Source organism: Medicago sativa, chromosome 7, assembly GCF_051527215.1.
Source record: "Medicago sativa cultivar Bolivia chromosome 7, Bolivia_mono, whole genome shotgun sequence".
NCBI classification, from domain to species: domain Eukaryota; kingdom Viridiplantae; phylum Streptophyta; class Magnoliopsida; order Fabales; family Fabaceae; genus Medicago; species Medicago sativa.
The window spans coordinates 76,015,433-76,301,727 of record NC_140755.1 but is presented as its reverse complement, the minus strand read 5'-3'; the positions used below and the strand labels follow the sequence as shown (position 1 = coordinate 76,301,727).

The window sequence follows — 286,295 nt, the reverse complement described above, 5'->3', positions numbered from 1 at the left end:
GTTGATTGGCTCAAGTGTCTAGGGCTCTGATACATATTAGGATGGGGATCGTCGCGAATGTCTTCTTCATTTTTTTTATGTATCACATATTTTGGAAAAGACTTTTTATTGGAGCTTACTGTTGTTGAAAATAAAGTTGAATTATGTTGAGGCCTTTGTGCCAAGATTTTCATTGAGGTTGAATTTGGTTGAAACTATATTTTTAAAGAATTATTCCGCTGCAGTTTATTAAGATATTCTAAACGTTGATTTTAAATAAATAGATATTTCCTATTTATGAATTTTTGATTAGTAGTGTGACACTCCGTTGTGTGGTTACTCTGATTAAATTAACTAATATTACGTTGTTGGGAGAACGGGGTGTTACAAAACAAGTCAAAGTTTTGGACGGTGTTCAGTAACTCAGGAAACACATTTTCCAAAGGTTTTTACCAGCTTTAATGGCTGGTAAAACCCTTTGAACAAATTTTTTGACTAGCCATTATGTGTAGTTACACTTTATGCAGCACAAATTTAACCTATAAATACCCTTCAAACCTTCACCATTTCTTACACCCTCTCCTCCTCTTCCTTCTACAACAATGTGTTTCCATCGTTGGTCTTTCATAAAAAGAGGCTACTTTGGAAATTCATGGATTGTATGAACGGTCAATGGGGATGGTACCGCGCTGCAAAGAAGCATGGTTTGTCTGGGTGCAATGTTGACTATCAAGGTCTCTTTCGCCTTAAAAAGGAAACAAACCTTACCCCATCCTCTACCGCCTTCCCAATACGTATTTATTAAAAAAAAGAGAAAACCCTCAAAATAGACTGGTATGGGCTCCACACATTTTGTCGGAAATTAAAATGGATCTTCACTCTTTCTAACCTTCCCATACACATTAGTTTAGACAAACATTTACAAGTTAATAAACACTCACATTTGTGTCACATTGTATTGGTGCAGTTAAAAAATATTATTATTTTAAGGGAAAAACGCGTTGGAAAATCTTATAATGATATTTAAACAATTATGAATTTCTTAAAGAATAAAGTATTTTCTGTTTTAGAATTTTATTAACTTTTCCTTAAAAAGAAGCTTTCGTCAAAAGAAAAAAAAAAATTCTTTGACTAGTATTCTAAGAACAGTCATGCTATATCTCCCGACAAAATCAATCGCGAGAGTGTCCCGAGTGACATGTACATGACGTGTAGAAGAAATTTTGCGCAACAATCCGTTCTTTCCCAAATCAAAACACCATCGTGGAAGTCTGAGGGAAAATTACTGAAACACCCACCACACCCACGTTCTCCATCCATCCATGGTGTTTTGTCTCGCCGTTTCTCTAATATGACACCATCGTCGTTCCTTTGCCGCCGTATTTTCCTGTCGCCGTACCTTTTCAATGTTTTGTTGCCGCCGTTCCTTCGCCGTGTTTCGTTGTCGATACACTGCCGTATTTTGGTGTCGCCATTCATCTGCTTCCTTCATTGATTTTATATAGAAATTGGGTAATTTTATCCTTCAAATTGAGGTAATTTCCTATGTAAATTGAATTGATTTTTGGTTGTTTCTGTCAATTCTAAAAAAATCATCTTGTTGGTCATAAGTTACATCATATTCAACTTAAGGAGAGGTATAAGTGAGATTAATCACTAAAGACTGTGCTTTTAAGTTCCAGAAATTACCATAGAAGTCTTAAAGCAATGTTTCTGGGTGTGTTTTGTTGATTTTTTCTTTCAATTTGTGAGTTGTGTTTTAAAGTTCCTGTATCAGGAATTTGTTGATTTTGTTGATCTGTATTGCCATGTTTCATCTTTAGATATGGCTTGAAGTTATGTTTGCTTGAATTGTTCTATAAGATAGTTTGGTACTTTGGTCAGGCAAGTAAATAAACAATAATAATAATTGATCAAATGCGAAGTAGCTTGCAATTTCAGATGCTGAATATGATTTAGAAAAACAGCAAAACTATTAAAAATGATTTGGATCTAAATGGTTGCTCTTAAGTCCCAAGTCTTGGTTTTGATAGATATAATGGCATCATTTAATCTGTGTAGGAGTGGCCTTATTCAGAGAAATGACTCTTGAAGTCTTGTTGCAGTAGGGTAAAAAATACGTATATGTGACTATATGAAGTGTCCATTTTTTTAGCTTATTTTACGAGTGGAGTTGGCACCTAGAGATTGCCTCTTGAGGTAAGGCAGTGGCAGCCCTTTGGTGTTTCGCGAGTCTGTCAGTTTGGGGGGTCTGCTGGCTCGGTTATGACTGCTGTCAGGACAGAACAGCTGCTGTTAGTGCTGTTTCTGCCTGCTGTGCAGTGTTTTCTGGGACTGTTTTGGCAGGGGCAGCTGATGTTTTATTGATATTTTTGTTTGTGTTTGGCTGTGGGAGGTGGGGGCTAAGCTATGGGTGTGAATTTTGGTACTGTAATGGTTTTTCTTTACTAGTATTTAACTGCTCTTCTAAAGTTTAAATTCTAACATGTAAAATGTTTTGTTTTCCGATTTATTTCCTAAGCTCATCAGTCTGTTCAAATTAATTGTTGGAGTTATTATGTAATGCAAGCAATCGGGTGTTATATGATGCATCTTTAAATTGTACTGTTTATCATTGTTTTGCCTTAAGTTATATTACTTGGATAAGATTCTGGTGTCATACTTGACAAATCTAGTGATGCACTTCAGTCCTTTGGTTACTTTGAATCAAATTCCATAGGGATACTTTGAACAATCTCATGATTTATTGTTTATGCTTCTAATATTCCTCTTCATGTTTTCTGTCGTATTCTCCATACATGTGAAGATGGGAATGGTTTTTCACAATCACATCTGCATGTGAAGACTCCTCTGTTGGCAGTTTGGGACAATAATATGACTCACACACAATTCAATTGGTGCTGGCATCATGTTCCTACATTTGCCCCATATAAGATTGAAGGCACGTTTTATCTTCTGATTCTTGCACAAGGCTGTGCCAGCCAAAGTGTCTGGTTACCTTATTTTTTAAAGAATGAAATAAGGACTCAGATTACACTACATGGCTTACTGCTGGACACTACAAACATGATGGCAGTGCATGCATTCACAAGGAAACAAAGTGATGACATGAGACTGATAAGGTACAAGTGAATTGAAAGACGACAACAAAATGAAGAAGAAACTATTTATTGATTGGAGCGTGTTCAATTGTATTTCTTCGTTCATCTCACTCAATTAAGGCGGTTTTGCTCATGGGGTTTGCGGACCTGTACAGTAGTAACTTGGCACTAGAGTAGTGATTTTTTTAATTTTTTTTATATGTTGAGTCAATGTAGGATTTGATTTGTGGTGTAAACTTTGTAGAAACAACTGTGTAATTAGTTTAGCAAATAAGTAGGGGGTTAGTTACATAACCCAATAGCATTGTTAGAGCTGGGCTACTATAAATATGCTCCCTTGTAATCACTTTTACACTAATTGAATAAGATGAGATTTATCTGACTTTGCTCTTCTCTCTCTGTGTTCAGTTCTTTTCACTTTACTCATAAACTTATTGGCAGGTTATTACATCTTGTGTAGGAGGTTTAATTTAGTCAACTTTCACTTTGATGTTAGTAACAAAATTTATTTGGGTGTGATATTTCATATAACATTTGTGTTGCCTTTTTCATTTTATGCAGGGTTCCTTTGTTCCTTTTATACTCAAACTTTATGTAACTAAAACAGTTTCAGGCTTCCCTTTTGAAATCTTATTTTCATGTTTTAATCCATTTAAATGAAAACCCTGATGAACAAGTTTTAGCTGACAACAATTTGCCGGCCCAAAAGGAACATGAAATACTAGTTTCTGGACCACAAGATGATAAAACCAGAAACATAGAATTGTACAGAAAAAAAAATGTGCAGCCTTATGCCAAGCTTCAACATGTAGCATGAGCCCTTACAATGCAGCCTTACATAGCAGATTTAAAAATGAATAGAAACCCTGTGAAGATAAATTTCATCGAAACATGAATATATAACCTCATTATACCACTCCAATTCTTAAACGTTAGACATATTCGAAAACGTACAAAGACGTACAAGACGTAACAGTTGTGGCAGTAGGAAACCAACACATGAAAACCAAAACCAAGGTATCGTATATATGCGGCTACAATGGAAAAAACCAAACAGAATACACCCTAACACTACTAACATCAGCAGCACCCCCTAATGTAAAAGTCTATGCTGTCAAGGAGGCCAACTAGCCCAGACCAAGCACATGACGGCCAAACCAAAACTTGTCAAGCACTTGACAGATGCAGCAGTTCCCCCAGACTTAAAACCTTTGCTGCCAAGGAGGCCAACAAGCCCATGACAGCAGCAGCAGTGCCCTAGCAAAGGAAAAACACGAAATAAAACACTCCACCAAACGCAGCAGCAGTGCCCGAGCAAAAGAACAATCTTCACTACTTGTATTTATGATTCACGTGTTATTGATGACGACGACGGATCATTCACATGGTGTTGTGCCTACAAAGAGAACAACCGACATAATTAATGAATTTGTATCGAAATATTTAATTTTAAAAATAACAGTGACTATAATAAAATCTAGTACCTGTAACAATTCAAAATAGGAAACACCATGATTCATGACTTGAGAATAAAATGGAACCTAAATAACATGGAAAATACTTGTTAGATCCACAATATTAATGTTACAGGAAACTAAAGAGCACTAGATTTTATGCTTGCACCTGATTTACTTCACTCATAAGTATTGAATTTGGATTGAAGGGAGCTAAATTATTTACACCACCATGTCCATTCCTCCCAAAACTAATTTGTTCCCCCTAAAAACATATACGTATTAAACATAGACAATCAGTATGCAGTGTCTCATTGAGCATTTAGAACTAAAGTTAAGAAATAAAAAGAAATTAAGTTAACTTACTTGAACACTCTCTTGTGTGCCAACTACATCAACTACTTGAACACTCTCTTGTACTTTAGATGCACACAGGCCCTGCCATTAAATATTGAATATTAGACATATTCAAAATTATTACTTTAGATGTAGACAAATCTTAAAATTACCTCTTGTTGATTTACACTCTGTTGACTTCTTTTTTGGGTCTTCTTTTTTGAAATTTTCTTCATAATTTGATCAACTTTAGAAGACTTCCTTTTTGAAGGAGGACGCCCTTTACTTCGAGTCGGTATAGGGTCAAGAATTTTAATCACTTGATTTTGAACTGAACCATCTTCCACAATACCAGGGGATGCTTCTTTAGAGGTAAACTCATTTTTTACTTCCTTGATCCAATTCCTCATTTTAAACAAATCATCATCGGTATTAATCACCTCAGAAGCAACTTCATAAAAGTCAGCACATGCTTTATCAACTCTTTGCAATTTAGCATTTCCAACTAAATGATCAAAACCACATTTAACAAGGGTATGTCTTCGTCTTATATCCTTCCTCCACTGAGAGAAAATATAAGAGGATGGCAATGACTCTGTTTTTCCTGTTAACTTAAGAACACAAAGGATGTGCCTACATAAAATACCTTTGAATTGAAACAAACAACACATACAACGTAACTCAAAGTCTTTCTCATTGAAGGATACCTCAAACACTATATCTTTAATTATGTCAAAGTTTTTCTTGCTCTCTATAACAGAATATATAGAATTTGATCCTTCCAATCTCTCAAAGCAAGTATGACAGTAAATCATAGAAGCAACCTCCACTTGAAATTCTTTGAATTTTGCATTGGTGAATGCTTTCTGGAATTGCAACTCAAAGCCAAAATGACTTATACAAGCTATCATTGTATTAAATGAACCAAAATCAGCCTTGTTTTCCTTTTCAACTTTATCTCTCAATGCATTGTCATATTGTTCAACAAATTGCTTCAATGCTGTCTTTGAATTTACATATCCATCAAAAAACGAGTTCATACTTTCACTTCTTTGAGTCGTTGACATTCCCGCCCAAAACGTGTCTCTCACATATGCAGGAACCCAACGATTTCTTTCATCAAATAACCCCTTCAACCATTCATTATCATGAAGTTCAAAATCTTCAATCATTCTTTCCCACTTTTCCATGAAATCACTCTTACTCAAAGAATCATATACAGCATCATGCAAAAGTGTTTTCATAGACTCGTAATCGGAGTATCTACTTAGCTTTTCTGGAACCTTTTTCATTATATGCCACAAACACCATCGATGACGAGCTTTTGGGAAAACAGCCGCAATTGCATTTTTCATGGATCTGTCTTGATCGGTAATTATGGCATTTGGAGCACGTCCATGCATGCAGTCTAACCATGTTTGGAATAACCAAGTAAAGGACTTAGTATCCTCCTTCGACAATAAAGCACAGCCCAACAACACAGATTGGCCATGATGGTTTACTCCAACAAATGGGGCAAAAGGCATGTCATACTTATTTGTTAAGTAAGTAGTGTCAAATGTTACGACTTCACCAAAATATTCATATGCAGCCCTACATCTCGCATCTGCCCAAAAAACATTTCGTAAGCGACTTTTATCATCAATGTCTATTACATAATAGAACTGACTATTTTGCTTTTGCATTTTAACGAAATAATTTTGAATAGCCTCAGCATCTCCAGCCCCAAGTCGTAGTCTCCTCACTTTATCTATGTAGTTTCTGCAATCCTTTTCACCAAATGTCATATTCTCATAACCATTTGCTTCAACAACCATTGATCGAAAATTTCTGCTTACATTTATTCCAGCTTGATCATTGAGTTCTAACCTCCTTTTCAAACGAGGATCCAAAAACTTACTACTTCTAAAATAGCGTGCTTTGTCAGGGATTAGATCATGATTATGCTCAAGAAAAAGTTTTGTAATAGTAACTGTTCCATCTAAAGAAATACATGCATTCAATCTAGCCTTACACTGGGTTTTTGTTAAAGGATTTGGGTTCAAAAGCTTCTTCGCCTTACTCACATACTTTGATCCACGACTACATGCTAGAGTAAAGTATTTTTTCCCATCATCTGTATTTTTGTTACTAAGTTTAGTAACTCCAAAACCCATAGATTGGGCATAACTCTTGTAATACTCAAAAAGTTCATCTTTAGAGCTAAATATAGTTCCAACCTGAGGTTTTTCATCTTCATGAACAATATCTTCTTCTAAACTATCATCAAAATTATTATTTCCCTCTCTGATTTCCTCTTCATCAGAAGATACAAATGCTTCTTCCACTAATGCAATAAATTAAAAAAAAAACTTATGTTAATTGACTAAAAAATATAAGTGATAACAACATCACAATAAGCATTAAATACAAATCTAGGCTAATCCAAATCAGTTTCAATATCAAAAAGCAAAATCAAAATTGATTTATCATATAAAGGTAGTTTGATCAGTTGATGAGGGATGGGTGATAACCCAATTTAAGGTAGTTAACTTACTTGATTTTTGCACTGTTTCCATTACAACTTGACTTCTGGAATCTTGTTGTTTCAATCAAAGCTTTGCGGTTGAAAAAAGTACCTCTAATTAGATTTTTGCAGGTTGCTAACCGTCGGTGATAACCCAATCAGATCGCTGTTTCCATTAGATTTTTGCAGGTTGCTAATTTCTAGTTAATTAGCGGTGGATGGGGACAACCTATTTTGTTTTGTTTTTATTTTATTAATTAATTGTTTTAATATTTAAAAAAAATAGCCACGTCACTCTCGGGACACTCTCGGGTTGAAAATTTTCGGGAGAAACAGCATTTTTCTTCTAAGAATACTATTAAAATATTTCGTAAAAGAAAAAGTATACTATTAAATCAAAGAAATGGATAAATATTGTAAAAAAAAAAATGTAAATAGTTTTTTAAATTCAATTACAGTATCCAATGCATTAGTTATTCGACGAATCTAAAAAAAATTTTATTTTGCTTATAAATTAAATATGACCGTAGAGAGTATTAGCTAAGCAACGTAAGTGAAACTGAAACCTCGAAAACCAATTTTCAGTTGCTTCCTTAAATTCAGTGTTGTTCTTTTTGGCATGGTTGCCACATCACAAAATCTAGAAAGACAGTCTCTGTTTCAAACTAATTCATTCACAAAACAACAAAACCCTTCACAAGGAAACGCACCCTTCACAATTCTACAATGTTTGCGTGCTTTTCTTCACTCCAAAATGCCTGCCACGTGGCATCAGAACATACGTTACTCACGAGCACTTTTGTGTTCTTACCATGTTTGGATCATTTCAGCATTATAAAATTTGTTTTCCTTCATTTCTTGAGGCTTTGTATTCTGCTGTTTGTAAAAGTTTTTTTCTTTGATTTCTTGAGGCTTTGTATTCCACTGTTTGAGAATGCAACATGGCAGAAGAAGGTTTTAATCCCCATGATTATCTTACTCTGCCGCCAAATTGGAGGGATGATCCTGAAACCAAAGTAATATTTTTCATCACTTAATTTCTTCAAATCAGTTGAAGGGCCTACTTTCATTTTACCTATCTTTGAATTAAGTTGTAGTTTGTAATTTTCTTTTTTTCTTTAATTCCTTTTTCTGATGTTCCTTAGATCCTTTTTGTTCTTGCTTTTGCTGAATTATTTTTGAGAAAATAGATTTGGATATTGAATTTATCTTTTGAGAACAAAAATTGGCTCATGACATAAGGCACACAAGAACACAAAGATGGATCATGGAGTTACGTCTTCGACAACTGTGTGCCTGCATAGTTTTTTTTTTTTTTTTTTGCTATACTTTACGGTTGCATTGTAAAAGCTATGACAGAATATTACAATCAAGATTGCGCTTGTAGCTTCCCTTTCTTGCGCTCAAGTGTGTGTCCGCTTATGGGTGAACATGAGTCGTACTCAGCAAATCAATTAATTTTTGTTATATATATGGAATAGAAATTTCATTCTGTTTGAATTCAAAGCTCAGATCCAACTCTTTTTTTTACTGAATCAATGCTCAGATCTATCCATCAATTATGTTGATTTTTTGATAGGTTTGAAACGTAATTAAGAACGGTGGATATGTTTCTTAAAGAAAGAAAGCACTATATTTTGTAGTTTGCTAACAAGTGATCATGATTATGTGTTTGATGGTATATCTGGTTCGGCTGTTAAAAAATTGTAAGAATGTTATATAAATTTTTTAATGTTGAATTTGAATTTATGATTGCAGTGTTTCATAAATTTGGACACAGGAAAAATATTCCGTTATAGTGGGGATTTTGTTGACTTTGTTGACGCCTATCCGAATCAATATGTGAGTTTCTAGCTTCTTTTTTTTTTTTTTATGGTCGAATAATTTACTTGTGCACAACCAGTATTAACACTTGACCTAAGTGCTGTATGTACCTCTAATTTACTCTCTTGATCAGTAATTATTATCTAATAATCCCTCAAAAAAAATTATTATCTAATAACTTTCCTGCCTTGAAATACTTGTGCAATATTAAACGTGTTCTATCAATTTTCGAGATTTCTTGCTCTTTTTTTTTTGTTTTTGCAGTGTTACTCCTTTTGAAACTAAGGTCCCGTTTAATTTCTGAAAAAAAATTCACTTTTCATTTCTTAAAATATATGTTCGTTTTATATTACCAACAAAGGGATGGAAGACTTATGTAGTGAATAGTTGTGATAGGGAGAAGATGGAAGGGAAACTATATATTATCAAAAGTTGTAAAAGAAAATGATGAGGAAAGTATTGGACCTGCATTCTCTTATGTTTATTATTTGAAGTAAAAATGAAAACAGGAAACATGAGATTCTTAGTTAAATGAGTACATTGTTAACTCATTAATTACTTCTCAAAGCATCTTTAATTACATATCTAGCATGAATCATATGTAATGCTTGTTTTTTTATTTTTTATTTTATTTTATCTCATTAGAAATTAATCATCAGAAGTAACATGTCATGTGATAGAGGAAGTGGCAACTTTGACAAATCAGTATTAATATTTCAAAACTTATTTTGCAATTTTTCAATATCTTTGTACAATGAGAATTGTGTCTCAAATGATGGCTTAAAACTTGTGATATGCATGTTGTCCTCAGTCTCACAAGAAACCATCACAATAATTGGGACTTTGGTACATTAAGTGCACCATAACCAGTTTTCTATTACTACTGCTCTTTTTTGTGCGTGTATCAAATTGGAAAACAATGAAATGTAACTTTATTAGTCCAAAACATAATTCAAATGAAGAATATTGGTGACCATATGCGGAGAAATAGAGAGAATAATACATTCTAAGAACACTTGTATTTGGTCTATGGGGATAGCTCTAAGCTGGTACATGCTGTATGATATTACATTTCTGAAAAATTGTAACTAAATATGTAATCTGTGGTTGTAGGCTGAAACTAAAATAAAATTTGAGGAGAAACCATCCACAACTAAGGACTCTTCTGAGGAAGCAACTGTAGCAATGGAAATAAAAGTGAGTTTTAAATTATTATTAATATTTTTCTGTTCATTTTTTTTTTGTTTATTACCACTAGGTCGGAGTCTGAGCTATTGTCTGTTGTAGGCCTTTTTTCTTTGTCTAGTCTGATCTATTTAAAAACCTCGTCTGACATGAAAGCCTATTCAATGTTTATTTCATTTTAAGGTTATTAAATAGTCCATTTTCCCGTTTTCTAAATATGCTAAATAGACCTTTAAGCATATTAAAAAGACTATTTCACTTTAAGGCATGTCTATCATTGTAAGGCCTTAAAGACCTATTTCACTATAAGGACTTAAAGAATATTTAAATAGTTCATTGTTTGAGTTTTTTCTTTGAAGGGAGTCCATTGTTTGGGTTGTTTTGTGATTTTTATGTTTAATATAAATTAAAAATAGTTTTAATAGATATGCATAACTAGGATGACCTATCAAACTTCATAGGCTTTTTTCGTAGGCCTTAAAATGCCTAAGCGTATAGCCTTTATAACAAATAGGTCAGGTCAGGCCGTACGCCCTTGTACGTCGACCTGACCTATTCCCACCCTACCACTGACATAAGAATTACCATATTGGCTTTAACTGCATGCAACATATAAAACCTTGTAACCTATTTCTCTTGGTAATTGCATTTCAAGGTGTATGGCTTTAAATGCATGCAACATATCAAATCTCATATATAGTCATTTTCTACCATTTATTTCTCCCTCTTTTTGAATATTGAAGCACTTAAATAGATGATTAATAATAACTGTGTGTGTATATATATATATATATATATATATATATATATATATATATATATATATATAAGATTTCCATTCAAATGAGAAGTTTGATAGGAAATATGTTTCCGTTTGTAGTTTTTTTTATTCAGTTGTATCAAAACTGTCAATCTATACTTGATAGAGAAATGTTACCAACACACTATCTAATCTATCCGTTTTTTTTAATACAAACACTCATATTTGTTTTTTTTTTTTTGACAACAAACACTCATATTGGTTGATTCATGTGGGTCCTTTCAAATTTAAGTAGGGTATACATGATTTAGAGGCATATGTTTCCAAAATAGTATATTCCACTTGAATTTTCAACAAATAATAGTGTATATGTTCAAGAGTGTTAGAGAGGGTGTTTTTGATTGAGGAAGTACTCCAAAACTTAATAGATCGACTTTGATGATCCATTCTAAGAAGTCTAGGATTTGATCTCTGACAATAACTGGAACATGTGGTAAGTTATTCATTTATGAGAAATTGAAACTATTTAATTCGTGGTTTGTAGGATAAAATTAAACTGGAATTGGCATCATGTGCAATTGTAGAGGATTCATCTATTTCTCTTGAGGTAACAACTCTAACAATGGAAACTGTTCCTGAAAAAGTGAGCTTAATTTTATGTATTTCTTTATGTTTATTCAAAGAATGGTGTGTTTCCTTGTAAACAAAGTCACTGCTTCTCAAGTGGCGTGGCTAACAAGTAACATACCAACCTTATATTGTTTCTTTCTTCTCAAGTAGTTAAGCGCTCAAGCACAAAGGTTAATAAGCATAAAGTTAGTCTGTATATTATAAATGATGCAGCCGCTGTACATTAAAACTCCTCCTTCTTCCAATATAGGAGATTAGAATTTAATGGTACGTATGAAAATTTAATAAAACGACTAAGGGACATGTTTAAGGGTGAAGCTCTCATCAAGATTATATTACATTTGACTTTGTTGGTGGAATGGACTTTCACATGCATAATATAACATCTTATTCTCAACCTGTAGGATGGACGATTTACGTCAAGGAAAAACCGTTGTGGAGCTTGTGGTGTACGAGGACATAATCGGCAAACCTGCTCTAAAGCAACGTGAAACCGTTTATGAAAACAATCTTTATGTTTGTTTGTTAAACCTTTCTAGAGTTTTGGATAGTTTTATGTTTGATTTTCGACTTTTTAAGGTATTTTTGCCTTATCCTTTGCTACATCCGAAGTTTGGTGTATGGTAATTTGTTATGATATGCATATATATATACACACACACATGCAACATACTTGGGGCATCGTTTATATAATTTACAATTATCTTAATAGTTCGTCTCTCTCTCTCTCTCTCTCTCTCTCTCTCTCTCTCTCACACACACACACACAAACATAAACATTTTCATTTCCTCCATACTTCTTAAACAAGCCCTTACACCGAGGTTTGTTACTAAAAATCTTTTAATTGGTATATGTTTTATTTTATAATATTTTTTATTCACATAAAAAAGTTGCTAAAATTGTGGTTTCACGTTCTGGATTACATAAGTCTCCAACCAGTTCGGAGTCAGACTTACCCATCTTAAGGTTCAAGAGGAAGTTTTTTTTTAAAAAAAAAGAACCAAAGAAAGCGATTTTGTGGATAAGTTGGTTTCGAAAACACAACACTAATATTATGATATATTTTTGCATGTTCTAATTTATTCTAATATCTATTAGTCCAAAGCAGTTCTTCATCTCATTTTTTTAAAGAATGAACCAATCTTCATCTTCTTGTTTTTTCACTTATCCTGATTGTGGGTGGCAACAAGCTGGAATCCGTTGAGATATATCTTGCAATTTCATTCGGAGTTTGGCTTCCGCCCCAAGCGCCTATATGCAAGGACTATTGCGCTATAGGCGCAATTGTGAGTTGTTTTTCAGGAGCCTCAAAATCTATATGTTGCACCACGACGTAGGTAAGCTGGGTGAGGAGCAAGATATTGTGCAGGAGGCATATGATCCATGACGGAAATATTGAGGCACTGCATTTTTCAATTTAAAAAGGCCACAGAAATATGAATCTTGGGGAATGAAAAGAGGGAACAGTTTAAAAGGGGTTGGGGGTTTTTGGGAGAGAGATTCATGAGACAGGAAACACCTAAGACAGTGAGAGATTTGTTTAATAAAAAAAGAAACTTCCTATCTCAACCGACAAAAATTCAGAAATTGATAGGTCGGATATCATAATCGGGGTACGAATCCTGACTCATCCAGTTGCGTGTGAGTTTTCAATAACTATCGTTATTTCTTGTATATACCAAAAAATAAAAATGAAATGAAACAAAAATTTCTTTCTCTGATACAACATATATATATATATATATATATATATATATATATATATATATATATATATATATTAATAGCAAATGTTAGTGTGTTAGTTCTTATATCATTATTTTCTCTCCAGAATTCGAACCATGGACCTTTAGTCTTTACCTCCTAAATGTTTCTTAGTCACCCTAAAAAAATTGGGAGATAGTTCCTGGAGGGCATTTTTTTTAATTATAACTCCTTCGGTAGATAACACCCAAAGGGTATTTTTCAGCCAATGGAGATATTGAAGGGACCTATAAAGAAATCTTCTAAATAATTGGGTGAGAGTCAGTAGGCCTGCATATATAATAATTTTGTTTTGGCTCCAATATTTTATAGGCACAACTCAGTATAGCTGTTTGCAACCCTCAAGGATGCTCATGTCGTTGTCACGTCAAATATATCCAGAGCAACCAAATTCTACACTATGTAATATCAGTGTTACAAAAATACCCTTTATTAATTCTCATATTTTGTTAGATGGGGATCTGATTTTGTTCAATGTTGAATTCAAAATGGTTTACGAATCAATAGAGTGTGATTACTCGGAAGTCGCTATGCTAAAAATGGAATTTTCGATAATTTGATTTAACTTGATTATGGAATGTGTGACATCAGCAACAATCACAGTTTTATTTAATGGAAGTCCCAATGATGATTTTAAGTTGGGTAGGGGGTTGTATCAAGGTGACCCTCTCTCACCTTTCCCTTTCCTTATTACAGCAACATGTTTGAATGTAATGAAATGCATTTGTTCATGTGGGAATTTTTACTGGTATGGCCTTTCGGCACATTCAAACTTTCGGGTCTCCCATTTACAATTTGATAATGTGACATTAATTCTGGTCGAGAAAAGTTGAGGTAAAATTCGATCTTTGAAGGAAAATTTAATTCTTTTTGAAATCAATTCTGGTTTAAAAGTGAATTTTCACAAGAGTCTGTTGGTAGGTATTAACGTGGAGGAGTATTGGTTATTAGAATCTTCCACTGTTTTTAATTGTAAGGTGGGTCAGTTACCGTTTATTTACTCGGGCCTTCCTATCGATGGTAATTCGTGTCGATTATCATTTTAGGAGCCTCTGCTTGATAACTTTAAGAAAAAATATCGGTTTAGAAGAGTAAAAACTTGTCTATGGGCGGTCGTCTTGTCATGATCAAACATGTCTTGTCGTTTCATTGAGTTTATTTATTCCCTTCTTCAACGCTCCCACATGTATCATGTCTTAAATAGAATCACTATTTAAACCATTTTTGTGTGGTGGTGGTGGTGGGGTGGAGGAAGAGGGGGGATTAGTGTAGCTTCTCACAAAGTAATTTGGATCCATTGGGGTAAGATATGTTCTAACAAGTAGTTTGGAGGTTTAGGGGAGCAAAAGATTAGATAATTTAATATGGAAATATTACGAAAGTGGTGTTGGAGGTTACATATTGGTGGGCTATGGTTAGAAATTTTGGCAGCGAAATATGGTGCGGAGGGTGGGTGTATTAGGTGGGCCAGTGCAAAGGCATCTAGTTGATGCAAAGATTCATGTGGGGTTAGAGAGGGTTTAGGTGTTCATGAGGTTGGTTGGCTTAATGAGCTTGAGGCAAGTATGGGGCACCGTTTTGGTGGGTAATGGTGAAAGTTCATCCTTTTGGAACAATTCATGGTTGTAAGGAGGAATATTTCGAAATAGATTTTTTCGGCATTATGATATTCATGTCAATAATAATATCTTAGTTGAGGATATGACGTGATTAGGGTGGGGGTTGAAGAAGATTGGTGGAGATGGAGGAGGAGTATTTTTTCTGGAGGAGGATTTGTTTGTGCAGTAATTTATTTTCTAGATAATATCGTTTTACATTACTCTGTTACGGATACTTGGTTTTGGAAACTTGATCTAGTATATGGTTATTTGGTTACAGGAGTTTACAAACTATTGCCTTCTGATGATCAGCATGCTCAACCACCAATTATAGACATGCATGCTTCTTAGTTTGGTGGTGTTCGTCTTTTCAGGAAGGACATTCATATATGTTTTCAGAACAAAAAGTCGTCAATCTCTAAAAATGGTTTGTACTTTGATAGTGTGAAAGGAGTGAACCTTCGAATTTTTCAGAACAAAGAGTCGTTAATATCTCAGAATGGTTGCCAATGTGAAACTTCATTCTTGGTGGTGGTTTAAAGGTTTTAGACCCAATTTTATTTTTTGATTTCCATTAGGGGTGGGAACAGGCCAGGCCGCCCGACAGGGGCCTACGGCCTAGCCTATTTAAAGCCTAGCTCGGCCCAGCTCGTTTAATAAAAAGGCCAGGCTCAAGCTTTATATAAAGCCTATTTACTTGAATAGGCCAGGCTAAGGCTTAGAAAAAAGCCTATTAAGCCCGTCAGGCCGGCCTATTAAGCTTTTTATATATAATATGTGTTTCATTATTGATATTGTTGAAGATTTTTTTATCAACTCAACCCTTCTTATGATTTGGTTATTTAGTACCACGTATAGTTGTGTGATTATACATTCGTAAGATTTCGTTATTTAGTAGCAGACATATTCGTGTGTTTTTGGCCTTCATATGTTTTGGCCTATTTAGTAGTAGGCTTATAATGTTGCTAGACTTTAGTGGAAAATAGGCTTTTAAATAGGCTTTCAGGCTTCATCAGGCCTTTAAAAAGGCCAGGCCAGGCCTTTAAAAAGGACAGGTCAGGCCTTAAAAATAAGCCTATGACGGGTAATAGGCCAGGCTCAGGCCTATAATTTTTGAAGCAGGCCAGGCTTAGGCCTTACAAAGCCCGGCCCGGCCTAGCCCATTTCCATCCCTAATTTCCATGCTTGGTGGAGCAATTTGCCTGTTTGCATTGGTTACTCCACCATGTAGCGTCGTTTGTTGGCTTTAAGTACTCGTTGCTTGTTCTTTTTGACATTTTCTAAAACTTGTTCTGATACCTTGTTTTGCACACCTTGTGGTTACCTTGGTATCTTTTTTCTATTGGGTTTTTCTCTTTAATCTAATTCATTTGGCTTATTAAAAAAAAATGTACAGTTTAAATGTAATTTTGATATGATGAATATAACATTATAAGTTATTTCATTGAAAGGACTTTTCCATGAACAAAATGCTATATATCTTCCCTTTAATCTTGTCTGCCGCTCCAATTTTCTTTGTCTATATTACTCTCTTGTTCTTCTTCCATCCATTGATAATGGGTGGTTTAGAATCTTATTCAAATAAACGCACACGATTAAAGAAAAATATTATGACCCAAATTCAAACCCAGAATTTCACATAAAATATACTCTTATAAGCCAAAGCATACTAGGTTGTAACAACGAGAATATTTTTCTTTTGACATACACTTTTTTTTTAAAAGGCCTTTTGACATACACTATATTTAATTCTTCAATCGTGATTTTTTAATCGTAGTTTGATGTTGTTTTATTCGCTATTCTTGTTTTAAAATATCGTTTTTATAATAAAAGAAAGTATGAGATATTTTAATAATTATAAATTATTTGTTATACTCTCTAAAAAAACTTATTTGGTATATAAAATCCTAATCATTAAACTAGTTTTTGATTATAACCTTTTTCCATTATTGCCAAACTTTATCTTTTAAAAAATTATGTCATTTTGTTTCAAAAAAAAATTATGTCATTTTTGTAGTTAAACACAGTATGAGATATAAGATATTTAAATAATTTTATTTTATTTGGTTATGAAATTAATATCATTTAAATAATTTGATAACATAAAGTCATATTTCTTAATATAAATTATTCCCATTTTATAGTCAAATTCTATTTTTAAAATATTGTGTAATTTTTTATAGTAAAAAAATGTATCAAATGGAAGTAATAAACAAATTTTATCCATTTTAATAATTATAATTTATTAATATAGATTTTTTCCATTTTGATAGTCAAATTTTATCTTAAGATAATTATTTAAGTTTTTTATATTAAAAAAAATTATAAGATATTTTAATGATTATAACTTATTTGTTAAATCAATCCAAATAATTAAATTAATTAATATATAAAATCAAATTTCTTAATATAACTTTTTTTCATTTTATTGATAAATTTGAAATTTAAAAAATAATTAAATTTTTATAGTAAAAAATAATATAGAATATTTTAATAATTATAAATTATTTGTTATATAAAATCCAAATAATTAAACTAATTCCTTAATATTACCTTTTCCATTTTTGTAGTCAACTTCTATCTTTAAAAAAATTAAGTAATTGTTTATTGTAATAAAATAGTATAAGATATTTTAATGCTTATAATTCAACTTTTTTCTATTTTTTTGTCAATTTTATCTTAAAAAAAACTATTTACTATTTTATAGTAAAAAAAAGGCATAAGATATATAAAATTAAATTTCATAATATAACTTTTTACAATTTTATGGTCAACGTCTATATCTTTAAAAAATTATGTAATTGGTTATAGTAAATAAAAGTATAATATATTTTAATAATTATAACTTATTTGTTATATAAAATCCAAATCATTAAACTAATTTCTTAATATCTGATCAAATTTCTAAATTTAAGTTTTTCCCATTTTTACAGTCAAACTTTACCTTAAAAAAAACTTATTAATTTTTTATATTAAACAATTTTGAAGGATTTTGGGCATTTTTTAAAACTGGTCATTTTTTTACCTGTTTCGTCCCTTTACCCGAGTCGTACCATCAACCCGATTTCCTGTATAAAATTGAAACCCGTTCTCCTCATTCTCACTAAGCCTCACCAAAACAATCCCTACCCAATCGGGGACCCTAAATTGACCCTTTCCAATGGCTTCAACTAGGCAATACACTGTTTTGCCTGATGTAAAATCAAGAAGGGTGAAGTGTAAATTCTGCGAGTTAATAATTACAGGACCTGCTTACGCTTACAGAATGAAGCATCATTTGGGTGGAACTCACAGAGATGTTCAGCCTTGTCATATGGTACCTCCGGATGTCAAGAAAGCTACGCAGTTTTTAATTTGGCTGGATGAAATAGAGAGGGGACTAGTAGAGATGAAGAGGGAACTAGTAGAGATGAGAAATTTATTTTGAACTTAGTGGTTTTTTTTTTAGTACTTATGAACTTGATGTTTTGATTATTTATGAACTTAGTCTTATGGATTTGAGTACTTCTGAACTAGATATTTTGAGTACTTATGAACTCAGTCTTTTGGATTTTGAGTTACTTTATCAACTCATTACTTTGTTGCTATGAATTTGAAGAATGATGATTATGATTTATTAATTTAGTTTAATGTACATTTATAAATTATTTTGCTCTTGTATAATTTTTAATTTTTATGTTTGTGTGTGAAGTTACAATTGTGTGTATATATGCTTGTGTGTGTGTGAATTATTTGATTAGAGCAATTGTGTAAAATCCTTCAAGTTTGATTGCAATTTTTCAATTTTGCTATCCCCTTTTAATCCTACAAAAGCAATTGAGTGAAATCCTTCGAGGAAAGCACTCTGTCAAAAAACTGAGATGAGAATAGATCATATTCAACTAAGGATTCATCTAATTCTTCTTAGGAAACAACTCTATAGCAATGGATAATTTAATGTACCTAGCTAGTTGCGGATAATATATATATTATTACCATTTTTCTGTAAAAAAAGGAAATGAGGATAAATAATCTGCAACTAAGGATTCATCTGATTCTTTTCGGGGAAACAACTCTTGCAACAACTCTATAGCAATGGAAACTGCTCCTGAAATGTGAGTTTTTATTTCTTTCTTTCTTTCTTTCTGTTTATTCATTTTGTTTTAACAGACAAAAGAATTATAAAAATAGTTTCTTTCTAATTGAATGTTTTGAAAGGAGTTATGTTTTATATGTAGAGTAAATGCATGAAAAATCAAATTCATTTATGATCATGGAAATAGATTTTATTGCTTTCTTGGTGAAAATATTAGTCTCTTCGAAGTAGTTCTGACTTCTGACAAAGGATGCATGTTTTTCATCCATAATTATCGCAACAGATATTCAACTTATAAGGATTCTTGGTGAAAATATGCTTTTGAATTTTATTTTCCCCTCATTTTATAATGATAATTATGTGAGTCTAGCTATAATGATATTTTGTCCCCTCATTTTATTTTCCCTTATCTTTTGAATTTTTGTTCTTTCTGCGATGCCTTGTTCCTGTGTACTCCAAATGGGTACTTTACATTAAAACATGGAATGTTTTTTCTTCCCTTTCTTTTTAATAGTTGGTTACTCTATAATATTACTTATTTGTTAAATTTAATCTTTTTTATTTCATGTGTTTCAATAATCGATTATTTTCATTCTTAATCGTTATTTTTTAGTATATTATACATGCTATATTTCACACCAACCTATGATTTTACTGTGTATTTATAATATTATTTTAATAAAAAAATTAATTTCAAATATCTAAAAATTGATTCAAACTAAACCACATAAAATTAGATTAGATTGGATATTTTTTTTCCAAACCGCATAAAAAATTGATTTCAAATATTTAAATTTTTGTATCAGTTGACTTTTGGCCTCATAACTTATCCAAACCACATCGTGAATACCCTTAAGTCGAAGCTTATTAACCATTGTGATTTTTGGACAACGTTGTTGTACTACCACTAGTATTACTTCTTCCGATCACATTTATAAGCAAAAAAAAAATAATTGTTTAGGTTCATTAAATAAATAATGTATTTGATCACGTTTATAGACTAGATACATAGTTATTCGATGAATCTAAAAAAATGTATTTTTATTTATAAATGTGACCGTTGAGAGTATTAGCTAAGCAATGTAAATGAAACTGAAACCTCGAAAACCAGTTTTCAGTTGCTTCCTTAAATTCAGTGTTGTTCTTTTTGGCATGGTTGCCACATCACAAAATCCAGAAAGACAGCCTCAGTTTCAAACTCATTCATTAACAAAACAACAAAACCCTTCACAAGGAAATACATCCTTCACAATTGATAAGGAAAACCCTTATCAATTTTCAAGAGTATCATTAATCCTAATCTCCTATGTCCATTATTACTTGGTTTTCAAGCATCCTTTATTATAAAAGCTAGACTTGTTTAGCAAACATGTTGCCCTAATTTGCCCTAATCCCTAGCATTTTTCCCTCCTAAACATGCTAATCTAATCTCATCCGTTGATTCGATCTCTATTCTCAAACTCCTCATTTTCTCTCATATAACTTAGTTAATGCTAATTGAAAACGAATAACACATTTTTAATGCAATTGAAAACGAATAACACACTTTTAATGACAATTGAAAACGTAGTTAATGCCAATTTGATTAACAACCCACTTTCTCTCTCACGCGTAACAACACAAACCCTTCTCTTCTCCTTCTTCAAAAACACACACCAACCCTTCATCTTCTACCTTCATTTTGATCATTTTTCGTCCTTCTCCCATCCTTTATGTAAGACCCATAATTTAGCTGCGACTAAATTTAGGGCATTGTTTTCAGTTAGTGAAGTATACCAAGACGTGATATCAGCACGTTAAGCGATCAATGATTGGAGATGTTGGCAACATTGATAATTAAACAATGATGAGAATGGAAATGTTTTAAGATATATTTTGTATATAGGATTTCATGAGGACACTAAAGTTGAAATGTATTAAGATTCAGATGGATTATTGAGAAGAGACTATGAGTTTACGGGAGGAAAGACTTGTTTGGGACATCACATGGTTATTGAAGGAAAGTATAAAGAGTTCCTGTGAGGATGAATGTTGATCCGAGGAAGGAAACATTTTTGGTTAAGGTATGTTGCTACAAGTTAGGTGTTGATCTGGAGATTTAAGATGCGAAGGCATGGTGTGAGTATTGAAAATCTTGTGCGGGAATTCAATGCAAATATTGTTATGCATTGAGTAAGAGGTTGGTTGTAACATTTTGATCCATTAAAGACGGTTGCTTAAACTTGTCAACAAGCTGTGAATTTTAATGGGATTCTGATGTGAAGAGATCCAAATCAGTACAGTAGTGTGACTGGGGTAAGTCAAAAAGGTATGAATATTAATAAAGGATGAAGATTCTCTACAGAGGCGTCAACTTCGTAGTTCTTGTATCAACTTCATGCTCGGAGTAGCAATGAATGTTTGTGTATTTTGTCTTGGAAGTGGCGAATGATCTACACTTGATAGCCATTCGATAGGTTTATGTAGTTTTGAGGCCTCAACTGAGAGGAAAACTAATGAATGATGAGGCCTGAAGAAAATTCAAGAGAGAATTTTCGTTAAGAGATGTGATTAAAATGATAGATATGGAAGGCTAAAGGAGTATAGCGCTGGAATTGAGGATCTTAACCTGGTATGAGGCTTGATAAAGCAATTTTGAGAACGTTGGGAGGTTCTTAGTCGAATGTTAGAGGTTGTTCTCTATCGGAAAAAAAACAAGATGACTATAGAAACTAATGGAAATTGATGTCTATGTTAGAATGATTATATTCCTTGTGCCTCGGGATAGCCCTGAGTGCGGATTGCAAGAAACATTATTACAATTTGGTTAAAATCGTCTACGCCACCATCATGAATGCTAGCGATCTATTGACAAATTGGGGAACTGATCATCCTTAATGTGTTGTTGATAGAAAGTGAACTTCATGTTGAATGGGACAAGTCAATTTTACCCAGGGTTGTAGTGTGAAATTTTTGGAGGGTAGATGTGGAGACATCGAAAATTTTGATTGTGGACCTAGGCTCTTGAGGGACCTAGTGTTGTATTTATGTGTTCTTTGAGGTGATCCTGAGTGGAGTACTCGAGTTGTGATGTCTAGATGTGTGTCTAGAGTTTGAAGTCTATACGACTGTAAAGGGTCATAGTAGGTGTATTGTCATGTCATTGTAAGTAGTAGTAATGACTCGATAAGTTGTTACTATTATCTTAGTTTCGAGGACGAAACTTCTTTTTGGAGGGTAGTAATGTAAGACCCATAATTTAGCTGCGACTAAATTTAGGGCATTGTATTTTGTTCTGATGTTTTCTTTGTTAATAAAGGACATTTTTGTCGAAAAATTATATTGATTCCAAAACTATTATTTTGAATGGAAACTTGAAGAACAAGTTAGTTATGTGAGGTCTAGGATTGACTCACATATATTGTTTTTCTATTCTAGGTGATTGGGTATGATGTTCATAATGTTTGTTAAACATGAATATGTTTTCGCCTGCAAATGAAATATTATTGAACCTTCGGGGTCATTAATATTCGTTCAGGAAATTTACTTGTCATTGAGATGACGTTTTGGGAATTTTAGAAATATTATATCCGCGAGTTGAGAAAAGTTCATATAAGAAAATATTAGAGAATGAATAGTGATTTTTGAGTAAGGAGGTAATTCTAAGATGTTTGGGACCGGTTAGAAGTTCATCAGAGTTATATAGAACTTTATCAGTTACGTGTGCCTTAAACCGCGAGAACCGGGTTCGGTTTATTTCCAAAATCAAAACATTATATATAGGAGGTCTTACCACCTTTTTCTCATAAACCAAAATCACTTCTCTCTCCTCACTTCTCTCTCATTTCCGCAACTTTCCTCTGCTCCACCGTTCCGGGGCCGTAACTTCTTCGTTCCTTGTCTGAATCGCGCAAACGAGATATCAAAACGAAGCCCTTGACGATTCCTATCTTCCTACGCGTGATTCACTGTCAATAGATGAGGTATTCCTCCCCTTTTTCCTCTTTTAAATCTCGGTTTTGAGCATTTGTTGGTGTCGGGTGTCGGGTTTCGATTTTCTTGCGTGATGCTATGTATTAATGTTGTTGGGTAAGTCCGTATGAGTATAGATCTAAAAGAAAATTTATGATCCGTTCATTTTAAAATTTTAGTGTTTTTGGAAAAGTGTTGAAATGTAAATTTTATTTGATATTTATGCTATAGACAAGTAAATGAGTTGATTCAACCGATTAGTTTTTGAAAAATGTTGTCTGGACGAAAAGACTGAACTGTTCAGGGGTATTTTCGTCATTTTAATACTGCTGAAATGTGAAAAGATGTTGACCAATGGATTCGCCTCGTCGAGACGGTCGAAATGGACCTATGGTTCGCGATGTTTCGACGACGAATGAATTTATTATGATTTTCTGAAAATAATGTGTCTGAGCTGACGCTGGAAGTGACTGCTGACACTATCAGAGTTCGAATTTTTTTTTATGTTTGAACTGTTGAGTGGTGAAAATATTTTGTCTGTGAATTTGTGTTAGGTTGACTGAGCCAGAGGCTCTGGTATGCGATGTAAACACAAAGGAGACTCTGTCGAAAATTCGTCAGAATCATTTTGACTTGGGTTTTGGGTGGTTTTTGAAAAGAGGTTTCAAAACGGATAATATTTTGGGATTCCCCTGAACATGAAAAGTATTTGTCAAATTGTTTGGAAATCTTTAAGGTCTCTCAGAAGACTTAGAGTATTTGAGAAAATATTTTCTTGGGTGATTTCAAGGAAGAATACTATTTAAATTAGTCTCGTCGAAGTGTTTGGAAGTGTTTTAGAAACACTGTTATTTTGAGATTTTGTCTTGACAACAAAATGATTTGTATAATTGAGTATTTGAAATAAAAGTTTCTGATGGGAAAGAGTTTCTTAGACTCACTTTTGGAAAGTTTATGGTCATGAAAAGACTTAAAGTATTTTCAAGGATTTTGAGACGAAGGCTCTTTTGGAAAACATTTTATTTAAGTTTTTGGAATTATTGAAGTTGATCATATTTCCGAGTGAGTTGAATTTCGCCTAGAACGGGTAGAATACTTTAGAGCCGATATTTACCTAAGTTACTGTATCTGCTAGGATACTTAGCTCGAGGGTTTAGAGACGTTCCTGTTGTAGATGCTTACGAGTGTAGAGCAGTACGTTGTAAGGAATGCTTTGCTCAGGTAAGGGCACTTTCTTGAAACTCCATAGTTACTTAAATGCCTGGATGGTTTACGTGCTATTGTGTGTATTGTGAATATAATATTTTAAATGAATGTGTTTGCCCAATGTGGGATTTGTTTGCAATCAATGTGATTATGATATGTTGATGTGCTTTGCTTTCATATGATTTGTGAATAAATATATGAAATGTCTGTTGATATGTTAAAAGTTGTAATCCTCATGGTTTAGCCTGTGTGGCATTTTCTAGCCTTTGTGGTATACATGCCTTCGTGGTGTAGCCTTTGTGGCATTATTCAGCCTGTATGTCTTGATCTATTCTGGAGTCACTTGAATGAAACACCTCTATGGTGGCCTTTGTGGTGATAACACCTTAGTGGTGGCCTTTGTGGTGATATTCAAAGTCCAATGTCATTTGAATGAAACACCTCTATGGTGGCCTTTGTGGTGATAACACCTTAGTGGTGGCCTTTGTGGTGATATTCAATCCTAGAGTCATTTGAATGAAACACCTCTACGGTGGCCTTTGTGGTGATAACACCTTAGTGGTGGCCTTTTTGGTGATATTCAAAGTCCAGAGTCATTTGAATGAAACACCTCTACGGTGGCCTTTGTGGTGATAACACCTTAGTGGTGGCCTTTGTGGTGATATTTAAAGTCCAGAGTCATTTGAATGTAACACCCCTGTCGTGGCCTATGTGGCGATATTCAATTCCATAATCAGTTTCATGTGACGACACGTGATAGGTGTCACACTCATATTGAGTCTGCATTTGCTAGGCTAATTGTGCATCTTTATATTTTAATTGAGGAATGTTTATGTTGATGCTATTTACCATGCTAGTATGTTATGCCTTCAGTATTTTTGTAATTATGTTGTTTTTAGATCGTGACCCTTTACATTAATTCGTGGATCGGGTTTTGCCCCATATCCAAATAGGGAGTTTTCTTTGCGGGAATAGCAAAGGCTCTGGAGGTGTAGCAGTCAGGCTTGATGCCATTGGAAGGATCTTGTACCCTGTCATCCCAGTTCAGAGTTAAGGATCAGCTTAGATGTTTTACTTGTGGTGTCTTATGTTTATGTATTTTTACTTCTTTTGTTTTGGCACCGCTGTAAATGATACTACCATGAGAAATGACTACTCGAATACTATTTTATGCTTTCGTAGTGCATGATTTGATATTAAAAGCTCATTGCCTAATATTGTTTTGTAAAATGTGACATTTGATTCAAATTGTCTTGTTGGTAATGCTTTCCAAATATTTTACTTACTTTGTTTTTAAATTAAAGATGATCCTGAATCCTCTAGTACATGGCATTGAGTTGTTTTAAAAAGAAAAAAAAAAATGCACTCGTGTTTTGAAAATCGGGCTGTTACACTTTATTATTATAAAAGCTAGACTTGTTTAGCAAACATGTTGCCCTAATTTGCCCTAATCCCTAGCATTTTTCCCTCCTAAACATGCTAATCTAATCTCATCCGTTGATTCGATCTCTATTCTCAAACTCCTCATTTTCTCTCATATAACTTAGTTAATGCTAATTGAAAACGAATAACACATTTTTAATGCAATTGAAAACGAATAACACACTTTTAATGACAATTGAAAACGTAGTTAATGCCAATTTGATTAACAACCCACTTTCTCTCTCACGCGTAACAACACAAACCCTTCTCTTCTCCTTCTTCAAAAACACACACCAACCCTTCATCTACTACCTTCATTTTGATCATTTTTCGTCCTTCTCCCACTAAAGTAAAAGCATCAATGTCTTCATCTCTTCATCATCTACAAAACCCACTGGATTTCCACCACGCCGGAGTTGAACCACCGCCGTTGTACACCACGTTGGAATTCGTTCTTCATTGCGTCGAGGTCGCTCTCGGAAGCTTCTTTTACTTTGCAAGGTTAATTGTTAATTTCAGCTTTTTTATTCCTCATTTCTAATATTGAATAATTCATTGTTATTCATTTTGTTCTTTGTTTGGTTTTTTGCATTCAATGAATTTGTCGTAAACGTGATCAAGGGGTTATTGGCATGTATGATGCAGATGTGATTCATCAACGACTCATTTTTAATTGCTTTCTTTTCTGCGTTTTTCTATTTAGTTTGAGTATTTATCTTCTGTGTTGATGGTTTTGTAATCCAAACAACATCTATGGATAAAATTTATAATTTTGCACTTCTGTTTCAAGTTCTATTTCATAATTTTTTTCGAGAAATATGTGTGATCTGTTATGAAGTCAACGATGGCTAATCACATGTGTATTTACAATTAGGCTAAAACTCTGAAAAACAATATTATTCAAAACTTATTTCAGTGGTTATTTTGACTCGACAATCAGGGCTTTGTATATACTTTCACTTCTCAAATGTGCCTGAAGTCTAACATTTTTAATTTAAATATACTGTCAACGTATTAGCATGTCAAAAAGTTTATGTCAACATAAAACAGTTTGAAATAGCATATAACAATTAAGTATGGTTAGGAAAGGATAATTAGTTTATTTCCATACATATGTTGTTCATCAAGTCTAACATTTTTCAAATATCATCTGCAAGTACTAAACCTTCTTCAATCATGTCATTCATATAGAACTTAAGGGAACTTAATGATATTAGTTATAGCTTATAAGCGACACCAGTCGAATTTGAAAACACATTTAAAGACCTACAATTCGAATTTCAAATATTTATGGAACTTAATGATATGCAATTGTGAATAAAAGATAAATTAATACTTATTATTGCAGAGGTCAAATTATTTCAATCAATAGATAGTTCATTAATGCTATCCAATGGCCACGCCAAATGTCAACTATTGGTATTTATGATTGACACTAACAGCTTTTGGAATGGGAAACGTCATAATGCATTACAAAGCATTTGACAGTAATTGCTTTTATGGATGCAATGAATAGGAATTATTACTGCAAGAAGTGAATGGTCCTTCACATGTAATACTTTCTATATATTGGTGTCGTCTCCTTATAATTTAGTTGCATATTTTTAAATATCATTTGCAAGTACTAAACCTTCTTCAATCACGTAATTCATATGGAACTTAATGGAACTTAATGATATGCAATTGTGAATAAAAGATAAATTAATACTTATTATTGTAGAGGTCAAATTATCTCAATCAATAGAATTTGTAGGTGCCAAAAAACATAAAAATCATATTTAATTCATCTTTTGTTAAAAAATATTTAAAAAATTCAAGAGAGATTTCTATAATTTACTAAACATTACTACAAAAAAAATTGTGAAGAAAATGAATAAGTTGACTTAAAAGTAGAGACCGAAAATGTTGACTTAAAACATAGGTAGGATCATTCTTAGAAGAAAAGTTTTAGAAAGGCTAAAAATAAAATTTGATATATTTATATGGACCAAAATCTTATTTAATCTTATATTATTGTTGTCTGGTGAATTTATTTATTTGATGGGAACAAAATCACTTAAAAAAAAGTGGAAGACCAAATACATGATCACAATATTTGAGAGATCAAAAGTGCAATCAAGTCAACATATTTGTTAGGAAATGCATATGGTTATACAACATACTTGAGGCATAATTTATTTTATTTTATTTTGGTATCAATGGCATAATTTATTTTATTTAAAAAATGGTTTTAGATATCTCACTAAAATTATAACTCATAATAGAATAAATAATATTTAAAGAGTAGTGACATACATGCAGATCACGTGACAATTCTACAAGGATTTGCTAACAGCGGCAGTTGCCACTGTGTTCTGATAACAGAAGCACATCAACATTCTTAAAGAATTCTTTTTTTTTTCACCAACACTTTCATTCAATCATTCTTAAATACATTCTAAAATCAATGCTTCCTCAACCATTCTTTAGTAAAATAAAATTGAATTCCTTGACCAAAAAAATAAAAAATAAATAAATAAAAAAATTGAATTGATTCATTTATATGATAATGTCATTAATTTACATACGATAATTTCATAAAAAAAAATGAATTGATTCATTAAGGATTGAATATGATGTCCTCCACCGCCATACAATCAAGGATGCCTCGATTGGGAGTTGCTGGAATGTGGCCCTTCTTAGGAAGAAAACGCAGAGCACGTGCAAGTTTGGGGTATACCGTGGATTAGGGTCCCATGGAAATAAAAATTTGAAGTTCTTTAGAGCCCATGCCTAAAAATGTATACAAGCACATTTATATTAACATATTATAACATGATATACAACAAATATAAAAACAAAATAAATTACTAACTCAACTAGGGTCATGTATCTGTCGAGGGAGCCTCTCGAAGCGTCGGTAGCCTTAGACACAAAATTGTAGAGATTAGTGAGTTTCATCCCACCCCATGACCACTCATGTATCCTGGTCAAATCCCACATCGCATCAAGCAATATGATGTTAATGTGTTTGTTTCTATTGTTGAAGAGTATGGTGCATCCAACCAGAAATAACAAGAAAGCCATTGCGCACCATGGACGCCTATTTTCTCTCTCCTCCTCCTCCTCCCCAGTTGCATCGCCCAACTGAGTTGCCTGACTCAGGTGCTTCTCACATAATCGCTTCAAAAAGGGAATACATATAAAGACACCCCAATGTTTCTCTGTCTCATCAACACCCAGCAACGTCGTCATCAACTTCACACTATATGCATGAGAGGTATGCTCCTCGTGCCTCATCATCCTCCCTACGATGGGGATGTCTAGAAGACACACCACATCATCATCCAGTGTGACGGTCTCCCCAACAAACAGATGGAAGCTACATGTCTCCTCATGTCATCTGACAATGTGGGATACATGACACTCACTTGTAATGGGATTAAGAAAAAAAATCCAAGAAAACCCCAAACACTAACATTTTATCAATTGAAACAAAAAAATCTAACATATAAAACAAAACTAAAAACTCATTGCAACGGGATCAAGAACACTCATTTGTAATGTAATTGATGAGTTGCTTGAAGTTGAAGAAGTCGAAGAACTTGCAAGTCAATGGTCTAACTTTTGAGTTTGGAAGAAGTGGTTAACAATAGTTATTGTTCTGGTACAAGCTAGAATCCAACGACAGTTAAGCTGCCAGTCTCTTGTCATCTCACAATGCGGTAAGCATGACACTGTAATGGGATTAAGAAAAATTCAAGAAAACCGCAAACACTAGCATTTAATCAATTTAAACAAAAAAAATCTAACATATAAAACAAAACAAAAAACTAATTGCAATGGGATTAAGAACACTCACTTGTAATGTAACTAATGAGTTGCTTGAAGTTGAAGAAATTAAAGAAGTCGAAGAACTTGCAAGATAATGGTCTAACTTTTGAGTTTGAAAGAAGTGGTTAATTGCAGTTGTTGTTCTAATATAAGATTATTTTAGCAAGTAGAAGTCAACTATCGTTAGAAGCGACTGTCAATGGGAACATTTTGGTATTTTTAGGGTGTTAAAAGCACATTTAAAAATGAAATGAGCTTTTTTTTTCAACAAACAAAAAAACTTTAGAAGGATTGGGCCCAAAAATAAAGCCCTAGAGTCCAATCAAGCAAAGCCTGTGCATATTTTAAAGGAGCCCAATATTGATTTTTTTTATTATAAATAGATCCACCTATTAATCATTTAGCAATAAGCATTCTAGGTTTTAGGTCTTGTCAGAAAACCTCTGCCGCTGAGGTTTTCCATTTTGTAGTCGGCTGCGTATAAGATCTGATTACGTAGCCAACATATTCACTTTCACTTGTATATATTGTACTCTCATACTCATGAATGAATTAAGCACATTACAAATTTATCAAATCATCTCTTCATTTTTTTTCCTCACCAAATCTCATGGATATGAGATAAGACGGTTTAGATTAGATAATAACAAAATCAATTTTAAATGATCACAACAGTTAATTTGAGATCTCCACATTTTTTCCATTGTAATCATATTACACTAGACGAAAGTGGAGATCATGCTATCTGGTAATGATACTGGTGGATCTTTCAGATTCACCGGATTTGATTCGTGATGTGATGGAGTTGACGGAAATGGTGTGAATTAACTTAATTCGCCAGATCTGAATCCTTGAAGATGTCAATGACATATCACGCTTGAGGTAACATTTTATTGATTTATAATCGATTTTATGGTTCTATTTATATTTATTGGGCTAATCATACGTGACCAACTTCTTAACAAAATAACTGATTCCATATTTTGTTATTTTCCACAGGATATTTTGGAACTACGTTGGTGATATGTTTATTGATGTACATGCAGCCAGTTGCACCTGCGTCAGGGTTTCAATGAAGTGGCACATGTGTTGTGAATTGTTTGTGTTGATGTATTTCCTTTGTTTTTCTCGTGGTGATATGTTTATTGATGTACATGCAGCCAGTTGCACCTGCGTCAGGGTTTCAATGAAGTGGCACATGTGTTGTGAATTGTTTGTGTTGATGTATTTCCTTTGTTTTTCTCGTGGTTTTGAATAACTCATTTTGTCATATGGAAAATCATGAAATTTGTATTTGATAAGTCATCTACTCAATTTCCTTAAAATTAGTTATCAATATCTTCAAATATATAATGATTTTAAAATGATAGTTCAACCATTACCACTTAAGAATCTATTTGAATATTTGAAGATTATGGTAGCTAAATTTAAGGAATTGAGTAAAAGATTCTTCAACTTCAAATTTTGTTATTTTCCATAAAACAAAATGCATTATTTGAAATCACGAGAAAAACAAAGCAAATGCATCAACACATAAACAATTAGCAATGCATGTGGCACTTCTCTGAAACCCTGAGGCAGGCGCAATGGATGTATATTGAAAGCTTTGTTTTGTCTCGTCGAGCGTAAGTTTCTCTTCCACTAATTTACATTTTTGAATTCATCCTGTTTAACTTGTTTGAATTCATGCTGTTAATTGTTTTGAAACTGCTTTAGAATTTGTCTATTTTGAACTCCTGACATTCATTTTGTCTATTTTATTGGCTGCAGGATTTTGTGGTGGAATAAATTATCTATAGATGGAGCTCAAGTCAAGATCAAAGTTTTATCATTATTGTTTTTGATGTGTAATCAACATTGTATTTTCACCAAATGGTTAATATGATGTTTTTCTTTGGAAAAATTAACCATTGTATTAGTGATATCTTATCAATTTGCATTTTACTTTTGATATCAATTTGCTGCCTTCTTTTAGCTACACATAGTTCGTAACTATTTACTAAAAATTGGCAATTTAGCATTGTCTTCGATAAAGTAAAAGACAATATGTAAGGGTTAGCAAAATTGACACTGAATTTAGGGTTTTTTGAATAATACTGATTTTATTATGAACTCAAAGGATCATTTAACAGTCCACGTTTGGAAATACTCCCTCCGTCCATATATCTAAGCACATTTTGCATTTTTCACATTTCTTAAGAAAAGTTGTTAGTGCAATTAATATGTCTATTTTGTGGCTTAATATTACCAAATTGTTCTTTGTTTGTGTGTGATGCATAATTAGCAAGTGTACTAATTTATATCGAAGTAATAATTTAATTCGTATCCACAGGGACTGTTCTAATCTCTACTTGGCAATTCCATTAATATTCAAGATGTATGTAAATAGGGTGGGGGTTGCCTTAGGCAAATTGGTTTTGGTTGCAATGATAAATAAATAACTGAAAAAAAAAAATAAACTTGGTTTTTGAAATACGTTAAGGGAAAGGATTAGATCTTTCGAATCATCTGTCCATTACTAATTAGTAATCTGCACCTAAATCATACAAATGCTATTCAGTTTACGACAATTAACAAAATAGCTCAGGTCAATCCCTTGACTCAGAGCCCTCTTCTCTGATTATAATTCCCTAATTCCTTAGGTGAACCTATAATCATCAAAGGTTTTAAATCCGTTAATTTTAGAATCACAACCTAACAATTTTCTATCCCTAGATCATCCGTTAAGTTGAACAATATAAATATGTCTGAGTTATATAAGCTGGTGTCAGCAGTCCTATAATCTCTAAGATCAATTATATTGGGTCAGAATCATAAAAGCATTACGCACAATTTATACTGAATAAACTAAAATAACATTCATGATAATTCAGAGTTGCAGATTACATAGTCATTAGCTAGAACAAAATCATCTATGACCTAATCAATGGAAATTAGTCACTCATGATAAAAGAATTAAACAACATGAATAAAAAATAAAGAAATTACAACAGAGACGTTACGGTACTCATGAAGTTTTCTTTAATCATAGATGCTTGCATGATGTAGCTTCCGTTCCCAATCAGTCCTCATCCCAAAACGTGATTCTGCTCCTTTTAGGTTCCTGTACCAAAGCGTGAATGTCCTTGTCGTGTGTGGCTTCCACTTATATATAGTTCATGTAACCTCGTTTCTCTTTTAATCCAAGTGACCTAAGTGTAACAAGTTTTCATCCTCGGCCAACCCTAACAAAATTTAGCCAAAAGCCCAATTGCTTTTTAATTCATGCGCCCCATGCTTCACTTGCTGTCTTTTTTTCTTGTTTCAACTTCTTTGGCCAATCACATTTACTCATAATACCATGTTTTTGTTTTATTCACTTTCCTAACTATACTAATTGACCAATAATAACAATAACATACAATTTGACTCAATAAATCAAAAACTACAATTTATTTAAATTGACTCTAAATTAAATACTAAACTAATAAAAATAGACCAAAAACTTAACTAAAAAGACTCTAAAAATAGTGAATGACTGACTGTCATCAGTGTGTGTATTAAATTTGACTTTTCATATTTCAAGAAAAGTTAGTAGTATTAATTAGGGGTATGTTTAGGAAAAAAATAATAAATACATCTAGTAATTTGAAAAGGGGTTTACATTTAGGGACATAAATAAAGTCAAATGGATGCTTAGATACAGTACAATTGGAAGATGGCATAAGCCAATTTTTCAATGGAAAATTAAAAGCCCACTTGTGTTATTGATAGCTAGAAAGAAATATCTCTCAAAGAGAGAAGGAAATGCTCTCATCAATAATCTGCACCCCTTTCCTTGCATGTTACAACCAGCTTCGGTAATGTGGCATCCTTTCTGGTGTCATAACACGATATATAAAAGGGCAGGAATTTCAAGACCAAGTACATAAAAGTGCAGGAATATCAAAACCAAATATAAAAATGCATCCTTTCTGGTGTCATAACAACATAGAGTTGTAAAAAGAATCCCTAAACAGTTGCTTACCCTGATGAATAATGTTGTCAAAGTCATTGTTATTATTATTATTATCACCATTGAAAGCAACGACTATGACCTTCGAATCAATAGAAAATTCATGCTATCAAACCTCAAAACAGCCACCCACTACAATGCTTCACCAACATCTACCCAACAAAATGGGGAAAGCCATGCGGTTTTCGCTAGCACAAAACAGCCATCAACATCACGAATACACATATCAATGCTAACCTTATTTTCATATGAAGAGAATGATGCATCAACATTACATTTGGGACAGGTCACTATCATTGAATGTTGTGAGTGTTGCTCGACCCTGGTGCAGTTTTAGTAATAGGTGTAGCATTAGTCCTTTTTAATTCTTGCGCAATCTTCCAATCGTCAAGCATATGCATAGCTCTCTCAATAACCTGGGAGTTTGTTTCATCATTTTGTTGCCATAATTTTAAATTGTGACAACAACGATCCTGCCATACCTGAGATCCGTGGGTGATGTCATTGAATGACCTTTGAGTAGGATACTTATGTCAGCAATAACCATCTTCTTCGAGCGAGTGGGGGTGGCGTACCTGCACATAGTTAATTTGATGATCAAGTCAGTGAGTGTCGTGGTGATACAATATTTTTGGTAACAATATGTGAACTTGAGCCAATGCCCTTGAGTTAGTATTTATTGTATAAGTTTAGGGTTTTGGCCCTTGAGCCTTTATACGTGAACAACTATCTTCAAGGGACACTGTAGTCCTTGAGGGACAACTATGAGCGGATTAGGACGAGATGACATCAGATCTGGATCGGATGGTATAAATCGCCTATAGGGTTCATTATTCCAGTAGGGTCATGCTTGAGGACCAAAGAGATATCTAAAACCTATTAAGAGTTGAGTGTTGGCCCATATCGAAACAGTCGACCCTCAAGTTATTGGTTGAGGGATTCTAATGATAGTTGAGGGACTTGACTTTCTAACCTATATATGCAACATTGCAAATGTTAATACTTGCAACATACCATGAAAGCATATGGACGTTGGATATGCATGTTTAATGATTGGTAAAAGGTTGGGGAGATGGGTAGCTCACTTAGTTGAACTACACGATTGAAGGAGTTAAATATTATCCAAATAATTGAGTAGTTTTTTTTTTATGAAATAAAGTTAAATAGTTAAATGTGTAGTGTTAGAATTCTAACAAGAGAGAAAATAATAGCATAATAATTAGTATATTAATTTTTGGCTTATTTGTACCTTTAGTCCTTGCAAATAGGGCTATTTAAAGTTTGGTCCCTAAACTTACTATTTATTTCAAACAACCACTATAAATTTTAATCATTTTAATCATATCAACTTTTTCATATATGCATATAAAAATTTGTTTATGCAGATATAAGTACATAAAGGCCCCGTTTGTTATACACCCTCCGGTCACAAATATAAGCAAAAATTCACTTTTTAGGTTCATTCAATAAATCTATACTCCAAATTGTTATGTTTTAGTTTTTTTTTGAACAAGTGTGATTTGATTTTTTTCCTTACAATTTGGGATAGAGGGAGTAATACTTATTAATGATTCAATAGAAGATTCATTTTGTAATACTCAACATGGGAGGTAAGAAAAATGATTGTGTGTGGAGGTGTGTTAATGCTTCCTATGTTTAAGTTGGATTTATCTAGATCACATATCTAATTCAAAGGTATTTTTTATGACTTCAGTGGTGAAGCATTTGACCGCTAGCTCACCCTAAAATTCACCTTTATAAAAAAAAAACAATATTTTAGATTAATTGAATAAATAATGTATTTGGTTTATATACATTAGTTATTTAATGAACATATAAAATTGTTTTTTTACATATAAATGTGATCGGAGAGAGTAAGTATTAAGAGTGCTACAAGCATTCTCTTTCGACAACTATCTCTAACACTCATTCCTTTATTGAGTGACATCTATGTGGATATCACACATTATAAATGGATATCATATAAAATGGTGAGACCAAGTGGATTTCATCAATAAACAGTAAAGGTTGGAGAGTGTTAAAAAGAGAAGGAGAGGCTCCTAGGATCTCCTCATGCCTATTATCATACCATTTTTTTTTATAGGAATAGTTTACAAAAATCGCGTGTTTTAAGAAAAGTGTTTGAACTAATAAATTTTTCATAAATATATATTATTGTTACCAAATTATCCTTTATTTATAGAGATGTTTAAAGTTAACTTTTAATATTTTAAGGTATATTGATAACATTAATAAGAGGATTAATTGAAAAAGAAACAAAAAATACATCTAAAAATTTGTATGTTCGTATTTAAAGACAAATTTGTTCAGTTAAGAATGATTTTTTATTTGATAAAAGTTGGCATAGCTGGAAGCAAAATTTTGGTGACTACACGTAGTAACTCAATTGCTTCGATGATGGGTGATGTTCCTCCGTATCTTTTGAAAGGTCTTTCTCCAAAGGATTGTTTATCTCTGTTTGTCAAATGGGCATTTAAGGAAGGTGAAGAAACAAAATATCCAAATCTAGTGGAGATCGGAAAAGAAATTGAGAAAAAATGTCGAGGAGTTCCACTAGCTGTCAAAACATTAGGAAGTTCCTTGTTTTCAAAGCTTGATTTAAATAAGTGGGTATTTGTAAGGGACTTATGGAATCTAGAGCAGAAGAAAGATGATATTTTACCTGCCCTGAAGTTAAGTTATGATCAAATGCCATCCTATTTGAGGCAGTGTTTTGCTTACTTTTCCCTCTATCCCAAAGACTATAGCTTTGATAGTTTTGAAATTCAAACTCTTTGGATAGCACTTGGATTAGTTCACTCTCACTCTCGGAACGGAAGTGAAAAGCTAGAGGATGTTGCAAGAGAGTATATGGATGAATTACACTCACGGTCATTTCTGCATGAGTTTGAAGACTTGGGCTATGTTTGTCAGTTCAAAGTACATGATTTGATACATGATCTTGCACTTTATGTTGGAAAAGAGGAATTTGTGGCATTAGATTTGCATACACAAAACATATCTAAGCAAGTAAGACATATTTCAGTTGTTGAAAATAATCCACAAGGCCATGTTCTGTTCCCTAAGTCACGAAGCATAAGAACTTTATTATTTCCCATCAAAGGACTGGGTCTTGCTAGTGAAACTCTGCTAGATATATGGATATCAAGATACAAATACTTAAGATATTTAGATTTAAGTAATTCTTCATTTGATATCCTACCAAATTCTATTGCTAAATTGGAGCACCTGCGTGCTCTCGATCTTTCTGATAACCGCAAAATAAAAAATATTCCCTCTTCTATTTGCAAACTCCAAAATTTGGAATTTTTGTCATTTAGCGGATGCACGGAACTTGAAACACTGCCTGAAGGATTAGGGAATTTGATCAGCCTGCGACAACTGATTATATCCACAAAACAATCTGTCTTGTCAGATAATGAATTTGCAAGAATGAACCATCTTAGAACTTTGGGTTTTGATTGTTGTCACAATTTGAAGTTTTTATTTAGCAAGGATCAACTCCCATCCCTTGAAACATTGTTTGTTGTATCATGTGGGAGCCTGGAGTCCTTACCTCTTAATATTTTCCCAAAATTACATACTCTTCATATTAGTGGCTGTAGATATTTAAACTTGTTGTTGAACAATGAAAGCTCAATCCTAACACTAAAGCTGAAATATATACACCTTGAGGGTTTTTATGATCTACTTGCATTGCCTAGATGGATGGAAGGTTTTGCAGACACTTTAGAGACCTTGATAATTGAAAAATTTCTTGATCTTAAGATACTTCCTGAGTTTCTAGCAACTATGTCTCATCTTAAGAGGCTTTACTTTCTTCAATGTCCTCTTCTTGAGAATATTCTATCAAATCTTCCACTCACCTCTCTTGAAGATTCGCATAGATGGTTGTCCTGAATTGTGCAGAAAATGTAAACCTCAATCTGGTGAGTACTGGCCCATAATTGCTCACATCAAAAGTGTTTCCGTTGGAGAACCAATAGCAGATGAAGAATATGAAGTCATTGACCTTCTTCAAGGTTAACATGTTTGTAATATCCTAAAAAATTTAAAAGATAAATTTGAGATGAGCAAAAATATATGTGAGTGTTTCCTTAGCATATATTTTTGTTAGTCGTAATCCTTGAGCATACTGATTTACTGTGAGCTAATATTGATTTAAAAATGGTGAAATATTTGAGTTTTATGCTTCCGTTTGCTAAATTGTTAGTATTTTTGAAAAGAAAAGAAAAGAAAAGAACTTAAAAAAAAAAAACGTAATTGATTGACTTTAACTTCCTAGACTAAATTGTCATTTCGTAAATTTAAGAGACTACGCTTGTCCGGCTATTACAATTTGAAGGACCAAAATATTGTTTTACTCAAAATTTTAACTCTTCCTTTAAGTAACATTTTAACCATAGAATGATTTCAAGTTCCAACTGTAAAAGTGCATAAATTGTCCTGGAAAAGTAAGTATATGTATGGTAATATAGAAGATTCTTTATTTGAAAGTAATATTTCCTTTCTTTATTGGGGAATGTAGATGATGAGGCTGAACTGGAGTGGAAAAGGGATGTGCAACTTGGAAAGACACAGGCATAAAAGACAGCTAAGGCAATACAAGAGTTTGTGGGTTCAGCAGGAATAGCAATGGAATGGAAAATAGTTGGTTTTTAACAGAACTAGACCCCGACCCGTGCGATGCACTGGTTTGTTTCGAGTTTCATATATAAGCATCAGATTTACTATATTATTAGTTGTCAACATAGTTAAATGTATTATGCATAACATTTCAATAGAGACTACAATGATACGATTGAATAAATGAAATTAAAATCATTTTCAATATAAAAAATCAAGCAACAACATTTGCGCGTGTTCAGGTTGAAGAAAAACTACCTGATATTCTTGAAGCAAATTTGGACGAGTGGAGGTGGTGTATCTGCACACACTCTGATGGTCAAGTTAGTGAGTGTCGTGGGTGATACGGTATTTTTTTGGTAAGAATATGCATACTTGAGACAATGTCCTTGAGTTAATATTTATGGTTTAGGTTTAGGGTTTTGGCCCTTGAGCCTTTACCTGAACAGTTGTCAGCAAGGGACATTGTAGTCCTTAAGGGACAATTGTGAGCGGATTAGGAGGAGATGACATCGTGTCTGGACGGAATGGTCCAAATCGCATTTAGAGGTCATTATTACAGTGTGGTTCTGTGTGAGGACCATTATGGTCCTTATGGGCCATGCAGAAGGGATATCCAAAACCTATCAAGAGTTGGCCGTTCGCCCAAACCGGAATAGTTGCCTCACAAGCTATTATTTGAGGGACTCGAGTGAATATTTGAGGGACTCGACTTTCTTTCTTTTTTTTGGTCAAGAGGGACTCAACTTTCTAACCTATGTAACATTGCACATACCATGCATGAAAGCATATGAACGCTATGTTCAGGGATTGATAGAAGGTTGGGGAGATGGGTAGCTCACTTGGTTGAACTAAAATATTAAAGAAGTTAAAGAGTTAAAAGTTCAGTTTTAGAATCCTAGCAATAGAGAAAATAATAACATAATAATTAACATATTAATATTTGTCATTTATGACGTGAATTTCAAGCTATGGCACAAGCAATAATATGCAAACTGTCATGGATTAAACTTGTATCAGGTAACTTTGAAGGTAAAGTATGAAGGTTTTATGAAATTGATTTGGGGCAACACTATTTTAAGATAGAAAATTTCCTTCTTATTTTTTCTTGTTTGTATATATCACCATGGTAGTGTGTAATTATTAGGACACCTTTTGTAATTATTTGGACACCTTTTGTTCAATAGCCTCTATTGGAGCCTGTAATATGTAACTTATATATTTAGATTATTCAGACTTCAACTAGAAGAATCTTTCACAATGGAGATTGGTTTCTAAACTATACCTGAAATGAAATAGAAGCTTACAATTTTATTTTATTTTTTCTAAGCAAGAAGTTGCTCCCTTTATAGAGTAAAATCAACACATAAATACTTGAAACTAGAAATTGCATTGCATCCATGACGATTGATGCCTACTATATTGTTTTCATACAAAAACGTTAAGTCAACTACAATAGATTCATTTAAAGTTGCATATTCTCCTATAGAATAGGTAAATAGAAAAACCACAAAACCTTAGCAAACATTTTTAAATGTCTGCACTATTAATAAATATATACACTTCTATTCTGGTACACCAAAAAGTTTCACATTACTTGAGAATCGAGGCTCACGGTAGTTTATGAACACCCACTCTCATCAATCCACCTAAGCGCCTCAGATAATACCTCAAAAAAATCGTTCAGCGGACTTGAAGTCTGAACAGCGTCTTATGATTTTTATGGAAGAGCTAACTACTACTATACTAATAGAGAGAGTTGTAGGTGCAGCAGGTAGCAACAATGGATGAGATGCAGATGAGGAGTGCAGGGAGTAAGGTTGTATTGAGTAGTTTACTTTCACTGAAATACCCTGAAATTGTTATTGTACCATCTGCAATTACTCGAGCTAGAGTTCCGGCTTCCGTTGACAGTAATCCTCCGTTATAGGTTCCACGAGAAAGCCTTGATGACATCATTTTTGATAGAAGTGAAAGGTTAACTCCTGGATTGATCAAGCAAAAACACAAACATGAAGTAAAGAAAATGAGAAACAATTTAAAGATAGACAAAACTTAGGTATTGTTCTATTGGAAGCAGTTCAGTTTTCATTTGTCATCATTCCTTCTATCCATTCATGTTTTATTTATTACAACAATTCTAGGGTATGATGAGAATAAATTACCTTCGAGAACTTCAGCGGACACAAATGTGATAAGGGCAGATCCAACATATTGAATTACTGAATAAGGGATTAATATATGGAAGCTTAGAAGTAGTCCAATGCAAACCATGATTTCTGATGTCAGTAGAACTTGCCTGCAAGTACAAGCCAACCATCAAGTACAAACTCCATTTTAATTTGTGCATAAACCCATGAGCAACTTGCTAGGTTTCTTATTTCAAATCGAAGCCTTGAGATTTTTGAAGATGAAAAACAAAAGAACTGTTCAAAATTTTAATCACAGTGAATTTAAAGCCAGAGGTAGATTTTTTGTGATGTTAGAAACTAAGTTGGTCCAATATAATTGAAGCAATTCCTTAATATTTTAAAATTACTACATATTGTTGAATAAAATATGGTTCATTCTTAATACACTTTCTAGCTGCTAATCAGAAACAATGAGCATTAAAATTTAATTTAAATTTTTGGCTAAGATAACACTTGAAGGACTACCTTTCTTCAAAGATGTTGCTGATGTAGCTTCCAATAACAATATTCACAGGAAGGACAGTAAGACCAAGGCATGCAAGGAAAATGGCTACTTTGGTGGTTGACCAAATAAAATAGTATTCTGTTATAAGGCTTGATTCAGCAAGCACTATCTCCATTGCATATTTGAGCATAAAGTACACAAATAGTTGAACCTAATAAAAACATTCATCGTTAGTGCATAAAAAGATTGAAGTATACTTCATATTATAATTGAGACGACAAATTCATATTGTTCATATTGAAAAAGGTTCATAAGGCGTTCCTTACCTTTACTGATGGTGTAAGCAACTTATATGCCTGCACAATTGAAGTAACAGGTTTATGAGTTTCAATTTTATCATAAACTTCTTCGTCGTCATCCCTTTCTTCTCCATCTTCATCTTGATCCTTTGCTTCTGAATTCATTAGCAATGGTTGCGTATGCATGTTCTCTACTGCAATATGTACTTGTCGTCCTAATCATTTAGAAATATTGAAACTGAATTTATCAGCATGAATCTAAGAGATAAACTATGGAGCATAGGATGGGGGGAACCACTTTCTTTCAATACTAAAACTTTGATCCGGCTTCATAGGACAAAGTTATTTGACTCTAAACCATGAAGTTAACCTGATATATATACACCTGATTGGATTTGCTTATTTAAGCTTATTGAATGGCATACACGCTTGTAATTAGGACTGTTCATGGTTCGGTTTAGGAAGAAAAACCAAACAGACTTCTTCAAAAAAGGAAAACCGAACTGAAACTGAACTGTTAGTGGTTCTTCCCAAACCGAACTAGTATAAATGTTTGGCGCGCTGTAGTTCTGAACCAGAACTACCTTCAAAAAAAACAAATGAATTGTGCTTTTTCAAACCAAAACCAAATTAAATCGATTATTAAGACTATTTAAAAAGAATTAAAAACCAAACTGAACTGCATGGAAAAACGTTGAACTATGATGGATAGTTCACGAACTGAACTAAACCCACCAAAATGACATCATATAACAAAATGAATACATGGAACCTTGCTGACATACCTGTTTCTGCTTCATAAGCCAAAAGATTTCCAGGTTCCTTGAAACAAAGGCACAACCACAGTAGATAAACAAGCCATGCAATAGCCATTACCCATCCAGGTAGTGTATCTTGGTTCATTGTCAACTTAGAAATCCTAAAATCGGTCTGTAACAAACAGGCAATAGCTGGACCACAAGCCATTCCAAGAGCACTTGCACTAACAAAACCGGCCGATGCTTGCATCCGAAGTTTCAACGGTACACAGTCGCTGATATAACGCCTATTCACAGCCCTTGCAGAGCCTAGCCTGAAATATTATTGATTCATATACTACGTCAATGACTTCAAGTTAGCAAAAATTGGCAATTCCCTTCCCAAAGATTGACGGCACAGTATATGTATCGATAAATTTAATTTTTTAAAATTTCATGACAGTCTAAACAAAATTTCTGTTAAGGAATGCTCAAGATTCATATCTAGTATACTCAAATCTTCTGCAGGGATTGAAGACATAATTAAACCTATAATATACCAGAATCTGAAGTAACTATGTTTTCCTAATAAGATAAGAACAAAAACATTGTAATCATGTCGTGAAAATTTTATGGAAAGTATGAAACTTAAGAGAGTAATAAGTGTAGATTTACTTTTCCCTTACAAAAAACAAAAAAGTGTAACTTTACTTACCCGCAGAATAGGCGTCCCATAAGAAGAACTGCTACTGAGTTGAGATCATAGGCCAAGGCATACATGATTGTGGGCAAAGAGACTCCTCTACTATTTAAGTGAGCACGTGTTGGAAAACAACCACGACACACACGCCAAATAAATTTTTTAATTTTAGGAGGCACTTTTAGCTTCCAAATAAGGTTCCATCGGCCATTAACATGCATGAGATTATGTGATTATGTTGTTCAACTAGCATAATTCGGTTCAGTTATGAATGTGTCATGATTATGAGTCATTTATGACTTGGCGTAATTCTGTTCAGTTACTGCATTGCATTAAATGCAGTAACTGTTGTCTGCTATAAATGTGAGTTAACTCACGCAGACCTCTAATAAACGTGAGTTAACTCACGTTGAATTTTTTTAAATTTACACTAGCGTGAGTTAACTCACGCAGCGTATGTTATCTCACGCAAAATTAACACTAGCGTGAGTTAACATGCATAGAGGTATTTTCGTCTTTTCAGGAGAGCGAGCAATTTATGTTGGGTAAAGAGCAGAATTCATGTCTTTATGCCTTCAAATATCTATAGGCCCAGAAACTGTTTGACAAAATGAGTGATAGGAGGAGTAAGGTTTCTTATATGATAGTAATTGTTACTTTTTGTTTAGGTATGTGGGTTCATTCATGCTATGTTTTCAAAAAGTGTGACAACAAATTTTTTTTTTTTTTTTAATGTTTGATTGATATATATTGCAAACGTGGGTCATGTTCTACTTCTTATGTTGTTGGCGTTTACAGTATCACTATATGCTTATTATTCATTAGTAAAAAATTATTTATTCAAGTTGAAAACTGCATTTGGTCATCAAAACAACTCTATCATAATCAATACGGTATTCACATATTGAAAAAATTTTAGCTCTGTCAAAATAAGAGTTGGAAATAATTGAACTATATTCCATACCGACGCATTTGAGTAAGAAAATGTTATTAGGTTGACTACCTTTGTCATCCTAGAATCTAATCCAATGTTGAAAAAATATTAGAAATCTAAGGAATCTAGTTACAGTGCATTACACTAAAAAATTTTAAGTCCTTTTTAGAATCTAAAAAATTTTATTTCTTTTAAAGTCTTTTTTTTTTCAATTTAAATTTTAGTCCTTTTAGGTCAAACTTTTATTTTAAGTCCTTTTTAGGTCAATTGCAATTAAATCCTTCAGTCTTTAAAATTTTGCAGTCCAGTCCTTTTTTCAAATTGCTGATTAGTCGTTCAGATTCCTAAAATTGCAAAAAGGTCCCTAAAAGTTCCAAACTCAGCAAGGCCGAAGCCAACCAAGTCCAAATCCACATGTCAGCTCACTATTGGTCCAAAATCACACATGGCAGCTTATAAATACAGCCACATCACCAATTACACAGGGATACCATTCATTCATTGACACATCATCACAGAAGGTTCTAACAAACTTTCTCTCTCTTCTCCAAACCCTAACCACCGTAACAAACCTTCCACCACCACTCCCTCCACCGTAACAGAATCAGAAACCACCACAAACTCTCAAATTCATACCAATTCTCCATCAAATTCATCATCAAACATACGAAATCAATACAAATTTTCAGAAGATCAAAACAAAAAGGTGTTCAATTCAGCAAAATTAGTTCGAATTTGCAGAAGATTCTCAGTGATTTTCTGTGAAAATCATCATCATCGAATCTTCACCTTCGCAATTCAAGCAAGTATTCGTCAATTGCAAAGACGAATTCCTTGCGATCACGAAGGATTTGGTAAAAGAGAAGAAGAAGAGAGATTGAATTCGAAGTGAACCAGAGAAGAAGAAGACGAACAACAACGAAACGCTTACCAGAAGAATCAAAGGCTCTCTTGAGGATCTTTGTTCGAATCTCCGTTCAAATCCAGGTATAACTCAAAGAACCTTCTCGTTTTTCGTTTCCAATCTTCATCGAAGGTTCACAATCGAAAGTAAACGGTGAAACAAAGTGGATCAACAAGTCCTAAGACTTGTTCGTTCGAAAAGTTTGAAAAAGATTGAAAAAGCTTGAAAACCGAAACCCTAAAATGTAAATCCATGAAGATTCACCGTTTATTTACGAAAACAGAGTTCAAATCCAGAATTAGTGTAGAAAATAGGTTGATTAGGGTTCAGTTTCAAGAAGATTCGAAAAAGATTTGAAACCCTAGAAACCGTAAGTTTAAACTCCGATCTCCTTCGTTTCAATCACAATTTCACAAAAATAATCTTAGATCCGTAAAGAGGGGAGGAAGACGAACATTTCTGGGTAATTAGTTTAAAAAATAGCATCAGGTCATCGGAGAAGATGAAGATTCCGATGAATCTTCATCTTCCTCCGTCGTCCTCCCCAGTTTCCGGCAAGATTAGTGTTTCAGAGAGAAGATGAGAGAAGAACGAGTGAAAAGAGAGAATGAGAAGAGAGAAATGAATTAGACCGGTCCACCAACCCTTATATAGATAGCTGGACCGGTTCGGTTCAGCTTTGGTTCGTCTGTCTTTGCATCCTGGTCGTTGGACTTAGGGTTTGATCCATCTGGATCAATCCTACGGCCTCTATGGCTTCCTGAGATCCAAATCCATTTCAGTCTTTGGGCCTGGGTTTGGTTTTGCTGTGGATTTCGTTTCACCCCTTTTTCTTGCTATTTCAATACTGTGTTTTAATTTTTACACCCCAGCCTTGCCAAAAATTCTTGAAAAATTCCATAAAATTTTCCATATGTTCTTGATATTTTTCTTGACATTTTTGTGGTATTTTTATGTGTTAAAACCTGAGGAAAATATATGTGGTATTTCTTGCTAATTTGTTTACTATTTTTGTTAAAATTTGTGAAGTTTTGTATATTTTTGAGTCTAAAAAATCCTTTAAAATTCTAAAAAGATTCATGAATGTTTCTTGTTAGTTTTGTGATATTTTTGTGATAATTTTTCATATTAAAAAATTGATAAAAAATAATATGATGCTTTTCTTGCTATTTTGTGATGTTTTTGTATTAAAAAATTTGTGGAAAGCACATATTCTTGATCCCTAATCATGATACATGATGTTGATTTGTGAAGTGTGAATTTATAATGGTTTTCTTGCTGTTTTGGAGTGTTTGTTACTGCATGTGAATATATTGTATGAGTTTACTTGTCTTACAAGTCATGTGAGTGTTTGTTTGTGAAAATAAAATGCCAAGTATGTCTAAACATATCATGGTTCTTGACTTGAGTGTATCCTTATAATCCTCATATTATTGAATGTGATAAAACCTTTAGGAGAGTTGGCATGATGTGAAGATTATAGGTCATACATTTGTTTTGATATTATGATAAGTTTTAGGTATATCTTGCCACTTTTAGGTTAAGGGTTCATTACTTTTTTGCCAAGTTTTTAGCATTTCTTTTTTGCTTGCAATTTCCATTCTATAATGCCCTATGCCACTAACCACTTTACTTCATGTTTCATGCATTCCATAAAGCATTTCATCCTCCATCTTCTATTCTTGGTCTTTATTTTCAAATTCATGCAAAATTAGAATGTAATACTTAAGAATCCTTGTATTTTACTTTATGCTTTTAGATTCTTGCAAGACCATAGCATGTAATTAGGGCATGATGTAAAGGACTATGGACTCTAATGATGTACACCGACACAAGCACCGACACATGCACACACATCACATAGATACTTTAGATGTATGATTAGGATATGCATGCCTTAGATGTATTGTTTAGGGTTTGAATGCTTTAGATGTATGTTTAGGATTTGAAACTTAGCAAAAAAATCATTTTCAAAATAAATATGAACAATATCACTCAAATCATTTTCTAAATAAACTTTGGGATCAAAATCCCATTGATTTTCCTTTTATTTTCTTAAACAAAATTTTAATGAATTTTTAATCATACTTAGACCTTTTTGCAAAATGACTAATGCAACCTCACATTTTCACAATCTTATGCCCTTGGGACCTCTCTCTCTCATTCTTCAAAATTCCATTTTTCAAACTTAAAATCAACCAACAAAAACAAAAACATTTTTTGGAAGAGAACTACGGTGGATTTGATCCCATAAAAGGGTACGTAGGCAAGGAACCAATATTCCTTCAATTCAAATAAAATAAAATCAAACATTCTTCTCCCTCCAATTCTTGACTTAGTAAACTCTTAGGTGTAAATATCATTTTTCAAATAGCATTTAAAAATAAAGCGCGCGCGTAGAAAATAAAGACGGTTCCTATAGGATACTATAGTCGTTATGGGTGCCTAACACCTTCCCGTAGCGAAAACAACTCCCGGACCTCGATTCTCAAGGGTTTTGCTTATTTTTCCCTTCCCAAGAAAAAATGAGATATCAAAGGTTAAAAAGGTTCAAACGTAATCAATGTTTGACACCCGAAAACCAAGATAAAACACATCTACCCAACAAAATGGGGAAAGCCATGCGGTTTTCGCTAGCACAAAACAGCCATCAACATCACGAATACACATATCAATGCTAACCTTATTTTCATATGAAGAGAATGATGCATCAACATTACATTTGGGACAGGTCACTATCATTGAATGTTGTGAGTGTTGCTCGGCCCTGGTGCAGTTTTAGTAGTAGGTGTAGCATTAGTCCTTTTTAATTCTTGCGCAATCTTCCAATTGTCAAGCATATGCCACTACACCATTTATCCTTTATAACAACAATCGAAAAATGTTGCCAGAACTATGAAAAGCGTCCCCTAAAGGTATAGGGGACGTTTTTCAGGGGTCTCCTATACGAGCGTCGCCTATAGTCTATGGGGACGTTTTTTCATGATCTTTGGGCACACTTTTACAAAACGTCGCCTAAGCCCTAGGAATAGGGGACGATTTTTTGGGGATTCTGAGGGGACGTTTTTAAATGTTACCATAGGCTGCTACAATTAATAAACGTTGCCTTAAATGTGAATCTTTAAGAAAACCAAAAAACGTCCCCATAGCTTACAGACAACATTTTTAGAGTGTCCCCGTAAAATTTTAGAATTTTCCAATTATTTTAGAAATGTAACTATAGCTTAAAGACAATATTAAAATTGTCAATTATAACTCAATTAAGATCGAATTTAGCAATACAACCACAAAAGATGTAATATAATAAAATAGTTCAAACATTAATTCAAGACATAATAGTAATCAAAATGTCAAACATTACTTGATAAGTTTAATGCTTAGAAGTATAAGCCTAGCAAAATAGCAAAACTATAGTTCGGACAAGTTTAGTGGTTGAACTACAATCCAAAATGTGGTTTAACTACCATCCAAAATAAAGCACCATCCAACTCGATCATTCAAGTTTATCTTGTAATTCATCACCCATATCGTCCACTTCAAATTCATCACCGATGTCATCCTCTTGAAATTCATCATGTAGGTCATCCTCTTGAAATTCATCATCTAGGTCATCCTCCTGAAATTCATCACTTAAGTTGTCCTCAAGAAATTCGTCCTTTTGAACTTGCTTTTGCTGAGTTCCTTTTTTTTGGTGTTTCTAAATTTTGTGAAAATTCATAAAAAAAATATTAGGAACAAATATATATGAAGGAAATCCAAAACATAGATGTTACATATGTAATTTTATAAAATCATAATCATTTGACAAGAAAAAATTACCGTCTACAACTTCTACAATCCCTTGAGGCATTTCTCTATTGTTTCCCTGCAGCCTCTCATGCAACTTTTCAATTTTTTCTTGCTTAATTTGATGTTGAAACATCTTTTTCAACTCAACGCTTGATCTAGCTTGAAAAGGTAAATCAAATCCTTCAGCAGGACTTTGACTAGTAGGCCTATGCGAACCACCAGCTTTCACACTTCTTACATTGTCCATTATGTCAACCAATGATGAACTACAATCATTAAAAAAAAATTGATGAACTACAAAGGGGAAAAAATTACATAATTATACAATACAATCGATGTTAAAAAAGGAATCTTTTTTTTGAGTTGTCAAATCTATTAGGCAAAACAACCCGCACAAGACGTAACAGTTGCGCTGCTTGAAACAAAACAAAATTACAATGGGTTGGGCTACATATAAGTAGAAGCCACTAGGAAACAAATACAACACAAAAGGAACAAAATTACAATGGGTTGGGCTACATATAAGCAGAAGCCACTAGGAAACAAATACAACACAAAAGGAACAATGATGTTAGGCTAACTAAACCAAACAACACCAAGACCACAACAACCCAGTTTAAATGTCCAAAAAAAAGCTTCCAAAAATCAGTCCAGCTACCACTAACCCCGCCACTTAAAAGACACTGTAAACACTACCTAATCAGTACTAGAATCATCAGAATCATCAATGCATCCATATGTTCAAAGATGTTAATAAACTTCAGCTATATTACTTGTGAAAAAGGGTGCTTCTAGTCAATAGTATTTTACTTAAAATCATGAATGGACAAAACGATTATGTTGACCCATTTCAATTAAATCTTTTTTTTTAAACCACAAACTGAACTCAACATAAACTAAACACATAATCCATGAAGATAATGAAATTAAACAGAACCGATTGAAAAAAATATCAAATTTATGAATCAATGTCTATAAAGATTAATTTTTCATAGTAAAAAATACAATAAAAAATTGAATAGAATGAAGTTAAAAGGTACCCATTGAAAAATTATCAAGATTTACAAATCAATCTTTGTAAAGACTAAATTTTTCATAATAAAAAGTACAATAAAAAACTGTTTTTTCATCAAGGAAACTAAAATAGAGGATGAAGAAGAGAGGAAAAATTACATGGATCTATTGTTGTTTGAGATGAGCGATTTGGGGGTTGAAGATTTGGGTGATTCTGCAAATCACTACAGAAGTTAAACGTACAGCTTGGTTGTTCGATTGAGGTCACAAGGGTTTTGGATTTGAAGGGATTTAGGCTATTGATTTGTGGTCACCATGGCTCTGTTGATGAATTGAAGAACCATTGAAGGAATTTGAGATTAGAGGTCACGATTTGAAGGGGGTGTTTGGACTGATTTCATGGGATTTGGAGTTGTTACGATAACAAGGGTTGAATGAATTTGGGAAAGACAATGAAAGTATAAACTAATGATAATTATAATAATATATTATTATATTATATTATGTGTGCTAGCTAACCTTCTTTCTTTTAATTTTTTTAATAATGTTTGGTAGGTGCGTGTATTTGTTTTGTGGTAGTGGAGGGAAAATTGCCGCCCGCAAAATTTTGTGGCAAAACACTCTTTTTTTTTTTTTTTAACTTTCACAAACATATTAGTTTTTTTTTAAATAAGTACTATGAGTTTTTTAAAGTGTCAAATAAGTCCTTTAAGTTTTTTTAAGTTTTAAATATGTCATTTAAGTTGCTAATTTAATGCACGTATTTTAAAATTTTAAAATAATTAAGTTTGAAAATGAGTCATTAAAAGGGTAATAAGGACCTATTTCAAATTTAAAAGGATTAACATATTGTTTTTGTAAAACTTAAAGGACCAAACAAGATATTTGGCCAAAATTTGATGTTGTTTGCCTTAAAACTAAAGTGACAATCTAAAATTGTTCCCTGAAGTATTTAAGGGGACAATTATCAATTATTGCCAATGAAATAGTAAAGTAACACTCCAAAAACGTCCCCAGAAGTACATTAGGGGACAGTTTTTAGGGGTTGCAAATTTTCGTTTAGCATCAATCATAAATCGTCCCCAAAACTACTTTTAGGGGACAATTTTTACACGTCCCCTAAAAAAGTGTTGCCAGAGACAATAAATGGTGTAGTCACTACACCATTTATCCTTTATAACAACAATCGAAAAATGTTGCCAGAACTATGAAAAGCGTCCCCTAAAGGTATAGGGGACGTTTTTCAGGGGTCTCCTATACGAGCGTCGCCTATAGTCTATGGGACGTTTTTTCATGATCTTTGGGCACACTTTTACAAAACGTCGCCTAAGCCCTAGGAATAGGGGACGATTTTTTGGGGATTCTGAGGGGACGTTTTTAAATGTTACCATAGGTTGCTACAATTAATAAACGTTGCCTTAAATGTGAATCTTTAAGAAAACCAAAAAACGTCCCCATAGCTTACAGACAACATTTTTAGAGTGTCCCCGTAAAATTTTAGAATTTTCCAATTATTTTAGAAATGTAACTATAGCTTAAAGACAATATTAAAATTGTCAATTATAACTCAATTAAGATCGAATTTAGCAATACAACCACAAAAGATGTAATATAATAAAATAGTTCAAACATTAATTCAAGACATAATAGTAATCAAAATGTCAAACATTACTTGATAAGTTTAATGCTTAGAAGTATAAGCCTAGCAAAATAGCAAAACTATAGTTCGGACAAGTTTAGTGGTTGAACTACAATCCAAAATGTGGTTTAACTACCATCCAAAATAAAGCACCATCCAACTCGATCATTCAAGTTTATCTTGTAATTCATCACCCATATCGTCCACTTCAAATTCATCACCGATGTCATCCTCTTGAAATTCATCATGTAGGTCATCCTCTTGAAATTCATCATCTAGGTCATCCTCCTGAAATTCATCACTTAAGTTGTCCTCAAGAAATTCGTCCTTTTGAACTTGCTTTTGCTGAGTTCCTTTTTTTTGGTGTTTCTAAATTTTGTGAAAATTCATAAAAAAAATATTAGGAACAAATATATATGAAGGAAATCCAAAACATAGATGTTACATATGTAATTTTATAAAATCATAATCATGAGACAAGAAAAAATTACCGTCTACAACTTCTACAATCCCTTGAGGCATTTCTCTATTGTTTCCCTGCAGCCTCTCATGCAACTTTTCAATTTTTTCTTGCTTAATTTGATGTTGAAACATCTTTTTCAACTCAACGCTTGATCTAGCTTGAAAAGGTAAATCAAATCCTTCAGCAGGACTTTGACTAGTAGGCCTATGCGAACCACCAGCTTTCACACTTCTTACATTGTCCATTATGTCAACCAATGATGAACTACAATCATTAAAAAAAAATTGATGAACTACAAAGGGGAAAAAATTACATAATTATACAATACAATCGATGTTAAAAAAGGAATCTTTTTTTTGAGTTGTCAAATCTATTAGGCAAAACAACCCGCACAAGACGTAACAGTTGCGCTGCTTGAAACAAAACAAAATTACAATGGGTTGGGCTACATATAAGTAGAAGCCACTAGGAAACAAATACAACACAAAAGGAACAAAATTACAATGGGTTGGGCTACATATAAGCAGAAGCCACTAGGAAACAAATACAACACAAAAGGAACAATGATGTTAGGCTAACTAAACCAAACAACACCAAGACCACAACAACCCAGTTTAAATGTCCAAAAAAAAGCTTCCAAAAATCAGTCCAGCTACCACTAACCCCGCCACTTAAAAGACACTGTAAACACTACCTAATCAGTACTAGAATCATCAGAATCATCAATGCATCCATATGTTCAAAGATGTTAATAAACTTCAGCTATATTACTTGTGAAAAAGGGTGCTTCTAGTCAATAGTATTTTACTTAAAATCATGAATGGACAAAACGATTATGTTGACCCATTTCAATTAAATCTTTTTTTTTAAACCACAAACTGAACTCAACATAAACTAAACACATAATCCATGAAGATAATGAAATTAAACAGAACCGATTGAAAAAAATATCAAATTTATGAATCAATGTCTATAAAGATTAATTTTTCATAGTAAAAAATACAATAAAAAATTGAATAGAATGAAGTTAAAAGGTACCCATTGAAAAATTATCAAGATTTACAAATCAATCTTTGTAAAGACTAAATTTTTCATAATAAAAAGTACAATAAAAAACTGTTTTTTCATCAAGGAAACTAAAATAGAGGATGAAGAAGAGAGGAAAAATTACATGGATCTATTGTTGTTTGAGATGAGCGATTTGGGGGTTGAAGATTTGGGTGATTCTGCAAATCACTACAGAAGTTAAACGTACAGCTTGGTTGTTCGATTGAGGTCACAAGGGTTTTGGATTTGAAGGGATTTAGGCTATTGATTTGTGGTCACCATGGCTCTGTTGATGAATTGAAGAACCATTGAAGGAATTTGAGATTAGAGGTCACGATTTGAAGGGGGTGTTTGGACTGATTTCATGGGATTTGGAGTTGTTACGATAACAAGGGTTGAATGAATTTGGGAAAGACAATGAAAGTATAAACTAATGATAATTATAATAATATATTATTATATTATATTATGTGTGCTAGCTAACCTTCTTTCTTTTAATTTTTTTAATAATGTTTGGTAGGTGCGTGTATTTGTTTTGTGGTAGTGGAGGGAAAATTGCCGCCCGCAAAATTTTGTGGCAAAACACTCTTTTTTTTTTTTTTTTTAACTTTCACAAACATATTAGTTTTTTTTTAAATAAGTACTATGAGTTTTTTAAAGTGTCAAATAAGTCCTTTAAGTTTTTTTAAGTTTTAAATATGTCATTTAAGTTGCTAATTTAATGCACGTATTTTAAAATTTTAAAATAATTAAGTTTGAAAATGAGTCATTAAAAGGGTAATAAGGACCTATTTCAAATTTAAAAGGATTAACATATTGTTTTTGTAAAACTTAAAGGACCAAACAAGATATTTGGCCAAAATTTGATGTTGTTTGCCTTAAAACTAAAGTGACAATCTAAAATTGTTCCCTGAAGTATTTAAGGGGACAATTATCAATTATTGCCAATGAAATAGTAAAGTAACACTCCAAAAACGTCCCCAGAAGTACATTAGGGGACAGTTTTTAGGGGTTGCAAATTTTCGTTTAGCATCAATCATAAATCGTCCCCAAAACTACTTTTAGGGGACAATTTTTACACGTCCCCTAAAAAAGTGTTGCCAGAGACAATAAATGGTGTAGTCACTACACCATTTATCCTTTATAACAACAATCGAAAAATGTTGCCAGAACTATGAAAAGCGTCCCCTAAAGGTATAGGGGACGTTTTTCAGGGGTCTCCTATACGAGCGTCGCCTATAGTCTATGGGACGTTTTTTCATGATCTTTGGGCACACTTTTACAAAACGTCGCCTAAGCCCTAGGAATAGGGGACGATTTTTTGGGGATTCTGAGGGGACGTTTTTAAATGTTACCATAGGTTGCTACAATTAATAAACGTTGCCTTAAATGTGAATCTTTAAGAAAACCAAAAAACGTCCCCATAGCTTACAGACAACATTTTTAGAGTGTCCCCGTAAAATTTTAGAATTTTCCAATTATTTTAGAAATGTAACTATAGCTTAAAGACAATATTAAAATTGTCAATTATAACTCAATTAAGATCGAATTTAGCAATACAACCACAAAAGATGTAATATAATAAAATAGTTCAAACATTAATTCAAGACATAATAATAATCAAAATGTCAAACATTACTTGATAAGTTTAATGCTTAGAAGTATAAGCCTAGCAAAATAGCAAAACTATAGTTCGGACAAGTTTAGTGGTTGAACTACAATCCAAAATGTGGTTTAACTACCATCCAAAATAAAGCACCATCCAACTCGATCATTCAAGTTTATCTTGTAATTCATCACCCATATCGTCCACTTCAAATTCATCACCGATGTCATCCTCTTGAAATTCATCATGTAGGTCATCCTCTTGAAATTCATCATCTAGGTCATCCTCCTGAAATTCATCACTTAAGTTGTCCTCAAGAAATTCGTCCTTTTGAACTTGCTTTTGCTGAGTTCCTTTTTTTTGGTGTTTCTAAATTTTGTGAAAATTCATAAAAAAAATATTAGGAACAAATATATATGAAGGAAATCCAAAACATAGATGTTACATATGTAATTTTATAAAATCATAATCATGAGACAAGAAAAAATTACCGTCTACAACTTCTACAATCCCTTGAGGCATTTCTCTATTGTTTCCCTGCAGCCTCTCATGCAACTTTTCAATTTTTTCTTGCTTAATTTGATGTTGAAACATCTTTTTCAACTCAACGCTTGATCTAGCTTGAAAAGGTAAATCAAATCCTTCAGCAGGACTTTGACTAGTAGGCCTATGCGAACCACCAGCTTTCACACTTCTTACATTGTCCATTATGTCAACCAATGATGAACTACAATCATTAAAAAAAAATTGATGAACTACAAAGGGGAAAAAATTACATAATTATACAATACAATCGATGTTAAAAAAAGGAATCTTTTTTTTGAGTTGTCAAATCTATTAGGCAAAACAACCCGCACAAGACGTAACAGTTGCGCTGCTTGAAACAAAACAAAATTACAATGGGTTGGGCTACATATAAGTAGAAGCCACTAGGAAACAAATACAACACAAAAGGAACAAAATTACAATGGGTTGGGCTACATATAAGCAGAAGCCACTAGGAAACAAATACAACACAAAAGGAACAATGATGTTAGGCTAACTAAACCAAACAACACCAAGACCACAACAACCCAGTTTAAATGTCCAAAAAAAAGCTTCCAAAAATCAGTCCAGCTACCACTAACCCCGCCACTTAAAAGACACTGTAAACACTACCTAATCAGTACTAGAATCATCAGAATCATCAATGCATCCATATGTTCAAAGATGTTAATAAACTTCAGCTATATTACTTGTGAAAAAGGGTGCTGCTAGTCAATAGTATTTTACTTAAAATCATGAATGGACAAAACGATTATGTTGACCCATTTCAATTAAATCTTTTTTTTTAAACCACAAACTGAACTCAACATAAACTAAACACATAATCCCTGAAGATAATGAAATTAAACAGAACCGATTGAAAAAAATATCAAATTTATGAATCAATGTCTATAAAGATTAATTTTTCATAGTAAAAAATACAATAAAAAATTGAATAGAATGAAGTTAAAAGGTACCCATTGAAAAATTATCAAGATTTACAAATCAATCTTTGTAAAGACTAAATTTTTCATAATAAAAAGTACAATAAAAAACTGTTTTTTCATCAAGGAAACTAAAATAGAGGATGAAGAAGAGAGGAAAAATTACATGGATCTATTGTTGTTTGAGATGAGCGATTTGGGGGTTGAAGATTTGGGTGATTCTGCAAATCACTACAGAAGTTAAACGTACAGCTTGGTTGTTCGATTGAGGTCACAAGGGTTTTGGATTTGAAGGGATTTAGGCTATTGATTTGTGGTCACCATGGCTCTGTTGATGAATTGAAGAACCATTGAAGGAATTTGAGATTAGAGGTCACGATTTGAAGGGGGTGTTTGGACTGATTTCATGGGATTTGGAGTTGTTACGATAACAAGGGTTGAATGAATTTGGGAAAGACAATGAAAGTATAAACTAATGATAATTATAATAATATATTATTATATTATATTATGTGTGCTAGCTAACCTTCTTTCTTTTAATTTTTTTAATAATGTTTGGTAGGTGCGTGTATTTGTTTTGTGGTAGTGGAGGGAAAATTGCCGCCCGCAAAATTTTGTGGCAAAACACTCTTTTTTTTTTTTTTTTAACTTTCACAAACATATTAGTTTTTTTTTAAATAAGTACTATGAGTTTTTTAAAGTGTCAAATAAGTCCTTTAAGTTTTTTTAAGTTTTAAATATGTCATTTAAGTTGCTAATTTAATGCACGTATTTTAAAATTTTAAAATAATTAAGTTTGAAAATGAGTCATTAAAAGGGTAATAAGGATCTATTTCAAATTTAAAAGGATTAACATATTGTTTTTGTAAAACTTAAAGGACCAAACAAGATATTTGGCCAAAATTTGATGTTGTTTGCCTTAAAACTAAAGTGACAATCTAAAATTGTTCCCTGAAGTATTTAAGGGGACAATTATCAATTATTGCCAATGAAATAGTAAAGTAACACTCCAAAAACGTCCCCAGAAGTACATTAGGGGACAGTTTTTAGGGGTTGCAAATTTTCGTTTAGCATCAATCATAAATCGTCCCCAAAACTACTTTTAGGGGACAATTTTTACACGTCCCCTAAAAAAGTGTTGCCAGAGACAATAAATGGTGTAGTGAGTGTGCATAGCTCTCTCAATAACCAGGGAGTTTGTTTCATCATTTTGTTGCCATAATTTTAAATTGTGACAACAACGATCCTGCCATACCTGAGATCCGTGGGTGATGTCATTGAATGACCTTTGAGTAGGATACTTATGTCAGCAATAACCATCTTCTTCGAGCGAGTGGGGGTGGCGTACCTGCACATACTTAATTTGATGATCAAGTCAGTGAGTGTCGTGGTGATACAATATTTTTGGTAACAATATGTGAACTTGAGCCAATGCCCTTGAGTTAGTATTTATTGTATAAGTTTAGGGTTTTGGCCCTTGAGCCTTTATACGTGAACAACAATCTTCAAGGGACACTGTAGTCCTTGAGGGACAACTATGAGCGGATTAGGACGAGATGACATCAGATCTGGATCGGATGGTATAAATCGCCTATAGGGTTCATTATTCTAGTAGGGTCATGCTTGAGGACCAAAGAGATATCTAAAACCTATCAAGAGTTGAGTGTTGGCCCATATCGAAACAGTCGACCCTCAAGTTATTGGTTGAGGGATTCTAATGATAGTTGAGGGACTTGACTTTCTAACCTATATATGCAACATTGCAAATGTTAATACTTGCAACATACCATGAAAGCATATGGACGTTGGATATGCATGTTTAATGATTGGTAAAAGGTTGGGGAGATGGGTAGCTCACTTAGTTGAACTACACGATTGAAGGAGTTAAATATTATCCAAATAATTGAGTAGTTTTTTTTTTTATGAAATAAAGTTAAATAGTTAAATGTGTAGTGTTAAAATTCTAACAAGAAAGAAAATAATAGCATAATAATTAGTATATTAATTTTTGGCTTATTTGTACCTTTAGTCCTTGCAAATAGGGCTATTTAAAGTTTGGTCCCTAAACTTACTATTTATTTCAAATCATTTAAAATTTGGTCCCTTAACCCAATTAATTACTGCCATGTCACTGATTAGCTGACATGGCAGTACTGAGTGGCTAAATGAGTAGCTGACTCATCAAAAGATGCTTGAAAGGACAATAATACCCCCAAGGCCAAACAAGAAAAGGCCAAAATACCCTCTCATGAGTCATTCTTCTTCTTCCATTGAAAGAAGCACAATTTGTAAAGTTTTCTCCAAAATATAGGTAACATTGAATAGTGTTTTGCATATAAAATAGAAACACTACATTAATTTTGATTTTGAAAATAGTCATGAGTTTATAAAATTTTATCATATCAACTTTTTCATATATGCATATAAAAATTTGTTTATGCAGATATAAGTACATAAAGGCCCCGTTTGTTATACACTCTCCGGTCACAAATATAAGCAAAAATTCACTTTTTAGGTTCATTCAATAAATCTATACTCCAAATTGTTATGTTTTAGTTTTTTTTAACAAGTGTGATTTGATTTTTTTTCCTTACAATTTGGGATAGAGGGAGTAATACTTATTAATGATTCAATAGAAGATTCATTTCGTAATACTCAACATGGGAGGTAAGAAAAATGATTGTGTGTGGAGGTGTGTTAATGTTTCCTATGTTTAAGTTGGATTTATCTAGATCACATATCTAATTCAAAGGTATTTTTTACGACTTCAGTGGTGAAGCATTTGACCGCTAGCTCACCCTAAAATTCACCTTTATAAAAAAAAAAACAATATTTTAGATTAATTGAATAAATAATGTATTTGGTTTATATACATTAGTTATTTAATGAACATATAAAATTGTTTTTTTACATATAAATGTGATCGGAGAGAGTAAGTATTAAGAGTGCTACAAGCATTCTCTTTCGACAACTATCTCTAACACTCATTCCTTTATTGAGTGACATCTATGTGGATATCACACATTATAAATGGATATCATATAAAATGGTGAGACCAAGTGGATTTCATCAATAAACAGTAAAGGTTGGAAAGTGTTAAAAAGAGAAGGAGAGGCTCCTAGGATCACCTCATGCCTATTATCATACCATTTTTTTTATAGGAATAGTTTACAAAAATCGCGTGTATTAAGAAAAGTGTTTGAACTAATAAATTTTTCATAAATATATATTATTGTTACCAAATTATTCTTTATTTATAGAGATGTTTAAAGTTAACTTTTAATATTTTAAGGTATATTGATAACATTAATAAGAGGATTAATTGAAAAAGAAACAAAAAATACATCTAAAAATTTGTATATTCGTATTTAAAGACAAATTTGTTCAGTTAAGAATGATTTTTTATTTGATAAAAGTTGGCGTAGCTGGAAGCAAAATTTTGGTGACTACACGTAGTAACTCAATTGCTTCGATGATGGGTGATGTTCCTCCGTATCTTTTGAAAGGTCTTTCTCCAAAGGATTGTTTATCTCTGTTTGTCAAATGGGCATTTAAGGAAGGTGAAGAAACAAAATATCCAAATCTAGTGGAGATCAGAAAAGAAATTGAGAAAAAATGTCACTAGCTGTCAAAACATTAGGAAGTTCCTTGTTTTCAAAGCTTGATTTAAATAAGTGGGTATTTGTAAGGGACTTATGGAATCTAGAGCAGAAGAAAGATGATATTTTACCTGCCCTGAAGTTAAGTTATGATCAAATGCCATCCTATTTGAGGCAGTGTTTTGCTTACTTTTCCCTCTATCCCAAAGACTATAGCTTTGATAGTTTTGAAATTCAAACTCTTTGGATAGCACTTGGATTAGTTCATTCTCACTCTCGGAACGGAAGTGAAAAGCTAGAGGATGTTGCAAGAGAGTATATGGATGAATTACACTCACGGTCATTTCTGCATGAGTTTGAAGACTTGGGCTATGTTTGCCAGTTCAAAGTACATGATTTGATACATGATCTTGCACTTTATGTTGGAAAAGAGGAATTTGTGGCATTAGATTTGCATACACAAAACATATCTAAGCAAGTAAGACATATTTCAGTTGTTGAAAATAATCCACAAGGCCATGTTCTGTTCCCTAAGTCACGAAGCATAAGAACTTTATTATTTCCCATCAAAGGACTGGGTCTTGCTAGTGAAACTCTGCTAGATATATGGATATCAAGATACAAATACTTAAGATATTTAGATTTAAGTAATTCTTCATTTGATATCCTACCAAATTCTATTGCTAAATTGGAGCACCTGCGAGCTCTCGATCTTTCTGATAACCGCAAAATAAAAAATATTCCCTCTTCTATTTGCAAACTCCAAAATTTGGAATTTTTGTCATTTAGCGGATGCACGGAACTTGAAACACTGCCTGAAGGATTAGGGAATTTGATCAGCCTGCGACAACTGATTATATCCACAAAACAATCTGTCTTGTCAGATAATGAATTTGCAAGAATGAACCATCTTAGAACTTTGGGTTTTGATTGTTGTCACAATTTGAAGTTTTTATTTAGCAAGGATCAACTCCCATCCCTTGAAACATTGTTTGTTGTATCATGTGGGAGCCTGGAGTCCTTACCTCTTAATATTTTCCCAAAATTACATACTCTTCATATTAGTGGCTGTAGATATTTAAACTTGTTGTTGAACAATGAAAGCTCAATCCTAACACTAAAGCTGAAATATATACACCTTGAGGGTTTTTATGATCTACTTGCATTGCCTAGATGGATGGAAGGTTTTGCAGACACTTTAGAGACCTTGATAATTGAAAAATTTCTTGATCTTAAGATACTTCCTGAGTTTCTAGCAACTATGTCTCATCTTAAGAGGCTTTACTTTCTTCAATGTCCTCTTCTTGAGAATATTCTATCAAATCTTCCACTCACCTCTCTTGAAGATTCGCATAGATGGTTGTCCTGAATTGTGCAGAAAATGTAAACCTCAATCTGGTGAGTACTGGCCCATAATTGCTCACATCAAAAGTGTTTCCGTTGGAGAACCAATAGCAGATGAAGAATATGAAGTCATTGACCTTCTTCAAGGTTAACATGTTTGTAATATCCTAAAAAATTTAAAAGATAAATTTGAGATGAGCAAAAATATATGTGAGTGTTTCCTTAGCATATATTTTTGTTAGTCGTAATCCTTGAGCATACTGATTTACTGTGAGCTAATATTGATTTAAAAATGGTGAAATATTTGAGTTTTATGCTTCCGTTTGCTAAATTGTTAGTATTTTTGAAAAGAAAAGAAAAGAAAAGAACTTAAAAAAAAAAAACGTAATTGATTGACTTTAACTTCCTAGACTAAATTGTCATTTCGTAAATTTAAGAGACTACGCTTGTCCGGCTATTACAATTTGAAGGACCAAAATATTGTTTTACTCAAAATTTTAACTCTTCCTTTAAGTAACATTGATGAGATCAAGAGTTCACTAAGCATGTGGAAGGAAACCTATAAAAAATTCACATGACAAGAAGCATTAAAAGTCCAATTTTCTCCATTTTAATAAGCAATTTTCGTTTTTTATTTTGGGTGAATTTTTAGATGGTCTTTTGTATTCTCCTAGCCTCTCCAAATGCTTCAAAGTGGTGCTCTAAGTTATTATAATGGCTAGTGGGAATTTTAATCATGTTAGTGCCCATTTTCTAGGTAATAAACATGCACTTATCAATGTATTTTGGTAAATGCATGGTAGTGGGAATTTATCTTTAGTATTCCAAGCATAGGCTATAAATAAGAAGCTCATGTAATTCTCAAAAGACAATTTGGATTTTAATATATTTGAGTTTTCTCCATTGTGAGAGCTTTTCCTTTGTTCTTGGGTCAAGAACTTTCACTACAAGAAATGTTGCATATTGCCAAGGAATAATGCCAGGAGCAAGAACTCCTGGCAAATTTGCCAGGAGCTAAGCCAGGGAATCCCCCTGGCAAATTGAAAGGGAACGCTTTTAGCAAAAATAGGGGTGTGCCCCTCGCAAATTGCAAGCAGCCCCTGGCTTATTATTTCCCCTTTATTTTCTTTTTTTTAACAAAACACCACACATTCTTTTATCTCTTCTTTTACACCAATTGTTATCACACATTCTCTCTCCAAAACAACAGCACCGTACGCTTCTCTTCTTCTTCTCCATGATAACCACCACCACCAACTTCCAGCCACAGTTACTTCTCCGTCCGACCTCCTTTGACAACCCCACCACAACCATTAAATTCTTTTCTTCTTCCTCTTCAATAACCACTAATTTATTTTTAGATTGGTGAGAGTTTGAAATACCCAAATCACCACCTTCTCTCTTACTTTCCGGCCACCATTGACCTCATTTTGGATAAACAAAGCTGATAACCTTATTCTCTATTATGTCCACAACCAAAACCCCCAATTTATTTCGGGATTGGAGAACTTTGACCGGGGACCACCGAGTCGGAAACCTTAGCAGCCGTACTGGAGTTCCTGCCGCCGCTCCGGAAAACCCATTTGTAGCATTTTATCCTTTTTCTTCATTTGGGTGAGTTCTATCTTTTTGCTCTTCTTTTTTAAAAACAATTTATTATTTGTAAAATGAATATTGCATAGAAGAAATATTAGTATGGAAGAATAACTAGAAGTGGGGAACGTGTTTATGAATGTTTGCAGGGCTGTCAATTTATAGAATAGAAAAGATGGTGGATCCATCTGTATGATGGAATGAATTAATTTTTTTATATGCTATGATTCCTTTAAATTGTAGAATGGAAACCAAGCTAACTAATGTCTTTTTCAGTCTAAAGTTAGATTTTATGGAGTGGTCTCTAAATTCTGCTATCACTATTAGTTATTGCATTGCTATTAATGTTGACAATATGACCGAGTTCTCTCTGCAGACACAATATCTAGTGGAAAATAGCAAGTGTAGTGGGTGGGATATAGCTAGCTATATCACAAATTAAGAAGACACAAGTAGTATGTCCAGTATTTTTATTTTTAAGGACTTTTATATATTTTCTGGTTTTTTAAGAAGCCATCAAATTAAGCATGTTGTGTTTGTTTGATTGATGATTTTAAATATGCCAAATTCAGATGATATTAGTAATTTATGAATTAGAAAGCTTGTGTTTAATTTTTAAAGAATATTATGTTAAGTTGTTTTTGATCAAAGTGATGTTTAATTTGCAAATTTATCCGTGTATTAAATGTGTGTGTATTATGTTTAATCTAGCTCTACTGTGCTAAATCCATCTTCAATGAGGGGAACTTAGTTCCACCATTCTTCACTCTGTTGAAATTCATTAGTAGTACATGAAAATTACTATACTAATTTAGTATCACATTCAAATATTTGTCTAATTACTTGTAAATGTAGGGAGTCACAGTGCAGTGTGATTGTGACATTTCAGCATAAGTCTTAACTATTGTTATATATTTGTGGCAGCCTTTATGTCAATTCTCCACATGTATGAGAGTTTTGGTTGGTGGAGACGAGCGGATTATCTGAAAAAAGTGCATTTTGCCGAGAGCTGTAATGAAATGCATCATTTGCTCATTATGGAAGTAAGATCTTTTGCAACTTTTTTCCTTTAATGTGCTGGTATCTTGTTGTTTAGTACTCAAAAGATATCATCCTGCAAAATCTTAGTAGCAATCTATCCATAAGATTTGTTTTTGAAGAGTCGATAGTTGAAAATACTGTGAATATCAGCACATGAATTATTGAATCTTAGTACCTATACAAACTGACAGTTCGCTTTTGCTAAATAATCAAAAGTACCATGTTTTATTGAATTACACATTCTAGCATTCCAACCTGTCTGCTTGGTTCTTCAATTTTTGATATGTGTTTATGATTTTGCAAGTGCAGATCACTTTTCAGAATGCGTAGAGAGTCATGCATTTGAAACTTATGACAAATTTATCAAGGAACAATGAGGTATTTGGGATGTTCTCTCTTTTCTTTTATGTATTAGTAAGAAAGAAATTGTACATGTTAACCGTTTACATGGCAATCTGAAGTAGTGGAATCAAACATAGTTGAGGTAGAGATTGTAGTTGCGACATTGCCAATTTCATTTAATTTGGAATCCTAATACTTGCATATTGCATTTAATTTGGTTGATATAGGTTAGGTTGACAGTGGCTGCATTTATGTTAAATGGATTAAAATATCTTTGCTTCAAACACTTGGAACATTTAGATGCCAGTATAGTCATTTGTGAACTTTGTTAAGGATCCGTGAACCATCAGAGTTGAGAGGAACTTTGGTGTAGTTAGTAACAGAGTCACGAAAATTCTAGTATCATCATATTGTTAGAAGAACTGCAAAGTTGTAATTCTTAAATTTTCAAACTCTTATCTGATATGTTATCTTCAGATGGGAAACTACATAAGGAAAAATGAATTGAAAAAGCGCAGAGAAAAGGATTTGATAGAAGACTTGCTACTATACAAGTAAGACTCGACGACATACATAATTATTTTCCTTGGTTTCTTTCTTTCTTTAGTTTGGAGTAGCTTCTGTTATTGCCTTAATCGCTTCAGGCCGCTGCTATTTCTTTGTAGCTGATGTTGTAGGTTGTTCAATTGTTTTTTTTTTTTTTTGTAGCATTTAGTTCCCTCTGGTCTCAAATGGGAGGGTAGTGGCTGTTCTCTAGTGTTGAGGTTTAGAGTTCCTTTGCTCTTGAACCTTTTAGAAACAATGTTTTAAGTTATAATTCAATTTTTAGGACATAATGTTTTTAAATGGAGTGGAGAATGCAACACCCCAATATTTATAACTTTTATTTGTTATTCATGTAAATTGATTCATTTGTTTGTCTCTGATTTAACTAGAATAGTTGTAAAAGATGTAGTTATTTTTTCACTAGTAACATTTTTGAATTATTTAGCATATTGAGGTTTAATGTCAGAAGGCATAGGGGTAATATTCAAGAGTAAGAACTTAATTGTTTTTCATATCTTTAACTAGTTACAAACCCGTGCTTCGCACGGGGTTCAATAACGTTTTTGACAAAATATTATATTGAAAGGATAGATTGCGAAATGACAGATAATTATAAATCATAATACAATATTTAGAGTACTCTTGCATTACGGATTATAAAATTAAATCTTCAAAATGGCTTGATCACGAGTAACAAATGAAAACATATTTAGTTAGCGGTAGAAACAATTTTCTAGTAATAATTGATATCTATCTATAAACCAATGAAAACCCTATTACCAAAGCTACCTGATTTATGTCATTTTGACTTTCAGCTTCAACGTATATAAATCCTTTCATATGATCTACAGTAAAGGCAGATATTAACTGCAATTTAGTATCCAGTTCTTTCAGGTGAACAAACTTCTGCATCAGACAGATAGCTGAAAGTCTCTCTACCTGATTTATATCATTTTGTGTTTTAGCTTCAACGTATATAAATCTTTTCACATGATCTACAGGAAAGGCTAGGGATGTCAATGAATACCCATGGGTACGGATAATATGATACCTGTCCCCGCCCTGTTGGATAAATATGATACCCGTGCCCGCCCCGTATCCTCGTCGGTGCCCACTATACGGATACCCGTGGGTATTGAGGTATCCATGGATACCCATGAAGTTTTGAATTTATTTATTTTTTGGTACAAATAATAACTTTTTTTAATTACCAAAGAACTTTAACTTTTAAACATCCATACATAATCCATTCAAAATTTCATAATCCATAGAAAATTCATGATTCTTATATAATCTATATGTTTTATGATGTGAATGAAGTGGAAACGGCGAACTTAATAAGATGAATTAAAAAATTTAAAATTAAAATAGGTTATTATTGAGGATTTTTAGGTGGGCGGTAAAATTTTCTTCAATAAGGTAACAACTTTAAGTAATAAAATACGATATATAAAGATATTTTAGTAATTTGAGGAAATGTTGGTTGTAAGCAGGCATGATCAGGGAATTAAGGGAAGGAATTTCATTCATAATTGGAATATAAAATTACAATAGCATTTCTCACTAAAGTGTTTTTCCATACCAAAATGGCAACAAAATATAAACCCATTACAAAATTGTACATGTACAACAGAAATTCAAGATAAAACCCAACAAATGTTTGATTCTAAAAAATATAGTCAATTTCTCTTTTAGTATTCATAAAAAAGTAAAATATAGTTTTAGTCCATACTGAATTTTTTTTTTAATTGTGAATAAACTTTTAAGTCTTTTAATATTTTTTACACACTTGTTTAAAATATTATAAAAATTTCCTCCGCAATAAATTACTTCAAAATTTCGTTTGCAGGTCCATTATTTTATGGAATTAGGCCTTCTTTAAATTGAGATTATTTCGAGCTTATGAAAAATAGCTCATGTAAATAAATAATTTTTTTTAATTTATAAGCTCTCGCTTATTACGAATAAAAGGAAGATCAAATAAAATGTTCATAATGATGGTTTAGTAGACATTGAAATTTTTATACAAGTGAGTACTCCTTTTTTAAGGGATTCACTAATAAAAACTTTCAAGAATAAACTTATTATCCACAAAATATATACTACATAATGCAAAATAATAAAATAGAATTAACTTGAACCAATTAGCATTAAACCCTTATTTTCCGCATATAAAATTGAGTCGTGACATTTTCTAATAAATAGGGCCAAAATAATCTTCAAAGATTTTCTTATAATAAGGATAGAGATAATACAACACAAGAATACTAAGATCAAGAAAATGTGAATGTATTGCATGGAGACTCCCTTGCAAAGCAAAAGCTTATTATGCACAATTAGATATTAATCAAAAAAATGAAAAGCCATTTAACATGAAACTTTAAAACGTCAGAATATACACAAGCTTGAACTTGGAATGATGCGCGGAAGTGATAATGAAAGCTTGTGAAAAGTAAATATGAAGCTGCACTTTAATTTAAAACCATTATAAGCTTGAGGGAGTACTCTCTCTGTAGCAAATATGCTAAACTCCATGCGTAAGAAACAACTAAGGTCTACTTAACTAAGTGGAAAACTATTTGGTGAGAATCCTTGTTCGTTACATGAGTTCTGCCATCGATTCCAGAACGTCGACACTGCATAACGGCATAAAACAAATCCAACCCATCTAGCATGTTCAACATAAAATTTCCTGGCAGCTTCAGAATCAAATTCCATGCCCACATATGGCTGTTAAAACAAATCAAACTCCATCAAATATACATGTACTCTCTTCTAGACACCTATGATCTGCTTCATTGCCCTAGTCTGAATCCACTACCACAGAATCTATAAACTTCTGCACAAATTGTATCATCAGGATATATATTATTACATTTTTGAATAGTCATGGACTTTGATTTGTAAATATTCAGTTTCAGAATTCAGAGATGCATACTTACTCAATCCACCAAAAACTACTAATAGCCTATATGTATAAGATTGTACAGTCCTCAAAAACTATAATAGTGCCAAAGCAAGATTAAGAGGCAACTAAAGATTACACAAACTGCCACAAATTCAAGAATGTAAGATTTGAATGAATATATAAAAGAAATGATATACGACATGAACACACACTTCAAATTCAGGAAACAACACAAACTTAAGTGTTGCTTGCCCGAATCGCCGCAACTTACAGAATATAGAAAAGGGAATTAAAATGCACAAATAGTGGAATAACAGTATATTATTTCTGTAATTGAAAGATAACAGCAAAAGGATGAATATCCTAACGCCCACAGAGCAAAGCTCCTTCAAAGAAAGAGAACACTCTTTCTTTGCCTAATGGTCCTCGCAATAATCTTGTATTCCCATTACAACTTACCCACCTCACTTAAGCATTGTCAATGAACTGAATTGATGAGTTTTCTAATCCTTTTCATTTAATACATCATCATAAACTAACAGAGTCTATATAGAGTTAATAAAATAAAACATCATGATTAATGCATAAAATAAAACTTACACCTAATGAGTACCATGCTCTCTATAGCAAGTGTTATTGCAACTTGACCATATCCTACGAAAAATTATTGTGTTGCTGCAAAGAGAGAACATAGAAACAATGGCATAAAATGAATCATATCCTATTGCAAGTGTTAAGACATGCATATTAACAAAAAATTAACCATTCAATAATCAATAAATCTGAGATTTAAGAAGAGGACTGACCCATCGAACATGTCCAAAGGCATCAAATCGCGCTATCATCTTTGATACATAAGAAGTAAAAAAATCAGAAATTATTTTGTTAATGCAGAAACTTTAAAAACTAAAAGTCAGAGGAAAAATAATAACATAGGAATGAAACTAACCTCACCAATTGTTAGTAGATCAATTACATATAAGAGAAACTAACCTCCCTTCATTCCCATTCCTTTGAGCAATTTTACACATTGACATAACAAACAAAAGCAATGTACTTCAGGATTTGCTGCAAAACATTCTATCAGCTTATTCAGATCAGACTCGGAGTAGCAACAATGCAAAACATTGACAAATAAGAGTATCATACATTTCTTCATAAAAAGAATAAGAGTATCATACCTGCAAAAATTTTCTCTTTTGTGACCAATGCCTAGGTACAGGTACAATGTTACGATAAGATTTCAAAAACACCAGCAACTTAGGATCTGCTGCAGTAGCATCCCAAACCTGAAAATGAAATTATAGCAAAGAGAAGAGAAGCTACAAAGAATGCAAGTTTGGTAAAATCTCATCTTTAGCAAATGGGCTAGCTTCAAATCACAAATTACTAACATATATGAAAATTCAAATCAAAATAACATAAAAAAGGGTAACTTGGATTGAAATTTGTGAAAATTAAGAGTGATTACCATTATAAGACGTCAACAGTTCAGTCACTGATGGAGGTCTGAGCTTTTCCAGAAGCATCTAGCAATTCTGACACAAATCAACAGTGATGCATGATGCCAAATTTAGTTTTCAGTTCCTAACTAAATCACTGTGAAAGTGAGAGTGGTGATGGAGGTCTTAGTGAATTATATGTAGAAAAACTATAATGAAGAAAAACTAAAACACTAAAACAACACATGAAAAAGTAGAAATTAACCCTTTTTTTCCTCTGTTGACTGCTTGCCATCATATCAGAAGCTGCTTGTCCATCCTCAAATCCATTGTCCATCTAAATTTTCAATAAAAGGGTGTGTGTAAATAACAAATAAGTAATGGATTCAAAACATTAGATTTCAAAATTAATCAATGTACAAAATACATATTTTTCAGTTATCATTCTAAACCAAAAAAATCAAAAGATACTTCTAAACCCATTATTTCTATCTCAGACTAAACCCATTATTTCTTCTCTCTCAAATTTTTTCACTTCTTTGTGGTTGCAATTTTCACTTATGATATACAAACTACAATCACTAAACAACAACCCAAAATCAAAAGACCAGACCCTCAATTAAAATCAAAGATACAATTTTCTGAAGATATTTACATTAAATTAAATTAAATTTTTCTGACCATATTTCCTCCAAGAATAATCATCTGGTGGAATATCAGCCATCTTCAAGCTAATTGCAGGAACCCTAACAACCCTCTTCAATCTCATTTTACTACTGCAATAACCCAATTCAGAATATCAGAAAAATTAGACATGCAATCGAACATACAATAAATAAATTAAAAGGCACAAATTGACAAAAAATATAAAATTGGGGTTTAGGGTTCGGTTGGGGAGGAAAAGGAAGAAAAGAAGTGAACACAAAATCAACAAAGCCAACAACTTCAACAAAACAAAACTTTAAACATGCATGATATCAGATTGATCAAAAGAAAACAAAGAAATTAAACCCTAACCAAAAAAAATTCTGTAAAAATAAAGAAATCACCTTGAATTAAAAATCTCAATCCTTTTTCTTTCTCTTCTTCTCAAACAAACCAATCCTCTTCTCTCTTCATTGTTCTTCCTTCTCTTCTCCCTGGTCCTTCTTTCTTCTTTCTTCTGTCTTCTCTCTTCTTTCTTCTTTCTTCTTTCTTCTTTCCCCTTCTCCCGTTCCCCCTTCTCTCGTTTCCTCTTCTTTTCTTTTCCATCCTCACCGGCGCCGCCCGATTTTCACGACGGAGGAGAATGGTTCTCCTCCCTTTCTTCTCCCGTTCCCGTTTCTCTCTCCCTTTTCTTTTTTTTTTTTTTCTTTTCACATATATAGGCAGGGGAGTCCAATTAATTAATTTACCAAAATGCCCCCAATAAGGGCAAAATGGTAATTTGAACGGACATGTATTTTCATATTTAGTTTAGTAGACTCTTTAATATATGGCATTGATGCAATTGACGGAAAATATTCTAAGTGAGTTTGTAGTAGAATTCTTAGAATACTTTGATATTCATTATGTCTTTAATGGAATGATTTAGGTATATTCTCATTTTTAACTTCTCAAGCTTGGACTGATACGGACATCTAATACTCAAGAGTTGAAGCACTTGATTTGGTACACATCCAAAGGCAATGATTTTGAGTTAATATTTTCTTCCTTTTTCTGTAGCTATTTCAATTAATAAATCAACTTTGTTATTTACCAATGGAGTTTTATAGTCCCCATACATCTGTGTTGTTGCAATCATATATATAAAAAAATTGACTATGTTTGATGTCTTCGTTATCCTTAATTTGTTTTATTCATAAATGAATGATGTTATACTATTGTTTATATCTTGTAATTTTGTAATATGTATTTAGGTTTGTGTTTTTGTTTTGTTGAAGTTAATTTGTATAATTTTTTGAAGTTAATTTTAAAATGTTTTTTTTAAATTATTCTAATTATTAAATTTTAATATTTTGATTTTTTAAACATTTAAAAAACGTTTTTTTAAACATTTAAAAAACGTTTTTTTAAAAAATATTCGTACACATTTTGCCAGGGGTTAATCCCTGGCAATTTCCCTGGCATGTTTTGATAATGGCTGATGTGATCATCTGCAAAAGCCTGCAATGCGTCAGAAAAGTCTGCAATCATGCAGACACAATTTGCCAGGGGTTGAGCCAGGGCTTGTGCCAGGAGCGCATTTGCCAGGAGCTAAACCCCTGGCAGGGTCATTTGCGATGAGCAGATTTGCTGGCGATTCTGCTCCTGGCAAAGCTCCTGGCAAACGTCCATTTGCCAAGGATTTCTGCATTTTGCCAGGGTTTTTGCCCCTGACAAATTACCAGATTTCTTTAGTGTTTTATAGTGTTGGTTCTGCCGGCAGGTCGCGGTTAGGGTCTCACTCTTATTTGATAACTTTGGTTCTACCGGCAGGTCGCGGTTAGGGTCAAGTTCCTTGCCTGTTTTCAAGACGGTCCAATCGGTCACTTATCAGTTGGTATCAGAGCTCCGGCTCTTGAAATCAGGTGCTATCTATCTTCTATTATTTTTTTCCTTAAAAAAAAAAGTACAAAAAGAGGTTCCGCCATTGTTATTTGTTTCAGTTTGTGTCATCTTTTTATTTTATTCCTTTGGAAAAAAAAAAAGAAGGGGCAAATCTATTTCTTTGTTTGGTCTTATCTCTCCTTGAAGAGTCTTGTTTCTTTCATTGCTGAAATCTTTGAAGCCGTGTTACTATTTTATTTAATTCACCGTTCCATTTCCTTGTTGTTCCTTGTTGTTCATCAAAGTTCATTTCATTGTTCAAACACATGAATTCCACTGATTCATCTCCTTGATTTGGATCCAGTTTTTGAAATCATATATTTGCATCTCGTTTTATTAATTATTACCTACTGTTCATTGCTGTTTCTTTCTCCAAAGTTATCATACAACTTGTTGTGACTTGTTATTCCAAGGGAAAAAAAAGAGAGAAAAAAAATCAAAAGTTTCAATTTTTATTTTTTTGTGCTATTTCATGGAAGCCAATCAAAAGAAAAATATTTTCTTTACAAGATGTCTTGTGAATGATAAAGTTTGTGGCTTGTATATTGATAGAAAATATTGGATCAATATTGCAAGTACAACCATGGTGGAGAAGTGGGAACTTCCAATACTTGAGCATCCAAAACCATACATGCTTTACAGTCTCGAGGATCCAGAGTTTAAAGATATGACTAATGTTCTTGTGACGAAACAAGTACGAGTGTCATTCATACTTGGAGAATATGAAGATGAGGTTCTATGTGATGTGGTGCCTTCCAAAACGAGGGATTTGTTACTTGGGCTTCCGTGGCATCACAAACATCGAGCAAAGTATGATCAACACACCAAAGCATACACATTTTCATTTAAAACTCAGCAAATCACTTTGACAAATGATCAAGTGGATCAATATCAAATCATGAAAGGAGAGACCGGAAAAGAAATCAATGAGAGTTTAGTCAATGAGGAAAAGCAAGAGATAGTGAACGAGAAAAAAGAGAGCGGTAACAAAAAAGATAGAGAAGAAATTCATGAGGAGAAAAAAGTAAAGGTGAAAGAAGATTGTAAGGAAAATGAAGAAGAACTTCCTCAAAGCGTAGGAAACAATTATGGAATTTGGAAATATGCATATGTTCAAGAATCAAAAGGAGAACAATTTTCACATAACTCACTTCCATTTACTGCTGGTTTGGATTTGAGGACAAATCCTCTTGAAGAGGGGGAGAATGATGAGATCAAGAGTTCACTAAGCATGTGGAAGGAAACCTATAAAAAATTCACATGACAAGAAGCATTAAAAGTCCAATTTTCTCCATTTTAATAAGCAATTTTCGTTTTTTATTTTGGGTGAATTTTTAGATGGTCTTTTGTATTCTCCTAGCCTCTCCAAATGCTTCAAAGTGGTGCTCTAAGTTATTATAATGGCTAGTGGGAATTTTAATCATGTTAGTGCCCATTTTCTAGGTAATAAACATGCACTTATCAATGTATTTTGGTAAATGCATGGTAGTGGGAATTTATCTTTAGTATTCCAAGCATAGGCTATAAATAAGAAGCTCATGTAATTCTCAAAAGACAATTTGGATTTTAATATATTTGAGTTTTCTCCATTGTGAGAGCTTTTCCTTTGTTCTTGGGTCAAGAACTTTTATAGTGTTGGTTCTGCCGGCAGGTCGCGGTTAGGGTCTCACTCTTATTTGATAACTTTGGTTCTACCGGCAGGTCGCGGTTAGGGTCAAGTTCCTTGCCTGTTTTCAAGACGGTCCAATCGGTCACTTATCAAACATTTTAACCGTAGAATGATTCCAAGTTCCAACTGTAAAAGTGCATAAATTGTCCTGGAAAAGTAAGTATATGTATGGTAATATAGAAGATTCTTTATTTGAAAGTAATATTTGCTTTCTTTATTGGGGAATGTAGATGATGAGGCTGAACTGGAGTGGAAAAGGGATGTGCAACTTGGAAAGACACGGGCATAAAAGACAGCTAAGGCAATACAAGAGTTTGTGGGTTCAGCAGGAATAGCGATGGAATGGAAAATAGTTGGTTTTTAACAGAACTAGACCCCGACCCGTGCGATGCACTGGTTTGTTTCGAGTTTCATATATAAGCATCAGATTAACTATATTATTAGTTGTCAACATATTTAAATGTATTATGCATAACATTTCAATAGTGACTACAATGATACGATTGAATAAATGAAATTAAAATCATTTTCAATATAAAAAATCAAGCAACAACATTTGCGCGTGTTCAGGTTGAAGAAAAACTACCTGATATTCTTGAAGCAAATTTGGACGAGTGGAGGTGGTGTATCTGCACACACTCTGATGGTCAAGTTAGTGAGTGTCGTGGGTGCTACGGAATTTTTTGGTAAGAATATGCATACTTGAGACAATGTCCTTGAGTTAATATTTATGGTTTAGGTTTAGGGTTTTGGCCGTTGAGCCTTTACCTGAACAGTTGTCATCAAGGGACATTTTAGTCCTTAAGGGACAATTGTGAGCGGATTAGGAGGAGACGACATCGTATCTGGACAGAATGGTCCAAATCGCATTTAGGGGTCATTATTCCAGTGTGGTTCTGTGTGAGGACCATGTTATGGTCCTTATGGGTTATGCGGAAGGGATATCCAAAACCTATCAAGAGTTGGTCGTTGGCCTAGACCGGAATAGTTGCCCCACAAGCTATTAGTTGAAGGACTCAAGTGATAGTTGAAGGACTCGACTTTCTTTCTTTTTGTTGTCAAGAGGGACTCGATTTTCTAACCTATGTAACATACCATGCATGAAAGCATATGAACGCTGGATAAGCACGTTCAGAGATTAGTAGAAGGTTGGGGAGATGGGTAGCTTACTTGATTGAACTAAAATATTAAAGAAGTTAAAAAGTTAAAAGTTCAGTTTTAGAATCCTAGCAAGAGAGAAATTAATAACATAATAATTAACATATAATATGCAAACTGTCATGGATGAAACTTGTATCAGGCTACTTTGAAGGTAAAGTATAAAGCTTCTATGAAATTGATTTGGGGCAACACTATTTTAAGATAGAAAATTTCCTTCTTATTTTTTCTTGTTTGTATATATCACCATGGTAGTGTGTAATTATTATTAGGACACCTTTTGTTCAATAGCCTCTATTGGAGCCTGTAATATGTAACTTATCAATGAAACATATTTAGATTGTTCAGACTTCAGTAGAAGAATCTTTCACAATGGAGATTGGTTTCAAAACTATCCATGAAATTAAATAGAAGCTTACCCTCTTTTTTTCTAAGCAAGAAATTGCTGCGTTTATAGAGTAAAATCAACACATAAATACTTGAAACTAGGAATTGCATTGCATCCATGACGCCTACTATATTGTTTTCATGCAAAAACGTTAAGTCAACTACAATAGATCCACTTAAAGTAGCATATTCTCCTCTAGAATAGGTAAAAAGAAAAACCACAAAACCTTAGCAAACATTTCTAAATGTCTGCACTATTAATAAATATATACACTTCTATTCTGGTACACCAAAAAGTTTCATATTACTTGAGAATCGAGGCTCACGGTAGTTTATGAACACCCACTCTCATCAATCCACCTAAGCGCCTCAGATAATACCTCAAAAATCCGTGAGGAGGACTTGAAGTCTGAACAGCGTCTTATGATTTTTATGGAAGAGCTAACTACTACTATACTAATAGAGAGAGTTGTAGGTGCAACAGGTAGCAACAATGGATGAGATGCAGATGAGGAGTGCAGGGAGTAAGGTTGTATTGAGTAGTTTACTTTCACTGAAATACCCTGAAATTGTTATTGTACCATCTGCAATTACTCGAGCTAGAGTTCCGGCTTCCGTTGACAGTAATCCTCCGTTATAGGTTCCGCGAGAAAGCCTTGATGACATCATTTTTGATAGAAGTGAAAGGTTAACTCCTGGATTGATCAAGCAAAAACACAAACATGAAGTAAAGAAAATGAGAAACAATTTAAAGATAGACAAAAATTAGGTATTGTTCTATCGGAAGCAGTTCAGTTTTCATTTGTCATCATTCCTTCTATCCATTCATGTTTTATTTATTACAATAATTCTAGGGTATGATGAGAATAAATTACCTTCGAGAACTTCAGCGGACACAAATGTGATAAGGGCAGATCCAACATATTGAATTACTGAATAAGGGATTAATATATGGAAGCTTAGAAGTAGTCCAATGCAAACCATGATTTCTGATGTCAGTAGAACTTGCCTGCAAGTACAAGCCAACCATCAAGTACAAACTCCATTTTAATTTGTGCATAAACTCATGAGCAACTTGCTAGGTTTCTTATTTCAAATCAAAGCCTTGAGATTTTTGAAGATGAAAAACAAAAGAACTGTTCAAAATTTTAATCACAGTGAATTTAAAGCCAGAGGTAGATTTTTTGTGATGTTAGAAACTAAGTTGGTCCAATATAATTAAAGCAATTCCTTAAGATTTTAAAATTACTACATATTGTTGAATAAAATATGGTTCATTCTTAATACACTTTCTAGCTGCTAATCAGAAACAATGAGCATTAAAGATTAATTTAAATTTTTGGCTAAGATAATACTAGAAGGACTACCTTTCTTCAAAGATGTTGCTGATGTAGCTTCCAATAACAATATTCACAGGAAGGACAGTAAGACCAAGGCATGCAAGGAAAAGGGCTACTTTGGTGGTTGACCAAATAAAATAGTATTCTGTTATAAGGCTTGATTCAGCAAGCACTATCTCCATTGCATATTTGAGCATAAAGTACACAAATAGTTGAACCTAATAAAAACATTCATCGTTAGTGCATAAAAAGATTGAAGTATACTTCATATTATAATTGAGACGACAAATTCATATTGTTCATATTGAAAAAGGTTCATAAGGCGTTCCTTACCTTTACTGATGGTGTAAGCAACTTATATGCCAGCACAATTGAAGTAACAGGTTTATGAGCTTCAATTTTATCATAAACTTCTTCGTCATCATCCCTTTCTTCTCCATCTTCATCTTGATCCTTTGCTTCTGAATTCATTAGCAATGGTTGCGTATGCATGTTCTCTACTGCAATATGTACTTGTCGTCCTAATCATTTAGAAATATTGAAACTGAATTTATAAGCATGAATCTAAGAGATAAACTATGGAGCATAGGATGGGGGGAACCACTTTCTTTCAATACTAAAACTTTGATCTGGCTTCATAGGACAAAGTTATTTGACTCTAAACCATGAAGTTAACCTGATATATATACACCTGATTGGATTTGCTTATTTAAGCTTATTGAATGGCATACACACTTGTAATTAGGACTGTTCATGGTTCGGTTTAGGAAGAAAAACCAAACAGACTTCTTCAAAAAAGGAAAACCGAACTGAAACTGAACTGTTGGTGGTTCTTCCCAAACCGAACTAGTATAAATGTTTGGCACGCTGTAGTTCTGAACCAGAACTACCTTCAAAAAAAGCAAATGAATTGTGCTTTTTCAAACCAAAACCAAATTAAATCGATTATTAAGACTATTTAAAAAGAATTAAAAACCAAACTGAACTGCCTGGAAAAACGTTGAACTATGATGGATAGTTCACGAACTGAACTAAACCCACCAAAATGACATCATATAACAAAATGAATACATGGAACCTTGCTGACATACCTGTTTCTGCTTCATAAGCCAAAAGATTTCCAGGTTCCTTGAAACAAAGGCACAACCACAGTAGATAAACAAGCCATGCAATAGCCATTACCCATCCAGGTAGTGTATCTTGGTTCATTGTCAACTTATAAATCCTAAAATCGGTCTGTAACAAACAAGCAATAGCTGGACCACAAGCCATTCCAAGAGCACTTGCACTAACAAAACCGGCCGATGCTTGCATCCGAAGTTTCAACGGTACACAGTCGCTGATATAACGCCTATTCACAGCCCTTGCAGAGCCTAGCCTGAAATATTATTGATTCATTTACTATGTCAATGACTTCAAGTTAGCAAAAATTGGCAATTCCCTTCCCAAAGATTGACGGCACAGTATATGTATCGATAAATTTAATTTTTTAAAATTTCATGACAGTCTAAACAAAATTTCTGTTAAGGAATGCTCAAGATTCATATCTAGTATACTCAAATCTTCTGCAGGGATTGAAGACATAATTAAACCTATAATATACCAGAATCTGAAGTAACTATGCTTTCCTAATAAGATAAGAACAAAAACATTATAATCATGTCATGAAAATTTTATGGAAAGTATGAAACTTATGAGAGTAATAAGTGTAGCTTTACTTCCCTTACAAAAAACAAAAAAGTGTAACTTTACTTACCCGCAGAAAAGGCGTCCCATAAGAAGAACTGCTACTGAGTTGAGATCATAGGCCAAGGCATACATGATGTTTCCAATCATAAGAACAATGGTACTGAATATGAGAGGTCTTAGATAAGATCGGTTTGACCACGCACTGAAATAAACAGAAGCAAAAGCCTGTGCAACAGCCATTGATCCGATGACGACACCGCAAACACTTGCAGCAGCTCCAAGGTTCAGTGAGTAGTTGTCAGCCGTAGGTACAATGATGTAAGTATTGACCATATACAAAAATGTGCTTGCCAAGTTCAAAAGAAGTGACATGAAATGATATCTTTCATCAACAATGTTTTCTTCAGATGGAGATGGTGATATCTCCTCTTGTTGCATGATAAAAGCGTGTCTTCCCAAAAACTGAAGGAAATTTGTTGAGTTGGATAATCTGTCTGCAGCTACTTTGATAGATTCAAGAATTGGATCCTTCAAGAAAAAAGACAGAAGGATATCCTCATCAAAAGTTGGAAGAATACCTTAGATTTTGCGTATGAGTAAACCAAAAGTACAATGGATCAAGAGTCAAGACTAACTTGATGAGCATAAGAAGGTTGGTCATATATAGAAATGTAGCTTCCTTGACACTTCTGTAAATCATGAAGGTCTGCAAGATTATGAGACAAGACTCCCACAACAGCACCAATTCCCTGCAAAGAAACTACTACATGACGATACTGTTTCAAATATACAAAGATCACATAAAAGGAATCTAATACAAAAATACTACCTTATATTTTGTAACATTAGTATTGTAACATTAAGCATGATATAGTCAGGGTTAGAAACATTACCACGTGCCTTAGAACCTGTCTTAGCTGAGAATAAGGATGATTTGCGCGTGTCTTGACATAATAGTCGGTGAATTTATAGCCGAACCGCTTATCAAACTTCTTCAAGATCTTTCTCAAACCAGTAGCATTCATTTCCACAAAATGAAGAAGCCTTAACAGGTCTCTTCCAACTTCTCTATTAGCTTCTTGGAGTTCAGATATCTTTGAACTATCTGGTTGCTGTAGAAGATTTTGGTGATCTTGTCCAATATGTGACAGCCTTCGTGCAAGTACACCTTGTTGTTCAAGTAGAAATAAAACTATTTTTTCTATCTGAAAATCAAGAGCAAGCAAAAAAGTCTTAAAATTTCATTACATAAATGTACCGCCAATCTAAACATTTCGTTAAGCGTATTGACCTGATTGTCTAGCAGCAGTGAAAAATCTCGGAGTACATTATGGTGATTTTGAGCTCCAACCTCAATTTGTTCTGCATATCTCTTGACTTTCTTTTTCATAAACTTATAGTTAATGTAGTATCTGTAAAAAATTAAAAAGTGTTACCTGAATTAAACAAAACATTTCTGACTTTGGTACAAGAATCAAAAGAAAAAAGCATGAATATTGTTACCCTTTCCATTCTTGAATCTGTGATTCTCTCAACTTCTTGCCAAAGGCAACCATATTGTGCACTGAAAAAACACAAGAAACCTTAAACAATATTTTCAAGCTACTCAAGATGCTACAAAAGAATGTTTAAATAGAAGCAGAAATTAAACCTTGTAAGAATTGGCAGTATCCCTCTTTCTTCTTTGAAATCAAATCAAAACTTCAATTACAACAATATCATGGACTTTTGTATCTGAAACCAAATTAGTGTAGCTCAATTATGAATAAATCATAATTAATAGAAAACATATAGCGTTGAAATGTGACAAATATAAAAAGCACATTCAGTTATAAATTATAATGTCTGATTTTGTTTCACGTTAATTTCTATTTTCAATAATTGCTATGTCATTTAGTCAACCACATCCTCCCATGATCACTAAGATTCACTATGAAAGTAAATAATGAAAATAGAAACACCATAAATGACAAAAATAACATGTTTGACAAAATTTAATTGCCGCACAAATGAAGAATATGCTTACTCCAAAATAGAAAATGCTGATTTTATGCAGACAAAACAATCATTCTGTTGATAGTTGAAAATCAAGAAACATAAAAGAGAGTGTGATGAAACTAATAACAACAGTTAGAAAGTTCAAATATTGGAAATACCTTTGTGCACAAATTGATGTTCATGTCATTGTTCTTTAATGCGAGAAATGTCACTCTTTATAAACTCGACAACAACATGGTGCATGAACTAACTCAAAAAGTTTCATAAAAAGTGGTTAAATGGTAAATTTGCATGGTGGATAATGAAAAAGGTACTTAGTATATGCAAAAGTGAGTGTTTGTTTTGTTAGCACACAAAAGACATTAGTGGAAGTGAATCATGTAACAAAAGTATTAAGGAGAGAACGAGTATGTAGGCACATGTGATCCTCTGTCCTTACGAGGGTTGGTGTTAACCTTAACATAACAATAACCTGCTGAGTAGGAGTAGGAATTGTCTTACAAGCTGACACCTAGCTATTGTATTGTCTTTATTTACAATTATTATTATTATTATTCCTTAAAAAAAATTATTATTATTATATTTGATATTCTCATCCCAATTTATCATAGAGAAAAAAAGTATCAACAAAACAAAACTAAACTAATTTCATTTTATTCCAGAATGAAAGATTTTCCAAGATTGTTTTTGTTGATGTAATTTGCTTATTAAAACTTTTTTACTTACTTTTGATATTTCAACGTATTTGTTGATATAAATTATTTGTTACAATTTAAAAATCACAAATATCTTCCTTTAAAAAAATCACAAATATTTATCTTTATCATTTTAATCCAAATCAAAATATTTATCTTTTATTTTTAATCAAAAAATCAAAATTTCATAAAAAAAATAGTATTGTTCATGATTTATACAGTTTGTCAATAAAAATGGACTGACTGAAACATGAGTGTATATCTAAACGCCGGTTCATATAACATAAATACATCCACAAAATAAAAACAAACCTTAAATATATGCTACATCCACCGCTCATTTTATAATTGATGTATTTAGTCACTATTATAAACCAAAAATGTTTTTGTACTTGTATTAATGATTAAAGGGTTCCCTAAAAAAAATGATTAAAGGGTGTATATATTATTTGTCAGATAGGGTAGGTGCAATAGGACATCACTTGGTGACATTGTGGTGTCAATGTCACATGTGACAAGTGTCATCCTTTACTTTAAAAGATATTATTTCCCTCCAAAATGTATGTCGTTTTACAATATCAATGAAGAATTAATATTATTTTTCCTATTAAATTTTTAACTATTTATTATTATCTCTTCTTTCAATTTTTTAATTTATCTTTTCAATATCATTTACCAAGTACAATTTTGTAAAATAATTCATAATATATTTTTTTCAAACAAAATTAATTGCAAGAAAAAGAGTATTACTTTTCCCACCCTATGTCTTTCCCCGCGCGCCCTATTTTTTCCAATTTTGCCCCTGATCCGGATTACGTTTTCCGGATTACATTGTTAGAATTTTGCAGATGTTTCCGGATTTTAAAATCTGGAATAATGTTTTACCAGAAGTTTTGCAATTTTAAGTTTTACAGTTCGTAAAATAAAATGAGAATAAAAATAATAAACAGAAATAAAAAAACATAAGTATAAAAAGAAATCATTTTATTAATATATGAACAATACATTACAATAATTTTAAAGCTTTTTAAGCTTATTACATCCTAAAACTATTTCTAATCCTATCCTATTACATAAGTTATACCAGTGGCTCCAGCCACTGGTGGAGAGGAAAGAGGGTGGGAGGAAAGAAGATGGCGGGGAAGAAGAAACCAATGCTTCCTGATGGGACATACCAGGAGCTTTGGTGTTGGTGGGAAGACAGAGGGGGCACAGGGGCCTCTAGGGAACAAGAGACCATGATGGTCAACATGACACCCAGGCAAACCAACCTCACACCTAGACTGACCCCTTCCCTATTGACCGATCATATGACCCCTGATGATTTTCAAAGAGGCATCTTTCTATGAAAGACCAACGATGGAAACACATCGTTGTAGAAGATGAGAAGAGGAGAAAGAAGAAAGGGTGAAATTTTTCCAGGAAATGTAGGCTATATATAGGGGAGGGGGATGAAAAGAAGGTGGGAAGGTGGTAAAATCCGGTCAAAAAACGTGTAGAAACACGTTTTTCAACTTGATCACCGCCCAAAACGTTTGAAAAACGTTTTCTTTGTGATGCAGACCACCGGCCAAAAGCTTCTGGTGCAATCCGGAATATATAATCCAGAATGCACATATATTTCGGATTATATATTCCGGAAAGATACGATCATGGGGTGAACCAGAGAACTTGGGACTTTGTGTATGGTGATGCTTGGTTCGGATTTTAAAATCCGGATTGCTTCCGCATTGGATTCTTTTATGTGTCCCACATTGCACTGACAATTTTCGTGGTCCACAAGGGGTCCCTGTTTTCATTACAAGTAAACTACAACGCCCAGATACCTCTGGCTTTGATCCGAACACCAAGCTAGCGGCAGTCTACTACAACGGTGGAACACCACCCCATCTGTTTAGGATTCGCGACGATGTCACCCTCTTCGGGCTGAAGGATGAGCTGGATCAAATAAACCGTCAACTCAACCATAGAGACACGAGAAGGGTGGTCGATGTTGAATATCGATGTCCATTGTCCGACTCAGTCGGATCACTTCGCTTCAGCCGGATGAAACTCACAAACGACGGCGACGTGAGAACCATCTTCTCTGCCTTTGGTCAGCACAGCGTTAGAGGACTGATCGAGTTGGACGCTTCGTTGGTTAGATCTGCTGAACAAATTCTTAAAAGTTTGCACCGGCCCAGGAACTACGAAGAGATCAGGGCTCTGCTGGAGGGACCAGAGGAGGAAGAAGTTAGTTTAGATGATCCGTGATAATGTGTTATGTTTTAATTAATCGCGTGTTTTATGTTGTTTTAATTGCGTGTTAGTTATGTGTTGTTGAATTAAGTTGTTGCATTATGTTTTAATTGCGTGTTTTATTGCGTGTTAGTTATGTGTTGTTGAATTTAATTGCGTGTTTTATTATGTTTTAATTTACGGCAAAGATGTTCATTTAATCGATAAAATAACCAAAGATATGCTTTTCGGATTACGAAATCCGGAATAACATAGGGCGTAAGTGTATTCCGGAAAATGAAATCCGGAATGTCTCAGCATAGGATTCTTTTGTATGGACCACATTGCACCAAGAGTTTATGTGGTCCACAACATCCAAGGACCTCTATAAATACATCATCTCCGGTTTTCAGCTTCAATACCATAAAAACACACAAACACACCAAAGAAAACCATGCAAATTTTTGTCATTAAGCTGAGGATCTTTCTCATGATGTCGCAAATGGATGATGAAGATCTTCATCATGTTGTCAAAAATATATAAATACTCCTTCATGCCTCCTTGATACATGCTTAAGTCAAAAATATCAAGAGGTTGCTATGAGTTAGATCTTGCTGTCTGCCAGATGAATATGTCATTTGGCAAGGCAGCAGGATCTAACTCAAAGAAACCCTCTTGAAACACCTTGCCCTTCTTCATTATGTTGCAGATCTAACTCCAAAAGAACAGGTTCTTATGAACTCGATAATGTCGGCCTGCCGATCGTAACATGTCAGTTGGCATGCCGGCAGGATCGAGTTCAAAAGCTCCTCTTCGAACCACCTTCCCAAAAGATTCATCATTTATGTTATTATGGTTTTCTTTAACTGTTTATTTGTCTTATGTTGCTTCAATTTATGTTATGTATCTTTGACCAATTTTTTTCCAAGGCATTCGCAACGAAAACGATCCAAATAAAGTGTCTAGTGCAGTTCGGACTTTATAATCCGGAAATACTTCATGCATTCCGGATTATACTGTAACGCCTTTTATTTAATTATTTTTATTAAGTTAGAATTTATTTATGTGATTTAATTATTTATAAGAGGTGTTAGTATTTTATTACGTGGCATATTTCTATTATTTATTAGAATATGAGAATTATTAGTGTAAGTAGAGTTGGGGGTTAGAATAAAAAGGAGATTAAGTTGTTGGGCCCAAATAGATTTAGAAAGAATAGGAAGGTTATAAATAGAGGAAGCTAGGTTGAGAGAATAGTTTACAACGTACGTTCAAGTTTTGGAGAAAAGAGGAGAAAAGCCAAGAGAAGAAGAGAAGAAGAGAGAGCTGCGATTTCTGCAAAATTAAGGTAAGGGTGAGACTATCTTGCTTTAATATTAAGTTATAAATCATTAGATTACATCTAACAAAGTTGGGGAGAGTTTGTGAGATTAAGAGGATTAGGGTTTTGATTGAAGAATTGAGGATTAATGGATGAAAATTGTTAGATTGATGTAGAAACTGTGAACAGTCCTTAGATAATCCGTAGAATGATTATTGGAATAGTTTTGAGGTTTAAAACATATGATTAGATGAGAAGTCGGTGAGTTTAATAATTAGGGTTTATGAGCGATTTTGATGATTAGATGATGAAGAACCGTAGAATTAATGAGAGAATCATGAACAAACCTTAGATATCCTATAGGAATGTTATTAGAAGTAGTTTGATGGTTAGAAACATGAGAATGGATGAAATGTTGAGATTCTGAGAAAAAGTGATTTTTAAGTGTTTTTGAGAAATAAGTGATTCTAGGATAAGTTGTTTTGGAGATTTAAAAATATGATTTTTCAGTAAAATATGATAGGATTTGTCGAATAGAACGCGTAGGCGAAAACGGAATCGGATTCAGAGTAACGGTTAGGTTTTTACGGACGAAACGGTGAAACCGAAAAAAAATGGGACTGCACAGAGCTGCGTCGCAGGTGGGCTACTGCCTTCCCACGCCTGGACGCAGTTTTCCACGCCTGGGCGCAGCAAGGCAGCCCCTCATGGGTGACTGCTTGTTGTGCTTTCGTTGCGTGCTGTCAGAACTTCGATTGTTGCATTCTTGTGTCTTTTTCACCCCTTTCCGTGTTGAATTAGCTTTCGGTGTAAACATAAAAGTTGTAGATATTTGAGTTAACTTTCAATGGTTTTGGTTTGACATGAAAATGATTCATAGTTTTTGAGTTATGATGAAAATAGTCCAAGTGGATCTTCAGAAAACTTTAAGAAAACTTAGCATAACTAATCCCAAGTTAGTCCAAAAACTTATGGTTGGTTTCCCAACTTCAACTTAAGTATTAGAGATTTAGTTGAGGTGTTTTATGAGTAGTTGGCTTATGTCTCATTGATCAAACTTGATTTGCTTTTGAAGAATGTTTTGGACTTTGATATGTATGTAATTGATTAATGTATATGTGGTTATTGTTGTTGATATGTTGGAATACATTATGTGAGTATTGTATGATACATAATATTATGATGTTCTATGATGTTAAGTTGATATGATTCATTTCTTATTGATGATATGATATTCTAGCACTGTTATATGCTGCAATTGTTGTTGTTTGTTGCTGCTGAATCGTAGTGAAGATGTATAAGTCGGTCTAAGTTGTCATGATTTAAGAAGTTGTCCATTTTAATGGAATTGTATAAGATATTAACGTTGTTGTCCCAGTTGTGGAAAATTGTGTCGTTGCATAGTCAGTGATGGGGGCTTAATGCCCGACAGGTTCTTTATGACCTTAGTGATGGGGGCTTAATGCCCGACAGGTCCAAATATGACCTTAGCGAAGGGGGCTTAATGCCCTGGTGGTACCACATGCATGTTGAAGTTGTCTAAGTTGTTGTTGAAGTTGTCTAAGTTGTTGTTGAAGATGTTGTTGCATTGTAGAGTCGTCATAACTTATATTTGATGATGATTTAATGATGATGTTTGTTTAAGAAGTTGATTACGAACTTAATCATGAAGTTGTTTTCGATAAATGATATGCTTTGATAATGATACTTATGTGAAATACATGATGATGCTTATGATTCTATTTGGTGTTAGATGTTGATGCTTATGATCATTATATGTGTTGATGTTTGTGATTAATATATGTGTTGATGTTTGTAATTAATATTTGATGATGTATGCTGATGTTTATGAATTAGTAAATGATGTTATATAATGATGTTTACGTCTATAATTAAGATGATATAAGATGAGGTGTATAACTAATGTAGGAGATTAATGATGCTAGTTAATGGAGTATAAGATATGTTAATGATGTTTAAGTTGTTAAATGTACTTTATATGATTTATATGTTTAATATTATTGTTTGAGAAATCTCACCCCCTCCTGCTTGAAAATGTTGCCCTTCGTATGGGTAACTTGCAGGTAATAGAGACTAGAAGTGTTCGTGAGTGGACTCCTCACTTGTGTCTAGGTGCTCTGATACGTAACGGGATGGGACTTACTTTCATATTTATTCCTTACGTGTCTTTTATGAACTTTTTAAGAATAAGTATTGAACCAAATTATGAGATTTTCTGATAAGGCCTGCGTGCCAAGACTTTATTCATGTCGAACTATTTCCGCTGCGTATTTCCAGACTTTTATGATGTTGAACCTGGAAGGATATTTATTAATATCTATTTTATGACTTTAAAGTAGTATGTGACATTCCGTTTATGATTTAAATACTCTGATTTAATACGGAATTTTTATGTTGGGAAAACGGGGTGTTACATATACAATCCGAAACCACTCAGTAACAATTTGGCCGGTGACGTTTCACTAAAGGTTTGGCCGGTTAGTGGAGTTTTAAAGCGGTTTTTGGACGGTTTTGAATGAAAAACACGTTTTCTTTGACTTCCAAATCACCTAGGACTTGTTTTAGGCTATAAAAATGCTTGGATCTTCAACATTTTTCTTCATTCTTCTTCACCTCCTTTCTTACATTTTCTTCAAAAAATTTAAGTTTTTTAGGTAGCTTTTAGGAGTGTTTGTGGTGTCATGGTCATTGTTGACCGCTTATACAACCCCTGCAATTGCATTTGCATTGCAGCTTATGCGTCCGGATTTTATTTTCTGGAAACACTAACAATCTGGTCCGGAAAACGAAATCCGAACCAGGGGTATTTTTGGAATTTTTGCAGGGCGCGCGAGAAGGCAGCAGGGTGGGAAAAGTAATTCTCCAAAGAAAAAAATCCTTATGAAAGAGACTATAATTGGGCCTTATCGGAAACCCGGCCCAAACAGATTTTGATATTTCAGGGTTTATGGGATTTTATGTTGATTTTTCTACGATTGTGTGTTTTGCGAAGGTGATTGATTCAGAAGAAACCCTAAAAATGCAGAACGAAGAAGGCCAAATCACCGAGCTCTACATTCCCAGAAAATGGTATAAACTTTGATTATAATCTCGTTATTTTCATTGTTATGGAAATTGAACTGTGTTTTTTTGGATTTGTTTCAGTTCTGCTACAAACAGATTGATTACTGCCAAGGATCACGCTTCGGTTCAGCTTAACATCGGTCATTTGGATGAAAGCGGTGTCTACAATGGTCAATTTTCCACTTTTGCCCTCTGTGGCTTCACTCGCGCACAGGTCTCTAATTAATTTGGATTTAATTGTTAATTTGCTGTGTTTTATATTCAATACTAGTATTTGTTATGTATGAACATAATTTTAATTAGCTTTAGTCTCTGTTTGAGTAAACAACATAAATGATCATGAAATCAAGTTAAAATGGTTTTCATATATTAGCTATATGCTCTTTTCATAAGCTTTTCCAAATAGTCTCGCAACCTATGAAGCACGGACACTCCTCGGATTAGGTCGGACACGCGTTGGTATTTGACACCGACACATATGATTACACTAAATTATGTCATTTTAACAAATTATTATCAACGTGGACTTGTCGATGTCTATGTCATGTCCGGGTTTGTTTCCGTGCTTCATAGCCCACAACTTTGCAAGTGGTTGTGTTTGTGGATAAATTCTAATAACTCATTCCAAAATAGTTCCTTAATTAAGATGGTTGATTCTGTTTCTCATATTGGTATTTTACCCTTTTAAAAAGCTATTTTTTGGGGAAAATTTGGTTTTATTTTTTGTTTTAATTGTCCTGTATTTCATTCTGTGGGGCTTCTATTAGTTTAGATTGTATTTTTTTAGTCGATAGATTACAACATATTAATGTGATTCCAAGTGAACAAAGAAGGACAATGGCTGATAGAATTGTCAAGAATTTCATTGCATGAATTCTGAGTAAATTTGAACTGATAGTATACAACTAATACTTATAATCTGCGGCCGCAAGAAGAGTATGAGAAAGTGAAAAAGTAAAAGTGAATGGAACTAACATTGTCAACTTTTGTAAGAAAAAAACGTAACTGAAAATTGATATGTTGCAATGGTTTTTGTTCTTTAGAAACATATTGAAATATTGCTTTTAGGTTGTGTGACTGAATCATGATATGTTTATTAATGCTGTGTTGAAAGTTAATGAAGTTGGGAACTATGGTTGAAAAAAATATTTAACCTTTATAAACACGTTGGAATTACTCTCTGTACCATATTGTATTCTGATTTATATCAGCCATTGAACATACTATGTTGTTCTCTTGATACACCTTGATGATTCAGGTTTTATGAATTGCATTTCTAAGGTGCTGATTTCATGTTATGTCATTTTTATTTCCAGGGAGATGCTGACAGTGGAATTGATCGCTTGTGGCAGAAAAAGAAAGCTGAAATTAAGCAATAGATGTCGTGACCGCTTTCTTTATTATGTGTTGAGTTAAATTTTTGCTAGAGATATTGGATCTTTGTGATCTATGTATTGCAATATCTTTTTTTAATTTCTTTTTGGTACCTTCAACTAAAGTTGCTCTTATTAATTTACTTCAAAATATATTCAAGTGTTTTCTCTCACTTGTTAACATTTCCCTAACTTTTATTATCACTGCCCTGCCCCGCTGGTCATATCCATTACTCCATTACATCCATCATTTCCATTGCTGGGGAATTCGGCTTAATTTAATTACTGTTCTATGAATATTATCTCACACTACAGTAGAAACTCTTTAATTTAATACTCGGTAAATTAATAAACTCTCTAAAATAATAAATTTGTCCGGTTCCGACTTGGGCCAATGTAAAAAATTGAAAAACTCGATAAAATAATAAGATAATAATTTTTCAGGAGATCCCTTTATAATTTTCGGTCCCAAGAAAATCATAAATTAATAATTCATATAAACTGAAAAAAAAATATATTAAGAATTCATTGAACACATTTGTTCCTCTTGTTTACATTTACTGTACTTCAAAAGTCATTATTGGTTTCCAATGCATATGAACACAGTAGTTACTAATTTACGTTGAGTCACAAGGTTCGCTGCAACGTAATTCTAAGAGGCATAGACTAATTTGTCTTTTTATTTGGTATGTACACTATAATTACTTAAAAACTCTTTAAATTAATAATTATTAATTTATCGATAAATTAATAACTCTCTAAATTAATAAATTTCTCCGGTCCTGACATTATTAATTTATAGAGTTTTAACTGTATATGGAAAAACGTATATAAGAAGAATTGGAATAATATGAAACCTTAGAGACGTTTTATTTCAATTTTGTAGACGATGATTATTAATTTTCTTTGTAATTTCATATAAATTTGCAACTTAAATTTCTTTGGAATCGGTTAATTTAAGGGGGATGTATTGGATTAGGATTTTAAAAGACTATTTTGATAAAAAAAATCTTGAAGATTTCAAAAGATTGTGTAGGAATGTATTAACTTTTAAGATTTTTGTAAAAGACTTTTAAGATTTGAAAGTACTTTGTGAGAATTCGTAAGATTTGAAATCACTCTACCAAATTTTAACAAAAATAAAAAATTACAAGAGTGGATGGCAAAAGATATTAAAAAAATTAAAGGTATGCATGATAAAAAAAAATAGAAGATACAATTTACAATGACAATTTTCATGAGATTGACTACTAATATAATAATAAAATCAATTTTTTTATAACAGTAAAATCAAAACTTATTCCTTGAAAAAAACGTATTGATACAAATAGAATAAATATTAGTAACGTGATCTTGAGTTAAAAAATAAAATATAATGCCTTTTGTTTATATAAAATATTAGTAATATGGTTGCTCATAGTTTAGCTAGGGCGGCCTGTTCTTGGGCTAGTCACCGTATTTTTGATTCTTATTCTTCTTGTATTGAACATTGATTGATTAATGATATTAGTTAACTTTGTTTCGGTCAAAATAAAATTTAAATATTTCATAAACTAATTGAAAATATTGTTGGAAAATTCGAAGTTCTATTAACGAATCGTATTGCACGGTATTAAGTTGAAAATATTACATAAACTAAAAATATTGTTTGAAATACGAAATTATATTAATTAATCGTATTACAAAGTATAAATTTCAAAATATATAAAATAAAATAAAAACACATTTTTATATAGAAAACAACCTACATTATACAGCCATAATAACAGGTCTAAAAAACGTCTTATCAAAAACAAAATACTATACATGTATGTGTTCAACAACGACAACTCCTTCATCATGAAATAAAAACGGAGTGAACCACAAAAGATTAAAATCTGGAAAAAAGAAAAAAACATGACATAATGACACTAGAAGGGAAAAAAAAGTGAAAGAGGATGTTAACAGTGGTGAAGTGGGAGTAAAAAGAGTCTCAAGAAATCTCATATGTTTGTATGAGATTGTTAGTTTTGAAATTTTCAACTAAAAAGTCTCACAAAATCCATTATAACAAGGAATCCATTGAAATCTATATATTTTTGAATACCAAGAGATAGTTTTTAAGTTGAGAAAAATTTTGATTGAATACCACCAAATTTTGTTGGACTATTTAAAAAATCTTGAAAATCCTCATTGAATACCACCGGAATTATTTCTAATCTTTTAAAATCTTGATTGAATACCTCGAGATTTTTTTATAACTAAAAAGTCTTTTAAAATCCTTCAAAATTCCAATTGAATACACCCCCTAAATGTTAATTTATGTTGAGAAGTTTTGTTAAGATTTCAGATTTAACTCTCATGTCTAATTCTATGTAGTAGCAGGAATGTTTGCCAATTGTCGTATGCAAGGTATGGGGTTCGAATCTCGGACACCACAAAAAAAATATTTGAAAAAACTTTGAGATGGACAATATTAATCAAGTTTATTGGTTAATATTGATGCTTTTTATGTTTGATGGTGCCAGAGTGATATACGAAAGGTCTATGTAGTAGAAAGATTGTTTCTAGAGTTCTAGCAATCTAATGTGAGAAATAATATTTGGACAACTATTTTGTGACAATTTTAGACAACTTTTTTTTCGTACTTACATGATATACTTATCTTTTCTTTTTTTTTTTCTCTCTTTTGTTTTTAATCAATAAAAAAAAACAATGTTATCACAAAAGTTGTCATTAAATAATTGTTCAAATATCATTAGTATACTCAAGAATCTTTTCACATGCAAGCCACTAACTTGTAACTTGTGTGCCCCAAGATCACTTTGTGGAAGGATGACCTCCAAGCAAAACTATAGACTAAGAGGTATTTGGACACGTCCTCCTCTTAAACTATCTAAGCCAATCAATTGTTTTTTAAAATATTTGCGGATGTCAATTTTTGTGAAGTAGTTATAGTTAATAACCATACAACACATATACATACAAAACTATTATTTTCAGAAGTATATATAACAAAAGCCTTTAACATTAAAAAAAAAAAAAAAAAAAGAGTATATGTATATTATGAGACAAACAACCACAAGTGGCTTATCCTTTGCTAATTGCTGGTATTATGTAAGGGTAAATTTTAAATTATCATATCATATATGTAAGCAAGATAAAATTATGTAAAAAGAATGATAAATTTTCCTGATGTGAGAGACATTAACTAAAGTTTTACTTGAAGATGACAATTTTGCTTTATTAATTATTATAATTGCTAATCTAGCAAGGACAAAATGTTCGACTCAGCGTTCAGGAATACATCGTACAACAACAATTATTATTATAGAAACCAATCAAATATTATTAATCTTACATGAATGTATGTAAACAGCTTTTTCTTACTGTTTGTTGATACATAGAAACCAAATAATCCAAAATGGTGAGAGTGACATGAATTTCAAAGTAGTGCCAAGAAGTGTCACTTGAACAATGATATTTATTATCACATCCTTAAAACTGTTGGTATGACATTCAAGACAACCAGCAGAAAACATCTCAGGTAACATGATTAGACTTCAGTTTCTTGTAAGGATGCATGTTATAGTTGCTTAAAGGATCATATAATACCAATAAAAAGTGTATTTCTAAATGTTTCAACAAAGAAAATGAAAAAAAAAAGAAGGGAAAACAGCAAATTATCATATATACATATGTATATGCAAACGAAGGATATGCTATTTGGACTTACCAGTACAGATGGGCTACAGATGAAGATGATATTCCATCAGAGTAACTGATTTTCTTCAATGCTTTATGCACCTAAAATTTTGAAGGACCAGAGCACAGTGGAGAAAACTTTAGTTTGGAAAAAAGTGACAAATAAGGAAAGTTTAAGGACAAATGAATACAAACATGTTTGAAAGTTTTGGGTTTTGGGTATATAACAAAGTGGGTGACTTGACACTTGACAGCCAAAAATAGTGGAATCTCTTGGCTCATGATGATTTTTTTGTGAATAGTAACTATTACAGTATTACCTTACTTTTTTTTTATCAATAGTGGGTAAGTATGTTTTGTCCTGAGTTCAAAGTGGCTTTATTCAGCTTGGTTCTTTTAATTATTTTTGTTCACATTGTCCATAATTATTGATAATTAACTGTGTTATATGTTCCTTTCACTCTTATGACTATTTTATATTAACCCAACTTATGAACACTCTAATAGCATACCTTATAAATATAAGCACTGATATATGTCCCCCAAGTTTAGAGTAAGAGACATTGCAACTTCAAATAACATAATAAAAATCTTTTTGAGAATTGTGTGACTTTAATCGATAAAAATTTCCTTTCTCCCAATCTAAAAGGGTTAAACGATGTCGATGTAAATTAGTTTTACCATGACATCCAATAAAAACTCACTATTTCTTGCAATTAATTTCAAAATACACTTATAAAAATGAAATGATGCAGAAGAAAATAGAGACTCGTTGAATATAAGTGTAAATTTAATGTGATTGCATGCTGTCCTTGTACGTCAATTTAGTGGCAGATGTTGGTGTTCCTGTCTACTGCATCCTTTTCACATGCCAATTAAATCTTTTTTCTTCTTTTTTATCCACAAATTGTATGGTCTTCAAGGAATATTCTATGCTTTTATCACAATGATGAATAATATTTTCTTTTTTATGATGAATAATATATATACATGGTTTCCCTTGTTCCCACAATTTATGCGTTTAATAGTTTCTTTACACTATAAATGTGGGCCACTCAGACATAGATAAGAGTGTGCAAGCTGATGTGTTATTTAGATGTGATTTGTAAATGATGAATTTGCCAAACTCAAAATGTGGTAGTAAAGAAAGTATTAATATAAACCATGTAAATGGAAGTTCATGTTCATGTATGATATTGATTCTGATCGTCTGTTGTTATAACATAAATAATATCATGAGTTTTATGACTAAATTTACACGGAGAGTTGAACTCAAAATATTAGTCTATTAGATGGAAGAATTTTATGACTTAAATATTATAGGGTTAAATATGTTTTTGGTCCTTATAAAATTAATTGGGAACTTTTAAGTTTAGTCCTTACTTAATTTTAATAGTTTTTTTGTCCCAAAGTGGAAACTTAAATATGTTTTTTTGGTCCCAATATTATATTACGTTTCTTTATCTATTCAATACGAGACTAACATTTTTTTTTTTGAAGAATCAATTTGAGACTAACATTGTAACCTCTTTTAAGGAGTGACGTTCACGGCAAATTTCTCTCGATCAGCATTGGTTGCATGGTAGCCCTTACTCTTTAGCGAGTCAAGATCCTCTCCATTTTTTTCCTTCTCCATTTCTACCATTTGGAGGGATATAGACACACAAAGTTTTGAGAAAAAAAAACAAAAAATAATTAATGATGGTGGGACCCACTTAATTGTAGGACCCACTTAATTGCTCCTCTTTAGAGGCTTTACTTATCTATCCCTTTAGAATATGAGTTATATTATCTTTGCCCAATGATTTTGATTGAGTGTTTGGTATTTTTGGTGGTGTCCGGGATACGAACCCCAAACCTTGCATATATTATGCATTATCTTTACCAACTGAGTTAAACTCACGGTAACGAGTGTTTGGTATTTTAACTTAAGATAATATATTTTCATATAAATTCTGAAAACATATATCAATTTTATTTTCTTATTTCTTTCCTTTTGATTAGTGAGAAAATGAAAGAATGCTTTTGTTTTGCTATTTGTGACTTTGCAAAGATTAAGGCACATGTGGGAGCCTAGGTAACTGCCTAACAAGGACTATAATATGCAACATAAAGACAAATAACTTTGGTTTGTATTGTTAGGCAATTAATTTGATTTTAGTGGAAGACTTAGAAACTCCAACTGGGAAAATGGTTAAAGAAAATATCACACACACAAACACGCAGTTCTATAGGCCATTTTTAAACTTGTTTCATTTTGTCCTTTATATATACTAATTACTAAGTTTCAATTTTATAACTTTATATAATGGTGAACATGCAGTATCTGGAGTTTTTGTTAGATATGTATCAACAAACAATCATTTAATATCATACCATATTTTATATTTAATTATTTTGAATTGAATTTAAATTTGTTTTATTTTCAGGATACAGGTAACCAGCAAAATTTCAGAGTAGTTAAGACTTCTCATTATATAATTGAATCCAAAGAACCAATTCATACTTTTTTTTTCCTTATAACAAGACGATAATGTGTTATGCAAGAGAAAGATATAAGTCAATGAAGGTAACTCAACATTCCACATACAAGGGCCATCAATCTTATACTGTATATTTTATAACAAGATATTATTATATGCATGCTCTTTTGATTTTAAAAAATAAATTAGCCGCCATAAAAGTTTAAAAAAAAAGAAAAAGATATTTCATGGCAATTTGGTAAGTTTTAGCAAGTTGTAATACAATTTGTTTTTACATAATGCATGCATGAGTATGTGCAAATGTAAAATAATATCTCTGCAAATAGTTTCACTAGATCATGTTAGTGGAAGGTATTATTTCATGTTAGAGGTAGGTAAGGTTCAGATTCGTATCCTTAACTTTGTTGGGCATGAAAACCAAATCTTTTGGTATCTAGTTTTTATACACTTTAGCTAAAACTACAACATGCTAATGGATAAAAAATTAACTGACCAATTTGGTTTTAGTATGAAATTTATTAGCAATTTTTTGGTAACATAAAGTTTAGGTGGGTTCGGCTCCGGTCACCGCCAGGGTCAAGGCACGCCTCCGGGCCCAAATTGGTAACATAAAGTTTAGGTGGGTTCGGCTCCGGTCACCGCCAGGGTCAAGGCACGCCTCCGGGCCCAAAGGGCACTTATAGAGGTACTTATAGATCACCCACCAACTAGGGTCAAGGCACGCCTCCGGGCCCAAAGGGCACTTATAGAGGTACTTACAGATCACCCACCAACACTGCCCTCACATCGGCAGAGGGAATCGAACACACGACCTTCTGCATGGAAGTGGCCCGTTCCTTACCAACTGAGCCAACATGTGTTGGTAAATTTATTAACAATTTGGGATAACTTTAAAATTATTTTCTACCTGACTACCTTTAACAATTATAAAATGACTGACCAATTTGGCTTCAAGTCTTTGATCTTGTTTTTCAATTGATTTTTGCTAACTCTAGTTCAAGTACGTGGCACCACAAAGGACCAAAGCTAAATAGTTAATTACAGTCATGCATAGGTTTTGAGTATATGCCTTGGATTATGCTAATGTTAATGGGTCGGTGGAATTGAACTCAAGATATTAAGTAAAATAATGTTATAATTAATATGCTCTGTTTATTTGACACAAGAAGTTATCACTATTCAGAATTAAGTTTTGTTACTAAGAAAGCTGTGTGGAATAGAGAGGAAATGCTCTGTTTATTTGCATCAACTACTTTGTGATAAATAGTTTAAGTATCTGTTTGATTGATATGGAATAGAGAGGAAATGAGGGAAATTATGTAAACTTCAGTTGCCTAGACTAATTTTTTGAAAATTAGTTTGCACTAAATGATTCCCCAAATATGTTGCATGGCTATATGCATACTATATAGAACAACAAATCACCATAAACCAGGCTTCATTCTGAATGTCATTTCCATAAAATTAAAAAGTTCAAGGAAACATCAATTAAACATAAACCAGCCAAAAGTCTAGAAAGGTTCAAACAATAGAACATATAAATTGTTCTCACAAGATAATCAAAACATTAATGTCTCGAAATGCTTTCTTTGAATGAAAGGAACTTGAAGCACGAGCGTCAGTCGTGCCCTTGTTCACCACAGACTCTGCAACGCACCGTCGCCCTCTTCCTTGCTATACGAACGAAGATCAGCCTGCAAATAAAGAATAAGATGTTATAGGATTATGTATGTCGCATACTTTTTTTTTTTTAAGAAGTGTATGTCGCATACTTATTTAGCGGTGGCAAATTAACCCTCTACTTCACTAATGAAGAAAAAAGAAGCAAATGCTAAACCATGACCATTAAAAGATTTGATATGTTGCAAGCATTTAAAGTCACTCAACTTAAAAAGAAAATACCAAGTGTTGAGTATGGCTATAGATACAGAAGAGGTGCAAGGGGCGGGGGAGCATTTAAAGGTTTGGATTTAGGGGTACTGTTGTAATTTGGACCAACAAGTAATATATGGTTTGTAACACCATAAACTCTAATTCACTCAGGTAATATACGAAACTATAGCTGCTCTATAGTCGCAAAGGAAGGCACATTTAGCCAAATTGTGTAAACAAACGATCGTGTTCCATTGTTTGCGATTTGGGTTTTCATTAATTTTCTGTTACCAGTTGCTTTTCTAACATTAAGAGTGGTAGGTTACAAGGAAAAATACTGTAATGGTAATTCTTATGTTGGTTACGGTATAACAAAATGAATAAACAGAAAGAAATAATTAATAACTCACCATTTTGGGACGAGTTTTTATTGCTAGAGTTGATTTCCCAGCTGCCGATGATTGATTCTTCAGATCCATTTTAGTTTGATCCTACAACCACAAATTATGTTAGTGATGGTAAAACATAAAGAATAAACAGAGAAATAATTAAAAACTAACTTTTTTGGGACCAGTACGCAATGCTGGAGTTGAGAAAACCTCGGTTGCAACTGATCTATATCCTTCACCTGCAAATGATCTATATGCATTTGCCATTTTAGTTTGATCCTGTAACCAAAAATTACACAGCCTAAACTTACTACATGTCTCAGTTATCCTCGTAGATTAAATCCAAGTGTTTTTAGAATGGATCGTCAGAGTCTATTTTACATCAAAAAGTTGAGGAAATTGATAAATAAATCATACAAACAAATCTTCAACAAACAAATAAAACCATTCAAAGGTACAAATTTAATTAGCTTGTTCGTTCCCAGTTTCTCTTATAATGCATAATTTTTTACACAATAGGTTTTGCCATCGTACTATAAGCCACAGGGGACCTCATAAAGCATGCCACTGCTGTCCTTCCTTTATCTTAAGTTTTGGTCAGAGCACCTCCTCTATCATAAAGGTTATATCTCATAGCTTTCTCATGAGATTTACACAAAACATAGTAGTATAGTAGTAGTGATGATAATAGGACCATGTGATTTATTAGGCATGTGATGCCATTGATGATTCAGATAATTATATTGCAATAAGAACGACAGAAAAATTAAACGAACAATGGAAAATTAAACGAACAATGGTGAGCTTGATAGGAAACAACCTCCTATTAATAAAGGTCTATATCAAAATAAATAGAAGAGTCGTAGAGGATAATAATCTCTAAGTGACTCTCTGATTGTGACAAAGTAGGAGGTATATTGCAAAATTGTATCATTATTGGAGTGGGAGAGTCAGGTCACTGGTTTTAGCGCAATTCAACTACCAAAAATGCTTCTTATTGTGGCAGTTTTTTGAGATTGAGGAAAACAGTGCATGTCACAAGCTTTATTCCAGCATTTGACACACATTGCTTTATTCCAAAGGAGTACTACTGCAAAAAAGAGGGGAAACCTAGAATAATGATAGATCGCATTTAATATTCATAGGTATATATTGGAGAGTAATTGCTGATAAAGAGAGTAAATTATGAAATTGCTATGCTGGTTGTTCACAAAAATTATTCAAGGATAATAAAGTGAAAGAACTAAAGACACATCATTTAAAGGAGTCTGATTAGGAGATTATCGACAAAGCAAAGCAGCATACTTTACTTTGCCGAGCATAATGTTTGCCACGAGATGTTCCAAGGGGTAGGAGAGGGATGAGAGACATTCCCCCTTCTTTGAGTAACCCCGGGTAACACACAAAAGCAGGAGACAAAATTGAGAAAAGAGAAGTTACAAACTGAGAGAAGCGCTCAAAAGATCCCAGACCAAGTAACAAACTTAAGTGCCAACAAAAACACTAACATTCTTTGGGAGAAGAAAGGAAAGTTGTTGTTCACTTCTTCAGCTAGGGTTTAGGGGTTAGCAACAGGATCGGTTTAGGAGCTGGGCATCCTCATCGAGACCCAACCCCACAACTAATCTTAAAAGAAAATATCAGTAACAGTATTAACAAGAGACAATTTTAAAAGTAAACCACAAAGACCATCAAACACAAAATCATTATTACTAGTTAGTATATTGCAAAATGCTATATGTAATTGAGTAACATATCCATCCACTCGAACAAAAATCAAATTCCATTCTTCAGCAAGAAGAACTCACATTGATAAAGATACAGACAAAAGCCTAAATTATGTTACAAAGAAATGGTAAGAACCCAAGCCCACGAAACACCAGCTAATGCAATGAAGAGCTTAGCAAACATATCAACGAATCAACGTAAATGATGGATGGATTCGAGCATTGAATTCACATAATTAAAATTCTATTCCATATATATAACAAAAAGGAACTGATTTATTCACACAAAATTAAATATCCAAAAACTTTTTTTTTTCCTTCAAAAAGTTCAGCAGATAGAAGAGGGAAAAAGATCTAGGAGACATTAGAAAAAGGAATCAAAGAACTAAACCCCCACCCCAACAAGCCACAAAAAAATTCCAATAGCATAAATCTCAAGCAGACACATTAATTGATCTGAAGAAATTCAGTGATGATAAACGATTCAAGCAACAAAAAGCTTACATTCATTCGAGGACCTTCCTTCGAGTTACTTGGCAAAGAAAACACAGAATTAAAGTTTGCTTCCAATGTTGCTGTCTCAAACACCAGAATATGAAAGACAATAACTTAACCCTAGTGGTTTATTTAAAAACACAAAATGGAGTAGCTAGTAACACTTGCTCACGACCATGTGTCAGGCTAAACACGTGCACAAGAAACTACGGAGTTTTATTTGCATCTGGAAGTCAGGATCACCGTGGGGACTGCCCCATTCAGGGTCCCAAGGGCAGGGACTTTTTTCACACGAGGTCCCCAATCCCTGAGAAGATTAACGGGGTACCCTCACATAAATGTATGCAAGTAGTGTCTTTTTGTCTGTTTTTTTAAAAAAATTAAAATTAAAAAACAACTGGCTGCGCCACGAGAATCGAGAAACTAGTAATTGCTGGGAGAACTGAAAAAACAACAGATCACATTGTGTTCCCATGACAACGTCCAAGCAGATTTGAACCCTAATAGACCCACTGTGCTGATGCTCCATCCCTGTTCCATATGTCTGTGCCTTGTCGCGTCTATGCTTGCTTTAGGTGTCCTGCTCTATTACGCCTCTGCTTACATTTGTGTCCTCCACAGCCCCGCCACGTTCACATCCTCTTTATCTTCACAGCTGAGCAGTTATTTGAACCCTAATAGACCCACTGTGCTGATATAGCTAGTTTCCCTTGGCAATAACTACTGTAAACCTTGAATTGCATTTTTTCCATTGCGCTGAAATCGCATTTATGGTTCGTAGTAAGACATTTAAAAATATGTCTACTGTTTTTGTATATTATTGATGCAAAGTTCTTTTAATTTCAAAATCCCCTGAATCACAGCTTTGTGTCATACTGGTTAAGTTTGTTTATTTTGAGATACAATAATCATAGTGCTGATTTCCCATTTATGGTCCTTAGTAAGACATTTGAAAGTATTATATAGTTTAGAAGATATGTGGTGCGGTCACAAATTGACAGTGTTTTGTTGAGTTGTACATATAGAATTTGAATAATTTGCTATTTTTTATGGTAAAGGGATCTTTGCAGGGATCTGCAGGGGCTGCGGTAGGGAGAAAAACTCCTTGTGGAGGGTATCAGGGAATGTGAAGCCATATGGGAACGGATAGTGGGGAATAACACCCGCCCTGTTGATGTCCCTAGAAATGATGCAAAGTAAAGGGGTTTTCCTTGTGCGGTTGGTGCGTTGGTTTGTGGTGTAGCTGATGGGTGAGTGAATTTGAAAACTGAAACTGGTGGGAAGTAAAAGACTCAAATGAATAGTGCTGATTTCTCTTCTGGGTTTCTGAGGTAGTAATCATGCCTACCAACAACACCAAGATTAAGGTAACACCCATTAATGGTTTGAAATGAATACCTTCAAAATGAATATCATTTGAATCAAAAGGAGTAAATTGAAATACTTAGGTTCACATAAAATAATTGTCTTTTCTTGTAGACATGCATAAAATATATCAACCAGTAAATTCTTGGTTCATCGTTCAGTAACAATAATCCTAGATTAAAGCGAATTCTTTTTGCAACTTTTCCATGAATTAAACATCACCAAATAAACTATTACTAATGTCAAACAATTTTATTTGAAGTGTGCATATGTATGCTTCTACACTTATTTGAACTATATTACAATCCAAGTTCAATCAAGGGTTACACGTAAAAATAACTTTTAAATTTATTTTCATGAATAGAAAATTAAATGAGGAATCCCACCCGCATAAAACGAAAGAAAGCAAATTTTGATCATATTGAAGCACTAATTTGAAAAAGAAACAAGATATTGAAAATAGGGACACAACAAATGACTTAGTTTTAAATGGTACAGCGTACCTGATTTAAGCAATAAAGAAAAGATGTGAAGACCCACCATTGAATCTTCTAAACCTGACTTTTCGGAATGGAATAACAAGTGAGCAAATTATTCCAAATAATAAAATCAAACTTTTAGAGGGAGAAATACCGCCTGCAGAATGCTGTTGTACAAGAGCCCGGATATTAGTCCAGCAGAGTGAAATCTTCTGTTCAACACACTCATACCCCATCTTTGTATAATTCTGTTGGTTTAATTTTCCAAAAGGATTTTAATCAGATAAAATACTTCAAAATATATTCTTCGAAGAACCATTGCTACTCAAATCAACAAGCTAGCTCTGACTGATTGAGTCCAATTTTTCTCATATAATAACTCATCCGATTACACATAGTATACCTGAGGCAAGAAGAAGGATAATGATAATTTAAAGACTCAAAACGTCAGCCAACAGCGAAAAACATAAGGTCAAAATGAAATTTAAGCTATATTAATCAATCAAATCGAAAGTTCTTCAAGAACAAGCAGGCTAATAGAAACTCAGAGAGATGTTAGATGCATGATAGAAACAGAGAAAAAATGAGGGAAAATTAGATTCAATGCTTTCCTGTATTTCATTAATGAATTGTTAGTAACAACATTTGAGAGATTGATGTTTATATACTGATTCGAGATCACGTCGAGACTGTGCTGAGACTGTGCTGACTCAGCACAGTCAGTTACAACAATAAGGCCTTGTTTGGATTTTGACTCTTAATCTATTATCTACTTTATTACAGGCCATTGACTACTCTGACTTCTTTGATGCAAGACACAAGCATCTGCTAATCATTCAAAGTTTCAAAAAAACCTCAACATGGAAAAATAAAAAAAAATCTAACCTTGTCATGTCACTTTCCTATAAACCTCCCAGCAACCTTTCCTTGAAAAAGTTTCTTCGCCCCCGACAAATTCCCATCATTTCACCAGAATCGCACGAACAATGGTATCAAAAGTTATATAGTTAGGAAGGTAATTATTGTCTACCATTTTATAAAGTAAGGCCTCCGCTTCGTCTAAAAAACCCTCTTTACAAAGCCCATGGATCATAATGTTATATGTCCGGATATTTGGTTGACAACCTTTGGCAGACAGAAGTTTAAAAATCTCTTTTGCATACTTTAGTCTTCCACTTTTGCAAAGACCGTCAAGAAGTATATTATATGTGCGTATGTTTGGTGAAATCCCTATCTCAATAATGTGCTGAAACAATGCAAGTGCCTTATCAAATTTCTCATGTTTGAAATAATCATCTAACAATACATTGTAAGTGATTAAATCAGCTGGTTGTCCACTGGCACGCATGGCCTCAACCAGGTCCCACTCGTACAACGTTCTTCCCGATTTCGACAAACCATCAAGAAGACAATTATATGTTACAGTATCCGGAACTAAATTCTTCTTATGCATTTCCGTTAATAACACCATAGCTTCATCCACCATCCTAACCTTACAATATCCATTAATCAAAGTACAATAACTAATAACATTAGGCAAAGCCCCTCTCTTAACCATCTTATCAAACACATGTTTAGCCTCACGCATACTTCCACACAAACAATAACCATTCATTAAAGCATTATAACTAACAACATCCGGCTTCCGACCTCTTTTAATCATCACCGCAACCACATTATACGCTTCACTAACCCTCCCTAGTTTACACAACCCATCAATCAATATATTAAAAGTATACACATCCGGATAAACATTCCCCCTTACAACCATTTCATCGAGCAACTTAACCGCAGCTTGAAACCTACCAACCGAACAAAAACCATGAATCATAGAGTTATAACTATAAACATCAAGTTCAATACCATTCTCAACCATCTCAGTACACAAACCACAAGCCTCATCAACAAGTCCTTGTTTACAAAGACCATCAATAACAGTATTATACATAATCAAATTAGGATAAACCCTAATCTTCTTCATCTTAGGAAACATCTGAATAGCATCCCTAGTTTTACCAATTTTACACAACCCATTAATAATAGTCCCATAACAAACCTCATCAAACCTAAACCCTCTATCAACATACTCATCAAGCAATTCAACAGCTTCCAAAACCCTACCTTTCAAGCACAAACCTTTCATTAAAGTAGTAAGTATTTTATCATCAATTTGAAAACCCATTTTGAGAATGTTTCCAAGAAGTGAAAAAGCAAAACCCATTTGACCCAATTGAGCAAAAGCGTTGATTAATATACTGAAAGTGATGAGTGAGGGTTTAATGGTTGGTTTGGATTGTAAGATGGTGTAGAGTGAAACGACGGTGTTGTAGCGTTTGAGTTTGATTAGGGTTGATAGGAGTTTGTTGAAGTGTTGGATTGGAGGTGGTGGGTGGAGGTGGAGGATGTGGTGGAAAGATGAAACGGTGTCGTTGAAAGTTGGGAGTTTGTGGAGTTTTTTGTGGTTGGTGCGTGCGAAGAAGGTTGTGAAAGGGTAGAGGAGGAGGAAGGTTGTGGTGGCGGAGGAGGAAGAGGAAATGCGGAGGGGTGTGAAGAGTATGGTGGTGAAATAGGTTGGATTCAGCATCGTGTGAAAAATTGTTATGGAGATTGAAATTTGAAAATTGGTTAAATATGAGTTGGAACCGAAGATTGTAGTGTGTTGTGGAACAACAAAGTGAAAAATTTGTTGTAATAAATGTGTCACTGTCATGAATAATATAGCTTGTTGACTTATGAACTTGGATAAGAAGTTACTCGTGTCAACCGTCCGATTTGAATCAATGGCCGTGATCATTATTTGAATCAATGGCCGAGATCATTTACTAGTGTTAAAAGGGTAGATCCGTATTTCGTTGGCATATTGTTGGTTTTTAAGAGAGTTATTGAATCCTTTTCAAATATAGTTAATCACACGTTTGAGTCTAAGTTTGGGACCTCCCAAACGATCGAAACTTAAACTCTCCAATTTAGAGAGGATATGTTTCAAAGTAAATATATTGGTTGGTGTGCCAAACACACACTAATGGTATGTTTGAAACAGCATCCAAGAGGGGGAAAAACGCACTTCTACATCGCGGCTTAGAAAAGTAGTTTCACAAAATTCACATTAAAAGCTCATTGGGACGCGGGAAACACACTCAAACGTGAATCCAAACACTTGCTAAGTATGGTGGTTAGAGATCAAAAGATGGCGCAAAAGAATAAAAGATTATGCTAACTTATGACACTTTTTAAGGATTCAAAAGTATGGTATGTAAGAACAAAATTTTTGTTTCAACGGTGTTGATATTCTAAGGGTATTGCTAGCATTTTCCTTCCTTTAATAAGTCATTAATTATGAAGCATCTTAGAAATAAATCAGAACTTATCATTTTTTTTATTAGACCAGGGATCATCTGCGCGCAACTGCAGAGACTAATTCCTCAAGCCTTGTGAGACCTAAATGGACAGCAAACTCTCTATAAAAGTTTTATTGCTACTGCATGTTTAAGATTGAATTCAAACTCAGAATTTTAGTTGAATTAGAAGAGACTCGCGCTATCTAATCTAATCACTCGTGAACTTATCAATGATAAAACGGTAGGCTTTGCCCTCTATTATACAAAAAACAATGATGAAACTGTTAAAACTTTTTTTTTTTTTTTTGCTGTGGAAATCATGGGGGAGTGGTTGTAAAGAGCGGTGGAGATTTCTTCCTTACAATTCGTAACAAGCATTATTCGTCGACAAGAAGAAAGGTCGTAATGAAGGTTGATACATCTTTCTCCTCTACGCTTGGTGTGTTGGCATTTGTATGTGCATAACGGATGACTAAGGTGTAAGGTTGTTATGCATTTGCTACCCCGTTTAATCAAAACAACATCATATATAATGTGTCATTTAAATGTGTTAAACATCATTCCCAACCCAATACAGAAATGCATATCTTTTGAACATGTTTGGAAAACCTCCGAAGAAGTATTTTATTCTTGAGTCAAGCAAGAACCATGATTGATATTATCTATAAGTTAGTTTAACTGATTCAACCTTTAATTTTTTTTATTAAAAGTGTATGTATCCTGATTTAATTTTTTTTTTACCCAGCAAACAACTTTTGGGTCCATATCTTTCCTTGTTACAAATGCTCGTCTAATTTGAAGAAACACAACAAATAGGGTGAAAAAAAATGAAAGCAACATCAACCATGGCAACAACTGTTCTCATCTACTACTTGTTGCAGCTCTTCATCTTCATTGAGCTGTTGGGACTTCCATTACGTACAAATGGTCTGAAAGAATATCTTCCCAAGCATCTTTCAATATGTGTGCATGAAAACTCCCTCATGTCAGTAGGCCGGGAACACATGAAGGAAAATGCTTTTTGGGATTACAAGAATAAATTTAGCTGAAAATTTGAATTAGTCCTAGCCATGTTATGAAGACATAGGCAAAATTTGGTTTGGCCGAGTTTCTCTATACATCATGAATGTTTGTGCCAAGCAATTTCTCCTCCTCTCTTGGAATTTCTGCGAGTTGAACACCGGACCGAGTAATCTTGTTCCATTCATTTTCAACTCTAAAAAATACCCATTGGAAGCGCCGGAACATCTCCAACAGAGTGATGCCGAACACTGTCAGGTAGTTATGACGTAAATGAGCAGATAACTTGTATGTCCATGAACCACGCAGAATAAGGTTGCTTCCAATCACCCAAAAGTATACCTGTAACTCATAAATTAGATTTGTCATTGTCAAATCAAATGAAAATATGTTGCAATAGGATGTATTAATCAGGTTATTACCCATTGTCGTCCATAAAACACATTGGAAACTAGACTTGGTTTGTTGAACTTGAATATGCGTGAAAAGCCGCTGTTAGACAAGGAGGTGAAATACAAATTTCATTACAAAGCAAAATCAGGGTGAACAAATTCCATTTGGACACCTATGTGAATGTCAACTTCTTTCTTAATTTGTTGCTAATGAAATTTAAACTTTGATATTTTGCATAAGTAGTACATGTATCTGTACAAAATTATAAGGTCTGTGTGTAACTGTAAACCTGAAAAGGAAAGATGGTAGGTTTGGTACCTTAAATCCCAATCTCTGGTTATATCCCAGTAAAATGAATAGAGTGAATTAATGACACTTGAGAGAAGCCACAGCGGACGATAAAGATTTGTCCATTTCTCAGGGAAGACGTGATATTTAAGGGCTGAAAGAAAAATTACTGGGATTGCTGTCGAATATTTTAAAGCTGGAAAACAAGTGCAAATGAAGTTAGAATACTAGGAATTTAAGCAATTGTACTAGTAATCACAAATTCATTAAAATTATCTAAAATAAGCCAAAAAAATATAAAGTGTGTGTGCGCGCGCTGTAAGTGTTAAAGAATGTTTACAACAATAGATTACACATCACTGCACAAGTCATGCTGGGCACCATAAAGGGATCCTTACACTTATGGTTGAGGACTTATCTAGCACATTAGTTTCAGAGTGATGATTTGGTCCTTAACTTATGTGCTTAAAATAAATAAATTTGCAGTTAATACGCATAAGTTGAATAAATAAATAAATGTGTTATAGTTCCACAGACAAAAATATTCTCTCAAGTCATATGACAGCTAAAGTATAACACTCAACTGTATACAGAACTTATCAAGAACTTTGTGGATATATGCAAAGTCATAAATATTTGTTAGCAGACAGCAGTGCTGTCATTTGGCCACCGATATTAATGTCCCCTTTAGATGTCTAATCCTGAGCACGAGGGGACATGTTGAGAACTAAGATCCTGTATCGTCTAGACTAAATTAGTTCTTGTAAGATATAGGCATTCCTCGCCTCTTTGAGCTAGCTTTTGGGATCGCGTTAGGCCTAAATCTTAACTTTTATTGGGCTACCCTGTCCATGTTCTAGATGTTCAGTCTTAGACGTGGGGGTGGGTGATAACATCTCGATGATCAGGTGACTCACATTTGTTCAAACTTTATATGTTCAATACCGAGCGTGAGTGTTTGTTGAGATCCCACATAGACTATAGATATGGACAAATTTGTCCTTGTAAGATTTTGTTAGTTCTTGCCTCTTCTCTTCACCTAGATTTGGGGTTGAGTTAGGCCTAAAGTCCAAAATCTAATAATATTCAAATAGAAACTAAGTTTTGTCAAAATGAACAATAAACTATTATCCATGACATGTTACATTATTAGGAAAGCAAGAGGAAAAATTGCCGAGAGAAATTACCATTGAAGAGACAATTTTTTTCTTTGGTATCTTTGTATTGGCGAAGACATTGCAATAGACGCCATAAATAAGGGAGAACAAGAACTATTGGTATCGCAATTGAGTGACTACCACAAACTGAATCAGCTTCAAGCCAAGCAATTGTGGCAACCTGCATATATTATAAAAAATGAAAATACTATTTTCAAGTCCCTATTATGGAAAAAAAAATGGAAGATAATACATCAATTCGAACAGACAACCAATGACAAAGAATGGAAAAGAGTTTTGATTTATCTGTAGTGTTTTACCAAGTTTAGCATTGACCACATCAAAATATAAATACAAATGATAATTATAAACATAGAGGAATGTAAGAATTATGAATCCAATGCTGTCTCAGTAATAAATATTAAGGAAAATCAAAAATTAAAAATAAAGAAAGCAAAAATTAACCTTTCTATTTGACGAGTCTCATTATACTAACTTGAAAAGAAACTAATTAAGTTAGACATTTAGTTTTACGTAACACTATTTGTCACCTTATCTCAAACACATTAAAAAAATAAAACCAGAAATGAAATCAAAGTTAAACAAAAATAAATAAACCAATACATAAATAATATAGTTTCTTCAAAAAGATTGAAAAAAAATGATTACAATATAAGGAAAAAGAAGTTCGCACATTCAAAATCTAGACTGATTTGGTCTCTTACCATTTAAGTGCAATACATGAACATATTAAAATAGCCATAAAATATGCATTCAACACACACACAGAGGAGGGGGGGTGGGGTGGGGGTGAAGGGGGATGAAAATGTTACTAGAAAACATAGATTGACAAGTTTGATCTAAACCATACCTGTCTGTTTACCATTCTACAAACTGAACGCTCCAAATCTGAAAACACCTGAATGAAATGACCAGTTAGGAGCCACAACCAGATGGAGGAATCAATTGTTAACACAAAAATATCAGAAAATATCACAGTAGTAAGTCTTTTCGTTAGCATAGCAGTAAGATGACTATCTAAATATACAAATTTCTTAGCACTTAAAAATTGACATTTACGAAATTAATAGAAAATACAATGAATGTAAATTAGGCTATGTACTGTACCTTTGCCATGGAGGTTAAAATATCAGCCAAGAAAAAGTCGGGAAACGAAATTGGCTGTATGAAGAAAAGAACCGTTATTTGTGAGCCAAATGATAAGCTTTATGTAATCCATAAGAACATCAATTAAACAAACTTACAGAATCTAATGAAATAAAATACATCTAAAATATCAACACCATCGAACCAAACTAGTGGCTCTCAGATTACTAACTTCATGTCATCACATCAATAAGCCTAAAGGAACCTATTGGAGATGTTGCATGTGCTTTACAAAAGTAACCAAATGCAGATAAACACTCAAAATTCAATATCTGGCATGATAGTCAAGAATCTTGCCTGCAGAGGGAAAGCTATCCGCAATAGTGTCCTCAAAAAGAAGTACCGAGAGGACAAATAGAAAATATCGAAAGGAAAGATCAAGACCATTGCAACAAAAATGTAGAGAAGCACCTGCAATATGTATTACATGATTAGAATATATGGTAGACGCAAAAGATTATCATAGAAAGGAAGCAATCCATTTTCCGGCATGTGAGAAAATTTTACATCCATCCTTCTTAAACAGTTAATCTAAGACACCAGCTTCTACATGAAAGCATAAATAAGAAAGTATATAAACATCTACATCTACATATTATATTTATATATCAAAAGGAAGAAAGATAAAAATGTATATTAAAAAAGTCAATGAAAGAAAGAACAGAGCAGATACTGAACTGGTTGAGATGCAGCCAACGATACTTCCCCATGAGAATAGAGATAGAGATAAGAAGTCATGCTAGTGGGGACAATGATTGTCATCCAAGTGCTACACTGAAAATAATACAAGAGTTGAAGTTAGTATATAAACATGCATATGGGTTTATGCTCTAAATCTACAGTATTGGCATCACCAAACCATGCCGTTGACACGGCATTCGAAGTTCTTATTATTTTCTATTTTCCTTTTATCTGAATCCCCACCACTTCAACAATTACTTTGATTACCAGTATATTTTGCGGAACCAGATACAGACAATTCCATGGTTGAAATATTGATTAACAAGATCGAGAATCAAGAAAAACAACGTTGAACATTTTGCAATATTGAATAATGTTTTCTCATAAACAAAGGTAAAGAACTTGACTACCTTCCATATCTCTCTGTGGGTAAGATGATTTTGATCAAGATCAAAAATCCTGGGATAGCTTACATTGGATTGTAGAAATACCCACAAATTCACTCCCCAAAGCCAGACCATAATAGTCTGTAAAAGTAACAGCAAAAATCATCAAGCAAAGTTTTCACAAAAATTGTGTTCAACATAAAAAATAAACAGCATAATTAACCCCAACTCACCACAAGCAGGAGAGGGTTGTAATACAAAAATGCCTCATATAAAAACAGATCTCGCAAATTCGCATCCATTCTCATGACAGAATCCCAACTAATCTGATGCAAGAGCAAAAAAAATATTAATATTTGACGTGAAATAGGTAAGTGAATGGTGAGGAAATTTTTCAAGAGATGTTCACTGGTACGTCGACAATTGTAAATATCATGAAGAGACAAAATTTAACCTTACAGCAAGTAAGTGCCCATATCAGAAAGAGTGTCACCTGTAGAAAAAAAAAGAGCACGCAAGAGGTTGATAAACGCTAGGAGTCAAAAAAAAAAAAAAAAATAACAGATAAATTAGAGACAGACATACAACTAAGATAGTAATACAATTAAATAGACACCAATCTTATACTTCAATATATTTAAAATTTCAGTCTGAATCTGAACAAACAAATTATTTTCCAGCATTTTTTAAAAAAAAAAATGTGTTTGTATAACATCGTTATAACACAAATGTTGCAACAAAAGACTAGCTTGCAATTAAAACATAGAGCACAACAATATTCTATGCAGATTATACATGATATCTCAACAGACCTTGAACCTCCATAGAAAAGTAGGAGATGGCACAGCACTTTGAATGGGTGAAATCATATTCTTCATTGTATCAGACAGCACTGCTTTATCGTAGGCCATTTAGGTCTGTGACTGCAAAAACAAAAAATAATTGGTCAAAAAGTATGTTGAGACTAAAAGGAAAAGATGACAATGATTTGGGGGCAAAGTGTGAGGGACTTGATAATGAAAAATCACTGTTAAAGTTCTCCACAGAAAGAATTTACAATTCCATTTTATTTTCATCTAGACTAAATTTATTTTGCTTCAAAAATTTCATCATTTCTTGCTTATAGCTCATTAGCACCTATGTCATTGTCAAAATGTAATCCATCCCATTGTCAATCCTGACACAAGTTAACCCAAGGCATCCAAGATTGGCTGTATTTAACCTTCTACAGCTAAATTATGTTCAGGAACATCGCATTGCCCTTTGTCAATTGCTAATGATGTACACTAGGGTCACACCTTAATTGCTAATTATAGCATTCCTATTACCATCCAACCAGAAACTTTTAATTCATTAAAGTAATCAATTTTGAGCACATATAAATTGGGCTGTTTAAACTCCTGGAAATGAGAAACCAAGTGATTGAGATCAAGTGGTTGATGAGCTCTAGTTAAGGAGGAATCATTAAGGAGAACCTGAGTTTGAGTCCTAGCTGAGTTTGAGTCCTAGCTGAGTTTGAGTCCTAACTGGAACAATCATTAACCAGACTTAACTTACCTGCAAGTCAAACTCCGGTTATCAAGGTCGCCCTTCCCCTTGGGCCTTGGGATCCCGAGGGTTAAGACCCATGGAATCATCCAAATGAGAATTCTGAGCTACCGAGATAAAGCCCCCCTTCCCCACACACATACACACACATTATAAATAAAAATCCAAGCATCCCACATGAAAAAGCTCAAAATTTTAGCATCAACTACAATTGGAACAAATCCAATTCTTCAAATGAATTGTAAGCTACACCACATCAAAATATTCAAAGTGCAAACATTTGACAAGCACTGTAACAATAATACTAATAAGAACAAACCCATTTCCAATTCCAAAACCATCATGCACAATACATCAATCTCATCACAGAGTACAAGGGTCAAATCATGGCTAAAAAGCCACATAAAAAAAAGTCATCAAAATCAAAAATTGACAATGACCCATGATTCAGAAACACCTTATACCTCTGAAATATCAATCATCAAATTCTGGGATTGAATCGGATGAATTACCTGTTGTGGTAGTCAGAGTGAGTCCGATCTGTGAACAACAGAATTATGGGAAACTGTTGATGACAGCAACATGACAAAAGGGAACAACGATGATGTTGATGATGATGTTGCGTAAATCTCAAAGAATGTTGTTTGCTTACAATGTTGGCATTGAGATTTGGACAAAAAGCGTGGAAGTGGCAGTGTTGTTTTTTTAACCGCCACTCTGTTCTGTGTCTGTGTTAACAAAACATTCTCACTTCTAAATTCTGATGTCACGAGAGAGATGGGTTCGCAATTCTTAGGACAAACAATAGTTTAACTCTTAACTCAAGTAAAAAATATCGAAATTGTTAAGTCGATGTGACCGTGGTTTGAACTCGGCCCTTAGTTTGTGTTTGTGTATTTCAATTGTTATTCATTGAATCTAAAAATAATCCTCTCTCCATCCAAAAATATTGATGATGTCATTATAGATAAAGATTTCAAAAATGGTGGTTCAAATGTTGTTGCACCGAAAAGTCTATGAGGTGAGGGTCTATATCAAATCTTAGAGCATCTTTAATAGGGAGTCTGTCACTTAAGAAAAACCTTAACATATTAAGACTTTTATTGGAGGAAGAAAAAAAAATGATTACATATTTTTATTTTTATTTTTGGTACAAAATGGTTACATATTTTTTCTTCAGCTACTAATAGATTCCACAATTAAAATAGAAAAGTAGATAAAAGTTAGTCTCACCATTTCAAATTATATGATTCTTTCTCTTTTCATTTTTTTTAATTTTTTTAAATGTACATAATAAAGTACTCCATTTCAAAATGAGTGTCGTTTTAGCCAAAAAATTTGTTTCAAAATGAATGTCACTTTCAGTTTCCAATGCACTATTAATTACTTTTTCCCAATAGTACCCCTTAATTATTACTATGCACACTACTTCTAAAGTACCACATTTTACTTTAGGGGGATGTATTGGATTAGGATTATATGGGATTTTAAAAGACTTTTTAATTATGAAAAAGTCTTGTGGTATTCAATCAAGACTTTTTGCATCTTAAAAAAAGTCTTGTGGTATTCAATCAAGACTCTTTCTCATTTTAAAAAAGTCTTGAGGTATTCAATCAAGACTTTTCATCACTTAAAAAAAGTCTCATGGTATTCAAAATCATTCAAATTTCGAAGGATAGTTTAATAAATTGGATTTTGATGGATTTTGTGGGATTTCGTAGTGTAATTTTAACAAGAAAACGTCTTTCATGAAAAGATGAGATTTCTTGGGATTGTTTTTCATTTAAAAGTTACTATCTCTTTCTTCTCCCTCCCCCCTCTCTCCCCTCCCCCCTCTCTCCTTTCTCTCTTCGTCTCTCTATCTCTCCTTTTATCTCTCTCTCTCTCTCTCTCTCTCTCTCTCTCTCTCCCTCTCCCTCTCCCTCCTCTCTTCTCTCTCTCTCGCCTCTCTTAGAAAAACTCAAACGACTTCTCTAATTTCAAACACAAAATGAGGGCTGACACAATTTTTTTTTTTGAAAGATTTGTAAGGGGTTGTCATAATTTTAAATATGTACAATTGAATATTGTGGGAATAACATTTTTAACAAATAAAAAATGTGTATGGAGAATAATGTGTTAAGAGTGTTTTTTAGTCCCTTAAAATCTTATAAAATCCATAAAATCCTTAAAATTTTAAAATCAATAGTAAAAGAATTTTTTATTGGTTTTATTTTTCTTTATTCAAACGCTAGAATTTATTTGTTCATTATTTTTATCATTCAGGCTTGTAAGTTTGTTCTTTTTTCCCCTAAAATTCATTGAATCCTTTAAAATTTTAAAATCCCATAAATTCCTTTGAAATCCTTAAAAGTCAGTGTGATAAATCCATTAAAATCTTGAGTGTATAAAGTCTTTTACATAAAAAGTCTTTTAAAATCTTACAGAATCAATACAATCTCACACACTATTTTAAAATCTTAAAGACTTTTTTTATTAAAATAGTCTTTTAAAATCCTAATCCAATACACTAATTTATAATGATGGGAAATGCACCAATAGTTAACAAGGCTATTTTAGTAAAAGTGTCATGTCTATAGACAACATTATTGCATTTCTTAATATGTATGTAACAACCTAAAACGACACTCATTTTGAAACAGATGGAGTACATATTAGTAGACATGTTAAACTAGAATTTGTAATAAAATATGAGGTAGAAATACTCGGGTCGAATCTAATTGTCACTAAAGTTGTTAAAATTTTGTTTAGATCAAAGTCGTTAACGTGTATCACAGGTGAACTGGTTCAAGTGCAACGGCATGCTATAAATTTGGCAAAGAATCAATCAGTGAAACAAATAAAGGATCAACAAGGTCATTGATTTCTTGATATGTGCATTGTTGATTTTTGGAGTGATGCAGTGACAAAGAGTATTTGTATTCAAGAATATAGGAATGAAGTCCTTGTGTAATATGCGGATATTTTTTTTTTATTTCTCGTCTTTTTTATTCGGGTTAATTGATGAAATTAACCATGTAATATATGCGAAATCTTAAAAAATGACTCTGTAAAATAAAAAACACAAATTTTAACCTTGTAATATCAAATTACAAGATTATCATACGTGTTTTTTTATTTTACAAGGTCATTTTTCAGACATCGCGTATATTATAAGATTGAATTGAACAATTGTTCCTTTTTATTCTAATGGGTTTAGATTTATGTCCCTTGAGTCTATTGTTTTTCTTTTTTCATAAATGAATTTCTAGATCATATAAATATATATTTGATTTTGCATTAAAAAAACAATAGTTTTTAATGAAAATGTAAATATATTTCCCTCAAAAAACAAAGAAAATGTAAATATATAATTAATCATTTACAATAAATATTGAGTAATAATTATACTTTTGAAATATTTAATAATTATACTTTTGGGAATAATAATCAAGAATTTATGTTTTGACTTTTTAGAAAAATTAATTTTATTCTTATTTATTAAGAAAACATTAAAAATAATTGAATGAAAGCATGTATTATTATATATATATATATATATATATATATATATATAGATATATATAATAGTCAAAGTATTAAATGAATGAAAAAAGTATTTTTTGAATATGAATATTTTAATATATTTTTTGAAAAAAGTATTAATATTGCTTTACCCCCTGTAATATAGTCTTTTTCCGATTTTCCCCCTGAAATTTTTATTTTTAGATTTCGTCCTTGTAATTTGAAGATTTTTGGTTTTGGACGTTCATGAATTTTGACTGTACAAAATCGATGATATAGAAGGGGGGTAAACCAAAATTTGCTCAAATTAACATATTTAAACCAAAATTTGCTTAAATTACAGGGGGAAAACCGAAATTTGCTCAAATTATAGGGGGTGAAATTTATCATGAAAGTCCAAAACCAAAAATTATTCAAATTACAAGGACGGAATCTAAAAATAAAAGTTAGAGGGGGAAAATCGTAAATGAACTATATTAAAGGGGGTAAAACATTATTAATCCATGTTTCTTTAATTTAATCTTTTAAGCATTAATTCAAATTTTATTTCATTAATTTATTTTTTCTTTAATTTATATATATTTTTTGACCAATTTAATTTATATTTTATAGAAAACGTTAAAAAGTAGTCAAAAGAAACGCGGTAAAACATTATTAATCCATGTTTCTTTAATTTAATCTTTTAAGCATTAATTCAAATTTTATTTCATTAATTTATTTTTTCTTTAATTTATATATATTTTTTGACCAATTTAATTTATATTTTATAGAAAACGTTAAAAAGTAGTCAAAAGAAACGCATCCAATTAAATAAATTTGTCAATATTATTGAAATTTAGTCTATAAATTTCAAAGACCTGCAATGTTCAGTCATTGCATTTTCGTTTTAGTGATAACACCATAAATCGAATGGAAATTCTTTTGTCTCTTATTCCTTTCTTCATTGCAATGTTCTTCTTCCATTCTTCATTGGCTTCTCTTGTCTCTTTACCAATGAAAAATTCTGAAAACCAAAACAAATCACCTGAAGAAAATAAAACTGATTCACCTGATAACCTTCCAGAGAATATCGTTCAAAAAATTTTCACTTTCCTACCAATAAAAAATGCAATTGTAATTGCATCAACCGTGTCTCCTAGGTACAAAAGTTCATGGCGTCATAATCGTCGATTCTTGTTTGATAGTGACTTCCATTCGCGATACAGTCAACAAGATCTGGCAGCAATGGTTGATCATTTATTCAGTTCTCATGAAGGTGACGAAATCAAAACATTTAAGTTACACATCGATCCCGTTGGGATCGAAGCTTTGCTTAAAAGATGGTTACATATATGTACTCAAAAGGATCTAGAAGATCTTGAGTTGCATCTTTACCAACCCGGTTTCATAATTGAATTTAGTGTTTTTAACGCACTTCACAAGTTAAAAACACTAAAATTGGTTAATTGTGCGATCCAATTAACTGAGGTTCCGAGTGGTTTGCAATTTCTGCAAACACTAAGTCTATGTAACCTTCATATCACTGAAGATATGTTTGATGTGTTGATTGAGCATTGTAAAATGCTTGAAATTATTGATTTGATTAATTGCTCTACAATTAATAATCTCAACTTAAATGCTAGAGAAAATAAACATCTCAAAAAATTGAGACTTGTTGAATGTCCAAACTTGAAAAAGATTGAAATTGATTCACCAACTCTTCGTTCCATGTTTTATCATGGAAATTTTTGTGCAATTCGAATTGCTCAAGGGATGAAATTGTACGAGGCTTTCTTTTACTTTATACCATCCACACACTACATTCAATCTACTCCGCTCGAAGCTCTAGTCGAAGATCTCTCTAATGTTTCCATTCTCACAACTACACCTCTACCTATTGAGGTATATATACATGTTTAATATACTTATTTACATTTAATTCTTTACTATTTAATTTAATTTCGTAAAGATTATAGCATGTTATACATTTATTATTATCACCATTTGATGCCTTTATTAATATGTATAAATTATTAAACCTAATAATTTTAGGGTGTGGCTGCAAGGATTCGTAATGGGGTATTACAAGGAGCTCAATATTGTTTTGAGAATCTGTTGGAGCTTCAATTGTTTATGGATGAGGCAGTGTTTTGCAATCCATATGACATATTCATGTTTCTCAAAAATTGTCCATCCTTGGTGAAACTTTTCATTGATGTGAGTAATATTGGAGCATACTTTTGATCTCTCGAGTAATTTTTTTTTTTTTTTTTTTGTCTTGAGTCTAACTTTAAATTATATATGCAGCTAAATGATTACATATTTGACCTTGGAATGTATTGGAAATTGAACCAGCAACCTCTACTTGACAAGTGTAATCACAAATTTACTCAGCTCAAAGTTCTGATGATAAGAAATTTTAAGTTTCTTCCTTCTGAACTTGAGTTGGTAAAGATAGTTTTGCAAAGAGCAACAATTTTGGAGAGGTTGACTTTAATTCCACCAGAGAGTGATGGTAGTAGCAAGTTTGAAGGAGAATATGCAGCAAAATATGTAAAACTTTTTGGTTCTTGGGCAGCATCGACAAGGGTCATAATAAAGTTACATGAAAAGTACGTTGATAAGAGTTTTGACAATCCAACCCATCCAAAACGTTGGCTTCATACAAATGCAAATTGAGTTTGAAATTGGGTGGTAATTTTAAAGATTTGTGTGTTTATTAGTAGTATATGTTCCTTTCGTAGTAATGTAATGTTATGGTGTTATAATGGCAGTGTGCCAATTTAGCATTCATTATATGTGCTTGCTTATTTTATGGCGTTTTTAGTATTACAAACAATTATATATTTCAATGTTAAACTTGTTATGTATTCTTCTTTATTTTACTTTGATGACTAGCTTCTTTTTTATTTATCCATACTTTTCCCCCTTTTGGGCTATAATGATGAAACACAAGTTAGAAAAATGCTTATTTGGAGACGCTATATTTACAAATTAGTTAATGATTTGAGCTTAAATGCTTAATCAAATTAAGGTTGAATTGTTCAAGAGAATCTGAATTTCGATACTGACTTAATAATTTATTCATCATATTTTACTTAGTTTCCAACCTTGCCTCAAGAGAATCTGAGTTTTAAGAATATCTTGGACAATGTCTTGATCAAAATAGTAATTAATCAAATGATAATTCCATTATTGTGATCAATGAGAGAATGAACTCTTGCTTACTGTATTACCTCGCTTGATTGTCCTACATCAGAGATACAACCTCCATTTTTTAACTAAGGCATTTAGAAAATTGGGATATTTATACCATTCTCGATTTTCCATCTGACACCTTCACGGACAACCCTTTTTGCATTAAAAATGTTTCACCACACGAAAAAGGTACACACTTGCTAACTTGAACCTTCATGATTTTTTGTTGGTTTAAATTAGCAAACCATATATATATATATATATATATATATATATATATATATATATATATATATATACACACACACACACACACAATGTATATAAAAAAATAATATGTTTAAGCTCTTTTAGGCTGACTTTATTGGTATTTCAATTATACCCTTCTCCTATAATAATGTTATGTTGTTGGTGTTATTAAAAAAAAAGAATTTTTATTATATTTGTTATATTATTATTGTCAATATAAAAAGATAAATATGGTTTGTTGAATTTGTTACATTTAAAAGTCACAAATATCTATACTTATAATATTAATCTATATCAAAAAAATTATATAAAATATTGTTTGTAATATGCATACAAATTTGATAAAATATCGTTGATAATATACACGCGTTAACGAAATATAAAAAACGGAAAGACGGGCATATGAGTGCTCATCTTTTTGCGCTAGTATAATAACGAGCATATGAGTGTTCATCTTTTCGCGCTAGTATATTATAACGTAAGCTATAGAAAGAAAGAAAAAAAAAAGTAACACTTTGGTGTGATTTTATTTGATTATGTGTAAAAAGAGTTTTACATCATCACGGTGCATAGAAATTAATTCTCAACAAAATATCAAAATACTTCATATTTAATTAAAAAATCATATACAAAAAAACCTTAAACCATCACCATTTTTTTTCTTGTCAAAGTAGGCGCAAATCAAGAGGTAGCAATGGCGAACCCAGATGCAAAGCTCGAAACTTTCTTGCAGTGGCTACAGGTTTGTTAACTCTGGTTTGTAATTTAAGGCATAATGGTAAAACGTGTTTAGCTTTTATACCATTCTTTGGTGAATTTTCAAAATGGTTTTTTTTGCATAGTTTTGAATTTTGATTTGGTTTTGAATTCAGGCAAATGGGGTGGAGCTACGAGGCTGCAATATCAAGTACTGTGATTCCAGAAAAGGGTTTGGCATATTTTGTGATAAAGATGTTTCTGATGGTAATGATGTACTAATATCAGTATGAATGGATTTCATTGTAGATGGAATTGTTATTTGTTAGCATATAATATTGTTATTGTTGTTGTTTTGAATTATGCAAGACTTATTTTGAGCCTATGCAAAACAACTTATGCAAATAAATGTGCTTTTTTGTGTTATTTATAAGATTGTAAATGTAGTTTATGATATTTTTTTTATGAAGATACCATTTTTGTTAGTGACAACTTATAAATTAACATCAAATCATATTTATTTGCATAAGCTATTTTTCATAAGCTCAAAAATAAGGCAATCCAAACGGCCCTGAAAACAGCAACTGATGGACATGTCATAAGTTGTTTTCAAAAGCTCTCCCAAACAGTGTCACAGGTGCTTATGTCAATAAATAAGTCTATTCAAATAGCTTCATACACATCTTGCCAATGAAGCAAAAAAAAAAGTCATTCTTCAGAAAACAGAAAAAGTTTGAGACGTTAATTGCTATGTGCCTTACTTTTTGTAAACAATTTTAACCCTGAATAGTGTTTATTGCTATGTGCCTTACTTTTTGAAAACAAATAAAGTAATTTTGTTTTTCTTTGAAAAAAGGGATTCTGTTGGTTGTTCCACTAGAATTATCAATTACTCCAATGAGGGTATTGCAAGATCCTTTTCTAGGACCAGAATGTAGAGCATTGTTTGAAGAAGGAGATGTAGATGACAGGCTCTTAATGATGTTGTTATTGACAGTGGAGCGTTTGCGCAAGGATTCTCTATGGAAACCGTATGTATGGTTTATTTTATTTTACTTTATGGTTCAGAACTTCAGATTGTGTTGGGAGTTTCACTCACTTGTGGAGATGCTGAAATTTAATCAGGTACCTTGATATGCTTCCAACCACTTTTGGAAATACACTTTGGTTTAGTGACGAGGAACTTCAAGAGCTAAGAGGAACAACATTATATCGTGCAACTGAGTTACAGGTAATATACATGATGAAGTTCATCTTTTGATACCATTAACCAATTTGAGTAAACCTGTGTTTTACTAGCTAATTTAAAGACACTGCATTATTAATAAAACATGCTGGTTGTCCAGTGGTCATCCATGTGTTGGTTTCTGTGCTTTACGTGTTTCCCAAAATTTTAAAAAACATTCTGTGTGAAGTTATGATTGCTCTCTTCTGAGCTCAGGAGCTCTATTCTAATTCCTTGAGTAAACATAGTTAATTTGAAGCGGTCGTCTGCAGTATACTTTTTTAGCAATCACCGAATGATACAGTGTTGTCAAATAGCAGCTATAGCTGCGCTATAGCAGAGAGATATTTAAACAAACTGCTATTGTTCCACGATACATTATTTACTACAAAGTGTTGTTATATAGAGTCAATTGCGGCGCTATATCGCTGTGGCATAGAAGAATTAAAGAAACCAATATTTTCTGCGATTGACCACACTAGAATGTTATACGAGGAGTATGCACCAGAATGTTATATAGAGTCAACATTACATAAAATCCAAACCTAGCTTTTCTAATATAATCTCCATGGTGTAATGGGTATGTAGCTTTTATTTATGACTTTTTTGAACCTTTCAGGCGAACAAATTTAGGCTGTTTTATGGGAATTGTGATAGATCGAATGTCATTTCTGGCATTAACTTGTTTCCATTGTATTTAGCAGTATTTGATGACTGTCTTGTCTTGCAGAAGAAAAGCCTGTTGAATTTGTATGAAACTAAAGTGAAGGATAGAGTGAAGAAACTTTTGACTCTTGACGGAGATTCTGAGATGTATGTGTTGGGTAAAATTGTTTTTGTTTTTGTTTTCTAGTTTATGTTTTTAAGTGGTTTATTCGTATTTGACATAGTTTGACACCTATTGAAATTTTGACATCTTAAAGTTTGATTTAAATATTGTTAGGTTTATGTCAATCATGTTAATTTGGTTTTGAAATTGAGAACTACGGTTTTGAAAGTATAATTTATCAGTACTAGTTCACTGCTTCACTTTATATGAAAACCATTATTGCACTAAATATACTAAATAACAAATTATTACTCATTTTTTAAGTTTATACGTTCAAGGCTATATACCTTCTCAACTACCTTCAGGATTATAAATTGAAACGTGCTTTGTAGATATTGCTTTCTAACCGCAATTTTTAAGTTTCAAACATACATTTACGATGGTTCTCTTGTGTATGACCTGTTTTTCCAGAGAGGTGTGCTTTGAAGATTTTCTTTGGTATGTACTTCTAGTGAACTTGTATACGAGTATGACTTCAACTAACTCCTTGGAGGTTGATATCTGACTTGCATTCATGCTAGGGCAAATTCAGTATTTTGGAGCCGTGCTTTGAACACTCCATTGCCTCGTTCTTATGTATTTCCTGAGATGCAAGATGTTCATCAGAGTTGCACTCCAAAAGCTGATGAAAACGGTTAGTCCATCTCTCTCTCTCTCTCTCTCTCTCTCTCTCTCTCTCTCTCTTTTTTGTGTTTAACTGATTTCCTGTAAAGATTGTCTCCTGTGACGTGTCCAATGGATGGGTCTCCATTTAGTATTTCTCTGATTTTTTTGGTTAAAATCGATATTAAAGTAAGGAAGTTATATTTCAGGAAGCCAAGTCACGAAATCTGACAATCTAACCAAGGAAACTACACATAGCACAGTGCAAGGAGACACTGTTTGGGTTGAGGGTCTTGTCCCTGGCATTGACTTTTGCAACCATGGTAAATTGTTGCTTGAAGCTCTGATATTTCACTTTACTGTGTGCTTTTAAAATGCTTTCCTTGTTTTTTCATTGATTGGGATCTGATTTTTTGCCCCTTTATATACTTTTTATATGATACGTATTCTTAGACCTTCACTAAACACCTTACAAATATTGGTCATTAATTTCTTGCACAGCATCAAAGTCCCTATGATCAAACAGCTGATATTTCTTTACATACATATACATGCATGTCTGGATTTGTGGCTGGCTAAATTACTTTTCTTGCCATATACGGTAGTATGGTAGATATATCAAATGCCTCATGAGAATATGTGATTTACCTTGATTACATGGCCAATCAGATCTGAAGCCAATAGCAACATGGGAAGTTGATGGGACTGGCTTAACAACAGGAGTTCCTGTCTCCATGTATCTTCTTTCCGGTAACATTCTTTGTGTGCGTTTTTAGTCTTGCACGTGTATTTGATGTTCTACTAGTTAATATTAAATTTTTAACTTAATTTCATTTTGATTTCTCTCTTTCCATTTAGGTAGTTTCATAAAATCACATTTCATGAAATTATTCCCCTTTAATTCATTGTTTTTCTTGGCTGTATAGCTGCTCAAAGTCCCTTGCAGATTGATCGAGAAATTTCCATTAGTTATGGCAACAAGGGAAATGAGGTACTTTATATGGTCCCATGATTGATTGATTTTTTTCTTCTTCTATTTTTCTATGGTTTACTTTTCTCTTCTTTTGATTAAGCATTGTTGAATGAGTGAGAATAGAGGCATAATATTGTGAATCGTCTCAACTATACAGCGAAGTTGATTTTATATAGGCTTACAACAATAAATACAAAATAAATATACGAGATATTATTCCTATTCACATGATATGATGCAATATGCATGTACAATAAATATATCGATTTTTATACATTTTCATCAAGCACCAATATGTTATGATCTATCAAAGAGGTATGCAAGGGAAACATACGGCTTACCATATGAGCTTTCCACGTGCTCAGTTCTGGTTCAATGCTTTGTTGGCTGTTTATTCAAATTGACTGAACAAAAGGTTTAATAGAACTGGATCCATAATTTACGGGCCAATAAAATTCCATCAAGACATTGCATCCTACACTAGGCCTTTTAGCTTACTGGACTCGCTATGTGAAATTTTGAATACATATTTGCATATAATATTTTACTAAATGCATGAGCCCAAGTGGAACTTCTGTTGTTGAAGGCAGATGTGTAAGCTGCTTTGAAGCTTATTTCAAGTGTTAACATGGTTTCCATATTTTTCCACTTGATGCAGGAACTTCTATATCTGTATGGTTTCGTCATTGATGGTAACACAGATGACTACCTCATGGTAATGGCTTACACTTGTATCCTGTGCACCAAGACTAAAATTTATACCTAACATATTACTTCCATTCCTTAGTTGTTTCTGTTGGTATGATTCAGTTTCTGTTGTCCCTCAGGTCCATTATCCTTCAGAAGCAATCAATACTATTTCTTTTTCAGAGTCTAAAAGCCAGCTTCTTGAAGTGCAGGTATGCCAATAATTTATCTTCAACTTTATGCAATTCTTTTAAGTAGAATATGATTTATTTTACCTATTTGACATTATCTATTGTTTTATAGCTTCCCCCTTTCGTAAATTCACTCTCTGTTATTCTGGTTTTGTTTACAGAAGGCTGAAATGAGATGTCTTTTACCCAAAACTCTGCTGGATAATGGATTTTTTCCATCAGGCACCAAAAACAGTGGAGAAAATAACAAAAGCAACAAAGTTTGCAACTATAGTTGGAGTGGTCAGCGCAAGACTCCATCTTATGTAGATAAGCTTGTTTTTCCTGAGAAATTTATGGCTACCTTGAGGACCATAGCCATGCAAGAGGATGAGCTTTTCAAGGTTTCGTCAATGCTTGAAGAGGTGCAGTTTCTATGCAATATTTTTTTTAATGGTTCCCTTACTTAGCTCCATCCTTAGTCACTGAAACTGCATTTTTATCTCAAGATATACCACATATAGCTGTCCTTTTCATCACTTGACTACTGCAAGTGATATGATTTTTTCTGCTATTTGGCCCGTTTGGATAAGCAACTTAATTAAACACTTTCAACATAAGTGCTTATCATATAATTGATTATGCCAGTAACACTGCTTTTTGCCATCAGGACAGCATCTGAAAATTGTATGATGCATTTATCTTTCAAAGACAAAATAGACCTAGCAATTATGTTTTCATTTGGATTATTTAGTTTCAATTTCATCAGAATTTAACATTAATACAATTTTTATTCTGTCACATAAAGCTTGTTGGACCTGAAGGGGAGAGACAATTATCAGATATAGATGTCCAGTCAGCAATATGGGAGGTTTGCGGTGATTCTGGAGCTTTACAAGTGCTAGTTGATCTTCTTCATGTCAAGTGAGTGCCAGGAATTACATAACAACCATAACAGTTGATTGTATATATATTAATCTTTAACTATAACCTAAAATATATTTATTGACTAAATCCTACACTGCATGCTTCTGATTGCAACTTGATTATGCAAATGAAGTTGAATGTTCTTTTTTATATCCAAATGCGCCATTTCACTTATTGAAGAAGGACAAACTAGAGTGTCAACATTGATGTATCTTGTGTGTGATACCTAATTGTTTTCATATTTTCACTGCATTTAAGGTTAATGGACCTTGAAGAGCATTCTGGAACAGAGGAAAGTGACTTTGAATTGCTCAAGAAGGCCCTTATCATTGATAGCCAGGAAGATAGCAAACAGTATGCAATTATAAATTTTCATAAGCTCTGCATTTGCACGATTTCTATAACTATCATTTTTCACCCTAAGTAAAACTTGCATTTCACACCAATTTTCCTACAATATATTGATGTTTTTGTAATACCTTTTTCTTAATTTCCTTTGAGCAGAATGGCAAATGACTCAGAGGAAACAACGTTGATGACTAGAAACAAATGGTCTGCTATTGTATATAGACGAGGTCAAAAGCAGTTAACTCGATTATTCTTGAAAGAAGCAGAACACGCACTGCAATTATCGATGAGCGAAGAGATGAGTGTTCATTGATAACCATGTCACATTGTAAAGTTCCTCTTGTTACCTGATCTTTAGTCCAAAGTTAGATTTTTACTTATTGTCAATTCAGTTCTTGGCAGCTTACATGATTATCTGAAGGGTTATTTAGCTCCAATTTTTTAGTGTGGAAAGTTGATTCTGAAAAATGTCTGTCACATTTATAATTCTTATACTCTATTCGACACGCCCTTAAAAATTGGGGCGACGATGAAGTTTTTATGATAAATAAGTAATACAAAGAACTTATTCTTGCTCTACCAAACTAATGTTGCCTAAATAGTTTGAATTTTCTTGAGCAATTCTTTTAAACATTTATTGTTCAATACATCGATGATCGTTAGATTGAGATCATACGGCACATAAAGCTAATGAATTGATTCTTTTAAACTCATACCGAGTTTGAGATTTGGACCCTTTGATCTTGATCCAGTAGTCACTGATGTGTTCACAGTGTGAATTTGTGACTGCAACAAAGTTAAATCTTTTAGAAACCAATTGTTATTTTGACATCGAAATCCATACACCGTATATAACATTGTATGCATTTATCTCTGTCTTGCTTTTTTTAGCTTTTTCAACTTACACACTTTTGAAATACACAAATAAATCAAAAGGAAATTGTATTTGACATCACAATTTCGATGTCAAAAGATAATTTCTCTATAAAAGGTAAATTTTAACAAAATATTAGGAGGTCTCTTTTGGTATTATAAAAAGAAAAAATATTAATAAAACCATGCAATTCAAAAACATAATCAAATTTTGAAATGCTAATGGCAAGGTGAGACAAACTAAAAGTGTGAGAGGAAGAGTGAAGGAATGGAGAGAGGTCTAGGAAGTAGGGTAGAGCAACGGTCGGGTTCGGGCGGGTTCGGGCCTGAACTCGGCAATATGTATGAAATCGAGCATCCAATTTAGAGACCCAATTCCGCCCACAAATTAATACGCTTTGTGCGGGTTTCGGTTTGGATTGATCTCGGTTTGATCAGGTGGGTTGATTCGGTTAGTTCTCCAATATTTTTGTATTCATCTCAAATTTATCTAGCTATTTTTTTAACAAGACTTTCATGAATAAATTAACAAGAAAAAGGTCATAGATCAAAGTATCATAGCAATCATTAAAATATCACGTTATAAAAAAATTTAACAAGAAAAATGCCAGGGATCGGTTATCATTGTTTTTCTTGTTCCCAATATCACGTGTTCATAATTAAAATATTGCACCTTGGACTTGGAAATATACGGATCTATGAGTAAATCATGGCTATATATAAAGAAAAGTTTGCATGTTTAAGTAGATCTACATAGTAAATCAACAAAAGATGTTTGCATGTGGAGTAAATTTTGTTATAGGTTGGTCGGGATCGGTTTACACGGTTTTGTAAAATCCGGACCCGACCGTCTAAACCCACACAGACCCTATTTTTTTGTCTTTCTTCACCTGAGACCCGTTTTAACCCGCCCGATGGACCCGCGGGTGACTCAGATTTATCGGTTGGTGGGCGGGTTCATATTTTGTGCTCACCCCTACTAGGAAGGGTTGGGTAAGGGTAAGTGTCGAGGAGGAGAATGAGCTAGTCGTTGTTTGTCTAGCTCATTGTCAAATTTGACACAAGTGTCGGGTGAGGTAGTTAAATATCGCAGTGTCACATGATAATAGTTAAATATCGTATAGTGTCAGTGTGACATGATAATAGCTAGTCAACATTTGGTCTATAATTAATGGATATGGAAAAGATATGTTAGGCAACTTAGTTTTGTTACATTTTTTAAATGATAAAGGAAAAAAAAACTGAACATATTATTTTAATATTTGAATTTATTCTTATCTATTCATTATATGTGCTATTTGTATTGAAAATTGAGGGTAACTTTGGAAAGAGAAAAATTCAGCCCAAAAGAGTCAAAACATGCTATTTTCTTTATATATAGTAATATTATTGTTCATATTGTAGTGGATATTTCCTATTTTTAATGAGATTTAATTTTTTTAATTAAAACTTAAAATAATATTATGGAATTTTTTTTTCTTCTAAAAGTGATCTATTAGGGGGTAAAACACTATTAACCCTAAATATATATAGAGGATGTAAACTTAATAAAATACAAAGCATTTCTATTTAGATTGGATTTTTTTTCATTAATATAACTATTTGAATATTTCAATTCAAATCGATTAAGAATTAATAGGAATTCGATATATTTTTCATATGTATGAGAGTATATTTATGTTTTTGCTTTATGAATATGATATTTTTTGGGCATTTCTAATAATATCGATCGTTATTGCTATTTTGCATTCTTGAAATTTTAGCTCCAATTATAAAAGGGGCAGCGAAACTTGATAGTTATAAAATCCGGGATAGAATCGAGTGCTTGAATATGATTTCAAAGTCGTTATTATATGTTTGTTGTGGTCTTTCTTTATGCATGGACAATGAGTTTTGATGTATATAAAGCTTTCACGAATAGATAGTTCCTTTATACATGGACAATGAGTTTTGATGTATATAAAGCTTTCACGAATAGATCGTTGAAAAATTTCATGCCTGGCGATGGTAACAAAGACAAACAAACTTGTTGAAGCAGTTATTAAAATGTTTTTTAAAGCTCAGAGTTAATTGCCAAAATGGAAACTCGGCCGTCTCTCCATCAATGCCCCAAAGATAATACGAAAGGATTTTATAAATATTTTCAAATGTAAATTTACAACTAAATGAGAGAAAGGTATTACCATTTCTTTCTCCCATAATAGTGATAACTCATTGATAAAATCTCCTAAAATGTGTTAATACAATACTTTCTTGTTCAATATACACCTCTGTCAATCCTTGTCCACTAGGAAACTGCAAAGATGTGTTGCAAGATGAGCTTTTGTTCGACATACACCTGAGCTTTCTTGTCCAACATCAAATCCTTGACCAATAGGAAACTGTGAAGATGTGTTGCAAGCACGGTGATTTACATGAACGTTGTATCTTTCTCGTCACACATTAAGGCTAAAGTTGCAGGAAACAGTGGCATCTTATCTTTATGGACATTGGTTGAAGGCGGGACGGGTAACTCAAATGTTAACCCGAACTTGGTCCCTATTCTTATCCTATATTTTTGTTATTTTTTGACCGGGTCAAACCTGACTCTTTGCGTACGAGTTGCTACGGTTTGTAGGACCGGTCCGGTTTTGTGCACCCATGATCTTATCTACCAACTCATAAGAGTTCTTAAATCCGGTAGCCCCTTCCACTTCGCTAACTGTTCTATCTCCCTTGTTCATTCTTATGGTATCTTGACTTTTTCTAGTATAGTATAGTCATTCGCAAATGTTGAAACCCTACCAAATATGATAAAGATTGAACGGAGTTTGCTATCTTCATCCAGTTTGAGCTTGCATGCAACTCTGCCATAAAGCGCTGCAAAAGGGTGGGTTTGGTAGTTAGTATTATACCAGCAATGCCCGACTGAGCCACTTAATTGACTGCTTATGCTTCCTTTCTATTAAACATCTGAGATATGTTTCTCAGCACCCACTCACTATTTCTATCTACCCATCTTGGTGGATGGCACCTATATATTTCAAATTACTAGTTTGTTTAAATATTCTACCAAAATTAGTTTAAAAACACCTTGTCCCTATCTGACACTAAAAACAATCGTTTTGACCTTTATGAAGAAAGAAAAAAAAAACATTGTGTTTTGGTGTAATAATTTTTCCATTCTTATAATTTTACCCTTCACTTAAATGATTATTTTTTTACCATTTTATTGTTCCTTGTCTATAAAAGCAAAAAGACGAACACGGCTGTATTGACGCTCGTAAACATAAAATTGATATCTTGAAAAATATTGGAGAGTTTATTACTGTTTTATGATAGTAAAAAAATAGTTTTAGTAGTATCAAATGCACACCTCATATTGTGCTTGAAGAAATAAGCTAGACACACATTCACATAGCTCACACATCGTCCCCCCCCCCCCCCCCCCCTCTCTTATTTTCTTGTTCATTTAGCTCCGTAACAAAAAAATGAAGTGAGATGGTTTTCTTTTGCTTATATATGAGATCAGATAAAGTTTTTAATATATAATATTCCCTAAGATCCGAAGAATAACAAACAATCAAAACTAATGAAGTTATTAATATTTGTATTTTTTTTTCAAATATGCCCTCACTGAAAATTGTGAGTCACTAAATGCACTCATTAATATTAAAAAGGTTAAACAATAAACACAACTTAAAAATTGTGATTTTTTTTAATAAATATGACCAAAAATAGTCTCCTATAATAGGGTCAGGAGATAGTAAATACTTAATAAATGAAGAATTTGTAATCACTTTATTTTTCTACAATATATAACATTTTTTTTAAGACATAACATTCATGACTTAAGAATTATAGCTGATACATGAAATGAAGGAGAATAAATGGTTTTACATGATATATCAATGATTTTATGAATCTAGTTGAAGGTGTTCTTAGTGATTGATATGCATGATTGTAAAAGTCATATTTAATACATGAAAACGGATGAAAATTAATTGTGTATGATTTATGTAATATTCAAAATTGATTTTTATTTAATTAAACTTAAAGATATATATCAAGCTTTTGTCTTTTTTTAATTGAAACTCGAAAACACTTGAAATTCTAAATTAAAAGTAAAATTCTCAATTTTAAATTATGTTTAAAATTAACTATCAGAAATATTTAAATTTGATTTTTGATTTCAATAATTTATAGATTTTACTTACCTCCTAACTAAATTTCAAAGTTACCAAAATGACTCCCCATAACAATTGGAGGGATATGGCCAAACCATAAATATTTATCAAATTTTCAAAATTTAAAATACCAGTACTACAATATCTAAAATAATTAAAAAAAGGGTCATGTTAACCGGTGCCCCCGTGACACTGGTTAAGGAACCTAAAAAAAGAAATTTTAAAATGAAAATAACACTTTTTATGTTTTTGAAGAGTTGACAACACAAGTTTCAATGCAATACTTACTACATTTGCTTTGTTAACCAGTGACATTACCCTTAAAAAAATTATATATTATAACATTCTCTATTCAACAAGTAACAACATAACATTTCTACAAAAAAAAAAAAAGTAACAACATAACATTTTTTATCATTAATCGAGCGAGTATCTACGGTTACAATTGTTGATATTTTCAATAAAGAAGTTTATAAGATGACCTTCTTGACTTAGACTATGCCAATATATTCCAGAATTGGAAATGTCACAATTGACTTCGAACACCTGAACAAAGTTGGGAAGGGTTAGTGATCACTTCTCATAATATGTAGTTTTCAGAGTCATTTAAGCCAATTGTTTGGTTTATTTTTTTCAATTTGATGTTGGTTTTTGATTTATTTTTAACAAATTGTTCTTGAATTCAGTAAGCTATTTATTCTCTCATTATCTTCATTAACCAAGCATTTTGCATAATTTTGTTTTCTTTATTTGGTTTAGTGCAGTGATGAAATTTCATGAAAGCGCAACATGAGTAGTATTTTGACCATATCTCAAGTTGTAGATGTTCAAATAAAGTCAAACCAAAACCAAATGAATTGACATTGATATCTACAACTTTCACGAAGACACTGAAATTAAGTTCAAAATATAAAGGGGTGAAAATATACATTTTAAGGCGCCATAAATACCATCTTGAGGCGCCAGATCCCTATAAGTGGGCACTAGATGCCATGAACACCATCTAGAAGCGCCAGGTCCCTGGAAGTGAGCTCTAGGCATCATAGCAGCTTCCCAATGTCTCGTGTCAGGCATGTTACACTATAAATACGTTTTTTTTTTTAAAATCATATTGGAGGTTTTAATCATATTTCAGATTAGAAACTTGTGCTCCATAACAGAGAAACAAAGAGAGGCTGTTCCTAACATCATTGAAGGAGTTTTCTCAAGAATCATTCTTGGAATGTTCTTGTAATTCTTCTTTAATCTTTATCTTTTGTTTATTTGTCATGAGTAGCTAAACCCTCCGTTATTGGAATGAGTAGAATGAGATGAATACTTTTGTTATGTGTTTTGATCTTTGATTATTGATGAAACTTATTGAATTATTTTTATTATCTCCATGCTTAATGCTTTTATTGATTTATCACCTTTAAACTGATTCATGGTTCATATTGTGAAACAGAATGTGAATTTATGAACGCTTTGAGATAAGGAATTCTTGTCAACGTAGTCTAAGAATATGTAAACCCTTGAAACCAATTGATAATTCTTATTCATTCATGTTTAATTATAATCTTAGATTCACTAAGGCTTTGTTTGAGAGTTTGGAGGGGAGGGGAAGAGAGGGATTTTGAGGGATGAAATTAGAGGGAAAAAATAGAGAAATCTTTTGAGAGTGTGTTTTTCTAGTGAATGATAAAAGAATACTTACGGTTGATGTACTTTTAATTTGGTGAGTATTATAACAATATATATTGAATTTTTAGTAAAAATAAAGACAATATATATTAAATTTGCCCCCCCCCCCCCCCCAAACAAAATAAAAAAACCCTTCAAAGTCCTCGTCCAATACAATTTTGTAGTTCCATATAATTAGGGGGATTTTGTATTACGAAGAAAACTAACCCCTCAGAACCCTCCCATCCCAAAGCTCTCCGTTCTATCTACTTCTTTCTTCCTTTTTTTTTCAAGGTCTCCCTTCCCCTCTCCTCAAAACACCCAAATAAAGCCTAAAGAATTAGGGGTTACTTTAAAATTAATGGTCCTATCACTTGGGGAATAAGGGCAAGGCTATTTTAAAGAATTTAGTAGTAATTCAATAAAGGGATTCAATAGTCACAGTGAAATCAATAACTCAAGTTAGAAATCTAGTGAAACTCATCCCTAACAATTTTTACTATCATCAAGTTCAAATCAATTTTTATTTGCTTAATTTTCATTATTGCTATGAAACAAACAAGACCTTTTTGTTCAGTTAAGTTGTAAAAATATAATTTGATAGTATAACGGGATCTTCAAGTTTGCCACCTGATCTTACCGTTTTAATTTTACTACTTACATATTTTTACACTAGTAAAAATTGTCATTAGCTATTTCAATCAAATGTTGTTTTACCACACCGAAAACTTTTTTGTGCTTGCTCATTCTGTTTTTTTTTGAGGGCTGCTCATTCTGTTGAAATTTATCTCCCTCTTTATGCAATATGTGAGTGGGTTAACAACAAAGCTAAAATTCTTGACGAACCTTTATAAAGTTGATCCATGAAAACTTACCTGATGTCTTAACTTTGAAATAGGCCAACAACTGTTGATAGAATTGACTTTGCTTGGATCAACTCGTATGCCGTCAGCAATGATGATGTAACTAAGGAAAGTAACTCTTGTGCTTAAGAAGAAAGAAGGAACACTTCTTTAGACTGTCATACTCATAAATGGTTCGTAACACAATTCGATCAGAATTAAACATTCAATACAATTTATATCCTTTCACATAAAGCTTGTTAAGATTGACTTAAACGGATTAAATTGGATTTCATTTAAATTTGAAGAGCTAGAAGTTGAGTACGATGTTAGGTAAAAGATACCTTGACTGAAGATGGAACACTCCCCATTGCTGAAACAAGCTACACAACTTTATACTCCTTCTGCATTTTCTTTATTTCAAAATGAGTTTGATTGGAGTTCTGCTGCATATACTGTTTCTTGCAATGAAATTGATCAAATGATCGAATACTTAGTTGCTATTTTTTATAAAGTTGGAGAGTATGAAGTCATTGGCATAAAGGGAAATAAATTTCAGCAACTAACTGTTTTGAATTTTAGAAGGGTTTGCAATACTAGCTCAAGTGATGGTTCACTAAGAAATATTTTGGAAAATGTAAAAGGTTTGGGAAAAAAAAAAAAGATGAAGGAAAGGTAGAAAAAGGCTCAAGAGTTGGGTAGGAAAATTTACCCAAAAGTAAGACTTCAAAATCAAACCAACATTCTGAGGTAAAGGTAAATGATTCAAATATTTTTAATGATTTTGGGTTTTTCACCTTTGTATAGTGATTGTGTTGTTTTTTGGATTTCCAAACTGTTGTATTTGGATTTCCAAATTTTATTATCTACCGAAGTTGTTACTAGGTTGAGTCATAACCAAGTCGCTCTCTTCAAGACGTTTCGTGGCACTGTCCAAAATTGTGCAAGGCAGACTATCAACCACGCCACCTCCAGGATAAAACAAGCCCCAACTACAGCAGTGTGGTTAACTACTGCACTGTAGAAAACCGTTCGAGATTTACACCCTCAAATATGGTACTAAGATCAGTCTTTAATGCTGAAACCACTTTAATATGATATTGTTACCACTCTGTTATGGTGCTGAGACCACTAAAATATGGTGTTACCACCATTCTAACTTTAATTTCTCAAAAATATCAATATGGCACTACGACCACTCAAATATGGTGATACCACCATTTCCACTTTTTAATTTCTCCTCAATTAGTAAAATATTGAAAGAATATTTATATACCTTTAAGATCATTCTAAATTCCAACATGACATTATTATTCCAAAAAGGGACTATGATCTTAATAGTACTCTTTATTCCGAAGGGACTTATATTATTGAGTGGACTATGTTTTTAAGACCGTTCTTAATTTCGAAGAGACATTAAACCAAAAAAGGGACTATGGTCTTAAGAACACTGTTAATTCCGAAGGGACAGAAAAAGGAGATGAAGAGAAGAAAGACTCGTCAATACAAGTCAAGAAAAGGAGAAGAGATAAAGAGTTCCCGACAACTCAATGAAACTCTTTGGTGTGATTTTTGAACTGAGTGGAGTCCTCTATTTATATAGAGATTCTGAAATTGTTTTAACAAAAATTGCGCAACAGTTACTCTAATGGATAAGATTAAAATGGAGTTTATCCATTAATCAGTTCAACAACACTTGTGGATAGGATCAAAAGAAACAAATCCAAAAAAGTGGAGGAAACAAACTATTGGATTTGAATAAAGGAAATATATGAAATTCAATTAAATTTTTACTAGACTTTTGACCCGTGCGTCGCACGGGTTTTCTCGACTATAATAGAGACCAATAAATAATCTTTAACCCGTAAGATCATTGATATGGTAGAAAATATTTTCTTCAAAAAAAAAGGCAAGCGGATAGGAATGAAATTGATGTGCAATGCATTTTTTTAGATGGAATTTGTTAGGTTAAATAATTGCAAACCTAATAAAGCAAATGAGCAGGAAAAAATTAGGTTAAGTTGCTGCAGACGTAACAAAATTAATAAATAAGGATGTAAAAAAAAAAAGGCATGAAATTAAAAAAAATCCAAAAAAAAGTGTAAAATTCTTGACCAAAAAAAAAGTATAAAATAGAAGGATCATTGATATGGTAGAAAATATTTTCTTCAAAAAAAAAGGCAAGCGGATAGGAATGAAATTGATGTGCAATGCATTTTTTTAGATGGAATTTGTTAGGTTAAATAATTGCAAACCTAATAAAGCAAATGAGCGGGAAAAAATTAGGTTAAGTTGCTGCAAACGTAACAAAATTAATAAATTAATAAAGATGTAAAAAAAAGGCATGAAATTAAAAAAATCCAAAAAAAAAGTGTAAAATTCTTGACAAAAAAAAAGTATAAAATAGAAGGATCATTCGTGATCATTGATATGGTAGAAAATATTTTCTTCAGATAAAAAAAGGCAAGCGGATAGTAATGAAATTGGTGTGCAATGCATTTTTTTAGATGGAATTTGTTAGGTTAAATAATTGCAAACCCAATAAAGCTAATGAGCGGGAAAAAATTAGGTTAAGTTGCTGCAAAAGTAACAAAATTAATAAATAAGGATTTGTTAGGTTAGATAATTGAAAACCTAAAAGTGTAGAAAATATTTACTTCAAAAAAAAAAAGGCAAGAGGATAGGAATGAAATTGGTGCGATGCATTTTTTTAGTTGGAATTTGTTAGGTTAAATAATTGCAAACCTAATTTGCAAATGAGCAGTAAAAAATTAGATTAAGTTGCTGCAGACTTAACAAAATTAATGGAATTTGTTAGGTTAAATAATTGCAAACCTAAAAGTGTAGAAAATATTTGCTTCAAAAAAAAAAGGCAAGAGGATAGGAATGAAATTGGTGCGATGCATTTTTTTAGATGGAATTTGTTAGGTTAAATAATTGCAAACCTAATAAAGCAAATGAGCGGGAAAAAATTAGGTTAAGTTGCTGCAAACGTAACAAAATTAATAAATAAAGATGTAAAAAAAAGGCATGAAATTAAAAAAAAAATCCAAAAAAAAAAGTGTAAAATTCTTGACAAAAAAAAAAGTATAAAATAGAAGGATCATTCGTGATCATTGATATGGTAGAAAATATTTTCTTCAGATAAAAAAAGGCAAGCGGATAGGAATGAAATTGGTGTGCAATGCATTTTTTTAGATGGAATTTGTTAGGTTAAATAATTGCAAACCCAATAAAGCTAATGAGCGGGAAAAAATTAGGTTAAGTTGCTGCAAAAGTAACAAAATTAATAAATAAGGATTTGTTAGGTTAAATAATTGAAAACCTAAAAGTGTAGAAAATATTTACTTCAAAAAAAAAAGGCAAGAGGATAGGAATGAAATTGGTGCGATGCATTTTTTTAGTTGGAATTTGTTAGGTTAAATAATTGCAAACCTAATTTGCAAATGACCGGTAAAAAATTAGATTAAGTTGCTGCAGACTTAACAAAATTAATGGAATTTGTTAGGTTAAATAATTGCAAACCTAAAAGTGTAGAAAATATTTGCTTCAAAAAAAAAAGGCAAGAGGATAGGAATGAAATTGATGCGATGCATTTTTTTAGATGGAATTTGTTAGGTTAAATAATTGCAAACCTAATAAAGCAAATGAGCGGGAAAAAATTAGGTTAAGTTGCTGCAAACGTAACAAAATTAATAAATAAAGATGTAAAAAAAAGGCATGAAATTAAAAAAAAAATCCAAAAAAAAAAGTGTAAAATTCTTGACAAAAAAAAAAGTATAAAATAGAAGGATCATTCGTGATCATTGATATGGTAGAAAATATTTTCTTCAGATAAAAAAAGGCAAGCGGATAGGAATGAAATTGGTGTGCAATGCATTTTTTTAGATGGAATTTGTTAGGTTAAATAATTGCAAACCCAATAAAGCTAATGAGCGGGAAAAAATTAGGTTAAGTTGCTGCAAAAGTAACAAAATTAATAAATAAGGATTTGTTAGGTTAAATAATTGAAAACCTAAAAGTGTAGAAAATATTTACTTCAAAAAAAAAAGGCAAGAGGATAGGAATGAAATTGGTGCGATGCATTTTTTTAGTTGGAATTTGTTAGGTTAAATAATTGCAAACCTAATTTGCAAATGACCGGTAAAAAATTAGATTAAGTTGCTGCAGACTTAACAAAATTAATGGAATTTGTTAGGTTAAATAATTGCAAACCTAAAAGTGTAGAAAATATTTGCTTCAAAAAAAAAAGGCAAGAGGATAGGAATGAAATTGATGCGATGCATTTTTTTAGATGGAATTTGTTAGGTTAAATAATTGCAAACCTAATAAAGCAAATGAGCGGGAAAAAATTAGGTTAAGTTGCTGCAAACGTAACAAAATTAATAAATAAAGATGTAAAAAAAAGGCATGAAATTAAAAAAAATCCAAAAAAAAAGTGTAAAATTCTTGACAAAAAAAAAGTATAAAATAGAAGGATCATTCGTGATCATTGATATGGTAGAAAATATTTTCTTCAGATAAAAAAAGGCAAGCGGATAGGAATGAAATTGGTGTGCAATGCATTTTTTTAGATGGAATTTGTTAGGTTAAATAATTGCAAACCCAATAAAGCTAATGAGCGGAAAAAATTAGGTTAAGTTGCTGCAAAAGTAACAAAATTAATAAATAAGGATTTGTTAGGTTAAATAATTGAAAACCTAAAAGTGTAGAAAATATTTACTTCAAAAAAAAAAGGCAAGAGGATAGGAATGAAATTGGTGCGATGCATTTTTTTAGTTGGAATTTGTTAGGTTAAATAATTGCAAACCTAATTTGCAAATGAGCGGTAAAAAATTAGATTAAGTTGCTGCAGACTTAACAAAATTAATGGAATTTGTTAGGTTAAATAATTGCAAACCTAAAAGTGTAGAAAATATTTGCTTCAAAAAAAAAAGGCAAGAGGATAGGAATGAAATTGGTGCGATGCATTTTTTTAGATGGAATTTGTTAGGTTAAATAATTGCAAACCTAATTTGCAAATGAGCGGGAAAAAATTAGGTTAAGTTGCTGCACACTTAACAAAATAAATAAATAAGGATTCTTATCACAACCACCATAAGCAAAATTTATGATAAGTGATATTTTCGAATAAAAAAAATAATTGCTATTATTTTTATCATTATCAAGTATTTAAAATTAAATACCACAGTTTAAACACTACTAATACGTGAGTTCTATTTTATGTGGACTCTATTTTTTTCAATTCATATAACATTAGATCAAAGTATAATTACTTAGTATTTAATCTTCCAATTTATTTTTCAACATCATACTAATGTTCCAAGAGATTGTCTTTTAAATGTCTTGCCTTTTCACTATGCAGGAAAATGCTTCGCAAATCCTAGATTCTAGTATCATCCACAAGTCATGATTTTGCACCTCAGGATTCATGCTAATGAAGTGAAGTTACATCACATAGTACTGGGATTAATAACAAGCTACATTTGGCAGCTTTCTCATTTAACTTTGCTTTGGAGATAATTTATTATCATTTTTAGCAGAAATAATTGGTTTTTTGTTGAGGAATTGAGTAATAATTGAGTTTGGTAAATTTTGCACAGATCCTTTGATTCTTTATTAGTGTAGGCGTTGCCAGAAACCTGATCAGGGGTTCAAACTTTTGAATCTTACTTAATAATTATAATAATATATAAAAATAATATATATTCAAAAATTCATATTGTACTAATAAAAATTACTTATATACAACGCTATATTTGTCCTTTGCGGGGTTTCATATTTTTAATCTATAGAATAAAACTCATAATCAATTTTATCAAACAAATGTGTCAATATAAGTCAAGAGACAATCTTTTATCTATTCATTTATCCCCAATTTGATTGTGCAATCTAGTAGTCACAATCTTCATAGCAAGAAAAATTATTTAATCCTCAAATGTGTTTTTTTTTGTTCAATTTTGCCATAAAATTATTAACAAAATAGACATTAGAGATGTGTTTGCAATTTCAATAACTTTAAAGACTAAAGTGACAATATCTTACACATCAAAACCAAAATAGTTGTTTCCCTATTTAAATTTTAAAGACAAAAAAAATGATAATTGTGAAAATTATCATGATATATACTCGCTCCGTTCCTTTTTAAGTGTCTTTTTATGGTGAATTTTTCGTTCCTATTTAACTGTCGTTTTGGTATTTTAAAGGTATGATTTGTCAATTGTTAGTTGCTACTCTCTTTCTCCAACAAATTCCTATTTTTTTGCGCAATTTATCTTTCTCTCATAACAAACAATTTTCAATTTTCTAAATAATGTGCATATCTCTTTAATTATCAAAATTATTTCAACTTCACATTAATCAAAAGCTAAGAAAAATTAACTTTCCTTAAACTCCTTTAATCAAAATTAAGACTTCAATCATTTCTCCCTGTTCACCTCCCATCAGCAGTTCCAATGAGTCTTCCACTCTTTCTTCCTTTTGAACATTCACGAAGTCTTTTATTTTTTTCTCTCAGATATGTTCTTTTACTTTGCACTTGAAATTTTTAAGAAGTTTTACTCATCTTATTTATAGAATTTTAACTCTTCATGGAACCATTATCATAGGTAACAAAATTTTGTTTAAATTTCAAGATAACAAGAAACAAATTTTGTTTTAACACAAAACAAACAAACTTTATTTAAAAAAGCAAACTTTAGTTTTCCAAATATATAGCATTAATTAGTTTTATTGAAAAATATAAGAGTAATTGACAAAGGGTATAATTGACAAATCATACCCTTAAAATACCAAAACAACAGTTAAATAGGAACGGAAAATTCACCATAAAAAGACACTTAAAAAGGAACGGAGGGAGTACTTGTTAAAATTTCAAGAGATATGCACAATATTTAGAAAATTGAAAATTGTTTGTTATGAGAGAAAGATAAAGCGCGAAAAAAATAGGAATTTGTTGGAGAAAGAGAGTAGTAACTAAAAATTGTTTGTTACATATTAAATTTATTGGAAAGATAAAGTGTGTGCAAAAAAATAGGAAACTATTAGTGAATTAAAATTAGGGTATAATAGGAAAAAAAAAAGTGTGCAAAAATACACTTTGTTATTTTTGTGTTAAAATTCTAAAAAGACACTTAAAAAGGGAATGGAGGCAGTATGAGATAGGATCCGTTAACATCAAACATCGAGTTTTTTTATACTTAAATATTATCCGTTGATTTTGTTTGACCGGAAGTCTGGTATTTATTTTTCTTAAATTTGTTCCTCCTTCCTTTTTATTTTCTGTATTTTTTTTTTTTGAAGAATATTTTCTGTATTTTCATAACTCAATTTTTATATATTTTGTTACTCCTCATGTTGTTGAATCTGACACATTCAGACTTGAACTAAGTGGTATATAGGGTGCAGCTAGCATTGAAAAAGTTAATCCTAACTACTCCCTCCGTCCCGCGATAGATGACCTATTTGAAAATGTGCAATTTTGACCTAACTTATTTTGGCCATATTTTCCTACTAATATACAAAGATAAATAATCTCATATAAGATGTCGTTAGATTCGTCTCGATGAGTATTTTCAAAATATCAAATTTTCATAATTTTTTCTAACATATTATTCAAGTTATTTAAGCTCAAAATTATGCATTGGTATGCGTAATAGGGTCAACCGTGTCATGTATTAAAGGACGGAGGGAGTAATATACTCCCTCCGGTCCTATTTACAAGAGAAAGTTGACTTTTTAGATACATTGAATAATGTATGTATATAATCAAGAATCTAAACCAAATACATAAATTATTTAAGAATAATGTATGAGGTCAGAGAGGCGAACTCTAGGTGAATAGTGCAGATTATATATTTGAGGGGATTCAAAACAGACAAAGCTAAAGATTATAGCAGTAAATTGAAAAGTTAATGGTTCAGCTGCATCCCCTGGATGTAAGCTGGCTCCGCCCCTACTTATCATATAAATGTATCTTGCGGTTTGATTACTCCAATTACATATTAATAAAGGGACAACATTTACATTAGATGCGAGGGGAAGATTGAACAAGTCAAAACATTTTAATTACAAAATTGACATAAATTGTTAATACAAAACAACATAATTGGCAATTTTACAAAATTAATAACTTACTAATATTGAATATTCCGAACTGTTTAAACTGCTTAGATGAAGTCCCGTTCCTTTTAAGTGACGGAGTGTTCGCTTCTTGTAAACATATATGTATCACTCATTGTCCACTATCAAGTTATGAATACATGTTACAAACGGTCGTTGTCCCAGTAGACATCAATGATCATCAGCTCTACTAATAATGTTGGTGTAACTTTGTGTATGTTATAGTTGTTTGTTTTAGCGTTGTTCTGAAAACAAACCGTGTGGTTGAATTAACACAATTTTTTAGATTATATAAGTGGACAAGTTCATAGTTTCTCATGTATCGCATATCGCATGAATCTACACACTAGCTACAATAGTGTTATTGCATTAAAACATTCAAGCAACATCGCCTTCAGACCAGACGTTGTGATCGGGATTCAAACCCCTACTTGTGTATGTGAGTTTTCAATTGTTATTGTCATTTCATCTGTTTATAAAAAAATATACCAATTTTTTAATGTTAGCAAGGTAGCAATGTGTTCAAACGATTGTCTTTTATTTTTACATTTAAATGTGTTGGTAAAATAAAAATAAAAAAGAAAGTATCAAAGAATAGATGAAGAAAAGTGAAAGACTAAAGAAAGAATTAATGTTGATAGAATTAATCATCTAAGTTCAATGTAGAAAATAATGTAATTTATAGTTTTTTTTAACAATTAATATATATATATATATATATATATATATATATATATATATATATAGAGTTAGGATCCGTTGACACCAGGTGTCAACGAATTCGTTGACACCAAATCTCAACCGTCTATCTCATTTAATCAAAAGGCTCATATTATTTCACATCTCTATTTGATGAGTATCTTTTACATCAATCACATGCTATTATTTTTTTTTTCCAATTATTTATGTTACAATCATACAGTTCCAGAGACAATTTATTGCGAATTAATGTTCCAATTAATTTGGTGTAATTTCCTCCAATTCCACCAAAGTAATTTGCTGTAATTTCTTCCGCTGCCACACATCCTCTTGGTTTATTACTCATACAGTTTCAGGGATATTTATTCCAAATTGATGAAAACAATTGTAAATGGAAAGGAAGGTATTGAATCCAAGATTGACAATTGAGTTTTTGAAATTTTATTCCAATTTCATAACTATCCCTAAGTAATAGAATTCCCAAATTCATTACCTAAAATATATTGAGAAGGAGAAGAAGATATAATTTTTATTTGGAACATTGATCGATGGTAGAGAGGGGAAATCTGACCGACAACAATAAGAAAGAGGAGAGAGATAACAAAGAACACTTAAGCTAAAAATGGGGTGATGCAAAAATTTGGTAAGAAAAGATCCAAAGAAGTAATGATCATGTAAGATTTTAAGTAAATAAATATGAGCCTTTTGATTAAATGAAATAGACAGTTGAGATTTGGTGTCAACGAATCCATTGACACCTGGTGTCAACAGATCCTAACTCATATATATATATATATATATATATATATATATATATATATATATATATATATATATATGAGTCAGGATCCGTTAACACCAGATGTCAACGGATTCGTTGACACCAAATCTCAACCGTCGGTTATTTTTAATCAACGTATCGGTTATTTTTCGTCGGCTATTTTGTTGCTTGTAATTAAACAATTGTAGAAGCATTATGTTGAGTCGACAAAATACATACTTATTAGACAATTTGAGTGAACATGCGGTGTCAATATCACCTGTGTGGTTGCTCTTAGTCTAATACAGTGATCCAACCTAATTTAGGCTCCATCTATCATTCTAACATTAAAATGAATTACTTTGCTGGTGTTTGAATGTCATTTATTGATTATTTTATCTAAAAAATTAGTATTTAGATGTCATTCGCTTTCATGCTATTTTTATTCAACCTCTATCATTTCAAACTCATTCACGCCTGGTTTTTTGAATGATTTGAAAATAGAAGAATCTTTATAACGATTGTGATTTGACAAAATACATGTTTACTAAACTCATTTTAAAATGCTAGTTTTTTACCCAAAAACCTTCAACTCCTTCAAGAAACCACTTCCAGCCCACGTTTTTGAACATGTTGTGTCTCTGTTTGACATTAATTGATTGTGTCTCTGTTTACTAAACTCACCGGAAGTATGTATTAGTTACTTCCGTTTATCTTGAATATATATAAGCAACAAAATAGTCATATATAAGGTCTTAATTACAAGTAAAACTCCCCAAACTCTATCATGTTTAGTGCTATAGTTTATACAATACAATTTACTTAACTAAAGTTTAATTCCTTAAATATATATGAACAAGTTTCAAAGAAGGGTATTTTAGACAATACAATTATCTTCTTTTATTGTTGTGAAAAAGTTAATGATGTATAATTTTTTTTTCTTAAAGGGTGTAAGATGATTTTCGTTTGCTCATATACTAGACCGTAGTATTTGATATATAATACTCTGGAGTTTGAAAAACAAAAAATCAATGAAACTATTAACTGTTGTAATTTTTTTTGAATATATTGTAAATATACTCTGATTGAAAATTTTGAGACATTAAATGCAGTCAATAATATTAAAAGTACAAATATTTGTAATGAAGTAAAAAGTTTTTTAATCGACAAATATTATCTTAAAAGTTATGATTTTTCTTATCAACATGACCAAAAAATCGCAAAATCATCTTATAACGAGGATTTCACATAATTTGGATGCGAAGTGTTGTTTTTCTCTTTTGGACAGGCACTTAATATATAAATGTATTAGAGGTAGAGTTCATAATTGCTTTGTATTTCTAATATAAACTAGTATGGACACCCGTGCCAAGCACGGGCTAGAATATCGTCATACTTAATGCAATGTATTTGTCTAACTTTAATTATTTTAAATTCTTTCATTTTGGTCTTCGGTGGGTCACAGTATAAACAATTGTAGAAGCATTATGTTGAGTCGACAAAATACATACTTATTAGACAATTTGAGTGAACATGCGGTGTCAATATCACCTGTGTGGTTGCTCTTAGTCTAATACAGTGATCCAACCTAATTTAGGCTCCATCTATCATTCTAACATTAAAATGAATTACTTTGCTGGTGTTTGAATGTCATTTATTGATTATTTTATCTAAAAAATTAGTATTTAGATGTCATTCGCTTTCATGCTATTTTTATTCAACCTCTATCATTTCAAACTCATTCACGCCTGGTTTTTTGAATGATTTGAAAATAGAAGAATCTTTATAACGATTGTGATTTGACAAAATACATGTTTACTAAACTCATTTTAAAATGCTAGTTTTTTACCCAAAAACCTTCAACTCCTTCAAGAAACCACTTCCAGCCCACGTTTTTGAACATGTTGTGTCTCTGTTTGACATTAATTGATTATGTCACATAATTACATGCACGGATGGTCGCACACTTGATTAAGATATGTTAATATGTCAAGTGTGATTGTACATTCTACATTGGATGAAAGAGTAAATTTTCAACAACATATAAGTGAGATGCTCCATGTACCTAATGCCTTATGGTTTTGTGTTAAAATGCGGTATCAATCTCACTTGTATGGTTGATATTGGCCTAATATAAATATTCATATCAGTGTAGGTAGGCTTACCAGGAATCTCAATATTATCCCAACATTATGATAAACATTTTTGTTAGTTTTTGGATGTCATTTGCTTGATTTTTTTTTATCTCAAATTTTATTTATTGGAAGTCATTCGCTTTCAGGTTATATTTTTTATTCCACTTCTACTATTTTAAAATCCTTCACTTTTGGTCTTTGGTGAGATTACAAAGAAAAACTGGGAGTTAACAAAATACACGCTTGTTAGAGTTTTTAAAATAATGTAATTTTTTATTTTAATTTTTTGTTAAAAAATTTGTCCAAAAATATACAACTCATTCAACAAACACGTCCAACAACTACTTTATTCTCTATATTCACTGACAACGCATAAACCCCTTTTTTCTTATTATTTCTTTCATTTCAAATTCCTTTTATGTCTTCTCAATTTTTCTAGTTTATTTTTTCTCTTCTTTCCTCCATTTTCAGGAAAGGAACAAAAATCTTCCTTCATTAAATTACCACCAACCCACTTTTTTTTTACTATGTTACACCTTCTCTAGTCTTATTTAGCTGTGCTACCAGATCATATGCAGAGAGTCTCAAACTTAAGGGATAATTATTATTTTTTAAATAAGCTAAATAAGCCCAGCCAATTTAGCATTGGGTCCCAAGTCAATACCACCAGACTTACCCAAGTTGGTTAAATGATAGATATTAATATGTCATATCTAAGTTAAAGTTGCACATTAGATTGAAGAGCATAAGGTGATGAACATATAAGTAAGATGACCCCATATACTTAATACCTTGAGAATTTGGATGTGGTGTCAATCTTACTTTTGTGGTTGCTCTTAGCATAATGTGATTATCCTATCCTGTTTAGGCCCATACATAAGTTCCAACATTATAATGATCTTTTTTTTGTCATTTTCTTGATTCTTTTATTTTAAAATTTAGTTTTTTTTTTATATCATTTGCTTTAATTCTATATTTTTAATCCAACCTTCATTATTTCCATTTCCTTCACTTATGGTCTTTGATGAGATCTGACAATAGCAAAACATAGATGTGTTATGTGAAGTTAACAAAATACATGCTTATTATACATTCTAAGTAAAGATGTGTTATCAACCTTAATTGTGTGGTTGCTCTTATACTAATTTAATGATTAAATCCAGTATAGACTCCTCCTTGGAGTATCAACATTATGATTAACTATTTTGAAAGTATTTGGATGTCATTTTAAAAAAAAAAAATATCTTAAAATTTAGTTTTTTGATTTTATTCGCTTTCATAATATTTTTTAGGCTTAATTGCAGTTTAACCCCCTAACTTTTATAAAATTGCAATTTTGGCCCCCTAATAAAAAAACTACAAAACAGCCCCCTAAGTTCTGCATCTGTAGCAGTTTTTGCCCCCTAAGACAAAAAAAAAATAAAAAAAATAACACGGGGCACCTCACTTAGGGTGCCACGTCAGCGTAGACCGAGTCAAAGTTGGCATTGGGGGCTAAAACTGCCACAGATGCAAAACTTAGGGGGCCGTTTTGTAGTTTTTTTCTTTTTAGGGGGCCAAAATCGTAACTTTGTGAAAGTTAGGGAGTTAAAACTGCAATTAAGCCGATTTTTTATTCAACCTTTGTCATTTCAAAATCCTACATATTTGGTCTTTGGTTGAAATGCAGATGTGTTATTCTAACTTGACAAAATACATTCTTATAATGATAGTAATGTTTGAAAATATATATATTGTCAGTTTTACAATATTTAATTAATTGTGAGATTAATTTTTTTTATATAATTATAATGATATTTTTGTTATCATGTCTATATCATATCATGTCTCTATCGAATTTCATATTCTATCATATCTCTATCCTATACCGACCATCAAAGAGGGTTTAGTCTAGCAGTGTAAAGACATACTTTAAATTTAAAGGTTACAGGTTTTGAGCCCTTCTAGTATCTTTGGAGGTATGCAAATGTAAATACTAAATAACTTAGTGAGTGCTCTTTTATCTCTGAGATTTTTTCTACCTTATACAAAATTAACATTCATCCACCATAAAAAAAATTTACCAACAAAAAATTCACTATGACTTTTATTTTTTTTAATAATGGCATTAAATGTCATACCCAAGAATCATTATGGTCCATTGATCAATGAAGTTTTTTGTGTTAAAAGATATTTATGATCATTATTATTATACTATTAAAAGACGTTCTTATGTCAAGCACGTGAGAATTTTCTTCTTTTTAATTATTATTTATTTGTTTATTTTTTATTAGTGAATGAAATGTTTTTTTTGGAAGTTATGAGATTAAATGATATACACTATCAATGTTTGCTTTACACTAACATCCAGTCACACAATCAATTATCAGACACAATAAAAATAAATTTAATATAATTTTCGTTATAGACTTAAAATTATTAGCCTTTAAGTTTTTTATTTTTCAAAATATTTATTATATTAATTAGTTTGATTTTATTGGGGTATATTTTAGGCTTTCATGAAATATATATGTTGTTTTTATTGTAATTGGATTTTTTTTAAAAAAACCTGTTTTAAAATACTTAAAATTTTCCTTAAAAAATACTTAAAATTTACTGAAAATGAATTTAATAATGTTAAAAGTAATGCGGTAATTTATGGAATTGTGATTCAATTTGATTGTCTCTAAGAATAAAAAGACTCATCTTTTGATCAGATTAATTATCCATTCTATGATCAATTTGGCTTCACCAAAATAAAGGGAGGTGGTTAATAATGTTAAAATAATCTTATGGGCATGGTTTGATTTGATGAAGGATAAAAAAACGGTTATATAATTTTTTATTTAAAAAATGGATGAATTGGTATAATAAGGGTTGGAGTACTTATTGTAGTCTCTAATTATATATCATATTTCTTATTAAAATTCAAACATTTAAATATCTAATTGTCATTCATTTTTATTTTGATAAAACATCTTCTTTAATTTTGATTTAATGCACATGATGATTATAAAAATCGATTAATTTTTTTAGATGATTTCCTTAATAAAATAATTCATGATAAAAATACCAAAAATAGAATCTCATACAAATAAAAATATATAATAATCATTTCTTAAAAAGATAATACACCAAAAATGGAAATTCTAGTAAATAAAAGTATGTAATAATCATTAATAATTATAATAGAAATTCCCACAACGATTCTTTAGAAAAAAGAAATTTTCACGACGATCAGCTTGTCATTAATTTCCACTTATAATTGGAGGTTCACCATAAATTTTATTTATTTTTTGTTCAATTTTAAATTAGTAACCACATAACATAAAAAAGTGAAAATTACCTTTAATTCCCAAATTTTCTATAAAGATGAAGTTCATACTTTGATTGATTCTATTCTAAAATTTTTGGTTGGGATACTTTGTTGCAAGTTTTGCTAAAAAGAACAACAATGAAATTAGGTCATGTTTCGGCATCTTATTGGATAAAGTCAACCCAAAATTGCAACTTTAAAAAAATCATGAAAGAAACATGAGTAGAAGAGCAAAGATTGATATATCAAACATAATAGAAAGTCAATCCCATGATTTTTATAGGATTAATTCCCTATGAAGTTAAAAACCGTTAATTTAGCGTCGGTATTTCCAAAAGTTTAATGCATTTCTTTTTGACCAAGGGTGTGTACGCTTGTGCGAAGTTTTACGTTAAGCTAACAATTTTTTTTCTAGAGATATCATCTCTCAGTTGTGTGCTTGACGATACTTAATTTGAAAAACATCCACAAATATATTTTTTAAAACCTTTGTTGCACTAAATATCCATAACTTTATTTTGACACAGATGCAGAAAGTCATTGAAGAATCATGGAACAATGTTACAAATAATGAGAGAACTAACAGAACACAAATCATTGGGTTATTCAACATCATAAAATATACTCCATTCATTTACTATTATAAGAGGAAGACGAAAACCAAAGGATCATATCATATAAGAAAAGAAAAAGAAAAAAAAATAGTGGCTCGTCATTCTAGGGTTTGTCGCGCGGTTTCGATCAATTTGAGGTAAAAAAAATCGAATAATCAAATCAAAGTATGATCTAATGCGAAAGGTTTTCACAAAGGACATTCAAACATATGCAACGATATTAGATTTTGTGATTTTCAGTTTTTGTACCAATTTATGATTTTCTTTTGAATCGGTTTATATTCGAACACTCATAACTCGTCATTAGTGTGATTAGTTAGACACTTGCAACAATATCAATATTACTGCTAGCATTTTTACAATCACAATGCAAATAAAACTACTTAAAATTCATTTAACATCAGACACTTTAATCAAATTTGTAATATATACAACTCTTAAAATATAAAGCTTGATTAAAATATTCTACTCTCTCCAAATTCTTTCTTTTGTTGAGAGGAACTCTACAAATCCATGTAGTCAAACTTCAATTATTGCATCCTTGCGCTTCATCTTTAATTGTATCCACATAACTGGAAAAATAGAACAAATCAATAAAATCCCGTTAAAACCAAAGAACAATTGGTCGAAGAGCTAAAGAAGAAAAGTTGAACAAAAAATTAGGTAAAAAAACTATAAAAATATAGAGAGATAGAAAGAGGATTAAAATATAAAATAATAGATTTAAATAAATTGCAAACCCAAAGTAGTCAAGAACCAAAAACAAATATGTAATATTTAGAGAATAAGGATGAAACACTATTTATGGGCACTATGAAGAAAAATAATACAATTTTTTTTAATAAAAAATGGATACAAACTATAAATGAACAAACATGATTTTGAAATAATTTTAAATTCTATAACTGAATGTTAAAATGAAGTGAGGAATGGTGATGGTTGAAGTAATATTTATAAGGAAAAATTCAAAGCATGGTGAGATCCGAGAAGTAATGTTGAAATTATAAACAAATATCTATTAAATAGTGGTTAAAAGTATGTTTGAACTTTTTGTACACAAATACTAATGGAAGAACGATTAGCACACATCTATGAACATTAGACAAATACAGGCATCAAACCAGCACTAACATGTCGACATCGTCAATAATCTAAGAAAATAAAATATTTGAATCCACTTACCTTGTTACACTTGAGACTATGATTTTCATCTAATTGATTTTTACTATATCATATCTTCGTGATTGAAAATATGATCGTGATTTAAAATATGCTACCTAACAACCGGAAGAGGAAAAAAATGGTGTTAAAGCTTGGAAGAAACGTATGGAAAAGAAGAAGGATAAAAAAATATGTTCATTTTTTCAGCTTTGACAATGAAACAAATTAAAAAAATGTAATGGAAGTTAATAGCATTTACACGCCATTAAATCATCCATTTTTTAGTCAACATTTACGTTTTAATCACATAAAAATAAGAAGGAATATTCTTTGATGAGAGAGATGAAAAATGCTAGATGAATAACATTAAATGCTAGATGAAAAATATGATGCCAAGTGTACTATGGCTCATAGATGTATCCTTTTGTATTATATAGAGATAATATCATAATTGTTTTGTGTATTTCTAATATAAATAATATTATTATCCCCATTCTATAGGATCCCTTGAGCAACTCATTAGAATCAAGAAAGTTAGTTGTGATATTGAATTTATTGAACTTTTGCATTGTTTTTACAAGTTTACCTTTTAGCTAGGCGAGAAACTATTATTCGATTTTTTAGTGGTTATTGACCAAATATTATTTTTTGTCATGTGATTTCAAGGATAATCTTTCAATCATTGGAAAAATTGATGAGCAACTGATAATGAAATTTAGGATGCAATGATGTTCGTGCATTTTCCTTATAAATCATTTATCAAGTTAATTTAATTAAGTAAAAGATTAAATTAATTTTAATGTATTCTATTTTAAAAACAATGCAGGTCATTTTCGAATTTTAAAAAATAATCAACATTTCTCTCTCTTTTGTTTCTCTTCTCTTTCTGTTAAACGAAACAATACCTCAAATCTACTCTATTTCTCACATCTTTCTCTCTTCTCACACTCTCACCTCTTTCTCTCATATCACTTTCTCTTTATAACCAAACAAAGTATTGCAATAAATTGATAGAGTTAAGATCATCAATTACTTTATTTGAGGTAATATTTTTCATATAAAGAACTAATGATAATGAAGAACTTATTTTTGTTATATATACCAAGCTAATGTTGCTTAAAGAGTTTGGATTTTCTAGATTATTTTTTCAGTTCTTGTGGCTCCTTTGACAATTTAGTATTAAAACTAAGAAAATGCCAAATTTGTGACCCTCACTGCTTGAGAAACACAAATACTAATTAGTTTTAAAAATTGTAACTGAATTTAGAACACTATGCGTTCTCAATGTAACACGACACACTGCTGTGATGGACAACCCTTGCATTTGATGGGTATGCTAGTTTGTTAGGATATAGAATTTCTGGATTCCTAACACAAATTAACTTGCATGAAGATTTCATGTTCATTGCTTTGTGGAGGTTTTGCTCAAAAAATTAATAAATAATGTCTGATCTGTTTGTGTTTATATATGTGACGAACTCATAATTATGTCTTAAAAAAACAAAAGTTAATTAGTAAATAAACAATATAGTTGGAAAAGAGATATTTCTATAAATTTAAAAGAGCGATGCTATATTTCGCAAGAGTTTCTCGTGAATTTTTACGATTGTCATTTTACCATATATTTAGTCTTTTAAGAGGTTTGGATAAGTAAAACGCTTCCCAGATGCTACCAACGATTGATCTAGACTGTTTATCTCCTACATCCAACTTCATTGAAATGGGTTGTAGACGACCCACAATAGACCAAACTGTTCTTTCATTTCCGGAAATGCGGCGCAACAATTTTACACAGGTTTAATTTGTGATGACATGATTTAGAAAAGCTGCATATCAATTTTGAATTTGATTATTTCTTGGACAAGAAATCAGACTTGAAACTTTAAGGCATTTTGATTCATGTTTTAGTTAAAAAAAAGTTCAAACCAATTTTAAATTTTAATCAATCATGAATATGAAATTGATTTACAAAGCCAATAGAGATTGTTGGGAGGTTCAAAGTCTATACTTCTAGTTGATTTGATTCTCCAATTCTTGGGCACGCTTACACTTTTGAAGAAGAAACACTTCATTTTGTGATATATGAATCCCAACTTGGATTGATGGAGAGTTACCCAGATGAGAAAAACTAGAGCTTTGTGGTAAATTACTTTACTTGATGGATGTTTAGTTGGAAGAAGAGGAAAGGGTGAGGTTGTAGAAAGATGAAAATTGGAAAAAGAAAAAGATGGAACAGAGAAGTCTTTGTTTTGAAAATTTGAAAAAAAATGCAATAAAAAGGTATCCGATCCTTGATATGATTCTCACCTCTTTGGTTTTCATTTTTCTGAAGCACTAGAAATTTTGATAACCGAACTAAAATTGAAAGACAAGTGATTGATTCATTCATAATGCGCACACATTAAATCGAACGAGTGAGCCTGTTTACAAAAACACGAAAAGCATGGGAAAGTGACAAGTACAGAGGAAAAGACTCTCTAGGTTAATACCAGCAATTCATACAACCAAAGAATATACGAAAACATGACGGGCCTTTAAAGACTATGGACTAATTGATGATTGGCGATGTTAGATGTCAGTGTGTACCTGCAAGCGTCTTTGTAGCTTTTCCGGATACCTAGGGCTAGCACCAGAACTGAACAAAGCTCCTTGAGGTGTTGTTGTATAATGTCTGATAAAAGAGACCTTAGAAATAATATAGTAAGCAACTAAGTTTAAAAAGTTACCTTAATTTCATATATATAACCAATATTACCTGTAGAAACCAAATAGCGTAAACTAGTATTTCATGAAAACAGGTGCAATGTTTTTACGATATGTACATGGTAGTATCACAATTTGTACCCAACTCGAAACAAAAGAATTAAAATATATCCAACTACATCCAAAGGCTACTTGCAACAATTTTTTTATACAGAAGCAACATGAACATCAATAAGGAGTAGCTCTCGTGATGACAAACCAGACACAATATATCATTCCCTTTCCAGATTTACACGGCAACTTTTGTAGAGTTTCAAGAGCCTTTTCAGCATTCTTCTCTTATCCAAACTCCAACAACGGCCTTGAAGAATAAATTCCAAATGACCATGTGTGGCTCCACACAAGCTTTAAATCCAGTCTTCCATATTCAAATTCTTGAAAGTATGCAAAAAGAAATGACACAAGGACTGACTGGAACTGAAAGTATATCACCCACAGTAACTTTGGTGCATTTCATCAAACAACATAAGCAGCATTTTTCAAACAGCCTCACGTAGTAACAATGTTAGGAACCCCCCCCCCCCCAACACCAAAACTGCAACAAGCAGTGTCGTCTCCTCCTTGCCACACTGCGAAGCAACCTGTTAGACTATTCATTATTATTAAATAAATAAATATTATATTTTATAATAGCAGTTATGGCGGTTATTGTGTAAGTTATTATGTAACAAGTAGTTATTAAGATAGTTATGTATTGTGTGTGAATAAAAGGGTAACCACAGGCTGTTGTGGATTATTCTGAAAAGTAGAAAAGGGTTATTTGGAAGGGAGAGACCAAGCTCTCTAATTCTTGGAGGGGAGAGAACCAAGACTCTCGAATTTCTTGGGATTCTATTGTAATCTTACTATTAATTTATATATTTTGATATCAGTTTCTATCAACTGGTATCAGAGCAGTTCTGATCCAGGGCAAGAAATTCATTGTAGGGGAAGTTAATGGCGGTTTCCCGAGGAACAATGGAATCACGCATTGTTGCACTGGAACGTGGGTTTGAAAGTCTGTTAGAAATGAGACAAACCATGGAAGAAGAACGGATTGAAGGCATTGAAATGCGCAGACAAATGAATGATTTAATGGAAACTATGCGTGCAATAGTGGAACGATCTGCACAACATGATTCACACATGAATGATGATTCAACGTTGGATGGGGATAGTCCGCAACAGTACTATGGTGTTCGAACTAGAGAAGAACACTCGAGAAACACGGAAGTTACAGTTTTTAATGGTGAAGACGTATTCGGGTGGACCAACCAAGTTGAGCGCCATTTTCAATCGAAAGAAATGAATGATACAGAGAAGTTACAGGCAGTTATGGTAGCCATGGAAGGGAAGGCTTTGACATGGTATAAATGGTGGAAGTTTTGTGCACAAAATCCAACATGGGATGACTTCAAATCTGCAGTCATACAAAGGTTTCAACCGTCGATGCTGCATAGTCCCTTTGAATTACTGCTCAATCTCAAACAGACAGGAACGGTGGAAGAATACAGAGAGCAGTTTGAATTATATGCAAGCCCTCTGAAATATACTGAACCGGCCTATTTGAAGGTAATTTTTTTGAATGGGCTTAAAGAAGGCATAAGGGCTGAATTAAAACTTCATCCACTGGAAGGATTATCTGAAATGATGGATTATGCACAAAGGATTGATGGAAAGAACATTGCAGTGAACAAGGGAAGTGTTGGACTAAGTTCTATTGGAAAACCCATTAGAACTTGTAATAATTCCAGTACTGTCACTTGGGAATCTGGAAATAAAAGTCGTGTATCATCCACCAATAGGGCTGCATGTATTATGGATGAGACCAGTAGCACAAAAATTTCTGGATCTTTTAGAGAAAAGGGATTTAGAAGATTATCTTATGCAGAAAATGCACTTACCATTATCACAATGGTGAAGATGAAGCATGGACGTACAATCTATTGCTCTAATAATGATGAAATTGTCCCGCTTCCACAACAAATTGATGTTTCAATTAGGCTGCAATGGGACCCTGGGGGGCACTTCATGTTCACCTTGAGGACAAGGTGAAACTTTAGGGGGGGAGTATTGTTAGACTATTCATTATTATTAAATAAATAAATATTATATTTTATAATAGCAGTTATGGCGGTTATTGTGTAAGTTATTATGTAACAAGTAGTTATTAAGATAGTTATGTATTGTGTGTGAATAAAAGGGTAACCACAGGCTGTTGTGGATTATTCTGAAAAGTAGAAAAGGGTTATTTGGAAGGGAGAGACCAAGCTCTCTAATTCTTGGAGGGGAGAGAACCAAGACTCTCGAATTTCTTGGGATTCTATTGTAATCTTACTATTAATTTATATATTTTGATATCAGTTTCTATCACAACCCCAACCTTAAGCCACCATGTTCTTGCTCAAGACACCACCGATAAGGATTATGGTTTATCAATGTCCAACCAGCGGTCCGTTCATATCATTATCATGACCATCAAAAGAGCCACACACACACATCCAATACAAGATAAAAATAAAATAATTGTACTTTTTATGCTGGACTTTGTAGAGGAAAAAAGAGAAACAAATGCTTAACAACCAAGGTACTTACATGAGATTAGGCAAGTTAGTAAAATAAAGCCAACAAAGTTAGTTATAACAAATGGTGAGTCAGCATGAGAAGTGAGTATGAAAGTTATATAAGAGAAGAAAGACATAGAAGGGAGGCACGGAATATGTGTGATGAAATTCTTCTCCTCTCTCTTATTCTCTTAGTCCCTCCCTTATCCTATTCTTCCTTTAATTCTTCCCTGCATTTCAATTCTTAGTCAACAATGTTCTATTCACCAATTTGTAATGCTTTCTTTCAATGAATCAATAAAACCTCATTTACATATTTCCTTTTAATTTGAGTAGAGTCATTACAGACTTATCAACCCTTTTCCTCTCAAGCAAGCTCTAATTTCTAATCTATCTTCTCTATATTTTTACATGTTCTTTCCCTCTTAGAGATATTTAGATTTTAAATAACTAACACAGTTTCATGTAAGCAGGTGCTAACTCTGCAACATTCACAATCACAAACAATTGTCCATTCACCATATGGCCAGCTACACTCACTGGATGTGGAAGTTCACAATCAACTTCAACAGGTTTTAAGCTACCCTCCAAAATTCCTCAACTCTCAATATCCAATATCCATGATCAAGCAGATTCCCGGGGGCAAGAACTCAATGTTCAACAAGCACAACTGGCAAATTCATTTGTGCTACTGGTGATTGTGGATCTGGTCAAATACCATGCAATTGTGCTGGTGATACTGGTATCCCTCCAGTTTCATTATTGGAGTTCACTTGCATCAAACAATGGACAAGATTTCTATGAGTTAGCCTTATTGATGGTTTCAATCTACCGGTTTCGGTGGTTCAGGGGACTGCAAAACAAGTAGCTGCCCTAATGATGCGAACAGAGTTTGTCCTCCAAATTTTGCTGTTGATGGCTCAGATGGAAATGTCATTGCTTGCAACAGTGCTTGTTTGGCATTGAACCAGCCAGAGTATTGCTGTACTGGATCTTTTGCTTCACCTGATAAGTGTCCACCAAATGTTTATTCAATTTTAAGAATCAATGTCCTCTAGCTTATAGCTATGCTTATGATGATAAAACTAGTACTTTTACTTGCTTTGGTGGGGCAAAGTATTCCATCACATTTTGCCTTTCAAACAATGTGAGATAGAAAAGAACCATCTAGATAACATAGCCAGATAGGAAATTTCGCCATACGGCATATATTGTAAAGTTGGAACTAGATCAAGTCTACAAAACTTTATATAATGAAAGAAATTACTTGATGCTTCTTAATATTAATGTATTTTGATGTATGATATGATATTTAAAATATAAATAAATATCTATTATCAAATTACATGTTTGTAAATGATGCATTAAATTAGATCAATAGTGGATAAATCCTTACTTGGTCAGTTAGAGGTGTTTTTTCAAATAACTGATCCTGCATATTTTCTGATCTGGACAGCAATAGGCCATGTGTCAGAACCCAGAAGGGTGAACAATAGTTGCAATGTTCTGTTTCTGACAACAGACGCCAATAAATCAGCAGATACTGATGCAGTAGCAGCCATAAACCACGGTTGTTGTTCCGATGGAATCTGTCTTTCCGTCATTTGAGAGATACACTTCTCTGAAACCAGTTGTATCAACAAATCAAAATAGAGATGATAACAACAACATTAAGATAATATCTCAATCATGCGTAATAAATATAACATCCCAACCAATTATGAATTATTATATTTATTGCACACCTCAACAACAGAAATAATAATAATTTAAACCTGTTTGAATGCACAACGCCTGTAGTCCTGTGAAATTTGATAAGTGACGATTGATGCAATGGAGAAAACATGAGAGAATCTCAACGGAGATCTACTCCTCTGCCAAGACGATTTCTTGAGAGAAATACGTTTTGATTACTAAGAACCAATGAAGTTTTAAGCTCAAAATCATATAATGTGACTTGATAATGTCTCCAATTCTCTAAAATCACAGGAATTGTATTTTCCTATTGTACACATAGTAAAACAGTCTAATCAAATTTGAGTTAGACGTACTCAAATAGGATCATTGTCACCACTTAATCCCAATAATCTGATTCAAATAATCACCATAAGTCTTTACAAGAACAAGTTCCATTTTTGAAGTGATGAAACCTCAGGGAGTCTCTGACAACAATTATAACACCGACAACCTTAGACATATACTTAATAGCATTGTGACAATCACCGCATATTCTCAAATTCTTAAAAACCCGTATTGTCGACTGTCCATTCAAATTAAGTATCCCAAAGGCAACAGCAAGCTTCTCACTATGGTTACAAAGACTCTCAGCTTTTTCCTCTTGATCAATATCTTGTAGAACATAATCAGTGTCAGGCTTATATCCAGCCATTTTCATTTTCTCAACCAACTCATCCAAAAAGTTATAGATTTTATCACTTTCCATATTACTTTTGTCTCCAACAACAAAAGTGTGAACTTTATTTCCCACTTGAAGCCAACTACATCCTGGTGTTTTTGTAATTCCTCGCTCTTTCATCAATATTCTGACTTGTGAAGCCTCAGTCCACAATTTGGCAGTAACAAGAATGTTGAATAAAGAAACATAATTTCCAGGGTTGTTAGGCTCAATCTCAAATAGTTTCTTAGCTGAAATTTTCGCCAACTCCACATTCTTGTAAACCCTACAAGCAGCAAGGAGTGCTCCCCAAGCACTAGCAGTTGGTTCCATAGGCATTATCTGTATAAACTTGTATGCCTCGTTGAGGCGACCAGCACGGCTATAGATATCAACCACACATGAATAGTGGTTAGCATCAGGTTCTACAGGATGATCCCTACCCATTGAATTGAATATCTGAACTCCTTCCTCTACTAGCCTTGAATGGCTACAACCAGATAGAACACCGGTAAAAGTAACAGAATTGGGTTGGACCCTTGATTGTAGCATCTTATCAAAGAGAAAAAGCGCTTCTTTTCCATTCCCGTGCATCGCATTCGCAATGATCATTGTGTTCCAGGCAACAACATCTTTTCTACGCATCATATCAAAGACATTCCTTGAAAGATTCAAGTCGCCGCATTTAGCATACATGTATAATAGAGCCGTTGTGCTTGTCAAGTCCCCGACCTTCCAATGCCTGAAGACGTAGCAGTGTATCTCCTTGCCCATTCTCAAATTCTCTGAAAAAGAGCAAGCTGGTAAGATACTACTAATTGTTATTTCATTAGGTTGAAATCCCATTTTTTGCATCTTCTTGAGCATCTCTACTGCCTCCTCTGTTCGTCCGTTCTCCATGCATCCACCAATAACAGCATTCCATGTAGCTTCATCTGCTCTGACTCCTTCTCTGCTCATCTTCAAAAACAGGGAGAAACCCTTCTCATATTCCTTGTTTTTGAAATATGCTGTTAAAACTCCATTCCAAGACACAACATCTCGATGAGGCATTAAATCAAATATGGCTCGAGCTTCTCTTACACTTAAACATTTTGCATACAAGCTCACAAGTGCACTGCAAACAAACAAATTTTCCAACATCCCATGTCTGACTGCAAACCCATGAATTTCTTTACCCGATTTCAAATTTTTCAATTCTGCACACGCAGGCAAAATGCTAGAAACAGTCATCGGATTCGGCTTCACCCCATTCCACCCCATTTCACGAAAAACACTCAAACCCTTCCGGAAAAATCCACACTTAACATAACATGACGACAACGAGGTCCAAGTAACCACATCTCTAACAACCAAATCATCAAAAACACGTCTCGCACCCTCAGCACATTTACATTTTCCATAAGCATGAATCAACGCATTCCCCACAAAAACATCATTCATCACCCCACACTGAGTCGCATCATCATGAACTCCCTTGACTCTCAAGGCATCACCAGAAACAGCACAAGCCTTAGCAGCAGCCAAGAAAACAGGCCTGTCGGGTTTAATCCCACGTGCCCGCAACAAAGTATAGATCGTTATGGCTTCATTTGGAAGTCCATGAGTGGTTAAAGCTGAAATAAGAGTTGAACAAGTAGTGGGGTCTGGTTGAGGAGTATTATCAAACAGTTGGCGGGCACGGTTGAAATCGCCTACATTTAAGGCAGCCCTGATGAGCCTGAGACCAAGGTGAGAAGGGATGTTGGTGGGGAGAGAGGGAGGTACCATTGCTTCAGTAGAAAGTAGAAACTCTGCACCATCACTCAGCTCGAATCTTTTGAGCACTGGAAGTGGAGGAATATATATGTCAAAATACTTGGGTTTTCTTCGGTCAAAGAATTTTTTTAAAGAAATTTAAAAGAAAAATTTGAATATTTATAATAAAAAAAAAAAAAAAAAAAACCACATTAGACTCTAAACGTTACTTTGACAAGTATTTGACATAGAGCAATGATATTTATACATCTTTTTTTTTTTTTCTTTTGAGGGAATTATATTTATACATCTATTTTATGATAATTTATCATAATATTAAAATAGCTCTTAATCTCATATTAACTCTATAAATACCATGTTAATTTTTTTTTTTTAAAATATTACTATGTTAACTTAGTTTACATATCAAACTTATTTCTAATACTAATAACAATGTTAAGAAAAGTTGCCAACCCTAAACCTAATCTTTTTGGCTCCAATTCATTCTGACCATTAGATGAATCTATGCTAATCTTTCAATTTTAAATCACAATTGTATTGGTAACGTACGCACTTTCCAATTTCCAATAAACACAGTCTTCTCAATAAACACAGTCTTCTCTTCCACTTTCCAATAAACTCTCTCTCTCTCTCTCTCCAATATTCTTCCACTACCGTGCCTGGAACTCTCTCCCCATTGTCTCCCTCCGTCGTATCATCCTCCACGCCGTCAGTTGCGGCGATCATGTTACAATCGCTGCTGCCGTTAGCACCTTCAACAAGACTTCTCTTCGTCAGCTTCATCCTTTGATAAATGGCAACCGAATCAAGCCTCGAAACTGAATGTGAAATCGGAGAAGCTTTCCGATGGCGGAGGTGGAGACAGAAGCGGAGGGCCGGAGGCGAAGAAGAAGGAAGAAGCCTTGGAGGAACTCAAAGCGTTCTCTTCCCCGCAACCTTCCCTGGTAATGTCGCAACCCTTCTTTCTCTCCCAAATACTATTTTTTCATTGCTCTTATATCAAAGTTTCGATTTTTATTCTCAGCACATAGGTTAGTTTATTTAATTTCAATTGGGTTTCTCTCAATCTTCTGTTTTGTTTGTTTATTTATTGTATCATGATAGTCAAAATTCAAATCTTAATACCTGTTTCAATCTGAGAGTGAGAAGAAAATTCCAATTCAAATCTGCCACTCGAAACATTGGATTTTTCTCTCCAGGTAAATCATTATATTCACCTTTTTTTTGTTAATCATTCTATTAGGTTGATTTGCTATCTTCATCATAATTGAGATCATGTCATATAAATAAATTATAATTTTTAATTTATTTGTGATAATGATAGTAGGGTCAGTAACATTCAAAATGATGATTAGAAGTATGGTAATCAATATTGAGCCAATGAGAAGCTAAATATATTTTTTAAATTCAGTTTTGTAGATTAGTTCATATTTGTCAAACTGATGTCTTTTTTTTTTTTGATTGAGTAGTGTGGTATGATTCATGCAACTATCAGGAAAAACCTCCTGCCAATCTTCAAGGATCAAATAGAAGAGGGTTCGACTTATGTTTGGAGAAATTTATGGTTGCTCAGAATGACCCTACATTCAAAACAACTGCTCATAAGTATAAGTTGAACTTCATGGGAGGAACAAATGTTTTTAAGGTCAATGCTACTGAAATCCCAGAACGACTTTTCAAGTTTTTTCCTTTCTTGGATATCTTGCTACTCACAAGGAGGATCATTTGCTGGGTAAATTTTTTGTATAGCATTCAATGGTTTTAACTTTGATGCACTTTTAGAAAACTCATATTTGTGTTATAAATATTTTGAAACTTCAGATGTTATTGATCATGTGGTTGAAAAAGACACTATCAAAGAAACTGTGAAGGATGGCAAGAGTAACAAGGTCTTGGATGCGAATTTGGTAGATTTAGAGTAAGTTGAATGAAAGTGACAATGAAATGATATTCAGTTTATTATGAATTTTAATCACGTTGATAATTATATTTATGGGGTGTGTAGGGGAAATAGAATTCATTGTACCATGTGGGATGATTATGCCGTGAAAATGCAGCATTGCTTGGATCCGCATGACTCCTCGCTTCCTATGGTTGTTATATTTCAGCTATGCAAGCTTAAGAAGTATTACGGTAAGCCTAATTTGTTGGGTACTATTTCTACTTTTAATTGGTGATAGTGATAGGGTTAGATAATCATTTTTAACGAGTATAAAGCTTTAAGATAATGTTGTAAAGTAATACCTAGCATAATAGTCTAATGAATTCTGGAAAATCAGTTATTAAATTTTAGGTGTCATGGGTATTTCTTATGCATTTTAATGCACGAAAATGATGGGGAATGCTAACATACCTGAAATTTCTGATTACATAGAGGTATGACACATGTGTTTTAAATGTGTAGTTAGTCTCGATATCTTCACTGTTATAAGATGAAGTATTGATTAGATTATTAATGCCATGAAATATGGCAGGATGAATGGTGCAAATGTTGAGCTCACACAAGCTGTTAGTTAGATGATAGGTCCAACTGGAGTATCATTGGCTGATGATTTACTTAAAACTCAGAGGATGACCATTGAGCGTTTGATTGATTCGTCCGAAGTGAACCATGCTATATTTAATTAAAAACAAATTTAAATATGAATTATCTGATTATTGAGATTGAATCTAAATATGAATTATCTGATTATTAATCGAGTTTTATGGATTGAAGTGGAGGTTTTAATCCAGAGTCATTTGTCGTTTCAGGTATAAACTTCATGTTGAAGTGATAGACAACACAGGGTCAACAACATTTGTCAAGTTTGATCGTGTTGTGTCTCAAGTTGTGGGAAGATGGTCACAATCCTTCCTTGATGCCATAAGTGAGGTTAGATTCATGAAACTCAACAGATATGACCTTCAAAATAGCTGTATAATTTTTCTCAAACTATACTTTTTACTTGACAATATGTTATATTTTGTGTAGACAAACACTTCTGCTGAATGTCCTCCTGAGCTCAAAATGTTTGTTGACAAGCGAATGTTGTTCAAAGTTGAAGTGAGCGATGCCAACCTCTATCGTAATAGGCGCAACTATATAGTAAAAAAAATGACCATGGATGACAGTATCATTGAGAGGTTTATATAACTACATGGGACAAGTGTAAAGTTCAACTAACTTTATTTTCTTTTGAACTGTCTGTCAACCAATTCTATATGTCTGAGCTATATTTTTTTTCTTACTTACATATATAGCTTGCTAATGATGAGGAAGATGTTGCATACGTTGTCAGCATACTATATATGCATCCATTCAGAGTTCCTGATGCTCCTTCATCCCTTGCTGTTGCGGGTTCATGGCGCACCAAAATAACATCCAAGCTATGCTTTCATATCAAATGTTGATAGGTGGAATTGATCACTAACTTCATGGTTCATATAGTAGAGGTAAAGAACTAACTTTAAAAAATAGTACTAACGTACTATGTGATTTTTTATATTGAAGGGGATTCTAACTAAATATTTTGGTTTCTTTTTTTTACATTTTAATTAACTTTGAAGAGTCTATTGAAATCCCTTCATGTGCTTCCAAGTAGAAACCAACATCTAAATATTCTCAAGGATATTAGTGGAATAATAAAGCCTTCAAAGTATCAATACATTTACTGTTCCATTCATTGATTTCTCTATGTACGTTTGGAACAAATATAACTTATTTCAATTTGCTTTTTTTTCTCCTTCAGAATAACGTTGCTTTTGGGACCTCCGAGTTCTGGAAAAATGACACTTCTATTGGCTTTGGCCGGGAAACTTGATCAAAAATTGGAGGTTAGACCATTAATAAGAAGATAAACCCAACTCTTATCTATATTTTCTATTTTATCAAAATCATGGCATTTAATTGGTATACATGGTGGGACTGTTCACCTTTCAACTGACTTCAAATGAACCTGTTGAGTTGGAGCATTAAAAACTGCAGTTATTCATATTTAGTTGGTGCGATCCACTATCCCAATTGGTGGAACAATCAATGCATACATTCTATTGTGATGTGCTTTTCAATTCACTGATATATTGGTTATCCTAATCACTTAATTTCTTGCATTATTAATCAAAAATAAGAGGGTGAAACACGGTTGCTCATGTCATAATAAGCTCAGGCTCTGTTTTTGATCATTGTTGATCAGAAATGGAATCTACTAAAAGGCGCAGAACCAACGGTATGTAATTTTGATTCATAATTTTAAATAACATGAAGGTAGCGTAGTGATTTTCGTTACTATAAAAGTGACAAGTTGTGTCGCAGTCCTTGATCAATGTTCTTTAATGCAGTTGACACTCCATCAACACATAGAGACAATAGAACTTTGCCATCAGATAAAGCAGGCCTCAAACCGATTGCTCCTGGAAAATACAATATAAGGCATGTGGGAAATGAAGGTAGTGGTCTCAGAATTCAAAACATATGCCCAGAGGACGTCGCACCGGCGATTTCCAATCAATACACTTACGATAATGAAGGTGCTCACATGTACTGAATTATTGCACTGAAGTATAGACTTATAATGAAAAAATATACAAACCCTTTAATGTCCTGTTTTTCTAAAATATTGTCTCACTATTTTGTTAAATTTTGTAAATTTGTCATTTTTTTCCTATAGGAGATGACAAAAATGGAGATTGCATTGATAACACAACCAATGTCGTATACAAGGAGGTGTTTCATAATGTATAAGCTTCTACATGCAAGGAACCAGTTCGTAACTCCACCAACCTTGAACCGTCATTTTAAATTTTTTGGATTTGTCATGATGTACTGTATTTTGATTTCTTACTATATGATGTTGGGCTTGGGACTATACTTTTTAAATTAAAGGCTATAAATGCCCGTGCGTTAGCACGGGTAGGAGAACTAGTATAATATATATGCCTTTACTCAATTTACATAGGTGTAGTGAATTGAGTTCACCTATGTTAATCCCTTTATATGAGTGTTCTTACTTTTTCTCTTTGTTGCTTTAGTTTTTATATAAATACTCATTTTCTTTTGTAAAATTTTGGTTATCTCAAAAATTGTCATATAAATGGTTGTTCAAATAACACAACTCGTCTTTTTAATGAAATTGAGATACTTAAATTTACATATATCTATTATTTTTAGGAAAATTCACGTATGTGTAATATACTAGTGTACGAACCCGTGCAACGCACGGCTGGAATATCCTGTTAATTTTTATTTAAGTTCGAAAACGTGAGCAGACCAAATATATTCGGTTAAGAATAGATATTATCACTCAGCAACAGCAGCAATAATACAAAAACCACCAAAGCACACATACATAATATTAACCATCAAGGGGAAATCCACAGAGAAGAATACAATCTCTTTTTCTGTACTCTGTTGTGCTAAAGATGCATTGATAAAGAGCACATCCTTTCACAGACTGTTCAACCATTAAATCTTAAGATATTAATATTCACACAGCAAAAATAATCTAAAATTAAAGTACTCTCTCCGAAAATAAAATATAGTCCAAATTCAAGCCATGTATCTCACGCACATGTGCAAAGCAAACCCAAGAACAAACAGCGGATTTCGAAGGATTCGGCAAGAAAATTAATTGTTACAAATATGATTGGGATGAAAATAAAATCAGCAAAATACAATCCAATATAACCAAAATATACTTCAAATTGTATCAAAAAAAATTAACCACCAAACGTTTGAGACGAAGTTAAAAGCAAACATTACAACAATTCAAAACAGCGCGGACCAGCCCATCAAATTTTACAGTAATAAATATTGATTTGCACAAACAAATATAAAAATAGAATATTGACTCGCACAAACAAATGTAAAAAGAGAAAATAGTTCATATTCAAAACGAAAGATAAATCATATGTTAAACACAAAAACAAAAAACAAATGAAATAACGGGAATTTTGGAATAGAAATACAAATTACAAACATCATACAAAAAAAAAGACATCCAAAACCTACGTTCAACATAGAATAAACATTCAGCTAAAAACATTACATGCTTTAACACAACTAAAAACAAAACAAAAAAATTCATTTTTTTAGTGTAAAAAATAATGTCATTTAGGTTCAAAGATTAGCTACAACTACTAAATTAATTGGGTTCAAGTGATTAATGAGTTCAACCAAATGATGAATTGTTCGGGGGAACCTGAGTTTGATCCTTGGTGAAATAATTCTTGGCCAAACTATACTTATCTCACGATCGAACTCCAAATTACCGGTATGCATGCCAATGAGGCGAGGTGGGGACATATTTTACCTTCCCCGTCCCCGTCCCCGTCCCCGTCCCCATCCCCAATTCCCATATATTTACCTATCACCATACTCATACTCAACAGGGATGAGAAATTGAATCTCGTCCCCGTTTCCAACGGGTTCGGGTATCTCATCCCTATACCCAAAGCGAATGATTTTTTTAATACAAAAAGAAGTTTTCTCCAGCCTCTAGGGCAATGTTGTACTGCAGAAAAGAGAGACCGAGGGCGTGACATGTGGAAAAGGAAGATTGAAAACTCGACTGAGTCCAGACACACTGACATTTTTACTGATTGAGTGAAATGGTTTAGGATTTGAGTTTTTATTTATATAAAAAAGAGTAATATAGTAATTTTTAACATCCGAAGGACGGGTTTGGGTATGGGTTCCTGGTGAGTATATATATCCATGTAACATGTCCTGTACCTATGTTTTGGAATCAAGGAAAAGCCAAACCCAATCAAAGCGGGAAAACCCGTCCAATCAGAGTGTGTTTACGCGGGTACCCACAAGTATGGGTTTTGGTGCTATGCCTAATTACCAGGATCCATTCTCCTAAAACACCAGATGGTTAACACACAAAAAAAGGCCACGTCAAATAATAGTTGGGAGGTTAAGTATCAAGCCACATCTCAATTCAACATAACTTTTGGCGTATTACAACGTATATTAAAAGTACGATAATACAAATAGCTATAATTAAAAAGTCAGGATTCACACAAGTAACAAAAATAATTCTATAAATTTTATATATTTTTCAAATAATTATTTACTTAGTTGATTATCAAAGTAAAAAATAAAAGTGAAAATTCAATGAATTAACATAAATATAAATGTAATATAAAATTTACTCGTTTCGTTATTTATAATTTTAAAGATCGAATATATAAATATTTATAACTATAACGTATCTAATTTATTTAAAATTTCTTTCCTCGCCGTTTTAGTTTACGACGTTTGTACGAAAATGTTTACAATTTATTTTTATGCTAGGAATTATTTAAACATATTAAAAATATAATTCATAAAAAAATATTAGGAGTATTTTATTATACTTTTTTTTTAAAAATATAATTTTTAATACGGAACGGCCCGTTTAGCCCGCGGACCTTGTAGGGCCGGGCTCGGGTAGTATATTTCGAGCCCCTTTTTCAACCGGGCTTTTTGGCTCGGCACGTGGTCGTCCGTTTTGACAGCTCTAACTTGCATACGGTGATAAATATTTATTTCCACATACAAATGAAAAAAAATTGACTCGCACACACAAATGTAAAAAGGAAAAATAGTTCTTGCACAAAGTGAAAGATAAATTATATGTTAAACACAAAAACAAAAACTAATGGAAATTTGAAATAGAAATACAAATTACAAACTTCATACCAAAAAAATAATAATGACATCCAAAACCTACGTTCAACATAGAATAAACATTCAACTAAAAACATGTAACGTTTTAACACAACTAAAAACAAAAAATTATTTCATTTTTTTGGTATTGTAAAAAAAAAGGTTATTCAGGTTCAAAGATGAGCTACAACAAATAAATGACGAAATATTCAGGACAACCCGAATTTGATCATTGGATGAAACAATTTTTGGTTAGACTATATTTACCTCACGATCAAACTTCAAATTACATTGGCATGACAATGGGGCAAGGTGGGACGGGTTTTACCTTTCCCATCCCCGTCTTCGATTATCATATACTTACATGTTACCTTACTCATATCAAACGGGGATGAGAAGTAGAACTTCATCCCTGTCTTTGGCAGGTTCGGGTATCCCCGTGCCCAAAGCGAATCATTTTTTTAAACACAAAAAGAAGTTTTTCCATCCCCTAGTGCAATGAGGAAAGAGAAAGACTAAAAGTATGAGATATGAAAGAAGAGAGAGAGAGAGAGAGAGAGAGAGAGAGAGAGAGAGAGAGAGAGAGAGAGAGAGAGAGAGAGAGAGAGAGAGAGAGAGAGAGAGAACTCGAGTGAGTACAAACACATATTGACTTTCTTAGCGACTGAGTGAAATGATTTAGGATTTGTGTTTTTATCTATATTAAAAGATGAATAAAGTAATTTTTAACATTCAGAGATGGATCCGGGTAAGGGTTCGGGTGGGTACTATATCTATGTAACCTGTCTTGTGGCCATGTTTTTAAATTGGGAAAAACCCAAACTCATATCCAAATAAAAATATGATGTGTTAGAGCATATAATAAAAATAACTTTTGGTGTGTTAGAGCATATAATAAAAATATGATGATACAAATAGCTATAACTTAAGAGTCATGATCCACACCTGGTGTAAGAACATCTGCAAATTTTAAAAATATGATCATAAGGTGGGAATACGAATTGTAAAACTTAAAATTTTAAAAGTTCTAGTAAAATATTATTCTGGATTTTCAAATCCGGAAACATCTGCAAAATTCTAACAAATTCAATCCAGAATACGAAACCCGGACCATGGGTAAAATTGGAAAAAAATAGAGCGCGTGAGGAAAGTCATAGGGTGGGAAAAGTAAAACTCTTTTTTTTTCTTACATTGGACCACTGGACAGCCCAATTAGGATCCAGCCCAAATAATCCACTGAAGTACTGAACAAAGAAACCCTAAACCTAAAACACTCGCGCACTGTGAAATCAATTGAACGGCGGCCTCTTTCTCCATCTTTCGTTCGTTCTTTTCTCTATGCAAACAATTCAGAACCCTAATCAGAGATTAAAAGAATCAAAATCCATCACCATCTTCGTCAACTTTTTATCTCTTTGCTCGCTGAACTGTGAACGCACGCGCCTTAGCTTCGTTCCCGTTCTGCGATTTCTCAAGGTATCTACCCTTCTCAGATCTATGATAGAAAACGTTTCTTTAAATTCTTAATCACATCTCGTATTTGTCGAAGGGCAAGTGAATTTGGTTAAAGCGTTGATTTAATTTTGAAAGTGAGTGAAACTTTGAATTATTTCTGCATTACCTTGGGATCTGTTGCTGGCTAATTTTTCTCTTCTGTCATCGATTACTTTAGGTTTTGATTATGAAAACCTGTTAATGTGTTGCGACTGTGTAGAACTTGAACTTTTGATTATATGTTTATGAAGTTTTGTTTGGGAATTAGTAGGAAATGTGAGGGAAGGCTTTCATTTTGCTCGCAAAACTTGATTATATGTTTATATAGTTTCGAATGTTTTGTGATTTGTCACTGTGCACAACTTGTGATTACCTTGTATGATTTGTCTATGACACTTGTATAATATAAGTTCTTTAAGTAAAGTTTCAATTAGTTATTTGACGCTGGTATAATATTCAACTTATTTTCATGAATAAGGTACAGTAGCTTAATGAAATATCTTATGTGGAGTTTATGCATAATTTTCTCTCATTGTCTCTTCAATGGTAAAAGTAGCTAATACATAAGCATTAATATGATAAGTTCTTGCTGAATAAACACAGTTAGTTGCTTATCCAAACAGTCCCTTAATATTTTAGGTTGTATTACATTAACGTGTTAATGTTTTCATTTTCTTTTCTCTCTCAAAAGAGTGTTCAATTTTTTAAAGTTCCCATTGCATTTTAGTTTGTCTTAATATTTTAGTTTACTAACTCTATGATATCTTTCTGGTTTATTTTTATTCAACGTATATTTCTTTTTTCTTCCTTGTACATGTTTTTCTAAATGCTAGGTGATTTAAACTTACTTGCAGAAAGAGGAACAATTGAGAGAATCTCTCAAGTTTGCCAATGCTTGTGATTGATCTATTTCAAACTTGCTATAAGGGCAGTCACTCTAATGATATACCACAGACTTTGCAAATATAGGATTATAAAATCAAAGGTTACCTATTTATTTTAGAATTTTTGCTGTACATGATCAACGTCAACCTATAACTTCAATTCACTGTTAATTAACTAAATTATTGTGTTCAGGGGTCTCAAAAGTGTGTAACAGACACAACCTTGGTAGCTAATTAGCATCTTCCATTCTCCAGCTGGACTCAGATAACAAACCTCGGTAAGGAATATGGCCGAATAGAGATAAACCATTTGGTTTGTTTTTGTCTTGTTGTTTTCTCACTTTAATTGGTTTTACTTTTCAGGACAATTATTACGAAGAAAGAAAGAAAAATCACCTCTTGAATTTACTTATTTTGGAGATAACCACTTACAAAATCAAGGTAATCATACTCATCCAACACACCATATGGTCCTTCTGTTCACTTCTATTGAATGCTATTGCAAACTGGTTTTCAATGCATAAGACAATCCAGCAAAGAGACTTCCAATTCTGTCAACATTTTGTTGAGTTATATTTAAACATTGGACATGTTGTATCAAAATTGAAAGATTCAACTATTCTCTTTCACTCTAATCATATTTCCATTAAGATGAAAACGCAAGTGTTTTTCACCTCTGCTTATGATTTGTATGTAAAAACTAATCATTGCAAGTAAATTTGTATTTGTTTTGCTTTAAATAATTCCAATAAGAATAATGACAAGATGGTACTCTAATTGGGTCTAAAAGAAGGTCCTAACATGTATCTTGAATTTTTCTTTTAGTACTCAATTTAAAATAAGAGAAAATAAACGGTAACATAAGTTAATGTTTTTCTCTTTTTCTTTTTGCCTTACATTGTAACACCACTTAAAAAAAAGTTGATGTTTTTCTCTTAAATAGTTGGAAAGATTTTTCCATTATTGGCTATTCATTAAAAAAAATAAGGACTACCTTCAATAAACATCAAATGGTAGATCTATTAAGCATGTTCGGTACTGACTATTTCTGGCTGATTTTTCCTACTGATTTGTTCAAGGATCCTTGCCCTTTTTTACCTCTAATCTTGAATCTAATTTTATTATTTACCTTTGAGTTAGATATATTTATGCTTACTTCAAACCTTGAATCTAATCGTACAATTTACCTCTGAGTTAGATTTATTTATGCTAGATTTACCTCTGAGTTAGATTCTAAGGCAATCCTCCTTGAAATAAGTGGAAAATTAGCAGTGTGTCTTCCTTGTGATAGTGCAGTTGCACCTACTCTGTAAATTTTGCAAATTTATGAGATTCAAAATCTATATTTCTGCAATAATCATCAGTCATGATTCTAATAAAATATTAAGTACTAAAAACCTATCATTTGTAGTGGGCGCTGTGATCTGTGAGAAATTGGTGATTAAAAGATAATTTGAGTTACCTGCATTAAAACCAATATAAAACTCCTCTTCTTTGTTTCCATTCTTGTGTTTTCCAATTATGTCTTCATGATACCTTTTGTTACTTTTGAATTCAAGGAGGATTGCCTTAGAATATTTTACGTAAGTACCAATTGTAAGTATTTTGCCATAAGCTTCAGTTCTAAATTATAAATGTTTGTGCACCTGATGAAATCATGTTCCGAGTTGGTTAATGTATCCTTATGCATAAGTTAAAATAGAGATAGGAATGGTATTTTTCATCATTTATAAATAAGTTGCTTTTGCCAAGTCTGTTATTAGCTTAATGCTTAACTACAGAACTGCTGGGATCTCTATAACACTCCTTAGTATAGTCTATAAATAGAGCTTGATGTTCTTTCAATAAATAAATTAGAAACTACATTTATCGAAATTAGAGCTTGAGGAACCACCTTATCCCAATGTGGATCATCGAGTTTGATAGATGAGTGAGATACTCATATCCCCCAGTGGCGCTGCCACAACCCTCTGCGGAGTGGTATCGATTCCGAAATCATATGCATCGACATATAAACATTGCATTAGGAATCGAGTCCTAATGAGTTTTATTATGAGCACTATTTTCATACTTGATAAAAGTAATATGACAAATATGACACTTTGAAAAACCTAAAGCTCTAGTAATTTGAAGTGTCATATTTACTGAAAAACCTAAAGACTTAATCTATCTGAACATATATTTTTTACTTCAAAACTTGAATTTAACTCTACATGAGATAATTCAACAAAGAAGCTTTTAACTTCTTCACTATGAAAGAGAAATAACAATCTATGACACTGCACTCTAACATATTGTCTCATGTTCCTGCACTTTCTATTAACATTTTTATTTCGTGCACCGATAACTTTGTTTCTTCTTGGTTTTGGATTAGGGGGGAGATGAACCTGACATAATTGCGACTTTCAAAGGCATTGATGGTGCCTGAAACATCAACGGTCTATGAAATTTTTCGTCGAATGGCTGTTTTCAGGGTAGATGCTCTATTTCTAAATGATTCAAATGGTAATTTATGAACTTCTTCACTATGAAAGAGAAATAACAATCTATGACACTGCACTCTGACATATTGTCTCATGTTCATGCACTTTCTATTAACATTTTTATTTCATGCACTGATAACTTTGTTTTGGATTAGGGGGGAGATGAACCTGACATCATTGCGACTTTCAAAGTCATTGATGGTGCCTGAAACATCAACGGTCTATGAAGTTTTTCGTTGAATGGCTGTTTGCAGGGTAGATGCTCTATTTCTAACTGATTCAAATGGTAATTTATTATCTTCTTCACTATGGAATGGATTACTTAATTATGATTTGGTGATATAGTGATCATTTGAAGAAAAAAAACAACTTTACTTGCTAATATCTTGGGTTTGAGTTAAAGTTTAACTTGTATGATTCAGTAAAAATCATCTTCACATGATACAGTCGTCTTGAATCATACATTTGAACACTATCATCATTACTATTTCATACATTCTAAAAAAGCAAGTATATAATGTTAGCATCCTGAATATAGTACCAATATCAAATAAACACCTAAACCCTAAAAAACAAACAAATTTCCCTTTGTTGACTTTTAAATTAACAAATAACTTTACATTTAGAAAACAATTAATGATGATTAATTCGATCAGTTTTGCAATATCTGTTGGAAATCTTTCAAGCAAAAGTTATATTATTTCCAGCTTTAAGGAATGCTTACATGAAAAGAATCAAATTAAATTTAAACTTGTGAATTGAGAATTTTTCTTCGAAATTAGGATACATCATGCAGATTCTTTTTTTCTAGTGTCTCTTATGCGTTCAACTGATTGCTCTTGTTTTTCGCAATTAATATGCACATTTCCAGTTCATTAACCTTGAGGGCGATGAGAGACAACCACTTCCCTCACCTAGATTCACCTACTGTAAGTTTTTTTCTCCATTTTAATTATGTTTCTTCGCTAATCAATTTACACTGTTTTGTATTTATAGACCAAGCATTTCGAATAGATGTGATGGGACAAAAGGCCTATTAAGTTATTAGGATAGTGGAATGACAATTTTTGCATCATCTGGACAACACTAAAATAAAAAGTTCCTAATTTTAAATAATATTTTTAATTAGGACATTAAAGTAATCTTGTCCCTTATGCCAATTGTCATAGAATAAGATGAGGATGAAATGTTATGTTGTTGATGATCATGATCAAGCTTGTTTAACCTACTTGTTATTCACAATGAAATGTTAGTATTTACCTATCATGTTCTTAATTTTCTTCCTCAGGTTGCTTTATGGAACATCATATCATATTCTTTCTTGCAAATAATTATTACCAATGCGGTATGTACAATTGGTGAACTTATGTTTTATCCTATCTTTTTAGTTTGTTGTTGCTAATTGTTATACCTTGCACAACAATTTTTATCAACTTTAAGTGACATAGAGTGATGAGTTTACTTGCACTTAAAATTCTGTATCCAAGCTGCTAAATTTTAGATTGAAGAAATAAATCATGTAATAGGCATTTATGAACCAGAATTAAAAAACATTACAGGGTAATTAAACCGAGTTATAAATAGTGTTAAATTTTATACTTAATGAATAAATTTGTGATGAATTTTGAATCATATTCTTTTTCTCTTGACAAAACCCTATAATTAACCCTACAGTAAATAAAATGTTCTTTTTTTGGTGAATGTATTTTTTTTTTAAAAAATGATTCTTCTTTTGTGGGCAGTTTTCATTAAAAAATAAAAAATCTTCAAATTTTTTTGAGACCTTTATCCTTATTCTAATTTCTTTGGTTACTCGTTTATGTATATATCACACATTCCAAATTTAAATCTTGAACTCTAATCTCCTCTTGCAATTTAACATTGAAACATTAAATTCTATTTTTGGTGATACATTGGACTGTTCTTTCAAATATTTTATTTGCTAAGAGGCATTTAATGCTTGTATTTTCATCTTGTTTGATAGCTTGCTTCAATACACTTCTGTTTGACATTTATTATATTAATGTTATTCACTGTCTCTTTTGAGTTTGAGTATATCTGTTTTTATAATTTAGCGATGTATGGATAAAAAAAATTAAACTTTAAACTTTTAATTTCTTGAGTTTGAATTTCAGTCTAAGTTGTGTATGATTTAGTGAAAAAAAAATCCAACTTTATATATGATTTAATGAATACCTTAGAATGATGTATATCAAAAATTTGATGAATACCTTTGCATTTGTGAAAATAAAATAATGTAGGGATTACAGTTGGCATTGGTGAACAATCTCTCCTGTTCCTTCCCATTTGTTATTTCTCTTTAATGACCTTTACCGTGCAATAGCTTTTCTAATAACCCCCAAGTATATCATTTGCTTTCATTATAAAGGATTTCATCAACAAAAACGAAGAGGATGTTAAAAAATAATGAAAACCACAAAAGGATTAGAAACATAAGGAATATCTTTGTACTACACAATGGTTTGTTGTAGTACACAATTTCTCCCACATTCCTTCATATTTGTTGTTTCTCATTCATCACCTTTCACATGCAATAGCTTTTGTAATAATTTTATCTATATTCAAACAATTCTGCAGGGAAAACAAAAAAACAACTAACATGTCAATTGGAGAATATAAGGAAGCTGTTGAGTATTGTTGATTATCATTGAACCTACCATCATATTGCCTCTAATAGCCAGATCAACACCATCAATGTCTTCTTTTCATCATATACATTCTATTCATCAGTTTATTTTTTCAATAAATTCAGAAATAGTGGTTGGCAGCAGTAATCAATTTCTTGTATTCCTTCATCTGTTGTTTGTCTTTAATCACTTTCTCTTGTAATAGCATTTTCTAATAACCCCCTCTTTCATCACAATATTCTGCAGGGAAAGAAAAACTTAAGAGAACTCCACAGAAATATGTTGAATGTGCAGAAGAAGAGATCTGACAATGAAAACAAGTTGGAAGGAAATGAATGGAAGATGAATGGAATGCTTTATGTATATAGCAAAATATATGAAAACAAGTTGGAAGGAAATGAATGGAAGATGAATGGAATGCTTTATGTATATAGCAAAATATAGGGTGGAGCGTCTAGGATATATTGTTTATAATATTTTTTTTGTTTAGCCTGTAGCCTGTAGAATGTCCACTTGATGAGGAGATTGCCTGTACAATGTCCACTTGATGAGGAGATACAGTACACATGGTCATAATAAGCCAAATCTAAAATTAAATATGTTAATAGGTGTAGTTACCTATTCTTAGCAATAATAGCTACCATTCCTACTAACTCCATTGGGCCATCCCCTATTAAAATGATTTTCCAACTAAAATAAATCAAAATTCTGAGAAAATCCCATTCTTGATGAACAGTATGAAACCAACAGTTGGATAGACAAGGGTTTTGATTCAATTGACCGCTTTTCAAATTGAAATCATGTACAATGGAATTATCATTAATTGATGAATGACTATATAAAAAAATTGTGTGTTAACTCTGCAGTTCGTAGGGGAAGAAGACTTTAGTAATCCAGAGTTTGACCGAGAGGTAAATAAAATCTTGCAAAAAATTACTCAATCTAAGAATCAAACTCGATTTCTTCCAAATGATTTATCCTCTGCTGGAGCTTATTAACCGCTTGAGATCAATTTTTTTTTTTTGAACAAACCAAAATGAATATTTCAAAATGAGTCAAATGTTCTACCATGCACAAGATGTGCCGAAATAGAACATATACAGTTAATTACAAGGACAACATCAAAAAAAGAAGTTAAGGGAATAAATAGAACAAGAAAAGCTACATAGTCTATCACATGAACAATAAGGGATTAAACCACCAAACATGAATCAAAAGTAAAATTATGATTTTTTTGCCTTCAACCAGCAAAAAGTTTGCAGCTTAATTTTACGTAGCAATTGGGGCAGCTAAACTTCTTTGTTGTTGAAAATTATATTATTCATTTCCTTCTATATTGTCCAAACGCATGAGAACCAAATCAAAAACATGAAAGAGCGAAGAGATCTTTGAAAACCACCTATCCGAATAAATTGCAAAAAATGGTATGTTAAACTACTCGCATCAACTGAAGAAAGACCAAGCCAATCTCGTATAAAATACCACATACTGCTGAAGAAGTTGCAACGCAAAAAAAAAAAAAAAAAAGATGATCAACTGATTCCTCCATACGACACTCACCTACACAGAAAGTAGAATCAGCTTGAATAATAGCACATCTTAGCATAGTATCCTTTGTTGGTAGACGGTTGTGAAATAAGCGCCAAACATAACTTTTAAAGGAACATGTTTATGCCACAAATTATCAACCATAAAATGATCACTAGACGCCTCCCCAGCTGCGAAAAATGATAAAGTTCTCAGACAAAATAGCCATTAAGCCAATTCCACATGTCTGATACATTGTCCTGTAAAATAATATTATGAAGCTGGTACAACATTCTCTAACAAGGTCCTCCTCCCATACAAACAACCTCGCCTCCACTTCCAAGCTTTACAAGGACAACATCAAAAAAAGAAGTTAAGGGAATAAATAGAACAAGAAAAGCTACACAATCTATCACATGAACAATAAGGGATTAAACCACCAAACATGAATCAAAAGCAAAATTATGATTTTTTTGCCTTCAACTAGTAAAAAGTTTGCGGCTTAATTTTACGTAGCAATTGGGGCAGCTAAACTTCTTTGTTGTTGAAAATTATATTATTCATTTCCACATGATCACTAGACGCCTCCCCAGCTGCGAAAAATGATAAAGTTCTCAGACAAAATAGCCATTAAGCCAATTCCACATGTCTGATACATTGTCCTGTAAATAATATTTTGATGCCAGTACAACATTCTCTAACAAGGTCCTCCTCCCACACAAACAACCTTCGGCTCCACTTCCAAGCTTTACCCCCCCCCCCCCCCCCCCCCCCCACAACATCCTATTTGCCACACACAAAGGAACATGACCCACCCAATTATCTCTCCAAAAATAAGTACTAGCATCATCACCGACTACCCTCTGTAGATTATCTTCGAACCAACTCCCATACCTAATCCCATCCCACCGAGCATCCCCACCACATCTCTCCACCAAGAAAAACCAGCCCTACCATCCCCTTTCAAGCGCCCTCCTTCCTCACCATATCTAGCAACCAAGACGCTATATATTCAACATAAGTCACGTAGGTCAATTGAATTAACGTATTCAACCTGAAAATTCACATATTAGGTGATGTCAGTTTATGTTAACTCATTTCACATGGATGTATGAGAAGTGAGTTTACGTATATCACTCCCACATTAAAAAAAAAAGGTATAGTGTTTTACCCCCTTGTAATATAGGCCATTTCCGGTTTACCCCTGGAACACATAGAATTTGTGATAAAAAATGGAACACATGCAATGAGCACGGAAAAATGAGTTTGAGTTCAAAAATAAGATAAAGAGAAGGACAAATAAAGAGGAAAAATGAGAGGAATAAATATAAAATGCAAAGAGTGAGTATTTTATGGTTTTATTGAATACAAAAGAAGATGAAGATAAGTAATAAAAATGAAAGGGTAATAGTCAAAAATTTAAAAAGGGTTAAAGGGTATTTTTGTTAATTGAAGAATAACTAGAGTAACTCAAAATTTTAGTGATGAGAATACATAAAGCAAATAATAAAAATATTCAACTTCTGATATTTGAAAATATATCGGAGAGAGTGATATATTGAAACATTCGGCTATTAATGTTATATTGAACAAACCTTACCAATAATACAAAATCCCTATAAAATTAGGTTTTTCGTGGCCACAAAGACGAAATTAGAAAAACTCATTGCATTCTTTTCGTTTCTCTTTGTGATTCTCGCACTCTGAACTATATTGTCTAAGCCTCTAAGGTTTATCTTTGAGCTAAATGAGGGCCTGGATGCAAATGGCAAGGGAGGCCCAAGAGAAACAAACGGTGGAGGAGGCCTGAGTGATTTTTTTACCCGACTCCCTTTCTCACTCTATTGATTTTTCAAGCGCACTATGCAGTTCATATTATATAATCAGAACAACATAATCACCCAGTAAAAACCTCCAAAACACGTTAAGATGTTTCAGATTTTAGAATCCGAATAGGGCGCGTGAGATACACATAGGGTGGAAAAAGTAATGATCTTTTCCTTTTATATTTAACCAAAGTGGTGGTCATGACGATGAACCTCTAGATGATCATGAAAGTGAGACAATTGTTAAATATGCAAATACCGGTGAGTTTATTTAATTTGTGTTCTCTTTTTTATTTTAGTTTGAAGGAAATTTTTGTTCTCGTTTTGTATTTTACACATCTAATTTATTTCTTCTTCACATATTGGTGGTGTCTTAGTGAAACAGAGGGTTTTGAGGGAGGAAGCAGGGATGGCGAAGTTCAACGTTGTTCAGAAAAGAAGAAGAGCAACCGGCTTTAGTTGCTGAGAGGAAGAGATTGATTCACGGTAACCCTACCACCGGCAAGCTTAAGATCAGAAAGCAACCTGTTAATCTATCCGGCAAACGCAAGCGCAAGCTCTTCAAACAATGGCGTCGTGAACAAAAAGATGCTGTAGAGAGTGGCTTGATTAGCATGGAAGATGTTCAAATGGCTGTTGCAGAAGGGGAAACCAAAGATAAGAGTGCTGCATCTTCAGCTAAATTTCACTTGAAAAAAAAGGGCTTGAAACTTGAACAGCTCAAGGGCAAAGGGAAGAACAAAAGAAAATCTGATGTTCATGCTGCTGAAATTTCAACTGATGCAATGGTGGAGTAATTTTCATTGTCTCCTTTGTAGTATGAGGATAGAAGAGGCAAAAATGAGATGGTATAATGTTGTAACCTTGTGAGTGTTTTGGGGTAGGGCGGTAGGCTGTCTAGATATTTTCCTTTTTATTTATATTTTATATTTTTTTATGGTAAAAGAAAAAAATACGTCTTAGTGAAACAAGAGTTCTTGGTGGAAGACCAACTTGTCAATGATCAGGCCCGACCTATAGCAAGTGCAAGACGAGCTACGACGCCGGGCCTCATAATTATACGAGCCTCAACTTTTTTTTTTAATATAGCATTTAATAGTGTTAGGTATAAACAATAAAATATGAAAAATCAATAGACATCTTGTAATGGTTGATGGTAAAATAGAATGCATTTGGGTCTTTGATCTTGAGGTTCAATCTCGGGTATTTGTGTAAATTTAAACTAAATATAAAAGTCTCAACTACATACACAATTATTAAGCCATTACAATTTCTTTCTTTTTTTAATCAAATTTACAATCTCATATGAATTTTAGAGTTATCTATGAATGTAAAAAACTATTATATACCTTGAATTTTTTGTCATTTGTTTCCATTAACAACACAAATTAAATCCGTTAAATAATAATTATTTTTTCTATTGTTTTAAGTTTAATCATACATGCTAGTGCGAATTCGCTACTATTTTTCCCTATATTAGTACTAGTTTGTCGTTATTTAGATAACAAAGACGCTTTTTTAAGCAACAACCAATATACTTAACATTCATTTTGCACTAAATAAATTGATGATTCATTTTAAGTTTTTGGCGTTTCTTTTTATTATGAACCCAAATTTTAACATTAAAACAATTAGTGGTTAGTGAAGTTCAACACAAGTTAGTTAATTCCTCCATACAAACTTGCATTTTTCATGTTATTTACACCTTAAATGAATGATTACTATTGCTTAAAAAAATATTGTTTTTCCATTGGGGCCATTTTTAAAATTTGATCATGGCCTTCAATTTTATCGGAACGGCCCTGTCAATGATGTAGACATAGGTATTCTATCCATAATTTTAAAAAACGGACCGGTGATTAACCTGGTCAATATAATCTATACTATAATATATATATATATATATATATATATATATATAAAGAAAACACCCCTTTCAGCTCTTTTGAGATGACTTTTTCTCTTTCCAAAAATTTCCTCAATTTTGAATACAAAAAACACTTGTAACAAATAGATAAGTATAAGTTTAGATATTAACAAAATGTAAAAAACACGATATGAATATATATATGTTTGGTTTTTTTCCTTTATCATTTAAAAAGTGTAACAAACTATATGAGCATATTTATACTTACTTTTCATTATCTCAATTATACCCTTAAACAACTTTTTCTACAATAAAGATTGTTGTTGATGTCATTAAAAAAAGAATTTAGATTATTTTTTTTTGTTATATTGTTGGTGTCATTGAAATAAATAATCATGATTAGTTTGGTTTGTTATAACTTGAAATCAACAAACATTTATATTTTTAGTTTTAATACAAATCAAAATTTCATAAAAAAAACATGGTAAATAATTTTCAAACGTTAGCGCAATAAAAAGAGCGGAAAGACGGACACGTGAGTGCCCGTCTTTTCGCTAGTGCTTGCTTATCGCGAAGACAATGTAACAATTTGAATGACAACGTTTGGGGTTGATGGATCAAGATCATGCTCTCAATATAGAAAATAAAAAACACACCATTGATTTCCTGATTGAAAACGGTAATTCATTCCTAATTGCATTTCCTAATTGGATAGAAATCTAAGTTAAAAACCCAATTTGATATAAACGCCCTAATATGATCGAAGAATAGGCTATAGAGCAGTGCGACACATTTCTCTCACACGTAGCTAGAGTTCAACGACCGATTTCTCTTCGTATTCTCTTCACTCCGATCTTCTTCTTCGTTCTGAGGTATGAATTTCTAGATTAAATCTTCAATTTTCAGCTAATGATTTTCGTTAAATTTTGATAAACATTGCATGTTAACTTTTGAGAAACGGTAATTCATTCCTAATTGGATAGAAATCTAAGTTAAAAACCCAATTTGATATAAACGCCCTAATATGATGGAATAATAGGCTATAGAGTAGTGCGACGCAGTGTTAACGTGCCCAAAGTGACCACTACAACCATTGTTGTCAAAATCGTACAGTCGGTGGTGCGGTTGGATTACGCATGTCAAATCATCCCGTCCATCTTTTGTACAGCCAATATAAGAAGAAATGAAAGAACAACGAAAAATTGCGAAGATTTGGATGGTATGAAAAAAACGGAGAAGGAGAATTTATTTGTGCACACAATTAGATAAAGGGTTTATTTGTTAGTGAAGACTTATTTGTGCTGGCCAATTCTAAACAACCCGACAATATAACACGGGCTTAATAAGGATGTGTTATTAATAGTATTATGTTAAATGTGCTTTGAAGAATTTTATATTTAGCCAAATATATGTCTATATGTACGGTTAATAGTACGCCAAACGAGGGAATCGATATTTTATTCTTAAATGTCTAAATTTTTTTTTTTTTTTTTTTAAAGAAAATGTCTAAATGTTTTAATCACTTCAAAGAGATTAATGGTTAGTGTCAAACAATATTCAAAAAAGTGATTTTTTTTATGCTTTCGTAGCTAATTTATCCAATACTAGTGAAAAGATTAAAATAAACTCTCTTTTTTTAAGGAAAATAAACTCTTTTTATATCGTTCAATATCATTATTATCGCAGACTTATTCAAAAAAAAAAATATCATTATTATCGCAGTGGGATTGTTTCAATTTTAGAAGGATTTAACGTTTTTTTTAATTAACAATTTAAATCTAGAACAATTTATAAAGGGATACGAGGTTTTGTGCATGTTGGCTTTTCATTCTTCTAGTTATATCTTTAAATAAATTTGTCAATAAAAGTGTTATATTTTTTGTGTCATAGAAAAAGATAAATATGGTTTGTTATAATTTAAAAGTCACAAAAATATATACCTATAATTTTAATCAAAATAAAAAATCATCGATTCTTGTCAAAAAAAAAAATCATCGACCACAATTTACGCATGTTAACGCGAAAAGAAGAGAACAAATATATGAGAGCACGAGAGTCTCCGTCTAAATGCTAATAAGAAATAAATGAAATAATTGATGTTTATGGTATTCTTTGTGTAAGTCCAAAGCAGTAACCGATGAAATTTACGATTTGTTTAAAAAATAATCAAATATTATATTTGAAGTTTGAAGAAAAAAATACAGAACTATTGTAAACTGTGAACTGTTGTAATTACAATTTTTTCTTTTTATAATTTATAATATTATTTAAATATTCAATTAAAAAATTAGTTAAATTCCTTTATAATATAAAAAACTCCATATGAAACAAAATAAACATAAAATTTAATAGGGACTAGAACTTACAATCATTTCATTTTTCAAACGTATGTATAATATTCATTCTCATATATAACCCAATTAGTAGTCAGTTTTAAATAGGACTCAAGAGTCATATTTAATACATGAAAATGAGGAGAGTCATATTTAATACATAAAAATGATGAAGAATCAATTATGCATGATTTATTTAATAATCAATTTTTTATATGTTTACACATAATATATATTAATTGTAGTTGGTGATTTCATGTATGTAGTTGGTGCCCTTCAAAAAAAAATTCATGTAGTTGGCAGGGGCGGATCCAGACTTTCATTATACGTGGAGCTAAAATTTCTAGGTCCTTAGATTCACTATACTCAATCCAATCATACAATCCAATCATACAAATTAAATCAATTCTTACAAAATCTACGTCTTTGTCTACCATGATCAGACCAAGGGTAAACGAAATTGCTAGGTTTATAACGACCTTTTTTAAGGTAAGCTTTACGTACCTCATCTTGGATGTTAGGATGATAGCTTGAAATTGGAGACCTAAGTCCTGGATCCGTTTCCAACAAATTGTAATCAACAACTTGAATACCCTCATTGGCCGAGTTAGGTGTAACTTCATTTTGTGGTTCACTTGGATGTCGAGTATTTGATGGTTCTTGACTAGCCGAAGAATTAGCTTTGTCTCTAGGAAGCACGGGAAAAAATTTCTTCATCATATAAAAGTAAAACACACAATCATTGTTACAAGTAAGTAACAAGAATATCACTAGTCATTACATCATAAACAAATACAAAATACATATATATCGGGATACATTATAACAGCTTCATAGAACTCTTATTATAGCAGCATTATCAATTGTTCAATAAAAGATGGCTAGTTCAACCATTATAATTCTTAGTATAGTTTTCTACCTTATGTTCATTTCACAAGGTAGTATTTTCTTCCACAATTTTTGTAAATTATTATTCAAAACTGTCATAATTTTTTTTGGTGATTATCTCAGGTTATAGCCTATGTTCATTGAAAGATATTTCAGTAACCCAGTATGAGACAGGAGTAGTGGAGAATAAGCCAGAATGGACTGTATATATCTCCAAAAAATATCATTATGCTCAAAGAAAATTGCTTTTTTGACCCAGCCACTTATTACCATTTCCACTTATTACCTTTGAGAGAGATTGCAATTTAAGAGAGAAAGGGGCGTGTTTAGTTACGGTACAGGAAGGAAATTGGAATAGAAAATGAAAGAGAGAGAGTGAGACACACATCTGTCTTTTGTTTAATATACCCTCTGATCACTATTATAAGCAAATGTTTGCATTTTAGATTCATTCATTGAATGATGTATGTGACCTACAACAAAGACCATATATATCATTAATTGTTGAATGAACCTAAAGTGTAAACTTTTGCTTATAATAATGACCGGAGGGTATATTTAAAAAAAAAAAAAAAAAAAGGGAAAAGCATGTAGAGCTATAGTTCCACATTGCTCCTACATGCATCCGCCCCTGGTAGTTGGTGATATTTTTGGTGATTGATATATATGACTTTAAGACAAGAATAAATTATGTATGATCTGTCTAATATTCAAGTTGTTTTTTTATATTTTAAAATGATGATATATTAATTATGTTTCTATACTTTTTTTAATTAAATTCGTAACATAAATTTCTAATTAAAATTCTAGATTTTAGATTTCAATCAAGAGTATCAAACTTTGATCTCTAATTCAAACAATACTTGATGTATTTTACTTATCCCCTAATTACCATACTATGCCGAAGAAGAAAAAAAAACTAGTTTGCAAAATTCTATATGAGCTTATAACTTATTTTTATTAGGTTATAACAAATTTTGATAAATTAGTTCTATAAACTTATAGCTTAAAATTTATAACTTCAAAAAATATTCTCTCAATTTTACCTCTGTCATCTTACTTTAAAAGAGTAAAATATTAAATCAGATAAAAATTCTGGGGTTGTTATTTTTTCTTTAAGCAATTAACAATACCTACCTTCGGTTCATCAATAATCCTACACTAGTAAACAGTTTTGAAACAAATTTTATTTCGTACTTTGATCATAGTCATACCTACTTTTATCTGAAGTGTTATTTAGATTCAATACTTAGTGTGGAAAGTTGATTTTGGCACATCTATTATTCTTATACTCTTTTTGGTATGCCCTTAAAAAATGAACTTATTCTTGTTGGTTATACCAAACAATGTTGCCTAAAGAGAGTGAATTTTCTTTATTATTTCTTCACTTTTGTGGCTCCTTTGTCTATTAGGTATTAAAGAAATGCCAAACCTATGACCATCACAGCTTGAAAAACAAAAACATGCTAATTATTTTTAAAAATTATTAATAAATTTAGATATTTCCTAGCATACATTAGATTTTTGGAAAACTATAGCTATAGCTATGATAAGTTTTCAATGCATTTATAACCTGCCTAAAAAGATGGATATTAGACATGTACAAAATTTGGACTTTGTCCAAGGTGATTAGGCAAGGCAAGGTTATATACATCATTCATTGCGAGAAAAAGTCTCTTCAGAAAAGATGGTATTGCTAATCACTCCCTATTACCTTCATTGCTACTAATTCAGCCATAGTTTATTAACCTTCTAGTCCTGCAATATGCTTTAGCAACCACCCTACTAAATAAGCTGCAGCTCCTGCTATGACACCACTGAAAAGAGTAATAGCTGTGGTGAGCATCATATTTTGACCAGCAATCCTTGCCCTTGCCACACCAAGAAGAGCAAGTCCAAGGGCAGAAACAAGGCAAGCTTATAACTTCTAGGAAAACAATTTTAGTTTATGTTATCTTTTGATGTAGAAGTAGTTTATATATAAATATATATGCTATAAATAAATACTTAAGTTGTTTATCTAAACAAGATGAAAATATGTGAAGATTTGAAACAAGTACAATTTTTTTTCTAATTTTATTGAAATGAATGTTTTCTCATACGTACCGCGGTTGTATCATTGTAGTCCATTCCAAGAGATTGATAATACCGGACTAATTCTCTTTGTTCATTTCCCCTATTATTCAAAACATCCCATTCTGTCACTAGATCTCCTTTCCTCGGTTATCAGATCCCGCTCAGAGCTAGTGGACACTACGTCTCCAAACCCCATTGATATTGCATCTGCTACTAGGTTTGCAAAACCAAGAACCAACACATTCCCTACATTCACAATGTAGCACACAAGTTAAAATAAGAAAATATATCTTGCAACAAAAGTTATGTACAGTCAAATCTTAACCACTCATTTATCTCTACGGCATGCGGTCAAAGTCATTAAGACATGATTGAATGGTACATATATTAGAGATACATAGTTTAGTTACAAGGAGTACTAGTCCTATTAGTATATACTAGTATGAAGCCCGTGCCAAGCACGGGTAAGAATTGTTATCTGCGATTCCATCTTTTTTTTTATAATAATTAACATTGACCATTTGTAATAAAAATTGAAAATAAAAATACAATGTATTTTGTGAAGTATATAAGCCAGGGAAAATATTTGATTGTTATTTGAGCCATATTGATAGCAAAATTGTGTGTGAAATAAATCAAGCTCAAATATTGTTACAAAAACAAAACAGGATATACCAACCCAAATATACTTGAACGATGACAACAAAGTTTGTGTTAATTGTTTGAAATTGAAGGTATGGATATGTAAGAATGAATTGGATTATTTTTTTATATTAGGTAACTTGACAATTATTGGTTAATGCATGCAAGTGTGTTGCATAATTGTATTGTCTTCTAATCCATCACCACTTTGTACCATATTCATTCTCGGTATGAGAATTGCCGTAATAAAGTTTTTGGCCAAATCATTGACTATTACCCTATCCGATCAATGTTTTTCATTAGCATTGCAAGACATCATTTTTAAGCCTCAGTTTGTGGTTTGGAATACCTTAGCACTTTATGTCATTCAAAAACTCATTAGCATAGGCATCTTTTCCTAAACCTCAACTTGTGGTTTGAAATACCTGAACACTTTATCTCATTCAAAAACTAATTAGCATAGCATCGTTTTTTAAGCCTCAACTTGTGGTTTGAAATACATAAACACTTAATGTCATTCAAAAACTCGTTAGTAAACTACTCCCTGTGTATACCATTTTTTTCTTTGATTTACAAACAACAATCGAGCTCAAGTATTCTTTCTCTCTTTTTTAAGGGAATCAAATATTCTTTCTCAATCTCTAGGATTAATTTTTTTAGAAATTATTCAAGATTGTGTTGGTATAAAAAATGGTTGAAAAATTTTTTAAATAAAAAAATCAACAATGAAAAATGTATGATGTTAAAAAAAACAACAAACTTCATTGTCCATATGTTGCATTATCATTATTACCGTGCAAAGACACAACAATAGCAGACTTATATCAGAATTTGGATATATTAACAAAACGATCAGAGGTAGTCAAAAGTACAACATTGAATAGAGAGAAAATGTGACATCTAACCAAATCCACCATATATCTATATTCGTAGATACAATCTTCTAGTGAATGTTAATTTCACCGTATGTTCTAGCGAAGGTTATTTGGAACATCGACAACAGTAGTAAACTAAAAAGAATCTTTAACTGAGTCTCACATGTACACATCATTTATTTATAATTTTTTTAAGAAAATTTTGAATAAGGATTCAATGATTCAAATGGTAGTAAATTAAAAAGAGTCCTTAAATTGATCCGACTAATATGTACTTTAATGTGTGCATTTATAAAATAAATAAAAAGAAATTGAAAAGAGTAAAAATCACATGAATTTGAGATGGTAGAACTGACATTTATCTACATTATTTCTTATTATGATTGTTGGAGCCGTTATTTGTTGAAGAGAGAGTCCTTATATAATGGTCGGTAACTAATAAATACTAACTTTTTCTTCCTTCAAAGAGGTCCTTGTTAGGTTTAGGTCTATGTTAAGTAAAGGACTCTCCATTGGAGATGCTCTATGTTCAAATCACATTATTATCTTTCTTTCCCCATGCTATGTTTTTAATCCCATATAACATTGCATAACACCGACTCTTAAAATGTGATAGGGTATACAGGGGTGGAGGGTATTGTCGTGTCGGGGTGGCCTTGGCTACCCAATTTTCTTTAGTTCATTTAATTATTTTATAATTTAGTGTATTTTTATACTTTGCTACACTAATAAAGTAGATTTAGTTACCCTAAATAGTTTATTTGCGAAAAGTATTAGCAGATATATGAAAGACAAAAATATCATTTGATATTTAAATTTATTTTGCTTGTTTTGACACTTTCAATCTTTATAGTAACTACACACATAGTTTTATAAACAATAAAAAAAAATGTAAAGATAATAATCGTAAAAATATTTTTTATTTTTTCTATATAATTTTGTCCCCTCGTAAAATTTCGATTAGATTCGTCACTGGTATAGCGGTAGCCATTTTTTCAAAGACTAAAAACATAGTACAAAGTAAACATAAAAAATAAAAAATATCAAAATATCAAAATTTAAGATTCTTTCATACCTAAGAATTAAAGATCCTACAATGGAATAAAATTAGAACATAAAAAGGGTTCGAATTGACATGTACATCCTTAAAAAAAGATAACGGTTTTAAGAAAAATGATTTGAGAAATTTCACCTTGAAACCCTAAAGTCAGATGTGACAGAGGTTTGGGGCAGCAAATAGCAACCTCAAACACTGCTATTGCTAGCGGCAACTTGTGAGTCAAAAGCATCTTGCCGGAACCCTACCACCACTACGCTATTCCATGGTACCGGCACTAATGACAACATTGCTCCCATGAACACCCTGTATTTGCCTTTCATTTATTTTCTTATGTAGTTCATTTAGCAGTGCAAAATATATTTGTAGACTAACCTGTATGACAGTCCAATGTTTGAACTAACTCACCATTTTTTTCTATACAAAGTAAATCTTGTCAAACTCAATTGAAAATTTCAGTGACAAACTGTTGACAAAAATGTAAATGCTCTCATCAATATCACTGACTTGATTCAAATACGACTCGCTTTTCTATTTGTCACATAAAGTACATGTCTTATGTTGTACCAAAAAAAACGTACATGACATATGAACTCCTAACATCTTATTTTAATATAAACTTGGTTTTCTGAAACAAATATATTTACATCTGTTGTATTCTATAACGGTACCCTCAGATGGATGCTTAACGAATCAATTAGTTACTATACATAAAAATTAAGTAGTTTATGCAAATGAATTTCATTAAGACTACAATAAGATAGAGTGCAGTCCAACCATCTGTTTGTGACGTTACTATACTCTCCGAAAATGTAATATGCATGCAGATGTTCTTGCTAAGATAGAGTGCAGTCCAACTATCTGTTTGTGACGTTATATGAACCTCCGATTAATTTGTATAATCTGCTCCTTGCTAATGCATGAGGTGTAGTATTTGTTAGGGAGTAGTGCCCTTTTGTTTTTGGTTTTCTTTCTTCTCTTTTTTCCTCTATTGTAACAAAAAAAAGCATTGGAAATCAAATAAATTTCTAAAACCAGAGTCAATTAGATTAGATGTGGTTGAAATGGAGTATCGAATTTAATTCTATACTGCTAATATAGATTTTGAAATTTTGAAATTTTATATCTATATGTACATAAGAATGAAGGTCATATGCACAGCCATTGAAATGGAAACTTGTTTTAAATATTTGATTATGCATTGATTAAATTCCATTTTCATTTGTTGGTAGTATTAATGCACCATACCATAATAAAAGCATGAAGAAGTCAAAATGCTAAATGTGTGGTTAATTACATGACTAAATTGTATTTTGTTTTAAAACAACATTAATCGATAAATGCACCACAATATAAATTATACAAAAAATATAGACCATAGAATTTCATTCATGAAATTGAAAGAAAACAATCAAAACAAATTGGAAGTTAGACATCATATATATATGGAAAAAGTAAAAGCCATAGAAATGAAAATTTTAGAAAGAGAAAGAAATCTCCCTCAAAAAAGAAAGAGAAAGAAATCAAAGAGAAAATGCAAGAAAGGGCAAGGAAGAATGCAATAGAAGCTATGAAATTTATTTTGGTAGAGAAGAAAACCCCAACAATAGAAATGAGAAAGAATTTGTAACAAAAAACAAATAAAAAGAGAAAGAGAAAGAAGATATAAATAAGACTAAATGTCCTTATTTAAGGTTTTGCAAAAATTTAAATTCCAAAGTAAATGCCAATAAAAATTCTCATTTACTTTTTAATATTGTAAATGCCAGATTTAAAAAAAAAAGTGATTCCTTTAAATTATTTATAGTATTTACGTTATATTCCTTTTATAGAAATATTTTTGTTTTTAATTCATATGAGTCATTAATTATATTTTTAAATTTATATTAATTTGTTTTAGCTTAATGGGTATCAATATCATTAGAAATATGACACATATGACGTTAAGCCACATAAGATTAGACATTAAATGATTTTCTTTTGACAAAAATCCCAAATTATTTAGATTAAATTTATGTTTTGTCATATTGTATCACCCTGCAGTTACTTAGCTAAAGAAAATTATCAAAATGATGATCTGATGGATCATTTCCATTTACTTTAACATTATCAAAATGAATCAATTACATTAAATTGCAATTATCTTCCATCAAACAAATTAAAAAACGAATAATATTTACATGGATGGTTCTACAAAAAGAAAAAGGATTTATTGAAATCGAAAGATTGAAACAGCAACATTACATTATACCAAAAACACGATTAAAAGAATCAATTTCACCAAGAGAAACAATCCAAGAATGAAGACACAAAGAAAAATTTGGACTCGGCAATTACATCAATAGAACATTGTTCAAAATAGAAAATCAAGATTTAAATAAATAAAATTTTCCTAGAATTAAAAAAGATAGTAAATTCCCTAAAAAAAATAGTAAATTGTAATTTAAAAAGATAGTAAACAAAACAAAAGGGACTTGGTGGTGTTCCCTGGACCTTGCGGAAGACCGTATAGTATTGATGATTTTTCTCTACTTCTAAGGAGTGGTCTTTTTAAAGGGTTCATAGATCACTCTTCTCTACTTCTCTCTTATTTTTAACATAGACCTCCTGCCTTCATTCTCTTTTGCGGAAAAAGTCAAGTTGTGTCCAATAATATGTGTCACTATATATGAATAGATAAATATAAATGTTTGATGGAAATTTTTTCAATTCATAAATCTTAACCTGTGCAGAACTAAAAATTCAGATTAATCCTGTATGAACCATTATTTGAATGTTCATCATATTGTATTACTGTGCAAAAACTTGGCTAAAGACAATTTAAAAAAAAATGAAGATTGGCTGTATCTTTTCCATTTACTTTTTTTTTTTTGAAAAAAATCTTTTCCATTTACTTTAACAATGTTAAAATGAATGAATTACATTAAACTGTATTTATGTTACATCAAATCAAACAAATTAAAAAAGAATAATATATTTTGACGAATGGAAAACTAATAATATTAAAATCGATGGTTCTAAAAAAATATCGATTTATTGAAATAGCAATAATATTCTACCAGAAAAACAATTAAAAGATTCAAATTTCACAAAGAGGTGCAATCCGAACGGACATAAAAATTGGGCCTCGACAATTGCAGCAAAAGAAAATTGTTTAAAATACAAATCAATATTTAAATAAATAAATTTTCTTAGATTTCAAAAAGTAGTAAATCACTAAATTGTAATTAAAAAGAAATAGATAGTAAAGAATACAAAGGGACTTGGTTGTGTTCCCTTGACCTTGCAGAATCGTATATTCTTGATGATCATTTTCTACTTCTAAGGAGCGGCCTTATTAAGGGGTTCATATATTACTCTTCTCTACTTCGCTTTGATTTTAAACACAGATCTTTTGCCTTCATTCTCCTTTTTGGAAAAATGAAAGTGTCCTCTTAATGAATTCAATTTGAGGAGGCATAACAAATAAAAAGAGTAAAATATCCATGCAGAAAAAAAAGAAGGATATGTGAATAGACTTCAAAATCAAAATTTGAGGAGGCATAACAAATAAAAAGAGTAAAATATCCATGCAGAAAAAAAGAAAGAAGGATATGTGAATAGACTTCAAAATCAAAATCAAAATTGTGTACAAAACTATTGACAATATGTGCATTATATATTAAAAAAAATTATTAGGTTCAAATGCTCTCAGCAAATAAAGGCTGTAATTTCTAGGCATGACCTGTGCATTAAACTTGAAATTAATTACTTAAAATAATAATGTACAATACATTTGAAATTTGAAAGTTAATAATTTTTTGGAAAGGTTGAAAGTTAATAATAAAAACCTATTAAATGGATTTTATTGGCGACATCTTTAAACGGAAATCAAATGAAATGATTTTAATTTGAATTAGTTGATTTGAATTAAGTTGACTTAGAAAATTATTAAATGTTAATTAGGCTAATAAACTGCCACGTGTACTCTAGAATAAAGAAGGTCTCAATTGTTTATATTGTAGATAGGTGTAACCTCCCCATAAGAGGGTTAACTTTCTCATATTGTAACATTTCATTTTCCATCAATAGAAAGAATTCACAAGCTTTTCTCTCCTTCATCAATGGATGCCATGTTTCATAACATGGTATCAGAGCAAATTTGGTATCCTCCTTGAAGGATTTTTCCGCTGCATTTTCTCGAGAAAATTCAATTTTCTCCTTCTCCTTTCCTTTTCTTTCTCTTTCTAGAATTTTCTTTCTCTTCATTTTCTCGAGAAAACAATTCAATTTTCTCGCCTTTTCTTCTGCATAATCCTGGTTCGTTTCTTTCTTTCTTTCTTTCGTTTTATCTCAATTTCATAGTTTTTCTTTGCTTCAATTCTGATTTTCGAGTCTTCTCACTAGCGATTTTGCTCTTAATTCGGCTAGATCTCGTTTTGATCACTTTCCCCTAAATTCTAGGTTTCACGTTCTGTTTTTTGTTCAATGTTCATCTAATTTCATGGGCGATTCACAATTCATGTTCAATTCGATTTTCAATTTTGTGTTTTCGCAATTCAGTTTCGATTTTCGGTTACTTCGACCACATCGTGTTTTCCTCTGTTCGTTCTACTTTGTTCTGGTAGTTTTGATTCAATTTCATGCGTGATTCAAAAGTCTTGATCGAATTATTACTCGATCGCAATTTCCAGTTTCGATTCCAATTCTTGATTCGAATTCGTCTTGCGACTCATCTTTACCATATTTTTCGATTCAAGTCGGAGTCGTTTTCGCATCGATTCTCTGCATCGTTGATATTCCAACTTCTTCCTGGTTTTAAAGTTGTGTCGTATTGACTATTCAGTCTTCAGAATCGTGTTGTGTCGACATTGCACTATGTGACTATATTGCTCACTAGGTGTTTGTGGAAAGTCCTCACTGAAAGACATATTGGTGTTGAGGTCCGTTTGATAGCAACAGTTCCTGGTGCAACTGAAGTTGTGAGAGTTCAGCAACTTTGATCAATTGTGGATTGCTAATAGCTTATTGCTTCCAAGCTTTGTTGAATCAGCTTTTGATCTTGCTTTCTTTAATTGATTTGTTGGGATTGGATGCATTCAAGTGTTCTAGACTTATGATATGGTTGTTCCTACCTCTTCAATTGGTGTCTTTCTGCCTATGCTCCAAAAATTTATATTGCAGTTCATATTCAAGTTCTCTAAGTGTTTAATTGGTGATTTGATTGTTTTGTTTTGGATTTGTGCATCTGGTTTAGTGGAAGTAATAACCATGCATATGCAATACGCTTGTTGCAATTTTTCTTTGAGATTTTGGATGCAATACACTATTGTTGATTGGATTTGAGATTGCCAATGGAGCATTTCTTAGAACAGGCAGTATAAAAATGAAAGATAGTGCTGTCATTTTCTTTTTCATGAAGATTGAATTGCCTTGATGTGAACTACATGGTTTGTTGTTATGAAGTTGTTCCCAATACTGTGATATATGATCACCGCACTTGACTCATGTGGATGTGGAACTTTGAAACTTATAAGTGTCTTCAGGAAGGGAACATATTTGTCTCTCTTGGATTAGCTTAATTTGGTTCAAAGTGTGAGATATTGCCCCTGATAGTGGTACTGGATTGATATGGTCAAGCATTCTTCAATAGTAATTGAAGAAGCTCTTAGTACACTCCAAGTTGTTCAGATGGTTTCTCTATATTTTGTGTGAAAGGAACAAATGCAATTGTGAGGCTGAAATTGTGACCAACCTTCATGCTTTAGTGGCAATTCTTTATTCATTTCTTGGTGGCTTCGGATATGTTTTGGAAGCCTTGGTTTGGTATTTGGTGAGGTTTATGATTCTTGCTCCGTTTTGGATTGTTGGAAGATTCTTGGATTGATTACTTTTCCTCGGTTTCTTTGTTCTGGATCGTTGTTTGGAGTGCTTCATTATTGGAAGCATTGGTTTTGGCCTATGGTTTGAATGCATCAACATGGATTTGTTTTCTATGGTTTGAAGACACATCACATGGCTATGCTTACTTTTGGGTTTTTTCTTGTCTCGGCTCGGCATAGGAGGGCATCACTTTTATCTTTGGAAGCTTGGTCTTGTTGCTTCATGGTACTTTTGGTGTGAAGTTTGTTCAACATATGACCTCCTTCCATTGTTGACTCTGGCTCTTCCTTGCATTTGGTTTTTCTTGTCTCGGCTCGGCATTGGAAGGGCATCACTTTTATCTTTGGAACCTTGGTCTTGTATATGACCTCCTTCCATTGTAGACTATGGCTCTTCCTTGCACTTCTTTTTGGATATCATCATTGTTTTTTGGATATCCTTGTATTTCTTGTCTTGTGCTTCTATCTTGAGTGATTGAACACTCTTGATGGTTAAGCGTTGTGCCTTAATTGGCTTTGTTGATATTGGCTTCTACCGGATGGTGGTTACGCGTTGCTTTGATGCTCCTTCCTTCAATTGGTTCAACCTTGAGTTGTGGTTGCTTCTTGTTGGATGAGCACTTGTTTGATATTTTTCTTAGCCGATGTATTTCCGGCATCTTTCCTTGTATTTTCTCATTTCAAGTTGGATGTGTTTTTTGAACACCTTCCAACTTGAGGGGGACTATTAGAGATACATAGTTTAGTTACAAGGAGTACTAGTCCTATTAGTATATATAGGTGTAACCTCCCCATAAGAGGGTTAACTTTATCATATTGTAACATTTCATTTTCCATCAATAGAAAGAATTCACAAGCTTTTCTCTCCTTCATCAATGGATGTCATGTTTCATAACAACATATTTCTACCAGAATCTCTCAAATGAAAATTCCAAGATGGAGAATCCAAATCCTGTTAAAATAGACTATCTATATTGGCATCAATAACATGAGAATCAGTAATATTACATGCAAACATGACAAACGAATTCACATTGGGAATCCACCCAAGAGTACTACTTACTTCTCCCTTTTCGCTGAAGCTACACTAAAATTCAAGGTAGATTAATGAACAAGTATTTACCATTACAATGGTCATAAGAATGAGTTCGATCATAGTTATAAAATTGCACATGAACCATTTTCTTTTCTATTATGCCGTGAGATGAGTAGAAGAAAAAAAATAATGCACACATTTTTGCATGAAAATTCTGTCAGCTGCACATGAACAAACTACAAATTCAAATAATTATTTTGTGAAAAGGACAAACATGCTGCAACAACGTACCATAATATCATATATCACTGAATTCCATTTTCCTCCAATACTTCAAAAAAAAAGGTCTTTAATGTTAAAGTACTAAACAAGGGACCACATCATGAATATCAAACATGGTTTTTTTTTTTTTTTTATTGAAGACTCACTCTCTTTCTTGCCCATGTATAGATGCACTCAAATTCATGTGCAAATCTCTCACACTCAATGGCGGAGCCAGAAAATTTATGGAGCCCGGGCAAAAAATTTATCGCCAATTAACATGTGACATAATATATAAACAGTCATAAATCGAAATAAAAGAGGCGAGTTAAGAACGTTAAAATATGGCTTTACACAGAAAAAATGATAAATTTTCGAAAAACGACAAATTAATTATGAATTTTTATAGTGTCAAAAACTCAAAAAATAAAACTACGGGACCTATAAATCGAAATTTGAGTTCATTATTTGCAGAGACATCTATAAAAATACATAAAAAGGATCTGTAAAGTTTCATAGCATTTTGAAGTCGTTTAAATTTATTTTGATTTTTCAAACAAAACGTGCAAAATTGAAATTTTGTTCCGTGTAAGCATATACTCACAAGTCAAATTTAGTTCCCTAATTTTGTAGGCATGACTAGAACATGATAAGAACCTTCACAATAAAATTTTGTAGTTTTTAAATGAGACACAAATTAATTATAAATTGTTTAAGAAATTCATAATTATGAGGGAATAAAAATTCATAATTAATTTATCACTGGTCGAAGAAATTTAATTTTTTTATGTAAAACTATATTTTAACGTGCTAAAGATGTATGAAAAAAATAGTCAAAAAAATCAACATATAGGTCACATTTTTAGACTACACATATATTGGGTGGTAAAAAATAAGAAGAAATATGTTTTATATTTTACAGGGTCATTTTTCAGACATAATGCTAGAATACATGTTGGTGTCCTTAAAAAAAATGCATGTAGTTGGTGATATTCAGATGATTGTTATACATGACTTTAAGATTGTATTTAATACATGAGAATTGAAAAATATTAAATTATTTAATATACATGAGAATGAGGAAGAATAAATTATGTATGATTTTTCTAATATTCAAAGTTGTTTTTATATTTGAAAATGATGATATATTAATTGTGTTTCTATACTTTTTTAAATAAATTTGTAACATAAATTTCTAATTAAAATTCTAAATTTTGGATTTCAATCAAGAGTATCAAATTTTGACCTGTAATTCAAACAATTAATACTTGATATATTTTACTTATGCCAAATTAAATTTAAATTACTATAGTTTCCACTAAGAATTGGAAGGATTAGACGAAACTTTAAATTTCTATCAAACTTTAAAAATTTAAAATATTATTACCATAATATGCCGAAGATTTAAATATTATTACCTATTAGTATATATAGGTGTAACCTCCCCATAAGAGGGTTAACTTTCTCATATTGTAACATTTCATTTTCCATCAATAGAAAGAATTCACAAACTTTTCTCTCCTTCATCAATGGATGCCATGTTTCATAACAACATATTTCTACCAAAATCTCTCAAATGAAAATTCCAAGATGGAGAATCCAAATCCTGTTAAAATAGACTATCTATATTGGCATCAATAACATGAGAATCAGTAATATTACATGCAAACATGACAAACGAATTCACATTGGGAATCCACCCAAGAGTACTACTTACTTCTCCCTTTTCGCTGAAGCTACACTAAAATTCAAGGTAGATTAATGAACAAGTATTTACCATTACAATGGTCATAAGAATGAGTTCGATCATAGTTATAAAATTGCACATGAACCATTTTCTTTTCTATTATGCCGTGAGATGAGTAGAAGAAAAAAAATAATGCACACATTTTTGCATGAAAATTCTGTCAGCTGCACATGAACAAACTACAAATTCAAATAATTATTTTGTGAAAAGGACAAACATGCTGCAACAACGTACCATAATATCATATATCACTGAATTCCATTTTCCTCCAATACTTCAAAAAAAAAGGTCTTTAATGTTAAAGTACTAAACAAGGGACCACATCATGAATATCAAACATGGTTTTTTTTTTTTTTTTTTATTGAAGACTCACTCTCTTTCTTGCCCATGTATAGATGCACTCAAATTCATGTGCAAATCTCTCACACTCAATGGCGGAGCCAGAAAATTTATGGAGCCCGGGCAAAAAATTTATCGCCAATTCACATGTGACATAATATATAAACAGTCATAAATCGAAATAAAAGAGGCGAGTTAAGAACGTTAAAATATGGCTTTACACAGAAAAAATTATAAATTTTCGAAAAACGACAAATTAATTATGAATTTTTATAGTGTCAAAAACTCAAAAAATAAAACTACGGGACCTATAAATCGAATTTTGAGTTCATTATTTGCAGAGACATCTATAAAAATACATAAAAAGGATCCGTAAAGTTTCATAGCATTTTGAAGTCGTTTAAATTTATTTTGATTTTTCAATCAAAACGTGCAAAATTGAAATTTTGTTCCGCGTAAGCATATACTCACAAGTCAAATTTAGTTCCCTAATTTTGTAGGCATGACTAGAACATGATAAGAACCTTCACAATAAAATTTTGTAGTTTTTAAATGAGACACAAATTAATTATAAATTGTTTAAGAAATTCATAATTATGAGGGAATAAAAATTCATAATTAATTTATCACTGGTCGAAGAAATTTAATTTTTTTATGTAAAACTATATTTTAACGTGCTAAAGATGTATGAAAAAAATAGTCAAAAAATCAACATATAGGTCACATTTTTAGACTACACATATATTGGGTGGTAAAAAATAAGAAGAAATATGTTTTATATTTTACAGGGTCATTTTTCAGACATAATGCTAGAATACATGTTGGTGTCCTTAAAAAAAATGCATGTAGTTGGTGATATTCAGATGATTGATATACATGACTTTAAGATTGTATTTAATACATGAGAATTGAAAAATATTAAATTATTTAATATACATGAGAATGAGGAAGAATAAATTATGTATGATTTTTCTAATATTCAAAGTTGTTTTTATATTTGAAAATGATGATATATTAATTGTGTTTCTATACTTTTTTAAATAAATTTGTAACATAAATTTCTAATTAAAATTCTAAATTTTGGATTTCAATCAAGAGTATCAAATTTTGACCTGTAATTCAAACAATTAATACTTGATATATTTTACTTATGCCAAATTAAATTTAAATTACTATAGTTTCCACTAAGAATTGGAAGGATTAGACGAAACTTTAAATTTCTATCAAACTTTAAAAATTTAAAATATTATTACCATAATATGCCGAAGAAAAAAAAAACTAGTTTGCTAATATTCTTTACGAATTTATAACTTATTTTTACTAGGTTATAACATATTTTAATAAATTAGTTCCATTAACTTATAGCTTAAAACTTATAACTTAAAAAAAAAAAAAAAAAATCTCTCGGCGAATGCAAAAAGTGTAACAACCTAAAAGGGTATGTAGTTGGTAATGGTGGAATAAGAGTCTCTCGGCGATTTACGATTCTAGCGATTTACGATTGCGATTGCACGTGCGATAGGCAGACAATAGCAATTTTCGTTTTGTATGTTGCCTTTGATTGAAGTACTTTTGGTGTTGATTGATTGTCCATATTCCTGAATTGCGATTTGCGATACGGATTTAGCAAAATCTTTATGGTACATATATAAATAAATAATCCATTAGGTGCCACCTCTCTTGTTTTGTTCTATCACAAACTGCCTAGTCAGGCTTTTTTTTTTTTTCTGTCTGCCCTATTTGTGAAACTTAAATACCAATATGCCCTACTTGAAAAAAAAAAAAAACACCAAAATGCCCTAGATGTGAGGATGCAGTTTGAGTACGCCATTTCATTTGGCAGACTTGTGGCCATGAGTATGCCATATCAAATGGCGGACTCGTGAAGGATTTTTAATTCTTTTTTTTTTTACATTTTTTGTTTTTTTTTTTGTTGTTTTATATTATTTATTTATTTTATCAATTTTAATTAACATAAAAACACATATTTAAAATATGGAAAAAAAAATCTAATAAAATGCTTAGTAGAATATTACAATAATATTTATTACATTAAAAGATAGTACAATATAATATCAATTACACAAAAATAACTAGTTTTGTCTAGTAAGAGGACAATTTTTTCGTGAGTGTCCGGTCTCACGACACATTCCACATTTTCTTGGATTTCTTTCCACCGCGTCCATTTCAGTCATAATGCGAGTACTATTTGGACGACCTTTTTTCACTCTTCGCATTGTCTCATCGTGGCAGAGAGTTTCCCCTTCGTATGGGATCCAATATGAAGGGTGTTGAATTACTTCGAACCTGGTATTGTACACGTTGAATACATGATCACTGCTATAAACTGGATGGATATATCTTCGATAGTCATGATTAAAACTAGAACAAGCAGCTATGACATGTGAACAAGGCATATGGAAAGCCTGAAATTTCCCACAATCACACCACTCTGCATGCAAGTCGACCTTGAAAGTTCCCTTTGGCCTTCCCTCCTTGTGGTCGACAGTTTCGCGGACAGAAAAAGTATGCATTTCTCGATCAAACTGATTGACTTCGTGAGTGTGGGACTTAATCACTTCGGCTTTAAGTGTGTTCATGCAATGCTCGGTGTAAGCTTGATTAGTCTTTAACCTGATATTCGCGTTCTCTCCTCGCTCTGCAAAAAGTGATGCAAGCCTATAATAGGTTGACTTGACCAAAGCAGTTTTAGGGAGGTTGCGAATACCCTTGAACACATTGTTCATCGACTCTGCAAGGTTAGAGGTCATGTGACCCCAGCGTACACCTTTGTCATATGCCTGTGTCCATTTTTCCTTGGGTATTTTGTCTAGCCATTTCACAGCTTCTTCGTTTTCCCCTCGGATTTTGTTGCGGTAATATTTGAATGTAGGCTCGTTCAATGCATAACCTACATTGCAAAATTATTATTATAATAATAATAATAATAATAATAATAATAATAATAATAATAATAATAATAATAATAATAATAATAATAATAATAATAATAATAATAATAATAATAATAATAATAATAATAATAATAATTAGATAAGTTATAAAAAAAATGTAGAATTCATGATAATAAGAGTGTGATTATTACCCATATTGACAACTTGCTTTCGAAGCTCTCCATCTCTGATCGCCCGCATAAAATTCTGTGCAATGTGCCGGATACAGTACACATGGGTTGTTGGAGTATCGTGCCAACCATTTTGCGGATCATTGTATGCGCTTTTTATTGATTCATGCCTATCTGAAATCAAGCAAATATCTCTTTGTGGTGTGACGTGCCTTCTCAAATTTTTCAGAAAGAAACTCCAGGCATCCTTTGTCTCACCTTCCACAAGTGCAAAGGCGATGGGAAAGATATGGTTTTCACCATCTTGTGCAACACCCAACAACAAAGTACCTTTGTACTTACCATATAACCATGTACCGTCAACTTGGACAATTGGTTTGCAAAAATTAAAACCGACTATGCATGGATGAAAAGCCCAGAAGAGACGATGGAAGATCTTGTGCGTTTCCAACACTTGACCATTGAATTTGTAAGGTTTAGGTTCCAAAACAATGACAGTTTCTGGAAGATATTGTTTCATGGCTGACAACCATTGTGGAAGTTCATTATATGACTTCTCCCAATTCCCATACACATCTTCTATTGCTTTGTTTTTTGCTAACCATGCCTTCCTATAAGTCGTGGTGTAATTGAACTTTTCTGTGATGTGTGCAATTATAGTCTTCACTTTGATCGACGGGTCTTTGCTAACTAGGGACTTAGTGCTCTGAGATATGAGACTAGAGTCTAGTTGGCGATGATCTTGTAACAAGGCGGTGGATGTGCAAATGTGTGGAGCATCGATAGTTGAAATCTTCCACATGTCATTCCTTTTCCAAAACGAGGCCCTCAATTTGAAGGGACACTGAATTTACACATTTAATGACAAACCTTGTGGTGTCAGATTTCAAAACAATATAATCCCACGCGTGTTTGATATGGTATTGTTTGATTGAAAACACACATTCTTCCTTGTTGTGAAACAAACTCCCTTTCTCAATATTTGCACCTGTTGAAATTGACGGTGTGTGACGATCAGCATATTGGTCAAGAGTTGTAAAGTCTATGTTACGCATGTGGATTGGCGGATTATATGATTCTGTTGTTGGAAGGAATGGTTCGGCGGATGGTGTGTCTTCTTCATCTGATGGCTCATCCAGCACGTCTTCTTCATCGTCATTATTATCGCCGACATCTTCTTGTCTAATGTTTGGATCACTGTTGAATAAGAAATGGAATGGTTCTTCTTGGTGGTCGTATGAGTCATCGTGTTGAGGAATGGATGACTCATGTTGTTGGGAGTATGGTGGAGGTTGTGACGACGATGATGGTTCATACGTGAATGGTGGTTCATACATGATTGGTGGATCATATTGTGTTAGGTTTGCATCATAAGAGAAATGAGGTTGTTCCCTCTCTCATATAAATATGAACCACTTATAAATACTCAGCACCATTCCAATTCACCACAACACTTCTTCCCTCTCTCATATAACTCTGTAACATCTTAACATAACTTCTTCACTCTAAAATCATATTAGTATTTTTTAAGTAATGGAAGGTTTATGGATGGGAGATGCTCACAGATCATCGCAGCCCTTCAACCAAGTAGTATCACTAAATGTTACTAATTTTGCTTTTATAGCATTATTAACTAATATTATTACTACTTGTCAATAAAAAAACTAATATTATTACTTAATATTACTGTTTTTCATATAACTAATTATTTGTTTGTATTACTTATTTCTTTTATATTACTTACTTTGTAGGAGAATGAACACAACAAAATTAGATCTCGAATGCACAAACGTTTATTGCCGCATGATAAACTTATTCCACTCTTAACCAGCGCGGGGTTCGGTTCAATACTAAGTTTTCGTGGATATAGTGTAGACCAAGATTTCATAACTGCTCTGGTCGAAAGGTGGCGACCAGAGACACACACATTCCATTTTCCAACCGGTGAATGCACAGTAACCTTGGAAGATGTCCATATGTTACTAGGATTACGCATAGATGGAAAAGTTGTTACCGGTCGTTCGGATTTATCGTGGACACTAGATTGTCTACCAATGTTGGGAGAGGTCCCTGGAAGTAAAGGTAGAAAGGGACTTAGGTTCAAGATATCATGGCTAAAACATTTTCTAAACAATATGCCAGACGAACCATCTGAAATTCAGTTAAATCAATATAGCAGGGCATATATACTATATTTGATTGGCACCCTACTAATGCCTGACAAATCCGACGATGAAGTACACATGAAATACTTGGATATATTAGGTGATTTGACAAAGGCCGGAGAATACAGCTGGGGTTCTGCGTGTTTAGCGACACTTTACAAAAACCTTTGTGTCGGAGCTGAAAGTGAAACAAAAAATATAGCCGGATGTACACTACTACTTCAAGTTTGGGGGTGGTCTCGATTGAAGCTTTTTTCCCCAAAAAGCAAAGGACCCGCAATTTATCCATATATAAATATGTAAGTTTTAACAAATATTTATATCACATATATTTCAAAATTTATTATGCTATTAACTATTTTTTTAGTTGGTCCGTCAAAGGTAGGGCTGGAAATGAGTCGAGTCGAACCGAACCTGTCTGAGCTCGACTCGACTCGATAAGAATTTGCTCGGCTCGAAACTCGACTCGAGTTCGACACAAACTCTTTTTTCAGCTCGAGTTCGACTCGATTAAAGTTCACGAACAGTTCGGTTCGGCTCGTTAGGTTCAACTCGTTGCTCGAGTAATATAATTCAAAAGTTTTTTTTGTTTTTGTCAAAAATTTATATTTTGACCTTTTAATTTATTTAAAAAAGTATACAAAGATTGAACTAAAAAAAACTATAGACCATGTTTGTCTTAAGACTACTACTAAAGAAAAAGTAGTAGTACTTTAAAATCAAAACAACTGTAGCGCAAGCTATTTAGATGAACAAATGCACTTCTCTTTTATAACTACTCTTCCACTATGCTGTTATTAAACTCCCCGATGTGGGACAAAGTTTAGCACATATGTCTAGTTAAAATCTTACACAAATGTGTTATTTGCTTCTTGTTGTTTCTTTCACTCTTTTTTTGGGGTGATATTCTTTCTCTCTTTTATTAAATTGTTAATTAAATTAGAAATAACTCCTCCTCCTCTCTTTGATAAAAAAAAAAAAGAAAGAAATAATTCCTCTCAAAACAAGTACATAAATATCATAGGAAGTTTGTAATAAATTACATGTGTTGTATTTTAATATTAAAGCTTGTATTTTATTATTTTTTACTAAATTTATATATATATATATATATATATATATATATTATCGAGCCAACTCATGAACCAACCGTGTCGAACTATATAAAGCTCAAGTTCAGCTCATTTATTTAACGAACTTAATTTTCAGCTCAAGTTCAGCTTGTTTGGTTCATGAACCATGTTCAACGAGTTAATTGTCGAATCGAGTTCCGAACTATTGTCGAGTTGGTTCGGTTCATTGCCAGCCCTAGTCAAAGGATTTATTATGTTATTGACTATTTTTTTAGTTGGTCTGTCAAAGGAATGGATCACTCAAAAACACCTGGACATTCAGTGGCTTCATATCGTGCATTGATCGATAAAATGACTAAGAAAGACGTGAGAAAACATATCTTTACTTAATTATGATTGCAAAATATTTAAATTAAACTTATATATTAAATCAATTTTTATTTTTCAGTTTATTTGGAGGCATTACTTAAGTCTTCCATACGAGGGCGAAGAGGACAGTCAACTATGGACTTCCAAAACTTATATTTTTTGTTATCACTTGGTAGAAATGCACCAATCAGATAGAGTGCGACTCCAATTTGGACTCGCGCAAAATATACCACCAGATGAACCAACATGCATGAAGAAGTACCATGAAATTGACCTGAGGCAGCAATACACGATTTCTTGGAAACATAAATATCCTGAAGAAATCCAAATGTGGGAAAATCGTCATGACTATGTGTTGCATGGCGAGCGTTATGCAGATGAAGTTAAACCAACGAGGGAGTATAGGCTTTGGTTTAAATTGTATACAAAATATCTTTCCAGCAACAAACATTTAAGGGACCCACGTTCACAACAACCTGAATCACCAGATGATACACCAGAAAATTTTGAAGTCCCAAATATGTCCGCCACAACACATCAACTTTCAAATGTGGACATAGTAACATTTTCTGATAACCCTCCATATACCCAACAAAACTATGGCACATGCACAAACCAAACCAGCCAAAACTTCTACCCAAACCAAAACCCCCAAAGCTCACATCATCAATTCTATCCGAACCATACTCCCCAAAACATCTACACAGGTCAAACCTCCCAAAATCAATTCAATGCAAATCAAACCCCTCAAAATTTCTACACATACCAAACTCCACAAAACCAATTCATCATAAACCAAACACCCCAAAGCTTCTACCCGAACCAAACCCCGCAAACCTTCTATGCAAACCGAACACCTTTCGACCATCATTTTACACAACAAACCCAACCACATAATAACTTCACACCGACGCATAATTTTAATTTTTCCAGTCCATCATTAAACACTACATGGGGCACAGCCGATCACGATTTTCTACGCGAAGTATGGCGTCAAGACGGTACTGAAGTTGAAAGAGGATTTTTTCAGTCATTTAATGGAATGCTTCAAGGAGGCAGTTCTTCAGTGCAATCATCTATCGACAACATACAACCGGAAGAACCACGATATCCTGTTCGTGACATTAGACGTAGGGGATGTGGCACTGACGGACATTTGTAGTTTTTTATTTGTCATAATAATTTTTAATTTTTATATTTTTATGCATTTTATGTTATGTTTTAATGTTAATTAATATAATATTATTGTTGTAATATTTTACTAAGCATTTTATTAGATTTTTTTTCCATATTTTAAATATATGTTTTTATGTTAATTAAAATTGATAAAATAAATAAATAATATAAAACAACAAAAAAAAAAAGAAAAAACGTAAAAAAAAAAAAAAGAATTAAAAATCCTTCACGAGTCCGCCATTTGATATGGCATACTCATGGCCACAAGTCTGCCAAATGAAATGGCATACTCAAACTGCATCCTCACATCTAGGGCATTTTGGTGTTTTTTTTTTTTTCAAGTAGGGCATATTGGTATTTAAGTTTCACAAATAGGGCAGACAGGAAAAAAAGCCGCCTAGTCATGATTGTTTGAAGAAGGAAGCACTGCTTGGTGGGTTCATAACAAGGGTTCTAGCTATCCTTAGAAAATTCAACACATTATTGTTTTTGACAGGATGATTGATCGTTGAGAAGACATACACTATGTATTCACGAACAGGGTTTTTTCATCCTGCTATCATTGAAATTCATTCGTCCACCTCTATTAATATCAAGTAAGGATGCCCTCAACCTATTTGATGAATCACTCATAAAGAATGTTTTTTAGCTTTCCCTTTCAATAAGGAGTATTGATTTTCCCTTTCAATAAGGAGTTTTGTTTTCCCTTTCAATAAGGAGTATTGTTTTTTCCCTTTCAATAAGGAGTTTTTGTGTTTATCGGAGACAATGAGTTGCATAGCTTGGAATTGTCGTGGGCTTGGTAATTTGCGAACGATTAGTGCGTTCAAAAAGCTCTTACGCGATAAAAATCCAACATGTATGTTTCTCTCAGAAACTAAGAAAAAAGATTTTGAGATGAACAGGTTTCGGAATGTTCAAGGTTTATATGGTGTTGTTGCAGTTAGTTGTTCAGGAGAAGGTAATAGACGTGTCGGCGGTCTTGCAATGTTTTGGAAGGAAGGAGTTGAAGTGGAGGTATTATCTCTTTCCCCTAACCATATTGATATCTTAATTGCTATTGAGAATGGAGATGAGAAATGGAGGCTTACTGGGGTATATGGTTTTCCGGAGTCTCAAATGAAGCATAAAACTTGCGAGTTAATTGACCAGTTATCATTGGTGGAAAGTACTGATAAGTGACTTCTCATGTGGGATTTTAATCTGATTCTTTCACAGGATGAGAAGGAAGGTGGGAATTTCGGAAGCTCTCATATGATTTCAATGTTTAGGGACACTCTTCAAAATCACAATCTTTCTGACTTAGGTTTTGAGGGTGATAAATTTTCTTGGCATAATAGACAAGATGGTGTGTCTAATATCAAGGCACGCCTTGATAGGATGATAGCTACGCCAACCTGGTCCTCATTTTATCCTTCGACTTCAGTGGTGCATTTAACAAGATATGCTTCAGATCATCTACCTTTGTGGTTACGGCTTCTAGGAAGCCAAAGAAAAAACAAAATGTTCTTAAATTACAATGTTTTGAAGGATGTTGGCTACGTGATAGTGGAATTTTGGAAGCAATGAAAGGTTCTTGGGAGGTGGCAGGGGATTCTATGTCTGACAAAATTAATCGATGTGTGAATGATCTTTCTAACTGGAGTAAGGATCGTTTTGGTGATGTTCCCAATCAGATAAAAATTGTTCAAAATAAATTGGATGATCTTAATAAGCAAACCCAGCATGAGGGGGTGATGTCAGAAATTCGACGAGTTGAGGCTAGATTGAATGACTTGGTGGAAAGTGAAGAAATTTGGTGGGCTCATAGGTCTCGTGCTTTGTGGTTAAAGCATGGACATAAAAATACAAAAAAATTTCATCAAAAAGCTTCTGAGAGAAAATCTTGAAATTGGGTGGAATCTTATATGTGATGATTATGGGGAAAAATTTGATGATGAGGAAGATATTGCCAGAGTTTTTAATGATTTCTTTCAAGATCTTTTCTCTACAAGTCACCCAGAAAGAATTACTGAAGCTGTGCAAGTGGGCAAAGATAGATTGTCGGATGCTGTGCGTAACATATTGGAAGTTGAGTTCACAGAAAATGAGGTTTTCCTAGCCGTTAAAAATTTAAAGTCTCATGCTGCCCTGGGACCGGACGGAATGCCTGCTTTATTTTATCAACCATATTGGAGTATAGTTGGCAAAGATGTGACTTCTTTTGTTTTGAGGATTCTCAATGGTGGTGGAAATCCGAGCAACATTAATTATACATATATTTGTCTTATTCCAAAAAAGAAGAAGTCGAAGGTGCCAGGTGATTTTCGACCTATTTCTCTTTGCAATGTCATTTTTAAAATAATTACGAAAACAATTGCAAATAGGTTGAAATTGATTCTTCCGGATATCATTGGAAAATTCTAAAGTGCTTTTGTGCCGGGACGTTTAATTACTGATAATGTCTTACTAGCTTTTGAATCTTTCCATTATATGAGGAAAAAAAGAAAAGGCAAGAAGGGGTGTGTGGCGTTAAAGCTAGATATGTCAAAAGCATATGATCGTGTCGAGTGGAAATTTTTGATTGAGGTGCTTCAGTCTATGGGTTTTTCTCAGAAATGGCAGAACTTGATTTTCAATAGTATTTCCACTATTTCTTTCTTTGTGTTGCTGAATGGAAGTCCTTGTGAGAAGTTTTATCCTCAACGAGGTCTCCGTCAAGGGGACCCTTTAGCTCCTTACCTATTTATCTTATGTGCTGAGGTTTTTTCTGGGCTCTAAATAAGGCACAAGCAGAAAAGGGCCTTCATGGAATTCAAATAGCTATTTTCTTGCAGATTATAGCCTCATTTTCTGTAAGGATTCCTTTCAAGATTCTCAGACCATTCAAGAAATTCTTAATACTTACCAATCTGCTTCTGGTCAACTTATTAATTTGGACAAATCTGAAATCTCTTTTAGCCGAAATGTACCTGATGATCGAAAAATTTTGTTCCAAGGTTGGATACAAATTAAGGTTGTTGAGTGTCATTCAAAGTATCTGGGGCTGCCTGCTTTTGTTGGTAGGTCTAAGAAACAGGTTTTCAATTTTGTCCAAGATAGGGTGTGGAAGAAGCTGAAAGGTTGGAAAGAAAATTTTCCATCAACTGTTGGGAGAGAAGTTTTGATCAAATCAGTGGTTCAAGCTATTCCTACGTATGTGATGAGTTATTTTTTACTTCCGATGGGTTTATGTGAGCATATTGAAAGTATGATTAGTAAGTTCTGGTGGGGTAGCAAGCAAGGTGAACGTAAAATCCATTGGATTAAATGGGAGACATTATGTAAGGAAAAAAAGAAAGGTGGAATAGATTTTCGAACATTTCATGAGTTTAACCTTGCAATGTTGTCTAAACAAGGTTGGCGTATTATGCACAACGACGACTTATTGATCTCACAATGTTTGAAAGCAAGGTATTTTCCTATAAGCAATTTGTTGAAAGCTTCAACTGGTTATTGCCCAAGTTATACATGGAGAAGTATTTTGCAAGCACGAGTGGTTGTTATTGAGAAAGCTGGTATTTGGAGAGTAGGAGACGGTCGTTAATTAATGTATGGGAGGATAATTGGCTTCCTTATCAAAATGGACCCAAGATTTGGTCCCCTAAACCTCCTAATTGTGATATTAGTTTTGTTTCAGATCTCATTCACCATGATATTCGATGTTGGAATGCTCCGTTAATTAATGAAACTTTTCTCCCTTTTGAGGCTCAACAAATTCTTCAATTGCCAATTTCTTTCTCTCAATTGCAAGATGAATTTGTGTGGGGTGCTTCACGGTCAGCTACTTTTTCTGTGAAGAGTTCATACCATTTCTTAAAGGCAAGGCGTGAAGCAGATGACTCACATAGCTCAATGCAAGACAATTATCACCAAGTGTGGAAAAAATTATGGAAAATAAAAGGTATTCCAAAACACATCCACTTTTCTTGGAGGATTCTACATGAAAAACTACCAGTAAAAAATGATCTGTTTAAAAGAGGAATAAGTAGCGATCCATTGTGTGTTCTTTGTGGCGAACATAATGAGACAATTTCACACCTCTTTATGGAGTGTCATTGGTCAAAGCAGATATGGTTTGCTTCCTCTTTAGGTGTGGTGTTTAATTTGCATGATTCCATGTATGTTCCTTTTCATAAGTGGTTAGAGGAAAATATTATTGATGTCGATGAGGATATTATAGTCCATGTTCTGGCCTTGTGTTATGAGATATGGTGTGCTAGAAATAAGAAATGTTTTAAGGAGACTGATGTTGATGTGCGTGCCACTATTCAAAAGGCACAAAGATCTATTGTGAATTTTGAAAGTGCTAGTAAGGTGTTGGTGGAGACACTAAGTGAAGGTCCAATTTTGCCAATATCTGATGTTCATTGGACACCTCCTTTTAGTGGTTTCTATAAGCTTAATGTTGACGCAGCAGGTCCGATAGAGGGTGATAAGTGGGGTATTGGTGTTGTGGCGAGAGATAATGAAGGTGTTGTCGTTGGTGCTAGTTCCTGGCAAGTCTTTTCTTTACCAGATTCAGAGGTTGCAGAAGCTTTAGCTATGCGGAAGGGTTTGGAATTTGCAAAAGACATGTCTTTTCTGAATCTTATAGCAGAATTAGATGCTTCAAATGTGGTTTTAACGTTGAATGCTCACCAACAATCTCCCAACTATGTTGGCTCTATTATTCGAGATTGTATTAGTTTTAAGGGTAGTTTTCGTAGTTAATTTTTTTTGCATGTTAGGCGTGAAGCCAACCAAGCTGCTCATTATTTAGCTAAATATGCTCTTAAGAATTCAGATTCCATATGGATCGAAGAAACTCCGCCTTGTATTTCTGCAGTCTTGGCATTTGATTTATTGCCAGACTTTCGTTAATGAAATTGTCTTTAACGTAAAAAAAAAATCTCAATTTTACCTCTGTCATCTTACTTAAAAGAAACATATTCTTTTTTGTGGTGGGCGAGGTTCGAACCTCGAACCTTATATATATATTGTGTTTTGTCCATACCAACTGAGTTAGATTCACAAAGACATGCCCCCTCCGTCCCTATATGTAAGCACCCTTTACCTCTAATAAAATGTGTTTACATATAGGGACGGAGGGAGTATTAATTAAACATATACTCCATCTCTTACAAAATATTTCTCTCACTTTTACGATAGTAAATCAAATCTAACTCAAATTCCAAGAGTATCTATTTGGAAGTAATATGTGGTTGTTATTTTCTTTAAGTAATTAACAATACATACCACCGGTTCATCAATTATCCTACACTGGTAAACAGTGTTGAAACATAAATAGTTGAAACATAAATAGTATTTTGATCATATTCATACCTATTTTCCATTAGCCACCCAAAACAGTGGAGAAAATAAACAGTGCAACCAAGTTTTGCAACTGTAGTTGGAGTGATCGCTTAAGATTCCATCTTATATAAACTAGCTTGTTTTTCCTGAGAAATTTATGGCTACCTTAAGGATCATGGCCATCCAAGAGGATGAGTTTTTGAAGGTTTCCTCGATTCTAGAAGAGGTGGAGTTTCCATCTACTCTATCCATCTCATATTAAATATCACATTTGAGATATGTATTCCTCGACTGCATGCTATTATTTATTATACTTTTTTTAAAAGGATTTATTATACATATTTAAACACTAAATCGATTTGAAATTTATATATCAAGGATTAATTACATATGAATAGAAGATAGATCTTTTTAAATGAATAAAACAAGTGAGCTGTTAAGCCTTTTTAGATAACAAAGTCAATCTAAAATGGGTATTTTAGTAAATAAAATTCATGTATGTGATATGATGCAGCTAATTCGATTATTCTTGATCCAAAGTTGATGACTAGAAACAAATGGTGCAGCTAACTCGATTATTCTTAAAAGAACATGTTATGCATTTATCAATGGATGAAAAGATGTGTTTATTGATAACCATGTCACATGGTGAAGTCCTCTTTTTTCCCTGATCTTTAATCCAAGTTATAATTTATTCATTCTCATTTCTATTCTTAGACTTCACATTTCTTTTCAGTTTAAATATTTATTATCTGAAATGTTAATTAGCTTCAATACTTAGTGTGGAAAGTTGATTCTGGCACATCTATTATTCTTATACTTTTTTGGCATGCCCTAAAAAAATGAACTTATTCTTTGTTAGTTATACGAAACTAATGTTGCTTAAAGAGTTTGAATTTTCTTTATTATTTCTTCTCTTTTTGTGGCTCCTTTGTCGATTAGATATTAAAGAAATGCCAAACCTATGAGCATCACTGCTTGAGAAACAAAAACTAGCTAATTAGTTTTGAAAATTAGCTACACCTATGATAAGTTTTCAAGTGCATTAATTTATAACCTGCCTAAAAAGATAGATATTAGAGATGTACAAAATTTGGACTTTGTCCAAGGTGATTAGGCTAGGTTATACATCATTCATTGCCAGAAAAGTCTCTTCAGAAAAGATGCTATTGCTAATCGATCACTCCCTATTACCTTCATTGCTACTAATTCAGCCATAGTTAATTAACCTTCTAGTCCTGCAATATGCTTTAGAAACCACCCTACTAAATAAGCTGCAGCTCCTGCTATGACACCACTGAAAAGAGTAATAGCTGTGGTGAGCATCATGTTTTGACCAGCAATTCTTGCCCTTGCTACACCAAGAAGAGCAAGTCCAAGTGCTGAAACAAGGCAAGCACTGGCGAACTTAACTGAATCACTGTCTGTAAATGGTATAAGGATGATGAAAGAGAGCAGAGGTATTGAGCCAAAGAGCATGAAGGATGCAAATGTGATAAGGCCATTCTTCCAAGGTTTCACTTCTTGGTCTGCTGGTAGCATTCCTTTGTCAGCTGCCATTCTTTGGTCCACTAGTACGTCATTGTATTTTGTAAATATGTTCACAACCTTGCACAAAAGTAAGAAAATATGTTTAGAACTTAAAATCAATTAGGTATTTCCATGCCGACACGGAAAATTTGAGAAAATTACATAATTCAGTGTAATCATAGGTGGCGTGTCGGTGTCGGACATTGACGCATGTCCAAGACCGAGACACACCTAATCCGAGGAGTGTTTGTGCTTCATAGGGTATTTCCTATACATTATTAAACAAAGGGCATGTTCGGATTGACTTATTTGAGTTTACCTAAAATGACATACACATACACAATTGCAAGACTGTTTGAGCTAACTTATGACATGTATCTAGAATAGTTTATAACTTCTATGGAATTTTTTTAGTTTATGTTATCTTTTGATGTAGAAATAGTTTATAAGTATATATGCTATAAATACTTGAGTTGTTTATCTAAAGTAGATCAAAATATGTGAAGATTTGAAACAACTACAAATTTTTCCTAATTATATTGAAATGAATATTTTCTAATACGTACCGCGGTTGCATCATTGTAGTCCATCCCAAGTGATTGATAGTATCGGACTAACTCTCGTTGTTCATTTCCTCTACTGTTCAAAACATCCCATTCTGTCACTCTCCTTTCCTCGGTGATGACATCCCGCTCGGAGCTAGCGGACACTACGTCTCCGAACCCCATTGATATTGCATCTGCTACTAGGTTTGCAAAACCAAGAACCAACACATTCCCTATATTCACAATGTAGCACACAAGTTAAAATAAGAACATATATCTTGCAACGAAAGTTATGTACGGTCAAATCTCAACCACTCATTTATCTCTATGGCATGCGGTCAAAGTCATTAAGACATGATTGAATGGTACATATTTCTACTAGAATCTCTTAAATGAAAATTCCAAGATGGAGAATCCAGATCCTGTTAAAATAGACTGTATATATATATATATATATATATATATATATATATATATATATATATATATATATATATATATATATATATATATATATATATTGGCATCAATAGCATGAGAATCAGTAATATTACATGCAAACATGACAAACGAATTCACATTGGGAATCCACCCAAGAGTACTACTTCTCCCTTTTCGCTGAAGCTACACTAAAACTTAAGGTAGATTAATGAACAAGTATTTAACATTACAGTGGTCATAAGAATGAGTTCGATCATAGTTATAAAATTGCACATGAACCATTTTCTTTTCTATTATGCCGTGAGATGAGTAGAAGAAAAAAAATAATGCACGCATTTTTGCATGAAAATTCTGTCAGCTGCACATGCACAAACTACAAATTCAAATAATTATTTCGTCAAAAGGACAAACATGCTGCAACTACGTACCATACTATCATATAGCACTGAATTCCATTTTCATCCAATACTTCAAAAAAAAAAAAAAAAAAGGCGTTTAATGTTCAAGTACTAAACAAGGGACTACAGCTTGAATATCAAACATGGCTTTGTTTTTTTAATTAAAGACTCACTCTCTTTCTTGCCCATGTATAGATGCACTCAAATTCATGTGCAAATCTCTCCCTCTCTCTATAGACACTCACACAACGCACACACATAAAATCAATAATCAAATAACTAAGATGTTTAATGAAAAGTAAAATTACTAATCCTTATAATTCTTAACATTATATACTAAAAAATTAGGGCATTTCTTTAGGTGTTTTTTAAATGATTCATAAGTTAAATCTCTCCCTCTCTCTATATAGATTTGTTTTTTCTCACTTATTTTTCCCTACATTTTAAAGATTATCATCTCTCATTTTAATCAAAAACTTGCCTAAAGTCACTCTACCTTTTCCGCCTAAAAGGTAGAGGATCCAAATGAGCTATAGATAGTTGTAGGGGGGATCCAAATAGGTCTCTAATTTTGTCATAAGATATCAAACTTTTAATATGAATGTGTCGTTTTTTTTTCCCTTCTAAAAAACGAATTTAATAATAAAAATGGAGAACACACACACATATATATATATATATATAGATTTTTTTAACTCGGTATCCGGTATCCGATCCTATGACGATTAATCTGAGAGGATCAATCCTACCGTCCACTTGTGGACCCGTCCCATTCAAAAACAAATTTTGTATGGACTTGTCTACCGAAATTGACACCAGATAAAATCGAACCTAAATTGAGAAGATCACACTCCAAGATCCCAAACCATCTACTTGATCAACCCCCATAACTTATTAAAAGTAGTAAAGTTCACCTTTAAATCGGTCCATCTTTGAACCGAATCCATGTTAAACATCCCTTTTAGTATAACCAATTTTAAGAAAAAAAGAATATGTCTATTTTTTTTTTATAAAGTATATATGTTTAATTAAGTAGCATACCATTTATTTTTGAAAAACACTTCGAATAATTGTAAAATTTGAAAAGAGATTAGAGTTAGAGATAAAGATAAAGAGAAACAACACATATATATACCAGATGAACTACTACTAGCTGAGATAGAGGAAATGAGAGAAAAGCAAGTGATGATGGCATCAAGTCCTCCATAAACTATGCTCTTTACATATTCTCCTCTCCAAGGTTCTTTTGGTCTCTCACTATTCCTTTCTACACCACCATCTTCATGGAGGAGGAGCCTTGTGTTGCTATTTCCACCTCTCACATCCATTACCACTCAATGGTTTTTTTTTTTATTATATTATTAAATTTTTGGAACTTTGTGGCTATGGTAAATTATGGCAACAAGAATTTTCTTGCAACGTTTTCAGTTTTCACAGTGATGCACAATTTTACGTTTCATTCTTTTTATCCTTTTTGTTTACGTTTATCAAAGTGTCACTTTATTCGTCAAAAAGTAAAAAATCAAAAGTGTCACTTTGCATGTCGATGCACAAACACGTAGCCAATGAGTGCAACTTTTGTTTTCTGTTTTTACGGAACGTTGTTGACACGTTTATGTGAATCATCACATGGCCACCGTTCTTATATAGCTGTAAACTACTAGCAATGAAAGAATATACTCATAGTCACACGATTGTATAATTTGTTTTTAAGTCAAAAAATCAATCAATATTATATTATAATTTGGATTCTTATAACACACCTCATTATAGGGTTTGTAAAAATATAATGGTAGAAAAATGTGTGCGTATTTGTTTTTTCATATGAATTTGGATATGAAATACAATTAAGTTCTGAGAAATCATTCAATTCAACAAAAATTTACAACAAAGTTTATGCATAGTGTATAATAATACAATTTGGGATTTGAATCCAACCATAGTTGTTGGTCAAAGTGAAAAAGTCCATAGATACCTTCTTTATTTTCATTTTTTTGAAAGAATATAGACCTTGATTATTTTTGCCACCTATGCACACAATTTGACAACAATAATACTAATCTTTTTTCATAAAAAAAAAATACTAGTTTTTTTTAGGTTAAGTAATCTAGAATCCCCTATTTTAAGGTGAATAAGTGGAGAATTTAAAAGTTTAAACCTCACCCTTACATATATAAAGCAATGTCCATACTTTTGCAGTAAAAAATGCTATGTCAACATTATCTCTGAGAGTGATTGTTTGGAAGCAGTTGGCCTGATTATTGTTGGTCGTGATCATACATTGCACACTTATGCTACTGACATCATTCATATTAGAGATACTTTACACGAAAATGGAAATACAACATTGGTGCATGTTCTTAGGGAACAAAATATGTGTGCAGATTTTATGGCTAAAGAATGATCACATGCAAGGTGTTCTGCTCACTGGAACTGTCCTCTGCCTGGCATGGCACCGAGAAGAATCGAACCTGAGATCTTAAGGAGAAGCACACTCCTAGATCTCAAGTCAATACCACCAAACCAACATTAATGGGTTATAAGTTAACATTGTAAATTATTGTTTTATATAAAAAAATTGTAAAATATTTTTTTTGAAAAAGAAAAATTGTAAAATATTATATATCAAATATGAGTTAGAAGTTTTACATTAAAAATAAAACACTTCAAATAGAGAAATGTATCTTAAACAAAAGTCGGAGGATCTATATACTCCCTCCGTTTCAAAATGAGTGCCACTTTAGTCAAAAAAAAAATGTTTCAAAATAAATGTCACTTTACATTTTCAATACAACTTTAATTTTTTTCTTCCAACTTTACCCTCTCCAACTTTTCTCTCACAATTTTCAATGCAACTTTAAGTTTGTCTTTTTCTTATAAAGTAAGGGCAGTTTAGTAAAAATGTTATGTTTAATTATTATTTCATTACATTCCTTAATCTATGTGCAATTGGCTAAAACGACACTCGTTTTAAAACGGAGGGAGTACTTAATATCTTAAGATGTGATGTTAAACTCTCTTACTCAATTGTTTTTAATCCAATGTACTAATCTCTAGAACTCCCTCATGACCACATAAAACACGTCATGACTTGGTTGATTTAGTTGGTCAATAACATTCCTCGTGAGCTTAGCTCAGTTGGTAGAGACAACACGTGGTAATATGCAAGGTCCAGGGTTCGAATCCCGGCCACCAACAAAAAAAAAACTATCTTATTATTATTGAAAAAGTTATATAAATATAATGTGTATTTTTATGTGTATATATCAGCTTAAATGATGAATTATAGTTCTCTCCACACAAAAATTATCCCTGTTGTGAGTTATGTTCAAGTCCTGACTTTGATTGCATAAAAGTATGTTTCCCTTCCCTCTAATAAAAGTAGGTTTCCTTTTATTTAATTTTTTTATCATTAAAACGGAAAAAACATGGGATTAGTTGCCACAATACCGCATATTTTGAAACATTACCATAGGATGTATGGATAAAATTTGATTAATTTGTTAATTTCTCTTGTTATATGATTTTTTTTTCCCTTCATATTTAGAATTTTAATTTTCACAACTAATCTTTGAATTAGAAAATTTAAACACTTGCATAAGAAATAAAAATTGAAAACCAACATTTACAATAATTTTGTCCAAAAAATTAACAATAATTGTGACTAGTCACACATTTTGAAGTATGTAAATGAATTTATATCTAAAAGGTATTCAATAAAATGTATATATTGAACATCAAATTACTTCTTTTCTTTTTCCTTTAATAACATGATATGAAAATAACAAAGAAAATATGAAAATTTAAAATAATGACAGAAAATAAAAATAAAATTGCATTATTATCATTCAACCTAGACCAAGGGCCTCCTTTCATCATCTTCACCTACAGAACCATGGAGTGTTCCCAACTCTTCATCAACAGTAGTAGATTTAGCACTACTGTCTCTCTGAGAAGTATTTAAGGCTCTCTTAGGTATGGCAGGTTTGTTTTCAGGCAACATCTTCAATGTGATTCCCATAGCTATGAGTATTAGTCCACTCCCATGTTGTTCTGTTAATGGTTTTGTAAATATCAAGTATGATAGCAGCAATGTCACTGCCTTTCTTGCTGTTGTTATCTGTGATTGAATTCAATGAATTGAAATAAGTTTAAGATCACAAACATAATGTGACAAAAATTGAAACATCATCTCATACATAGAGCTGATTTTCACATTTATATCACCAACTAAATTACCATTGGGAAAAACTTTCAATTCAAACCAAGTATCAAGTATTCACCAAAAAAAAAAAACCAAGTATCAAGTATTTAATACTAATATATGCAAAAGGTTAAGAGTTTGGTCATTTAATAGCATTTATGATGCACAAGCTGCTTGTTTTTTCATGTATGTGACTTATTAATGTTAGGTGCAGTACAATGGTCCAAACTGACATATTGAAATGAGGAAAAGCTTGTGATGATAAATTTACCATGGCTGTAGTGGCAGCACCAAAAAGGGCAATTAGGGAGAGGACTGAAACTTGGCCTATAAATGTAGCCATTGCTTCAAATACTAATACACCATACACGTAGGGATGCTGCAAGGACAAGAAAAGTGTGATTCTATTGATAAGTAAAGCAGAAGAATATATTAGTTTAGACAAAAAGGAGCTGTTTATTCCAAATTTACCTGTGAACATGAAGTCCATGCTTTGAATAATTCTCCTGTAAAAAGCATAGGTGGGATTAAGAAAGGTAATCCCACTACTGTAGAGCAGAAGAGCATCTCCATCTATGTTAACAACAAAAAAAAGTATAAGAATTTTTAATGTGGCAGGTATACTACCAGAAAAGGTTGAATTAGCAACAGAAAATCCAAGAAGAAAAACATGAAATCTGTTTTGGATAAACAGATTCATTAAATGCTTATAGCATAAGCACTGTATAATCTATTTCTCTAAAAATGAAAATAAAGCCCAACTGTTTTTCTTATATGCTATAAGATGTTTTCATAAGCTATCTTGTAACTTAAAAAAATAAGCTGAAAACAACATATCAACGTGTCATAAGCCGTTTCTATAAGCTCTCTCAAACAATCTCACAAGTCACAAGTGCTTATGTCAATAGATAAGCTCAAATAATTTAATAAATAGGCTCTTATTCTCTAAGCACACATTTTCCGTCAAAACTAGTGACCAACTTTCAGTAATTCAGATTTTCTAATAATTTAAAAAATCACAAATTTGGCATAAATTAATCATATACTTGTTGGGAAAGCACGAAGATGATTAGGAAGTGATAGAAAATTGATCACCTGTGTGGTATCAGGGTTCATAGTAAAGATTGCTTCTTGAAGATTTCCAAGAAAAGAATCCATAACCAAAGCACCGGTTATCATAACAACACCAACAACACTGAAATTAGGTGATGTATGTGCGTCTGCTAGTGTAAATAGGATCAATCCAACTACCAAGAGTATTGCAGATATATACTCATGTATTGGATATTTTCTTCTCAGACCAGGAATAAAGGCACCCATTATCATCACTGGCAGAACCTATAACATAAAATTTGGATTTATTATATTGGAATATTCAGTGTTCACTTAGCAATATAACCTGAATGACGCAGTTTGAAGAGCAAAAACCATGACATAGTGTCTAAAACATGTCAGCTAATTTGGAGTTAATGAATTATAAGTTTGATAAATTCATAATCATTGCTGCAAAATAATGGTTGTAGCATAGCAAAATTTGGAGAAACCACTATTGTCCTCTGATATAGTACAAAGTGTTGGCAATTGTGGATTACAAAAAAATAGCGGTTTGTTCAAGTTCCGCTATGCAACAGTGTCATAGCCACTATTTCACAATATTTTGTACTAGACAGCTTATCACATAAAAATAATTTGTTCAAAATGTGCAACGCATTAGCCGCTATTTAACAACACTGTGTCAAATTGCAGCTAATGCGTTGTAGTGCGGTGGAATTTGAACAGACCACTATTTTCCGTGATTAGAGATTGACATCATTGTCCAAAAATTGATGTAAGCACAAAAAGTAGACAGAGTGACTCCATCTCCATGTGTTTCAAACATAACCGATCCAAAACAGTATCCTTCAAAAATGGGTAAAGTAAAGGTAGGTGTTTTCTTTTCTATCTTTTGTGCTTTTTTTCAGTTACCTTTGTGGATTTAAACATAATCTGTGCAGGGTAATTAAGAAAAGCCAAAGAACCCTTTGTTAAGCCATGTGATCCCATGAGTACAGCAGAAAGCTTCACATAAGTTTTCCATGGGTTCACCATTTGCTTGCTTGTGAAACCATTAAGGTAAATCAGAAACAGGTAAACAAATCCTTGAATAAATGTGAAGTACCAACCATAGCTGAGACAAGAAAAAAACCAAAATCACAAATTTCATTTTTAGTTTCCATTGAATGCTAAAAATCAGTAACAAATGAAACAGTAATAAACAAGTTATGAAATTCACCTAAAATGAAGCCTGTTATACACATATTCCTGAAAAATCAGACAAATGAGAAAACAATTAGTACCAAATATCAGATTTATAACTTCACATTAATCTGAGTTCAAATTCTGGCTAGAACAATCATTGGCCCGACTTTTATCTCCTAACCGAACTCCAGATTATCAGAGCCATTTTTCCGAAAACCAGAGGATTAAATCCATAAATAAAAAATTTCATATATATGAAACAAAAACAATTAAGACTAGCAAAAAAAAATGAAAATTTGAAGCATGTTTGAAACTTTACAAAACAATCAAATAAAACAAAATTCTTAACCCCTTCTACACACAAAGACACAAAAAACATAAAAAATTCATCTTTTATATCTTGTCTATATTGAAGCATAATCTAATTGAATAAATTGTAAACAACAAAAATTACACAAACAAAATCAAAATGAATTCAAGAAAAACCAAAAAGATATATATACCTCACAGATACCATTGACAAGATATCCAAAGAAGAATCCAGACGAACAAATGAGAAATTGTTGCCATCTGGGTCTATCAGAGAGTGAAATTCCAAACAAACTACGACCCTGTTCTTCTTTCTTCATCTTTTGATTACCATTCACCAATTTGAAACCAACCCAAAATTCAATTCAGTAAAAAGATTGTATTTTTGATACTCAAATTTGATTAAACCATTAGAAGCATTTTAAGCTAAAATCTTTGCATGTTGACTTTATCAAAGAAGAAGAATTGTTTTCGTGGCACAAAATTGTACCTTTTTATTAGTCTAAGCAAGCTTATAGTATTTTATATGCATGGAAAATTGAGAGAGAGAGAGAGAGAGAGAGAGAGAGAGAGAATTTGTGTGTACTTACAATGGAATTTAAAGTGTGCTCTGAATGTGTTTGTGTAATGGTACGCAAAGGTGGAATTAATCTTTTTTTATGAAATGATACATGTACGCGATTGTATAGACTAATTTATCGAGTCAGAAAAATGTAGTAAAGGACAAAATTCTCTTATTCAAAAGATAAAAAGTGTGATTACAAAAAAATTCTTACCTTGACCGTGGAAGTTAAGTGCGACTATTTGTATGTTTGGTTTCATTTTTAAAGTGACGAGAATTGATTCAGGAGGAATAAAATTGATTCAGACATGTTTGGTTTCTGTCCAGCAAAATTGATTCTACCTCTAGAATTGATTCTACTTAAAATTTGTGGCTTTTGATTTTAGAATTGATTCTTACACGCATATTTAAAGTTCAACTTACTTTTACGTATTCAAACACAAACCACTTTTATTAGAATGACTTTTAACCAAAATCAATTCTATCGAATGAATTATATCAAAATCAATTTTGCTCACTGCACAACCAAACACACCCTATAAAGATGGAGCTGATTGATTCAGTAGAGATATTTTATGGATACTTTACAAGAAAGTAATAAATATTTTGTACCAAAAAGGAAAATTTATTTATTTTTAATATTTTGGTTGAATAGTATTTGATATTTTCTTTTCAAAAAGTATTTGATACTTTGTTTGAACGAGGAGAAAACTGGAAATATAATATTTTGATAAAATTAATTGGGAAAGTATTTAATATTTTGTTAATATAAGGAGAAGGCCAGCTACACAAGAATGACAGTTATGTCATGTGGACTACATGCAAAATATTCAAGGTCCCTTTTTTTAATACATTTTATAGCAGATAGGGCCCATTTAGGAGCAATTTAGGTGGGGTCCTTTTAGTTTTTAATTTGTTGCTTGCTGATTTTGATTTGGATGTTCATTTATAAGAAACCAGAATTTTTTATACCATTGACTAGTATTAGGAAGGGCTCTTTGGTACTATAAGAAAAATGTGTGTATTATTGAACCATATAAGGCTATATTGTTTTCAGAAATAGAGTCAAATTAGAGATTGTAATGACAAGGATAGACCAACTACTAGTGGGGGAGGGAATGAGAGGTTTAGGGAGATAGATGGGTTGGGTGATTTTAGGAGAGAGGCAAAGAGGAGGTATACCAATTATAGCAAAAATGTTGACGTTCAATAGTTAAACATCTTATAATATTTTCCTCTCAAAAAAATATCTTATAATATTTTATTCCCTCAAAAGAAAAATATCTTATAATATTCTTAATAGTATCTTTTCTTTTTGTTCATATTTCTTGATGGTATCGTGACTAGGGTTGGCAATTTCCCTTGGATCACTTCACTTGGTTGGAGGGTTTTCTCCTAAACATTGTGGTCCTCGATTTAAGGCTTGGCGTCTTAAAAAGAAAATATTTACCAATGTAAGAAAGTCTTTTATGGTCATAATTCCAAATCAAAAAGATTTGGACACACTCACATAAAATAGAAAAACCTAAGTTTTTCTTAGAAAAAAACACTTAAGTATTGTCCATTTTTATTGAGAAAAGTTATTTTGAGGCCGACTGGATACTATTGGCTTCTTCAACAAAATTGAAATTGAAATGTTAATTATAACATGATTTGGTTGTGACGTCTTAAAGTACCAACAAGAATCTCACACTTTCTTTGGCTTTGTTTTCACAATGTTATCCCTATTAGTCACATTGGCACCATTGCAACATAGTAGCTTCTCCAAGCTACACCCTTTACTGTTCACCTATAGAGGATATTCTTTACTATTTACGTGAGGGCCCTCATTCTAGAGAGCTTTGGCTCCACTTTAAAATAGGGTGTTATCATAAACTTTTCTTCCAAATTGATGTTCAACTTTTGGCTTTATCACATGACATGTTGTGCCTCCTCAATTTTGTTTGTTGCAAGTGTGTGGTATGCATGGTGTTGGACAAATTATATTATTTTTTAGGAACAACATTGGTTTATTCATGAATCATGAGGTGAGGCGGAAGACCTTCTCTTTGCATGATGAGTGAGTTACCTATCATCAAAATCTTGGATTGGATTCACACTATCACGTCTCTTGGCTCATTTGAGCCGCGCCCAAGAAGAAACTCTCAAACTTAATATTGATGGTAGTTTCCTAGAAGATTCTAAGTGCTTAGGTGTTGGTGGTGTTGTTTGCAACCATTATGGTGATTGGGTAGCTGATTTTTCTCACTGCTTAATTGGAGGTGATGTCTTCCAAGTCAAGTTGTGCATTATCCATATGAGTCTTGACTTTTGTCACAACAAAAGTCATAACAACATTATCTACGAGAGTGGTTGTTTGAAAGTTGTTGAGCTATTTATTGTTAGTCTCGATCATACATTACACACTTACGCATATGCTACCTTGTATGATGCATGCAACTAATTTGATGATTGTATGTGTAAATCTGATTTTAAAATATAACTAAGAAATTTGATTATTTTAATTATTTTTTATTTCTTAATTGTTTTCGAGATTGATTGAAACTCATAATTTTTATATTATTATAATTGTCGTTTGGTTATTCTTATTCTTGTTTTGTTATTATATCATAATTTGAATGTAACACTATCAAAGTATGTATTTTTTATCAAAGTATGTGCATATACTTTTCTATTGGTATATTATATCAAAGTTTATGCATTATTGAAATCAATTTGTTGTTGTTGTAATTATTGGTATATTATATCAAAGTTTATGCATTATTGAAATCAATTTGTTGTTGTTGTAATATAGGTATAATAAGCTTTTTTTTATCAGTCCAAGTTTGATTTACACTTACCTGCCGTTAATAGGGTTTTTTTATTCCTCCGCTCCAAAGTATTTATATGATTTAGGTCCTTTGAACTTGTCATGAGATTAATCATAGAATCGTCAACAATATATTTGTTTCTTTTTATATAAGGTTGGACTGCATCTCAAATGTACGATTTTAGGAATTGAATTAACTTTAAATCTCATATTAAAAGTTAGCTCAAATGATGAGGACACATTTACATATTCAACGACCTAAGAATTCGAGGAATGTGAGACTCCAAACAAACATCTTTCAATACACACCTTCACGTGGACATGTGTCCAATTCTTCATTTGTCAAAATAAATAAAAAAATTCATTTAAAGAGAAATAGAAACAAAAGGTGGATTGATCCTATAAGTGAATCCTATCGTTATTAATTATTTTATAATTTTGTTTTCAAACTTTATGTTATTTTCTATCCGAATAGAAGACATACAGAGGATCCATATAATCTTAAGTATTAACCCACCAAACACTGTTGCTCAAATCTTCTTTTTAATTCAGACTTTTTTAGAAAAGTCTAGACATTTAGAAAAGCCTAACTCTAACTTTTTGATAAGTAAGCCAAGTCAAGTCAACCTATAATTAGACTATGTGTGTCACCCCTAAGAGAAACTAGGTGATGATACTATGAAAGATGCAAAGAAGACCCGTAGAGAAGTAATTATGGCTATAACACAGATGCCAAATTAAGCAATTCATATTTCAAATGCACTAATCCATTGTTAACCATATGAATACTTTTTTGGCCACAATTTGATCGGTGCTTTCCCGTTTCAGTCACGTTGTATTGTATAAGTCAAAGTGGAAAAGCCGCAAGAATTCATGATCTTAATTTCTGATCTTTGTTCCCAAGAAACAACTTTGGTTGTTTTTATTTTTCTAAAAATTGCTACCATAAGATAATAACAATGTCAATACATTGGATAAAATTTTGTCAAAAAAATATGCATAAAATTTTATCACTAAAATTTGGGTCAAGTAGTAATGATGGAATGGAAGTTGAGTTTAGGTAAAATAGGTAAAATCTTATGTAAACTTCAAGGGGAAAACTGCTTAAAGATTGAGCCCATCAAACAACAAATAACTTGCATGAAAACACTTCTCCATTTCATTTTAGCTGTACTTTGTGTAATATTAACATGTGTTAATTTATTTGCCACACACTTTAGAATATTTATAAGAAAAAAATCATTGATATGTTGTGTTTTACCATATACATAGTCTGCCATAAACCCAGATAAATTGGAATAGGGGTGAATGGCCAAACTTTAACTTTGTCAAAAAGGGAATATAAATTCTGACCACCAAAAAGGTGGGGTTTAACATGGGAAAGGGGAATTGTTTCCCACCATGGGAAAGTTTTTTATGACCATTAGATTAATTAGGTGTACATATTTTATAATAGACCGCCTGTATTATATTTTTTTTCTTTCTCTTTCATATTGTCTTCAACCCATGGATACCAAAATTTTGCAGAGATCTGAAATCCATGTTTTACCAAAGCCTTTCCAGGTAACATTCATAAACTCAAAAACACATTGATTCTTGGCCTTTTTTGCAAGAACCTTAAAACACATGCAAATAAAAATCACCAAGTCTAAGAATAAAAAAGTGTGGGAACATTAATGAACAAAAAATCAAGTTAAAAACAAACATCAAAAGTTGCTCACGGCAATGGTTTTGATTTTGTTTTCCTATGAATTAACTTGTTTTGTTTGTAACTTAATTGTTCAACAAAAAATTAAGTAAAAAATCGAAAATAAATTTTGTTGTGTTTCATGAAATAATTATATGACTTTTGGATTATAACACTCGGAATCTTGTTTGTTCATAGGAAAACAAAATCGAACATTAATGAAGAAAACATTAAGTTAAAAACAATCATACAAAATCTGCAATGGTATCTCATGTTAATTGTTCTTTAATTTTATTTACTGGGTGTTTTAAGAACAACGTGATGAAGATGGAGTCAGTGGTGGTCAATAGCTGGAATTTGAGAGGTTGTTGTTGGTGGTGGTGGGTGAGTAGAGACATGGAGGAAAAAGAAGGATATGATGGAAGACAATGTAAAAATAATCTAGTGTTGAAAGACTATGACAATATTATGTTCCTTACATTATCTAATGGTCATAAAAAACTTTCCCATGGTGCGAAACAATTCCCCTTTCCCATGTTAAACCCCACCCAAAAAATAAGAAGAAAAAAGAACTTCTGTTTGTATAATGTTCCCGTATTTGTGTGAATGAGTGTGGACAAATAAAATTAGTTCGTGCAAATATGGTTGGATTTTAAACTATTATGAATTGAATTCTCTCATACATGCTCATTGTAAGTAAAAACTAATATGGTTGGATTTTAAAAAGGAATGAATTGAGTGGTAGCTGGAACTCACAAAATTGGGGAGTTTTAAAGAACGAACACTAATATTATTAAGAGTTTTTCACCGGAAGAGATGCGTCAGTTTATAATTAAAGGTAATTCATATCTTACAAGCCGGTTTTATAAAGTTTAGTTATGTCCAATCTTAATTTTAAGATATATTGGAGCATATATCCAAGATCTTAAACATATATTTATAAGTAGATATAATTTTCACCTTACAACTCGTTTTGTATGGTTGAGTTAGCTTAAACCTAAATTCTAATAACCGACTATTTTAAAGAGAAATGTTATTTAAACACAAAAGTCAAACACCATATTAGACACTACATGAAATACGACACAAGTGTATGTGGTGGAGGAATGGAGAAGAGAGAAATATTTCAGTATTTTAAGTTGGAGCTGACTTAACAATTTTTTCGATGAGTAATGCTAGAAACCACTCTCTTTTGAATACTCTCTCTAATATTCACTTTCTTATTGGTTTAAATCATTACGGCTTGCACATTGGAAATAGAACTCCCACAAAGTAGCGGAACATATATTGATTCCATTCAATAAAAAAGCGAATGCTAGAGAGAATGTTCAAGAGTAAATATTGCTACCATTCCTCTTTCTTGGATTGGAACAAGGGTGAATGATCCATCGTTTTACTTTTCATTTCTCAAAAATCAATTATTTGTTCAATTCCGTGACCAAATTAAAAATCTTAATTAGGGGGTGATACTTTACTTACAGGTAAGGTAACTGTTACTATTGTCTTGTCTTGCCTAAAAACGATCATTTGTCATGGTATATATCTAACTAGTGATATTAAATCAAACTCCTCCAAGAACTTCGGTACAATCATTATCTTCTCTATAATCACATCTTATTAAGTTATTGAAAATATAGTTAGCAGGAGCGGATCCAGACTTTTGATACATGTGGGGCTAAAATTTTTCAAAGAAACAATAATGCAAGCTATATTAAAAATAAGAAATAACATTGTTTGATACAATACATTACATGAAAAAACAAGTTCAATGCGGTTGCTACCGGCAAGAGCAAAGCCAACTTCAAAAGTTAATAAACTATGTGTTGCATTTATTTGTTTCTACAAGTTTTGCACAAAGATCTGAAACCCGTTTCAACTTAGCAAATTTTGGGTCAAATCGAACATTTGTAACATAATTCTTAAATTGATGGTGTAACGCCGCTTCCGATACATCTATTAAATCATTTGGATAAAACTCAGTCATCCTTGATAATTTGTTCACATCAAAAGCTGCAAATGACTTTGCGGAATTTAAATATAAAACACAATGCAAAAGAGATAGTTTACTCATTTACCGACTTGTTCTTTTGTGTTGTTTCTATTATTATAATTAATATATATATATATATATATATATGTGTGTGTGTGTGTGTGTGTGTGTGTGTGTGTGTGTGTGTGTGTATAAGGAAAAGGCATGTGGGGCTTTAGCCACACATAGCCTATGTGTGTATCCGCCCCTGATAGTTAGTAAGTCATTAGGTTTTTAGTTAGTAGTCCGTGGATGTCCATAAATAAGTTTTGATGTACTCTTTTACTTCACCTTTTCACTCATATGTTAACAACTTTCTGTCGCATACATATTACGTGTTTTTATCCTCTCTTTTATTTTATTTTATAATTTTAATCTCTCTATTGTTTTTGACTAGTAAAAAAAAAATTATAAAAATTATCACAAAATAATCATGCAAATATGATTACTTAATTACAAGAGGTTAAGAAGGTGAGTTTGCTGCTCCACTGCCAATTCTTGCCGACATCAACATTGAAAGAGCCAAACACGTGAATTAGAACAAAAACGAGGATAAGTGGTACCAACTAAAAATCCACGAGGAAAGAGATGAGACAAGTCTAATTGAAGTAAAGACATTATTTCATTGTCACAACCCTTCATACATAATCAAATTCCAATGAGAGAGAACGATCAAAATGTTATATCCCTCTCAACTTTGCAATCAATAAAAATGTTTGCATTCGGACAATAATGGGTTAATAGTGTTTTACCCTATATAATTTTTTTTTATTTACTTCTCTGTAAAAAAATTGTTTTGGAATACCCTCTAATAGGTCATTCAAAAACTTTTTTTTTTTGCAGAAATTTTTCGTTTTTGAATGACCTATTAGAGGGTATTCCAAAACAATTTCTTTTACAAGATGTAAATCAAAAAAAAAAAAATTACAGGGGAAAAAACGGAAAAGGCCTATATTACAGGGGTAAAGCGCCATTAACCCGACAATAAATGCCCACATATGCTTTGAATAGTTTCCGAAAGTGTTAAATAAATGTCATTTGGGCGAGTTTGATGAGCACTGCTAAATACATCGAAAAAATAGACCGCAAAGGTGTCTCGAATAGTTTGCCATTGTTGGATCTTGTCTTTGCGGAAATCATGGGTGATTGGGTTAATAGAAGTGATAATGCTACAATTACAAAATTAACAAATTCAATGGCCGTGTAACATTTTTTCGCGATAAACAACATTAACCTTTAAAATAACATTTGTAAAACAAAATATTTTAGATCCCCCTTTCCATTTAAAGATTCCATCAAAATCAATCTTAGTCCTATATGACTGGACAATTTATATGACGTGGCACGCTGACTGTATAATTTTTTTTAATTTTCAATTTTATTTTAAATCCAGGTCAAATACCGCCACCTCACAATTTTGAATGAAAAAAAGTTGGAGAAAAAGTTGAATCCATACATCTTCCTCCATCTCTCTAGGTTTCACCATCTTCCTCCATATTTCTTCCTTCACTTCACCCAAATCTTCATTACCTTCCATACTTCTTCCTTCACTCTCATATTCTCCATTATTGTGTGATTATCTAAACCCAAATCTTCATTACCTTCCATAACTCAAAAAATGGTGTTCATCATTTTTTCATAAAACCCACCAAACAAGCATAATACAACAACTTCGCGGTACGGTTTGACTAGGTTTTAAGGTTAAAAGTCATTTGAACCGTAAGATCTTTCAAAATAAGAAGGCTATCCCTATAAGTAATTATTATTCTTATACCTATGTGGATATATGACTTTTATAAAATTGAAAATTCATTGGCAGAACCAATAACCAGAGACTTGTATGTACGAGTATTGTAACTCATAATGATTTGATTAAGTCTATGATATTTTGGGTTAGTGGGAGTTTGTTATAGCATTTTAAAATGCTTGGGCCATTCTTTAATGACACGTTCTTTTTAATTCAAATGTGTCACTGTAAATTCATCATTTGTTAAAAGTGGGTCTTTGATCTGTATGTTTTGTTTTCCCTATCGGATTCAATTTCTGCAGCATTAAAGCTTATTTTTCTTTTGAATGATTAGTGCTTTGACCATACATATAATTTTAAAATTTAAATTCTTTATGACAAGTGAATTTTTTTTATTCTTTTAGTAATTGAGTATTGTCATCCAAGCGGGAGATTGTTGGATTAATAATTTAATTAATCAATTATGGATTGACAATAATCAATTATTATAAGTTAATGTCATAATATAAATTACGGTCTATTGTGTTAAGCACTAATTAGTTGATGAATATGTGTCATTGGGATATTCTTTCTAAATGGACCGTGATGGGTTGGACCATTTAGCTAAGCCGAATGAGAGGTCCCTGCCCTCAGCCGTTTAGCTATTTAAATGTCATCCCATCAGACGGTTAATTCTATTCTGAACATTCTGGTGCTAAACGGAATGGGGGTAGTCATCCCTCTCATCCTTCTGACAACCATCCTTCATCAATCCTAAATCTTAAAGGTACACAATCTCTTATTCCTTCTTTCTTGTCTTGATATGCTATAATTTGTATCTAATGATCCATGGCTAAATCCTAAAACTTTTATCATCATAAACATTTCTTCCGAATTGATGTTCAAAGTGGCGGATCTTCACTTATTTTCTTGGGGGTGCCAAATGCTTTTGTATACTCCACTTTTAATGAACGTTTATATATTACAATATTTCAAGTAATATCATACAATAATAAGTGATCCTGGTGTTTGAATTGCTTTAAATAAGTGTTGTGTTGCGGATTCGATTCTCCTTGGGAACATTTTTTTTATAAAATATTAAAATGCACAAGAAAATATCAAAAATATACTGGCTAAAGGGTCGAACAAACGACCTTTAGACTTGTAAAAGCACCCCCCTATCCGCTAGAACAACTGGAAATTCCTTGTTGTATTATGGATAATGCTATATATATATATATATATATATATATATATATATATATATATATATATATATATAGTAAACTTGGGGGGTGCCACGGCACCTGGGGGTCTCAATAGAGATCCGCCCCTGGATGTTCAACTTTGGCTTTATCAGATGACATGGTGTGCCTCCTCAATTTTGTTTGTCGCGAGTGTGTGGTATGCTTGGTGTTGGAGAAATTATATTATTTTTTAGGAACAACATTGGTTTATGCATGAGGTGAGGCGGAAGACCTTCTCTTTGCATGATGAGTGTGTTACCTATCATCAAAATCTTTGGATTGGATTCACACTATCACGTCTCTTGGCTCATTTGATCCCTGCTCAGGAAGAAACTCTCAGACTTAATGTTGATGGTAGTTTCCTAGAAGATTCTAAGTGCTTAGGTGTTGGTGGTGTTGTTTGCAACCATTATGGTGATTGGGTAGCTGATTTTTCTCACTTCGAAATTGAAGGTGATGTCTTACAAGCCAAGTTGTTTGTTATCTATATGAGTCTTGACTTCTGTCACAACAAAAATCATAACATTATCTACGAAAGTGGTTGTTTGAAATTTGTTGAGCTATTTATTGTTAGTCTCGATCATGCATTACACACTTACGCATATGCTACCTTGTATGATGCATGCAACTAATAAAATTTGATTATTTTAATTGTTTTTTATTTCTTAATTGTTTCTGAGATTGATTGAAACTCATAATTTTTATATTATTATTATAATTGTCGTTTGGTTATTCTTATTCTTGTTTTGTTATTATATCATAATTTGAACGTAACACTATCAAAGTATGTATTTTTTTAGGGAGTATCAAAGTATGCACATACACTTTTCTTTTGGTATATTATATCAAAGTTTATGCATTATTAAAATCAATTCGTTGTTGTTGTAATATAGACATAATAAGCTTTTTTTTATCAGTCCAAGTTTGATTTACACTTACCTGCCGTTAATAGGGTTTTTTATTCCTCCGCTCCAAAGTATTTACATGATTTAGGTCCTTTGAACTTGTCATGAGATTAATCATAGAATCGTCAACAATATATTTATTTCTTTTTATATAAGGTCGGACTGCATCTTAAATATACGATTTTAAAAATTGAATTAACTTTAGATCTCACACTTAAAGTTAACTCAAAGGATGAGAAATTTCAGACACATTTATACATTCAACGACTTAAGAATTCGAGGAATGTGATACTCCAAACAAACATCTTTTAATACACACCTTCACGTGGACATGTGTCCAATTCTTCATTTGTCAAAATAAATAAAAAAATTCATTTAAAGAGAAATAGAAACAAAAGGTGGATTGATCCTATCATTAAGTGAATCCTTTCGTTATTAATTATTTTATAATTTTGTTTTCAAACTTTATGTTATTTTCTCTCGAATAGAAGACATATAGAGGATCTATATAATCTTAAGTATCAACCCTCCAAACCCTGTTGCTCAAATCTTCTTTCTAATTCAAACCTTTATTTTAGAAAAGTCAATACATTTAGAAAAGCCCAACTCTAACCTTTTTGATAAGTTAGCCAAGTCAAGTCAACCTATAAGTAGACTATATGTGTCACCCTAAGAGAAACTAGCTGATGATGAAAGATGCAAAGAAGAACCGTAAAGAAGTAATTATGGCTATAACCCAAATGCCAAATTAAGCAATTTACATTTCAAATGCACTAATAAATTGTTAACCATATGAATACTTTTTTGGCCACAATTTGATCGGTGCTTTTCCGTTTCAGTCACGTCGTATAAGTCATAGTGGAAAAGCCGCAAGAATTGATGATCATAACTTCTGGTCCTTGTTCCCAATAACAACTTTGGTTGATTTTATTTTTCTAAAAATAGTTACCATAAGATAACAACAACGTCAATACATTGGATAAAATTTTGTCAAAAAAATATGCATAAAATTTTATCACTAAAATTTGGGTCAAGTGGTAATGATGGAATGGAAGTCAAGTTTGGGTAAAATCTTATGTAAAATAACTTGGATAAAAATATTCTCCATTTCATTTTAGCTGTACTTTGTGTAATAATAACATGTGTTAGTTTATTTACCACACACTTTAGAATATGTATAAGAAAAAAAATCATTGCTTTGTTGTACTTTACCATATACATAGTTTGTCATAAACCCAGATAAAAAGGAAGATGATTTGAGTTACGCATCGAAAAAGTTTGTGTAAAACTTCCTTTTCAAAACAACCTTTCTCAATAAAAATGGATAAACTTAGGTAACATAATTTAAGTTTACATATAGATCTCACGTGAATTTAGTTTACGTACATATTCTAAAAAAGAATAACATGCACCTAAACTCAGTTTACTTGGTGTATGTAAACTCAGTTTACATAAACTATGTAAAATCAGTTTACATGAACTAAAACTCAGTCTTAACTTACTTATGTAAATTCAGTTTACATAGTGTATGTAAATTCAGTTTACATAGTGTATGTAAACCGAGTTTACTTAACTCATGTAAACTGAGTTTACATACACTACGTAAACTGAGTTTACATACACCATGTAAACTAAATTTACTTATGCATAATTAATGTGTGAACATAAATAAAGGGTATTTTAGTAACTTTGGGGTGTAACTTGGATTATTTGGGGTGTGGGTAGTATCTGTTAAAAAAAAAAATTGTAATAATCTCTCTCTTAAGCTAGTTAAAATCGGATTTAGGTGTATCATTATTGGTGATTTAAAAGTTGTCATTTTTTTCCTTTAAAACAAAGCTGTCATATTTTGGTTGTTCAATTATCACTCATCTTTTTTATTTTATTTATTTTAAAGTGTTGAACATGTAATTTTATTTTTATATTTGCTTGACTGGATACCCTTGACTTCTTCAACAAAATAAAAATTGAAATTGAAATGTTTAGATTTAACTCCGGTGAGAAAGTAATAATTAAGATCCAACTCCGATGAAATTGAAATTGAATTACTTGAACTTGTATATAAGTGTTGTGAAACCATTTGATAGAATTTATGGAAACGGCTTATGCCAATTCTCATAAGCTTTTTTTCAAAAGACAATTGAATATTTTAATGTTATTTTATCATAAACTCTGTCTGTTTAGCGTTACCTTTTTCTTTTATATTTTGAATTACTTCGTTATAAAGTATTTTTTTTTTTAATATTTTGAATAACTTCGTTATAAAGTATATTTGATATGATGTGTGTATCTTGACTTTTATCATCAATTATCAAGATTTTCAAATCATTATTTGATGTATCTGTTGAAACAACATGAAAAATTTAAAATATTGAAGTAATATAAGAATGTTTGCAAGTTATACTATGCATTAGTCCTTATAAATTGCACAACCATTAAGGTCTTGTAAGGTTGCTCACAAAATGAGTTCAAGAAAAAGATACTTAAACGATTATACACATCAAATGGTTAATATATTTCCAATCAAATGGTTAATGACACCGATGTTTGCTCCTCAGCGCCACCATGTCCACAACATATATTAGCCATATTATTAGGATATCTTTTTTGGGACATATTGCATAAGTGAACAGGAGTTTTGGAGGCATTTTTTTTAGAGACATTATATGATTATACTTCAAAAATTGTGGCAACAACAACCACGAAAGATTTGATGTTTAAACAATTCTCATGATGTTTTTTTTTTTTTTGAGGTAATGAAATTGTAAAAAAATATACATGAATTTCTATCACAAACAAAATTACAATGTAATAAAATGTATAGACAAAAGCGATCAACAAAAGGAAGCTCTATCAAATCATTAAAATTATAAAATTTAAAATATACATGAATTTCTATCACAAACAAAATTACAATGTAATAAAATGTATAGACAAAAGCGATCAACAAAAGGAAGCTCTATCAAATCATTAAAATTATAAAATTTAAAAGTAGAAAAGTGAAAAAAAATCGCAATAGGGTGGAGAGAAAGAGAAACTCCTATAATGTTAAAGGGGGTATATAGAGCAATTTCAGGATAGCAAAAGATAGAAGGCCCAAAGCAACCAAAAGAATAAGAAGCAAACCCGTTAATCTCAAATAAATAAATGGATGAATCTGGAAACGAAACCCTAAGAAGGATAAACTGCTTCTCGTTTTCGTTATCGGACTCATTGCAATCGAATTTATTCGTTCCCATTCATCTAATCAGCTATGGAAGTTATTAAGGTAATATATCCTTTTGCTCTTGTTCTTGTCGATTGTTGAAGTTTGTTTTTGTATCGATGCATAGAATAATAATGAATGAATTATTGTGTTTTTTCTTTTTTTTTTTTTTTGTTAATTCGAAGATGGAAGGTTGTTATAGAGACGTGGAAGGTGAAGAAGAGGATTCGATGAAAGCATTGAAGGAAGCTATGGACATTCCCGTTGTTTTGGAAGGGAAGGTAATATATTCTTTTCTTTTGCTCTCGTTCTTGTAGATTGTTGAAGTTTGTTTCTACTTTCTTCTATATCTATGCATAGAATAATATTAATAATGAATGAATTATGTGTTTTGTTAATTCTTAGATGGTTCCAGAAGATGATTCAATGAAAGTATTTAGGGAAGGGATTAGTTTGGCTATCAACTTTTGGTGGGTTATTCGATTGAAAATTAGGTACAAAAGCCTCTCTGACTATGGGTCGTCCCCCGAGCGGTGTGTTGAATGGCTTTGTGACAGCATATTTTCTCGTTTCATTCGATCCAAACACCTGCCTTCAGCAACTATTAAATTTCAACTCAAACTTCAACTTATATCTTTCCTTAATCATGCTCCTCCTCAGGATAACAGCATTCCAGAGGTGCGTGCCCTTATTTTTATTGATTCAATAATAATTTTCTATTTTTTTCAACCGTCCGTCCGTGTTTGCAATCAATCTTTACTCTTATTTTGTATTGTAGGTTTGTGATCAACTAGTGTCTATGCACCAAGAATGCTTACAACATGATTTTAGCTCTGTTCAGATTCTCAAGGAAGCCGATGCTCATCGGAAACAAGTAAATAAGTTTCAAATAGATAGCCTACCCTCTATTCAGAAAAAGAGGAAGACCATACTTGACCTGCAAGATCGTTTCCGGCAGGACTACCTTAACAATTTAAGCCAATCCACCTCTTTTAAAGAGAGATTCAAGAATTCTATTCTTCTCAGTATTCGCCTTGGTGACATTCCCCCCTCCTACCTTGAGACATTTGAGGAAAAGGTAACTAAGTTTGGAATGGAAACTTACCTCAAAAAGTATGGAATGGAAACAACTCCCTCTGTTGAGATCATCCAGGAAACCCCCTCTTTTGATAATAGAATCCAGGAAGTCAACGTTAGTTGTCCTCTAATGCAGCAGAAACAGGTAACATATAATCGACCTTAACTTACCTCGTTATTACTGTGTCCCCCTTTTACTCTTAATAACAGTTTTTGTATTTTTAATTTGAAGGCTAATTCTTCGTCCGAGATGGATGGTTCTAATCTTACTAACTCAATCAGAGTTTTTGAAGAAGGGGTTTGTTTGCTTATGGAGGATTTGTGGGCGCGTCATGTCTTCATTCACAACAAATGTGCCTCTAATCCCTCCCTAATGCTTCAACAACTTGCTGAAGACATCCTCTTTTGGTTCACTCAAACCATAAGTAAGCACATTAAATTAATCACTTAATTGATTTCTTTTCTTTTCTTTTCTTTTTTCTAATCCTTTTTTTTTTTTCCGGAAAAAGAGCCGGTTTCTTTTGATTACATAGAATGGATTGTCAGGAACGAATTGTATCCTCTCCCTATTCCTGCAAAAAATGTCTTTGCCACCACTAAAGAGGTATATGCCATTTTTTCCATTTTTTATATTGCTTTAGAATTATCTCTTATTCCTATTATGAATTTTTGGCTTTGTTTTATTTTTGGTTCTTCTATTTTCTTAAATTCATTATTTCTATTTTATGTACGAAGAATGCTTACAATGTTCCACTTGTTCCTGATTTACATAGGTAGCTAAGAAACTCATGGTTATGTATGAAGAATGCTTACAAGGTAATTTTAGCTCTGTCAAGACACTTTGGGAAGAAAGACACTTTGGGAAGAAAGACTATCTTTTGGGGAACTGCTCAACCTCGTCTAAGTGAGTGATTTTGGAATTAATATCTTTGTATTTATGATTAATTTATATAAATTCTGAAGAACATTGCTCGAATGAGATGCATGATTTTCGTATAGACTATTCTCTATCCAAGTGCAACATCTCCATACAGAGTAGTGTAATATTTACCTTCACCCCATTTTTTCGTATCTGGTTGTTATACTTTATACCAATGACTGGTGTGGCAGTATTTACACCTTCTCGATGTCATAACCGAGTGTAACATGATCATGTGGCTTGTCATATGTTTGTTTTCTTTTGACTTCAATTATTGTTTGAAAATATGATGTGATTTGTGTTGGAACTTAGAGGAGTCTACCAAATCACCCAATTTTAGGAATCTTGCTAAACCTTTTTATAAAACTAGATTTTTATGTTTTATGGTTTTAGATTATACTGTAGTTGTTTTCAATCATTAATTTATGCTTTGTTCTTTCAATTTACTTACAAAATTTGTATGCGTGATTCTGATTTAATTTCTAATTTGCACGTGTCAGGGCAAAGTAACACCGATTCAGTGATCATAATTGGTTGGCAGCCCCTGATTTGACCGGTAATGTTATTTAGATTTTGCATTTTTTCAATCCTAAATGCAGCTGAACCTAATTCATTTATCAAATATCTTTATTTATTAGTAATCTGTAAGTGATTGTGGATTTGTTAAAAATACTTCTCAAAAAACCCCAACGTATCCAATAAATGTTCTTGGAAGTTGGATTGCGGGGACTAAACTAGATTTTGGTGTGAGGAATTTTTATTTTTGAGAAGATTAGTTTAACTTTTTCTTTTACAAAAAACGGAATACGGTGTAATTCATATGTTATTATTTACCAATATATTAAATGCTGGAATTGATTCGACCTTTGTAATGGAGCAATCATAAAGGCTTTGTTTGCGAGTTTGGAGGGGAAGGGAAGGAGTAAATGGAAGAAATAGAGGACATTGGATGGAGGAGGCTTTGGGGGGCTTATTTTTCTTCAAAATATAAAACCGTCCTCGTTTTGGGGACTAAAAAATTGTATTGGAGGAGGGTTTATATGAATTCTTTAAATTTAATATATATTGTTATAATATTCTTAAAGTTAAAAATATATTAATCATAAGCATTAATTTATCACTCTCTAAAAAGTACTTTTTCAAAAAATGTAAAAGATTTCTCAATTTTCCCCGACATTTCTCTCCACCAAAGCCTTTCCTTCCACTCCCCTTCAAACTCTCAAACAAAGCCTAATTTTCTCTTATAAACTGATTGAGAATGAAAGAATTCCAGAGAAAAGCTATGAACTGGTAGCTATTCTGAATGGGAATTTTGCATCATAAACTCTCTATCTCTTATATAGGGTACATTGATGCCAAATAATGTAGTAGGGATTGAACCTAAAAAACCTCAAAGGCAACGACGACCTTTTATCATCAATCATTAAACACCTACTTCTCTTGTCTTAAAATAGTTAAATGGAGGGTATTCTAAAACGTATAACATTAAATGTAGTAAAGTTATTTGAAAGTTGCTTGTAGTTTAGATCGTTTTTGCTTGTAAGCGATAGCAGAGGCCAAAGGGAGTGCGTGAGACAGAAAGTTGTCCCATGGTTTAGTGAGGGACAGAAATTTGGATGTTGTGTTGTCTCGTGTATGATAACCTCTATTTGAAAGATGATAAGTGATAACCTTTTGTGTCTCATGTTGTACTGTCCACTCTATTGATTTGAAATATATGAAATTATTAGTATCTTATTAAAACTAGTAACATATACTCACTTTATTTATTATGGCATATGTATTATGTTGATGTGATGTTTGTAATTATATTTATTTTTATTATTATTATTATTTTATTATTATTATTATTTTGACAAACTGTTGCGTGTTATTCTTATTGTTCGTTTAATATTTTGCAGGTATTGAAGAATGCATAATATTTTAATAATTCAAGGTATCAGACTGTCTTGATCTGCATAGTCTAAGATATCAGACTGTCTTGATCTGCATCATCCTCCCCGGGTTGAACAGAACTCGCCCTCGAGTTTATATCTTGTTCGTCATCCAGATATGGTGAAAGGCCTGCAACATTGAAGGTTGCTGAGACACCATAGGTTCCTGGCAATTCTACCTTGTAAGCATTGTCATTGATTTTTTGTACTATTTTGAAAGGACCATCAGTTCTTGGTGACAACTTGGCATTTGGTTGTTTTGGAAATCGTTCTTTACGCAAATGTATCCATACCAAATCTCCAACTTTAAAGATTTGTTGCCTTCTGTGCTTGTCACGATTTGTTTTGTATCTTGAATTTTGTTTGATTATCCGTTGTCGAACCTGTTCATGCAGTTTCTTGATCTCGTTTGCTCTGCTTTCTGCATCTGCACTAAACTGATGTTTATATGATGATGGAGTCAAGTCTAACGGACTGTGTGGTCGAGTTCCGTATGCCACTTCAAAAGGACATTTTCCAGTAGCTTGATTAGTTGAATTATTGTATGCAAATTCAACTTGTGCCAAGATGAGATCCCACTGTTTTAGATTTTTACCGACAAAGCTCCGAAGTAGGTTTCCCAAAATCCTGTTAACAGCTTCAGTTTGTCCATATGTCTGGGGGTGACTAGCACTGCTGAACTGAAGTTTAGTACCCATCTTTCTCCATAAGGTTCTCCAAAAATGACTTAAGAATTTAACATCCCTATCAGAAGTGATGGTTTTTGGAATTCCATGAAGACGGACAATTTCCTTGAAATATAAGTCAGCAACTTGAACGGCATCATTAGTCTTTTGACATGGGATGAAATGAGCCATCTTTGAAAATCTATCCACAACCACCATCACAGAATCCTTCTGGCGTTGAGTACGAGGCAATCCAAGGACAAAGTCCAAGCTAACATCTTCCCAAGGTGCTTCTGGAACAGGGAGTGGCATATAAAAACCAGTGTTTTGGTTTTTGGTCTTTGCCAAATGGCAGACTCGACATCTTTGAATATGTTTGTAGACGTCTCTTTCAAGTCTTGGCCAATAGAAATTCTCTTTCACTAAAGAAACAATTTTATCTCGTCCAAAATGACCTGCTAATCCTCCATCATGGGCTTCCCAAATAATGGCTTCACGTAGAGAGCACTGAGGAATACATAAGGTTTTTCCTTTGAACAAAAATCCCTCATGTCTGTAGTAGTCCTGAGAGGATTGTGAATCAGTGGCATTCCAAAACTTTTGAAAATCTGGATCATCTTTGTATAACTCTTTGACTGTCTCAAATCCAATGACTTTCATTTGCATAGTGGCAAGTAGGGTATGACGCCTGCTAAGAGCATCTGCAACAACATTTTGAACTCCCGCCTTATGTTTTAGTAATAACGGATAAGCTTGTAAAAACTCACTCCAAGCGGCATGTCTGCGATTGATCTTTTATTGAGAATTCAAATGCTTGAGAGCTCCATGATCAGAATAAAGAATAAATTCTTTATTCAACAAATAATGACTCCAATGTTGCAAGGCTCGGACAATGGCATAAAATTCTTTATCATATGTTGAGTATCTAAGTTTACCATTGTTGAGATTTTCACTAAAGAAGGCTACAGGATGACCTTCTTGACATAGAACCGCGCCAATTCCTGAATTGGAAGCATCACAACTTACTTCGAACACCTGGTCAAAGTTGGGAAGGGCTAGCACTGGTGTTTCAATCAAAAGTTGTTTTAGGTTGTCAAAACTTTTTTGTGCTTGCTCGGTCCATTGGAATTTATCTCCCTTTATGCAATCTGTAAGCGGGGCAGCAACAGAGCTAAAATTCTTGATGAACCTTCTATAAAATGAAGCTAATCCATGGAAAATTCTCACATCATGAATTGACTTTGGAATAGGCCAACTATTGATGTCCTCAACCTTGCTGGGGTAAACTCGAATACCTTCAGCAGTGATTATGTAACCAAGGAAAGTAACCTCGTTGGTTAGGAAGGAACATTTCTTCAAATTTACATAGAGTTTTTGTTCGCGAAGAGTTTGTAGCACTTGTCGAAGCTGTTCTAAGTGTTCCTCCTTGTGTTTGCTATAGATCAAGATATCGTTAAAGTAGACCACTACAAATTTTCCAATGATTGGTCGAAGTACTTGATTCATGAGACGCATGAAGGTACTTGGAGCATTAGATAACCCAAAGGGCATCACTGTCCATTCATATAAGCCATCTCTTGTTTTAAATGCAGTCTTCCTTTCATCTCCTGGCTTAAGCCTGATTTGATGGTATCCACTTCGAAGATCAATCTTTGAAAAGATGGTGGCACCATGCTACTGATCTAATAAATCATTAAGTCTAGGTATCGGAAATCGATACTTGATGGTAATCTTGTTGACAGCTCGACTATCAACACACATTCTCCAGCTTCCATTCTTTTTGGGTACTAAAATTGCAGGAACAGCACAATGGCTAACACTTTCTTGTATTAGTCCTTCCTTCAGCAATTCTTCAACTTGACGTGTGATTTCAGCATGCTCTTGTGGACTCATTCTATAAGCTGGTCTATTAGGAATGACAGCTCCAGGAATAAAGTCAATAGCTTGTTGAATGTCTCGCATCGGCGGCAATCCTTGTGGAACATCTTCTGGTACAACATCTGGGAATTCACAGAGCATTTGTTCAATTTCTACTAGAAGGACTGTTTCTACATTTTCCTCGAACATTAGAATAAAGCTCATGGTTTGGACTTCATCCACAGCTTCTTTGAACTGAGTCTTAGTGATTAAAGACACTAATGGCTTGGGCTCGTTTTTGTTTTTATCAAGTCCACTCGGTGGTAATGGAGTTAACTTGATTTTTACTCCATCTTTAACAAAGGAATAGGTGTTGGCATGACAATCATGATGGGCACGATGATCATATTGCCAGGGTCTTCTAAAGAGAAGATGACATGCATCCATTGGAACGACATCACACGAAACTTGATCTTGATACTTCTGACCAATGGAAAAATTCACAAGGCAACGCTTCGTAACCTTCACTTCACTACCTGTGTTGAGCCATTGTAGTTTGTAAGGATGAGGATGACTTTGTGTTGGCATCTCTAACTTCTCTACCATGTAGTTTGACACGACATTTTCACAACTACCACTGTCTATTATAACATCACAAACTTTTCCAGCAGTGGTGCAACGAGTATGGAAAATGTTTTTCCTCAACCAATGCTCTTCTTGGGTTGTCATCGTGTGTAGGTTTCGTCTGATCACTAGAGACTCGCCATGATCAGCAACAACGAGCTCTTCATCATAAGTTGGCTCTAACTCTGCATCTTTTTCAGGTTCATCTCGGTTTGTTTCCTCATCATCTTCTTCGTAAGCTTCACCTTTGATGATGGTGATGGTTCTTCGTGTTGGACAATTTGAAGCTATATGTCCAAAACCTTGACATTTAAAACACTTGGTAGCTTTGGGTTTATTTTCTGTGGTGGGTTTAAGAGAAGGTTTTGTAGAAGTACTGGGCTGATCATTGTTTGTTTTGCGGGGATAAGAAGAATTCTCAGCGGAGGAAAAATTCCTATAAGAATGCTTCTTGGGTAAATGTTTCTCCACGCGCATGGCCAAACGAACAACATCGTCTAATGACCAGTATTGTTGGAGCTGAACTGGATGAGCAACGTCAGTGTTTAATCCACCAAGGTAACGAGCTATTGTTTGCTCCTCCCTTCCATGAATGTCACACTTCATCATTAACTTCTCAAATTCTCTAGTGTATTCTTCTACAGACAAGTTTTTCTGACGAAGGTTCTGTTGTTGAATAAAACTATCTTGATAATAGTGAGAAGGCAAGAACTTTTTGCTTAGTTCTCGACGCATTTTCTCCCAAGTCTTGATCTTGCTTTTTCCTTCACGGGCTCGCTTTGTTTTTAGATTTTCCCACCAAATGGAAGCATACTTCTTCAATTTGACAGCAATGATCTTGACTTTCTTTTCTTCAAGTATCTCTTTATACTCAAAGACTCGTTCAACAGTTTGGAGCCAATCAACGAACTCATCTGGATGTAGCTTTCCTTCAAAATCAGGAATATCTACCTTGATGTCGTTGTCTCTGAATGATTTTCTTATTGGACGACGACTTCTTAATGATGATGATTCGCTACTTGATTCATCAACGTCTGATTGCATGTGTTGGGCTTCCAATTGTGCTTGTTGTGCATTGACAGTTTCTTGTAACTGTTGAATTTGTCTTCTCATTTCTTCCATTTGAATATCCCTAAGTGTTTGGTCGTTTTTTTCTTGGAGTCATTTTTTTTTGAAGGGCAAAATGAGTATAAGTACTAAAAAAATAGAATAATTCTTTTCTGATGTGGAAGATCAGATTAAACTGCAACCACAGAGCATAATAGGAACTGTCTATTTAATCACAATTTCCTGAAAAGGAAGGATTTCCTGAAAAATCACAATATTTGAACAAGGGTAAAATTGTAATTCCAGAAAGAATATGGGCAAATTTGCAAGTTCAAAAAGTACAGGGGTATTTCTGCAATTTTTGAAAGTTGAGGGGCAATTTTGTAATTTTAGAAAGTGTTGGGGCAAATCTGCAATTTCGAAAAATTATTGGGGCAAATTTGTAATTTCTGGTTTTTTTTGTGACTGAGTGATGACGTGGCACAGGGTGACACGTGGCAGCGAGGTGGTGGCTGACTTGTCGATGACTGGACAGGTCAGGGGTGATGTGTATTGTTGACACGTGGCGGTAAGTGATTGGCTGGAAGTGACACTTGGCAGCTAAGGTGGCTGCTGACTGGTCGTCTTCAACCTCTGACTTCCGGCAACTGTGGGTGGTGGTCCGGCGAGAACTCCGGCGAGTCGTTTGGCAGCTCGTGGAGGCTTCGTTGGTGACAAAAACCTCCAATCCAAGGTTTTTCGACCTTCCGAACGCAATGGCGGCGTTAGTTTTGCGAAAAAATCGCCGCAAAGTAGAGTTTCGAAGGTGGCAGCTCTTTTTCTTTAAGAACACCCTTAGAAAACTCAAACTTTCTGTTGATTCTTTCACTCAAACTCAACTCCGGATTTGGAACCTTGCTCTGATGCCAAAATGGCTCAGAAACCAAGAGAGAATCCACTCTCTAACTTTCAAATGAGAAAACTCAAGTTTTTATATATTTCAAATTGTGAGAATACATGAAGGAAATGGGCTTATTTATAGTAATCCTAGAGGCCATGGTAGTTGAAATAGTAATGGAAACACAATCTAGTGAGAATAGAAAATGTCAAACATGGTGGCTTGTTGGCCTTATTGTCAATAGTAGGTTGGTGGAATAGGAAAACTAGCATGGTAGGGTGGTCACTGCAAAGTCTAAGATATCAGACTGTCTTGATCTGCATCAATCTTATACCGCAGTCAATTCTATTATCGGTAAAAGTACTACTTAAAGTAGTTTGTATTCGCTCTACTCTATTATCTCTCCAATTATAGAGAAGTGGATGGCGTTCTATATTGCCTTAAGTATTAGTGTATGATCTTCCTCAAAAAGAAGTAATGGTGTCAATCGAATATAATACGAATATAATATAATCTACGTCATAATGTATTTGAAGAGTTTGGAAACCAATCTTAAGTAATTGACTCCAAGATTCTTCTATCCCAAATTTCTTCATCTGCCATAAAACAAACTCGTTTTCCTTGTAAGAACGATAAGAAAAACAAAGACAGCCACCCAAGACACTAACCGTTGGTTCTGCAAGTGGCACCTCATCAAAACCCAGAGGCAGCAGGTATTGATCGTAAGTATCTGTTCCCACATCAAGCGAAACAATAACAAATTGCTCAACTCTAAGATTCTTAAAATCATAGTCAATGTCATTGTCATTGTGAATAGCTAACCAGTGTCACTGAAATACACACCCTTATGCCAATAACGATCATGATCAGAGTCTATACGAAGAGGATGGAAACTTTCAATATCTCTCCAAACATTACCCACAGTTAGAATTCTGACAATGCTTCTCATTTCAAGTGAATGGTATATAGATATGTCATTGATGTTTGCTTCTCTATATTTGTCTCTAATTTTTTTAAGTGAAGCTAAATATGCGGATGACACCTTGTGTGTGGGGAAGGCTACGGTGGAGAATTTGTGGACGTTGAAAGCGATTTTGAGGGGGTATGAGATGGCGTCCAGGTTAAAGGTGAACTTTTCCAAGAGTTGCTTGATTGGAGTGAATGTGTCATCCGCTTTCATGGATATGGCGTGTGACTTTCTCAATTGTAGTAGAGGGAGAATCTCGTTCATATATCTTGGATTACCGGTTGGAGCAAATCGTGGTAGAGGGTTGACTTGGGAACCTTTAGTGGAACACTTGAATAAGAGGTTGAATTCTTGGGCTAACAAGTACATTAGCCTTGGGGGAAGGATTGTTTTACTTAACTCTGTGCTTAATGCAATTCCTATCTACTATTTGTTATATATGAAGATGCCGGTGAAAGTTTGGAGGAAGATTGTTAAAATCCAAAGGGGATTTTTTTTTTGGGGGGGTGGGAGGAAGATTGCTTGGGTGAGTTGGTCGAAGGTGTGTCTCCCTAAAGATAGAGGTGGCTTGGGGGTTAACTTGAGCCTATTGGCTAAATGGAGGTGGCAGTTATTACAAGAGGAGAATATGCTTTGGAAACAAGTGCTTAATGAGAAGTGTGGCCCCCAAGCGGCAAATGTTTTGGACGTTGGTCTTGTAGATTGGCCATGATTTGCGTCAAAATGGTGGAAGGATGTGGTTGGTTTGGATCGGAGGGAGGGAGCCAATTGGTTCAATTTGGCGGTGGTTAGAAAAGTGGGAAATGGGAATACCACTTCCTTTTGGAAGGATGAGTGGTTGGGGGAAGGAACTCTTAGGAGTAAATACCCTCGGCTTTATGACATCTCAAATCAAAAAGAGGCGTGCATAGGAGAGATGTGTGAGGGCTATGCCGGATGAGTGTGGTCTTGGAGAAGGAATTTTTTTTGTGTGGGAGGAGACCTTGTTTGGAAATATGTTGAATGATTTGGAGGGTTGGTCGCAATCTCTAGAGGAGGATCGGTGGAGTTGGAGGTTAGAGGAGAATGAGGCCTTTTCGGTAAAATCCATGTATATGAAGGTCGAGCGGGTTTTGCGAGAGGAGGATGTAATTGGGAATTTGGAGAGGAGAGTGTTTAGGGATATTTGGAAGAGTCCGGCTCCTTCGAAGACGGTGGCTTTCTCGTGGAAGCTTCTTTATGACCAGATTCCTACTCGGAGCAATCTTGCTTTCAGAAATGTTCTTCCGCCGAATGTGCCTTTATCGTGTGTTCTCTGTGATGGCTCGGTAGAAGTATCAACTCACTTATTCCTCCATTGCCAGGTTTCTAATAAGGTGTGGCAGCTTACTATGGGGTGCCTTCATGGTAACTTCACTACTTCACAAAATCTTTTTTATCATTGGGAGTGTTGGAGTGGAATGGCGTTAAATATCAAGGTCCATAAAGTTTATCGCCTTATATGGCATGCAACAATTTGGATGATGTGAAAAGCACGTAATGATAAAAAAAAAATTAATAATGGGCACATTGATGTGGATAGCATTGTGGAACAGGTGAAGGTTTTATCTTGGAGATGGTGCTTAACTAGGTTGAATATCCCGACGTGTATGTTTTTTGAATGGTGTTGGGACCCTAATTCTTGTCTGCTGCGGCGTAGGCCTTAGAGGCTGCAGCTGTGCTGCTGTTGGTTGTAGGGGGAGGTCTGTTTTGGTGGTGCAGGCTGTTGTGCCTGTTTTTGGGCGCGACTTCTGCTGCTCTGGGTTGATTTCATGCAGGTGGTCTGTTTTTCGCTCCCCTGTGGCTGTTTTGCTGGCGTAGCTATGCTCCTGAAATATGGTGTTGTTATTGGATTACAAGACCATAGCTTGAGTCATCTTTGGGTGGGGTGTTCGGTTTCCTCTAGTGTGGGTTTGGTGGGTGAAGGTGTTCTATTTTTCTCGGCACCTATTGTATGTTTTTTCTTTGCGTACTTCGTGTGTCTTGTGCGGGTATCGCTTAATAAAATTTGATGATTCAAAAAAAAAAAATTCCATGCTAAGATCAAGTCCAATATGAGTTTAGAAACAAAATATGCAGATCTTATCTTACTTAGATCAATTTTGAATATTATAGTAAAATCACACACAACATTAGAATGAAGATCAAATATGCATTGTGTTTTGTTGAAAAATATTCCAAAGAAAAATCCAAATCTAGGATCCATTAGAAATAATATTTGAACAAAGATAATTTTCAAAAACCCTATCAAAATCACAGTTTTTTGCAAAACTAAAATTAAAAATGTTTTACATAAGAATCAAGCAAAGTATAAGCTTAATCAAGATAAGCATGACATATTAGATTTATCCAAAAAAAATTATTTGAGACAAGAGAATGAATATAAGTCTAGTAGAAGTATGAAGTATGATATTTTAAAAACTCAACTAAGATTTATGCAAATGTTTGAAAATGATCAGATCACACGAACAACTTCACATTTTAGATCGATCATCAATGTGAAGTCTAACCGCTAGGACATTTTTATGTTCCAAGTCTTAGATCTATAATGACTTAAAATTAAGGAACAAAGTCCAATATTTCAATGAACTATTTATCAATGAAAAAAAATTCAATTTATAACAAATAACATAATTTGGTCAGAAATGCACGGTTGCTTTCATGTATGCTAAAGAGATAAATAAATTTTCACAAAATGACATTAACTCATTTAACTTTTAATATGATAGTTCAGATGAGGGAATAATGTGTAGAAATTGTCCTTGACAATGCAGCTCCTTATTCAAGGAATTCAAAGAGCACAAGATATGCATTCATAATATAAGTTTTCTTGAGTCTAAGATTTCATGCATTTAAGATAATCGCCAAAATCACATGTTGGGTTTTTTTATGGACTGGGCATTAATATAAAAGTGTCTAGATTAGATACTTGACACATGAATTTCTTTTAATCATGCAGCGAGTCATAAGCTCATCTGAGTCATGAAAAAAGAAAGAAAAAACCGATCATTGAACTAAACTTTGAAGTCACAAATTTTCATAAATGATTCTATCATGCATTTGTAGTTTGAGGAATGTTATATCTCTAGAAAAATAACATTAAGAATTCTTCAAGAATAAAGAGCAGACAATCACAATGCACTATTTGCCACAATTCAAGGAGGTGTGGCTGAAAAATAGTAAGTGAACAAATAAATCATGCAATTAAAACTTGACAGCTGTGTCTTGAAAAATTCTTGATGCTATTTTTCTAGAAAAATAGCACAATTGTTGTAATTTTAAGAGCATCCAGTCATTCATAACATAACATTACATACCAATTTGCAAATATTATAAAGTTTTTAAATGATGTACCTTTAAGATGAGTTTCCTTAATACTCCCTCCGGTCACTATTATAAGCAAAATTTCACTTTTTAGATACATTGAATAATTAATGTATCTAGTCTTTATTATAGACTAGATACATTAATTATTCAATGTATCTAAAAAGTCAAATTTTGCTTATAATAGTGACCGGAGGGAGTATTCTTGAACGTAACATGTTTCTCTTTCTCAGAAACCTCTTTCCCCATACGATGAGGAATTTCAAGCACAAACTTTTGAAGCAAGTGGATCATTAGTAGCTTCCTCTTCTTCTCCTTTTTCTAATGACTTTGCAAGAGATTTTGTCTCCTCGTGATTGGAAAAGTCTTATTTTTTGAACTTGACTCCTTTAATTGCATAATTAATGTCATTTCCCATACATTTTGGAACAATTTCCTCTCAATCAAACCGGAGTTCACTCATGATGTTTGCAACATCTACTCCAACTTTTTCAATTGCTCAAACCGGAGTTCACTCATGATGTTTGCAACATCTACTCCAACTTTTTCAATTGCTTGAGTAGTAGGAGGTTGATAGGATCCTTCACCAATATGAGAAGTCATGAGTAATCTGGGATTCAGATTTACCCTAATCTTACTTCTAATAAAATTCAGCATTTTGGTCTTCATCCTAATTTTTTTGGAAATTCCTCTAATATCAATCTAAACATCAATTTAATTTTCATCTTTAGAAGCAACTATCTCATCAGCATTTGATTCTTTCTTCTATTCAGATAAACCTTTAATGTCAATCTCTTCTCCATCGTCAGTAAGATGATAGTCTTGATAACCTTCATTCATAGGTTATTTCTTCTTTTCTTGTTTACCTTTTGAAACTTTGCAAGCTTCATTTAGCTCCAGAGGTTCAAAGATCCTTATTGTTATCAATGATTTGATAATCCTTCTATAGTACTTTACTTTTTTCATAGGCACCTTGCAATGCTTGAAGATAAGTGTGAGAGCCATTCCATATGGCACATAAGAAGTCGTTTTGTTCTTTTTGGTGGCTTCAACCTTATGTTGCACAGGGCCGTTCTTGAGGGGGCGCAAACAGCTCTACTGAGCTGGGTCTCCAAAATTTGGGGGCCCAAATTTCCTTTTTTTTAATATACTCATGTAAAAATTTAATATATACCAGTAGCGTGATAAACATTTTAGTTGCGGCGTATCGGCTTAGTGGTTTAAGTGCACGTTTTCATTCCCTTTCTGTCCTGTGTTCGATACGCATGTTCTCTGTCCTGTGTTCGATACGCATGTTCTTCTTTTTTGTTTAATTAAATTTTCCTTTTCTTCCTTGATTATTTTTTCTTTTCCTTTTCTTCTTGTTTCTTCTTTGATTAATTTTTGGGTAAAATATGCTTTTCATCCCTGTAATTATAGGCCGTTTGAATTTTCGTCCCTGAGCTTACTAATCCTCTCATTTTGTCCCTGTAAAAGTTAATCACTTTAAATTTGGTCCTAATTAAGATTTATTGCCTATGTGGCATCTAATTACCCTTAATGAATTCTGAAACACGCAAAAAGACCAAAATGCCCTTGGTTTTCCCTATCTTCTTCCCTCTCTTCTTCCCTATCTCTTACTCGACATTAATTATTCATTCCCTTTCTTCTTCCCTATCCTGAGATATTCTTTGCTCTTTCAAATCCATGTTCCCCTACTTTCATCAAACAAACAATAGCATGAAACTAAATAAAAACACCATCGTATCATACAAAATTTCAATTCATGATTTAGGATTAATTGCATAAAAAGTTCTCTGTTGCAAAAAAAAAAAAAGATAACAATTAATAAAGTTCCTTCTTTCCCTTGTATTTACAAAGCATATTCATGAACAAATTTGAGCACCATTGTCTGCAACACCCTTGTGTTCTCTCTCTTTCTTCATCAAAATGGGTTCTTTCAAAAAACAAAAAAACAATTAAAATCAAATAGTTTTGCATAAAAGAACACAAAACCTTCAAGAACACAAAACCCATAAAAGAAAATCCTCACATTCAATCGGATTGACCTTTCTTCTTCTTTCTTCCTCCCTCTCCAATTCCACCGGAAGCCATTATCAACAACATCGTCACTATTCAGAACGTCCATCGATTCAACTCACCGTGAAGTTGAACCTCTGCGTCCAGTTAAAAGAAAATCGGATCACCACGACTGTCAAAAGGAACGCAATTACAAACACGGCCGCCACTAGCACCGCCGTCACCACCACCGAACAGAGTCTTTATCTCTTCAAGTTATATTTGCTGCTTCTGGTTCGTTTTCGATTTTATGGGTCGTGTTTGATTCTGGGTCGTGTTCGTTTTCTCTCTAATTTGAGTTCGTTTCTGGTGGGTTCGATTTGTATGGATGTTGATGGAAGGGGTTTCGATGACATGAGTTTGAGATGAGGTTAATCGACGACGGCGACGGAACATGAATCATTAGTGTAATTAGGATGAGTAAGAAGAAGAGAAATTTGCTTCTCTGGATATATGCCATATGCTGTATTTTTCTAAATTCATGAATTTGCGGCATATGGGTGAAGAAGAGATAAAGACTTGTCCTGACACGACGGCGACGGAACATATGGGTGAAGAAGAGGAAGGGGTATGAACATGAATTTGGATGAGTAAGAAGAAGAGAAATTTGCAGCAACATGAATCTGGATTGAAAGAAGCCAATGGGTACTTAAGGGCAAAAATGTCATTGCCCCAGCCATCTGATGACGTGTCAAGACAAAAAACCATTAAACAGACGCCACGTCACTAATTACCCTCCACCTCAGCAAATTTTTGTAATTAGGATGAAATCTCAAATGATTAATATTTACAGGGACGAAATGGGAGGATTAGTAAGCTCAGGGACGAAAATTCAAACGGCCTATAATTACAGGGACGAAAAGCATATTTTTCTTTTTTCTCTTTTATTTTTTTTTAGTATGATAGGGTTTTGATTTGGACATAATTTACTGTGGATTTGAGTCCCGTCTTTTCCCAATACCCTCTCAAATTCAACTAAAATCTCCTTAACCTATTGGATTATATATTTAAGAATAAAAACACTATACAACAAACATTATAATTTTTCTCTCAAATAAAACATTATAAACCTTTTATTTTTGCATGTGTGCAAATTAAACCAAGGAAAATAACAACCTAGAAGATTGATAAAGGTATTAGCTTGAAATTGTATTTTATTTTATTGATTAGAATATTGATCTTTTCTGTGTTAGTTACAATATTGACTATTTTTTTATCTTTGTGGATCTTATTTTCAATTTAAGTAGATGATTGCTCTTTTATAAAAATTGTGCTTTTATTTTATTAGGGGCCTCTTTTTACTTAAGAACCGAGCCTCCAGTTACATAGGAACGGTCCTAATGTTGCATAATCATGTAGTTGAGACTGAGAGACAATTTGTCGAGAAGAAGGATAGATGGTTCATAAGTCCACATCAGGGACATTTTCAAACACTTCCACACCTTGAAAGTTGGAAGTATAGAGTGAAAGTAGATATTGTGTAGGATCTTATGTAGAAATAACCTATGAATGAAAGTAGATGATTTTTTACAAGTTCCTTGACCAGATCATTTATGTTAATCACGAGCTTTCTAAAACTAAGATATAGTATAGATCATAAATCCAGCCTAAAAAAATCATCTATCCCTTTTATATAGTATATAGATTATATTGTTGGTAAAAGATAAACATAGTTTGCTATTTTTTTTTAATAAGAAACATAATTTGTTACTATTTAAAAGTCATAAACAACTAGCTAGACATATACTTTTAATCAAAATTCATTTTTTTACGGTATCAAAATTTCATAAAAAAAACATTGTTTATAATTAACACGCGGAGCCGTCTTAGTGCTAATAATATATAAAGGGAATACATGATTTTTTTTTTTTGGCTGAATTTTTCATTATTCTAATTATACCTTTAAACAAATTTGCTTTCAAGAATGTTATATTATTGCTGCTATTGAAAAATATAAGAAATTTTATTATATTTATGATATTGTTGGTAAAAGATAAACATAGTTTGTTACTATTTAAAAGTCACAACGTCTTTTTTTTTTTGAGCAAAAAGTCACAACGTCTATACATATAATTTTAATAAAATCAAAATTTCATAAGAAAACATTTCTTATTATTTCCACGCGTTAGTGCAGTAAAAAACGTACAGACGAACATGGAGTGTCTGTCTAAACGTTAGCAACCATAAATATTTATAACTTGAGAGCGCGGCTGTCACAAATTGGTTACACCTACTTCCATCCCTGTATTTTTGCATTCTTATCCTTTTATCTTTATTATTTATAAATATTTTGGTATAGCTAAAAAACCGAAAACAATTTTATCTATTAGAGAAGTTAGAGAACCCACAACTGAGGGGCAAAATTCCTCCTTCAACGTCGATTGTTTAAAGAAAAAAATCACAATTAAAGAAATTCGTCTGAACCTCGATTAGTTTCACGCCTCCATCAACAATTGGATTCTTATTAGTTCTATGTGAGGTTATGATATTCTATACTTTGAATATAGACTAAAGATCCAATTTACTTATGACTCATTCGGTATTGATAAAAAAAATAAATAATACCCAACTTACAAAAAAAAAAAAAAACTAATCACATATATTTTTTCTATAAAATAATCACAAATATTTTCACAGAGAGATAAACTAGTTCTTTCATTAATTTTGACATTTTAGTTGATATCGTGGTGTCCGATAAAGCTGATGATGTTTTAGTTACATATATGCCCCAAATTTCCCTCTCATTCTCTTTTATGTAGAAATTAGCTACCAAAAAGACCCAAATTAATCTCACACTCCTCTGGGCCAAATAAGTTCCGCATGTGATGCCCCCCGCAATTTTCGCTCGCGCCCTGCAGCATTGCCCAAATTACCCCTACTCAAGTTAAGTCACGTCGCGTGAGTTAACTCATGCAAGTGTTATATCCAGCATGAGTTAACTCACGCAGGGCAATTTGGACCCGCGTGAGTTAACTCACGCCAGTTGCAAACTTGAGAAAACTTGAAATATGAAGCATGAACAACAACCCACTTCACTTCAGTTTTATTGCCTTTAGTTAAATTTGTTATTATTAGCTAACAACAAAATACTATTCATTCCACTCCACTTCACTTCATTTTATCCAAGTCAATACAATTCATCAATATTGTCCATCTGAACCAACTCATTCATCATCAACTTCTTCTTCTTGAAGAGGAAGAAAAGAAAATCAAGTGATTATCAAAATAGTTGTAATAATATTATTGAAGACTTGTTTCTAAGGATGAAACAACAATATGCAGCATGTAGTTTATGTGAATTTGATTCAACAAAAAATGAATATTGAAATATGGTTTATGAAATACAGGGAAAGCAGGGGAAGAAGCTATAGCTGCGTGACTATGCAAAAATAAAACCTGCGTGAGTTAAGTAGCGCAGGGATATTTTAGGCAAGGTTGCAGGGCGCGAGTGTTTTGTGCTGGGGGAGAGCAGTAATCATATAGTTCTCATTGTATTTATTATCATTATTCATCCTAAAACACGTAATATTAATGCCACTATCGTAGCTACTTATGCATGAATAAACTGCCCCGTATGCATGTCACATTAATTGGGTAATTTGTATGGTACAATTTTTTATTCAATTTAGATTAGATTTTTTAGATGGAACAGTTTGTAAGCAGTGATATGTACACAAAGTAACTTTCATGTGTTCATTTTTTATTATCGAACAACAAATTGTATCCTATGATAGTGACATTAACGTAACTCTTCAAATACTTATTGCATGCACATAAAAGTTTGTTCAAATTGACCAATTTAAATGTTTAAAATTTTTCAAAGGTTTCCGGTTAACAAAGAATGAGGGAGAGTAAGTCTGAAAAACACAACAAAAGTCTCTCTTTAAGGTTTTCAGTTTGCTAATTTGTACTGAAAAACACATTCCAACATTTTCGGTTTACCGTTTTTTCTTTCTTTCTTCCAGACAACAATTTTATAGATTTCCAGTTGCAAATTTATTATTGAAAACTTATGCTAACATTTCCAGTTTCTTAATTGCACTGAAAACTCCTACTAACGTTTCTGGTTTTGATTTTTATATTATTTTTTCCTTTTAATTTGTTAATATATTTTTAGTTTGCTGATTTGTGTTTTTCGATTTTTTTTTCAAAAAATGTAATGGAATGTGTAAAAGTGATAAACTCTCATTTCTCATATTCGATTTTTTTTTCAAAAAATGTAATGGAATGTGTAAAAGTGATAAACTCTCATTTCTCATAGCTGATTCAACATGTACATAGAGTATATATAGGAATACAAATCACCTAATGACATGCTAATCTCAATTATTAACAAGCTAAACATAGTTACTTGTAAGTCATTATAAATTGTTACAATGTCAAATTGATCATTGAATTATTCATTAAAATTCAAACTAGTCCCTGAATTATGCCACTCATTATCAAATCGATCCCTAAATTATTTATGTTAACTATCAAATAGATCCCTTGATATTGTCAACTTCTTTGAGACAAACAAGTTTTACACACCAAAGTTTTGTTCGTCTCGAGAATAAATAATAATTTTGTCCATACCCTCAAGTACAAATTAGCATAGAGTAATTTTTTTAAAACCCTATAGCAAAGATGGAATTGAAGTAGAATGCAAAGATGGAATTGAAGTAGAATACATGATGCAACATCATCACGAAGACATTTTTGGTCATATGAAGTTATTCTTCACAATAGTTGAAGAATCAAAGGAGGATTTAGAATCTGAAGATGGCAAGTGTAGAAGCTTAGGTGATTTGTCAGATTTGGAAACATTGACACCTATAGCATCTCCACATTTTTTTCACTCCTCTTAATTGTAGTCCCTGCAATCAACGTGGACTCTACCCTCTTTTTGAATCAACAACTGATGCAGACTTCAATAAATTAAAGTCATCACCTCCTCCAAAATTCAATTTCTTACAAGAAGAACAGAAGCTTAGAAGAAAATTGCAAGATAACAACAAGGCTATTAATGGAAATGAAGTTGATGATAATTCTCTCATTACAAATTTGTTGATAAGAAATATGAAAGATAGGCTAATAATCAATTTCATCTACAATAGTATCACTCAAACACATCACAAAAGTTTTCCTTAGCTTGCTATCACAAAAGATAGGCTAATATGATTGAATATCCATAGTTAACAGTTTGAACAGCTCAAAATAAAAAGCATTTCTTAAACTCCAAATATCATCAGAGTACATCAACGAACCCAAAATATACACAAGTAAAATAGCCATCCATCAAGGAGCCCTGCCAAAAGGGTATGAACACCGAAACTTCAAATCTACTTGCAGCTTGCTACTCCATTGCATGTGAATCTGGCAAAAAAAAAAAAATATATATATATATATATATATATATATATATATATATATAAGATGAAAGGGTAAGTTACAAAGATTTAGTAAGGAGACAACAACCATCACCAACTAGAAGAAAAACACACAAAGGCAAGAGTTAAGTTTTTTTTAGAATCAGCAAATTTTGTTACGGCGCGAGTGTGTAAGCAACACAGCAACACGCAAACGGCACAATACAAACTGAGTCTCTGATATACCAGAAGACCAGAAGCAAAAAACAGCCAACCAGCAAGCAATACACCAGACAAAAAAAAAAAACACGCACAAAACCAGGAAAAAAGCAAGGAAAAAAAACGCCCCAGTTGCTGCTGTCCCGGATCTGAGGCTGCCATATACCAAAGGCCTGCTAACCTGACACGCATAGTAGCAGAAAAACAGGCATACCCCAGCCTCAAAACTCCAAAAAACACCTACACCGGAAACCTAACGCATAAGGCACTGTTTTGGATTCCAGCACCATTCATAAAACAAACAAGCCGGCCCCCTTGACGCGAGTCAATGTCCATCTCCACAACAGAACCTTGATTGCTTCCACCATCTCCTCCACATTACAAATAATGTTGTTAAAGATACGGTCATTTCTTGCCCTTCAAATACTCCAAACTGCCGCATGCCATATTAACCGGTAACCATTTCGAATTTTCTTGTTGCTTGAATTACCATGCCAACATTCCCAATGAATGAAGGGATTGGGAGGTGACAGAAAATTAAAACCCAGCCAGCCAAACAAACCCTCCCACACCCCTGTAGCAAACTCACAGTGGAGAATTAAGTGCTTTGTCGATTCAACATTCCCATCACACAACACACAATTCAAGGAAGCCTCGGTGGGTAACACATGCCTATAAGATAAGTTCTCCTTCGTCGGAATCCTATCATGGAGCAACTTCCACGAGAAGGCCACCACTTTGGAAGGTGCCTTACTCTTCCAAAGATACGAAAACACCCTCCGTTGGTCATCCGTAACTGTTCGCTCCTCAAGCAACAATCCCTCCAACTTCTTGTACATTGATTTGACCGTAAAACAACCCTCCTCATCCAACCTCCACCGCCAAGCATCCTCTTATAGGCATGTGTTACCTACCAAGGCTTTCCTTGAATTGTGTGTTGTGTGATGGGAATGTTGAATCGACAAAGCACTTAATTCTCCACTGTGAGTTTGCTACAGGGGTGTGGGAGGGTTTGTTTGGCTGGCTGGGTTTTAATTTTCTGTCACCTCCCAATCCCTTCATTCATTGGGAAACTCATTATGTTAAATAGTAACTACATCAAATATAAATAATTTTCAATTAAGTATTTGAAACTCATTATTTATTTTTTTGAATCAGCACATGAAACTTAATTTATCCATTCAAGAAGGAATATTTCTAAAACCGAATTCATTAAAGAGGTAAAAATCAAAACAACTTCAAAAGAAAATAAATAAAATTAAAAAGGAATCATCATGAGAGGACCAAGAGATGGCACAATCTTGTTGATAGTCCTTCTTCCTAAGGGTGGCCTCTCCCTTATGGGCGGCTGCATCTAACACATAGCCTTTTCCTTAAGACCTAGTAACACATCATATCATACCCAGTACGGAGTCTACGTCTAGTTGACAACCCTCTTCTCCTAAGGGTGGCTTCTCCCATAGAGGCAAGTTCATCTAACAGGTAATTCTCCCTAACGGTTAAATGTAAGGGGTTTGAGCAAGAAAACTTCTACCTGAAGCATAGACAAGTTTTAATCTTCAGTCACGATCCAACTGATCTGCCGTTTGAAGGATCGCCAACAACCTGTCAACATTATGAAAAACAGGTCCAACAAAAACTTGACCGTCGAATGAGTCGAAGGCATCCGGCTGCATAGGCACATTTGCAATGACTTCTTCCACAGTTCCGCGAGAAACCATCGACACATAGTTGACAGAGTTTGGTATACGGAAACTTGTTAAAAGATGCATCAGATAAAAACTAACATCTGCAACAATGGCTTCAGCAACAATAACCATAGAACCGGGTGGAAGGCTGATCTGAAACTGAACAGCTTGGATGGGCATGAGTAAAACATGGAGAAATTGTGAGTGAAGAAATGGGTGTAACACAACTGGTGTCAAATCTTCAGCATCTACGACATACACATTCAGAATGTTCAAAGCGTGAAGAGCCCTATGAAGCCACAGCAAGGTTCCCAAACACGAGGAAAGAATTATAAGTTTCGAGTAGGGCCGGTCACTTTCTACAAAAGTTTGTGCCCTAGAAATGACAGCTTTCATTTTAGACGAGGGAAAAACCAATTCTCGATCAGGTGTACGAACAAAGCCTCTACAGGTAGGGCAATGGGGAGGGGGCAGTTGCTGTTCACATGGATTGCCAGACGAAATTGATACCAGTTTCGAAAACATTGACAGCAGAAAGTATGAAAACAACGTGTAATAGAATCGAGACTTTCAAAATCAACACAGATAGGACATAAATCACGTACTCTTCTTGACCGGTATAAGATGCTAATGCGATTATGATCAGCAATAAATTGATCCATGTTTACGACGTTGTAGGGTAGAAAACAACCTTTCCGACAATCATCAAACCTCGTCGTGAAATTTCTTTCATCCTCGAAGTCCCATAGAGCTCTTGAAGCCTCATCACCTTCACCAACGGCATCTCGAAGTTGATCAATTCTTCTTCTTTCTAACTCAGAGAGGTTGACATGGATGATTTCCATGTTCAACCTAACACGCCGCCGGAAAACCCTACCTTTCCGAGATAAAACAGATCGATGATGATATGATATGATATGACCCGACCCGACCCGGAATTATTAAGAAGCCTTATTTATATCTAGTTTTATTGGGCCGGCTTATGTTATTTTGAAGACTATTACTTTTGAATTCTGCTCTTTACCCAACTGTTTTTGCTCGTTCCCAACTAAAATACCCTACGTGACTTAACTTACGTCAGTGTAAATTTAGCGTGAGTTAAAACATACAGCGTGAGTTAACTCACGCTAGTGTTAATTTAAAAAAACTGCAGCGTGAGTTAACTCACGTTTATTAATATGCAACTTTTTTTTCAATTTTATTTAAATGCTAATATAAATTCTCAACAACGTTATTTAGATGAGAAAATCATAATAAAATATAAATGCTAATAAGGAATAAAAAAACATGAATAATACTTATAAAACCTCATTTTATCAATACTTTGATACAATTACATAATTTGATACATTTTTTTGGAATAAAGTAAATATGCTTCTAAACTAAAACTATAAAGGTGAAAGAGTGAGGAGACGGAGAGAATGTGAGGAAATGGTGAAGGTTTAACGGGGTATTTATAGGGGGAATGGTTGCATAGGTTATATATGCACTAAATGCAATCAAAAAACAGTAAAAAAATCAATAAAATCAAGGTTGAATAACTGACCAAAGTCTAAAAAACGTGTTCTTGAGCTGTGACCACCGGCCAAACTGGCGTGAGTTAACTCACATTGGGTTTAACACTAGCATGAGTTAACTCACGTTGCATGCATGGGGCAGCGTGAGTTAACTCACGCTACAATGGTGTTAAATTTTTTTTATGCAGAATTTATTTTATTATTGCATATTGAATAAATAAATTCGAATGAAGACTAGCGTGAACTCGAATAAAAAATTATAATAAATAAATTCGAATAAAGTTGTGTATTAAATAAATTCGAATAAAAGTTACACTACCTTACATAAAGAATTAACTCATGGTTCTTAAGTACATAGGTCTTAAGTACATTCAAATAAAACGTGTTCCACATTCAAAACCGTAAAAAAATGCATTCAAACTCCACTAATCGGTCAAACCTTTGGTGAAATGTCACAATCCAAAATGAAACTGATGGTTTCCGGATTTTATATTTCGGAATGCATGAAGCTGATCCGAATTATAAAATCCGAACTACATCAGGCCCTTTAATTTGAGGCGTTTATGTGGCGAATAGCTTGGAAAAAAATAGAACAAAGGTACATAACATAAATAGAAGCAACATAAGACAAATAAACACATAAAAAAACATAATAGTCATAATAAAGAAAGGCAAGGTGTTTCAAGACAATTTCTTTGAGTTAGACCATGTTGCCTTGCCAAATGACTTAGTCATCTGGCAGACAGCAAGATCTAACTCATAGAAAGCTCTTGATATTCAAATATAGAGCAACCTCTTTGTATCTATATATTTTTATCAGCATGCAGAGGATCTTCATCACGCGGACTCGGTCAAATAGAGAGCTACCTATTTGCGACCGCCTGACAAAGATCCTGAGCTTAATGACAAAAATTTGCATGGTTTTCTTTGGTGTGTTTGTGTGATTTGTTGGTATTGAAGCTGAAAACTGGAGAGCACTTATTTATAGAGGTCCTTGGATGTTGTGGACCACATAAAATCTTGGTGCAATGTGGTCCATACAAAAGGATCATATTCTGAAGTATTCCGGATTATGTGAATCCAGATTTTATAATTCGAAATGCATATCTTTGGTTATTTTATCGATTAAATGAACATCTTCGACTTAAATTTAAACGCCATGAAAGTTTAATTAATACATATATTATTCAAATCATAATGTAACAACTTAATTCAACAACAGATAACTAACACATAATTAAAACAACATAAAACACGTGATTAATTAAAAGATAACACATTATCACAGATCATCTAAACTAATTTCTTCGTCTAGTGGTTCCATGAGTGCCCTGATCTCTTCGTAGGTCCTGGGCCAGTTCAAACTTTCTAGAATTTGTTCAGCAGATCTAACCAACGAAGCGTTCAACTCGATCGGTCCTCTAGTATTGTGCTGACCAAAGACAGAGAACATGGTTCTCACGTCGTCGTCATTCGTGAGTTTCATCTGGCTGAACCGAAAGAGATCTGGCTGAGTCGGACAATGGACAACGATATTCAACACCGATCACCCTCCTCGTGTTTCTGTGGTTGAGTTGAAGGTTGATTTGATCCAGCTCATCCTTCAACCCGGAGAGGGTGACATCGTTGCGAATCCTAAACAGATGGGGTTGTTTTTCCCCGGTGTAGTAGACTACCGCTAGCTTGGTGTTCGGATCAAAGCTAGGGAATTCCATGATTTTTTTCCAGGTGTGGTTTACTTGTAATGAAAACAGGGACCCCTATTTATAGAGTTATTTGGGCATTGTGGACCACATAAACTCTTGGTGCAAAGTGGATCACACAACATAATCCAATGTTGAAGCTTTTCAGATTTTAAAATCTGAACCATCCATCACCCTACAGAAAGAGCCAAGTTTCTTGTAGTTTCACCAAGAATTGTATTTTTCCAGAAAATATAATCTGGAATCCATGTGTAATCCGGATTACATATTTCAGACTACACCAAAAGCTTTTGGTCGGTGGTCTGCAGCACAATGAAAACATTTTTCAAACGTTTTGGACGGTGGTCACGTTTTTTGACCTGATTTAATGCATTTCCCACCTTCCTTTTAACCCCATATGCTTCATTTCCTCAAAAAATTTCACACCTTCTTCTTTCTCCTCTTATCCTCTTCCTTCTACAACGATGTGTTTCCATCGTTGGCCTTTCATAGAAAGAGGTCTCTTTGAAAATCCATCAAGGGTTATATGATCGGTCAATGGGGAAGGGATCTGTCTGGGTGTAAGTTTGGTATGTCTGGGTGTCATATTGACCATCATGGTCTCATGCTCCCTAGAGGCCCTGTGCCCCCAGTTCCCCCTCCAACACCAAAGTTACTGGTATGTCCTATCAGGTAGCATTGGTTTCTTCTTCCACACCATCTTATTTTCTCCCCCCTTTTTCCTCTCCACCAATGGCTGGAGCCACTAGTATAGCTTACCCCCTCCCCCTTAGAAATAGTTTTAGGTTCTTATGTAATAAGCTTGAAAAACTTCATCATATTGTAATGTATTATTCATATATCAATAAAATGTGTTATTTTAATCTTTTTGACTTTTTATTTCTCCTTTATATTTCTATTCGCAATTATTTTACGAATTTGAAAGCTTAAAATGAAAAAAAATTTGGAAAAAGTTAGTCCGGAGTTTAAAATCCGAAAACATCTGAAAAATGCTAACAATACAGTTCGGAAAACATAATCTAAACAAGAGTATTTTTTTGGAAAACAAATAGGACGCACGAGAATTCCATAAGGCGAGAAAAGTAATACTCAACAATAGTGAGCTTATTACACTCAAAACTCAATTGGGCTTGTCAAATCGTTTCATCATCTGTAACGGTATAAAACACCCAACGGCTAAATTCATTTCATTCTTCCAAAAAAAAAAAAAAAAAACAGACTCTCTTTCTTCTTCTCTTCCAAAAACGTAACCTAACAGTAACATACGAAACCTGTTCAGTGTCTGTTCCACAAAAAGACAAAATTTTGATGATGTTTTCGTTGACCCATTATCGTGATTAAGCAGAAAAACGATTAATTCAATCATGGGTGTTGGTGGTAATTTCTGGGAGTTGTTGAAGCCCTATTCACGCAATGAAGGTTTTGATTTCTTGAGAAACAAGCGAGTTGCTATTGATTTATCGTTTTGGATTGTTCAGCATAACAATGCTATCAAAACCCCTGTCAAGAAACCTCACCTCAGACTCACTTTTTTTCGGACGATTAATCTCTTCTCAAAGGTTCTCTCTTATTCCCTTCACTGTGTTTTTGTTTCATGGTAATGTAGAGAATTAAAAGTTTGAATTTTTTTTAGCCCTTTTGATTATATTAGAAAAAATTTAAGTGATTGTTTGGTTTTGGGTTAGTTTGATTATATGATTGTTAGAAAATGTGTTTTTACCATTTTTGCTATGTTTGAGTGTAGTTCAGCCGCAATTGGGGCTGATTGAATTCATATGTTGATTGTTTTATCTTTTTTGCGTGTGAAATTTGATTTTGTTGGAACCCTTTTGATTATAAAGAAAAAAATTGAGAGATTGTTTGGTTTTGACTTTTGTGTGTTGTGTTTGAGTATGGTATAACAGCAATTTGAGGCTTAATAAATTCAAATGTTGATGATTTTAGCTTCTTTGTGGATAAAATTTGATTTTTTTTAACCTTTTGATAATATAATAAAAAATTAGAGTTTGTTTGGTTGGGTTAGTTTAATTATGTGATTGTCAGAAAATGTGTTTTTACCTTTTTGGTTATGTTTGAGTGTGGTTCAACAGCAATTTAAGGTTTAATGAATTCAAATGTTGATGATTTTAGCTTGTGTGTATAAAATTTGATTTGTTTACCCTTTTAAAAGAGAAAAATTGAGAGATTGTTTTATTTTGGGTTGGTTTAATCATATTACAGCAACAACAACCAAGCCTTATCCGACTAAGTGGGTCGGCTACATGGATCAAATTGCGCCATAATGTTTGGTTTAATAATCATATTATTGTTATAAAACGTGTTATTACCATTTTGGTTATGTTTGAGTATGGTTCAAAACACAATTTGAAGGTTAATGAATTCAATTTGAATTACTTGTCATTGGTAGTTTTTGAATTCAGTGGAGTGGAGTTTGATAGTGGTAATCTAAATTATTATTCTGTTTTTCATTTTAGTCTTGTGTGTTGAGTTGGTATAGAACAGTCAAACTAGGGATGGAAGTGATGTTTGATGATAATGTAGTAATCATTTATTTTTATTTTTTTGTAGTTTGGAGCGTTTCCGGTGTTCGTTGTTGATGGGACTCCATCTCCGTTGAAATCACAGGCCAGGATTGCTAGATTTTTCCGGTCTTCCGGAATTGAGTCGACTAGCTTGCCGGTTGCTGAAGAAGGTGTTTCAGCTGGGAGGAACAGTTCATTTTCAAGATGTGTTCAAGAGTGTGTGGTGCGTTAATTCTTTCACCTTGATGGTTATCACAAGTCACAACTATATTTTTGCACTTAGTTGCTAAAACGTGGTGCATTCACCTAATTTTTCTACCAATATGTTGCTTCTATATCTTATGTCAGAGTTCAGGAACACTTATTTACCCAAATCTTATTTACTTTCCATATGTGGATTCTGGTTTTTCTTTTCATTTTTGTTTTGTTAGTTGTTCTTTTGAACGCTTTTCCTTATAGCTATATGTTAATCGGTGATAGGAACTTGCTAAGCTACTTGGGATTCCTGTACTGAAGGCTAAAGGAGAAGCTGAAGCACTCTGTGCCCAATTAAATAGTGAAGGTCATGTAGATGCATGCATCACACCTGACAGTGATGCATTCCTCTTTGGGGCTAAATGCATTATAAAATCTTTCTCTCCCAATTCCAAAGTAAGTGACCGTCGTCATTGTATTTTCTTTATATTTCATTTCATCCTTCAGCCATTATAATATAAACTCTGATTTGGTTATTTGAATTCAGCGCTAGCATCCATCTTTGCTTAGTTTACAGCTTTTTACGTCACATGACTTTTATTAAATGGTAGCATACTATAGGCTGACTACCCTGTGCCCAACAAGTTGAGTTTTCTGGCTATATCTGTATAGGAACGCTATTATACTCTATGCTTCTTTTTCCTCATCAGTCATATCAAGAAAATAATTCCTCATCCAGTCTTCCATGATAGTTTGTCTTTTCCAAAAATTCCCGTAACTTAGCAATGTATGACATTTGCATGAAAACAAATTTATTGTCTTGACCGCGTCAGACTTCTGTTAGTTCTCATCTTAAAGCCATTGTGAGCCCTCATCTTGCCATACTCACATTATACCATCTGCAAAAAGCATGCATACAACCATGTTAAATTTAGATTAATAGCTGAGCTTGGTGGTTTAATTGATAAGAATACGGGATAACTGAACCAGAGAATTATAATGATCCTCTGGTAATACTTTTCGAATTTGCATCTTGCATTCCTACCCCTCTTGTATTTTGGAAAGTTGACGTGGTTTATTTTCTTTTCCTTTCTGCATGCAGGAACCGTTTGAATGCTACAATATGTCAGATATTGAAGCTGGGCTTGGATTGAAGAGGAAACACCTAATAGCTATCTCTCTTTTGGTTGGAAATGATTACGATTTGAGTGGTGTTCAAGGGATCGGAATTGATAGTGCTCTTCGTTTTGTTCAAGCTTTTAGTGAAGATGATATATTGAATAGGTATTAAACTAAATCCTTCCGAGTAAAATGCATATATATCATTTGAAGTAATATATGTTACAGACCATTCCATTCATGTAAAGAAACCATAGCTGAGAGAATTTGAGAGAAAGTGATAATAGAAACTGGATTCTGAATTGTATTTCATAGTTTATTATACCCTATTCTACACCTATATCATAGCTTTCATGTTAGCCATGAAACAGTGGAAATGAAAAGAGATTTAGATGAACAGAATAAAACTTTTGGTCTTTGTGGTCCTGATTGAATATGATCTTCAATGCAGATTACATGAGATAGGCAAAGGGAATGCTTTTCAAGTTCCTATTGACATTAAAGCTGAGGAAAATATGGATATTGACGGGAACTCCCCAAATACAAAACAAACTCACTGCTCATTCTGTGGGCATCCGGGCAACAAAAGAGATCATTTGAAGTTTTCATGTGAATTTTGTGTCGCGGATGGCAATGAAGGTTGCTTGAAAAAACCAGAGGGTTTTAAATGTGATTGCAATTCTTGTTGTATGGTATGGCCTCTAGATCGATTTTGTCACTGTCTGATTTGTTGAAGTATTTTGAAGTGCTCTGTCATTATATATGGTTTTTAATGTTTTTTTACTATATTTTTGGCCAATAAAGTAGACTTTTTCTAGTTCATTTTTTTAGTATTTTTCAAAGGCACTTAATGATATTTATATGACAGAATAGGAAACATAAGGAGCAGAAAAAGATGGAAAATTGGCACACAAAAATCTGTGACAAGATTGCAAAGGAGCCAAATTTTCCAAAGGATGAAATCATTGATATGTATCTATGCAATGACAATGGTTACTTTTCCGGTACGTTTAACTGTGATGAATATTATTATAGACATTTTTTTCTGTATATTATTGATCTGATAATGTTGTTTTAAGTGTGTTATTGTATCTGTCACTCATTCTATATTCACATAACTTTGTTTGCAGTGAATGATGGACCTCAGATCTCATGGGAAAGACCGAATATGGACCTTCTGGTTGATTTTTTAAACTTCCATCAGAACTGGGATCCGTCATACATTCGGCGGATTATGTTTCCTATGATGTCAACCATCTTCTTGAGAGAAATGGCTACAACTCCAACCGATAGTTTGCTATTTGGGCAGTTTGAGTTTGATTCTTTAAAACGTGTGAAGACGAGATACGGATATCAGTTTTACGTTGTCAAGTGGAAACGTGCAATGGGAAATATTGCCTCTAAAACTCCGGCAAATAAATCTGGCATGCAAGAAGATGTTGTAGAGCATGATGTTGATGAAACAGTGGATCTGCTAGACGATTGCGATTTTCCCCAGATTTGTGAAGAAGATGGATGTAGTTTTCTGTTGACAGATGAAAATATGGACCTTGTTGGGGCTGCTTACGCAGAAGAAGTGAAAAGGTTCCGGCAGGAACAGGTATTTATTATTTCATATCTAGCGTTTGGTTCATCAACTATCATCCACTTTTGTTGGTTATGAATCATAAAAGAGTGCTAATGATTAGCATCTAACTGGCTCAATTAACCACTTAATTAAGCGGCATTAAACCCCTTAAATGGTTAATTATTTTGACTTTTAGAATCATCTTGGTTTTACATATTTACATGATTTATGCACCATTCCGTGTTGAGATATAAATGATTTAAATTTGCAGGAATTGAAGGACGCGAAACGAAAAAAGAATCCGACCTCAATATCTCAAGAAAATGAAAAGTCCTCAACATCACCAAACTCAAAAGGTGTCCAGTTAAATATTACAGAGTTCTTCCCGACAACCAAAAGTAAACAAAATCCAAAACATGGAGAAGAGTCATCATCATCCAAGAAAAATGACAGCCAAGACAGTGGAGGCTCAAAACCAAAGAGGAAATCGTCAAGTCCTAATATTCCAAAATCTGTTAGGCGTCGCCTTTTGTTTGACTAGTAGTGTGTATAAAATATGCTTTTGAGCATTGGATCTCTAATATGATATTAACTGATTTTTTTTCTTGATAGAGATATTAACTGAGTGTTGAAAAGGTGACAACAGACCCTTTTAATTTTGTGTTCATGACCAAGGGCAGTTAGTTCAGTGTGTATGTGTAGTTAACAATTAGTTTGGAATAATATCATCAGTTTCTGTTTCTGTCTCTATGTTCTTGACATCAAATTTACAAAGAGGACAGGTACAATTCCTTTTGCATGCTTGTATGCTTAATGTTGTGTAAGTGGGAGGTGGTGGATGAGGGTTTGAATTTAATGATATCGCAATGAGATAGTTCAAGTCTCTTTCAGTTTAACTGATGATTCTAGATTCAAATTCAATTCCGAAAATACAGTAGTGGTGAAACTCATTATGATCCTATCATACGTGACTTAAGAGGCTGATCATCTTCACACAAAGGTTATACTTGTTTACACTAAAAAAAATAGTGTACCTTAATATTCTCCCATATTTTTAAGAATCACTACAAGTTATAAATCATTTTAGATTCTACTTGGCCAATCTATTCAATATTACCTTTGTCTATTTCATTTTTCAAAAAGTTCAATCTATTCTGTTGACAAAACAGATGGAATATTGATTCAAGAGAATCTAAAATTAGTCTCTAGTCCAATTAAGCATGGGTTTTATTATATTTATGCAGTTTTTTTTTTGGTAAATATTTGACTTGTTTATATAATTGGAAAGTTGAAATAATATAAAAAAGTAAGCGGAACCCATTTGAAGAACCTAAATAGGTATGATGGATGTGGATACTCTTACAATCATCTTTATCATCATGAGTGAGACGATGACTTGATTGGTGTCAGTTTGACAAAAAGAAAACAAAGAAAAATGAAAATAAACAAGTTTTAAGACACGTGTATTAGTCTTCTCTATCAAGTCATCGTGTCACTTTCTAAGTCGATAAGAATCGTGAACTTTTTCTTTTTGGTGATCACAATAGTAGTTATAAGAATTGTAGTTAGAGTTTTGTATTATTTTCAATTGATGGTGGTGCACACTGCACAGTGGACCATTTATCAAAGCTTGCTAGAACTCTAGTAAAAATATGAAGGAAAAAAAGTTATGAATCAAAAAGATTGAAGATTAAATATGATATATAAGCTATTTTTATAATTCTTCAAAAAAAAAAAAAAAAGAAGCTATTTTTATAACTAGTTTGAAGATTGTAACGGGAATAACGAACAACTAAAAAACATGTCTCATTCTCTTTCTCACCTATGCTATCTTCAAACACTCCCGCCAATATCTCACAGCGCAACCTTCAACTCCCGCCACAAACCACCGCCATTACCGCCGCCACGAAATCCTACCGGCGACAAACGGAGTCGAAAATTCTACGTAGCTTGTGGCCGTGGAAACAACAGAGCTTCGACGCCAAACAAAGACGATTACCATGCCACTCTCAAAGCTCTCAACTCCAAAGGCAGATCCCCCAGAAAATCTCTCGGCCAGGTGAGATGATTTCTCATGACCCATTGTGTTGTAACACTTCAAACTTCAAAGTACATTTTTTTATTTGTTTGATGATGAATTTTTGTTTGGGTGCTTTGTGGGGCATTTTATCGAACATGTGGTGTGCGTGTGTTGTTTTGTACTTAGGATTGTTTGGATCAACTTATTTGAGCTTATTGACTGATACAAACGCTTCTAAGACTGTTTGGGAGGACTTATAAAAAACAACTTATGACATGCTCATAAGCTGTTTCAACTTATTTCCATGAGCTCGCTAGGATTAGCTTATGAAAACAGTGTATAACTTATATGAAAACAGTTTGAATTTATTTTATCACTCCAAAATCTGATTTTGTTATGCTATAAGTGCTTAATTAAGTTGTTTATCCAAACTTGTGTTGTAGCACTCCAAAATCTGATTTTGTCCTTATGTTTTTGTTGTTTGGAAGTTATATATGGATGTTACTTACATGTTTCATTGGGAGGCTTTGGTTTGACATGAATTTTGTGTTTTAGTTTTTCAAAATGTGATTTTGTCTTTTGTTTTATCGTTTGAAGATTATTTTGCTGGAAATTGTTTGAAGGCTTCATTTGGTGGTGTTTGGTGTGAAATGAATTTGGCTAAATGCTTATGAAAATTTTGTGCAATGTGGGTGTTATTTGATTTGCAGAATTATATGTTGAACTCTGACATAAATGAGCAACTTGTTGGTGTGGCTGCTGTTGAGGAAGGTGATGTGGTGCTGGAAATTGGACCAGGAACCGGTTCCTTGACCAATACACTTATTAATTCTGGTGCATTTGTTCTCGCAGTTGAGAAGGTTTGCAGGTTTTCATTAGTAGAAGTGTATAACTAATTTTAATACACAGACACACCCTCATCCTTTCCATGAGTCGTTTGTTTCTATGGAAACAGTTAGTTGCACATGTTTTCATAATGTGAAGATTTGGAAATATGAGCTTATTTGTATCATTTTTGGTCTGTCTATTTCATTGAAATATTATTGGTCGAAACATAGGTTGTGTAAATTTTCAAAATTTGTGATAAGTTGGAGTTATGATTTTTCATTTGTTTCTTTTACTTCCGCTCAAGTTTATGGTTTTCTATCTTTCATGTGATTTAGGATAAACATATGGCCACCCTCGTGAGTGAAAGATTTTCAAGTACAGGAAAGTTGAAGGTACAGCTCATGATGATTTTGAACTTTATATTGCATACATGCCGTCTTCTTGTTGATAAGATGCAAATTAGGTCTCGAGTGTACAATTATATCTCTTTTTGACATGCATTGCATGTTTGACATCACTAGTACTCCTTGTCTTGCCTTCAATGTTAGAGTCAGAGTCTTGAACTAAATTTACTACTGGGCAGGAGCGTCCTCTTGAATTTACGTTAGCTATTGTTCCATTCTTTTTCGTCAAATTCTTAATCCATTCAAAAGATCTTATGTCGTGCCTTGTAATTTCTCCGTAGTTTTTTAGATTTTGGTTCATTTGTTATTTCAGTCTTCTCGTTATATTGCTAGTTCGTATTTCATCTTCCAATGCCTATGTCACTTGTATGGTTTTTATGCTAAAATAATGATAATTTAGGACCGGTTTCTGTATGATTAATGTTGACCTTTCAAAACCAAGTGATTGGGCTCAAATGGTTAATGAGCTCCACCTAAGGTAACCTGAGTTCGATCCTGAGTGGAAAAATTCTTGGCCAGACTTTACTCACCTTCTGGTCGAACTCCGGAGTACTAGGGTCCCATTCCCCTAAGAGCCGGAGGGTTAACACAAATAAATGTTGACCTTTTGATAAAATACTTGCAGGTTTTGAATGAGGACATCGTCAAATGTCATGTGCGCTCTCATATATCATCATTGGTTGGAAGCACAAAGGATATAGATTCAGATACTAGAAAAGCAAAAGTAAGAATTCTGTTCCCTAAACTACTAAACAACAACACACAATTATCTTGTCATTTGCCAAATTTTAGAAAGTGTTGTCTACTTGGTAAAGGAGGATGACTTGCCCCTAACATTCAGCTCCCACTTGTCACTCTTACAAAATATGGATCGCCGTTTCCACTTTGCGTGTATAGCAGAGGGAACTATGATGGATGTAATGGGTATTAAGTCAATTTTTGTTGGTTAGTTAGTTTGGACCTTTGTTTGGTGGGCATAAATGAATCGGTATATTTTCCAGTAATAACCCCCTAGCCAGTGACTAAACTCAATAGCATAAACCTAAATAAAGTCATTTCACAGCTTAACTTCAGGTGTCCTAAACCAAGTAGCAATATTTTAACCACGACGTTTTGGTGCTTTCCTCTGCCAAATTAATTTTGCTAGATTATACCAAATTATCTATAACTTGTTGTAAATCCTGAAATTGCATGTTGTTTGCAGGTGGTTGCCAACATTCCTTTCTATATCAGTACAGATGTAATCAAACTACTACTCCCAATGGGTGACATTTTCTCAGAAGTGGTTCTCTTACTCCAGGTTAGAATTGATTCCTTGCTAGTCTAGTGTACTGTGTATTCATATCTGATTCTCTAAAAATGATTGTGTTCATAATATTCAGATTCTGCTGGCCTCCTTTTTAATGTTCATGGTCTTACTGTAATAACAGTTATTAACTAAACAGATTAAATTATTGCAGGAGGAGACTGCCCTGCGCTGGGTAGAACCATCACTCCGGACCCCTGAGTATCGTCCCATCAATATATTTGTTAATTTCTACTCAGGTGCATAAAAACAATAGTTCAGTGCTACGTATATTTGTTGACAGCTCCTATCCTTTTACAATCAAGTATCACAAATTTTCATATGGTAAATCAAATAAAACTCATTAAACCAGTCAAGTTATTGAAAAGATTGAACTGTTTAACCGTGCTTAATCTGTGATGGCAATCATGATTCAAGGAACAGTAACTCAAAGAAATCACTGTAAAAAAAAATTGGACTATATAATCCTTTCCTGAGGCTTCTTAGTAAGTTATTGTACATAAAAATGTATGCAACTAGAGATTTCGATATACTTTACACCAAATTTGGTGTATTTTATGCTGAAGTCCTGACTCTCTTTTGCAGATCCTGAGTACAAATTTAAGGTCGCAAGAACAAATTTTTTCCCTCAGCCTAATGTAAGTGATATAGTATTGATATGCGCTTGAATGATATTGGTTGTTGTATTTTTTTTTTCTTGCGCTTGAGAACAGATAAATTATAAAATATCTTATGCTATAAAAAGCTTTGCTCTCCATGCGATTCTTTTAGGATAATCCAATATATGCTAGAGACATCAGTTGTATATATGATTTTTTAAATCAAGAGATATCTGTGTGTTTGAATTAAATTTAAAAATTATTTTACTATCTGAAAATTCGTTTCAAGAAAGCAAAAAACTTGTGGCTTTCGGAATGTATATTTCGCACGACCACCATAACAAATCTAAAACAAACTCACATACCTGTTTGTTTTAGCTTTTGAAAGCTCTCTAACAAAATTACAGTTGAAGCAACAAAAACCTCTTTCGGTAAAAAAGTGCATGTACTGGGAAGTGCTTTTCCCCATTTTGTTTTCACTAGATTCTAAAACAAACTGTAAAGCGAAGTGGCTTATGAAAAACTTGCATTGGGACTTGTAATTTGATACTGTGCCGTAGATGAGAGATATAACACAAACAGAAAGTAGGCGATGCCCGTGAAGCAACTATTTTTCAAGAATATTTTTTATAGACAAATGTTAGTTGTTAGTGTGTTATGTTAGTAGACATGGTTTGAACTCTGGACCTCCTACTCAAACTCCGGGTGTCTCAGTTAAACCACTTGAGCTACGCCTCGGGTACACTATTTTTCAAGAAAGTGAAAACCATCACTGCTAATGAAAGTAAAGAAAACCATTTATTTAACTATTTAACTATAAAAAAGGAAGAAGGAATGTCAGTAGGTCCTGAAAAACGCAGGAGATATGGTTATTGGCTGTGTATTACATATCATTAGATTTTGTGGGTAGTAACTGAAATCAGATTGATTCATTTTCATGTTGTCTAGGTTGATGCAGCCGTTGTCTCATTCAAACTGAAGCAACCATCAGAATATCCCCAAGTTTCGTCGAATAAAAGCTTCTTTTCAATGGTACCTTCCCTTACTCCATCATACATTGTCATGCACGGAGTGTCCGAGGATTTTCATCTTTAGTTTCATTAAAGTCTTTTTGCACTGAAATATCCCATTATGTGCATAAATTACTGAATTTATTTGTTATCTGATAATGTTCTCTTCCAAGCTACTCTAAACAAAGATAATGTCACACACATAAACACCTCTTTCACTGTTTTTCATTGACAGTTCAGTTCTATATACTTCCAGGTTAATTCAGCCTTCAATGAGAAGCGTAAGATGATACGCAAGTCACTTCAACACATATGCACATCCCTTGAGATAGAAGAAGCTTTAGAAAGCATAGGTCTTCTAAGTACTGTAAGTCATCGGCGTGTGCTACACTGCTACTCTTTTGTTATTTTTATTCTCATTTTATGCCCTTACTCACCGAATTTCATTCGTCTGATATTTTGTTTCTCAATGATTATGCTGACTCATGTGTTCTGATGTTTGCAGTCAAGGCCTGAAGAACTAACATTAGATGATTTTGTAAAACTGCACAACTCAATTACCAAAGAGTAGCAGTTTGCATTTCTGTGATATTGAAGACCGAACTTTAGCAGAAGAAGGTCCCAAAGATTCCCACTTTCGCAATGCTTTTTGTTGCAGCCGATATGTGATTCAAACAGAGAACTGAAGTATTGAGAGTCGACAAATATACTCGATTCCCACCAGTTTTCTTCAACTAATATTTCAAGATTAGGGACATGATGTTCATAAATGATAGAAAGATATTAGGTTCATACCCCGTACTGCATCCATTTGTACTTGTGTATAATCCTGTAAATTTCGCTGCCATCAAAGGCACTTGTAGCCAAGGTTTATGAAACAATCCGCAATCATGATTGTGACTGTTGTAACGATAAGTGCTTTTGTCTCTACGACCACAATTGCAATCTCATCAATCACATTTGACTGCAATTTTCTACAATAATAACAATTATTGCAACGCAACTGCAATTCAAAATCGTGTTTGTAGCTATTCTTGAAGCTGATACAGATGCTTGCCATATCATAAAGGAAAACTCAAAGCATTTTTCATTTTAACTCCAACATCAATTAACCAAACATTAGGTATGTAACCAATAAAATGAATTAAATTCTATTTTTCTTGGACGAAACCACAAAGATAATTAGCACCCAAAAAATAAAACCAGTAAAGAACTAGCATAACATATCATTTGTTTCATTTATGCAGCCTGATCTCACTTTACAATACATCTCAAATCTTCCATGTCTAAAAACCATATTCATCAACAAAAATTAATCTTCCTATTTCCTAAACAAAAAAAGGGAACAAAGCAAAATATCATCATCACCACATCAACCATGAAACTGGTAGACAAGGTCCAATGCCCTCAACTTAACAGCATGTGGATCATAATCCTTAACAAACCCATCATTGGATAAACGCTTCTCCTCCACCCGGGCCGCTGCAGACGGCGATAAAGGCCGTTTTGGCCTCTTGTTTTTGATGAAGCAGTCTCTCAGTTTCTGCTCAACCTTGTCAATTGTGCACTTTGATGTCTCTTCATCATCACCATCATCTTCTTCTCCATCATCCCCAAGTTGCATAGGAGCAGCACCGTTGGCAGAAGAGACAGAGTTTTCCGGCACCGGAGGGGATTGAAGGGTGGAAAGGAAGGCGGTGAGATGATGGTGAGCTTGGTGTAAGGAAGTGTGGATTTGATTAAGATGAATTGGGTTTGATGATGGTAGTTGTTTTGCCATGAAAGTGGCTTGTTCTAGAGAAACTATGAGTTCTGAGAGTGATGATGAGTGTGGTTGTTCATCCATCATGAAAATGGAAAAAGATCACTTTTTTGTGTTTTTTGAAGGAACAATGTTACATAGTACAAAAGGGTGTGTTTGTGTTTTTGTGTGTGTGTGTGTGTGTGTTGAGTGTGTGTGTGTGATAAATAAGCAAATAAGAAACAAGAATAGTGTGTACTAGGTAGGTTTGGTTGGGTTGCAGATATTATTGTTGAATGTTGATGATGTTTTTTTGGGGAGTTGATGATGTTTTTGTGGGGAGATGTGGATAGTTCAATTCAATCTTCATTTCATTCACACCATCATATTCACTGCATTCTTTAAGTTTGGTAGTGTGCCCAATAAATAACGCGTTAACATTGTTTTATCCCATACAATATAGATCATTTTCGGATTACTCTCCTGTAATTTTTTTTTAGATTTCGTCCTTGTGATTTGAACATTCTTTATCAAATTACAAAATTTATGGTACTTTCGCCCCTTGTAATTTGAGCAATTTCGGTTTACACTTTCGCCCCCTGTAATTTGAGCAAATTTCTGTTTACTCACTATGTAATTTGAGTAAATTTCGGTTCATCCCCTATCATACCATTGATTTTGTACGGTCAAAGTTCATGAAGGTGTCCCCGTGAGCTTAGTTCAGTTGGTAAGGACAATGCATAATATATGTAAGGTCTGGGGTTCGAACCCTGGACACCACAAAAAAAAAGTTCATGAAGGTCCAAAACCAAAAATCTTCAAATTACAAGGATGAAATCTAAAAAAAAAAAAAAAATTACAAGGGGGTAAAGCACTATTAACTCATACATAATTCATTCTCATTGCTCCATCGATTCTAAATTATAAATTGTTTTATGAAAAAAAAATGTGTCTCAAATTATAAATCACTTTGAGATACCAATGATACAATATCAATAATACATTAATGGTATTTTTCTCTGTTATATTCTTAACTACTTATTACTTTCTTCTCTTTCAATTATTTAATTTATCTTTCTGATACCATTTTTCTTAAGAACAATTTTGTAAAACAACTCATAATATTTATTCCCGAACAAAATTAATTACATTTTTTAATACGTGTGAAATGGTTAAAACGATTTATAATTTGGATGGAGTGTGTAAGTAATTTGAGTTATGTATGATTCATAAAAATGATTAATTGTGTTGATTTTATTGATAAAATAAAATGAATTTCATTTATTAAAATAATTAAGTGGGTTGAGGCACAATAAATAAGAGTATATAAATAGAAAAGTAATAATAATAATAATTTATTTAGTCAAAAATAATAGTTAATGCTTTTTTTTGGTCAAGATAATAGTTAATGCTTTATTGGTATTTTAAAAGACAAATAATATGTGACAAGAAATATATTACAAATGGGAGATATAATATGAGTTGGAAGAAAAACTGTTTAATGTTAAAAATATTTTTTATTAAAAAAAAGCTAATAAGAAAATGATCAATTGTATTTTTCTTTTTGAAAGAAAAATGATCTATTGTATTATTTTCTATGATAAAATAAGTTTTATTTAGTAAAGTATCTTTATTAATATATTTTTTTTTGTGTTAACCATCTAGTTTTCAGGAAAATGTGTTATGATAATTCAGAGTTCGACCGTAAGATAAGTATAGTGCGACTAATTATTGTTTCATCCAAAAATCAAACTTAAATTTTTCTGAATAATTCATCCTATGGTGGATCTCATTAATTACTTGAGTTAAAATACTTGGTTAATATAGTAATTAGTGTACTAGTTAGATAAGTTAAGATACTATAAAAGTAGTGATGAAAAAAATTAATGCTTTATAAGTAATCTAAAATAACAAAGTAATACGAGACAAAGAAAGTAATGTAAGAGTCATTTTGTGGAACACATTCAATTTCATGTAATTTGACTGTAAAGATATTTGTTGTGCTCAAGATATGTGATTTCGCAATTCTCTACGTATAATGTGTATGATTTTTGCAATTAAATTATTTGACTAAAAACAAGTTTACTCAAGATAGGTTTCCCTCGTTGGTTCAAAATCAATTGAAAATAGTCGATTAAATTTGGTTTTCTTTTTAAAATACTATTTCACAAAACCCAAACCAAACCCCGATTTAATTGCGCATAATGGAATAACGAAAAATTCCGTATACAAGAATAGAGACTTCACCTATTTCATAGCATCAAGATTTCTTTCAACAATTGCACTAGCCACCGACAAAAGCAAAAATAATTTTAGTAGTAAATACATACATCATTGGATAAACATGTTTTCTTGTTTCCACCGTCATTCTTAAAAGACCACTAATCCCATTGGATAGAGATTTGAGAAAGGTTGAAGATTTGAGAAAGGTTTAAACAATTTTTGTTTGTTTGATACTTATATGAAGTGTATGTGAGAACTGAGAAGTGCTTTACGGTGGGATTTAGTATGGGAAATGAGAGTTGTTTCCCACCATGGGAAAGTTGTTTTTGTCCATTAGATCAACTAAAGAACATAATTTTATCATGGACACTCAATACAAGATTTTTTTCACTCTCTTTCATGCCTCTCTCACCTACCACTTGCACCAATCTCACTTAACCCATTTGAGATCATTCTACCAAGCACCTTCGTATCCATTTCTATGGTGTTCAAAGACTGAATTTTTTGTTAAAAAACACTTTTTTTTTCTTCCAACAAAACCCAAGAAAGTTCATTTTTACTTGTCTTGCTCAACTCACAATCGGCAATAACTGTTATTGTTGTTGTTGCTCTTTATCCAGATCTGAAAAACCACCATTCAACTCAACAAGAGTTTGCAATGGCTTTAAGGTTCCTCAACAGCAACAACCGAGAGATCTGTTTTCATCAATCATCATATATTCAAATTTTAATTGGGTCTTTTTATATTTTATTTTACCATGATTCCTTGGATCGTTTTAGTTTTCTTCTTTATGAGTTCTATTTTTCTGTTCTAATAATAGAACTTTGTGATTGTATTGAATAAAAATGAAAGAAAAATTAGTTTACGGGTTCTAATAATGATAAATGAAAAATCTTGAAAACTTGGGATTTTGTAAGAAACTCAATTGAAAATTTTGAAGATGAATGATTCATTTGAAGAACACTAGAAAATTTGTAATTCCAGCAAATTGGTTAAGACGAAGAATTCATAGAAAGATTATTGCAAGAAAGGCCAAAAATCAATATACCTGAAATGGCTTTGGTAAAGAAACGGGAATTGATGAGTGAGAAAATTGGGATCCATGGATTCAAGACAATATGAGAGAGAAAAAATATAATGTAGACAGACCATGGTAAAATCAATACTCCTCTTTAATCTAATGGACAAAAACAACTTTCCCATGGTGGGAAACAACTCTCCTTTCCCATACTAAATCCCACCGTGCTTTAGTGCTCCTCAAGTTTATTTTGTACTGAGACAATGAAGGATAACTATAATTAATAAATGGCTTTTCCTTTTTCTAAAAAAATAAGAAGAAATAGTGGCTTTGCTTTGTATGCACGTGTACCGCTATGTTGTTTTTAGGGAAGTCAGATTGTCTTTAGTGGGATGAATAAGCTATGTGGGGTCAATAGTCTTCAACAAGTGGGGTTATATGTATATATATTTAATTTAATTTAATTATTGGTTAAAAAAAATAGAAATGCAGTGGGGTCAAGTGACCCCAATTTCCAATACGTGTGTCCATCATTGGTGATCGTTGTAGTCGATGAAGAATCAAAGATTGTTTGATAAAGATATGATTCAAGTTTCCACTGTGAATCCAATTTATTGAATTCAAAATATGAGTCGTTCAATCTTCATCCAACAACTCCGATATATTGACTGCATCTAGGTCCATAGGTAGATCATAGTTGCAAAGTAAGTCACCTAAAAGCTAAATCAACCTATGGCTATGATGTTGGCATCAAGAGCCTAACTTGGCCTCTAACTGTCATGTATTGAACAAGAAGAACAGAAAGTCAATTGCAAGGAGGTTTGATTAAATCTGAAAGACTTAAACTTTTTATAGGATGCCAAGTCAATTTATTGAGGGAATGAATACACTGATAGGCTAACACCTTGCTAATCCAGTTCCAGAATGGCTCTACTAAAAAACTAATCAAATTGAGCAATGGAAAACAACATTCATAGGATACTTTATGCCAAGAACAAGATTTTACTCTTTCAATTCTCTATAGTATTTCTATATATAGCTTAATAGATAAACATGTTTTTCAAGGATACATTTGGTGTCACAAATTGCCAATGGAATAATTGAAAGACATCTACAATCATATGGGAGAAATCATTGGTTAATTGCTCATTAGAGAAATTTTATAGTATTGAAGGAAAAAAAATATTAAAATCATCAGAGAAATGTAAAAAAAAAAATTATAGATATTCTATTACAATTTTTAAATCATTTCATTTCTTGCATATTGACATATAGATCAATTTAGTATCAAAATTTTCTAGATCCTTCCTAGTACAAGAAGCATCATTCAGAAAATTGCTGATACTGAGAAATTTGTTTAATCTGTTCTGCATAAACAAAGAGTGGTGTGTTAAATAAATTCCATCAAAACCTAGGCCTGCATATGCTACAGAAGGATATTATGTACATCTCAACTGCAGAAAACCACTGTTGGCATGGCCTGTTTTACATCACCAAGTGAATATGAAAGGCATAATAAAGACAGAATTTGAATCCAATCTAATTAAAAGCATTATTCTATAGAAACAGAAAATGATCACACTGGACAGGTAGATTGTTTCCTCAGCTATATATCAATGCAATAAAGATGAAAAGTGTGGCCACATTTGGGCGTGATGTGCAATATTTCTATTTCTATTTCTGCCAAAAATATTTATCTGTTCATTGGATCCTTTTTGCATAAACTTATTAATCTATCAAGGCATTGTTGCAAGATCCAAAAGTAACATAAATTTTTTTGAGCGTTGCTATTCATCCCGAGCAACTTTATCCCAAAAAAAGTTGTAGCCAATTAAATTTCTCCCAGCCCGAAAAACAAGGGAAAGCATGAGGTGTAATCAAAGAAGGATATTTAGCAAATACAGGGTCGTGAAATTTTCGCGAGATTACTCTTCGCGATAACTAGCAATTCTCTTTTTTTCTTTCCCAAAGTATAAAACAGATGTAGCAAGATGGATCTATTAATAGTCATCATCATCATACAAAACACCGATCTCCTCATAATAATCCTTCTCGAGAGCAGCATGTTCTTGACAACTGTATGAGAATTCACCTTCTTCCATACCCTCACATGCATACCAGTGCACAAAAACACGTTTAGCATACATAAGATCAAACTTATGATTAATCTAGGAAAACACTTAAGCAAAACACATAATACATTCATATGAAAATGGCACCTCAAAACTCCAGTTTCTTTGAAACCACCATCGTAGATGCTCTAAGACACCACCATGCACACGGCTAGATAATTGTTACAAATAAGTAAATTGAGCCAACCTATGATTATGGTATCAAAGACCTAATTTGGCCTCTAACTGTCATGCACTGAACAAGATGAACAGAAAGTCAACTAGAGCATATTTTCTTTATTCAACAATGATGGAAAATTGAAAAGAGTTTCTCAATTTGCAAAAAGGTTTGACACGTTTGAAGGATCAAATCAAACCATGTATTTTGGTATGAAAGTTAAGCTTTTTAGGATGCTGAGTCAATTTCTTGAGGGATTGAGTACACCGATAGGCTCAAAGACCGTCTATAATGATAAAGTGTCAACTCAGTCGTAGAAGTTTGACTTTATAACCCCAAAGAATGGAGTTTAAATATCCTCTGAGACGCTTGTAAATGACTATTAGTTACACTTTAACGAGTAATAGTTCCCCCTTCCCCATACGTTTTTCAAAAAGAAGACTCACAAATTGCTAACCCACTTCCAGAATGGAAAAAAACATTCAGTGTCACCATCTACCAATGCAATAATTGAAAGATTGGATCTACAATCAATCATATGGGGGAAATCATTGGTCATCTGAGAAATTTATAGTTTTGAAAGAAAAAAAATAATCATAAAAAAGAAAGTTTTGTACTAAAAGTCATTCTCTTTCTTGCACATTAGTATCAAAATTTTCTAGATCCCATCCTAGGACAAGAAGCATCACTGCAGAAAAATATTTGTTTAATCTGTTATGCATAAAACAAAGAGTAGTATGTTTGCTAAAGGAGGCAATGCTATAATCAAAAGAACTTCAAATGTGGTGTAAAATAAATTCCATCAAAACCTAGGCCTGCATATGCTACAGAAGGAAAGATATTATGTACATCTCAGCTGCAGAAAACCACTGTTGGCATGACCTATTTTACATCACCAGGTGAATATGAAAGGAGTAAAAAGACAAAGAATTTGAATCCAATCTAATTAAAAGCATTTTTCTGTAGAACCAGAAAATTATCACTAGTATCTTTTTGAGAGCAGAACAATCCCTTTAGCTATCCTTAGATCATTGCCTTGCTTCGGATTCTCCAGAAGTTGGTTGTATTGAGTTAACAGCATTAGTTTCACCGTGCCTCTCAATATCTGCATTCCTTTCGGATGCATGTGACTCGTCAAGAGGTTGGCTCATGGTAAATGTCACAGGTCTCACATGTTTTGTTTCGGACGAGTTTTTCAATGGAAGACGGCACACTGGACAGGTAGATTGTTTCCTCAGCCATATATCAATGCAAGAAAGATGAAAAGTGTGGCCGCATTTAGGCATGATGCGCAATATTTCTCTTTCTTTGTAGTCTGCCAGACATATTACACACCTGTAGAAGAAAACTCAGTTAATTATCTATTCATTGGCTCCTTTTTGCATAAACTTATTTATCTATCAAGACCCTGTTTGGATAAACAACTTAATTAAGTGCTTATAGCATAATCGTTTATCATATAAATACTTATGTATAAATTATTTCTATAACAATAGATACAGTAAAGTCAACTTGTTTACACATATGCTATACATTGTTTTCATAAGCTATCCTGGAGATCTTATAAAAATAAGCAGAAAACAATTTATGGACATGTCATAAGCTGTATTCATAAGATCTCCGAACAGTCTCACAAATGCTTATGTTAGTATATAAACTCAAATAAGTCAATCCAAACAGACCATAGATCGATCAAGTGTTAGTTGCATATCATAAGCTCTTGTCGCAAAAAAGAATAATGTCTGGTATTGAGAAAATGATATCAGTCTACAACAAAAGGTTAAAATACGAGGAATTTGTTCTCTATGACCTACAAATGATAGAAAATACTTAACTGTGTATCTTCAATGGAACTGAAAGCCTCTTGATTGAACTTTAAAGTAGGGATTGCTTCAATCAAAACTGGTTCAGTGCCAGGGTCATTAACACGGTGTTCTGGCTATCAGGAAACAACGGAAAATTAAATTTAAAGCGCCAAACCATGATAGGTTGCAAAATGACACAAACCAAATTATGAATCAGACATTATATTTTCTTGTGACCAGCTACTGTTTGAAGGGTCAAAAAAAATTCTAATTCATGAACTTGAAATTATATAATATATTTACTGTGAAAAACTATTCACTATAAGGAGGATTTGAGAAGCTAAAACACACTATCTTAGGATTCATACCACATACCTAAAGAAAACAGTTCATACATCAAACATACTTTTTTTTTTTGTCTTAACCTTCTGGTTCTCGGGGAAATGAAGCCCTCTTAATACGGAGTTTGTTCGGTAAGTAAAATATGGTCAAAGATGATCTCAGCCAGGATTCAAACTCGGATTATATCGAACAATTCGTGTTTAATCGAAACTTATTAACCACTTGAACTCAACCACTTAATTATATACACATGAGTGTATAATTGTATAGGTAAGTTAAAATTATTGTTTTCTGGAAACAGAATGCAGCATTTGCATTAGAGTCAGCAATAAAAAAGCAACAAAAAATTGTAAATATCTTTATTGCACATATACTTCAAGTATTGGATCAGATTTATAATCCAAGACTCATCATGACCAAACAAATTAGAGATTATAGTATTACTGATAAAATTTTCATAAAAAAACTGAGCAAAGTGCTCAAAACCAAGTCATGATTATAAGCAAAAACAACACAGAAGGAGGGTGCATATAGAAATTACCTGTTCTATATCATATCTTGATTCAATCTCATACATCATCCTAGATTCAACACCACCTCTAAGCCTTCCACAAATTATTCTTGTACAGACAAACACAATGAAAGTGGCACTCATGCCAAATCCAATAACAGTAGTAACCAAATTGGTCCCTGAACCCAACATCTCCAACTACCAAAATCAACCCTTAACAAAAAAAAGAAACCTTACTTCACAGAGAATATGAGAGACCCATGTTAGAAAAATGGAAACTTTTTGATGTCAGAGTGAGTATATAAGAAAACAAAAGGAACCCATGAATTTAAGAAGGAAGATGAGATTGAAGGTGGTGGGGGGAACAGAAACAGCCAACAATAGGTATAGGTGAGAGAGCAGTGGAGAAATAAGACTCTTTGATTTTCTCTCACTTTTGGAACATTTTGGTGGGGTCCACTGCATCAATTGGACCCACTTAGATGTAAATAGAGAATCCAGATTCCTTGTGTATATTCACACACACAAAAATAATTCGTGATCGTTCGATTGAGTTCAATCAATCCAAGTCTCAAATATTATAATTGAAGTTTTTTAAAGAAAATCAAATATGTTTGAGATTTGGATTGTTTGATTGATCGGATGGTTATGAACTTTTTAACTGCGTCAATGCATATAATTAGTGATTGCAAGGAATTATAATTTTGTCTAGTTGTCGTAATGTTAAGAATGTGTTAAAGTTTCACATAAGATTTAAACACAAGTTTATAAATATGACATTTGTTAATGAGGATTAAATTTGGGCTAATTTCAGAGCTTTGCGTGCGATTTTTTTTTCTCTCTTTGATGTTTTGTCGCGTTTGAAGGTTCATTTCCATAAAAGTTTGTCGGATGGTGTTAATGTTCATGGCTTCTGTCTATGTCATTTCCTTCTTTGAAACTCTTTCAGATATCATTTCCTATATTGACTATCTTTTAAATTGTGTTTTTTTTTTATTTGAGGATAATAGGGAAATTATGTGGGTTGATTAGGAGTCTTTTTGTTTAAGAAGGGAGTTTGGCGAGTTGGGGGTTAGGAGGACGACAGAGTTTAATATTGCTCTTTTAGGGAAATGGTGTTGTGGGATGGTGGTGGATAGAAGGAGCTCGTGGTTTAGAGTTTTATCAGTGAGGTATGGTGTAAAGGGAAGTGACTGAAAGAGGGTGGTAGGGATGGGTCTGTTTGGTGGAAGAAGATGATGCGTAATCGAAATGAGGTTAGTTTGGAGGTGGTTAGGTGATTTTAGGAGAACTTAAGGTGTAAGGTTGGTAATGGGGTAGATATTTTTTGGACGGATTCGTGGTTAGGGAAGTTCAATTTACGTGATCAGTTTAGGAGGAGGTTGTTCGATTTGTCTGATAATCCTTAGATATGGTGACATATATTTTTCCTTAGGGTGGGGTGTAGGAGGAGATGCTTGGAGGTGGCGGCGTCGATTGTTGGTTTGGGAGAAGGAGTTGATAATGGAGTGTAAGACTTTACTTGACAATGTAAATTTGCAGGTCGATATTATTGATCAGTGGTGCTGACAATTGGATTAGGTTGCTGGTTATTATAGGTGTGGTGCTTATCAGGTTCTCATTAGGCGGGATCCTTCTCATTACATTGCAATTTCATATCTCATATGGAATAAAGATGTTCCTTTAAAGGTTTTTTTTATGTGCTTGGCGGCTGCTTCATAACATGTTGCCTACCAAGGTTAATTTATTCATACTAGGCATTATCCTTCATTTGCTTTTGTCTTGTAATATCTTTAGTCATCTTTGGATTGTGGAGGGTAATTGGCTTGGTTTTTCTTCGGTACATCCTTTCAAAATTTCAGACCATTTCATCCAATTTGGCAATTCAACAGGAATCTCTAAAAAAATGTCGCTCCTTAATGTATTTAATTTGATTCACTTGCGTTTTGGTGCTTTGGAATAAAAGGAACAACATAATTTTTAAAAATATGGAGTTCAATCCCTCAGCTTCTGGATAAAGTTGAATTTCTTTCTTTTTGTTGCTTGAAGGCGAAATCCCCTAATTAATGTTTGTTTAAAACTTATTGGTTCACGTGATATCATGTCATGTCACTACTATTGGGATAATTAGAGATGATTGTTGGATTTTAAAAGGTAACTAGTTACAAACCCGTGCTTCGCACGGGGTGAATTGCCTTTTTTCGAAAAAATTTGTTATAAAGGAATAGATTATTACAGGCAAACACAAATTTCTTAATATACTTAAAAGTAAACTGATTTGAAACATAGATATTACAGGCATATAAGAATATTGCATTTACCTTCAAATTGTTTATTTATCAGAATTTTATGGTTTTATATGATACAAAGAGTAATCTGGTATGAAGAGTAGATACTAATATAAACACAGAGTTTAGTAGATACTAATATAAACATAGTTATTTAGTAGATACTAATATAAACATAGTTATTTATAAGTACAACAAAGTGGATATTTACATGCATCATATTTGAGCACAACACACTTATTGTAGTAAGTTTTGATGTCAAACTTAATATATTACACCTAACCAAAAGCAGCCATGGCTGATGCAAAATCAAAAGCCATTATGCGAAGGATATAACAATATAGACCGCAGATCAAATAACTTCGCAAGATACAATGGCATATCTTCCAAAAAATACCCAAGGATGAAACTGGTCACTCCGTTTTAATTTCTTTGCCCAACTTGGCGGAAGAAAACTGTGTCAAGTTACAATCGGTAGATGCGATACTGTTACGATATTTTTCATCAGAAGAACGCTTTGCGGGGGTGCAGCTTCCAAACTGTTTCGAATCATTATCAGCACAAACAAAGAAAGATTGCTGTTGCAATGGGAATAAGGAAAAATCATACACAAAATAATTTCTAAGTGTCATTGAAGTAATAGTTTTCATATAGTGGTGTTGCTAAGATCATCAACAATGTGAATAATTAGTATCGAACATATAGGTGTAGGATAGGTTAGCAAACTTGTATCCTTAACATGACCACAGTAGAATTTTGACAAAAGTGAATAACTGCAATTTAGAAACTTTTGTAAATATAACTTGTATCCTCTATTATTGCTAATACGCAATATCCTTTAAGAATATAATGAAAACATCAATAAAATTGCAACCAAGATGATTGATGTTATGAAAGTTGGATCTAATGCTAATTGAACAATTTCCAGATAATAAGTTGCATCCTTTTCTAAAGTGTACAATTTTCTTTGGAAGATAAAGTAGGTAATGTCAACAGTCGATGAGAAGATCCATGAGACCATGACTGATATTCGGACACATTTATGATTTGGCATAAGCATATCAGTACATCAATAGCTAAATTTCTCATCAACAATTTAGATCATTTACTTTACCCTCCAAAGTGAATAGTTCACTTCCAAGGAGTTAAATCTGTATGATTAAGATCCTCACTTACATCCTTGGATAAGAGCCGCTCTGGTCCATGGCAGTTCAACTATCAAACTGCTTACATTCTTAACGTCACTAAATAAATCACATCCATTCACAACATGAGGAGCTAAAATTTAAATCTCATTTGAGAGAGATATCTGCATTATGTGTGTGGCATGTCTCGAGTAAGATTACATTCAGCAAGGAAACCTATGGAAGGCAAAATTAAAATAACATTAACTTTATTTCAATAATAACATGCATATCCTTAATTTGATTGGGGACATACTTTATTTGTATAATTTATTTCAAAAATAAAAATATTCCATTAACTAAATTGAAGTATTTATCTATCCAAAAAATAAATAAATTGAAGTATTTATGAGAATGTGAATCGCCCTAGGAGGTTGAGGGTTGAGAAAGAAAGATCAATATTACATCTGATAGAAAAGGAAGCAAAAAAGTCCCCATGAGCTTAGCTCATTTGGTAAGGGATAATGCACAATATGTGCAGGGGCCGGGGTTCGAACCCCGGACACCCCACATATTCATCTTACTGCAAAATAAGATGCATAGCCACAAAAAAAAAAAAACAAAATATAATGGAATTGAAGTCATGTAATTATCATAAAACAATCTCTTAATATTCATTATTAAGTGAAATGATTAAATCCTTTATATTATTTTATAGAAGTATTTCCCTTTTTTATTTCCGTTGGTGTTAAGCATGTGCACAGTGCAAAACAGGTCAAGTTTGAACCTTGAATAATAGTAATAAATTAATACTTTAAAGATTGCAAGGCACTGCTGTCTTACCTCAACCTGTTGTTGCAGTGAGTGCACATAGTTTATTATCTCATCTAGCATTACTGCTTTGCCATTTATCTAATAAGAAAAGAAACCGAAGACATCAGAAAAATTAACAAATAAAGACAAAACTAAAAGAGATAGCAAATTAAGGAATCCTGGAAATGAGTCGGTATTTTGGGTTTTAAAAACACATCAAGGAGGAGTATATGCTATATCTGCGCCAAGGCCGCAAAAATATCTTGCGCATTAACAAACCTCACTCCAAAAAAAAAAAAACCAGAAATAAATATGTTGAAAATGTTGTAGGAGAATGCCACTAAATAGATTTTCCTGAATGTTGCTGGAAGAAAAAAAAAATTAGCAAATAATGGTAGTGTAAACGTGAGAAATGCGTAGAGATAACATACAAATCAATGAGTGGAAGCTCAGTCAGGTATGTGACTGGTCGAATAAATATGTTATGCTGCAGGAACCTGCAATAAGTACCACATTATAGATCAAATCAACATGACCCGTAATTTAGTAAAATCTTTTCTTAGTATAGGACGGAATGAAAATCAAATAAAGGAAACAGGATGAGGGGCGTATGAAAGAAGATACTTACAATCTACCAAGGTTTATCAAGGAACCAAATGAACTTGGCAGATCTCCAGCAAAATTATTATAAGAAAGGTCCCTGATGAAAAGAATAAATCATCCTATGTGAGTTGAAAGACTAAGATCTGTAAACAATAATTGAACACCTAAACTTTGATGCCTCACTTTTTCCTGATTCAGTCTAATTTCATTATGTAGTCTAATTGGAGTGCTTCTCACCAGCTGACAGAGCATTTCTTTTCTTATCCAAAACAGCATCCTTTTTTGGCTTCTGAATTCTAAACTATCCCATGTATTTCCGACAAAAAATGACGATTATGTGGGCTATTCTATCTGGCTATTCTAAGGATTCTTAACACAAACACAGTTAATGAATTAACCTTCAGAATCCTATCACTTGAAAGAAGCCAACAACGTTGACACAACGAAATACATAAAAGTATGAACCACAATTGTGCTACCAGTTGTAACCATCTAGAACAATAGTGTGTGTGTGTGTGTGTGTGTGTGTGTGTGTGTGTGTGTGTGTGTGTGTACCACAGTTTCTAAAGCTAAATTAAAAATCTGCATAGTAAACTAACATAAGCAAAGAGCTGCTATATTGTTTGATTCTAATTAGCAACAGTTCTTATTTTGAAAAATTGAAAAGCCCATCCCTTATGCTTAATTAGGATAACAATGAAACTAATTGAATATAAGTTCTATGATTGCTCAGAAAGTGATTGAGCACACAGATTTGACAGAGGCCACTTGAATGAAATATCATCAAAGTGGAATTACTAAGACCGATGAGAGGTAGTTTTAGTCAAACTCGTAATTCTTTTCAAAAAATATAAACAAAGTTGTTGTATTCTTTATAATTCATTTCATAATCCAAACCTATAATTGTTTACCTGCAGATGACATTGGGTAATATGAAGGAATGACATGGATCATGAAACTCTCATTCTGGAGCAAACTCCCTGACACGAACATATTTTAACAAATCTTTCTCATAACCTGCCAAGTGAAAGACACAACCAGAACTATCACTTGGTTCACCAAGAAGAAATATAGGAGACCAACAGCCAATAAATATAAATCCTTCACTCAGACTACTAAGGCAATGCATGCAAGCTAGGTTTGATTCTGATAATAAAAATTGTGCTTACCTGACCAGTAAGAAGAGGAGTATCGGCTGCAAGTTTTGATGCAACAGGCCTCGGTGTACGTACAGGCCAACTCTGAAAATTGGTACACCATGTATATTAAGTTATAATGAAGGATAAGGAAGACCAATACTTCAATCAAGCAACTAAAAAAGGGGTGGCCACAAACCTGAGGCATGGTGAACTTCTTTTTGACACCTTGAAACTCAAGTTCCAACACAATGCAAAACTTTCCTCTCTTACCATGCTCAAGGCCACCAAGAAAAGCCACAATTTTTTTCATTAAAACGGGAAATATCTAAAGAAAATGATTAACAAAGTAAGATAAATTGACATTTGAAGTATGAGAAAAATATAAAAAGTTACTTTACAAAAAGAAAGAAAGTGGCTCAAGAGTGTTAGCACAAGCACTAAACCTTTCAATGAGAACTGTTATTACTCAAAAAAGTTGATGTCATGGCTGAAAATGCATCTGCTTCAAGTCTTCCCACAACAGAGAGGTAATCGTTTTTTCCCTTTAATATTTTCTACAAATCCAAAAGTATAACTTAGACCTGAACATGTGATATAATAAATTTGTGAAGGATAATTGACAGTTAACCTTAAAAATTTCATAAGCAAAGAGCTGGATGACTCTATAAGTTATGGCCCTAATACGTAGCGATGCAAACCTATGGTACGTTACCCTTCAAGTAACCTCGAATGCCTTCTTCATTCCCTATCATTGTTATTGCCTGCATATCTTTTTTGACAAAATATATATGTAATGTTTTGACAAATCATCAGATCCAAATCCATCTAATATGGGCAATAAATATCGAGTCAGATAGAAAGTTTCCAGCATGAGTTCAAATTTCCTATACACTTCAATCAACCAGTCAATAAGAATTGATCTCATCTTAGCATTTATATCTGGCTGTGAAACCATGTAATCATGCACACGAACATCATCCTGTGTCATTCATCAAAGTCAAAATATTAGAGAATGTAAAAAAAGTAGAGATATATATAGAGAAGAAACACAAA

The 286,295-nt window shown here is 32.8% G+C and overlaps 21 protein-coding genes, 12 long non-coding RNA genes and 6 pseudogenes across 77 annotated transcripts in view; 20 read left to right on the top strand and 19 right to left on the bottom strand.

Annotated features, from left to right (window-relative positions):
- Positions 1-1,170: 1,170 nt before the first annotated feature.
- On the top strand, positions 1,171-3,462 carry LOC146908607 (uncharacterized). Its single transcript, XR_015017441.1, has 2 exons — positions 1,171-1,514; positions 2,786-3,462. It is a non-coding gene; the product is annotated as an uncharacterized LOC146908607 (long non-coding RNA).
- Positions 3,463-4,318: 856 nt separating this feature from the next.
- On the bottom strand, positions 4,319-7,545 carry LOC146908606 (protein FAR1-RELATED SEQUENCE 4-like). The gene is made up of 6 exons (XM_085727272.1): positions 7,407-7,545; positions 5,044-7,196; positions 4,901-4,972; positions 4,704-4,799; positions 4,565-4,621; positions 4,319-4,476 (listed from the first exon to the last, which is right to left on the bottom strand). Exons 1-6 carry the CDS (start codon positions 7,426-7,428, stop codon positions 4,423-4,425), a joined length of 2,454 nt encoding a protein of 817 aa, XP_085583398.1. The 5' UTR covers positions 7,429-7,545; the 3' UTR covers positions 4,319-4,422.
- Positions 7,546-9,134: 1,589 nt separating this feature from the next.
- LOC146908605 (uncharacterized) lies at positions 9,135-11,753 on the top strand. The gene is made up of 3 exons (XR_015020019.1): positions 9,135-9,218; positions 10,314-10,397; positions 11,690-11,753. It is a non-coding gene; the product is annotated as an uncharacterized LOC146908605 (long non-coding RNA).
- Positions 11,754-22,877: 11,124 nt separating this feature from the next.
- On the top strand, positions 22,878-25,618 carry LOC146908604 (uncharacterized). The gene is made up of 3 exons (XR_015018284.1): positions 22,878-23,175; positions 24,300-24,385; positions 25,324-25,618. It is a non-coding gene; the product is annotated as an uncharacterized LOC146908604 (long non-coding RNA).
- Positions 25,619-30,032: 4,414 nt separating this feature from the next.
- LOC146908603 (uncharacterized) lies at positions 30,033-31,562 on the top strand. Its single transcript, XR_015019762.1, has 3 exons — positions 30,033-30,487; positions 30,605-31,230; positions 31,376-31,562. It is a non-coding gene; the product is annotated as an uncharacterized LOC146908603 (long non-coding RNA).
- A 4,374-nt stretch (positions 31,563-35,936) lies between these two features.
- Positions 35,937-37,647, top strand: LOC146908602 (putative disease resistance RPP13-like protein 1; annotated as a pseudogene).
- A 2,180-nt stretch (positions 37,648-39,827) lies between these two features.
- On the bottom strand, positions 39,828-42,699 carry LOC146908601 (SPX domain-containing membrane protein At4g22990-like). The gene is made up of 6 exons (XM_085729282.1): positions 42,635-42,699; positions 41,968-42,254; positions 41,210-41,397; positions 40,904-41,094; positions 40,412-40,545; positions 39,828-40,231 (listed from the first exon to the last, which is right to left on the bottom strand). Exons 1-6 carry the CDS (start codon positions 42,697-42,699, stop codon positions 39,993-39,995), a joined length of 1,104 nt encoding a protein of 367 aa, XP_085585408.1. The 3' UTR covers positions 39,828-39,992.
- Positions 42,700-47,753: 5,054 nt separating this feature from the next.
- Positions 47,754-49,711, bottom strand: LOC146908600 (uncharacterized). The gene is made up of 3 exons (XR_015018439.1): positions 49,420-49,711; positions 48,277-48,512; positions 47,754-48,154 (listed from the first exon to the last, which is right to left on the bottom strand). It is a non-coding gene; the product is annotated as an uncharacterized LOC146908600 (long non-coding RNA).
- Positions 49,712-50,867: 1,156 nt separating this feature from the next.
- LOC146908599 (uncharacterized) lies at positions 50,868-52,825 on the bottom strand. Its single transcript, XR_015018351.1, has 3 exons — positions 52,534-52,825; positions 51,391-51,626; positions 50,868-51,268 (listed from the first exon to the last, which is right to left on the bottom strand). It is a non-coding gene; the product is annotated as an uncharacterized LOC146908599 (long non-coding RNA).
- A 1,419-nt stretch (positions 52,826-54,244) lies between these two features.
- On the bottom strand, positions 54,245-55,923 carry LOC146908598 (uncharacterized). The gene is made up of 3 exons (XR_015018762.1): positions 55,651-55,923; positions 54,507-54,742; positions 54,245-54,384 (listed from the first exon to the last, which is right to left on the bottom strand). It is a non-coding gene; the product is annotated as an uncharacterized LOC146908598 (long non-coding RNA).
- Positions 55,924-58,878: 2,955 nt separating this feature from the next.
- LOC146908597 (putative disease resistance RPP13-like protein 1) lies at positions 58,879-60,579 on the top strand (annotated as a pseudogene).
- A 784-nt stretch (positions 60,580-61,363) lies between these two features.
- Positions 61,364-64,306, top strand: LOC146908596 (uncharacterized). Its single transcript, XR_015018310.1, has 4 exons — positions 61,364-62,041; positions 62,945-63,063; positions 63,371-63,439; positions 63,881-64,306. It is a non-coding gene; the product is annotated as an uncharacterized LOC146908596 (long non-coding RNA).
- Positions 64,307-66,257: 1,951 nt separating this feature from the next.
- Positions 66,258-69,762, bottom strand: LOC146908595 (uncharacterized). 13 transcript variants are annotated; one of them, XR_015018302.1, is made up of 8 exons: positions 69,349-69,759; positions 68,981-69,075; positions 68,565-68,636; positions 68,039-68,395; positions 67,807-67,937; positions 67,664-67,702; positions 67,458-67,532; positions 66,258-66,788 (listed from the first exon to the last, which is right to left on the bottom strand). It is a non-coding gene; the product is annotated as an uncharacterized LOC146908595 (long non-coding RNA). The 13 variants fall into 13 exon arrangements; XR_015018304.1 differs by having other exon boundaries at positions 66,258-66,679; XR_015018307.1 differs by having other exon boundaries at positions 66,258-67,532; positions 68,039-68,146; positions 68,329-68,395.
- A 4,408-nt stretch (positions 69,763-74,170) lies between these two features.
- Positions 74,171-91,672, bottom strand: LOC146908593 (SPX domain-containing membrane protein At4g22990-like). 2 transcript variants are annotated; one of them, XM_085722371.1, is made up of 12 exons: positions 91,515-91,672; positions 78,762-78,844; positions 78,614-78,674; positions 78,402-78,522; positions 78,004-78,315; positions 77,746-77,859; positions 77,178-77,638; positions 76,513-76,799; positions 75,755-75,942; positions 75,449-75,639; positions 74,957-75,090; positions 74,171-74,776 (listed from the first exon to the last, which is right to left on the bottom strand). In XM_085722371.1, exons 3-12 carry the CDS (start codon positions 78,664-78,666, stop codon positions 74,538-74,540), a joined length of 2,100 nt encoding a protein of 699 aa, XP_085578497.1. In that variant the 5' UTR covers positions 78,667-78,674; positions 78,762-78,844; positions 91,515-91,672; the 3' UTR covers positions 74,171-74,537. The 2 variants fall into 2 exon arrangements, with proteins under 2 accessions (XP_085578497.1, XP_085578498.1); XM_085722372.1 differs by lacking the exon at positions 91,515-91,672 and adding an exon at positions 79,267-80,733.
- Positions 86,273-87,972, top strand: LOC146908594 (small ribosomal subunit protein eS21y-like). The gene is made up of 3 exons (XM_085722373.1): positions 86,273-86,432; positions 86,508-86,640; positions 87,743-87,972. The coding sequence occupies exons 1-3, from the start codon at positions 86,311-86,313 to the stop codon at positions 87,803-87,805; spliced, it is 318 nt and encodes a 105-aa protein (XP_085578499.1). The 5' UTR covers positions 86,273-86,310; the 3' UTR covers positions 87,806-87,972.
- Positions 91,673-95,387: 3,715 nt separating the features above from the next.
- Positions 95,388-102,895, bottom strand: LOC146908592 (uncharacterized). 11 transcript variants are annotated; one of them, XM_085724528.1, is made up of 6 exons: positions 101,179-102,895; positions 100,318-100,696; positions 98,459-99,793; positions 96,399-96,506; positions 96,249-96,329; positions 95,388-95,660 (listed from the first exon to the last, which is right to left on the bottom strand). In XM_085724528.1, the coding sequence occupies exon 1, from the start codon at positions 102,875-102,877 to the stop codon at positions 101,255-101,257; it is 1,623 nt and encodes a 540-aa protein (XP_085580654.1). In that variant the 5' UTR covers positions 102,878-102,895; the 3' UTR covers positions 95,388-95,660; positions 96,249-96,329; positions 96,399-96,506; positions 98,459-99,793; positions 100,318-100,696; positions 101,179-101,254. The 11 variants fall into 11 exon arrangements, with proteins under 11 accessions (XP_085580654.1, XP_085580656.1, XP_085580657.1 ...); XM_085724530.1 differs by lacking the exon at positions 98,459-99,793 and having other exon boundaries at positions 100,318-100,371; positions 100,448-100,696; XM_085724531.1 differs by lacking the exon at positions 98,459-99,793 and having other exon boundaries at positions 96,399-96,477; positions 100,318-100,371; positions 100,448-100,696.
- A 1,415-nt stretch (positions 102,896-104,310) lies between these two features.
- On the bottom strand, positions 104,311-110,946 carry LOC146908591 (uncharacterized). 2 transcript variants are annotated; one of them, XM_085722949.1, is made up of 13 exons: positions 110,784-110,946; positions 109,536-109,646; positions 109,178-109,216; positions 108,957-109,049; positions 108,748-108,864; positions 108,335-108,430; positions 107,954-108,067; positions 107,618-107,671; positions 107,361-107,408; positions 106,520-106,670; positions 105,363-105,528; positions 105,074-105,143; positions 104,311-104,993 (listed from the first exon to the last, which is right to left on the bottom strand). In XM_085722949.1, exons 2-13 carry the CDS (start codon positions 109,632-109,634, stop codon positions 104,745-104,747), a joined length of 1,296 nt encoding a protein of 431 aa, XP_085579075.1. In that variant the 5' UTR covers positions 109,635-109,646; positions 110,784-110,946; the 3' UTR covers positions 104,311-104,744. The 2 variants fall into 2 exon arrangements, with proteins under 2 accessions (XP_085579075.1, XP_085579076.1); XM_085722950.1 differs by having other exon boundaries at positions 109,183-109,216.
- Positions 110,947-114,653: 3,707 nt separating this feature from the next.
- LOC146908590 (putative FBD-associated F-box protein At1g61330) lies at positions 114,654-116,634 on the top strand. The gene is made up of 3 exons (XM_085726272.1): positions 114,654-115,656; positions 115,807-115,971; positions 116,062-116,634. Exons 1-3 carry the CDS (start codon positions 114,685-114,687, stop codon positions 116,431-116,433), a joined length of 1,509 nt encoding a protein of 502 aa, XP_085582398.1. The 5' UTR covers positions 114,654-114,684; the 3' UTR covers positions 116,434-116,634.
- Positions 116,635-117,842: 1,208 nt separating this feature from the next.
- Positions 117,843-124,243, top strand: LOC146908589 (SET domain-containing protein). The gene is made up of 16 exons (XM_085724073.1): positions 117,843-117,943; positions 118,074-118,164; positions 118,754-118,928; positions 119,023-119,128; positions 119,853-119,935; positions 120,363-120,389; positions 120,473-120,585; positions 120,764-120,877; positions 121,224-121,304; positions 121,481-121,545; positions 122,186-122,242; positions 122,355-122,426; positions 122,567-122,809; positions 123,193-123,308; positions 123,570-123,665; positions 123,816-124,243. Exons 1-16 carry the CDS (start codon positions 117,896-117,898, stop codon positions 123,970-123,972), a joined length of 1,644 nt encoding a protein of 547 aa, XP_085580199.1. The 5' UTR covers positions 117,843-117,895; the 3' UTR covers positions 123,973-124,243.
- A 22,948-nt stretch (positions 124,244-147,191) lies between these two features.
- On the bottom strand, positions 147,192-148,103 carry LOC146908588 (uncharacterized). The gene is made up of 2 exons (XR_015018371.1): positions 148,006-148,103; positions 147,192-147,395 (listed from the first exon to the last, which is right to left on the bottom strand). It is a non-coding gene; the product is annotated as an uncharacterized LOC146908588 (long non-coding RNA).
- A 5,449-nt stretch (positions 148,104-153,552) lies between these two features.
- Positions 153,553-157,566, bottom strand: LOC146908586 (pentatricopeptide repeat-containing protein At1g20230 pseudogene; annotated as a pseudogene). The gene is made up of 3 exons (XR_015018467.1): positions 155,066-157,566; positions 154,687-154,911; positions 153,553-154,295 (listed from the first exon to the last, which is right to left on the bottom strand). The product of XR_015018467.1 is annotated as a pentatricopeptide repeat-containing protein At1g20230 pseudogene (transcript).
- On the top strand, positions 153,754-154,631 carry LOC146908587 (thaumatin-like protein 1 pseudogene; annotated as a pseudogene).
- Positions 157,567-157,990: 424 nt separating the features above from the next.
- LOC146908585 (uncharacterized) lies at positions 157,991-162,340 on the top strand. Of its 4 annotated transcripts, none has more exons than XM_085727689.1 (11): positions 157,991-158,387; positions 158,548-158,642; positions 158,913-159,175; positions 159,265-159,361; positions 159,449-159,576; positions 160,195-160,315; positions 160,415-160,591; positions 160,684-160,875; positions 161,172-161,256; positions 161,761-161,949; positions 162,090-162,340. In XM_085727689.1, the coding sequence occupies exons 1-4, from the start codon at positions 158,290-158,292 to the stop codon at positions 159,310-159,312; spliced, it is 504 nt and encodes a 167-aa protein (XP_085583815.1). In that variant the 5' UTR covers positions 157,991-158,289; the 3' UTR covers positions 159,313-159,361; positions 159,449-159,576; positions 160,195-160,315; positions 160,415-160,591; positions 160,684-160,875; positions 161,172-161,256; positions 161,761-161,949; positions 162,090-162,340. The 4 variants fall into 4 exon arrangements, with proteins under 4 accessions (XP_085583815.1, XP_085583816.1, XP_085583814.1 ...); XM_085727688.1 differs by having other exon boundaries at positions 158,103-158,387; positions 158,586-158,642; XM_085727690.1 differs by lacking the exon at positions 158,548-158,642.
- A 4,000-nt stretch (positions 162,341-166,340) lies between these two features.
- On the top strand, positions 166,341-172,959 carry LOC146908584 (uncharacterized). 3 transcript variants are annotated; one of them, XR_015018088.1, is made up of 10 exons: positions 166,341-166,549; positions 167,422-167,552; positions 167,645-167,729; positions 167,815-167,892; positions 169,826-169,956; positions 170,090-170,220; positions 170,806-170,863; positions 171,223-171,279; positions 172,533-172,739; positions 172,829-172,959. It is a non-coding gene; the product is annotated as an uncharacterized LOC146908584 (long non-coding RNA). The 3 variants fall into 3 exon arrangements; XR_015018089.1 differs by lacking the exon at positions 172,829-172,959 and having other exon boundaries at positions 169,826-169,925; positions 172,533-172,750; XR_015018087.1 differs by lacking the exon at positions 172,829-172,959 and having other exon boundaries at positions 172,533-172,750.
- Positions 172,960-176,323: 3,364 nt separating this feature from the next.
- Positions 176,324-176,776, top strand: LOC146908583 (uncharacterized; annotated as a pseudogene).
- Positions 176,777-196,925: 20,149 nt separating this feature from the next.
- On the bottom strand, positions 196,926-198,843 carry LOC146908582 (uncharacterized). The gene is made up of 2 exons (XM_085727068.1): positions 198,024-198,843; positions 196,926-197,828 (listed from the first exon to the last, which is right to left on the bottom strand). Exons 1-2 carry the CDS (start codon positions 198,802-198,804, stop codon positions 197,011-197,013), a joined length of 1,599 nt encoding a protein of 532 aa, XP_085583194.1. The 5' UTR covers positions 198,805-198,843; the 3' UTR covers positions 196,926-197,010.
- Positions 198,844-199,449: 606 nt separating this feature from the next.
- On the top strand, positions 199,450-202,863 carry LOC146908581 (protein MAINTENANCE OF MERISTEMS-like). Its single transcript, XM_085727067.1, has 4 exons — positions 199,450-199,589; positions 199,754-200,466; positions 201,516-201,606; positions 201,689-202,863. Exons 1-4 carry the CDS (start codon positions 199,536-199,538, stop codon positions 202,769-202,771), a joined length of 1,941 nt encoding a protein of 646 aa, XP_085583193.1. The 5' UTR covers positions 199,450-199,535; the 3' UTR covers positions 202,772-202,863.
- A 690-nt stretch (positions 202,864-203,553) lies between these two features.
- LOC146908580 (uncharacterized) lies at positions 203,554-208,360 on the top strand. Its single transcript, XM_085729281.1, has 8 exons — positions 203,554-203,880; positions 204,004-204,185; positions 204,269-204,610; positions 204,780-205,084; positions 205,238-205,527; positions 205,646-206,321; positions 206,444-207,330; positions 208,235-208,360. Exons 1-8 carry the CDS (start codon positions 203,554-203,556, stop codon positions 208,358-208,360), a joined length of 3,135 nt encoding a protein of 1,044 aa, XP_085585407.1.
- Positions 208,361-209,127: 767 nt separating this feature from the next.
- Positions 209,128-212,456, bottom strand: LOC146908579 (uncharacterized). Its single transcript, XM_085726630.1, has 3 exons — positions 212,148-212,456; positions 210,195-210,406; positions 209,128-209,706 (listed from the first exon to the last, which is right to left on the bottom strand). The coding sequence occupies exons 1-3, from the start codon at positions 212,338-212,340 to the stop codon at positions 209,323-209,325; spliced, it is 789 nt and encodes a 262-aa protein (XP_085582756.1). The 5' UTR covers positions 212,341-212,456; the 3' UTR covers positions 209,128-209,322.
- A 2,167-nt stretch (positions 212,457-214,623) lies between these two features.
- Positions 214,624-218,466, bottom strand: LOC146908578 (UDP-galactose/UDP-glucose transporter 2-like). Of its 2 annotated transcripts, none has more exons than XM_085724455.1 (8): positions 218,354-218,466; positions 217,958-218,083; positions 217,489-217,517; positions 217,182-217,383; positions 216,312-216,554; positions 215,688-215,789; positions 215,488-215,595; positions 214,624-215,132 (listed from the first exon to the last, which is right to left on the bottom strand). In XM_085724455.1, exons 2-8 carry the CDS (start codon positions 218,081-218,083, stop codon positions 214,866-214,868), a joined length of 1,077 nt encoding a protein of 358 aa, XP_085580581.1. In that variant the 5' UTR covers positions 218,354-218,466; the 3' UTR covers positions 214,624-214,865. The 2 variants fall into 2 exon arrangements, with proteins under 2 accessions (XP_085580581.1, XP_085580582.1); XM_085724456.1 differs by having other exon boundaries at positions 218,254-218,392.
- Positions 218,467-231,901: 13,435 nt separating this feature from the next.
- On the top strand, positions 231,902-236,199 carry LOC146908577 (uncharacterized). The gene is made up of 9 exons (XM_085729896.1): positions 231,902-231,996; positions 232,119-232,214; positions 232,339-232,611; positions 232,712-233,155; positions 233,243-233,435; positions 233,520-233,614; positions 233,784-233,914; positions 234,430-234,485; positions 235,831-236,199. The coding sequence occupies exons 1-8, from the start codon at positions 231,982-231,984 to the stop codon at positions 234,437-234,439; spliced, it is 1,257 nt and encodes a 418-aa protein (XP_085586022.1). The 5' UTR covers positions 231,902-231,981; the 3' UTR covers positions 234,440-234,485; positions 235,831-236,199.
- Positions 236,200-236,336: 137 nt separating this feature from the next.
- Positions 236,337-244,914, bottom strand: LOC146908576 (uncharacterized). The gene has a single exon (XM_085729895.1). The coding sequence runs from the start codon at positions 240,129-240,131 to the stop codon at positions 238,203-238,205; it is 1,929 nt and encodes a 642-aa protein (XP_085586021.1). The 5' UTR covers positions 240,132-244,914; the 3' UTR covers positions 236,337-238,202.
- A 2,867-nt stretch (positions 244,915-247,781) lies between these two features.
- Positions 247,782-252,450, top strand: LOC146908575 (uncharacterized; annotated as a pseudogene).
- Positions 252,451-258,964: 6,514 nt separating this feature from the next.
- On the top strand, positions 258,965-263,966 carry LOC146908574 (5'-3' exonuclease family protein). The gene is made up of 8 exons (XM_085729893.1): positions 258,965-259,334; positions 260,344-260,520; positions 260,778-260,948; positions 261,595-261,776; positions 262,063-262,303; positions 262,480-262,615; positions 262,742-263,211; positions 263,450-263,966. The coding sequence occupies exons 1-8, from the start codon at positions 259,140-259,142 to the stop codon at positions 263,717-263,719; spliced, it is 1,842 nt and encodes a 613-aa protein (XP_085586019.1). The 5' UTR covers positions 258,965-259,139; the 3' UTR covers positions 263,720-263,966.
- A 995-nt stretch (positions 263,967-264,961) lies between these two features.
- On the top strand, positions 264,962-270,225 carry PFC1 (Ribosomal RNA adenine dimethylase family protein). Its single transcript, XM_085729891.1, has 10 exons — positions 264,962-265,237; positions 265,909-266,058; positions 266,362-266,418; positions 267,056-267,154; positions 267,635-267,730; positions 267,891-267,975; positions 268,322-268,374; positions 269,284-269,367; positions 269,602-269,712; positions 269,851-270,225. Exons 1-10 carry the CDS (start codon positions 264,980-264,982, stop codon positions 269,914-269,916), a joined length of 1,059 nt encoding a protein of 352 aa, XP_085586017.1. The 5' UTR covers positions 264,962-264,979; the 3' UTR covers positions 269,917-270,225.
- A 334-nt stretch (positions 270,226-270,559) lies between these two features.
- On the bottom strand, positions 270,560-271,324 carry LOC146908572 (AP2-like ethylene-responsive transcription factor SNZ). The gene has a single exon (XM_085729892.1). The coding sequence runs from the start codon at positions 271,192-271,194 to the stop codon at positions 270,718-270,720; it is 477 nt and encodes a 158-aa protein (XP_085586018.1). The 5' UTR covers positions 271,195-271,324; the 3' UTR covers positions 270,560-270,717.
- A 5,978-nt stretch (positions 271,325-277,302) lies between these two features.
- LOC146908571 (RING-H2 finger protein ATL54-like) lies at positions 277,303-279,657 on the bottom strand. Its single transcript, XM_085729890.1, has 3 exons — positions 279,306-279,657; positions 278,453-278,556; positions 277,303-277,952 (listed from the first exon to the last, which is right to left on the bottom strand). The coding sequence occupies exons 1-3, from the start codon at positions 279,465-279,467 to the stop codon at positions 277,646-277,648; spliced, it is 573 nt and encodes a 190-aa protein (XP_085586016.1). The 5' UTR covers positions 279,468-279,657; the 3' UTR covers positions 277,303-277,645.
- Positions 279,658-281,924: 2,267 nt separating this feature from the next.
- Positions 281,925-285,796, bottom strand: LOC146908570 (uncharacterized). Of its 4 annotated transcripts, XR_015020401.1 has the most exons (8): positions 285,686-285,796; positions 285,439-285,567; positions 285,273-285,344; positions 284,129-284,200; positions 283,932-283,997; positions 283,531-283,599; positions 282,740-282,924; positions 281,925-282,141 (listed from the first exon to the last, which is right to left on the bottom strand). It is a non-coding gene; the product is annotated as an uncharacterized LOC146908570 (long non-coding RNA). The 4 variants fall into 4 exon arrangements; XR_015020403.1 differs by lacking the exon at positions 282,740-282,924 and having other exon boundaries at positions 281,925-282,102; XR_015020402.1 differs by lacking the exon at positions 281,925-282,141 and having other exon boundaries at positions 282,645-282,872.
- A 74-nt stretch (positions 285,797-285,870) lies between these two features.
- The window catches only part of LOC146908569 (cyclin-B1-4-like), a 2,709-nt gene continuing 2,284 nt past the window's right edge, over positions 285,871-286,295 (bottom strand). For all 11 annotated transcript variants that reach the window (XM_085729882.1, XM_085729877.1, XM_085729883.1 and 8 more), the window contains one exon: positions 285,871-286,221. In XM_085729882.1, coding sequence (XP_085586008.1) covers positions 285,997-286,221 — 225 coding nt within the window. In that variant the 3' untranslated portion in view covers positions 285,871-285,996. The remainder of the gene's footprint in view (positions 286,222-286,295) is intronic.

Excerpts from the sequence above, each read along its gene's own strand:
- LOC146908606 (XM_085727272.1), bottom strand. The coding sequence starts at position 7,428 with ATGGAAACAGTGCAAAAATCAA. Across the intron at positions 4,973-5,043 it reads AGAGTGTAAATCAACAAGAG|GGCCTGTGTGCATCTAAAGT; the intron begins GTAATTTTAAGA and ends ATTTAATGGCAG. Across the intron at positions 4,800-4,900 it reads GCACACAAGAGAGTGTTCAA|GGGGAACAAATTAGTTTTGG; the intron begins GTAAGTTAACTT and ends ATATGTTTTTAG.
- LOC146908601 (XM_085729282.1), bottom strand. The coding sequence starts at position 42,699 with ATGTATGCCTTGGCCTATGATCTCAACTCAGTAGCAGTTCTTCTTATG. Across the intron at positions 42,255-42,634 it reads ATGGGACGCCTATTCTGCGG|GCTAGGCTCTGCAAGGGCTG; the intron begins GTAAGTAAAGTT and ends ATAATATTTCAG. Across the intron at positions 41,095-41,209 it reads TGCTTACACCATCAGTAAAG|GTTCAACTATTTGTGTACTT; the intron begins GTAAGGAACGCC and ends TGTTTTTATTAG.
- LOC146908593 (XM_085722371.1), bottom strand. The coding sequence starts at position 78,666 with ATGGTTGCCTTTGGCAAGAAGTTGAGAGAATCACAGATTCAAGAATGG. Across the intron at positions 78,316-78,401 it reads CACTGCTGCTAGACAATCAG|ATAGAAAAAATAGTTTTATT; the intron begins GTCAATACGCTT and ends CTTGATTTTCAG. Across the intron at positions 75,091-75,448 it reads AGCAACATCTTTGAAGAAAG|GCAAGTTCTACTGACATCAG; the intron begins GTAGTCCTTCTA and ends TTGTACTTGCAG.
- LOC146908594 (XM_085722373.1), top strand. The coding sequence starts at position 86,311 with ATGGGATTTTATGTTGATTTTTCTACGATTGTGTGTTTTGCGAAGGTG. Across the intron at positions 86,433-86,507 it reads CTCTACATTCCCAGAAAATG|TTCTGCTACAAACAGATTGA; the intron begins GTATAAACTTTG and ends GATTTGTTTCAG. Across the intron at positions 86,641-87,742 it reads GTGGCTTCACTCGCGCACAG|GGAGATGCTGACAGTGGAAT; the intron begins GTCTCTAATTAA and ends TTTTATTTCCAG.
- LOC146908592 (XM_085724524.1), bottom strand. The coding sequence starts at position 102,877 with ATGCTGAATCCAACCTATTTCACCACCATACTCTTCACACCCCTCCGC.
- LOC146908591 (XM_085722949.1), bottom strand. The coding sequence starts at position 109,634 with ATGGCCTACGATAAAGCAGTGCTGTCTGATACAATGAAGAATATGATT. Across the intron at positions 106,671-107,360 it reads GTAGAATGGTAAACAGACAG|GTTGCCACAATTGCTTGGCT; the intron begins GTATGGTTTAGA and ends TAATATATGCAG. Across the intron at positions 105,144-105,362 it reads ACCAGAGATTGGGATTTAAG|CGGCTTTTCACGCATATTCA; the intron begins GTACCAAACCTA and ends CTTGTCTAACAG.
- LOC146908590 (XM_085726272.1), top strand. The coding sequence starts at position 114,685 with ATGGAAATTCTTTTGTCTCTTATTCCTTTCTTCATTGCAATGTTCTTC. Across the intron at positions 115,657-115,806 it reads CTACACCTCTACCTATTGAG|GGTGTGGCTGCAAGGATTCG; the intron begins GTATATATACAT and ends TAATAATTTTAG. Across the intron at positions 115,972-116,061 it reads TGGTGAAACTTTTCATTGAT|CTAAATGATTACATATTTGA; the intron begins GTGAGTAATATT and ends TTATATATGCAG.
- LOC146908589 (XM_085724073.1), top strand. The coding sequence starts at position 117,896 with ATGGCGAACCCAGATGCAAAGCTCGAAACTTTCTTGCAGTGGCTACAG. Across the intron at positions 118,165-118,753 it reads TGATAAAGATGTTTCTGATG|GGATTCTGTTGGTTGTTCCA; the intron begins GTAATGATGTAC and ends CTTTGAAAAAAG. Across the intron at positions 121,305-121,480 it reads CTCCATGTATCTTCTTTCCG|CTGCTCAAAGTCCCTTGCAG; the intron begins GTAACATTCTTT and ends TTGGCTGTATAG.
- LOC146908585 (XM_085727688.1), top strand. The coding sequence starts at position 158,237 with ATGGCAACCGAATCAAGCCTCGAAACTGAATGTGAAATCGGAGAAGCT. Across the intron at positions 158,643-158,912 it reads CATTGGATTTTTCTCTCCAG|TGTGGTATGATTCATGCAAC; the intron begins GTAAATCATTAT and ends TTGATTGAGTAG. Across the intron at positions 159,176-159,264 it reads CAAGGAGGATCATTTGCTGG|ATGTTATTGATCATGTGGTT; the intron begins GTAAATTTTTTG and ends TTGAAACTTCAG.
- LOC146908582 (XM_085727068.1), bottom strand. The coding sequence starts at position 198,804 with ATGTGGAAGATTTCAACTATCGATGCTCCACACATTTGCACATCCACC. Across the intron at positions 197,829-198,023 it reads AAAGCAAGTTGTCAATATGG|GTTATGCATTGAACGAGCCT; the intron begins GTAATAATCACA and ends TTTGCAATGTAG.
- LOC146908581 (XM_085727067.1), top strand. The coding sequence starts at position 199,536 with ATGGAAGGTTTATGGATGGGAGATGCTCACAGATCATCGCAGCCCTTC. Across the intron at positions 200,467-201,515 it reads ATTTATCCATATATAAATAT|TTGGTCTGTCAAAGGAATGG; the intron begins GTAAGTTTTAAC and ends CTATTTTTTTAG. Across the intron at positions 201,607-201,688 it reads ATAAAATGACTAAGAAAGAC|TTTATTTGGAGGCATTACTT; the intron begins GTGAGAAAACAT and ends TTTATTTTTCAG.
- LOC146908580 (XM_085729281.1), top strand. The coding sequence starts at position 203,554 with ATGAGTTGCATAGCTTGGAATTGTCGTGGGCTTGGTAATTTGCGAACG. Across the intron at positions 205,528-205,645 it reads TATTTATCTTATGTGCTGAG|ACCATTCAAGAAATTCTTAA; the intron begins GTTTTTTCTGGG and ends CAAGATTCTCAG. Across the intron at positions 207,331-208,234 it reads TTTCTTTACCAGATTCAGAG|CTTGTTTTTCCTGAGAAATT; the intron begins GTTGCAGAAGCT and ends TATATAAACTAG.
- LOC146908579 (XM_085726630.1), bottom strand. The coding sequence starts at position 212,340 with ATGGATGTGAGAGGTGGAAATAGCAACACAAGGCTCCTCCTCCATGAA. Across the intron at positions 210,407-212,147 it reads AGCTAGTAGTAGTTCATCTG|GGAATGTGTTGGTTCTTGGT; the intron begins GTATATATATGT and ends TTGTGAATATAG. Across the intron at positions 209,707-210,194 it reads ACTACAATGATGCAACCGCG|GTTGTGAACATATTTACAAA; the intron begins GTACGTATTAGA and ends CTTTTGTGCAAG.
- LOC146908578 (XM_085724455.1), bottom strand. The coding sequence starts at position 218,083 with ATGAAGAAAGAAGAACAGGGTCGTAGTTTGTTTGGAATTTCACTCTCT. Across the intron at positions 217,518-217,957 it reads TTGTCAATGGTATCTGTGAG|GAATATGTGTATAACAGGCT; the intron begins GTATATATATCT and ends CTGATTTTTCAG. Across the intron at positions 215,596-215,687 it reads CATGGACTTCATGTTCACAG|CATCCCTACGTGTATGGTGT; the intron begins GTAAATTTGGAA and ends TTGTCCTTGCAG.
- LOC146908577 (XM_085729896.1), top strand. Across the intron at positions 232,215-232,338 it reads CCGTTGTTTTGGAAGGGAAG|ATGGTTCCAGAAGATGATTC; the intron begins GTAATATATTCT and ends GTTAATTCTTAG. Across the intron at positions 233,436-233,519 it reads TTGGTTCACTCAAACCATAA|AGCCGGTTTCTTTTGATTAC; the intron begins GTAAGCACATTA and ends TTCCGGAAAAAG.
- LOC146908576 (XM_085729895.1), bottom strand. The coding sequence starts at position 240,131 with ATGGAAGAAATGAGAAGACAAATTCAACAGTTACAAGAAACTGTCAAT.
- LOC146908574 (XM_085729893.1), top strand. The coding sequence starts at position 259,140 with ATGGGTGTTGGTGGTAATTTCTGGGAGTTGTTGAAGCCCTATTCACGC. Across the intron at positions 259,335-260,343 it reads CGATTAATCTCTTCTCAAAG|TTTGGAGCGTTTCCGGTGTT; the intron begins GTTCTCTCTTAT and ends ATTTTTTTGTAG. Across the intron at positions 260,521-260,777 it reads GATGTGTTCAAGAGTGTGTG|GAACTTGCTAAGCTACTTGG; the intron begins GTGCGTTAATTC and ends AATCGGTGATAG.
- PFC1 (XM_085729891.1), top strand. The coding sequence starts at position 264,980 with ATGTCTCATTCTCTTTCTCACCTATGCTATCTTCAAACACTCCCGCCA. Across the intron at positions 267,976-268,321 it reads ATTTGTTAATTTCTACTCAG|ATCCTGAGTACAAATTTAAG; the intron begins GTGCATAAAAAC and ends TCTCTTTTGCAG. Across the intron at positions 268,375-269,283 it reads ATTTTTTCCCTCAGCCTAAT|GTTGATGCAGCCGTTGTCTC; the intron begins GTAAGTGATATA and ends CATGTTGTCTAG.
- LOC146908572 (XM_085729892.1), bottom strand. The coding sequence starts at position 271,194 with ATGATGGATGAACAACCACACTCATCATCACTCTCAGAACTCATAGTT.
- LOC146908571 (XM_085729890.1), bottom strand. The coding sequence starts at position 279,467 with ATGTTGGGTTCAGGGACCAATTTGGTTACTACTGTTATTGGATTTGGC. Across the intron at positions 278,557-279,305 it reads CAAGATATGATATAGAACAG|CCAGAACACCGTGTTAATGA; the intron begins GTAATTTCTATA and ends GTTTCCTGATAG. Across the intron at positions 277,953-278,452 it reads AGTTCCATTGAAGATACACA|GTGTGTAATATGTCTGGCAG; the intron begins GTTAAGTATTTT and ends TTTCTTCTACAG.